Below are 277500 nucleotides of genomic sequence, written 5' to 3' on the forward strand. Positions count from 1 at the left end.
CCATCACATTACAGACAGCTAATACAATTGTACCTGTCTGTGTGCTTCCCCTTCATGAATCTGCACCCCACATCAAATCAAGTCTAGGGATTTGTCTGTGATGTATAGCTCGTCCCATGAAACGGGACTCATCTTCTCTGTCATCTGCCTTGCATTACTCATCCAGGACGACACAGGCAGTCTGTCTTGTCACTTCGCGCTGACTTTGGGCTGACTTTACCTTGACTCCCCTGACGCTACGGCCGTCTGCTGACATTGCCATTTTTCACATTCCTCCCCAAGTGTGCAACACACGGGCTGATCACCGTGGAGATTGGCACTCAGCTCTCACGCACTGCCAGGCTCCACCCACTCCACTTATATAATGCTGCCGATTGCAGTTAATGGGGGTCACACATGCCTTTTCAAAGTCTTATGCTTACGTTAAATATACGTTACGTTAAATGCTCTAGATGTATCTTCTGACTGCTTTACTTTTCCCATTAATGAAAAACAAACTTTTTTCCTCCTTACATGACATGACCAAGAGAGTGCTCCGTACCTGGTGGAAAGCAAGTTTTCCTCTTTTCCCTGAAGGCATCTCTCCTGCAGCAGCACCTCTATATGATGATGGTGGCATTACATTCATCATCATCTGTTTCTTGTCACATCCCACATTTCAGGAGCTTACCTCTTTCAGAGCAGGCCAATCTCGCTTTATCCAGCCATCGATCATATCGCTCCAACTTGTGTCAATATTAAAAGGATTCGCCGTGGATCATACACGCTCTGGTGCTTTAGCTTCTTTCCCCAACAGCCATCATTAACGTCCAGCAGGTGTTGTCACTCAAGCTGTGCAAATTAGAGTTTCCAGATCCCTGTACTGTGCTGAACCAGGGGGAAATTCCAGGCCTTGTATGCTTGCATGGTTGGAGGAGCTGGGGTGGCATATGTCTGTGGCTGTGTAAACTTGGCAGGTATATCTCGGTCCAGTCTGGGCAGCAGGTAGGGGAGGCCAGATGGCTGTCTCACAGCTGACCAGGCTTTGAGCAGCCGGTGAGGAAACAGCACCTCAGTAATTACAGCAGGAACGTGCTTGTTCTCCACCGGCTCTGGCTGGCAGACGGACAGGAGGGTATGCAGTGTGGGAGAGACAGAGGAGGTTGTGCCAGAGGGAATGGAACATCAGGGCTGATACCAAAGGGAAGTGGCTTGTGTAGCCAATCACAGGTAGTTTTGTGGTAGGGTTTGAATAGAACTAAAAATTACAGGGGTAGGCGATGCACGTGTACATACATATCTAAAACATATCAGTCTCCCCTCTCCGGTTTCCCGTACATGACACTAAGAAAACTGTAGAAAACCTCCATTGAAAAAAGCTTTTAGTCTATAGGACTAAGCTTAATCCATGAATGGTAAACTAGCCTGTAGTCATACAATCAAATAAACACACTACATTTAGGAACATTAAAAAGACAACTTCATCTAGACTGTCAGGGTCTTAAGCATTAATAATAGCAGGTGGCAATATGTACGTGATTCGTGTGATACACCTCATGCTCATGGCAGCAGTGATAACAACAAGATACCAGGTTTGGGAATGTGAAAATGTAATTCTACTGTCATGAGATATAACTCCTGATTGCATACAACCTTGAGACTAAAGCTTTCTTTGCCTTGGGCGTTGAGCGCTTCAACGACGAATGATGATCATAAATTAGCCCTCTCATATTAGCCATCACCTCATCATTAATCATAGCTTTAGAGAAGACAGATCCTTTTGTTTTCAATACCCTGCGCTGTCATTAGTGTCCAATTCTCTCGACCACTCACCCACCCACCCACCTGTGCAACATAATGCCATGCGGTTAAACCAAGGCATGTGGGTTTCCAATGGCTTTGAGAAATATGTACAGTACGTCCATCGTGATGTCCGAGGCCTTTATATAGTGGTGGAGGATATCTGAGAGGATGGAGAGTCATTGGGCAGCCACGGAGGTGAAAGCACCCGTCTTGCACACGGGCCAGCTGTCTGTGGGTGTTGAGTGGGGGTGGTGGTGACAATGGTATCCCGATTTGGATTGTGGTCAGTGTTATGTGTTTGTGTCTTCTGAAGAACCAATTATACCATCTCATTCTTTCATTATTTTTTCTTCTTTGTCTTTTTCCCCCTTCATTAATTAAATGATTGATTCATTCATTCATTAATTTATTCAGCCTATTGATTCACTCACCTATTCTCTCTCTCTCTCGTAATTGGTTAATTGATTGATTGATTCATTAATTCATTCAGCCTATTGATTCACTCACCTATTCTCTCTCTCTCTCTCTCTCTCTCGTAATTGGTTAATTGATTGATTGATTGATTCATTCATTCAGCCTATTGATTCACTCACCTATTCTCTCTCTCTCTCGTAATTGGTTAATTGATTGATTGATTGATTCATTCATTCAGCCTATTGATTCACTCACCTATTCTCTCTCTGTCTCTCTCTCTCTCTGAGGCCTACTCAAAGGGACAGGCAGTCTGCAGGCTGTGCATATGTGTTGGACGATGGTATCAGCCCACTGTGGGATGCACTCTGTCTCATGTCAAATATGGTCTCGGTAAGCCTCCTGTCATGCCTTACAGCATTCACCTGCATTTAACCTACAGTACACACACTCTCATACCCACATGCACATGTGAGCCTGCATGTACAAGAATGGGCACGCAATCACACACACACATACGCACGCACGCACGCACGCACGCACGCACATACACAAACACACAGATATGCAGCAGTCTTTCTGGCTAATGGTTACTGTCAGGTCGTGTTTGAAGTAAGATTATTGCAGGTAAGGATTACTGATCTCCTTGATAAGAGTCAACATATCACTGTAAACGTGTGTTAGTCAAAAGACATGGGTTCAACATACACAATGTTCATGCCATAGTGTAGCTGTCACTGCATGCTATACTCGACCACAGCGACTAAGAATCATGACGCTGTTTCAGATTCTTTTTTGTTTGTTTCATAGCAGTAGCTTCCCTCCTGGTAGGGGACATTTGCCACCTTGCTCTGGAGAACCAATGGAACGGCCTTGTACAGCCGCAGACCCTAGAACCGATCTAGCGCTGATCACAGACAGAACCAGTTCTGATCCTTTCCAGAAAATTGGCTCAGTATTTGGGCCAGCTGTGTGAGCTTATCCCTTTTGGCTATTACACAACGGCTAAACAAACAGCGTGCCAGTGACTCTCACCGAAATTATCAGCCATGGCAGAGATACAGGCTGTTTTCACTGGAGAAGACAATGGGAACAGGGTGGAAGTGGATGTGGGGTTGGAGTTTTTTTGACTGGATATGGCCATTGTGCACACGGACGTAGGGTGATTTATGGCACAAGCCCGCCCACGTGGTGCCACGGCCAATGATATTGTGTGGGAAATCACTTCCAGCCAATCCGAGGCTTCTATATCATTGTGTTCTCTCTGTAAAAAGTCCCCATTCCTCTTGGGACTCGAAGGTATGTTTTCAAAGAGGAGGAAGTGAGCGTTTTATTTATTAAATCCTATACATTTATTTATAATGCCCTCTCTTTACTGATTTATTTTAGGCTTTTGGCAGTGCTGCCTATGTGCATTGTTTGCTAGAAAATAAAAGATATGTATGTAAAGAACTCCACTGTAGCATTCCTTGCTGTTTTCTCAGGCCCTGGCTCTGTTGTCAAGGCCCCCACCAGCCCGTGTTGGGGTCCCAAGGGCACATCTTCCCTTCACAGCAAACCGCAAAGATCTCTCCCTCTCATTTAGTCTCTCTCTCTCTCTCTCTCTCTCTCTCTCTCTCTCTCTCTCTCTCTCTCTCTCTCAGTGCACCATCAAAACCAAACTCAAAGCTTGGCAATTCACCTCTAAAGCAACTATCATTTGTCACAACTGCGCAGCTTCTTATCAAAGGCTGACCTGCCTCACAGCATGAAGCTTTAACAGTTCAGTGACATAACTTGAGGCCTTTTCACCTAATTAATTTGCATTCACTTTTCACACTCCACTCCATCTGACCTACCTGTCATAACAGGATGCCACTGATCCTTAGTGATACTACATGCCATTTGTCATAGATTATGTCTAATCTTCAAGTCTGAGCCTATGTGATGGTATGCGCCCTCATCAGCCCAGTGTTGGACACCTGGTCATGGCTATTCTTAAAGGTGCAGTCAGCGATTGTGCAGGAAGTTGTGTTTGTTTATGTTTATATTTCAATTTATTAGCAGAGGCAGACGCAGATTTAGCTCACCCCTCCCTTCGGTATTCCCGGAGAAACACAGGGTTTCATTTTTGTTTGGGGAACCGGCTGCCTCCACTTCGTTTGTTTCCAATTTTTGGAGCATGGGCTGCCTACAGAGACTGTTTTTTTTAACAATGTACTCACGGAGTGGGCAGCTACCAGGTCATGAGGAGATGACTGCTGAATGTGACGATGGGCATGAAATTGTGTATGGTCGCTGACTGTACCTTTTAATATAGTTTTTATCAGATTACCGGTATTCATGATGTAGTTTTTTTAATCAGATTCAGCGCAAAATGCAGAAATCCTAAACCATGGTTTTAGACTTTAATTAGAAAATGCAATCTGTGTCCAGTGCTCATGAAAATAAAGAAAAACTGCTGACAGATGTTATAAATCAAGAACAAAAACCAAGGATCCGGGCCAGGATATTTTATTAATGATGTCATAGCGTAATGGTTTTTCAAACTGATGGCCTTGTTGAATGACTTTGAACATTACGTATATACATTACATACCATACATCCAAATGCATCACTGTAAGATGAGGAGGATCAACAATAGAGAAACAATGCTACAGTCTCCGCAGTGTTCTTCATTTTGTACATACTTGTAAATGAAGTCACCAGTTGTCTCCGCTGTCCTTGGATGGAGAGAATATAAAAGTTGGGAGTAGATGAGACGATATCACAGAATGGATTGGCTGTCTCCTATCATTAGTACAATATATGGAAGGACTGCTAGTGAAAGCCTGATGCAATTGCAAGTCATGCTGAACAGTGTTCAGTGCGTCGAGCTTGCTTCATTTCATCAAGCTTGTTTCAAAAGAACACAAACTTGCTTTAAAAGGGAATGAGTAACAGAGACAAAAAAAACCCACAGTTGTTAAATATACTACACACAGGAGACCATTTGCAATTTAGTGACCTGTAGGTTACAAGATATGAGAGCTCCGACTAACTTATTCCCCAAACTCAGTGAGAAGCCAGTTAGGCCTTGAGCAGTTTTCTGTTGGAGTGTTCAAAAATATGTAAACACGGGCATAACTTGCCAACACTTTTCTCTACAATCCCCATGGCAGCCAAAAATGGAAAGTCAGACAAAACAGGTCAAGGGTTATTAAAACACAACAAACTTTTTTACTGTCTACTATATTTAGATTTCTGATTTTCTGTTTTGCCTAAATCATATTTGTTTCGGCCAATTTACAATTACTGGTAATGTTTGGTTAAATGTTTTTTAAGTAACAAAAAACAACAACATATTATCACTCATGTTTGAGTTTAAATTATTTTGAGTCATAGAACTTATTATTAATAATAGGACCATCTGGAAATAAATACATAAATGTCAGGTATGTGCAATTTTCGTTAATTTCTTAAAAATCTTCTTATGACCATGCTTGAAGCTGTGGAACTTGACTTCATTAAGTTGTCTTTAAATGTTGAAGTCTGAGGTTGCATGCCATCCACAACAGTTTGATCACTTGTTCAGCATGAGAACCCAAACACCATTGAGAGTATTTGCTTCCTTTCTGTAATGAACGAGTCTGGACTTGAAAAATCAAAAACATGAGATTAGACACTACTACCATTATACTCCAACACTGGTCAGCTAACGGAGGAGCCAAAAGACACATGACTGAGTAAGCAGTTAAATGCTCAATGGCATAATAAAAATAATACCGAACTCTGCCAAATCTCTCTCTCTCTCACCCACCTGCTATGTGTCACTGCTTTGTGTATAAATCTATCATAGGTTAATTAGTGCTCATTGTGTTGTAATAGCCATTTCCTAACCGCAAACCACAGCTGATCCCTGTTGACAGCATGAAAGGCAGGATGGCACACAAGTCAAATAATAAAGGTGATAATTGCTTTACTGGGAGAGAATGCAAAAGCTATTTGGCTATTTAGGAAACTATTAAATGCAACCCTATATATTTAAACAAGCATGTTAACATCACATCACTCACCATCACCTAAGTTATATCAGAGTTGTTTTCAGTGTTTATTTCTCTCTCTCTCTGTGCATGCGTGTGTGTGTGTGCGTGATTGTGTCTATCTGGTTTGTGTGTGTGTGTGCGTGTGTGTGACTTTGTGTGTGTGAATCCACATAACGTAATCACCTCAGTCTAGTCAGTGCCATTCCCACTGGGGGAAATATTTTGCTGCCGTTGCTCCCTGACTATGTCCCATCCCCACGGGACGTTTTGCTTCCCCCATAATTATTTTGATAATTACCAGCCAATTAGATGTCCTGTACCAGGTCTGGAAATGGCTGCCAGATATTTTGCAGCATTTTAGGAATCTACCCAAAAATTGACTATGAGGGCATAGTGTCTTTGAAACAGCCAGGAACAGGACAGCCTGTTTCTCCAACAACATCACGGACCAATTCCGTGTGAGCAAGGCCAGATGGCTGGACAAGCCTCCGCCTGATGTTTACCTGCTGTGATAAAGGGTATTCATTGAAAACCTCAGGTGTGCCCCAAGCAGCTCGGAGTGGAGCCCGGCCTCCATTTTGGCTCCAATGTGTTCTCTCTGCGTGTGCCAGCCACCTGGGCAGTTTCTTGGAGTCTGATGGAGCTTTCCTCATTCCTATGAGTCACCAGCTCAGTAGTGACCACTTCATCAACCGTGAGGTGTGATGATTTCTGTGTAAAGGCTCTCCTAGACATTTCCCATGGGTGTGCAATACCAAGGCCTCCTGTCTACCCGTATGGGGTTATACTGGTCGTGGGGTTGGCGTTTTGTGTGTGTGTGTGTGGGAGTCGGTGCCCGGCTGCGTGCCCACATTCATACCTCATTAATCCATTCCCAGCCGCCCATGCGGGTGCAAGGTTGATAAATGGAGGAGGTCATTTTGAATGGTCGCCGCCGCTCTCTACGAGCCCATTGAGCTGCGATGGTGGTTAATACACCACCAACAACGGGAGGAGAGGAAGATGGAAGGAGGAGGGACGACAAGAAAAAAAGAAAAGAAAAAAAAAAAAAACAGGGCAAAATTGCTTTCATGTGTCGTGTTCTTTCTGGAGAGCCCCCACTGCACAGACACCCCCACTGCTTCCCTTTGCTATCTTACATCAACATGCATACACACACATGAGAGAGAATGAAAGAGAGAGAGAGAGAGAAAAGAGAGAGAGAGAGAAAGCAAACCTGTCTGTTTTTGCCTCTGTGAGTCATCAAGAGCGCTAACATGCCCGTGCATCGGTATCAGTCCTGCTCCTCTGTGCATGCCACTCTCGCCACTGGCTACTGTTTACCATTTATCATTCCACGAAAGAGAGACGTTAGCCTGACGCCAATCTGGTGTGAGAGATAATAATGGCTTCTGCAGCACTGGCCATGGAGGCTGGAACCAGAGGGGAATAGGGCCTTACTCGCTGGCGCTCTCTCCTGCCGCTGGCTGTCCGCATGTCGAAATGCGAGCCCAGCCCACTGAATCACAGATGCACTCAGAGATCGTTTGTCATAAGCTGAGGATACCGCAGGGCTGGCTGCGTCAACCTTCGGTCAGTCGGTTCAGTGTTCTTAGAAAGCACATGTACATCAGTACCGAGTACGTGACATAGCTGCATGGATCTCAGGAATTGATTTAAATTAAGTTAACACTTGGTAATGCGTAGGTCATTGCTGTTTTATTCATTGTTTTTTTTTTCTATTAGCCTTAAGGTGTAACAATTAAATGGCACATTATCAGTTTCCATGTAATAGCCAGTCCAAAAAGCTTTATATTCTATTAAGAAACATTACCACAGTAGCATTCTATTAAAGGGACACCAGGCAACGTTTTCGTGTTAATTAATCATCTTCGTAAGTCGTTATATCATTAAATGACTCATTACGGGGCGAATGAAGGAAGAATATCCCACTTGCAAGTTCGGTGTATCCTACCTGCCGACCTTCAGTCTCACAAAGTCTCAGACATAGAGAAGCAGGATCAGTTTACATCCTGCATCCCCAGCACAGAGGCAGGCTAACGAAATGCTAGCGATTGTTGCAAACGTGTGTATAATGGCAGAGCCGGCAAATAAGCAGCGCAAACCCTTGACGGAAGATGCAAAGAAAAGGAAAAGAGCTTCTGACCGAGCGAGGGCTCGCACACGTATCGACACGTACAGACGGTAGGGGGAGCTTCGTAGAGAAAAAGCATCAGGCTTCCTTGGTATCCCTTTAAGCAACACTACCACAGTAGCATTCTATTAAGGAACACTACCACAGTAGCAGTAGAGTAATACACTTCTCTGGCAGCAGTGGCAGGGCAGAAAAATTGGTCAAATTGTGTTTGTGATTGAACACATCCATCGTTGTACCACATACCGCAGCAAAATGCTTCAAAAACAAAAGCAACATTTTCCAACATGATCTCTTCTCCTGAATCGAAATGAATCATTTCAAAACAAGTCTAGCGGCCTGACCCCAATGCACATGTTGTTTGATCACGCTCCCAGAGGCTGTTTCTCCCTGGAAAGCTGGCGGGCATGACGCCTAGGACCAGGGATGTGGTGAGACCTCCACAACGTGAGTCGTCTTTTGTGCATGATGGACCGTCAGCAGAATCAGGCAGCGCTGATGACGGTCAGATGTTTTACAGGCTCCTCGAGTGCCTTGGTCCGGCACAAGCAGTTTGTGCTCTCCAGCTCGGAGGAGGCACTACATGTTTAACATGGCCGCCGCTCAGGAGGCCTGCTGTGTGTCACTCAGTGAGTGGTTTTGTAATTCAGCTTGCTCTCGCTGTTTCCATGTGAGTAAGTGCTCCAGGGATATTCCTAGAAAGATTCACACGCTCTCTTTTGCTCTGTAGTTGTCCGTAGTCTGTGTGTAAACTGATTGTATGCACATGTGGAGGTCTGTGAGTGAGTGTCTGTGTCTGTGTGTGTGTGTGTGTGTGTATGCATACTGGTTTGCCATGTATGCGTATGCGTATGTGTTTGCCTTGAAAGAGTTTGCATGGACTACCTGTTGACAGATGATTTCACCACATGGAACCCACCTGCCAGTGTGGCATGACAGATGGCATTAAATTGTGCGCCCCGGCAACGACAAGGCAGTCTGGGGACAGTGGATGGTGGGTTGTGTGTGGTGTCTGTTCAGCAGATGTCTGTTGCTGTCTGTGATCCAAGAGGATTAGGCACAGACAGTTGGGCCATGATACAGTATGAAGGCAGCACAGCCATATCAGACACCTCTATATAGGACTCATCAGTGTCAGTGAACTCACTCATTGTAAGTGGCTTCAGACAAAAGCGTCTGCAAAGTTCCATAAACTTTAACATAAACATAGTCATAATGCATCAGTGAGCTCCTCGAAAGGCAGGCACAGCTGTACAACTCCACTCACCTGTGGAAGGTTGAGTATTTTAGGCAGTGTCCTCATAGTCACAAGGTATTTATTAAAGATGTATTTATACCAAAGAAAGATTAAATAACAACTCCATCTTATACTGTAATTCAGTGATATTTTCACTTAAGAATCAAGGTCTCATAATGACCAGTGCGGCTTGGAAGTACACTGCAGTGGCAGTTTGCCTCGATCACACACTAGATAGAAGTGGATGGATCTCGTGAGCTGGACATTACACGTTGTTCTGTTCCAAACTCTCTCAGTGTGGGCATGTGTCAGAGACCACACATAGCACTGGCTGGACCTCAGCAGCGTTGGGTTTCCCAAGCACAATGGCGCCCATAGTCTTAAGAGTTGCCCATTGTGCCAAAACATGTCTGAGGCCTTCCAAAGGATATTTCACGTGGAAGATGCCCAAGTGTACAAAAGCTTCAGGAGGTTCTTTCAGACTTGAAGTGACGGGAGACGCTTTGCTTTATTCATCGCCGACTGACGCAACATCCTGCCGGCTATTCGTGTCCAATGGGCAAGCATCCCGTGTTTATTAAAGAGGCATGACAATCACATCCATGACCACGACCGCAACCACGGTGTACACTGTCGGTGTGTAAAGTGTTTACTCATGCATTTGTTTGTTTGCTGTTGTTTGTGCGGCTCCACCACATTTAATCATTCCCAGATTGCAGGGGCACACACTGCCGGATGAACAAATTGCACAGACCTGGACCATAGAGACACGCTGCATTATTCCAAGCCTCCAAAATAGCTTCCGTGACTAAATCTGTGATTATGAATCAAGACAGGGAGGCTATTCAAACCCCAAAGGGGATTGTATGACGACCAGCTGTCCATCCAACACTAAAATGTACAACGTACATATTTTTTTTACATATAAGTTGTCTTTATGTGCAATATACTATATTGTATGGAATGTGGCTACTTTCCATACCTTTCATTGCATAGTTTATGTATAGACTATGGGGGTGGTGTGATAGACTTGAGGCAGATGGGTCTGTCTGGACTGTGTTTTCAAACATCTGTCATGTCGGAGCTTATCTTCTTAGAGGCCCAACTCAGAGGTGATAACGAGACATACCACCAATCTCAATAGTTCCCATATGCCCACAAGAGAGAACCACATGGACCCATAAGCTTTTCCAAGCTTCCAAAGTGTTCCCAGAACCTTGGAAGAGTTCTGTGGAGGATGGGAGACCACTGGACAGAAAGGTCTGGCACGACCGAATTGCTGAAAACTCCCGAGAGCCGGTGTTCTAGAGAGAGACTGCTGCAAGGGCTCGACTGACGAGCATGTTCAATGAGTTGTCCTTTGGAAAAGAGTGAGTACAGGCCTGGACTTGCTCTGTACCAAGGAAACCAACCCAGAGTTTTTAAATGATGTTGAACTGATATGGAAAGAGAGGGACTGAGGGGCGCCTTATCGCCCCCACTACTGATCTGCTATCTCTTTCAAGCTCTGACCTTTTTTTCACCAGTGTTACCTGTTTATTGTATTCCCAGCATGTTTAGTTATTTGAGAACAAAAAAAAACATAGATATAATCTACTCGGAGTCCTCTGAGTAATGGAATCATCTACTTAAGCAAAGCACACTTGGTATATTCCAACACGCCAGCCCTAAAGATTGGAAAATATGAGTGCTTATTCATCCCTGTCACGACCTTGAATGAAACTGATAAATACTCTCTCGGCGATGCAAAAACACTGGAGCAGGGAAGGCACCGTGCAGTGGAAAGTTCCCGGGACTTATATTTTTGACTAATGAAGTGGGGAGTGAGAGACGGGTCTCCGATGTGAAGTCGGAGGGAGTCGAGCGGCGTCCGTCCACGACAGGCTTGTTATTTCAGCTACGGCCCACTGTCTTGGCCGCCGCTGCCCCTTTTGTGTTATTCCGCTCGCTAGCTCACCCGCGCCGGTAGCGGCGGCCATGTTAATGCTTTTGACACCACTCCTAATGGCTTATTGGGTTTGCGGGCGGGGATGGTCTCACCAGAGCAGCTCCTCGCTCGCCTCTCGTTTGTCATCGAGAGCCACTGCCAGGTATGCGTTTCCTGCACGCACTCCCGTGCTCAGGTGCCTGGAGCCATGTGGCCGTCTCATTTTAGCTGACGCTTAGCGTGCACGCAAGCACACGCAAGCACACGCATGCAGGCGCACGGCGCACACAACAACATTCATCTTCTGAAATAGAGAGTTTGCTTGGATTTGTTGGGGAACCCCTACAGTGTGCTATATTAGTGAAATGTAAAAACGATTATTGTGTGAAAGAGGCCACACACACACACACACACACACACACACACACACAAACACACAAACACACAAACACACAAACACACACGCACACACACCTACACACACACGCGCACACACACACATACACGCAGACACGCACACACACACACAGAAAATACAGTAGTAAAGAAGACTTCCACACAGAGTGCATGTGCATTGCACACAGCACACACATGCCCACACAGCATTTGAAGGTGGCCCAGACAGTTGGCCGGATATTGTCTAACCAACAGCTAAAGCTTTTAACATTTCCTGGCTTAGGCCCTGGGCATATCCCTGTCCCTGCCCCCAGCAGAGAGGGGGCATGGAGTGTCACACTGTTATGTGCTGTGGCTGCCCATGCTGTGTGGTCCCCTGGAGTGGTGCTGTGGTACACGCCTGAGTAGAGGCAGAGGGGGGCATGTGGTCCCGCTGCTCCACACACTCTCAAATTCTCTCTCAAATACACACACACACACACACACATATCTCTCTCTCACACACACACACCATCTCTCTCTCTCTCTCTCTCTCTCTCACACACATTCACACACACACACACATTCACACACATGCACACACACACACACACACACACACAGGGGAAGGGTCAGTGGGGCCTCCTCTTACATGGCTTCCTGGAAGAGTGGCAGCTTTCTGCTCATCCAGGATGCCATTCCAGTGTGGGGTCTTTCCAGTGGATATTTGGTAGCTCTCTGGGTAGACGGCCATAACCGGCCGCCCCTCAAGTTTGGTTTTAGTATACAAAGGTGGCAGGTGATTTGTTTTTGTTTTTTGCATTCCAAGACTGGCTTTACTCCTAGACCAATACTGGAAGACAGAAGACATAGGAAAACTCATCCATGAAATACAACCCCACCAGCTTTTACCAATTCAATTCAATTGTATTTATTCAGCGCCAGAACAGTTGAAGTTTTCTCAAAGCGTTTAATTTCACTCTGCAGAGCTTGAACCCAGGCACCTTGAAGTTTCTATTACAGTTATGAAGTTTGAAATTGGCTGTTTCTAACCCACTTAGTGAAGGACCTTATCTAGCACAGTAGTTAAATTCAAACATATTCCCCATCCCATGATTGCTGGATCAAGGAAGTTTTATATAACCTAAAGTTGGAAAGGCTGAGGTTTTCCCTCAGGGGCTCTCTGAAGAGCTTTGATCGAATTTGGAACCCCTTACTGTCCATCATAGAATCTTTGGACATCGTTCCTGGGGTGTCAGATATCTGAATTTTTTGTGTCATAACACCCCAGTTTTGTTTCTATTTCTTTTATTTATTTATTTACATATATATATATATATATATATATTATTTTTTAACATTTCTTTTAAGAGTAATTTATTTGCAAGTTATCTTATGTTTCTTTTATGGTGGTCTGTTTTGTCTTACCCCTTTATTTATTTATTTATTTATTTATTTATTTATCTATCTATCTATCTATTTTGTATTGTAATGTTTGTAACCCAGAGACAGGTGGGGTTGTGGAAATGATAACCCTAAAAAAAAAAAAAAAATCATAACCCTAATGTCTGTTCCCTGACTCTTTTGCTGTATAATACTTTTTATGTATAAATAAAACTAATAGAATGGAAACATTTCTTAAAAATTTACAATTTGTTTATTGATTTTTACACCGGGCCCACGTTTTTGGCAATAATGCTATGTGAAACTAATATTTATTGTGATGAACAGATGAAATTAACAGTAAAAAAAACAATATCAAAGATCGTTTGAAATTATTACAATTATGGGTGGTTGTGTGTGTGTGTGTCTCTGTGTGTATGTGTAGGTATGTATAAGGGATGGAAATTAAATACTTTTTCTTGGTGGGTGGATTCCAAAATCTACCAGCTACTCAACTTTTTTTACCAGACACTAGAGTTACGGTATAAAATTTTGATATCATGACCAAAATGATCAAGGTTATTGGTATTTGATTTGCGATATGATTAAAATGTGCTGACTTTTTTTCTCAACCTACCACCAATGTTGAACAATTGGCCTGTCCTTCATGTCTAGTAGCAACAACTAAAGGTTAACAGAACAGGGCTAGTGTCATAAAAGTAGTATGGCTTCTTTAAGACACAAACCATTGGTGTGATTTCTGGAGCTATCCAATTTTATATAACTCTATACTGTAGCCTACATCATTTAATTTTATTTACAGGTTTCTAGGCTATACATTTAACTTTTATTTTCTATTTACCCTGTTATGAAATCATGCACTGGCCAATTTAAGCACAGCTCAGTTTTAAGACACTTAAATACATGCTTGCTTAGCATTTTGTGAAAATAAATCATTATGGCTACATTGACAAACTCATAGTCATGAGCTGTATATCCTCTGATTTTAAAGGAAGATTCCGGTATTTAGCACTTTGAGTCCCTTTTCTGGTTTGTTTTGGATGAACTAGAGTGGTGGACACCGAAATTTTGACGATTGGTCCTGTCTCGACTTTTCTGACTCGTTTTGAATCGCCTTTGACTAGTCAGAGTGGCTGCCTACAGGCATGCTCAAACATGTCCTAAAACAACCCTTAACGTTCGTTTTCAAAACTGTGCAACTCACCGAGTGGTTAGTGGTGTTGATTATTAAAATCAAATATATCGGCGCAATGTATGATTTCCAGCCGTCTTATTTGCTATTGTGGAACTACACCTTACAACCGCGTATAAACTTCCGCTCAATATTTGAGCCTGAAGCATAGACGGTGGCGCAGTAATATCAACGTGCAATGAGTCTTCCAACAGAAATCAATGGGATTTTACAAAATGCCAAATAAAACACGACAGAAACTGTATTTTACTCACGCTACTTGTTTTGGAACATCAACGAACACCACTAACCTTTCGGTGAGTTGCACAGTTTTGAAAACGAACATTAAGGGTTGTTTTAGGACATGTTTGAGCATGCCTGTAGGCAGCCACTCTGACTAGTCAAAGGCGATTCAAAACGAGTCAGAAAAGTCGAGACAGGACCAATCTTCAAAATTTCGGTGTCCACCACTCTAGTTCATCCAAAACAAACCAGAAAAGGGACTCAAAGTGCTAAAATATATTTACAGATATATAGGTGATTTAAGAACAGCTAAGAAACATAAAGCCCAAAGTTGGAGACCATATAGAAATATGCTACAATTTCAAAACCGGATTACTCTGGAATGAAATATTGTACAGGGGAATGCATTACAAATTTGTGTTCGGTAAGATCTGCTGTTTATTCTGATATATGGTTTGTCATGTGTTGAAGAGTTTGTGAGATATTCAATCTAAACCTACATGAATAGAGATGAGCGCAGAGCTGTATGCAGCGCAATATGATTATTTCTTGAAAATTAGTTAATTCTCTCGCGAACCTATATCACAGCAAATAGTGGCTAACTACGAACTAAGCCCAGGAGGTGTCATTGCAAGATATTTTTGTGTATCGAGAGAATACACTCATTTTAGTAAATTGTGCACTCATTTTACTAGTAAATTGTGCACTCATTTTACTAAATTGTGGTCTCGTTTTTACTAAATAGTGCACTCATTTCACAAAATTGTGCTCTCAATTTAGTAAATCATGCAAACATTTTACTAAAATTAACAGTAAAATTGTGCTCTCAATTTAGTAAATCATGCACACATTTTACTAAAATTAACAGTAAAATGAACAGTAAAATTGTGCTCTCAATTTACTAAATCATGCACACATTTTACTAAATTGTGTGCACATTTTACTATATTGTTTGCACATTTGACCAAATTGTGCACTCAATTTACAACATTTAAAATGAGAGCACAATTTAGTAAAATGAGCACACTATTTAGTAAAACGTGCGCACAATTTAGTAAATGAACACACAATTTACTAAAATGAGCACAAGTTTTCTATAGAAAAAGTATCTGGCAATGACCTCTCTCCGTCTAGCACTGTTCAAAAGATAAGAAAAATCTCTTTCATGTGATGACCTATCTGTGTGATGAGGAGGCTACTTCGCGAGTAGTTCAACTACAGCAGCATGTTCCGCGAAGGTGTCACAGGCCGGATTAAAATAGTCAGCGAACCAAAGAGAAAACTGCGCTGAGAATGTTGTAGGCAGATATTAGACCTAACTACTGTTGGTCTAATTAGCCTATCTATGCCTTAAATTCATCTCCTGTTATTTAGAAACAATATGCTGTGGTCTAGTCTAATCATCAACAGAAAATAAACGGATTGAAAAAAAAGAAGAATGAATTTGGGGTGACATTTCTTGCGTGTGCATGAGAGCATGAGATTGATGCTGAAAACGTGAGTGTCACGCCAGATGCGTAGTGTGCCTGTAATACACATTTTAACACATAACATATGTGACCTGCACACATACAGTACATGCACACACACATAACCCACACATACATGCACACACACACACACACACACACACACACATCTCTTTTGTACATCTGTACCATGCAACGTTCCAGTACATATGAACTCACAGGTGCACACACACACGCACACACACACACACACACACACACACACACACACACACACACACACACACACATCTCTTTTGTACATCTGTACCATGCAACGTTCCACAGAGATCTTGTTGAGCACAGGAGGGATCATGAGACTGAGCCAGTGGTTAATCTGGGATTTGGGAAGATTTGGACCTGCCTTTCGAAAAATAACTGGCTTCCCATGACCCTCACTAATAATAAATAACTAATAATGCTGTCTTAGCTGTCCACTGCTGCCATGGGGGCAGCCATATTTGTTTATTAAGACACAGAATGCCACTGACTTTAAAGTCAGTGCACATTTATCAAACCACAAAAGGACCTGTACAAAAGCAACCAGCTCCTGGTCAGTGTCAGGTTTGACCTTGAACCTTTTTAAACGTAACCTTGAGATTACAAACCTTTAAAAACCATGTTGCCTCATAACTGCCATAATCATAATATTGGATGTTTTTGTTTTTAGTGTGTATTGCAAGCACTGACTGCACTTTGCACTTTACTTTGTGCTGAGTCCTCCTTTGATCCCCCCACTCCCTCCTATGTTTCTTTGACGTATGTCCCTGGCCTCTGTCCACCATTCATGTAAAAGGTCACACAGGCACACTTTTGAACCTGCGGGCAAAAACCCCTGAGGGACCGTGGAGGGAAGGTTGCGCTAGAGGCTGCTCGGCCGCTGTCACTTCCCCTTGTACATCCAGGCCTGCGTCTTATCTGTTTTGCCCCAAGCCCTTTTCCGCCAGTGGTCTTCATAAACAAGACTCACATAAAAGAGCTGCAAACACATGACACAGGCGGCCATCTCCCACTTACTGTTGCTGTTTACTATGAGCGTTCCGTTTTGGAAATCCCCCCTCTAATTTGAGGACCAATAACCCGAGCACGGCTCAAATGAGTATGGCAGAAGCTACAGTCAATCTTGGACATATTTGCGTTAATCAAATTAGATGGGCATGTCAAAAAAAAAAGATTCTCAGTAAGAACTAGGGAGAAATAATTTCTTGTGTTTGGGAATTAGAGCAAAGGACCCCAGGGAGGAAGGGAGGTTCTGGTGGACATGAAAGACGTGGAACATGGAGTGCGTGCTCTGTATGCTGTAATCTGTATGAGCTTTGTGAGCAGCAGACGGAGATGAGAGAAATGCGTTAAAAGTCTCCAGTCTCCAGCCGTGTGTAAACTGAAACGCCGGCGACTTGGCATGGTTAATAAAAAGTTTTGCCTTCCCACTAGAGCAAGTTTGTTTGCTGTTTTGTGTTCAAACTGGGCTTTTGCTTGGCCCTCTAAAAATGCTTTTTCATGAGCGGCCCTTCATAGCTGTGAAATGAAAAAGCAGTCCCATACTGAAGCGCTGTTGATCTTCCGGGGTCCCTTATCGACGACTGAAGCTTAATTAATTTCCTTCGGTGCCATGCGTGTGATGGCAGCAGATAGACCAGCGTGATACTGAGAACCAGTCCTCTCACTCTCACCCCCACACCACATGCCAGTCAGAGGAGCACCTCATCTGTCATCTCTCTCTCTCTCTCCCTCTCTCCCTCCCCTCCTTCCCCCCATTCCCCACCTCGGAGGGGCCACAGCAACAACATCAGGTGAACCCAGGCTTATCGTCAGTCATCTGCCTCTCGCCCACTTACCCCCTTTCAGTGTTGTTTGTTAACCTGCAAGCTTGATGCTATTTATGGACATTGCACTCTCTCTCTCTCTCTCTCCCTCTCTCTCTCTCTCTCTCTCTCACCCTCTTCCTCCGTTGAAGGTAAGATCTCGAATCCCTTGATGCTGGTCCAGAGCAGAAAGCCTCTCCCCCACTGCTCTGTTATCAGTGATTGTAATTGTGACTTAACGAAGGGCTATAAAAAAAAGGGGCTTTGTTATCCAGGCCAGGGGTTGATAATAATCTGCTAGTGAGCGAGAAGCAGGTGGCGGGTTGGTGATTGCACCGTGTCTCCACTGAGCATGCTCGGATGAAGCCGCAGCCCCACACGGACACAAACAAGAGCCTCACCAGAGACGCGTATGACCATGCGAGCGCCAGCGCAGTGCGCGGATGTGATCATGCCCAAATACGGCCCGCTGTCTGCACTCAAACCAGCAGAATGCGGGAAGGTTATCAGTGTTTTGAGAAGAGAAGGTGTCTCAGTGAGGGCCTCAGCTCGTAGTTCTGAAAGCTGTTTGGGGAGAGGAGATTCATATCTGACAGGTCAAAGGGTCAGATGGAGTTCACAGTTCGTGTCGCCTGGAGTCTCATTCTGTTTGAAGAACCACACATACTGTAGCCTAAACTGTTGACACACACACACACACACACACACACACACATTCACATAGCCTAAACCACCAACACACAAACACATAGGATTACATGCAGTTGGTGCGTGTGCCCCAGCTCTATGCTGTAGGAAAGAGGCAGGCACATTCCTTGGGATGTTTACTTTACTCTTCTTCTCTCCAGCTTCCGAACCTGATGTGAGCTCACTGGTGGCCTCTGGATAGACCGATAAGACACAAAAGACAACAAAAGTCTAATCCAACAAATGAAGTGTGTGTGTGTGTGTGTGTGTGTGTGTGTGTGTTTGTTGGGGTTGGTGGGTGGCATTGGAAGGAGATATCATCTAATATTTATCACAGCAAACATAAAGGCTCAAAGCTAATAAGAAAAATGTAATTCTACTTACTGCTTGTTACTAAGTGGAGCCTTTAATTGTGCCTCCGTTGTTTCTATATCTGACTCTTGTGTAGAAACCTCTCCTGCATGTCTGTTTTTCTGTCATCACATTCATTAGTCCTCATTAAAAGGTAGACAAGGAAATTAGCTTTTAAAATGCATGCAGGTAGATGTTCACAGTGCATTAATGGGCATTCTGCCTTTTAGTGCTCAAAAACAAAATCAACAAAGAGGATCAGTAACGAAGAGGCTTTTAAACAAGTTTATGATTACTTACTTTTTAGTATTGCCACTAGTCTTCATCACTTCATGATCATGATCATCTTCATCATCATTAGAAACTTTGCTCCTTTTCATTGAAATCAGCTTAATGAATGACTAATGCTTCATTAAATGCCAAGATGAAAAATGTTCCAATCAGGTCACGTCTAGCGTATTCCCACTGTGAATGTCCTCGAGCGCAAAGCGGAATCAAGCCTTCATGTTGCTGTTGATTATGAAGGCCTGCTGAGCGAACGCACCACTGGCTGGTAGCCACCTTTTACTGCGCTGTTTGCACCCCATAAACTCGGCTGATGCAGCCGTCAGCGCCAGTGCACCATACCAACCTCACCACCACCTCTGTAAGAGGATAATGTTAGGGGCTATTTGTCTCCAGGATACACTTGTGCCCAGGGGTTTATCATGCAGCTCAAAAATCTTCAGCATTGGGCACACCTGAGGGCTTAAGATAAGGCTTAATCTAATGGAGCTAATGAGCATAGCAGCTAATTGGCTTCCCTAGCAGATAACAAAAAAGCACTGATAAAACTGCCACTGATAAAAGCTAGCTAGATTTCTGACCTGTGTATGCTGGTGATGTGTTTACGAATGCTAATCTGAAAATTCTTGTCTGTCATAGGGCCCAAATGATCTAGCAACGCCCCTGCATGTCGTCATCCTACTCCTGTTTCCAAGCCTCACATGATGATGTCAGAGATCAATAACAACATGGAGTCATGCAAAGTCCCAATGTAACAATTCATTAGGGATTTTCTGATTGGACACGTAATGTAAATAGTTCGAAAATCTTTCATTCCTTGCCAAACGTTAATGTCAACCATGCAACTAGGGTTGGAAGAAGCAATTCAGGATGAATGACATCTGAGAATACTTGCTGGTACTATTTCAAGATCCTTATGTTTGCTGATTTGTTAACTTTACTGCTGATTACATATTTAGAGCAAAGTCAAACTAAGTATTAACCGTCATCTTGAAAACAGTGCGGCATCTTTTCTCTGGCGTTCCTCTTTTCAACACGACCTCCGTTGAGAACATTTTCTGGCAACACAGCAGACATTCCCAGATGGCCCAGAGACAGCTTCAGATCTGGGAATGGATCTGGACAATGTCGGGCCTATTCTCACGTGAGCCTCCCCGCTCTGTGGGCTCAGCTTGTCGGAGGTTTCAGGAGTGTGAAGCCAGCCAGCTCTGGGCTAATGAGGCTTACTCAACGGAAACGGAGTCAAACACTACAACACCCAGGCCCTGGACAGGAGGCTTCAGAAGAAATCTGCCTTCAATTTTCTGCTCTGTTGGTTTGTGTGTTGCTCCGAGCCCGGCTGTGCATGTTTGGGGCTCGTGGCGAGACCGCAAAGTTGCTCAGAGTTGTCAGAACCCAATATCCCTCCTGTAATTGTAGGAAGCCGTGCTGAGTGTTCTTTTGAACAACAAAACTGCTGATCTTGTCTGAGATCTCACCAGTGTTGATACAGTGTGGAACAGACTTAATTTTTTGCACCGCTGAGCCACACATTGTCAGAACTTGACAGCAAGGTGAATCATACCATTCTGGGGCTGTTTTCAATGGCAAGCCTCTTTCTTTGTCTAACCTCATTTAGAAGCGGCAAAAATGTCAACTTTTGGGCTGGGTCTGTGGAAATCATTAAATGCCTGATGAATGGCGGATTTAATTCAAGCTTGAGCCATGAGCGTGAGGGCAAGCCAACATCAGGAGTGGACCAAAGTAAGTGCACGCTGATCATCCACCTCCATAGCACAGGGATGCGAATGGGATCCAGATGTGGTGATGTGTCTGAACATGTGGAGTGTCGAGGCTGGGAGTGTGTGTGTGTGTGTGTGTGTGTGGGGTGGGGGGGGCACATAAAGAGAAAAGTGGAAATTGTGAGGCAGGCAGACAGGCAGGCACTCTCCTCCACGGCTGCCTCTCCATCCGGAGCAGTGAGGCCATAATGGTCTCCCTCTGCCTGAGCACACCTCTGCTGCTCCCCCTGTCGCTGCTCCTGCAGCTGGCCCCACTGCTGCAGCTGAGCAGAGCCAAAGCAAGCCCCACACCAAGGACGAAGCAGATTCCTCTGCGAGTTTGAGGCTCGCTCGGTGGTGCCGGGCGGGTTTCACGCTCCCTTAGCCAAACAGCTGCACGTCAGTGAAGATGATGGACAGCGCTTTGTCTCCAGGACAAACCTCACTCTTCTCGGACGCTGCAGAACTGTCTGAGAAGGGTAAAAGGTCAAGGGGTTGTGTTGCTTGCGTAAGAGAAACAGAAGATCTTCCCTGCAGAGAAACAGAGCAAAGGTCTTCAGCTTGTCTTTTAAATGAAAGGTGCTTTGAATGGCCCTCTTTTTCCATTTAATATGTGGTTAGTCCCTGAAGATCCCTTTTGGCTGAGAAAGGTGTCTTTCATGGGAGAAGGATTTATGCACTAACCCACATGGTTGTATAAGACCTTGTAAATTATGTGCAGTTACCACTTCATTTGTATTGTAGATTAATGTCTCCCTTAAATACAGTGGCATAAACTACCTGTAGCATACTAATGGGCCACACTAAATCTATTTTCCCACATTAATTAAGACCATACAACGGTATTATATTCTAAGTTTTAGGTTACAGAATCCTAAACATTCTAGGTATGCTCAGACTTCAAACGTTTGGTTTACATGTGATGTGCAACTTGACAGCTACATACAACATGCAATGCTGTTCTATGGGAAAGTTTTTTTTTATATCTATAAAGTGCACATTTGCATGGATAACAGACGTGGGCCAAATGAAAGCATTCCTCACGTAAGAGCTTATTGGAGACTAAATAAACGGGGTGCAACTTCAAAGAGACATGAGCGAGCAGGAGTCAGTAAAGATCCAACACAAACTTATAATTCAGCTCATATGCCAGTGCCATTCAGACAGGGTAGATTCATCACGATCAAACAAAGGTCTTCTGGGAAAATCCAACTCAAATAACCAGAAACCTAGACTCCAGAGCATATGTTCCGGTCAGATCATGATGAATTTTTTGAGCTTTGCCTAACCCCAGATATTGTAAGTGTTACTTAATCGTTGGGCGATCATGTCATTTTTTTCATTTTAATCAATATAGCATTAGGGTCAGGTTTTTAGGGATCTGTCAGGCCATGGCTAATTTGAAGCCCTTCTCATTTGTATGAGATCGGTTATTCTGATGTTTTTGCTATACACTGCACTTTCACAAGGATAAGGGCCAAAAGCCAACGTGGGCTATTCAACAGGCTACGCTGACATATTTGACTCTCGCATGAACATCACTTCATCAGCTCATCATGGCTTTTGCCAAGAGTATTTGTTTTAAAAGCTAAATCAATGCATTGTATGCTTTGGCCCCGATATTGCTTTTCTAGGCTTGATTCTTTTCCCAAGCAGGAGGAAGATGAGCAAAGGAGCGATTACCATAAAGCCTCTGGGCCATGATCCCAGACCCAAGATAGATATGAATTCACTGAGATGGCAGTGTATGAAAGCTGCAAATGGGCCTGCAGAATCCCCACTGACATAATCATTCATAGGTGTTATAGCTCTACCTTGTGTTCGCATGGGGACCTTGCCTTTCTTGTAGAGGAGCCATGGCTTCATCACATGTTTAATCACTGTCACTGTCACTTTCAGCTCTTGCCATCAGGCAGGAGATACAGAACAATGAAAACCAGGACAAACCGTTTAAAAAATATCTTCTATCCGAAGGCAATCATGGCCCTTAACTCTTCAAATTTGAAATAGTCTGTTCTTGGCCCCTAACCCACTGTGCAAATTCTATGGTGGAGTAATGTTCTTTTTACCAGTGAAATCTGTACAGAACCATTCCTGTTCATAACCTATGCAATATATGTTTATATTCTTTTTATATTTTTATACATGTGCATTTTTTAAACTATTTATTACTGTTCTTATGCATACCTCATGAGTTGACAGCACTTTCAAATCTCGTTGTACCTTTGCAAAAAGTGTCAATGACAATAAAGACTATCTATCTATTTATCTATCTATCTAATAGTTGGCTATGTTCTTAGTTGGTTTTAAGATCTGTTATTAATGAGAGTTCATATAGCCTAATACATTACTGATGTTGGTAAACAAATGTTACAGTTGCCGGTTTGCTCACTGTGTGTGTGCTTTCGGTGCAGATTCAGCCGAAAGAACTGAAAACAGCAAAATGGTCAATTGATGGCTGTAGAGTCTTGATTTGATTTTGACTCTTTCACTTCCTCAGTATTTCTTGGCACTAGAAGATATATATTCAGGCCACAGCACACAAAAATGTCCCGAACAAGAGAAATTCTCAACAAAGGCTGTCTTTCCACAAACCTTTGCTAAAATATTCTATTAAAATAAATTTATTGAAGATGATGCCAGAATGCCACAGACGACGTCCAGACGTCATTGACTTCGACAAAAGCTTAGTTGAAAGGTCAGTTTAGATGCTCTACAGTCAGGTAATTGGATATTATTTCATTCTTGTACTATGTGTCTACTGTGCCTAATAAGCAAGGGTCTGCAATTCCACCCTGCAAAACAAACAAACAAACAAACAAACAAAAATACTAAATACAGGGAAGCAACAACACACAGGCCCTGGATCATCTACACAGCCAGAAAGTGTGCTATAACAGAGCCTGATGAGAACTGCTGTTTTGTGTGCATGTACAGCAGGAAAAATAAGTATGGAACAAGTCAACATTTTTTTCAGTAAGTATACATCCAATGATGCTACTTGCATGCAATGTTCACCAGACATTAGTATTAACTCAGATAATCCACCATATAAAAAAATTTAAACATTAAAGTCCATAGGTAGAGTTATGTGTAATAAAGTGGAATGGCACAGGAAAAAAGTATTGAACACGCCTGCTGAAATTTCTTAAATACTTTGTGGAAAAGCCTGTTTAATTGGATTGAAGTCAGGGCCTTGATTTCCTTTCTCTGAAACCAATTGAGAGTTTTCTTTGCTGAATGGTTTGGATCATTGTCCTGCTGGAAGGTCTAGCCATGTCTCATCCTCATCATCCTGGTGGATGGTCAAGATTCTCCCAGACCAAAATGACTCAATTCATCATTCCTTCAACTGTATGAAGTCTGCTAGTACCATGAGATGAAAAACAGCCCATACCATGATGCCACCACCTCCAAACCTCACTGTTGGTAGAGTATTTTTGGGTGATGCACAGTGCCATTTCTCCTCCAAATATGGTGTGTAGTATGACATCCAAAAAGTTCAATTTTGCTCTTGCCTGACCAGAATACATTCTCTCAGTATTTCATAGGATTGTCCAAATGTTGTGTAGCAAACTTTCAACGAGCTTTGACATGTTTTTCTTCATCAATAGAGTCATGCGCGATGAGTGTGCATAGAGGCCATGGCGGTGGAGTGCATTACCTATGATTTTCTCTGTAACAACTGTACCAAGTCTTTCTGGAGCTTTCTCTGAGTGGTCCTTGGCTCTTGGGCTACTTATCTGACTATTCTTCTGACTTCCTGGTCAGAAATCTTGCAAGGAGATCCTGTGCATGGCCAGTGATGATGCAGTGATGTTCCTTCCACTCGCAGATAATGGCTCCAATACTGCTTGCTGGATGCTTCGGATGTTTTGATGTGCATCTGTAACCAGTTCCATTGATATGTTTTGCAATAATAAGGTTGCAAAGGTCTTGGGAGAGCTCTTTGCTTTTACTCATTATGAAATGTTTATTGTTTGACACCTTGGTAACAATAAACTTTTTTATAGCCCACCAGTATGTACTAACCAAGCTTATATCAATTTGCACAGATAGGAGGGATAATTTCTCTTACTACTTATAGATTCCAGTTTGTTCCTTGCCATTCCTTGCCTTTGTGTACTGCTTTTTCTTAGCGTGTTCAATACTTTTTCCCTGTGCCATTCCACTTTTTTACTCATAACTCTACTTTTAGACATTAATGTTTGGATTTTTATATATGTGTGGATTACCTAAGTTAATACTAATGTCCGGTGAGAATTTCATGCGAATAGCCTCACTGGAAGTTTACTTACTGAAAAAAATATTGACGTGTTCAATACTTATTTTCTCCGCTGTATATCCACATGCATTTCAGTGTTGTCTATAAGAAACTAAGAGTATCAATGTATGTGACCACAGTTTTAAAAAGGACAACCTCCCTTTGTAACAGTTACAAATGTATAGTGTGAGAAATACCCATGAGTCTACCATTTATGGACATTTCAGACAAATTGCGTACATGAGGGCACAATGAAATATGCATGTCATTTCCTCCCACTCTATTCTCATAAAATCATGCATCATAAACTGTTAATTTAGGGTCAACACAAATACAATTGCACGCTGGGCACCAGTGATAACTATATAGCAGTGTAATAATATATCACTTGAATCCAGGCCAATCTTTCTTTATCTCAGTCAATTACATTCAATTATTTAGACATTAAAAAGTTACATTAGACTTGTGTTTTCCTTTCCATTCCTGGGCATTACTTGCGGCAGTGTACAACTGTATACACAAATAATCTCATTGATATGCATCTGAGACAGACAAAACCAGACTGAAACCGCTCATGATAACTCAAGAATGCTGGTGTCTCCAGTCAATTTCCAGTAATGCAAACTGCAATTGAAGTAGTGAGGTTAATATATCAGCATATAGCCTACTCAACAGCCTACATAGATTTAGCAAATGGGACTATATTTGTCCTGTCATTATAGTTTAGATGTCTGTCAATTTATCACTGTAATAGCCTAGTCACTCTTGTACTATGCTTAGGCCTACATTGCTTCTGTTGTGGGTGGCCAAGACAAATAACCACACATGCACACACTGAAACATCCATACAGAGCAAAGTGCAGTGTATACATATTATATTATTGTTGTATTACAAGAAGTATTTGCTATATTGACAAAATAATGATGCTCATTTAGCCTATCCTTATTGGCCAAGTTCTTCACAATTCCCTGCATCCAACATGTTGGTCCAATATCTGGTATAGGCCAATATCTAAACATTTTAATAGGCTAGTTTGTCGGTGGCTCTTCCAATTCCATTGTCATTAAGTATTTAGATTTAAATATTGTCAGTTTGTATATTTGAACTGAGTAAACAGGCGTTGTTATCAAAATATTGAATATGGCAAGAAAATGCACTGCTCATTCGCAGTGAAACAGCGTCACCTAGTGGAGAAAGTCATAGGTCTGACATGGGTTTATTTGTTTATTTGTTGACCATTTACAACGTCCTTGATAGGCCACGAACATGTGTTTAGATGGTAAGCAAAAAACACACATTTTCAATGGTCGGATTCTGAAAGTGTTCTTCTAAAAGCTTGGTTGACACAATATGCAAAGTAATGTCATAGCTTACCTCGATGGTTTAATATTTGTGTTGTAACTTACATAAGTTTCATGTGCTTGTGTAGATTGTAGTCCTATATATTTAATTATCGGCAATTTTATATTTCTGTAGTAGGCTAATTCAGTATCAGGTACGTTTTCACCTGTTGGGCACTGGTATTTGTAGTTCTACGTCTACCGGAACTAGAATCATAGCGTTTCGTCATTGGAATGACGTAATTCAGATTAGAGTAGCTATTTATTTTTATTAGCTCCTTGGCTAACTAGCTAGTTACAGTGTCCCTCCTGTGGTCCCTCCAGCCGTCCTCCATCGTAAGGAGAATTAATTGATTCATCTTGCACATCCTTGTACATCTCGTGTGTGGGCTACTTTGTTGCATTTCCTGGTGTCGAGGATCATATCATAACCCAGCTGTGCTGTTCTGGGGAAAGCAGGGAAGCCAATGAATTGGAAAGACAACGGACACGACTATTGCACTCAAACACTGTCGGCGAAACGAAACGGGCAGAGTTGAAGATCCTGGAAGTCCCTGTTCAGGATCCGATTTACTGGAAGGATGAGGAAATGTCATGGGTGACAGTCTACGTGGATTACGCGTGTTCTTGTTAAAAGCAACACTCCAACAAGCAGCGGGCTTGCTAGCTGACCAGATGCCAAGCGAGGGCTGGTTAGCTACGTTATATAGCAAGCTACGTTAATTGGAATTGGATTTTCACCTTGGTCATCCAACTAACCAGTATTTTAGAAGTGTATTCAGTAATGTTTCACTGAAGAAACATTTATGTGTTTTGAGTAAGGTTTAGTTTACTGTGGCATAACGGAGAAGCTACGAGGACGACTCAGCTGATTATTGACTGCTGTTGTGGTGTTTTTGCTGATAAATGGATTTAATGTAATTGCACAAACGACTGCTGGATTTGTATTTTTTGTATCGTGTTCAAAGTATCAAAGGCGAATGCGAATATAGAAGGCTACACTGTCGAATTCGAAAAATCAGGAATTTGCCTGAAACAGCAGTGCTATTTTGCTGTCAAATTCTGAAACTGCATTGCTGATAGCTGGCTTTTTTGACATCAACGTGCAATACAAAAATAGACAATGTGTGATTAGCTCTTCATATCTCTTAAAGCAGCTCGTGCGCTGTCGGTTCTTTCTTTGCACCTCAGGAACTGGCAACAGTAGCTTTACAGCCCATCATCCTTATTACATAATCGACTCCAAGTTTACAGCATCTCAACTGGGAAAATGAAGAAGTTTTTTGATTCACGGAGGGAACTGGTCAGCTCCGGGCCAGGATCGGGCGCAGGTGGGGGTGGCACTGGATCCAGCAGTGGTGGTAGCTACATTGGACGGGTTTTCACCATAGGACGCTACCAGGTGACCGTGGAGGAGACAGTTGCCGAGGGTAAGAGACAGCCTAATGCCCGACCATAACATGTGCACGTTGCGCACACTGACAGTAAGGGGATTGTATACTGGAGAGCTGATTATCTTTGGACCTTCCGCCATTACCTGTCACTCAATCCAATGTTACTGTGGCTAACTAAAACACAATGCGTTTAAAAAGGAACCATGCAATGATCTCTTTGTGTAAGTTAGGCTACTTTTCTTGGAAAATGCTTGGAGTTACGGTGCATACAGTTCCCAGCCCAAGCAATGATTTGTGATAAAGTAAATTGTAAGACAGGTGCACAATGCAAAACATCCTCATGGCCTTTAGGAAGCATATCAAGTTCCCCGTGTCAGACTCATTACTGAACTGTGAATGGTTGGGGTTAGTACTGTAAGAAAGCAATGGTTTGTGTCATGTCTTTAGGCATTTGGGTTGTCTGTCAATGATGCCCCAAGTTTGACTCTTTGAGGGGAAACCCCATAATGGGAGATATTTGAAGTACTCGACTCTGTCATCTAGTCAGGGCCTGTCCACAGGGCTTCAGTCATTCTCATGCACGGCCCGGGAGACTGCTATTCATCTTTACATGCAGACTGAGTGTTCTTTGGCCTACAGACCTTCAGGCTTTTATGTGAATGTCATAGGATATAGGTGCATACCAACCACACCTCTCAGATTGTTTTCTGTTGGTGGGTGGGGGTGGGGGTGGGGGTGGGGGTTGGGGTCAGATTCAGTGGTCTGACTTGTGTGGTACGCTCAAGGCAGTGAATCTCATCTTGGTCCCATTTCTGAAGTCATCGCCATGCAATCCAGATTAGACAGCTCCACCTCCCTGTATCTGTCAAGCTTTTGGTATAAGGCCTCTTATGTGCAGCAGAGGTCCAGGAGCTTTAGAGCTTTTAGACGCTCTTCGACTTATGGTGTGAATGGTGTGTCATTCGCTGATGGAGGCTAGAGGGTTATAATGAAGATCATTTCGGGCTGGAATCCCCCCCCCGTAGTTTTAGTTGTAAAAACAGCCAACTAAAGCAGGCGCTCGGAGATCAGATGATGGCTCATTTTTCAGCTCATGCCCACTATATCCTGGAAGTGGTTAGTCATAGTCGAGGAGCCATGCTGTGGCTGACTTGTTTATGGATTAATTAACAGATGCCCATTATTTTCATGCTAAAACGAGTCTTCTTAGTGCCATGGCTGACCTTGGTTGTCAGCAGTGTCTTGCGTTTACCTTCTCTCGGTGATGCCTGAAGGTGTTGGTTTTCGGTAGGGAGCGAGGTGGAGTTTGAGTCATGTTTGTGATGAATGGCACAGCGTCCTTTCATAGTTTCAGCTCAATGGCTTCTGTAGGCAACGCATTATGTGGTGCCTTCTCTAGTTAATAGAATGACATGGAAAAAAGGGCCTTTGAAGGACAAGTAATGAATAACTGTTACAAAGCACCGACCTTTCCCACAAATACTTGTGTTAATACTAATAATACAAGGATTTCTACAGATACTTGATGATGCTAAGATTATCTTTGTTTGCTACAGCTGTTATTTTTTTTGTTGTTGTTTTGGTGGTGCTGTCTGACGCTGAATCATCCATGCGACAGGGTGACCGGTAATGAGGCAGACTTCAGTAACTCACCCTGCTCTCTGTCTTTCTCTCTCTCTCCCCCACTCTCTGTCTGTCTGTCTGCCTCTCTCTCTCTCTCTCTCTCTCTCTTTCATACACACACACTTACACATACGGTTATGTTTTATCTCTTTCACTCTATCGTTCTCTTTCTCCTTCCATCCCTTTATCTCTTTCACTCTATTGTTCTCTTTCTCCTTCCATCCCTGTCTTTATCACAATGAAGTCTATGCTGAGTCACACAGCAGTGAGTGGAGCAGGAGGGAGAGGAATGAGATGATGAGGGAAGATAGCATAACAGACTCTCTCAGGCAGTCCTCCAGACTCCTCAAATGGAGGGAGCGCAGGGCCCTGTGTAGTTCAGATGAACCCCTTCTCAGGTCAGGACCGAGTCCTACTGGATTTATGAGTGAGTGGGGATATTTATATAGCTGGATCTTAGAAGTGAAAAACGGAGGAGTCGTGTGGAATCCACAATTCTAATCCAATACACTTTTTTTTTTTTTGGTCAAAATCAGGTCATTGCTCCGCACAGTCCTCTATAGCAGTCTGTTCAGTGTGTGAAGCTCCAAAACAAACTGTTATTCATACACATTCCTGGTGCTGTAAGGGGCAAAACATACAGTAGTTGCAAGACATAGTTGCTCGGACCAAGCGTTGGCCAATCCCAGCTGCGGCTTCGGGAACATCGAAGGTACTAGGAAAATCACTTTATTGGTTGGTGAGCTCAAATGTCAACAACTTCTCACCAGAGTCAAGGACTGAGCCTTTAATGACCACAGTAAGAGATGACAGCTCTAGTCACGTATAGTCCATTGAACTACTGGCTGGATGAGTGGGATGCCCTCTCTGAAATGAGCTGAACAAGTAGAGAATGTCCACCTCCTGCACTTGTGTTGTGAGGCATTTGTGCTGTTGCTTGAGGGGTTTGGGAGGGACACATGCACACATGACTCAGCAAAGGAGTGTCTCTATTGTGTCATGGAATGTGTTTGTTTCGTCATTTTGGAAAGGTTTTCACATTCTCTCTCTCTCTCACACACACACACACACACACACACACACACACACACACACACACACACACACACACACACACTGGGAGAGAGTGTCTGTATGTGTCTGCGCCATGTAACTGAACTCTGTTAGGCAGACACTGCATTCTTTTGACACAGTGATATGCAGAGTGTGACATGTGGGAATGCAGTTGACTGCAGTGCCATAAGGCAAGCCACCACCAGAAACAACAGCAGCTGCTGCAGATGGCCCATGGCGTCAGAACAGCGCTTTGCCTTACCATCTAAATGTCTTCTCCACTTATGTGATAGATGTGAAGATTTGATTTATTTATTTCTTTTTAAACGAGCTGCGCAGTCATCCGTCCTCCAGCTCAGAGAAGTCCCATCTCCTCCTGTCCTTGCAGCGTTCACTGCTCGTGATCCGGTTCTTTACAGACTCTATTTGCTGAGCTCTTATGGTGATGGCTGTGTCATCCTTATTCAAGCCCAGCAGCTCTGGATTCTGTGTTTTAGTAGCATAGGCATATTCGTTATGTATGTACTTGTCCTGTTGTCCAGGAAATACTACTCCATCACTGTGCCAGGTAGGGGGTTCCTTGTACTTCAAAACAGTACAAGCAGAAATGGGCATTTTTCACTCCATAATATTTACCCTGCTCGAGTGTCACCATGCTTTCCTTCCTCCAAGTCTCATTATTCCCTGCTCTCTGGTTGAGGCTAATCGTTTTATTAAATGAAGAGTTGGCCTTGAACTCTCTGTCTCTGTCTCTTTCACTTTCTCTCACTCTCTCTCTCTCTCTCCTCTCTCGGTTTCTCTCTCACTCTCTCTCTCTGTTTGTATATCATATTCTGTCCGAGTGTGGCTTTGCTATGGCTGGATGCATGGCCTGGCCATGTGGCCATCCAGAGTGAAGAGGAACGTGCGTGTACGTCTCTTCTCCCCAACTGTCCATCAGGCTCGGGGGGCCCCTGGCGTGTGAATAATGGATGGGCCGCGAGTGATTTATTCATCAGGAGTTGGCCTGGGCTCCATCTGCTAGCTAGCACACACACACACACACACACACACACACACACACACACACACACACACACACACACACACACACACACACACACACACACACAGGCTGCCTACTCCATCCAGCGAAAGGAAGACCTCCTGCTGCTGGGTGGGCAGACACCCCACCCACCCCCCGAGTAGAAGGTGGTAGTGGGTTCAGTGGAGGGTGGTAGGGGGTGGTTTTTGGGGTGGGGTAAGGTGTGGTTGGTGCTTCCTGGATCAGGATGATGATGTGTTACTACGCATGCATTAGCTGGGCTCCTGCTATGCTATTGCTAAACACGCATGGTGGGTCGGGTCACATCAGGGTTTTTTGTACATAGAAACTAGGCTAGATGCAGTCTCCAGTGGTGGTCTGCCTCCATGTAGGTGAGAGTTTACAAGGTTAAACGGATGTCTTGTAGGTTCCTGAAGGCACTGAGCAGACACTGCGTGGGTGAGGTTCTGTAAAGGGCAGCCAGCACTCTCAGCACCTGTTAGACATTTCTAGGGCTGATTATGTATGAGTGTCTCGAAAAGAGAGAGAGAGAGAGAGACATGAGAGAGAGGGAGAGTGAAGGACCGAGAGAGAGACAGACAGAGACCGAGAGAGAGAGAGAGTGAATGGGAGAGCTGTCTCTATAGGTCTAACCTTTCTCCCGGCTGCTCAGATCACCCATAATTACTCCTTCACCAGGTTGTCCTCTCGCTTCCTCTGCTGGGAAGAGACTGTGCACTGGTGTCTTGGCGAGGACCATGGCCCCGTCCATTATCTGCTCAGGGCAGCTCACCTCATTACATTTCAACTGATCCTGTTTTCATACGCCACATAACTGATCCCCTGATTCCAGCCTCCAGATAGAGCAGTGCTTATGCTTGTTCTATGGAAGTAATGTGGGCTTTATTTTTAGGTTCGAAAAGATGCACCTTCATTCTTCAAACTGTCAAATGTATTGAATGCATTTTTGAGCATTTACAGAAGTGTGAACAGTTGCTATCAGGATGCACCCAGAAATATGAGCGAACTAACTGAAGGAACAGCAAGCTATTAGTCTGCTCCACTCTGCCTTAGGAGGTGCCTGTTGATCTGTTACCTCTGAACTATTTCACCTCTTATGTTTGCTTTTACTGCCTTTTATCAAAGGCATCCGACTGTGCATTTCCCATCTAAGCCTCTCTGAAGTCTTCTCATTGGCTCATTACCTTTCAGTTCAATTCAATTCACAATTCAATTCAACACTTTATTGGCATGGAAAATGTAAATGACACAATGTTGCCAAAGCACAGAACGTAGAAACATCAATATCAGACTTTCTCCAGCTTATTCAGTCTGTTAGTGAACTATGCAGTTGGTGAACTATGCAGTTTTTTTTTTTATCTTAATATGCAGGGTTTTTTTTAGCTTAATTTACCTTAACTTAACATCTTCGGATTCATTGGAATGGTTATATGACTTTTCGGGTTGAATGGTGGCCGTCTCTCTTCCCCCTAGTGCCTGTGAGCGGGAAAAAACACACTTGCAACTGTGGGCCGGCGGGCCGACGGCCTCAGTGTCAGGAAGTATAACGAGTGAAATAAATTGCTTTACCTCATTTAATTAAAAACACATACACGCCAGGCACCGGCTAGAACAAGGTAGTGATGGAGTTTCTCAGACATTCATCATGACAGAGCCAGCGAAAAGAATCAAAAACCGAGAAAACAGCAAAAAAATTGCCAATGCTGCATAGTTTCTCTTTAATTATGCTAGGGGTTTCAGAAACATATGCTCAAATGAATTTCTTATTTCTCATGGCAATTGCATGTCTTGTCATGACCTCTTGTCTTGAGTTTGTCACTATTGGGTCTGTACTCTGTCTGTTGCAACCTTCTGCCAAGCTGAATTTAATCATGACTTTGCAAATCAGACCATGTGGAAACCAAGTGTGTGTTTGGGGTGTGCCAGAGTTGCTCTGGTCTTGGCTGCAGTCGACAGCAAGGTAAACACAGCTACTGGGACCTCAGCTGACTCCTGGTCTTGGCCACCCAGCTGGCTCAGGGTTTGTGTGTGTGTGTGTGTGTGTGTGTGTTTGGAGCTCAAGTTGTGACGTGAGCACACCACTCAACTTGCCTGGTCTATTGTTACCTGCTGTAATGCTACACTGCTGTTTTTCCCCAGTAGCTGAGGGGGCCGTGTCCCGCTGAAGCAGGGACCATGACAAGAACATTCAGCTTCTTACACACACACTCACACACACTCAAGCACACACTCAAGCACACATGCTTACACCCGCACACCCACACAGAGCAAAAACTCCATCACCTATTGAGGTGTGTGGCCCAATCCAAGGACACCCGCTGTGGGGGCAAAATCGGATTCTCTCGTCTCGGCTCTTCCTCTTTGAAAGCTGGAAACCGACCGTCCGTAGAACACAAATAAAGCCCATACACCTACATACACCTTTAATGCCCAGTCAATGCTGACGCATCGACCACACTTTAGAAGCAATTACACAGTACGTTCAGTGCAGCCGAGCGCACTCTTACACCACCCAGTCCTTCTGAAGGTCATCTGCTGGGGGGTATAGTCCAAGACTGCTTGCCTTTATTATCTTATCTGTCTCTTCCCCATACATTCAGGCTGATGTAAACCGGCTTAGACAGGGTTGGGGACGAGGGTGTGTTGAGTGTTCAAACGAAGCCCTGGGGTGTGCATGGGTGTGTGTGTGTGTGTATGTATGTATGTATATGTGTGTGTGTGTGTGTGTGTGTGTCTGTGTGTGTGTGTGTCTGTGTGTGTTTGAGTGTATGTGTGTGCTGCAATGTAAACAAGATAGTGGTGCCATGTGTATTTATAGTGCAGTGTTATGTAACCGGCCCTTCTTCCCTGGGAAGACGAATATACTTCATCCGCCATACCGCACTCTTCACCTGGCTGGCTGGACTAATGTCTGCCTTGTCTGACACCACTACCTCCCTCTATACCAAGGCACATGAGAGCTTGTGTGTGTGTGTGTGTCAGAGTGTGTATGTGTCTACTGTGTGTGTGTGTGTGTGTTTCACTCCTGCTAAACAGAAAGAGAGTGTGCAGTGTCGCACGGCACTTAAGCAGTTTTGCAAATCTCTTTAATTTTGCGCAAGCGCTGTTGGATTATGGGATCAAGATGGCAGAAGCTCGGCAGGATATGTCCCATGTTCACTTAGGGAAGGGACCACACACATTTCCTGTGTGTGTGTGTGTGTGTGTGTGTGTTGTGAACGTGGGTTAAGCTTTTGCCTTACAGTCTGACTCAGCTAAGCTGCAGGCAGTGTTGTAAAGACGGTGTCCATCAGACAGCATTCCTCCCCTCCTGTCCTCTCCTCTCCTCTCCCCTCCCCTCCGTGTCCTCTCCTCTCTCCCCTCCCCTCCCCTCCCCTCCGTGTCCTCTCCTCTCCTCTCCTCCCCCCTCCCCTCCGTGTCCTCTCTCCTCTCCTCTCCTCCCTCCCCTCCTCTCCTCTCCCCTCCCCTCCCCTCCCTCTCCTCTCCTCTCCCCTCCCCTCTCCTCTCTCTCCGTGTCCTCCACAAAGAGCAGTGCATGCCTCTCTCCTCAGGTGTTCTGTGCTGTGTCCGTGTGTGTTTAACTGTGTGAGTGTGCACAACTGTCTGCGTGTGTTTCTCACACACACACGCACACACTGTGTGTCTTTTGGTTGCTCTGTGTGTTTGTCTCGTCTCTTGTTTCGCCATCACATCCTCCGGTCCGTGTTCAGCAGCGGCTCTGACAGCGAGCGGGGCTTCTCTGAAGAGCTCAGGGACGCCTGTCGGAGACGCGCTGAACTCCGAGCAGTAGTGACTCATTCATCGCCGCGCTGCATGCTGGGAAAACAGCAGCCTGCCTTTGTCACACACCTCACCTCACCTAGGAGTGTTTTGGTTTCCTTTTTTTTTTGCCTCCACGATGGGTGTCCTTGGCTTGGGCCACCCACCTCGATAGGTGCAGAGTTTTCTTCGCTGTGTGTGTGTGTGTGTGTGTCTTTGTTAAAAGGGGTAGCAATCTATCTATCTAAAGGGGAAGGGCAGCGTGTGTGTGTGTGTGTGTGTGTGTGTGTGTGTGTGTGTGTGTGTGTGTGAGACGGGGCAGTCCAGATAAAAGATAATAATGGAGTGTGAGACAGAAAGAAGGATCATGAGGAAATAGGAGCAAATACCTAGATAACAGAGGCGTGTGTGCACACATTGTGTTTTGGCTAATTGTTGGTTTGAGGAGCCTTAAATGACCGCTTAGGTGTCCTGTGCTCCTGTGATATAACAATTGTGTCTTTGTTAAAAGGGGTAGCAATCTATCTAAAGGGGAAGGGCAGTGTGTGTGTGTGTGTGTGTGTGTGTGTGTGTGTGTGTGTTATCTACGATTCTGTTTCAACCTTCCTGCATATCCCAGAATAGCTTGGCCTGCAGCACTGCAGAGCTCCTCAGAACGTCTTTCTTTTTCTTTCTCTCTCTCTCTCTCTCTCTCTCTGTCTCTCTCTCTCTGTCTCTCTCGATGATTGAGACCCACACTGAATCCTCCCGAGACGTCCACAGTGCTGCAGTGTGTGTTTACATCCACTACGTCCGCTCCGTCTAAATGTTTCACAGCCCAGCGTCCACACATCCGCATCTGTCCAGAACGACAGTGACTGGACTGTGTGCTACTGAGCGTATGAGCAGTCTTACTGCTCCCTTCTGAAGGCAGCTGTGTTGCTCACTGCTTTTAGCGAACTGTCTAAATGTAAATTAAATCAAGTAAATTAAGGCTGTTTGTTTTTTAATTATTTTGAATTTTCTTATGTGTCGTATATATGCTCTTATGGGTTTTGTTGTGTGTGTGAGTGTGAGTGTGAGAGAGAGTCAGTCATGGGGCTTAAAACTGCTAAAGCTTGCAGCTCTGCAGGACCCTTTTCTGTTCGACTGGTTTCTGCAAGCTGGCTTCTGCAAGCAAGAGAATAGAATGAAGTGCTTGTATGAGACCATCCATGTCCTGAGTGCAAGAGAAGGCAACTGTGGACAAAGAGCTTTTGGAGGTCTGTCTTGTCAGCTCAATATATATATATTAAGTGCACACACACACGCACGCACACATGCACATGCACATGCACTCACACACACACACTCACACTCAAAGGACCCACTCAGCTAGACCATAGAGTTTTACCTGCTTGGTTGCTCCCCCAATCCCTTCTCCCTATGCTGCTCTTATGCTGACTCGTCTTGCTCTGCTTAAAAGCTTACCAACAGACTTCGACCAGTGTGTGTGCGTGTGTGTGTGTGCTTGTGCGTGTGTGTGTGTGCGCGTGTGTGTGTGCGTGTGTGTGCGCTTGTGTGCGTGTGTATGTGCTTGTCAACATAATAATCTGTATGTGTAATTGAAAGTTAATGGGCAGCAAGTGGAAACTAACGAGACTGTCACGGCTGAGGCAGACACAGCTCACTCCATTAGCTCAGTAAAGGGAGCAGGGCGGAAAGATCTGGACAGAGAGGACCGGGCGGCAGAGATCAGCAGAGAGATAGGAGATGCCCAGTGAGACACTGATTAACCACACAGTAATACTGACCAGGACAAACAGTATGTTTTTCTATTAGATTCATCTGAGTTGAGAATAACCAGATGCACTCTATTGAGTAGAGATGCACCTGCACAGATGAAACACATGCGGACTGTGCTATCCTTCACTGGGCGTCACTTTAGTGGACACGTGTGGATGTATATCAATGAACTCAGACAGAATCTGGTTTTCTTTATTGTTGAAAATAAAGCACAGCCTTTGGGCATTCAGGTCATCTGGGATGGGGATAGAGAGAGTGGTGGTGTTTTGTGGGGGGAAGGAGGGACAGACAGACGAAGAGGCGGAGGGAGGGATGGAGGAAGAGAGGGAGGGAAGGAGATGGAGGTGAGAGAGATGGAGGTGTGATGGGGTTTGCTCGGCCAGACAGACACTGAGGCCTCCAGACAAACTCACCAAGGTCAACGGGACACAGGCAACAGGAACAGCCTCAAACCCCCCAACATCCCTCTCTCTCTCCCTCCCTCTTTCTCTCTCTCTCTCTAGCCCCTCCTTTTTTCTCTCCCTCTCACTCTCCTCCCCCATCACACCATCCCCTCATCACAGCTTGCAGCTCTAAACCATCACAGCTTGCAGCTCTGAACCCCCACACACACACACCCTTACCTGTCTGTAAAGCGTCTGGGCCAAACAAACTGGGTCAGATTTCAGCAATGCGCCCTCTATAGCTCTTCTCCGAGTACATTTAGTGAAACTTTAGAATGTGAGACCCACTTGTAACACTGTGAGGTACTCTGAACTGTAGACAAGCTGTTTGTGACTCGTATGTATTTGTGATAGCTTATGACTGGCTCGATGGTGTTTTAAGCCCCCACCGTCGACTTCAATGCAGCTCTGCGATCGCCGATTTCAAGGCACCTAACCCTAACCCTAACCCTAACCTAACATTAGTGCCTTCCATGCAGCACTGCCTGGAAGACGACGTTGGGGGCTTAAAATACCAAACACCGTATGGCTACCCGTGTGTGTGAGAGAGAGAGAGATATAGAGAGAGATGATATCTTGACATTGCCACAGGCCCCTCCAGCTGCTATTGCTGGGCCCAGGCTAGCGTGGGTCACTGGGCGGTGGATACTCATCATGTCACCCTGTCTGTACAGCATGGCCCTGTCACCCCACACAAAGGCCTCAAAGTCTTAGGATCAGAAGAACACATACTGTATCAGGGCTGTCTTCTGTAGCTGAGTGGGGGTTACAGTGCACAGTAATACAGTAATACAGTATATCATTAATGAATCCATATTTGGTCGGGCACTTTGTGGCTTTTTTATTGAAATCTGCATGTTTTCTGCAGTCTGTCTGCTCTGGATTGATCATCTCCATGATGTGCTGCATGTCCATGGTGCAAGTGAAGGGGATCAGTGTGTGTGTTTGTCTGACTCCAAGTGCCTGTCTCTCTCTCTTGTTGTCTGCCACAGGTGGGTTTGCCATCGTGTTCTTGGTGCGCACTCACCAGGGGGCCCGCTGTGCCCTCAAGAGGATGTACGTCAACAACGAGCACGACCTTCAGGTCTGCAAACTCGAGATCCAGATCATGGTGAGTGAATGCTTTATTAGCAACCACACTATGTGATACACACACACACACACACACACACACACACATTCTTCTTGCATGCCAGCATACTTGGGAGGAAACTCACACTCAAGCATGCATGGTATAACAGCAGGCTCCTCTGATTCAATGTTAGGAATGCACTATACAATTTCTAGTGTGTGTGTATATGGTGTCCGACCGGTGAGGGTGGGGGGGTGTGGGTGCTGGTGTCTTGTTTGTGCGATACAGTAGCCTACAGACTCTGTACATTTAACAATTATTTATGAAACACAACATGTTAAATAAATAACCAGCTTCTCAAAATAACAGTTAACAAAGTAATAACACCAAACAAACTATACAACAGTATATATACATATTTCAAAATATGTGTGTAATTTGTGCAATTTTAGAACAAATGCAAAAGAAAGTGCAAAACAACAAAATGTGCAAATGTGATCAGTCACTACAAACCATCCTCCTTGGCTTTAAAAAGAACATTTCAAGGGCCCTTTGGTAATTGCACTGTTTTACTATTGGCCCATTAATGCCCATCTTCATGCAGGCTGTTGCCCTGTTGCCCTGCAGCCTGTTCCGCAAGTCTGTCCTGATATATACACCGAGAGTGAATGAAGTTTAGATTATTTTATAGTTTTGTGTAATATGGATGGGATTTGAGCGCGGAGCGCTTTTTAATTTAGAGGCCGGAGCGGCCGCTCTGTTCTGCTCCGATACCGCTCACACGAGTCTGAGGCTTGCCCAAACCCACCCAGAATTCATGTCTTCCTAATAAAACCAAGAATTTCAAAGATATTGGCATAGTAGCCTAAGTTCTTTGATGGGGATGGAGTTAGCTAAATAATTTAGAAAGCATACGCGTAGCCACAGGTGGGCCTGGACGGGCCTAGGCCCATCTATTTGTCAGTCTTGCCCATCCGATTAGAGGGTTTTCCTTCGTTTACACTCACCATCTTAAAAAGACGCGCAAGTCAACACTGCGCTTCGCTCAGGTGGCTGTTTACTCGGCCGCTCCTCCGCTCAAATTCACGTCAGGTTGCTCCGCTCAATTTTGCTCCCTGCTCCACTTAAAAATCATCCCACTGCAGTGAAATCACTCCATGCTCCCTCCAATTTAAAAGAGGGAGAAATAATCTACAAACCGAATTGTCACCTTAAACAGAAAACTTAAATCCCAAAGAACTAAGAGCAACGGCAATATGTCACTCAGAAAATTTATTTTAAAAGATAGTGCAACACCGATAGTGCAACAACAAACACGCTTGGCAACGTTAATACACATAAGACTAAAACTAAAGGGATCAGTGGAATTAATTGCCTAAAGAATACAGGCTAATCATCCCAGTTTTACTTTAGCCTTCTACTTGATATGAAGCATATTCAAATTGCTCACGTTTTTTTCTTTGCTCTCCGTAGCACACATGTTTCCGCGAAATGTGTCCGCTTAGATTACAAAATTAATCTTTACTCACTGAAACTGTGTCACCACATGGTTATTCTTGCGCTACAAAGTTAATATCTAGTTGTTTTGTAGGAATAGTAGCCTACACTTGTATGATCAGTTTCCTTTAGCGTAGCCAGAAATGTTCAAATGGGTGGGCACAGAAAAAACGGGTGGGCAAAGCGAATTTGACTGAACATAAGAGAGGCCTAGATTAGATACACCATACAAACATTAATCATAGGCATGTTATATTTATGACATAAAAGAGGAATTTATTGAACACATTTGATCACCGCTGACAAATTCGGCAGAAACATTTTCAACTGGACCAAAACAATGCATGAATGTAGCTTCTGCGCGTCACATGAAACACAATTGAGACAATAGATTGACCATACTGGACAACTGCAAAGCCTTATCATAGGCATATTATATTCATGACATGAAAAGTGGAACTTATAGAACGAAAATGACAAATTACTCAATCAGCTAAACATTTTAAACTTGCGCAAAACTGATGAACCCAGCATCGGTGCGTCGCATAAATTAAAACACAAATTGAAGCAACAACTTGACCATTGGACAATCCTACCACAAAACCTTTCCATAGGCCTGAAACGTTTATGACATAAAAAGTGGAATATGAACGCTTTTCATCACACCTGACAATTAAACGGAGTTGTGGCTATTCGTGATTTTTTTTACTGATTCTTGAGAGTGAGGAGCGGGATATTTGCACCGCTCAGCTCCGTTAACTAGCTCTGATTCGGAGGCATATCACATATGTAAAGATTATAAAATCTGATTATTTTTTTATTCATGGCATGTTTCTTATTATTTTTAATGTGTTCTGCGGAGAAGGGAGACAGGACAGAGTAACATGGTGGACTACTTTTTTTTTGAAGACGTAGTTAAGGTGGCAGGCCTGTTTAGCCAAGGCGGCCGCCTTGACTGCAAAGTGCTGCGGGGAACCCTGCATGTGACTGTCTGTGAAATGTGATCTCTGCTCAAGACATTCAGGCAGCATGACCAGAAAAGTATGTTATTTGAATTTGTGTGATGTTAAATTGCTTTGAGGTGAGACTTGTAGATTGAAAGTCAATGGAATTCAGATAGAATACATTTGATTGGTCTGTCCGCGTCACCGATGTGTCTCTTTGCCCATAGTGGAAATTAAGGAATGTCTGCAATCCATGAATAACAACATTAGTAGATCATATCAAACCATCCAAGACCTTTAAACCAACACCAAACCACCTGCACACATTGGGGTAACATTTACTACACTTCATTTTTCCATCCTTCTTCACAAAGATTTTCAGAATTCAAAATTGCACCAACCTTAAAACATGTGATGATGCACCAGTAAACATGTTGCAAGGGCACATACTATACACACTCTACAATATTCTCAGTCATCTCCCAGCTGGAATTAAGTCTAGGCTTGGAAGCCCAACAGGGACACAACAATCTCTTTGTGCAGTACCAGAGCAGAAGGGACTATATATCTTTGGCATCAGTAGACTGGCTGACGCTCACTTTATGTGGTCAGACTCCTTTGTCTTTCAGTGTCTGACACTCTGTCACATGAGCAATGTTGTCATGGATTTGATTTTAATTAGAACTAACAATGAGAAAAAGAAAAAATCTGAACCATGTGTGAATGAATGTCACAAGGAAGTGGGAGCTGATTTGGTGTTTACATTCTGTGACCTCCCAGATGCATACTTTTTGTTTAGATAAAGTAAGAGTCAGCCTTGTATTTGAAAAACAGTTTTGTGCCCCAACTGGTAAAACAAGAAGACAGAAGGTTAAAAAAGGTTACAGAAGGTTAAAAAAGGTTACAGAAGTCATTTTCCACAGACCCCAAACAAACTCTAACCATCCACAGTAATGTAGACCACTGATGAAGGCACCGCATGTCAAGTGATTAACTATTAGAAGTGTGTGTTTACCCAGTCTGTGGTAGTGAGAATGTTCACATCTTGGTAGAGGCGGCTGAGTGGCTTGTCTTAATGGTGTTGTATCTGTCAGACTGCCCATCTACAGATTAAGATGGTTAGACCAGATAACAACATTAACATGCCACAGCATTTCTCTCAAAGCCATAGCCAGCCTGCACAAAGATGAGGCTTGTGCTGCGGAAGGAAGGAAGATGCGGATAGAGTTCCACGCTTACAGAAGACCTGTTCTGGACAGAGAGCAGCACAGAAGGGGGGGTGGGGGTGGTCATGATGGAGAGAACACAGAATTGAGGAAAGGGTGAGAAATGTCGAGAGAGAGAGAGAGAGAGAGAGAGAAGGTGGTAAGAGAGAAAGTGAGAGAAGGGGGAGGAGAGGTGTTGAGAATAAATGAGAGGGTGATAGAGAGAGAGGGGAGAATGGCAAGGAAGCGGGTGAGCGAGAAGAAGATTGATGTGTGTGTGTGTGTGTGAGAGAGAGGGTGAGGGAGAGAGAGAGAAGACAGAGAGGGGAAAATGGCGAGGGCAGTGAGAGGGAAGAAGATTGATGTGTGTATGTAAGAGAGAGAGAGAGAGAGGGAGAGGGAGGAGAGGATTGGGTGTTGAGTCATTAGCTGCTGTCCCAGTGGGGGGCCCAACAGAAATAGTGCCTACTCGGCACTTGCGGCTGCCGCCCACTCCCCGTGTCCTAACTCGAGGTCATTAGCCGCAAACAGCCGCAGACGCAAACAGCTCCCACCGGAACATCACTGCAGGATGGTTGTGTGCAAATAACATTTCTGGTGTGTGTGTGTGTGTGTGTGTGTGTGTGTCAAAGTCAAAGTCAAAGTCAAAGTCAAAGTCAGCTTTATTGTCAATTTCTTCACATGTTCCAGACATACAAAGAGATCGAAATTACGTTTCTCACTATCCCACGGTGAAGACAAGACATATTTTACCAATTTAGGTCCACAGACAAACATAACATTCAAGTAAACAAAAAAGTAAGTAAATAAGTAAATAAGAGGGCACATATAATAATGAAAAAATAAGAGCAGCAAAATGTGGTTGAAATTGTGCATAGACAGTCAGTTAGTAAAAATACTAGTGCAAATTCAGGCCAATAAAAGGCTTGGGTAGTTCTGTTTGACCTAAGTAAGAAGAAAGTGGCATAGTGGTGCAAGTTATGTAAGAGCAGCAGAAGTGTTGTGTTTCAGGACAACAACACCAGTTGTAAAGTGTACAAGTGTGCAAGTGTGCAAGTGGAGTAGTGCAGGCGGCCATTTTGGGTCCAATGTCCAGGATGTTATGTAGCTGAGGGTGGAGGGGGAGAGGAGGGAGAGTTCAGCATCCCACGGCTTGGTGTATGAAGCTGTTGGTGAGTCTGGTAGTGGGGAGGGCAGGCTTCTGTACCTCTTCCCAGAGGGCAGTAGATCAAACAGATTGTGAGCGGGGTGACTTGCATCACTCACAATTTTGGTCAGCCTTCTTGGGGTGAGGTGGGTGGTGTAAATGTCCTTCAGGGGGGGAGTGAAGCACCAATAATCCTTCCAGCTGTGTTCACCGCGCGCTGCAGGGCTTTCCCTGTTGTATTCAGTGCAGCTTCCCCCCACACAGCGATACAGCTGGAGAGGATGCTCTCGATGGTGCCTCGGTAGAATGTGGTCATGATGGCTGGTGGAGCACTTGCTCGCCTGAGTTTCCAAGAGGAAGTACAGGCAGCTGAGCTCTCTTAGCCAGTGATGCAGTGTTGGTGGTCCAGGAGAGGTCTTCACTGATGTGCACCCCAGGAATTTGGTGCTGCTCGCTCTCTCCACCACAGCACCGTCGATGGTCAGTGGCAGGTGTTGGGTGTGACCTCCGAAGTCAACAACAATCTCTTTGGTCTTGCTGGACGCTCAGCAGGAGGTTGTTGTCCCTGCACCACGTGGTCAGATGGTTGACCTCCAACCTGTATTGAGTCTCGTGTGTGTGTGTGTGTGTGTGTGTGTAGTAAGTAAGATGGACTCCAAACGAGTTGCCAAATACTGTTCTGTGTCAGCAGTAATAGGTAGCCGGTTTGTCTGGAGAAGGCGGTGTTATCTCTACCCTTATTGTGCACACTTATTGCATTTGTTTGTATTGCCATGTGAAGCGTTACTGGCTCTTTGGGTATATCTCGATGCTGATGTGTTTTAATCGATATTAGTCATTCTAAATTAAATAATTGTGTGTGTGTGTGTGTGTGTGTGTGTGTGTGTGTGTGTGTGTGTGTGTGTGTGTGTGTGTGTGTGTGTGTGTGTGTTCAGAGGGACCTTGTGGGTCACAAGAACATTGTGGGCTTCCTGGACTCCAGTGTCACGGCCTCAGGTGGCGTGTGGGAGGTGCTGATCCTCATGGACTTTTGCCGTGGTAAGCCATCATCTTTCTTCACCTAATGTCTGTCTGTCTGTCTGTCCACCCTGCTCCCCCCTCTCTGTCTGTCTCTCCTTTGCTGTCTTCCTCTGGTTCTTCTCTTCAGCTCCCTGGTGCTCTGGTGCTTTGTTACTGATGGTCCCTCAGCTCCTAGTCTTGTCTCTGATCTTTCTAAAACTCTTGAGTTAGGTGTCATTAGGTGTGTGTGTGTGGGTTTTTAGCTTATATGCATTTGTTGTTGGAATGTGCATGCGCTTCAAAATGAACGTGAAAAAATATTGTGTCCACTTATATGTGTGATGCATGTGCCCATCTGCTTATGTGTGTGTGTGTGTGTGTGTGTATGTGTATGTGTGTCCTCGTAGGTGGGCAGGTGGTGAATCTGATGAACCAGCGTCTCCAGACCGGCTTCACAGAGCCAGAGGTCCTGCAGATATTCTGTGACACGTGTGAGGCCGTGTCGCGCCTGCACCAGTGCAAAACTCCCATCATCCACCGGGACCTGAAGGCACGAACCAAACACCCCCAAAGCCCCCCAACCCCCCACACACACACTTGCACATAAACATCCTTGCTTTGGAGAGCTCACAGCTACCCTTCTGCCAAAAGCGTAACCCCCTAGCGCCTCAATAATAGACTGAGTAAAACTGTCTGAGTAAAACCTAAAACCTCCATTTTTTTGCTCATGCATTCTCATTTGAGAAGCCAGTGGAGGATATGTTGGCTTGGCTTACATAAATCATACTCAAGCGATAGTACTTAGAATTCAGAGCACTGCTTGGCCTTGGTCAGGCTAGCCATTTCAAGGAAATGAATGACAAGGCACTGTTCAACCACCGTGTGGACGGCAGTCCTTCAGGGGCTCATGACCAAAGAGCTTGGCTTCTGAGAATTACACTCTGAAACTGACCGTATCCTATTTCACCCATATAAAACGGTCAATACATGGCTGTGTAGACTCTCTATATGAACATATGGGCCATATTTATGTTGTAAAAGCATTTGACCTGACAAAATCACAAGTGAGTCACGAGTCACAGTATTCTAATTTTGATACAGGCCGATTACTTCAAAAACCATAGAAAATATAATAAAAGAGACATTAATTTCCCTAAGAACGTAAAGTTACAAAAATCAAAATTCAAGAGGTGAAATCCTACCCGTACCTGTCTGTAACTTGTTTTTCAATTGGAAAAAGATGGTGGGGTCCTGGGAGGCCATAATTCACAATGCTGTATCTTGACAATGATTCGCAATATGACTTGGACCAGGATGTCGTTGTAAAGCTTACTGTGTCCTCTGTCCATAGATACCAAAATCTTAATTTTGAAATTCGGGTCACTGTGTCACTGCATTTCGCCAGATCAGGTCACATTTGGAATTTCAGTTCTACAACCAACTAGCTTGAAGGTAATGCTGAACTTCACCCAAAACAGTGCAGCATTTGAAGTTAATACTGAACTTCATCCAAAATAGTGCAGCATTTGACACTGTAATCACCTGTACTGAACATGGAGAGGTGGAGAGAGAATAGAGGAAAAGCTGGACTGGTATTTTGTGCTAATAACTAATAGTCTGTTGGACTCATTTCTAACTGGGTTCTCGTTGGTGTGATTCCCTCTCTGATCTCTGATAGGTGGAGAACATTCTACTGCATGACCGGGGCCACTACGTCCTCTGTGATTTTGGCAGCGCCACCAATCACTTCCAGAACCCGCAGGCAGAGGGTGTGCCAGCCGTCGAGGAGGAGATCAAAAAGTCAGTACCTTACAGAGAGGTCTCGTGCTTCATGCTATTCGGTTGATAAGACCGACGTCATGGGGCCCAACAGCTTTTTGGTCAAAAAACGTTTACTAGCGCAGCCAGACAGTTTTTGCAACTTATAAACCTTGTCACCATCACCTCCGTTTTATTGAGAGTAAAACAAAACCAGTTAACCTGAACAGAGCAATTACTATAGCTGTGCAGATACAATCATGATACAATCAAGGGTTACATGCAGGCTTCCGCGAAAAATAGGCTTTTATTAGGTTGAGGCAACAAGTGAGTAGTAGGACAATTTTCTTAAAGGCTACACTAAATAGCGGAAACAAATTGTTGTTTTTACTGTCTGTGGAGAAAACCGAGCGGCTTTGAAAGCCGTTGAACCTGGAAAAGGATTTATTAGGCTATTATTGCATCATCACTTAATAACTGAACTCTGACTTCCAACTGCGCTGTAGCACTGTCAATACCCATTAAAGACCAAGATCCACAATGTTTTTTAAGATCAGAAAAAAAAATAAGAAACAAACAATTAAAGGTCAAAACAATTTTACAACACCTGCTAACACTAACATACAGTAGTAACTTTTTTCAGGGTAAACATTTTGCATTATGATGACCTTGTTTACTTTCAGGAACCATCTGTTAATTGATATGTTAATAGCACTTTAGCAAAATAACATATCAACTATGTTGCCTTGTTTACTTGCGTGAAGGTACACAACCCTATCATACCGCGCACCTGAAATGGTCAACCTCTATGGCGGAAAGGTCATCACCACCAAGGCGGATATCTGGGTAAGTGGACAAGGGGGATTTGCCCCTCTGCCAGTGAATGCGATCTACACAGCTAGGCTCATGCACTCTACAGTCACCACTGTGATAAATGCTTTTATGACGGCGTGATATTTAATCGACTCAATATGCAATTGTTAAGATAGGCCAACTGTAAGAGCTGAGCGGTCATACATCATCCATATCATGCTGTAACCTTTTTTATGTTTGGACTAGTTTGCATAATTGCGATAGGCTCTTTGATTGGGCTCATAAATGACTTGGCCTTTAGTTGGCTTTTGATGTAAATAGGCCACCAACTGTTGTAGCAGTGATGGGTTGGTGTGACCTTCTTTTTATGTGTGTTTGTGTGTGGGTGTATGAATGTACTGTATGTGTGTGTATGTTTGTATATCTGTGTGTGTGTGTGCCTTTTTATATCTACCTGTTTGTTTGGTGTGTGTGCATGTGTGCCTATGTCTGCACAAATATTTTGTCTGTGTATCCACGTGTGTGTGTGTATGTGTGTGTGTGTGTAGGCCATGGGCTGCCTGCTGTATAAGCTGTGCTACTTCACGTTGCCATTTGGGGAGAGCCAGGTAGCCATCTGTGACGGCAGCTTCACCATCCCAGACAACTCGCGCTACTCACTGGACATGCACTGCCTCATCCGTAAGTCCACACACACACACACACACACACACACACACACGCTCATCTGAAAGAGAAAAGAGACAGCCTTAGTACATGCGTTCCCTTACTGTTGTTTTGGAGTCATTTTTACCAAATTTACCCTAACACACCATGTCTCTCCTCTCTCCACCCAATGCATCTCTCTCTCTCTCTCTCTCTCTCTCTCTCTCTCTCTCTCTCTCTCTCTCTCTCTCTCTCTCTCTCTCTCTCTCTCTCTCTCTCTCTCTCTCTCTCTCTCTCTCTTTCCCCTTCCCGCTGGGCTTTCCCCATCAGGATACATGTTGGAGCCTGACCCTGAAAAGAGACCGGATATATACCAGGTGTCCTACTTTGCCTTCAAGCTGGCCCGGCGGGAGTGTCCTGTTCAGAACGTGAATGTGAGTCTCTGGCTGCTGCTACCAGGCCCACCGTCCTCTGCTGCAACCACAACCATGTCACACCGCACAGAAGCTGAGCCAAACACAGCACAACTCCAACAACAGCCCATAAACATTGACACTCTCTCTCTTACACACATACAAACAAACACATGCACTTTCATATGTGTCATTTATCTAGTTGTAATGAGCTCACAGCTCACGTGGAAGCATTAAGTCTTGGCGATGGGGCATTGTGGGTGATTTTTTGTTTTGGGTCCCTTTGAATTCCTCGAGCCCCGGGCCTGGATGTTTTTGTATGTTTTATTCATCCGTCAGCCTCTTAGTAGAGGACGCAAACGGCTTGCATAATTACAGGGGAAGCAGAATGGCGTCGGCCTCTGCCAACTGGCACCCTTCCACAGCTCCCCCTCCTCCCCAACCCCGTAGTGAGGCGCTGATGGGCCCGTTTCAGTGTCCAGCATCCAGTCTCCTCAGACTCAAAGAACCACAGACAGGCTCCGGTTGGGGGGGGGTTAGCGTTCACTGATAGCCGCCGGGCCCATTAGGGAATGGCAGATAAATGCTGTGATCAAATGTCTAAAAGACGCTTTTTGTTTGGTGTGCGCTTGTCTAATTGCACTTCTCACCTTCTCAGAGTTCGCCCATTCCTGCAAAACTCCCTGAGCCAATCAAAGCCAGTGAAGCTGTCGCAAAGAAAAGCCAGACCAAAGCCAGGTCAGTGAAACAGGAGCAACTGATCTTTCCACTCCACTCCACTTTCCACTGAGCAACCGCACCATATCACTTCTAGAGCACATTACACTTCTCAATTCCTTATCAGTAAACCAGAAGCCAGAAACGAATTCAGTGACCATGAATGACCATAAAAGAACAACGTTTTGGGCCCAAATACTTAAGCACGCTTAATGCAGAAATGTATGCTTCTGTGTTCTCTCCACAGGCTCACAGACCCAGTCCCCACCATGGAGACCTCCATCGCCCCGCGCCAGCGCCCCAAAGCTGCCCAGGCTCAGCCAATCACGGGCATCCTGCCCATCCAGCCCGCCCTCACTCCTCGCAAACGGGCCAGTGCAGCACCTGGAACCACTCCATCCATCAGTAGGCTCCTCCTCCTCCTCCTCCTCCTCATCCTCTTCCTCTCTTTGTGCCCCCCCACCCCCACCTATTGCCTCTGCGGAGAGTTGGCACTGCCACACAATGGCCTCTGCTGTGGACACTGCAGGTGTCCAATGAAAAGCATAACTGTCTCTCAAGCTTGCTGATGGACACGCCCCTTTTCCTGCTCCTCTTTTTTCCCTTTTCCCTTTCCCCTTTTCCCCAATCTGTTACTCTCGACTTCCCCTTTCTCTCTCTCTCTCTCTCTCTCTCTCTCTCTCTCTCTCTCTCTCCTCCCTCCCTCTCTCTCTCCCCCTCTCTCTCTCTCTCTCTCTCTCTCTCTCTCTCTGTCTCTCTCTCTTTCTCTCCTCCCTGTCCTTCCTCTCTCTCTCTCCCTCTCTCTCTCCTCCCTGTCCTCCCTCTCTCTCCCTCTCTCTCCCTCTCTCTCTCTCTCTCCACCCTGTCCTCCATCTCTCTTTCTCTCTCCTTTCCTCCCTCCCTGCAGTCTCTCCCTGGGCCAGTCATGCATTATTGAACTATGTGGTCCTTCAGCTCAGCCAGATTAGTGATCCCAGCGGTGAAATTTGTCCACGTTTTAAAGAGCTCTTAAACACCCCTTAATGAGCTGGAGGTGTCTCAATCCCTCTCTGGGCTATCCTGACCTCAGCGTGTCAAAGACTGTAATGGTCAGGACCACCACATCAGATCCTCTCACCACTATAGAAGCTAATGAGCCTCGCACTGCACACGCAGGCTGCCCTCAGCTCATTTATTTTGTTAGACACAGGCCCTGTCCACGTTAAGCCACGTAATTATAAATACGCATGTTTGAGGTGAAAATTATCTCCGCCCACATTATTTAGAACACTGAAACGCCATAGAAGTGTTCGTTGTTGGTGGTGTTTGGAACACTAAATTTGATCCGTATCATGGCAACCGCACGTCATCGTATCTGAAATCTCTGCGTTTTCACTGAATACAGTACAGCGTGAAGCCGGAGTTTCCAATTTCTGCACCTCAAAGAGCGTTTTCAAAAAGTATTGTTTTAGGCGTCAGAATATGCCATTTTAGTGTGGACAGAAGGACCTTTATTTACCCAGCTTAGTGTGGACAGGGACACAGTCTTAACTGTATCTTATGTGCCACTACTTGGTAAAACTTCAAAGAAATAGATCAATTAAAAATAAATGACTTGTGCCTCAATCAGCATTTCAGGAGGTCTGTTTGTTTCATTTTCACAGGTGTGAACATCAACACAGCCCCACCCACTCCTGTTCTCCAATCGCAGAGGTCACAGCCACAGCAGGTGCCCGTCGCCTCGCAACAAGCCACTCCCATACCTGTACAGGCCACTCCCTCTCCACCACAGGCCACACCCCAGATGTTTGTCAAGCAGCCTCCGGCAGCCGCGTTCTTCTCTGCCCAGCAACAGCAGCAGGTAGAGTCTGTCAGTCCACATGGTCATGCTCACTGTTGTTCAAGTCCAAGTTCTGGAGAGAACATCATGCGTTCATTCCATTCCATGCGTTCATATATATATATATATATATATATATATATATATATGAAACAGAAATCAGGAATGGTCTACACTAGTGTAGATAATAATGTATATCTAATACCTGTCTGTAAATTCATGTTTGAGCACTATGTTGCAATTATTGTAAAGACATTAGTGAGTTTGCTGCATGCTGCCTACTCTGCACCTGCCTGTGTGTACTATTACTGTATATCATATCCATGCCTAAAGGGAAAGGTTACCTACAGAGTAAGTGTGTGCTGTCATACTTTGAAAATAAGTATATTATGCAATACCTTATAGTATTTTTAACATTTAACCTGAGCTATATAATGTATGGTGTCATCATCAAATGTTTGGAAAAGCACCACATAAAAAAATCACCCAGTTGGTTTGCCAGCTTCTATTTAGACTCTGCCAAGGGTTTGTGTTACTTAGCTCATCTTAGTAGGACACAATCCTCCATTCACTGAGCCTCTACAAGTAAATTAACATACTGGGAAAGCACCAGCAAGACCCCCATAAAGGCTCCATTCTATCCGTGCCATATATTGGCATTCAACATGCTCTTGTAGGACATGTACGCTAATTTTCGCTAATTGCATGTAGCAGCTAAATGAGTTCCAGCTCTGCTTTTATGGATTCTTTGCCAATCACACTCTATGTGACAAAAATTTGACATTTTAGTATTTAGGAACAAGTGTTACTTAAGTAAACTTAAGTAAACACCAAACAAATGAACAGTGTTGGCTGTGTCTTATCGCGTGTGACTTGTATTTGACCTGTGCAATGATACTGATCCAATGCCTTGAGCTTAGGCTACTCAAAAACTCATACGCCACACTCACCAACAGAGAGGTGTGCTAAGGGGCCAGAAAACATGTCTGCAAACAAGCAGCAGTGTCATCAAAAAATAATTTTCTGCACACTTAGATCCATGCAGATATCTTTTCATGAAAAGAAAGCCACGCTTTCAGAGGACCTTCATCCGGGCAATACAGAACTCCTGCTCTCCTACTGCCATTAGGAATGTGGCACGTATTCCTTGGCCAAGGAAAAATATGAACCCGTTGTTTTCAAGAGTTGTGGTTGCAATCCACATTCATGTTTTGTATATTTCGTCTTGTTTTGTTTGTTTTGGGATTTTTGTCTATGAATTATAAGGACCTAGTAATTCTGGTCTACTTAAATATATTACCATGTGACAAGCCAAACCAAACAATTCAGAGTACTTTAAAATGCAGTCCCTCATCATGAACAAATAAGGTGCAGGAGTGAAAGCAGGTCTGTGCCTGGTGTTGCCTAATCAGATCAGACGCTGAGACCTGCATGCCTGTTGGAACCACCTGAGCAGTGGCACAGCTCATTTAACCTGGGCCTGGCACAGCAGATCAATAGACCTTTTTCACAGCAGCCATTTTGACATGAAATAATAGGGCAAGCACAGGTGTAGCTAGATACGTCAATGAAGTCTCTGTTCAGTTTAATTGTAGTAGAATCAAAAACCTTTTAATTAATGTAATTTGTAACACCTGGGCCTGCCATTTATTTAATGTCAAAAATGGCAAAATCGCTGTGAAAAAGCTCCAAAGCTCCATATCTGTCACTCGTTGCAGTATCAGCAGGCGAGGAATCCTTTTGTGCAACCTCAGCAACAGCAGCTGCAGGCCTCTATGGCTCCGGCTCCTGCAGCCGTAGCTGCATCTACAGCTGTGTCTGCGTCTGCATCTGCGCAGCTCAGGGGGAAGCCTGTTGCTCCTGTGGCTCCCATGCAACATCAGCAGCAGCAGCAGCATCAGCATCAGCAGCCGCATCCACATCCATCATCAGCCCACACCGTCACCCCATCCCAAACCCAGACCCCCCTTCCCCTTCAACAGACAGACGACCTTGACCTTATGGTAAACCCAGAGCCCCTTCCTCCCTAAACCGAACCCCCCCCACTCACAAAAAGCCGCCGGCTTCGTCTGAACTCCTCACCTCACTCATCTCTTTGTTTTTCTGGAAATCTCTGTAGGCTTGAATATGGCATCTCGTTTTAATTGATTAAACAACCTAAAGTTATGGTTCTCACCCTTTCCCTGCAGAGTAAAGGGCTGTTCACACCAAGAGCGAGTATAATAGCGGCAAAAAAGTATCTCTCTAGCTAACATGAATGACAGCGTCCACACTTATACTGTAACGATAACAACATGAAAAAGAAAATAACTTTGGGATCACCGTCAGAACAATTGTCAGAAAAGCTGACAGCCAATCAGAATCAATCATATTTTAGGCATTACACTCATCAACACGATGAGAGACTTTCCTTATCGTTGGTCAGTGTGGACGTTCATATTAGTCACGTTTATATTATAGTCATCGTTCCTGGTGTGAACGGCCCTTAAGGAGCCCTCTTTACTACAGGACCAAATCAGTGGAATTCTTAATTAGTTGAACACAACTGATTAAATCATGAGAATTGTAATTACACTGATATAAATCAGGTGTGCTGGATGCAGGCACAGATCATCAAGGCTTCAGCAGCAGGATAGGATGGGTTTTTTGATTTACCTCCTTGCAGTTACAGTCAATACAAGCTTGTAAAATGGCAATCATTCCTGAGTGTCATGGCATTGTGATGCTGACTCATTACTGTCTCTGCTCATTATGAAAGGCTTTTTCTCTGTTACAAATCAATATTTAGGTGTGCTTGATATTTCCTTTCTCTCTTCTCTAGTGATTATGTTTGCTCTGTCTTGATGATTTTTAATTAGCCTCCACTTCTAGAAGTTTGCCTGAGTTACTGTTTCACTCGTGAGGGTGTGAGCGAGTGGCTGTTTCAACTCACTCACACTCTCCTTCTCTGCTCGTCCCCTCTCTTCCTCTGCAGGGGCGGGGGATGCATAAGGTGGGCTCTCTGACGCCCCCCTCCTCCCCAAAGTCGGCCCCCAAGTCCGGTCACCGACGCATCCTCAGTGACGTGACGCACAGCGCCGTGTTCGGCGTGCCGGTCAGCCACTCCACCCAGCTGCTGCAGGCGGCTGCTGCAGAGGCCAGCCTCAACAAGTCCAAGTGAGTGCCACTTTTATATACACATTCCCACATGTATTGTAGGTGTGTATATCCCCACACACACACACACACACACACACATTTACACACACTCACACACACAGACATTGCACACACAGACATGTGCTAAAAGTCTTTTCAGTCACATGCTACACTGCACCCCCTCTCACATATGCTGAATGCTGAACCCACAAAAAACACCTAAAAGCATCTCCATGTATTCCACCACAGCTATTTGTACCACTATCCCTTAATGTACCAATGTTTTATTTGTAATGTGCAATGAACAGCACACCTTCTAGCAGTTGGTTGGCCCAGGTTCAGTTAGGTGGGGATCGCATTAGCCAGCGGCAAGCGTAACGCAACGCTCAGGCTATCATAAGTTCTATCTAGTTCCTATGGTAACACAAACGGTTTGCCTTAACTGACAATTGAATACACTCGTAATGCGGTTTGAAAGTTGAACCAAGTTCAACGCTAGCGTTACCACGGTTCCGCTGCTAAACCATAGAAAAACAATAGGAAACCTGCCACTTGCCGCTGGCTAATGTGATCCCCGCCTTACCGAACCTACCGTTGCAAGTCTGTGTTTTTGATAAAAGAGTCTACTAAATACCAGTCAACTTTAACTGTAACATTCGCTTCATGTGGCCTTAATGTGTGTGTGTGTGTTCATGTTCTCCAGGTCAGCTAGCACCACCCCCTCAGGCTCCCCGCGCTCCTCCCAGCAGAGTGTGTACCAGCCTGCAGATGGCAGTGCCCCTTCTGCCCCCTCCGCTGCCCCGGGGGCCCAGTCCTCCTGGAACCCCTTCGGGGACGACAACTTCTCCAAACTCACTGCAGAGGAGCTTCTCAACAAGGACTTTGCCAAGCTTGCTGACGGTACGCCTCCCCAAAGTAACATGTTTTTGTCTCATGTTGCCCCATTCACACAGCGCCGGTCTCAGTCAAGGAATCTATTGGCTACTGGCTAATACCCAGACCCGGCATTGAACTCAGGACAGGCTATTTGGATATTTAGACACACTACTGAGCTACATTCACACTCCAAATCTTGTCTGTCTCAGAAAACTACTGTTAAAAACTATACAAACGTATTCTCATTATGATTATGTAGATATGTCTTGCATTGTAGCGTGTGGTCTGAGCTCTGTGACTTCTATTGTCCCAGGCAAGCCAGCAGAGAGACCCACCTCCACTGAGGACCTCATCTCTGGCCTGCAGCCCCAAGGCCCCCCCTCGAAGGGCTTCCCCCAAAGCACAGGTAAGCCCCAAAGCAAACACACACACACACACACACAATCACACAATCACACAGACTTGACATGGTACTGACAGCTGTTGCATTGACTCCTGGCTTGGCCCCAGTTAGGAGACAGGAATGCAGTGCTGCTCTCTCCCATATATGTATATAGTCTTCGTAGAAGAACGTCTCTGTCTCCATCCACTGTTGGTCCTTCACCCATTTCCCTCTGCTTGTGCTGTCCAGCTGGTTCTCCTTGACCCATTTTCCCAGATGTCTCCTAAACTTTAAGAGGCATTCATGCGTTGAGCACTGGTCTGAAGCCCAGTGCGTTGGGTGGTCCTGGGCCTTTTTAACAACCCAGTGTTACTAAATACTCCCTTCTCTCTGGGATCCCCCTTGCACCCAGCTGCCCCCCTGTTCTCTGGTTACCCCTCTCAGATGTCAGAGATACCCCCCTACTCTCCACCTGCTCATTGTTATCCCATGTAATGCCCCCATTGCCCAGTGCAGGTACTTCATGCAAATTGCCCCTACGATTACCCTGCAGTTAATTACCCAGGCATATTACTCCTGGCTGATGGTTCTGATAACTGCCTTCTCGGGTATCAGTGGGTAATAACTCTGAGAAGCTCCCTCCCCCCATGCAACCAAAATATGTCTTCCTTCTGCCTTGGTTTCTTTGGTCTGTTTTGGTACAAAGGGAACTTGTAGTTCTTACTCAGTGAGATTCCTTTGTTCTCATCAACTAAAGCTGGTCATCAGTATTAAATGGATGAATTGCAGGTCCAGTGTCCCTGTAAAAACAGTCCCCTGGAGCCTGGAGTCTCAGAGTGATTGGCGAGAACCTCTCCTCTGGCTGCACATGCCCTCTTGGTGACACGCATAGAGAGCACCAGGAGGCTCGCGCTCACGTTTGCCATTCCGGGCGTCCCCTCCTCTCGGCCGTTGCCTGGTTACAAAGAGGGTGTCGTCTTTAATTGGATTGTGGGCTGACTCGGAGAGGGATGTTCTGGCTGATGGAATGGCTCCTGTCTGTCTACCGCGGTGGGCGGGAGCAGAGGGGCTGGACTTGGCCGTCAGTCAAAAGGTGATGGGTAGTCTGGCGGGCCGCCCACATCTTCTCGATGTACGGTATCAGCCTTTGTTTTCTTGTGGAGTTGGTGTTCTTGTTAGGGGCAATAAAAGGCTTTAGCTGCTGCTGTCTTGGGAATGAAGGAGATCAAAATGAGCCGCAGGTCTTACGTAAGCTGGGCTGTGCCAGGGTAATCCTATCTGAGGAGGAGTCTCTCTCTCTCTCTCACACACACACACACACACACACACACACACACACACACACACACACACACACACACACACACACACACACACACACGTAAACCTTCTGAGTGTAGCCTTGGATCTCATTCCAGTGACTTCCTTTTTGATCATGTTGTCTGTTATTTGTATCTCTTTGTTTCCACTGAAGTGTAAGCTGAGTTTTTGCATCAGATAAGTGCACTGACTAAACTCACTGCCAGTTATACATTGTAAAGAAATTTGAAAATCGGAATACTGAATTAGTGTCAGTTTTAAATGGTGCACCGGGTAGAAAGTCATTCACAGAGGCGATACAGTAATGAACTGGACACGATGCACATTCACGTTAGTACAGATTGTGATGGCCTGTTGCTGGTGCTGACCTTTGAACTCTCTCCACCCAGTGAAAGGGTCAAAGCGCCAGATCTGCTGCGCCATGGCCTGAGGGCCATGGCGCCCTGACCCCTGACCTGCCCCCTCAACTCTGGCCTCTCACTCCCTCATATCCGCCGCCCTCACCTGTAAGTATGACGCCAGGCGTGGTCACCGATGCCACCCGGGGGTAAAGAGCAAAGCACATACTCACTCACACGCATGGGGACACGTTTGCCCACACGCGCCACCCAGCACGCCGTGAGACCCGCTGATTCCCTTTCTCCGACGTAAGAACCCTAACAAGCATCGCCTTGACTTCACCCGAGGTTGTCCCCTTCCGTTGCCTGTTGCAGTAGACTGCATATGGAAAAGTCGCGTGCGAGTGGCCGACCGCGCGGTTGTTTGGTGATTCGCTAGCTGTGTGAGGCTGCCCTGTAAGGTTTCCTGAGGATGGCTTGGGTCTGTGCACACACCCGTGTGCCTAGAGGCTTGCTCACAGGCATGGTGAAGAGAACTCATCCTGTCTCACCTTCTCTGCCTCCATCTGTGGAGCTGGGACTTCTGACTAATTCTAACACCACAATGTTTGTTCTTTGTATGTCCTGCTTGTCAACTAAAACTGTGGGTGTTGTTGTTCTTGGAGGGAAACAACGACTAGCATCAGTGTTTTTAGTCTGTGAGCTGGATTTCCTGAACTTAGTTGTGGACGTCTGACCAAGCAGAGGCTGGTTATGTGGATGGTTTTGTCTGTCAAGTGAATGTAGTTTGTGCATGTGGGCATTAGCAGAGTATCTGACTTTTTGTGATTGCTAAAGGATGTGATCTCTCTCTCTCTCTCTCTATGCTCTGCTAAAGGATGTGATCTCTCTCTCTCTCTCTATACTCTGCTCTGCTAAAGGATGTGATCTCTCTCTCTCTCTCTCTCTCTCTCTCTCTCTCTCTCTCTCTCTCTATGCTCTGCTAAAGGATGTGATCTCTCTCTCTCTCTCCCTCTCTCTCTCTATACTCTGCTCTGCTAAAGGATGTGATCTCTCTCTATACTCTGCTAAAGGATGTGATCTCTCTCTCTCTCTCTCTCTCTCTCTCTCTCTCTCTCTCTCTACTCCTGCCCTGTGCTTCTACCCTCTGCCTCTGTCCTCTTCCTCACCTCCGTTTCTCTCTCATATTTCATACCCTCTTCTCCATTCTCATTTCCTGTGTTTTCTTTCTTTCTGTCTGTCTGTCTTTCATCTTTCTTTCTTTTGGTCTTTTCTCTTACTTTCTTTATCCCCTACTGTTCATTTCACTCCTCTCATCTCTTCATTTCTTCTCTCTTCTCCTCTCCTCTTCATCTTCATGTCTTCATCTCTTCTCTCCTCCTCTCCTCTCCTCTCCTCTCTCCTCTCCTCCTCTGCTGGCTGTGTGCGGCTGCACTCTTAGAGAAGCTGATTGAGGGGCTGAAATCCCCAGAGCCCTCCTCCAGCTCCGCCCTGCTGCTCCCTGACCTCTTACCTCTCACCTCTGACCCCTTCAGCACCCCTGTGGAGGCCAACGGCAACGGTAACCCCACCCTCCTTGCAGTTTCTGCTCCATCCACCCTTCTCTCTCTCTCTCTCTCTCTCTCTCTCTCTTTCTCTTTCTCTCTCTCTCTCTCTCAAATTCAAAGGTGTTTTATTGGCATGACTGTTTGGGTACAAGTGTTAGTGACTAGTGTTACACAACAGTAGTATCACAAAAGAAAGAAAACAGAGATACAGCATACAGTGTGGGTATAAACAAACTCTCTCTCTCTCACACTTATCTGTCTCATGACATGCTCTCTGCTTTCAATCAAAACCATAAGACATATAGGAAAGCCTGCATCCTTTAGGAGGAAAACAAATCCACATAGTAATGTTGTATAGCAAGCCGAGATTTTGACCTGAGAACCTCTAAGCCACCGCTGAACTCTTTGCTCATATTTCATCGCTCACAATCCTCCAAAAAGCTACGCTCCCCCTTTCCCCCTCTCTCATCAATACTTCCTTCTGTTCCTCTTTCTCTCCTCCCCCTCCTTCTCTCTCCCTGCCTCCTCCTCTTAGCTGCTAGTGTGGACTCCCTGATTCCTGGCCTAGAGGCACCCCAGGCTCAGAGACCCAGCGAGGCAGCCGCAGCCGCCAGCTTGCCTGGTCAGTACCACTGACCTCCTCCTCTGCGTGCCTAGGCCCACTCAAAGCGGAAGGATGATGTGCATGCCGTTTAAAGCCTGTGTGTTGTGTTGTGTCTAGCCTATGTCCGTTTTCCTCTCAGAACGCTCCCTAGTGATTTTCACAGTGGGAATATGGAGCTCAGCCCCGTGCCAAAAAACAAACAAACAAATAAACACTGATCTGAAAAGCAAAACACATTTGTCTGCAGATCCAGAACACAAGCATCACTAGCAAACACTAGGTGCATTGCAAACACAGAGGTTGTCTTTCACATAGAAGAAGCAGGGGTACGGTATATTTGCAACACAAAATTCCAAAATTCCAAATCCCAGACTGTGAGCACTATGTTTGTTTTGTTTTGTTTTTGTTTTGGCACTGAATGAGATGCAGAAGTTGTAGAAGCTTAACCTGGGGCTAGTTTTTGATGCATGAGTCAAGTCATGCTCCAGGAGGTGGCATACGTCAGAACGTTGCAGAATCACTACAGCTTACACTGTCCTCTCCCGATGACCTTATCCTTCATGACTCACTAAACATGGTCAGCACACTGGGCTGACTGTCCGATGCGTTCCACCACACTGGAGAATTGTGTCGTGTTGAAACGGGAAGTGTGGTGGGGTGGGGGTGGTTGGCGGTCATTTGTCACAATGTAATGCAAGGTTTGGGTGGACAGAGTTAGGCGTTGGCTGGTGGTTAGCAGTGATGACAGCCTTGTCTGCCTTTGTCCGGTCTCCTTGTCAGTAAGCGTTCATTAGTGACTGCAGTGCCTGCGCACTGCATGCTTAGTTATCATGTGGTTCAGTGTTGCTGCAGAAAATGCTTTGTGTTGAAGAACAGCTTGTCGAGGAATCTCTTCTATCTCTGTCCTGCTGTTTTTGTTAGCTAGTTTACTTAGAGTTTAGAGTATAGTATGCAATTGTATCTCTCAGTCTCTCTATCAAGCTCTCTCTCTCTCTCTCTCTCTGTTTCATCATGACAAGCTTGTCTCATTATCGATCCCTACACTGCTCGTTATTGGACAGGTATGTCTGTCAACCGATAGCCCTGCAAAACTCATTCATCTTTCTCAGTGCTCCAAAATAGCATCTGATATGTAATTATTCCTTAGATAAGCTAAAGTGGATTGTGTTTAGCTGTGCTGCTGCATTGCAGTGTGTGGGTGTGTGGGTGTTTTCACTAGAAGGGCAGTGTAATGTATCTGTGCTGCATTCTGAGTACCTCTGACCCATTCATTATTATGACCGCTGCGCAGCGAAGCGGCGGTCATATAGGTTTAGTCAGATTTTGTTTTTTTTTTTCGTCAAGGATTCCCGGTGCACGAAACTTGGTGGGCATGTAACCCCACATGGATAGCATGGAACCATCGTTTTTCGTTTTGATCTGTAGCCCCCGCTGGACTGGACCCCCTGAAAGGCTGTGAATATCTTGAGAACCGTAGGGTTTAGGAGGACCATTTTTTTTTGTATGTTGATCTCAAGGGGCCATGTCAACCCATTCCATAACTACTCATTTCATGTATAGCGCCACCTAGTTAATCACAAAAAAGTAAAAATGAGGTGTTCTGTAATCGCAGGTATCTGTGACCTAACATTAACCTGACTCTCGCCAGATGAATTTCGTTCCGCTTAGCTCCGCCTAGCTTCACTCACATCCATCTGTGACCTCTTCCATTGAGAGTGATTTCTGCAACCGACTTTATGGTACAGCCAATCAGGACACAGGGCGGAAGTTTCATAGATGTGACATAGCGTAGAAGCGACTGTGATGGTGCATTCAGGGCACCTCGGAATGACAAGGACCGCCCCCATGGCTACTTTGTTTTTCCGACAGCAAGTGTTTATATGCTTAGCCAACAGAATGTGTGACAAACAAGGATGCCACAACAAAGGTTAAAACATACACTCACTAATCCTAAACAAACAACTGTATTTGCTTAAAATATAGTGTAATATGCTCGTGAAAGAATGATATGCAGCTTTCAAGTGATAAAAAGGGCAAATTCCCAAGTTCACATTAAAACTGTTGGACATGAAAGGCCACATGGACTACAAACGAACTACAACGTGACGACAAAAGTGATGACGAGCCCCTAACTGGGCAACTCTGTTAGCAAAATCTAGCCCCAGTTTCCGACCTCTGACTCACACATTAAGTGACGTGAATGACGCGGAATGATGATGTTTTCACTCGGAGAAAGGTTTTTCCGAAGCCCATGAACGCTAGGTGAGACTGCACGCATGCATGCACAGGCACATACGCAGGCACATACACAAGCACGCACACACACAACCACACCCACACACATAACATAAACATGCACACATGCACACAATTCAAGAATTTATCAGAATTATGAACAGGCAAGATGGAGGTGGGCTTGTATAAAATGAATTTTACATGTGAAATCTATGAACTAATCATGTTTTGGTACTTGTTGTCTAGCAGATACCAGTGAGAATTGAGTGTGGATAATGCAATTTAGTGAGACAGTTAGAATTCATATTGGCCTTTCAGCGTGATTTATTTTTGTGGAAAAAATGTGCTGGACTGGGCGGCGGTCATATTTTGTACCGCTCTGCGGTACATCTAGTTAACATGACATTCATGTTAAGATATAACTGGATTAAGCATGCAAGCTTCCGTGGTGATATTAGTTTATAAAAAAGATTGAGAGGCAGGCTTTTGAACTGATATCTCATCATTCTCATCATCTCCTAAAGAATCAGTTCACTGCCCTGTCATTAGTTCTGAAAAACATGTGTTTTTATGGAGGAGGGAAAAGGCTTTCTCTTCAGTTTGGGCTCTAATATCTAACATGTCATTTCATGTCTTTTTCCCTTTTTTCCTCCTTTTCTCTCCCACCATCCTCCTCACTGCCTGGCCTATTATGTGACACTCCTTGCCCTGTCAAATCTCTCTGTCCTTTGACTTTCTCCATTTTTCTCTGCATCCTGTTTTCTTGCTTTCTTTCATTCCTTCACTTTGTCTGCATCTCTCTCATTTCTCTGCATCTCTCTCTTTCTCTCGCTCACTTTCTCTGCACCTCCTTCTATCTCTTTCTCTGCATCTCTCACTATCCCTCTCTTTTTCTCTCCCTCTCTCTATCTCTCTCACATTCTCCGCATCTCTTTCTCCCTCCATCCCTCGCTCCAGACGTGTTGGCTGGAGAGGACACTCTCCTGGGCCTGTCCCTGCTCTCTCACCCCTCTATCCCCGCGGCTCCGCTTCTCTCCTCTGCTGCCCCCTCCTCCGCCACAGGCGGCCCCTGTCTGGACGACTTTGCTCCCGCCACCTCCATGGGCTCCGGACAGCCTACAGCTGCGGGTAAGAGTGCCCCGCCCACTTCCGCACCTGTTACCAGAGCTGCCTCCGCTCACTGACTAGGCATCACATCTTCCAGAACTCTCTGGAAACTTCCAGAGGCTTATTTTGTGATTTGCATATGTTTTGGAAGGTAGTATATGGTCAACATCAGAGTAGAAAGTAAAAATAGATACAAATAGAAGGTCTGGTTCAGAGTTGGCACAGGAGAGCTAATGAAATAAGCTTTTGCAGCATGTCAGCTTTCAGAACCTGACCTACTGTGTGAGATTTATGTCTTTGGTTTGTAGTTCAGCTCTGGCTTTGCTCGGCTCCTTTGTTTTTATTTCTTCACAACTGTTTTTTTTCCTGTGATTTTCTGTTCTTTGATTATCCTTTTTCTGGCTGCGCTAATCCACCTATTCAATCCCACCCACTGTCTTGGTCTTACCCGCCTCTCTCTCTCTCTTCTCCTCCCTTTTCTTCTCTCCTTCTGATCTTCTCATTATCTACTCTCCCCTCTACCTTCTATTCCTCCCCTCTCTCTCATCCCTCCTTCCCCGCCTCCCCCATCCCCTGCTGCAGACTCTTCTTACCTCATCTCTGGCTTTGAGCCGGCCGAGGGCAGTGGGGTGAAGGGTGCAGATGACCAGTTTGACCCCATCCCCGTCCTCATCTCCAAAAACTCCAACCAAGGTAAGGTCGCAGGTAGCTAGTGTCTCACCTGTCCTCCCCCCAAACCACCCCCACCCCCTCTCTTTTAAAAGGCTGCAAACAGAAGCTTAAACGCATGTATTTTCTTTAGACCATCATCTTCATCATACCTAGACCAGCTTAAAGATTATAGACCATAATCAGAATCTGGGTGTTCAGGGATATCAGCACAGCAAAGAACAATTGCCAACTTTCTGTTTGAAGTCAGAACTTACACAATTTGTAAAAAATGACAGACTGCATGAGGTGCTCCTTATAGTAATCTGAGTATATAATCATTCCTGATTATTGGCAGTTGTATGCATTATAGTAATCTGGGTATATAGACTCATTCCTAATTATTGGCAGTTGTATGCTTTTCCTGGCAAGGCTTGTCAAATGTAATATCTGCATCGGGTATGAGTGGTATCCATCACCAGATTTGTGGCTGTACTTACATTTAATATCTGAACTCTAATGGCTTCCTAATCTTTGCACATCTCCAACATTGAGTATATGTCCCTTCTCCTGGTTTAGACGAGAAATATGACATTTCTCCTCTATCCAGCAAACTGTCTCTCTGTCTCCATTTAAAGCTGCAGCTTATCAAATTTAACACGCGTTCACTTCCTTTTTATCTTTTCTCCTCTCTTCCTCTCTCCCTTCTCTTTTTTCACCTTTCTTTCTGATACCCTCATCTGCCTCCCTGGTGTTCTCTTCTCCATCTCTCATTTGATCCATCTCTCTCTTCCTCTCTTGTTTTCATCATTCACCCATTGCATTCTTTCTCACTCACACACACATGCCATTTCCTCTCTGCTTGGTCTTCTCTCATACCTTCTACTTACCCTTCTCTCCCTCCTTCTCTCCCTCCTTCTCTCCCTCCCTCCATATATCTCTCATTCCTCATTCACCACCTTCCCATCTCCATTTATCTATCCTTTCCTCTATCTTTCCCACTATCCATCGTCTACCCCATTGCTCTTACATCCATCCTCTCTCTCTCTCTCTCTCTCTCTCTCTCTCTCTCTTCCCTCTCTCTCCGGCATGCTCTAGGTGGTCATTCTCGCAGTAACAGTGGCAGCTCAGAGTCCAGTCTGCCCAGTCTGGCCCGCTCCCTGATGCTGGTGGACCAGCTCATCGACCTGTAGAGGGACAGAACAGAAGGGCCTGGGGGTGGGGTCGAGGGTCAAGGGTCGAGGGTTGACCTGGGGTGCAAGGGAGAGGTGAAGGGACATTATGCAAATCAAACCTGCCCCCAGGTCACCGTGGATGGGTGGGTGGGTGGGTAGCATTGGTTCCACCTTAGAAACAGACATTCAAAACGTGTCCTAGCCCCCAGTTGACTAGGTGGGTAACATGGCAGTTGTCCCCGGCCGACTCCCTCTCCTGTGCTTCTGTCCGTTCTCCTACTCCTCTGCATTGGCCCCGAACAACCAAAACGAACCCGTGTGTCCACTAGTGGTGTTTGACCTGCCAGTCTTGTCCTGCCCTCCCGCTCTTGGCTGCTTCATGTCTCATGTCTCATGTCTCATGCCCATACTCCCCAGAGAGGAGTCGACTCGGGAGCGCATCCAGTTCCGTATCAGATGCGGGCCGGATCCCCTCCCGAATCGGCCTCTAGTCATTGGGCTGCCATTGCTCGTCCTGTCTCGTCTGGTCTTGTTTGGTCTGGTCTGCCTGCTGCACCAAATGCTCTCTCTCCCCTCCCCCCCCCCTGCCTGCTGACTGCCTGGCTAATGTGTTCTGTGTGCAGTCTGTCTGTTTCTGTTCTCCTCCTCTCCCCATCATCTGTGCATGGGGTAGACGAGAGTCCCGATTGGGAATATCATTTTGTCGTCTTGTTCACTGTCCCAGGTTGTAATAAGTGTGTTTTTTGTTCTCATTCATTTTAATTTTGGTTCTGAACTATAGCTAACTGCTTTTTTTGTTTGTCGTCTGTTAACACTCTGTACAGATATGTACGTACCAGATTTGTTGTTGTTGTGTCCAACTTGTCACATTATTGTCGCATATCCAGACTGGTCCAAACAAAGTTTCAGATGTCAGGTCAGTTTGTCTGGACAGCAGTCATCATAGTCAGTCCTAATGGCGCTTAGATAACTGTGATCACAGCGCATGTCCGCCTGACGTTGGGATATCTAGTTATACACAACCTTCTGCATGTGCAATATATACAGTATGGCAAACATATCCACCTACAGAGGTCATTTCCTAAGCTGTTACAAATAAGAGTGCTACTCTGGGATGTTTGTGGAGACCTGACTGCCTAGGCACTCTTGTAGATGTATCACTTACACAGTGAAAGTCACCCATACCCCTTACAAGGGGTTGTTACTTACGTTTTACCATGAAATTAAAGAGTAGGACCTATGAAGTAGTCTGCACACTTCATAAGTGTGTGTGTGTGTGTGTGTGTGCGTGTGTGTGCCTGTGTCAGCGTTGTTTTGCGGGCAGTCATGTTTCTTTATCCAGACCTTCTTTCTTTCATTCCATCTCACTGGTCAACTAGCAGTCATCTATAGACTGCAGCTCTGTTGCATCTCCATTGTACTGTACATATCCCTCACTGCTTTTGATGCTGTAGTTTGCTCACTTTGATTTCCTTACAGTACATCTCACTGTGGTGTCCTCACTTGTGGTGTGGACAGCAGGGTGTCAGTACTCTCTCTCCTGTACAAACTCAAAATATTCTTCCTTTTTCTCATTTTTGAGGAGTAGTCAAATCCAGTTGTTACATATCTATGAGAAGTTGTCTATCTATGTGATGAATACATGTGTGTGTTGATAGTATTGTAGAATGAATGTAAGAAGTGTCAAAGGAATATATACTACTATTTCTTCATGAAAATAATATTATTTTGGGGTTGTAAAAATGACTTGTCAGTCCTCAGTTGTCTTTTTCTCTGTTCTTTCACCAGGAAATGTGGTTGGTTTTGAAATGATACACATGAGAATAGTCCATCACTGAAGCAGGATACTTCTGTTATACATCTCTGACCTGATTGGGTTTGCAAATGACTAGTCATGTAATCAACACGTCAGTCACTCATTACCTTTAAAGGAACCATATGTAAGATTGTGGCAAAAACTGGTACTGCAATCAGTTTCAAATTACTGTAGAGCGGTGTATCCCTTCCCCCTCCCCGCTGACTCAAGGTTGCAACTTCACTTTTTAAATGACAATATCCTGGCCGGACTACTGTTGTCAGTGATATAAGTATTGGAAATGAACATGATTTCTTAATGTCTAGTGACATATCAGGGCCATTTTATGATTAATTGAAATACATTTCTTACATACGGTTCCTTTAACTTCTATCCAAGGCACACCTTCCTGTCTAACACAAGGAAGTTGTGATCACGTGACTTATGGCACTTTCAAGTTTACCTGACTAACAATATGATTCAGTTGGTTGCCAAAGGGCCTCTGAATTGCGCTTTATTTGGTGGTACTTTTCAAGCCACCAGGCAACGTTGGATATGGTCATGTCTCAGGCTATAACTAGCATAATCACATGCTAAGTGGAGAACTAGTTGTCCATACCATGGGACCAATTATGGCCAGATTCTATCAAGACTAGATTTATGTCTTGCTTTAATGCTAGTTGATGAGGCTAGTTTACAATGCTGGACTATACTAACAGCTACACTGTTACCAAAGGTATCAAACCTTGTCCTCCCTGAATGGAGTCATCCAATTACTGGCCTTTTAATTGCTTGTTGTTTTTTTCCTGGAGAAAGAATAGAGCATTTCAGCGTGGTCACTTGTAATGTCCTGAATTCTTTTATTTTTCTAAAGATGTTGTTGTGGTTGAGCCCATCCCACACCCTACCTCCCTGTCACTGGCAGCGCTCATGACGGAAGCTCTCTTCCTGATGTCACTGTCCCCCCCATCCCTTTCTGTCAGACTGATGGACCAGAGGGAGGATGGGTAGAATCCTAAACCAAGCATTTGCACCCATGATTACTCCGTAGATGGCCATAGATCTCTTCCACATTTAAGTATAGGGACATATCCATTTCTACTGAGCAGTCAAACAGCATTTTAAAACAGATTGCTCTTGCTCATGAGCTGTTAGTCACCCTGACAGCCTGTTAGAGTGGAGATATTTATCTCTTTTTTTGTGGACCTAAAATTAACGTGTGAATTTAAATAATTTTAGCATTAAAGTGTAAAACCAAAGTGTTTTTAATTTCAAAGAAAGCATAATCACTATTGAAAATTGGACCATATCTAGCTCGTGCAGAGTATTCAAAGACTTATGTATTTGCACATTAAAGAATTACAATGCAAATGTATTAAGTACTTATGGGAAATGAACTCCACTAAGATGTGAAATAGAACATAGTATGGTCTTTAACAACTCTTGAGTTACCAACTTGTGTACACAAGCCATGGTTTTGCTTTAGAGATATGACTCAGACCAAGCTGTGAATTGCTGAGCTTGTGTTGATGGCTACGATCTCAACCCCCCCGTCTTCTCACACTCTCTCTCTCCCCCTCCTATGAACATGTTGTACAGTTTATCTTATTTGCATTTAAAGTGTGGCTAACCTATGCAATTCTACTGTAGTGCTTCAAATGACCCTTTTCCCAAGTGTGCTGTTTCGAAGTAAACTAGCCTTGCCGATAGTTTTACTTGTGTTGCTGTGTAAAACTCATATATCCCAGTGTGAATGGACGATGACAGTTAAGTAATACTGATGATGCTTACTGATGATGAACATGAAGTCTGATGACAAATGTGTGTGGAGATGCTGATCTTCATTTCCTCTGCCGAGGCAAAGATGTATTAGTGTGTATCTTCTATTTTTATGAAATGATTCAAATGAGTTGCAATGTGGGTTGGGGTGGGGGGAGAGAGATGATAAATAAACGTGTAAATGTGAATGTACCCAGTGTCTCAATCAGGCTTCTGTTGCTTTTAGCTGGTGGTGTCTTGAGATTGCACAACTTACACTTTCACAACTTTGGAGTTTCTGCCATTTAACAGCTTTTCCTACAGAGGCTGCACACCTCTAACACACCCTTGTGTTACTGACTGTGTTAACTTCATGATCTACACTAATATGTTGACCGTGGGAAATCACACTGTGTCCTTTTTTTTTTATGTCACACAACCATCCCTCCCCTCACAAGTGACATTCACAAAATAACACTTCTGGTTAAATCACTTATGTAAATACACACACTGTCTCTCTGTCTGTTTTCTTTAGTTCTTGTCTCCAAGGTTACTATGACACTACATTTTAACACTCTCATCCCAGTGTTTTGACCAGGGGCATACTGTAGGAGGCAGTGGGGGGTTGTATTAAAGCAGGCCATACACTCCCCCTTCATTAGATAAGACCAACATCTAAAGTCCCACGCAGACACTATGTGGTTCGGTTGCCTTTTGGCACGCTAGTCGCCCCCAGCTGTCTGGTGTGGGGAGCAGTGGCTGGCGGCCTCTTGATTCCTTCTCCTTTCCTGAGCCTCCAGCTCACTGCATTTCTGTAAGGTAAGACTGGCCCTGCTTCTTCTGCCGACTGAGTGGCGTCCTCACCATTCTGTCCAAACCCAGCTGTTATCCAGCTGTCAACACGTCCTGAGCCACACTGTTAGGAGTCGAGCCAAGCGGTCCAGCTATGGTCCCACCAATGTGTACCAATCCTGAGGCCTAGTGTTTTCCATCTCACATAAGAAGGAACTTAGGATGTGAGTTTTCGATCAAAGCAAGTGCTTGAGGACGTTTCGACAGCTGGTATTTCAGAGGGTATTAAGACTAATCTCTGTGTGTCTGTCGTTCCAACTCACTCTCCTGCACTACCTTGTTTCCATGGTTTTCTGTTAACTATTCACTCAGCTAATCTCACACCACCTAATCACATACGCACATGAATAAACACACACTGGGTTCCTGTGGGTAGTAAGAACCAATCCAAGATGGGAAATGTGTGTGTGTGTGTGTGTGTGTGTGTGTTTTACAACAAGGTTTGGAAACAAGGTTTGTGATGTAGTTGTTTGTGTGTTTGTGAGTAGGTATTTGTTTAGTGCGGTGCTGTGAGTATTTGTTGTACTTGTTGTCCTAGAGGTTTCCACGTCTCTTGTTGCTGGCATGTGCTAGCTTGTTGCAGGTTGCTCCTGCTTTTTTTAGATGTTTTCCATTGATGTTTTTCTATGTGTTATTATCTGCCTGTAAAATCACTGCTATTATTCAGGCACTGTCACAAGACGGCCGCATGGTCTTCAAATGTTCAGTTCTAGACATGAGACCCTGTATCAATTTCCTTGTTCTCTCTCTTCCCTTCTCTTCTCATCTCTTACTGTCTATCTCTTGTGTCCAGGTTTGGAAGGTGAGAGCAATGGCTACAGTGTGCTTGGAGAAGGTGGAGAGACCGCTATCATGGAGGATAGCCTTGATTGTCCTGATCGCTGTCCTCACTCAAGTGAGGAGGAGGAGGAAGAGGACGGCGACAAGGAGGGTGATGAAGGGAGGGAACAGCGGGTAATAGGGAGTGCGCTAGAGGTCATTGCCCATGACTGCAGCGGCTCGCAGCCTCTTCTGCAAGACTCCGACGAAGAGGACGACCACAGCCAACGCTCTGCCCAATCGCATGCTGTAGATGCACATGCACCCTTCTTTTCCCAGCAACCCTCTCAGCCCATGGATGCCCCCAACCACACTGCCGCCCAGCCAGCCTTACCCCAAGGAGAGACTGACCAGGAGGCCGACCCCTTCGCCAGTGCCCCGTTCAGGGCTGGACAGGAGGATGGCAGGGGGGTGATCGTGGTGGAGGAGGAGGCTGACGTGTTCGCCAAGGCCCCCTTCCCACGACCGCAGCCCGCCACTCAGCCACAGCCGGACGTCTTCCTCCAGGCTCCGTTCGGCAGAAGGACCGTCCACTCGGCCCCCCAGTCCAGGACACCGCCGCAGCAGCACAGCCCCCACCTGGTCGCCGTTCCTCCTGGGGGTCACGAAGCAGCCATCTTTGGCCAGGTAGCCCAGCAGCCCTTTCGGCCCCAGGCACTGGCCAAGTACTCCAGACACTTTGAGGCCGCCGTGTCCCTGCAGTCTATGAGTACATCTGCATCCTCTTCGGCTGCCAAGGTGCCCCCACACTCCTGGGGATCTGAGGGTATCGGGGGCGCTGCAGACCCCTTCATTTCTGCCCCCTTCCACCTGAAGGGCCCGCAGGAGAAGCCCTAATCGCACAGCTCCATCCCCTGATGCCCCCTGGTGGTCTCTTACCACGAGTGCACTACACTAGAGGAGACACTAGCTGCTCTAGACTCCAACTTCAAGGCTACATCTCACTCTTGCTTAGTTCATTTACCTTCCACCTCAAAGGCAACAGCAACCCTGTAGCATGCATATAAAAATGCACATCACACGCATACAGCCCCAAGAAACTAGCATTAGATAGCAGGCCTCAAGGACAATCTAGGCCAAATCCACTCTGCAGTCCATTGCTATCTAGTTCTCTAGTGCCCTCTAGTGCCCAACTACATGTGTAGCAGCCTCATACTCAATTTCATTTATGTATTGTGATGCAACAGTCACTGACTCTCTGTGCCCGTCATGTCAGATGGCAGTGCTTTGCTGTCAGCAGGCTCTCATATGACTGGTCTCAAGCTTCATGACACTAATAAGGACTGGGATGAGGTCACTGTTGTGAAGTGTCACGTTCCCAGCTGGTACTGACGGGCTGTGTTTCCATGCAGAGCATTCTTTCTGCCTACCTCAGCTCACTAGATGTCTGTCAGGCATAATCAGTAGACTCCCATCCCATAGTAGGGCTTTGCTAGCATCTAGGTGTTGCTGTCTGAATCCGTTGAGGGTTAGTTTTGTCTCTTTGTTTTCTTTGTGTGCCTTAAATGAGAGGAAGGGGTAGGGTTGGGGGTGAGTGCTGGTTTAGTCTGTTGTGAGAAACTTTGTTGAGGAGTCTGGTGCCCTCTAGAGGTTAGCCAAGAAACTACATGCCTGGCTAGAACCAAGTCTTATTTTTACCCGTGTCACGTCTGTTCATTTAATCTGTGTTACGTTGACTTTGGCTCTTACACTTTCTCTTTGATTGTATTCAATACTCCATGCATCTTCCTGTCCTATTGCTCTGGGTTTGGTAGCACTGTGTTTCCTCAAGCACTACAAGTCAAGAGCACAGAGGAGTTTGACATTATTAGGATTTATGAATGACCCGATCTTCTCTCTTTGAGTCCAATCTGGAGTTGATTTGATTGTACAAATGCTGGATAATTCATTGCACAAGTACTGGACTCTTGAATTGTGTGTTGTGGCTGGAGTTTCAAATGATTCCCATGTTGAGTTTCTTTTTTGCAAAATTCTATTTCTATTAGTGTATGTTATCAATAAGGTATTGAAATTGTTTGGAACATCATCTTTCTGGCTGCAAGATTTTTGTGTGATGAATGTTTTGGTGTGTATGTATAATTTTAATTTATCATTTATTGACAATCATGTGTTGTTAAACTAACATTAACCTGCTATGAAGTCTGGTGTGTTACTCCTGTTTATATAGGACAAACTCCTGCCTTTGCTTGAATTCTGAAGTTTGCATTGCTGTCATGACTGGAGACTGTGTCTTGTCTTAAATTGTAACTGCCTTGTGAGAGAGAGGTGTTGTAAAAGCACATGGAGCATGACATCAAGGAAAGACTGTTTCCTTTAATCTTCCAGGAAGTAAACCGCTGGAGCGGATCGAGTATGCATCTACCAGGCCTGGTCCAGACTCGCCTGGTATCTGATTGATGAATCTTATCATGACTTTGTTTTCTTTTTAAATCAATGTCATTGTTTCAAAATCTCCTTTTCTCTATGTTCTTAGTGAGTCTTTCTGTTCTAGCCAACTTTATAGCAAACTATGATTCCTCAGCCCTTAAGAATCATTTATCAGCTATCTTGTTTGGAAGGGTGTTAGTGTAAAAACACACATAACTGCCTTATCAGCAGCTTCACACAAGAAAATGACAACAATCATTGATTCTTTGAGTTGCATTTCAAATGGATTGTTTTTTGCTATCCCCATGAGTTTTGGACAGACACAAGACTCATTATCCAACACTTTTAAAGGCTGTGAGGTGTGCTCAGTACATCTGGACTCTTTTCTCCTCCCTATTATTTAACTGGGTGCCCAGACAGAAAGAGTTCACAGTATACTAAATTAAATGTTTTTTTAGACTTTGGACACTGGTTCACACCACACATCATTTTATTATTTACCGTACTATCTGACAGACATTTCACATTTAATTTCAAATGTGATTTGAAGCTAACTGATGGATTATATAGTTGGAAAGCACTGAGAAGTTGTAGACTTAAATAAGATGTTAGAACAGATCTCAACTCAAGAGCAGCCAATCTCATCCAAGCTGTTCTGATTCCTGTTATGTGGAAACATTGACACTTGCCAATATGTCAACCCTTTCAAACAGAGGTATTGTCTTTGTGATGTATTCCAAGACTTTAGTCAAGTGTTTGTAAGCACAAGACTGTGAACGTAGTACTCAGTCTTTAATGGAAATCTGAAGGCAGTCATCCATCAGAATACTTGAGTAATCCAAAGCACTTGTATGTACTGCACTCGTTTGAAACGCTTGTCATGATTTAATGTTGTGCAGAATGAAAATAATAAATCTGAATCATTGAATGTTCAACAGCCTAGTGTGGTGTCTTTTCATGAACTGTGGCCTGATGTGTATATCAGTTCATGGGAAATGGAACTATTACTTTGAGTAGTCCCACCATTTTAAGGATGCCTTTAAAGGAGAATTCCGGTGATTTTTCACATAGATTTGTTTTTCAAGGTCACCGAGTACTGTTGGTACGAGGAAAAAACCCCCGAAAACAATCGGTTCTACCTAGCTCTAATTGCTGCAGCTACAGTGCTATACTCTGGGGGTCATGAACATGCCCTCAGAGTGTAGCATTGTAGCTGCCTGTAGCTCTAGCTGTTGGCTGCAGCAATTTCGAGCTAGTTAGAACCGATTGTTTTCAGTTTTTTTTCCCATACTGACAGTACTCGTGACCTTGAGAAACGGATATCTATGTAAAAATTTGCAAGAATTCTCCTTTAATTATCATACAATTTGACTAATTAATGTAATGAATTAAAGGAAACCGGAAGAGTGACAATGTGTTTGTTTATGTGTGTGTTTGTTATTGTGCTGCATAACCAGTGGAGCCAAACATTAACCCTCAAGTGCAGTTTTTGCCATTCTCGGCTCATGGTGTCTGTCCCCGTAGTCACACAACCAGATGCAATTGCCTCCTCCCTCACCTATCTGCAGGAAATGTCAGGTAAACTTCCTGGTAGCCTGGAGTGGGCGGGAACACCGAGGCTGCTGATTCGACACACTTATGCATGTGCTATTTCCCTGTTGCCAAGCTTAGGGGCCACAACCTCAGAGGGAACCAAGAATCCCACACTGTTAATTCATATGTATCTTCTGCTGTAAGAGAAAACCTACTTTTGTCAGTTGGAGATCACTTGACTAGATTATTGTGGTGCTGGGAGTGTGGGTGAGTAGATCTTCAGATGTGCTTTTTTGCTTTTGGCACAAGGTGGCTAACAAACAAAACTGGCTCAACTTGTCTCACTTGTCAGATGTTATCTGTAGAACTCACTGGTGTTGTTTTTTTTTTATTTTTTTTTATTTGATTCACTGGCAATCATACTAAGCCCTGTGCTTGAAGATTAATGAACTATTTCTGATGCGATCTGAGAAAACCCTTCATATTGTGAAGTTTTACCAACTTATGATTCTGATCCCATCCTAGCAACATCCAAGATTTTGGGAGGATGGTATCCAGGATTTTGCTAGGGGACAGTGTCCAGAATGTTGCTAGGATAGTATCAGAATCTTAAGTTGGTGAAATTTCACCAGAGAGGGTGGAAACAAGGATTTTTGAGCGCACCATGTGCATTTCACCCATTTCATAATGAATCTCTTGCCTGAGCTGTGTGTGACTGTACCACAGGGCCATGTCAGACACAGAGCTACTGCGATTCTGGGACGAGGCCGTGAAGGCCGTGGATGCACGAGACTGGCAGGGCGCGCTCGCCAAGCTCGATGACATCAATAAGCCCACCGCCCGCACCCTGTTTGCGACCGCAGCCGCACATTTAGCCCTTGGTCAGCTGCAGCCAGCCATCCAGGTAAGTTACCAAAAGCAAATACGTCTTAGGGCCAATCTCAATTCTCTGTTTTACCCCTTCCCCTTCCCCTATCCCTTGTCCCTCGAAACCGAGTGGCAAGACATAGGGGTGAAGAATAGTCCCCTTGGAAATGAGATACCACTAGCCAACCATAAGGGAGAGCGGAATGATTGAAACATTTGAATTAACGTAATTTACAGAGATCGTACCACACTGAAAGCTAATGTTTTGTCACTAGCAACCTGTCTTCTGTCAAATAGGCTATCATTGCATTTTCAGCTCGGAATAAAACCGTTCAGGAATTATTTCAACAACAGCAGAACGTGTCTATGTTCGTTCGCAGCCTACCTCCTGGTCCGGGTGAATGAAACAGGGATGGGGGACAAAATAAACATGCAGTTTGCTATGTAAACATCCCACAACTCCTTCGATATTTTACAATAATATCCAAATGGTTGTTACTTGACATCAGAAGCAATCGCTACAGTACCTGTAATAGCCTATGCGAGGAGTCGGCAGCAGTAGGCCTATGCAGCATTCATATCAGACGAGTGGGAAAAAAGTTCAGCGAATTTAGCTGCTGTTGGACTTTACATTTCTGACATGGTATATGCTGCCAATTCGCGGGGTAGGCTATATCAGACATGGAAATATGTAAAATGTGAGACATTCGCGCAAATAATGATGTGCTGTTAACATTCACAAAACAGCGATTTTTGAAAACTTCCGCATGAAGAACAGGACCTTCAATATATGGTCACAAGATTGAATGCAACATAAAACAATTACCATTTTAATTTTATAATTCTTATTAATGCCAACATTTCATGTCAATGAATCTCTCGGTGTGCTTGTTTTTGTGTGTGAGCGGTGTATGTTGAGTATTTCTCTTACCCCTCGGTTTCAAGTAAGCTCCCGAACTTGCTTGGTTTTAAGAGGTATCTACCCCTTGCCCTTATCCCTACCCCTCGATCGAAATGAGAATTGAGATAGCCCTTCGTCTCACGTGCACGCGCAAAACTAAGGGGAAGGGATAAAATAGAGAATTGAGATTGGCCCTAGACTCCATACCTACGACAGGTGTCTACAACTTCCAGTTGTCCATTGCTCTCTTTTTTGTGTCCCTAGGCTTTAGACCAAACCATTGCCAAGGATGAGAGGCTTGCTGTTGGTTTTTTCCAAAGGGCTGGAGTCCTTTTGCTGGCTAATAGGTAGGGCCTGCTGTGTGGCTGTTATTATAACTAAATCAGGTCTCCTCCTTCATCGCTATGTACAGAGCGTATCACCACTAATGCACTCACTCATGTATTGAGAGTTCTGTCTAGACTTTATATACTTCTGGTTTTTGGTAGATTTTATACCTCTGGTTCCTTTTCTCTCACACGTTTCCTAATTCATTCACTCTCCCGCTCCATCTGTCTGTCAGACCCGAGGAAGCTCTCGCTGACTGCATATGGGCCAAGAAGCAAATGAGAGAGAACGCCGTCATTGACTATCGACAGCTGGGGCTGTGCTATAAACTCTACAGTTGGCAGGTACAGTAACCCCACAAGGGTATCAATTTCACACCTGGAAATTTAAGTTTCTCTGTGAATGTTAGGTTTCTTTGCAGAAGGAAAGCACGAATCCATTTTGGAAAGGTTTTTTGCAAAGTAACCAACAGTTCTTTTGAAAGGATGACCTGTGTTAACACTACTATCAGTGCATTTTGTACTTTTGGTAGATATTTTCAAACCCATTGTCAGGAGTGACCTGTGATTTAGCGTACTTTTAGACATGTCGTTTTTCCACAGTCCTGATTCCCCCGCTGTGCTATCTCTCAACAAAGGCTCCTTCAGTTATTATGAGAAATGCTGCAATAGCACAATAGCGACAAATCCACCTGCCTTAGACTAGATAAGATGCACACAACCAGCATTCTTGGCTAGTGAAGTTATGCCATGTTTCAAATTCAGCTGTCAAAGGAGACTGTGCTGTCTACAGTGGCCAATACATACAGCAGGGGGAATAATTATTGAATGTGTCAACATTTTTTTTCAGTAAGTGTACTTCTGGTGAGGCTATCCACATGACATTAGTATTGACTCAGGTAATCGACTATACAAAAATCCAAACATTTAAGTCCATAAGCAGAGTTATGTGTAATAAAGTGGAATGACAGAAGAAAAGAGTATTGAACACGCTAAGAAAAAGCAGTACACCAAGGCAAGGAATCTGTAAGTAGTTAGAGAGTAATTATCCCTCCTATGTGGGCAAATTAAAATAAGATGGGTTAGTACATAATGATGGGCTATAAAAGTTTTTTTGTTACCAAGGTGTCACACAAGAAACATTTCATGATGGGTAAAAGCAAAGAGCTCTCCCAAGACCATCGCAACCTTATTGTTGCAAAACATATCAATGGAACTGATTACAGATGCAGATACAGATTTCAAAACTTAAGAATCTTCCAGTAAGCAGCATTGGGGTCATTATCTGCAAGTGGAAGGAACACTGCATCATCAACCGGCCACGCACAGGAGCACCTTGCAAGATTCCTGATCAGGGAGTTAGAAGGATAGTCAGAAGAGTAGTCCAAGACCCAAGGATGGGGCAATGGGGTGCTTCATTTCGTTAAGTGCCTTCTCATGTTGGATGTGGATCCTCCATGATTTGAAACCAGGTTTTTGCAGTACTTGCATTTAGCCTTTAGATTTTTGCTCTCCTGGTCAAAGTGCATCCACACATTGTTCATCTTTTTGGTGCTCATGTTCAGAAACTTTGATCTTATTGACAGAGAGGGTAGCCTATATTATAATAATTAATTATTTGTTGTTGTTTTGTTAACAATAGAAAAGTTTGCCTAGGTCTAATGCTACTCTGCTACAATGTTTATTACCACTACTATATACTAATAGTAGGAATCTATTCTAATAAGTATTATAGGCTGCTAATACTAGGCAGCTAATATTATTATTAATCATAGCTATACTGTTAGGTAGCCTAACATAATATAATATAATATAATATAATATAATATAATATAATATAAAATAGTCTAATATAATAGCATCAAAACCACTCACGGGAAAGAAAGCAGTTTGAGCCAGACTGTTTATTTATTGTCTTAACCTAGCCTAAGCAATTGACTTTCAATGTAGACAATGTAAACAGGAACGTAGAAATGATGATGACAGTGAATAAATTATTATTATTGTTATTATTATTATTATTATTATTACTACTACTACTACTACTACTATTCTCATTGGGCCTATTATTATTATCACCTTGACACGAGAAAGTAGAAACTAGGCTACTCGCTCGCCTACAGATCCACTCATGACAATGTAGCCGGGCTGATTGACTGATTAGCATTCATAACAACATAACGTAACGGTCCGCCTGGCTGATCCAAATGACCCAGGTAGGCTAGCCTACTCAAGCAACTCCATACAGAGCTTGCAATGTTTCGGACTGTCTTCACGACCTAATTGCATTTTAAAGTAGGCTATCGTTGCAGAATATATGTTATTTCAGAAGTGAAAGCATGGCTTTTGTTGTAGATTTTCTTTTAACCTGACGAGGAGTTACTCGGCTCCTCTAAAGATCCACTCATGACAACGTAGCAGGCTGATTCGCTGACTTCGCACTCATAACAACAGTAACCGGCCCGCCTGGCTGATCCGACTGACTCAGGTAGGCTAGCCTACTCTCCATACAGAGCTTGCAATGTTTCGGACCGTCTTCGCGACCTAATTGCATTTTAAAGTAGGCTATGCGTGCAGAACATATGTTATTTCAGAAGTGAAAGCATGGCTTTTGTTGTGGATTTGCTTTTCACCTTGACGAGGAGTTACTGGCTCCTATAAAGATCCACTCATGACAACGTAGCCGGCTGATTCGCTGACTTCGCACTCATAACAACATCGCGTAACCGCCCGCCCGGGCTGATCCGACTGACTCAGGTAGGCTAGCCTAGCCTACTCAAACAACTCCATACAGAGCTTGCAATGTTTCGGACTGTCTTTGCGACCTAATTGCATTTTATAGTAGGCTATGCGTGCAGAACATATGTTATTTCAGAAGTGAAAGCATGGCTTTTGTTGTGGATTTGTTTTTCACCTTGACGAGGGGCCCTTCTTCGCTGTGCAGGCGTCACAGCAGTGAACATGCAGTTCAACGTCCAGCCGGGATGCATCCCGCCAATAGAAGTGGCTTCTCAGCGTGAAAAAGAGTCGTTGCAATGCGAAATGAGCCGCCCCACTGCCCCATGCACATGTTCCAGTACACAGGCTCGTAATCCAGCAGGAACCAGCAACTGGAAAATGTCAGATTGTCTATCGGGAGCTCGCCAGTGTCTATACAACAGTCCTTGACGGGCTACTAATCCTGGCCACTGTGAATAAATCACTTTGGTCTCTGGATCGAGTGCTGATACGTCAGTCCATGGCGGTTGCTGACCGTCTTCGATCCATGACCACACTTTCGACCGGCGTGGTGTCCCCGATTGCGCCTTCCGGATCTCCCCTTCCTTGACATCATCGCCCACCGGGCGACTCTTGGCGTCCCGCGGCCCCAGCTGCCGCTCTGCAGTGCTGTGTTGTGGCGTTAGGCTGCGCTGTCTCCGTCCCTCGATCACTGTAGCTGGTAGCGGAAGGCGGCGACGACCTCCCCTGGTGCTGCTGGCGTGGCGTTGACTCTCGCTGGCGTGAAGCTGGCGGCGGTGGTTTTCTTTGATGGCGAAGCGCTGGCGAAGATGGAGTCTCGGGCTGGCGTGCTGCTGACGGCGTTGGCTCCCTCACTGGCGTGCTGTTGGCGGCGTTGACTCTCGTTGTCACGATGCTGGCGAGCGTTGAAATCAGCGACTCTCTCTCTCTGCCAGCGGTGATGCAGCCTGTAGCTGAAGAGCGGGCTCCAGTTGGGCCGCGGCCAGGCTCCTCTCCTCCCTCCGGTGGCAGTGTTGGCACTGGTCTGCTGCACACGGACGCCTGGACAGGGCGTCCGCGTTGCCGTGAAGGCAACCCGCCCGGTGTCGAATCTCCATGTCGTCTCCATGTCCTGGAGCGCCTCCAACCGGCGACCCAGCTGGCCCTCTGGTTCTTTGAAGTTCAGCAGCCAGGTGAGCGACGCGTGGTCCGTTCTCAGCAGGAACCGTTTGCCGTAGAGGTAGGTTCGGAAATGGCGCACTGCCACCACCACAGCCAACAGTTCTCTGCGGGTCACGCAGTAATTCTTCTCAACTTGGTCCAGTGAGCGGCTGAAGTATGTGACCACTTGCTCGCCCTGCTCGCCTGCTTGTTAGAGGACGGCGCCGACGCCCACATCGCTGGCGTCGGTGTCCAGGATAAACGGCAGTCGAGGGTCAGGGAAAGCGAGCACTGGGGCCTCACATAAGCCCTCCGCAGCCGCCGGAATGCCGCGTCGCACTCCTGTGTCCACTCGAAGAGCTGGCCTTTGTGCGTCAATCGATGCAGCGGGCTGGCGACTGTAGCAAAGTCCCGAATGAGGTGCCGGTAATATGACGCCAGGCCCAGGAAGCTCCGCAGCTCAGCACCGTCGCGTGGAACAGGCCAACGTCTCACCATCTCCACCTTAGCTGGGTCGGTGGCCACTCCGGCAGCCCCCACGACATGGCCCAGGAACCCGGTTTGCCTCCGTAACAGGTGGGACTTTTTCGGGTGCAGTTTGAGCCCAGCACCTCGTATGGCGTCGAACACCTTCTCCAGATGTCCTATGGCACCATTGAAGTCTGTTGCATGACACAGGATGTTGTCCAGGTAAACCACGCAGCATGTTCGTGGAATGCCCGCCAGGACACGCTCCATCAGCCGCTCGAAGTTCGCTGGCCCGTTGCATAGGCCGAATGGAAGTACCCGGATCTGCCACAGCCCTTGCCCGATGGTGAGCGCTGTCTTGGCCGAAGCTTCGGGGCTAGCTCAATCTGCCAGTAGCCACTGCGCAAGTCCAGCTAGCTAAACCAGCAGGAGCCGGCAATGCTGTCCAGCGCATCGTCAATGCAGGGGAGCGGGTAGGAGTCTTTCCGGGTTACCTGGTTGAGGCGCCTGTAGTCAACACAGAACCGCCACGAGCTGTCCTTCTTCCGGACGAGTACAGCTGGCGCAGCCCTGTAGGCCCAAGCGGACCTGGATGAGACCTGTTGTTTTCGAGGCTTGAGTTTCGCGGGCTTGTGTGGGGAGGGGCGGAGACTCAGCAAGCGGACCCTGGATGAGACCTGTTGTTTTCAAGGGTTTGAGTTTTCAAGGGCTTGTGTGGGGAGGGCGGAGTCTTGGATGGCGAGCACTCTTTTGGGAGTTTGCTTTCTGCAGGCTTGTGTGGAGCGAAGTTGGCGGGTTCTTCGTCGCCAGCTCTCCGCTTTTCGTGCTCTGTCTTCCCGCGTTGTGTGCAACACTCGCTGCTCGTCCCCTAAGTTGTAGTATGAACGGGAAATGTCCACCACAGCCCCCATTTCTCTAGCACGTCCAGGCCAAGAATGCAATCTTCCTGAATGCTAGCCAACCAAAGCTGGCGGCTCGCTGTCTCACCGTTGATGCACACACACACCACTTTTGTCCAAACAGTTCCTTCGCTCTCGGTAACTGTGGTGATACGATGTTTTTGTCTCTTCCCAGCCTCTGGGTCACCCAGCTACCAGCGTGCGGGTAAGAGACCGGGCGCACTAGCGAGATGGTGGAGCCAGTATCGATCAAGGCGACACCCACGTGTCGATCAAAGGCTGTGAAGTCCGTCCTAGCGCGTGCAGTCCACATAGAGTCCTCTTGTTTGGCCGAGCCGGCTCAGCCGTATGCAGTCCCATAGCCAGGAAGGTAGTGAAACTTGAAGGTGGCATCCCTCCCGCCGTGCCACCTCCCTCTAGGTTGACTGGGGCGCACGCGTGAGGGGTGCTGGGGCGGGACAGTACCTCACGATGTGCCCGGCTCACCACACCGGTAGCATCCGTCTCCGCTGGCGGCCTCTTCCCACTTCCCGTGGGTGGCTTTGTGGTGGCTGTGCTGTGGTCTGCGGCGTCGTCTCAACTCCTCCCGTCTTCCTCCATCGATGTCTGACATCACGCAATGCCTCGACTCGTTGTGTGGAAGAGGTTTTCCCCACCGTTCAGCCTCGCCAGCGCCCGCGACTAGCGAGCTGGGGCGCTCAGGAAAGGTGTTCTCTCAGCTGCTCGGGATGGATGCCTCGCGACAAACGGCTTCCAGTGCCATCTCTTCATGTAGACTCTGGCTGTGCGTTGGGTAGCCCCGCCCAGGACATACAGCTGCAAGTCAGCCCATGAACTTGCCCAGTCTAGCAGCCCTTATTGCCCGTCTGGGCGAGTTGTTCTCGAGCATCGCTGGTGAAGATTCTCTGGCCGAATCGTCATTGCAGAGCGGCTTCGATTGCGGTCCAGGTTGCTTGCTCTGCCTGTGGCAGGTCTTCTAATACTTGTAGCGCTTACCCCTCCAGGGCCAACGCCACCTGTACGCCCATTCTCCCCGCCGACCAGCCATTCAGCTCGGCTGCCAGACGGACCTGCACCAGGTATGTCGCCAGCGGCCTCTCACCATTGTAGCGGGGCAATTTGGCGTTGGAGCGCCCTTCTGCCGCCGTCGCACCAGGGACCGGCCGATTTCCCTCTCTCCCGTGTGGAGCGGGTTCCAGTGGCGGGATGCTGCCATCAGCCCGGTTCGTCTCCTCCTGTGGCCTGGGGCGGGCTTCTTCGTTACGGTCACGCTGCAGGCTGGCTCCGTCTGCTGGGCTCAGTAGGTGGCCATGGGTGAGCGCGCTGTCGTAGAGTCGCCTTGGCAGGAAACTCATCATCGCCGGGATATCGGTTGCAGCTTTCTCCTCCCGTCCAGTAGGGGTCGACATCCCACTTCTGACTCCAATGTAACAAACTGCAAAGTTGTCTCAGAATGGTTTTATTGGTTAAGCACCAAAACACACCATCACATAATTCCGGGCCAGACCTGGCCCTTATGCTCCAGCACTAAACATCTATATGAGGCTGTATCTACAACACACACTAGTTAGACCCGGTTATGAACACTGTAATCAACTATAAACATAAACACGACAGACAGGACGCACAACATTGGTAACTTGCATGATTAACATTAACATTTAACATAACACATCACCTGAACAGCATCATGGGAGCACAGTCATAAGTCAGCTAGGCTCAGTTCGTTACACTATTAAAGAATCCAATCCTGTTGTTGCCCCTGCTATTTATCAATGTAGCCTTTTATTGTTTTTTTTGCCATGAATCGTCTGAGCTGTGATGAAATCATGTGTTGTTTAAAGTTGGGACGATTACTGTAGGCCTAGGCTATACTGCCCATATTGGAATAAAAAAAAGGCCCACCCTAGGTCTACTTTGCAAAAGTCCACTCCGTTGAAAAATCCTGGCTACGCCACTGTTAATGACCTTGTGTCGGAATGGCAGGACGTTTGAAAAAAAAGGTCAAGTGTCGCTACTCCGACAATGGAGAAAAAATTTTTTCGCAGTAGTGGAACGCTTGAAAATTAATGTTAATGCCGCCACTTCGACAATTAGACGCCAATGTCTAAGTAGCGGCATGTCGGAATAGCTGCATGTAACCATCTGCATCTCCGTTCACCAAAAGCTAAGTTTGTGCTAACCCATTCGCACAAATAATATCCTATGTTATGTTTTCTGATTGTTAACGTGAGATATGTCTCCATGTTGGGCAGTGTAGTGATAATGCATAAGGTAGCCAATGTTCACGTCACATGAGCCAGCTGCTTGTTCTGTAGGCTAAAAGTATTTCTGTCCCTCCCAATCTGCGTTAGAATGGTGTGTTAAGTAGACAAAATTTCTAAAAACCTCCTGGGGAACCCCCCGACACGACAAACACATGCACTTTTGAAAAGCTTGAAACGTCCATATGTGTAACCCATATATTAAGTTATAGGCTAGTGACAATGACCACACATTTTTGAGATACCCCTACCGGAGGTAGAACTAAAAGCAACAATGTTTTTCCTCATCTCTAAGGTCTCCCATATATGAAATGGATTCTTGGCTAAAAATATTTTACTGCTAAGATTGTTAAATTAACAGATATTGTTATACACCCCAAAACCAAAAAAGGACTAAAATATAGCCTGTCCGTATGGGAGTTAAGGCATATAAACTAGTGCAGATCAATCACACAAGCTCTGAGAACTTTGAAACTTGCCATGTTTATAGCCGGGAAGTTGCTTTACCTACTAGAAAAGACTGGATGTGAATATCTTGATGTATGGAATGAATAGAGACATGTAAACACATACCTAAAATAAGCGGACATGCAAAAAATGAATATCTATGCAGAATGTTTTCATTTACTTTGTGGCTGCTTTACCAGGGATTATCATAGAAACACATATGATGGCTTGTTGGAAAGGTGGGGTTGTACTAAATCCAACAGTACCAAATATGTAAATATAGTATGACAAATGAGGGTGTTCTGTCACTCAATGTATGAGGTGTCCAAAATGAAAGAAAACAGAACACTGGCAAAATACAGTCTCAAGTCCAAATCACATTATCAGTGGTGAGAAGAATGTTGACAAATTCATTGTTACTGCAAGGTAAGTGCTGATCTATATTTACATTTAATAATGATACATTTCATATGAAACACATATGAATCCAATTGAATCAGGTTAATAGACCAGCAGTGGACAGTAGAGCCTACACTGCTTACTTCACCCCTAAGTAGCTAAACAGTTAGTTGTAGAAACTACTTTCACCAGCTGAGAAAGTACTTAGCCCTCTGACTAATGTTGCGTGTAATTCAACTTGATTTGCATTTCAATGAAAATTTCCCTTTTCACTAGTCTCTTGAATTATGGAGGATCCAAAGCTTGTGGGAAACATTTTTAAGGGCAAGAAAAAAGATCCCCATGTCCAAAACCCCACTCCAACGTATACTTACCCTTGCTCAGCAGAGAGAGAGATGGTGATGTCCTCCAAATCCTTTCCTCCAAAATCAAAGTTTCATATCATGTATCATGTATAGCGAACTACTGCAGTTAGACAAAAATCAGTGAGCAGCAGCAAGTTGCAAATGTTGAGAGTGAGAGCACATCTGCACCAAGAAGGCTGAGTAGGGCTGATAAAACATCATTTCAAATACGGAGAGATTGTTTCATTTGTGGGAAGGCCAGCTCTAAACCAGAACCTCTGACAGCAATTTCAACTGGAACAGTCGCAAGTACCAGAGACAAGGTCCTTCAGGCAGCTTCTGAAAGGCTTGATGAAGATGTACATCTTCGAATTCTTGCATGCCCAGATAGATAGATAGATAGATAGATAGATAGATACTTTATTGATCCCCAAGGGGTCAATCTCTTTGCATCTGATCAGATCTCTTTGCATATGATACCAAATACCATAAAAGGCCTTGTACACTACATCTCTAAATGAAATATAGCAGAAGCCATAGAAAAGAATAAAAAAAGCAGACCAATATCTATAACAAACAGGGATGGATTACTGCACGGGCCAACCGGGCCCAGGCCCAGGGGGCCAAGGGGTCAGGGGGCCCTAAAGCCCAAGCCTTTGCATGGAATCATTGCCTCTATATAAACAAATCAGGATGTAGGGTATGAATCTGATTGAATTTAGTACTGGCCATCCCCAAAATGCACCAGAATACAGGAAATCACATCAAACAAATTAAAAATGTATTGGGGGAGGATCCCCAACCCCCCCCCTCCCACATATGCGACAATTAGTGGGGGGCCCTTAATACATCTGGGCCCAGGGGCCCGAAAGTTCATAATCCATCCATGATAACAAAGCCTTTATTAAACTCACTGAAGACATTGATAAAACAGTATTGTTCAAAGGTATGAAAGTGAGGACTCTCAACTCTTTGACTGATAGCTATGAGAACATACTAAAGACCATTGCTGAGCAAGAAGGTGTGTCAACACAAGAAATATAGATCAAGGACAGTGGTGTCTACATCCCAACTGTTCTCACTTGAGTTGCTGAACAAGGAATTGTTGATGCAGCCATCGACAACTTTTACCAAAATGAAGACTCCCTGGATGGGAAGTGTACAACTCATGCTATGACGCCTGTTGTGTTCTGAAGAGGCCAAGTCTCCACAGCAGATAAATGCCTAGGACAGGTTCCCTCAGGTTCAGAGGTCTCTCACCACCTTAAACACGTTTGATATGAATGGAGATAAACTTTACAGTTACATTTTGTCCATTCTTTTACGCTTCACATCCAGGGTGTCTTCATTTTGGTCAAAGTTGTTGATAGCTGCATCAAAAATTCCATGTTCAGCAACTCCAGTGGGGCCAGTTGGGATGTAGACACCACTCTCTGTCCTTGATATCTGCAGGGCCGTTTTAAGGAATTTGGGGGCCCCAAGCAAAATGGACATGGAGGCCCCCACCCACCCACCGCACGCAAAGCCTACAGGAACCACAGCATAGCCATACAGTTTAAATTCACCCACACTTTATATAAATGAAAAAAATGTTGACAGTGCAAATACTGCTGTTGCATATATATGCTTAGCCTTAGTTTTGAACATTTTGAACATTTGCAAAAACACCACCATACTATAAAATCCAATGTCAGCTTCTTCCTCATGAAGGATGAAGTTGATGGTGTACCTGGGAAAATAATTGAAAAAAGAATCTGAGATTACCTGTGAAGTACGTTTGACCATTTCACTGTTAGCATATTGGAAATGGTCATTAACAGCTCAGCGAGAGAAATTCACTCTACCTTCATCAGTGGAGGTATCCTTAGGAAGAGCCTGAGGGCTGAGAAATTTAAGCAAAGCACCTTGAGGGAGAAAGAAAAGATATGTTAGCATTTTCATATTTTGATATTTACATGTAGAAGGGATGCAGCTGCTTTCACAACTACCAATGCTTACTGTAAAAACATCCCAAGCTAATGTTATACATGGACCCAGGCCTACTTGTATCTTAACATAGCATTTAAGCATTCTGCTGTTTGAGAATTAGACAGACGCACCCCGTGCTTTAAAGACAGTAAACAGCTGGCATGCATGAATACTGCTAGACATGAATGTTCTTCATTCTCAACTAAATAAACAAAAGATAGACTACCTTATGAATCGTGCAGGCGGACTAAACCATTTAGCTCTTTAGCAAGGGAGAGTGAGGGTGACCTTACACAGTTTTCACTATGTTTTGTATACAAAATCCAGTCAGACTTTAAATTTCGTCTGACATTCATTTTGACATTTAATTTGGAAGTTAAAATATTCAGGTAAAATAAATATATGGTGGAAATAAGTATTGAACGCTTATTTTTTTTTTCAGTAATTAGCCCAAACTTCCAGTGAGTCTATTCGAAATTTTCACCAAACATTATATTAACACACATATAAAAAAATCCAAACATAAGAGTTTTGTGTATTAAAGTGGAATGACACAGGAAAAAAGTATTGAACGTGCCTACTGAAATTTCTTCAATACTTTGTGGAAAAGCCTTTGTTTGTAAAGGCAGCTTCAAGACATTTCCTGTATGACAAAACTTATTGGTCTTGAGTATCAGGTCTGATTTTGGCCCATTGTTCTAAACAGATTCCAGGGGTCCCTCTTGTGAATCCTGATCTTTAGTTACTTCCAGAACTATTTAATTGAACTGGCTGCCTTCAAGTCTTTCTGGAGCTTTCTCCGAGTGGTCCTTGGCTCTTGGAATTGACTATCCTTCTGACTCCCTGGTCAGAAATAAGGAGATCCTGTGCATGGCCGGTTGATGATGCAGTGATGTTTCTTCCACTTGCAGATAATGGCTCCCATGCTGCTTACTGGAAGATTCGGATGTTTTGAAATGCATCTGTAACCAGTTTCATTGATATGTTTTGCAACAATAAGGTTGCAAAGGTCTTGGGAGAGCTTTTTGCTTTTTATCCATCATGAAATGTTTCTTGTGTGACACCTTGGTAATGAAAAACCTTTTATAGCCCATCAATATGTAGGCTACTAACCAAGCTTATATTAATTTGCACAGATAGAAAGGATAACTACTCTCTATACAGATTCCAGCTCGTTCCTTCCCTTTCCCTTGCCTTAGTGCTTTTTTCTTAGCGTGTTTAATACTTTTCCCCTGTGTTATTCCACTTCATTACATGACTCTACTTATGGAGTTGTTTGGATTTTTTATGTGTGGATTACCTGAGTTATTACTAATGCCTGGTGAAAATGTTGTGCCCCCTGTATTCCACTTTTCACGGGCCTTCTCCTCCATTGGGGCCCTATACTTCCCACTTTCTCCCCAGTCTGGCCCTTTAATCTGCTGAACCTTCTGCTCGTTTCCAAATAAAAAAAAACTCTCTGCAACTCAATATTGGCCTGCCTGCCTCAGCTGCCTGTGAGGGGCTTTTCAGTTGTGCTGGATTACTGTTCACTGCAAAGTGACCCAAGGATGAGTGCAGCTAACTTTGAAAATCAACTACTGCTCAAACTTAAAGGAGAACTCGGTGATTTTTTCACATAGATCTCCATTTCTCAACGTCCTTTTCAGGCAAGTACCTACCTCCCTTTCGGCCATATTGCAACACTTTTTGGGCACTTATCGTGCATCTATTTCAGCAGAAATGCGTGTGTGTAAGGCTTCATGACACCAATCTTGCTCCAGCAGCGAGATCACAACAGATGATTGGCACGATGTCTTCACAGCACACCACATGATTGGCTCAATGTATTTTACAACACACCACATGATTGGCTCAATTTATTCACATGTCGACGCGTTTTGTCCTTGAAAGGGTTGTGATATGTGTAGACATATGATGTGTAGACAACTGCCATATTGGCGTTACAAACTAACCCCATGCATTACTATGGAGGATTTTTTTGAGTGCTGTATCTCCTCATTAGAAAGTCTTTGGTAAAACTGGTTGTTCTGGTATCCCCCAAAAAAAAAAGTAACTAAGTAACTTTTTACTTAAAGTACATTTTAAATGAACTACTTTTTACTTTTACTTGAGTACATTTTCAGATCGGTATTTTAACTTGTACTTGAGTAATATTTCATCAAGGTATTGGTACTTTTACTTGAGTACAATATTTTCGTACTTTTTTCACCTCTGGTAACCATATTTCGTCCATCCGGAAAAAAAAAGTTGCGCTAACTGTTTTATTTTGTTACAAGCAGCATGGGCCGTCAGGCAGGTAGTTAACATAAAAAATGTTTTTGCTAGGCTAGCCTTCCTCCTGCGACATTACACCATTTGTACAAGACAAGTAGAGCTATTTTATCCAGTGTAATTTATCACTTACCACTATCTTGTTTTTTCTTGTCATCCTCTTCCTTTCTCTTCTTTCTTTTCTGGCTTCCGGACGCATAACTCCGCTTCATTATGACTGCGAGGTTTTATATTTTCCTGGCAGCAGAGATCACAAACTTGGCTGGCTGGCTGCTGTCAGCAACTACTGAGAGGGGCCCCCTTGAGGGGGATCCCGGTATTGCCGGTAACAGTGTCGTTGCACTTTACTGCATTGACTATCAAAGGGGCGCTCACAGTTTGTCGTTGCATTTTATTCTTAACCAGTCGTTGTCTTGGGGCCCCTGGCCAGCTCGGGGCCCCAAGCAATTGCTTGGTTTGCTTGCCTTCTAGCGACGGGCCTGGATATCTGGTCTGCTGCAACAGATGTGTCCCATTGCACTGAGCTCATTGATGACTGTCTTACTACCAAACTCATGATGTATCAAAATGGGAAGTCCCAGTGTGATTGGCGTATGGATGTGACAGCTCTGTTCAATGAGATCATGACAAATTGCGATAACACACAGATTCTCCTTTGAAGCTGGGTCATCATCACATGTTTGGTAATTTCTGTGGGCATGTTAATCAACACAACAGTTCACAAAGTCATACAGGATGTTGGGTACAAACTTGCTGCATTGGAAACATAATAGACAGTCACTGCTGACATAATACTCACTGTCATGCTCTACCTGAGCCGTGCTTTTCCTCAATATGTCTGCAGCCCTGTGTAATATTTGGATTTTGGAAAGACTCTGACTTGTCTGTGGAAGTGTAGTCTCAGTCTACTGTTATTTCTGTGAGTTTAGCAGCTTCCCTCAGTGCACAATATGGTCATACTATCTGAGCAGATCAGATCTGACTGTTTTGGATGTGGAACAAATGCAAGCCTGTCTTTGTAATGCTGCATCAGCTTTTCCTTTAGTTTCCAGGATCTATATTTCTTGTGTTGAACTATGGACACACCTTCTTGCTCAGCAATGGTCATTAGTATGTTGTCATAGCTATCAGTCAAAGAATTTATACTTCATTTAGAGATGTAGTGTGCAAGGCACATTTTATGGTATTTGGCATCATATGCAAAGAGATCTGGGCATGAAAGAATTTGAATGTATCAAGCCTTTCAGAAGCTGCCCGAAGGACCTCTGGTACTGGGGACAGCCGTGGCCTACTGGTTAGGGGTTCAGGCTTGTAACCGAAGAGTTACCAGTTTGATCCCCGACCCAGAAGGGAAAAAAAGGAAAAAAAGGCGGGGAAGTGGTTGAGCACTGCTCTCCCATGCCCACATCCACGGTGCCCTTGAGCAAGGCACCTCACCCCTCACTGCTCTCCCATGCCCACATCCACAGTGCCCTTTGAGCAAGGCACCTCACCCCTCACTGCTCTCCCATCCCGCGGTGCCCTTGAGCAAGGCACCTCCCCCTCACTGCTCTCCCATGCCAGGCACCCACGGTGCCCCTCAAGGCACCCCCTCACCCCCCATGCCCACATCCACGGGTGCCCTTGAGCAAGGCACCTCACCCCTCACTGCTCTCCCATGCCCACATCCACGGTGCCCTTGAGCAAGGCACTGCTCTCCCCTCACATCCCCCTCACTGCTCTCCCATGCCCACATCCACGACATCTCCCCCCTCACTGTGCCCAGTGCCCTTGAGCAAGGCACCTAACCCCTCACTGCTCTCCCATGCCCACATCCACATCCACGGTGCCCTTGAGCAAGGCACCTCACCCCTCACTGCTCTCCCATGCCCACATCCACGGTGCCCTTGAGCAAGGCACCTAACCCCTCACTGCTCTCCCATGCCCACATCCACGCGGTGCCCTTGCACCTAACCCCCTCACTGCTCTCCCCCATTGACGGTGCCCTTGAGCAAGGCACCTAACCCCTCACTGCTCTCCCATGCCCACATCCACGGTGCCCTTGAGCAAGGCACCTAACCCCTCACTGCTCTCCCATGCCCCACATCCACGGTGCCCTTGAGCAAGGCACCTAACCCCTCACTGCTCTCCCATGCCCACATCCACGGTGCCCTTGAGCAAGGCACCTAACCCCTCACTGCTCTCCCATGCCCACATCCACGGTGCCCTTGAGCAAGGCACCTAACCCCTCACTGCTCCTCGAGCGCCGCTGTAATAAGGCAGCTCACTGCTCCGGGTTAGTGTGTGCTTTACGTCATTGTGTTCACTTTGTGCTATGTGTGTTCACGGATGGGATAAATGCAGAGACCAATAAAATTGTTATAGTAAAATATGTAGATTTTTTGTAGATTATTTTTCATGTAGCCTTGGCAACTAGCCATCTTGTATAGGCCTGAGTAATATGCAAATGAAATTACACTTGTTAAACTCACCTCAACAAGTCTTTTGCAATCATTTAACCCGCTGTGAGCAATGCTAAAGTCGCTGTTACAAACAGTGCAGTGTGCAAGACTGTAATTATATTTTAATCTTATGAGACAATTGGGTATACTTTTGTGTAGTCTGATGTGAAATGGGTCTTAAATCTTCCTTTTCAAGGGGCACTGACTCTGCCATGACGCTCCTGTTCCTAGATGCACTGACTGAACTGATTAATTAAGTTTATGAGAAAAGAGATAAGCACACTTACACTGAAAACTGATTGATTGATTTAGCAAAAATGACCAGCTCTCTGTCTTGGATGCGCTTCAGGCCTTCAGGCACAAAAGCACCACTCCTCTCTCTCTCCCTCTCCGTTGTGTGCGCGTTAAACTCATATGCACACGCGATTTTAAGTCTGGTCTGGCTTGCGTGCTCTTGTTCGCTCTAGGTACCGGGAGATTTTATGTAATTTGTGGGCGTCAGGAAGCCGCTATCAATATGTGGGAGACTCCCAAAACTTCGGGAGACTTGGGATGTCTAGCTAGACAGCACTTTGTCGCCAGCACAGGACGTACAATGTACCTTAATGTTGTCGTGTTTAGCTGACACAAACTCAAAGTAATGACTGATGAAATGTGCATCTCTCTCTCTCCCTTCATTGTTGTTTACGTTTGTGTCGCTGCGTGGTTTTACATGTGAATTGTCCTCATGCTGAAACTTGAGCATAGCCTACATGACATTAATCCCCAAGACAAAAAGAAAGCAAAGAATATATATTTTTACTAAGGAAAATGACAAAAATAGTAACACACAGTAACTTAGATAAGTAACTTTAATCTGATTACTGGTTTGTAAATAGTAGCGCGTTAGATTAGGCCTACTCTTTACCGAAAAAAGTGGTCAAAATAGACTAACGCGTTACTGGCATCACTGAGATCAACTCAACCCATATTACGTTGCTCTTCCTGATTGACAGGTGCTTTACAATGCAGCTGCAGTGCACGTCAGGATGGGCCACTGGGATAAAGCCCGGGACATCCTGTTAGCCGCGGCCGAGGAGAAAGGCGGGGCTCGTGGTGGCACTGTGGAGGCAGCACTGGACAGCATCTCGGTGAGTTGAGAGTCCTACTCCCACGGCGAAGCCAGCTATGCTTCTTCAATTCTAAAAGGTTTAAAACGGCTCCTTTCGTGAATTTAATGTTAGTGAGTAATCAGAAGATGGCAGAATCTTTAAATTCCCAGTCAAACACCTTCCTGTGATCATCTGATATCATACCTGTCAACACTCCCGTTTTTCCCGGGTTTCTCCCGTATTTCAAGGTCATCTCCCAGCACCCTCACGTTTTGTTATTTCTCCCGGAAAACTCCCGTAATTTGCATGGCCATCAAACTTCATTTTAAAATAATTGATCCATTCAGGTTGCCAGATTGTGTATGAAATACACCCTACGCATACACGATCCCTTAGTTTCAATTTCAACCGTTTTGTCAGGCTAAAACCTGGCAACCCAAAACCCAAATAAGGAAGCGGGTGCCGACTGCGCAGCCTGAGTCTCGTCGTAAGCAAAGCGGGCTAGTTGAATGGCCTACTCCAGAACTAGCTGTTGTGAAATTGTTGGGAATTTAATTGATTAACACATCACATAAACTGTTATTGAGTGTTGTTGATACACTGAACTTGTGCCCTCGGAACCAATTCGACAGCAAGCAGCTTTGGAGTTTTGGAAGTAGGCTGCAGGCAGGCAGCTGGTGGATATAACTGGCATGCGTAAGGTTAAGGTAAAAGCAACGACCGAAATGCAGTGTTGAAACACGTGTATGAAACGTATTAAATATGCAAACACAGATCCGGTATAAACACTGCCCCTACCTAAAAAAAAAAAAATCTCTCGTTTTTGGAAAGCTAAATGTTGACAGGTATGTCTGATATTGAAACTGTTTCATTAATTTGGGTTTTCATTTAAAATTATTTGTACCAAGTCCTTTTAGATTTAGATGTTGTTAACTGAGTTGACTGATTAATTACTATTTATTTATGCATTTAGCCCAAAGTGACTCACTGAAATGGTGTGGGAGTGCTGTAACAGGTTGTCTCTGCCTAGAGGAAGGAGGTCCTGGCTCCTCTCCTGGTCCCAGAGGGAGATGTGTTCAGACCCAGGAAGGAGGACGTTGAACAGCTCAAGCATCCCATCCCATAGTAGGGCTTAGCTAGCATCTAGGTGTCGCTGTCTGGATTTGTTGAGGGTTAGTTTTGTCTCTTTGTTTTCTTTGTGTGCCTTAAATGAGAGGAAGGGGTAGGGATGGAGGGGGGTCTGGTTTGGTCTGTTGTGCACTGTGTTTCATCAAGCATTACAAATCAAGAGCATGTGTGTATAATTTTAGCTAATCCTTTATTGACAATCATGTTTTGTTTTTTTAAAACTAACATTAACCTGCTATGAAATCCTTTAGTGTGTTGTTACTCCTGTTTACGACAATCTCTCACCTTTGCTTGAATTCTGAGGTTTGCATTGCTGTCATGACTGGAGACTGTGTCTTGTCTTAAATTGTAACTGCCTTGTGAGAGAGAGGTGTTGTAAAAGCACAAGGAGCATGACATCAAGGAGAGACTGTTTCCTTTACTCTTCCAGGAAGTAAACCGCTGGAGCAGTTCGAGTATGCATCTACCAGGCCTGGTCCAGACTCACCTGGTATCTGATTGATGAATCTTATCATGACTTTTCTTTTTAAATCAATTTTGAATAGAATATTTGTTGCGTATCAGTTCTACTGTATAGCCTAACCTAGTTGCTATTCCCCCATGAGTTTTGAGTAGACACAAGCCTCATGATTCAGTATTCAAAGGCTGTGGGCTGTGCTCTAGGCTAGCTGTAGCCTGGAAGACAGCCCGAATTTAAAGGTCGGGAAATTCAGTCTGGACTTGGTCCATTAACATGCCTATGAAAACTTGAGAATAGTGCGGACCAATCCAATCATCTGGCAGGCTTTATACAATGATGGACATATGAGCAACGGTGCCTATTCATTCACGTGACCTGAGCACACGGTTGATTTCGTTTACAGCAAAAAGCTTGTCACTAGACGTTTATGTCACTATTGTGATATTGACAGCGCAATAACTTAAAAAAAAAAAACTAACAGAACACATTAATGGCTGTTCAACTTCACTAAAGGACACAGGGAAGGCTATTTCGTTGCTCTGATTGGTTAGGTCTGTCCAATTGTGTGCAGAGGCATTTTTTCTTATATAGGCTATTGGTTGAAACACGCCCCATAATTATCTAATGCTCCAATTCCATACTCAAATTCAGAATAGAGTTTTGAATATGGCTACGCCAGGCTAGTTGTGCTCAGTACGTCTGGACTCTCTTCCATATTATTTAACTGGGTGCCCAGACAAAAAGAGTTCATGGTATAGGCCCCTAGCCCATACCTGTCAACACTCCCGTTTTTCCCGGGTTTCTCCCGTATTTCAAGGTCATTTCCCAGCACCCTCCCGTTTTGTTATTTCTCCCGGAAAACTCCCGTAATTTGCATGGCCATCAAACTTCATTTTTAAAACCATTGATCCATTCAGGTTGCCAGATTGTGTATGAAATACACCCTACACATACACGATCACTTAGTTTCAATTTCAACCGTTTTGTCATAGGCTAAAACCGGGCAACTCAAAACCCAAATAAGGAAGCGGGTGCCGACTGCGCAGCCTGAGTCTCGTCGTAAGCAAGCGGGCTAGTTGAATGGCATACTCCAGAACTAGCTGTTGTGAAATTGTTGGGAATTTAATTGATTAACACATCACATAAACTGTTATTGAGTGTTGTTGATACACTGAACTTGTGCCCTCGGAACCTAATCTGACAGCAAGCAGCTTTGGAGTTTTGGAAGTAGGCTGCAGGCAGGCAGCTGGTGGATACATAACTGGCATGCGTAAGGTAATGGTAAGGTAAAAGCAACGACCAAAATGCAGTGTTGAAACACGTGTATGAAACGTATTAAATATGCAAACACAGATCCGGTATAAATGCTGACACCCCCCCTGAAAAAAAAATCTCCCGTTTTTGGAAAGCTAAATGTTGACAGGTATGCCCTAGCCTACTAAATGAAGTGTTTTTTAGACTTTGTACACACCACACATCATTTGAATGTTTACCGTACTATCTGACAGACATTTCAATTCAAATGTGACTTGAACATAACTGATGGATTATATAGTTGGAGATGTTTTGTCCCCACTTGAATTTCCCCTTGGGGATCAATAAAGTATCTATCTATCTATCTATCTATCTATCTAATTAAGATGTTAGAAAAGATCTCAACTCAAGACCTCTTTCTCATCATAGCTGTTCTAATTCCTGGTATGTGGAAGCATTGGCACTTGCCACTGTGTCAACCCTTTCAAAAAGAGGTATTGTCTTTGTGATGTATTCCAAGACTTTAGTCAAGTGTTTGTAGGCACGAGAACGTAGTAGGCTACTCAGCCTTTGTTGGAAATTGTATGGCAGTCATCCATCAGAATACCTGAGTAATCCAAAGCACTTGTACAGTATGTACTGCACTTGTTTGAAACACTCATCATGATTTAATGTTGTGCAGAATAAAAATAATAAATCTGAGTCATTGAATGTTAAACAGCCTTGTGTGGTGTCTTTTCATGAACTGTGGCCTGATGTTTATATCAGTTTATGGGACATTTTACTTTGAGTACTCCCACCATTTTAGGGATGCCTTCAATGACTATACAATTTCACCAATTAATGTAATGAATTAAAATAAATAGATAGAAGAATGTCAATGTGTCTCTTTATGTGTGTGTTTGATATTGTGCTGCTGGATATCAACCAGTGGAGCCAAACACCCACCCTCAAGTGTGGATTTTGGAAACAGATTATTATTCTGACGTGCTAGATGTTTTTTTTTCTTTCTGAGAAATCTGTGTCCTCTGAAGTAGATATTTGCACCCCTTGAACCTTGTGCCTTGAGATCATAACAGGAACTCTAAGAGGAAGTGTGCCACTGTGTTGCCAATCCTCTCATCAACACACCACTTCCTGGTGCTGGCTTTCTTAGCAATTCACACCAGCTGTCACAGCAAAGTATCTCTAGCCATGCACCTTTGCCCGGCCTTAGACTATGACTCATTTACTACCCTGGTGGAGCCATGCAGTTGTGTGCGTGCACATTGTATGTGTCCCAGTAGCCACAGAACCAGACTCTATTGTCTCCTCCCTCACCTATCTGCAGGGAATGTCAGGTAAAATGTCCTGGTAGCCGGAAGTGGGCGGGAACACCAAGGCTGATACGACACACTTATGCATGTGCTATTTCCCTGTTGCCAAGCTTAGTGGGGCCATAACCTCAGAGGGAACCAGGAATCTCACACTGTTCATTCACATTTATCTGCTGCCGTGAGAGAAAACCTTTTTTTTTGTCAGTTGGAGATCACTGACAGGATTATTGTGGGTGAGTAGTTCTTCAGATGTGCCTTTTTGCTGTTGGCTAACAAACAAAACTGGCTTAACTTGTCTCACTTGTCAGATGTTTTCTGTAGAACTTACATCACTTATTTTTTTTTTTTTTCATTTCAGATTAATTCATAGGCAACCATACTAAGCCCTGTGCTTGAAGATTATGTAACTGTTTTGAATGTCAGCACAAAGCTGTTGATTTATCAATTCATTTTATTTTATAATCTCTTGCCTGAGCTGTGTGTGACTGTGCCACAGGGCCATGTTGTACACGGAGCTACTGCGACTCTGGGACGAGGCCGTGAAGGCCATGGACGTGCAAGACTGGAAGGGTGCGCTCGCCAAGCTCGACGACATCTACGAGCCCACTGCCCGCACCCTGTTTGCGACCGCAGCCGCACACTTAGCCCTTGGTCAGCTGCAGCCAGCCATCCAGGTAAGTTACCAAACGCAAATACGGCTCAATCCTTATAGACGTAAGAGCTTCTACAGCCTTGGACGTAGATCACATACCTAAGGCCAGTGTCAACAACTTACAGATGTCTCTCCATGTGCGCATGAGTCAAATTGCTCTCTCCTTTTTGTGCCCCTAGGCTTTAGAACAGACCATTATCAAGGATGAGAGGCTTGCTGTTGGCTTTTTCCAAAGGGCTGGAGTCCTTTTGCTGGCTAATAGGTAGGGCCTGCTGTGTGGCTGTTATTATAACTATATCAGGTTTCCTCCTTCATCGCTATGTACAGAGCGTATCATCACTCATGCACTCACTCATGTATTGAGAGTTCTGTCTAGATTTGATATACGGTACCTCTGGGTTTTTTTCTTGAAAGATTGATATCAAGCCTCCTTCTCTCTCACATGTTTCCTCATTCATTCACTCTCCCTCTCTCCATCTGTCTGTCAGGCCGGAGGAAGCTCTCGCTGACTGCATATGTGCCCAGAAGCACATGAGAGAGAATGGCGTCATTGACTACCGACAGCTGGGGCTGCGCTATAAACTCTACAGTTGGCAGGTACAGTAACCCCACAAGGGTATCAATTTCACACCTGTCCTCAGGGAAGCTAAGTCTCTCTATGAATGTTAGCTTTCTTTGCAGAAGGAACACTTCCTACACAGGTTCTTTGCCTGACCTGTGATCACCTGTATTAACACCTGAATTTGTTCTTTCGGGACATCATTTCAAAGCCATTGTCAGCAGTGCCCTGTTGACCTGTAATGCCTGTAATGCCAGAGGGAGTTTTTTCACAGTCCTGATTTCCCCCCGCTGTGCTAGCTCTCAACAAAGGCTCCTTCAGTTATTATGAGAAATGCTGCAGTTGCGCAATAGCGACAAATCCACCTGCCTCAGACTAGATAAGACACACAACCAGCATTCTTTGCTAGTGAAGTTATGCCATAAGAGACTGTGCTGTCTACAGTGGTCAATACGTTCACACTATGTCTGATTCACAGCAGATATAAAGCATTTCACAACATCGGTGATTCAAGCCTTCCATCTCTTAGGATAAAGGTCTGCTACTTCCTTTTTTAGAAGAGGTGATATGTTATTGTAAATTCTTTGAAGGTGTTTCTTGTCTTATGTAAGAGTGTCACTACAGAAACATGCTTTGTGTTGATAGATTGCATAATCAGGCACAGGTAGGTCATAGCTCTCAGCACACAGCTCTCTTCCCTATTGTTTGCCCAAAACTCACTCTCTCACATCTAGAAGGAACAGGAGGTGTCTGTATCAGTTTCAATTTGATTAAAAGTGATTGTCTCTCTCTGGAGTCCCAGGCACTGATGCTGAGATCAACTCAACCCATATTACGTTGCTCTTCCTGATTGACAGGTGCTTTACAATGCAGCTGCAGTGCACGTCAGGATGGGCCACTGGGATAAAGCCCGGGACATCCTGTTAGCCGCGGCCGAGGAGAAAGGCGGGGCTCGTGGTGGCACTGTGGAGGCAGCACTGGACAGTATCTCGGTGAGTTGAGAGTCCTACTCCCACGGCGAAGCCAGCTATGCTTCTTCAATTCTAAAAGGTTTAAAACGGCTCCTTTCGTGAATATAATGTCAGACAGTTAGTAATCAGAAGATGGCAAAATGTTGAGAATGGGTGCCAGATTAGATTTAGATGTGGTTAACTGATTTGACTAATTAATTATTTAATTATGCATTTAGCTGATTAGCTATTACCCAAAGCGACTTCCTGAAATGGTGTGCGAGTGCTGTAACAGGTTGTCTCTGTCTAGAGGAGGGAGGTCCTGGCTCCTCTCCTGGTCCCAGTGGGAGACGTGTTCAGACCCAGGAAAGAGGAAGTCGAACAGCTCAAGCAAAGGGATTTCCTGGGAAAAGCCAAGGTACAGTACACCACACACAGGCAAACACACACACACACACACATATGCAGAGAGAGAGAACACATAGAACACACACAGCGCTGTACACACCTCAAACACACACAGCAGCAGCAGCTCACATCTCTTTTGGGACTAAAAATGGGATTTAATGGCAGATGTGTTTGTGTGTGCTCTGCGCTGTCTACAGGTGATAACCTCTGCACTCCCCAATGATGACTTTGCTGGTTTTGATCCACTCCGCGGTCAGGTAAGAAACAGCCCATGATATCACAACTCCTTCACCATTTTGTACAACGTTTCACTCTCCCTTTTCCACCGTTCTATTTTGTTTCTCTGCAGAAACCTGGATTCTATGAACCTAAAGTTGGAAGTGGAGGTGGAAGTGGAGGAGGAGGAGGAGGAGGAGGAGGAGGAGGAGGAGGCGGAGGCGGCGGTGCAACTGGAGGAGGAGGGTACGTATACCAATAGGTCTACATCAGTGTTGGCCTATAAGTATCATACACAGAAACATTACAGTACAGACATTGATGGTCATGTTGTTGCAAGCAGATCCACATGGCACTAGAGCAGCACTAGCTCTCTTATTTAATGGACAGGGTCAGGGCTGTAGTGGAAGCTAAACGCAAGTAAACACAGTTTATCCACCTCTGAAATTTCCCGAAATAGAGTTTATCCACCTCTTTTTAGAGTTTATTTACCAATTGCAACTTTTAACATTTACAAGTCACACTGTATTATCCCTGTTCACAATATGTACACTCATCAACACTCTAGGAACCATTTAATACCACTGGTATTGTTATAAACATTGAACAATAACCTCCACCATCATCAAACATGTTCTGACTGTCTTTTTAAAAAATACCGCATGGCGCAGTCCACCTTACCGTGACACAGAATTCATAGTTTACCCAACTCTTATTTTACCACTACACCCCTGGTCTGTTGGGTGGTACAGTCAAATATAAAGAAGGTTTATACAAAGGTCTAGTTGTAAAGGGCGAAGGCTTTTCTCTCTCATGGGCTTGAAATCAAACACCATTTGAGTGGCAGAACAATCTGAGAATATTTTAATTCAGTTGTTCCCTCTCCTTGGACATTCTCTTGAAGGACTGTGTCGCTAACTTACCACTGGGGGGCACTGTTTAGCTCCCACTGTGGGGAGCATTTATCTGCCTACCAATTCTAAAAGGACATTCATCATTATTACAAACAGAATGTCCGCTGTGAAAAAAAAGACCACTTGATGCCACTATAGTGATGCCACGTAAGGTCAATAACCGTTGCTTTTGCTGTTGGTGGTCTTCTGAAGGGACTCCCGGTACATGCATATGAAGAGTGTGTATATGGGCCGCAACCCTGAGGAGCTCTCGGTGCCCGCCGGAGGGATGGTGTTCATGTTCAGTGAAGCGGACCAAACTGGCATGGCCACTGTGATCTATGATGGAAAGGTGAGAGTCCAGGAGATCTGCCATCTCCTGCGTAGGGTTTTTGGCTGCACTGACGTAACTGATGTGCGTTTTGAATGCCTGATCTTTTCCACGGCTCGTTTTGACATCTTCAGGGCCCTGGCCTCTCACAGTGTTTCACCATTTCTTTCCCTCCATTTCTTTCCCTCCATTTCTTTCCCTCCATTTCTTTCTCACCATCTTTTTTTCTCTTTACTTTTCTCTCCATCTCCCTCCTTCCTTCGTTAACTCCTTCAGAAAGGCCTGCTGCCCATCACAATGCTGGATCCTGTGGATCCCAAGAAGGCCAAGAAAAGCAAAAAAAAGGTAGATGTAAGTCATCTGCTTTCTCTTCATTTGTTTTCCACAACATGCTCACACACACAATGTTGCTTTATTAGACAGTGATAATGTGCTCTTGCTGTTTTCAATTTGCATTGTCCCACATTTCCATCCACATCCCCACCCTCCCCTCAGTGCTGTCCATTTCCTGCTCTGAAAGTGTGACTTTTCCCTCTCAATGTATTCCATAATTGTCCGCTGGAGTGCTCAGAAAGTCAACTGCAGCCCACTTTGAGTTTGAAGGGTGGGCACAGAGTGGCAAATGACTGTAATCCTGCATATAAGGTCTCAATGGGTTCTAAAGTGTGTGCTTGTGTGTTCTCCACAGAGTGTGCCCAATGGCATTCCCTTCCCGCCTGCACTCAGCCCCCCCACTCGCCCCGAGACCTCCTCCAGTCCTCGAGGTACAGAGCTGCATGCTCAACTGACCTTCTACCACCATGGCATTTCTTCTTTCTCCTGAGAACTTACTCACACATTCACACATTGAAATGATGTCTTACATGTCAGTACAGTTACAGTATAGTTCATTGGTGGTCTTAATTGTTAGTTACACAAAATACACATTAATTACAAATACGTTTTAGAACATATCATGTAAAAGTAGTGGTAGCACAGTCGACGTGGTGTTTCATGGATGTTTCATCTTCTGTGATTTGTCCTCTTTGACAACGTTGATTTGTCTCTTTTTATCATTTGATACACTTACTGTGATGTGTCTTTCCCTCTCCAGATGGCCCACCGTCGTATGTGAGCGCCACCCAAAGCTTTCCACCTCTTCAGTATGGAGCCCCAGCCATCAGCCCCACTGACTCGGTGAGTCGCTGCAGGGGAGCAGCTTCATCACAATAACCACTGATAGCCAAGTCAAATGATAGTGACCTGCTGTCTGATTTATTGCTGTGTTACACACACACACACACACACACACACACACACACACACACACACACACACACACACACGCACAAACAGTACACAGCCATCATTTGTCAGTAAAAAAAAAAACGTAAGCACTGGATTTTATCATTTTATTTTATCAGTTCATTACTTATCATGAGCCTAAAATTTGAATCAATACGAACAATAATTAACAGTTTTGTTTTACTACAGAAAATAGAAACCAAACAAAAACATAGAGCTTTTCCCTGTATTTCTTATCGTTTCTGCACTGGCACTGGCCAGGAGTGAGGTGTGAGAAACACTTTTAGAACAGTTTATAGAATTGGGTTTAGGGGGTAGACCACTGAGAGCCATCCCAGTTAAGGTGGAGATTTAATTTTCATACAGAACAACATAAGGTGGCTGGACCTGTTTGCTTTAGAAACCTGTCTCATTAACATTTAGAGTGTAGGAGGGTCATCCCTTCTACCTATACATATTCATCCAGAATTAGAACAAGAGGTCACCTGTTTTGTTAGAGATACTGGTGCATCCTTTGGGTGAACTTGTCCCTCTCCCTTGATGCGCATCAATGAAAGAATAAAGCCTGTTTCCTGATTGACCATCATCCCGACTGAGTTTCCAGACAACTGTGGCACTAGGAAAATTGCTATCACCTGCTAAACGCCTAAAATAGAACCAAACATTTGTGATATGTGTTTACTACAGTCAGCTTCATATTCTTGTGCTGATTTGGGGCAGATCTGTTTTACACCGACTGAAAAACAGCATTTGCCTCGATTGAACAGAAAAGCGATTATGGCCTGATTAAGTCAGCACAAAGCTCAGGGGAGCAGGAGGAAGAGGAGGGGGAGGTGGTAGGGTAGAGGCAGACAAAAATATAAACTGTCCTATCTGGGGCTAGCAGGGAAGGTGCTTTATCTTGAAATGACCTATTTTGAGGCTCAAAGAATTCATCTGTGTAAGCGATAGATAAATAGATCAAAACAGCGCAGTACAATAGATGCACACACACACACACACACACAAACACACACACACACACACACACACACACACACACACATGCATATGAAATAAAAACAACTTTTATGTTTAATTATTTAGTTTTTAACTCACTTGTTTGAATGTCTTATCTGTATACTCTTCTACCACACAGGACCTGCCATCTTCCTCCTCAGATGACCCTGGCTCAGTGGTAGTGAAGGTGCACTACAGATACACCGTGGCACTGCGTGTCCCTCCTGGCACACCGTACGACGAGCTACAGCAGAAAATTGCTCACAAACTGGGCCAGTCGCCCTCTCAATTGCGCCTGAGGTACTAGACTTCTCCTTGAGCCCAGCTGATTAGCCCATTTTTAGTTGTGTGTCTTTGAAGGCTGTGCTGAACGTTCTGCCACTACTACACTTTTGGTTGAACTGTAAAAACGTTGTCACTATTTGGGCTCTAAAGGCAAACTCAAACTCAAACTCAAATACTACACATTTCTTGGTGACACTTTACCTGAAGGTATCTACATAAGAGTGACATGACACTGTCATAACCCTAACCCTAACTTGTCATGACAAAAACCGAATGACACTTAATGACCGAAGCGTTATGTAATAAACGTTTATGACTTGTTTAATGTTTATGACAAGTTTGTTACAATGTCATGTCACTCTTATGTAGATAACTTAAAGTAAAGTGTAACCCATTTCTTTTTGAGGAGTTGAAACGAGAAAATGAGAATGTGTTCCTGCTCTGGTTCTCCTTCGCTCTCCTTCAGGTTTAAGCATCATGGCACTCAGGCACTGACCCCGCTGGACACTACAGAGGGCCTCCAGAGCCTGGCAGAGGTGGCCGAATCTGGTCGGGCCACACTGTGGTGCCAGGTAATGTCGGATCGGGATAAAAGAGTCACCCTGGGCTCAGTGTTTTTGACCATTTATTTTGTCCTTTCTGTTTCTCCCACAGCATCTACAAAACCACTCCATCTTTTTTATCATTTATGATTTAAGAATGAAAAAAAAGAAATCAAGGCATAAGAACAAGGCTCTTAACAAAGTCAAGTTTCAGAGCTAAAGCAAGATAATTTGTGTATTTGTTTTTGATACAGGCCATATGACTTTTCTATAAACTCATTTCATTTTAATGTTAATGTAATGTTTACTGATGTCATTGTAAGTCAGTTTGGACAAAAGTGTCTGCTAAGAACCATAAACATAAACATGAATTTCCTTTGTCTCCATTTTAGTCTTGTCTCAAATTCTGATTCTGAACTGATTCTAAACTAAGATCTTAATGAATTGAAAAAGCCTTGATGAAGAGTTGAAAATGTAGTATGCAAAGCTTGGATGGCATGTTCCCATGGCGCAGCTTGTCATTCACTCATTTGTTTGTCACTGCCCCATTTATTTCTTCAGCATGAGGATCCTCTAGCCAACAGGACTATTCTCTACCAGATGGTGGCACTGTATGACTACACTACACAGGGGCCAGAGGATCTGGAGTTCAGCGAGGGAGACACAATAGACATCCTCAGTGAGGGTAACGTTCCCAGATATGTTTCATACTAATTTCATGTCTCCTCTCTAGAGTGGTGCCAATTGAGTTAGGATGCCAAAAGCAGATGATGCACAAGGCAACTTTTTGAGCACTGTTGCTGGGCAGTGTTCCTGAGTTTTGTTGTTCAAGCATGTTCCCATTGATATTGTGAAATATTTTTTTCTGGAGAACTTCAGTATAGGCAACACAAGGAACACAAGGAACCAGTTATGTGGTTGCCCAACAACATTGCTCAAATGGTTGCCCCACCTCAGGCTTCACCCCTTTGTGATAGCAATTCTAGACAGGAAGTCCTACCCTGTATTTTATGTCAACACAATTTGGCCACTTCTGAGCTATCTGGTTGAGAGAGTGAAAATAAGTATAGTTTGTAAGATGAGATACAGCAGAACTGCACTGCTTGAGTTGCACTGCTAGGACTCTACTTGAGGTGCTGTGGGTGAATGTCTGTGCGGCAACTGACTGACTGCCATTGTTGTGTCTGATCTCCACCAGTCAATGAGGAGTGGCTGGAGGGCCACACGGCTGGGAGCATTGGCATCTTCCCCAGATGCTTTGCCTATCGAGACGGAGAGGCTGCCCAAGAGGCCCATTCAGCCACAATGCTGTGATGCCGGGGTCCAATAGAGTATGTGGGAGTGTAGGACATATGCACATGCTCACACACGCATCGCGCACACACACACACACACACACACACACACACACACACACACACAGACACCATGTATGAATCTGATATGGTTTGGGGTTTTCTCCTGTCTCTAAGTATGTCTACACTTTAGTTTTATCATAGCGATCATTGGTCTTGGACAAACTGTACTTGTACATGGTTACAGTATTCATATGGTTAACTGTATTGGAGGAAAGAGTTTAGAACAATTGGATAGAATTTAAGTCCTTCAGTTACAATCTTAAATACTTCAATTGAATAATTTAAGCTGAGGGGCATTTTACAGACAATCCACTGTTACACAGTTGTAATTTAGACATAATTTAAACAGATGTTGTGTGTCCATTGAGATCTATTGAAAGTATTTATACCCCCACTGAATATATTTAATTTGACAGTCACCGACATGGATACTATTTTCTTGTCGAAACAAGTTGTGTACCATGAATCTGGGACTACCGTGATGGGGGTGTGTGCTGTCAACATGTCATAACAACTCACTGAAGTCAACAGCCATGTGCTATTGATGCCGGGGGAGTATTTGAAAAATAGGTTTTGGCACTTAGCGTCAAACCACTCATATGTTAACACCAAAGGTTTGTTAGTGCCTGTCATATCTTCTCAGAGAGTATCACCTTATAGAACCAAAAAAGAACTAAACATTAGCAAAATGAGCTCTCCCTGCAGAAAGTTCTGGTATTCAAATTAGACCAGGGGGTCTCTATCTGAGCCAGTGTGATTCATAGCACTGTGTAATAAGAGATGCCTTGAAGTCTTGTCATTCCCCAATTTGAAACACGCCATCATCCCTTAAGGGCTCCTGTTGAACAGCACAGAGTGACTAGCAGGAAGTGCTAGACCAGAGAATGCAATTATTCACAAACGGCTGTACAGAGCCGCTGTAAAAATAGACGTCTGTGATTCAGCCAAGGCCGTGGTCGGGGGCCTTGACTTTTCTCTTCCCCTCGGCGAGTCTGTCTCTCTCTCTCTCTCTTTTCTCTCTCTCTCTCATGCCTATCCGATAATTAATAGGCAGATGAATGTCAGAGTCTTCCAGGCGGCACCAGTGGTGGGAGAGAGAAGTGGTAGGGGGGGCCCCCGTGTCACTCCCAGTCACTCGCTGCGTCATTCCGGAATCCGGCAGCTTCTAAATCAGTCCTCTATGCATTTGCATGTCTCTGACGCCTACTTTTTTTTCTTTTTTTTTTCCGGAACAGTATGAAAACATTGGAATGCAGAAATAATAATGACACCAACGAGGTTTTTACCCAATTCATTTGCCTACAAGGCTGTTGCCATTATACAAACTTTTCTTCTGTTGATTTATTTATTTGTTTATTAAGTCGAACCTTTACATAGCAATATATTTACTTTGCACAAGTATATATCACGTCTGTCCATCACCTTCACTTTCTGCACCCAGCTCTCTCATTAAAGCCTTTGTCACTTCACCTTTTGTACACTGCTGTCCATTTACTGCACTTCAAAGTTTCAGAGTTTCACTCTGCCCTCAGCATTTGTCCAGAAATGTGGGTCATTAAGTGTTCAAATGTCTCTCTAGTCCTTCTGTGATCGACAGCACACTCACTCTACTTTTCTGACGTTCAACATTCATTATCTATTCTATCCTCTCTCTCTCTCTCTCTCTCTCTCTCTCACACACACACATACACACACACTACATCTAGCCCAATTTCATTTGTTCATTTAATCTTTAATTCGGCCCCCAGTTCTTCCTATGGCCCATTCCTATGGCATTGAACTGGAAGCACACTACAAGACCACAACATGGATTACAGAGAGCCAGCTGTCATTAGGCACCTGGATTTGGTTAAAATGCTATCATTTCTAATTGGCACAATCTACTGTGAGTCACTTAACCTGCTTGCACTCTGTCCTTAATCAGAAATGTGTCCTTTACACCCTCCTCTCTCCTCCCTCCTCCCTCCTCTCTCCTCCCTCCTCCCTCCTCTCTCAGCAGCATTGATATTCACCTTGGTTTCTTCCATTTATTTGATAAGAGGGAGGAGGTAATTGCATGAAATCAAAATTAATGGCATTTTAAAGAGAATGATGAAGTCGCCTAATTGATTATAAGAGCATGTTTTCCCTCTTAAAATGTCTCTTTGAATGGGCGTTATTTTATTCTTTTTCAAACGTCCATCTGGGTTTTTAGGCTCTACTGTCATGTGCATGGCGCTGCCAGTGGATCCATGATGGCATCCGTTTCTTGCTTTGTGCCCGGCGCGCTCGATAGCTGAGCAGCCTGAGTCACGCTGAGTCATAAAGCCTACACTCTCACCATCTCACGCACTCATTCATCCTTTCACTCCTGCGTCCCGCCCTGCCTAAACCCTACTCTTCTCATCCCCCCAACCCTCTCTGTCTCCCTCTCTCCTCTCATTCATGCACTCGCTCACACATGCGTTTCTCTGCTTCCTCCTATCCACAATCCTCACTAACTCACTCATTGCACATTGTCCTCCAATTCTGCTCATCCAGTCCTGCTGTCTGGCACACTTAATCTTGCTCTAAATTGCCCTTATGCTCTCCTGAACAGTAGCACCCACACATATTCTACTATATTATGATATTATGTGGTAAGAATGAGAATATGGGAGAATGTAATCTTGTCATAATAGATAAGGCTTTCTTTGGTCACTTGGCCACAATTCAGGCTGATGGACACGTGTGCAAATATGCCTGCCCTTCATCTAAATTTGATTCCCTGCTAATGTAGAAATGGACAATATGCTTATCAGATTTCCCCTTCAAATTATTGGCGGAATATGTATTCAGCTGACGCATGAATAGGGCCATTGGCTTGAATGAGGTCTGCATTGCGATTTTGTGTTTGACATCCAATTTAATCCCGGTCTAAGGTGAATCTAAATCTTGTGTGTGTTAAAATGTCATTAAATAACAATAAGCTGCATTGGCACCGCAATCCTTTTATTGCTCATGAATTTGTTAGTAGGCTATATGGCTAAATGCCAGAGACCGTAAATGTAATTTAGCAATGAAATTAAACTCATTTGTTTTTAATGGCATTATCAAAAAGGGATGTAAATCATGACACAAGGGTGCGAGTGAAGCTACTGTCCTCACATGAGGATGTTAATGGGAGAAAGTTTATTGCTGGCACAGACACAATGGAGAAAACACTATAAATAAGTGTTTATAAATAGGGCAAGGTAGGTCATGGCTGGAAGGCTGCTGAGACGTCTGCTGACAAGTAGCTAATACCGCCTGAGAGGTTTATGTCACAGTGTGTGGCAGGCGTTGTTGACACAGTGCAGTGTCAAAGAGAGAGAGAGTCATGAGTGGGGCTGAGCTAGTTAACTAATAGTCTATACAGACTTTACAGATATATTATATAACTATGTCTGCCCATATATAATTGCATGATTTCCCAAAAAAGGTTCAAGTTTGCAGTCACATTCATTGTGGCACAAATTCAGTAATGGACTAGTTAAAGCCACAATATCCTGTGCAGTCTGGGCTAAGCAACTGCATATTGTCAAAGACCCTGCAATCCATGTGTAATGCCACATTATCACTATGCAAGGTAATGTGTGCTCTTCTTTAATGGGTGCAGACAAATGGTGGTACACAGCTAAGTGTTGTTAGTTTCTAAGCAACGCGGTCGCCTACACCTGCGTCATTTCCTCTTCAGCGAAGGTCTCGGCAGCTGTCTCACTTCAGCTCGAACTGCAAGCGGCAAGAGGTTTGCGGAGACAACCAACAAGCAATGTAGTCAATCTGAGTAACGGAGAAAAGTTTCAACTGGGCGTAATTTCGGATGTATGTCATTTCACAGTAACAATGGAATCTTTTTCATGCTCATGAAGCTTTTATCATCTTTCAGCGCTCTTTGAAATCACTGCTTGGCATTAAGCATCCTTCAAGCTGTTCTCACGGCACTTGCAAAGTTGAACGACGCGAGTTACCGAAGTAGGCTAATTGAAGGCAAAAGGCTTGGTATGTCCTTGAGGATACAACAATTATGCACTTCTATTCAACAAAGTGGACTATGTGCGTTTTAGACTTGCTGGAACTCTATCAATACTAAACAGGGCTTTATCACGCATGGTAATGTTGCGATGGGATTTTGAAATTATTCCTCCTATAAACTGGAAATATAATAAAGACAAATGACTTTGTTGACAATTAGGAAGACAACTTGTCACAATGACTCCCAGAAGCTAACTTACCGTCTATGGAGTTCTGATTGAGCTGTACAATGAGCTCGGATCTGGAGCACATGTCTCTCAAGTCTACCGGGAACTCGGTGGGCTCGGGTGGACGCGCACTGTCGGTAAACGTGAGAAAGCTGCACAATGCTCTCAACATTCTTCTTAACGATTACGAAAGAGAACAGTTCATCCACTGTTTGAATGTGTACCATGCAAAACGCAATGTTTTTGACTTGGTTCAGACCCTAAAAGTTATTCTAAACACAACTAGCAAACGGCAACTGCTACCAATGTTACGCATGGTTATTCCGCGTTCCGACCAACTGTTGTTCGACCAGTACACTTCCGAAGGTCTATACTTGAAAACAGATTTGCTTTCTGCCACCGGCAACCATGAAAGCTCGGAAGAAATGAGCAATACAACCCACGTCCGAGTGCCTTCTGCGCACTGTCCCTATCCACCCGAGCAGCCTATTCCCAGCCACGCGACTCTGCGAGCGTTCCCGGCTAATTTCAGCACCACAGCGGATGGGACAGTTCCCAACGTCTCCAATATGGGGAGACTGTACCTGCCCGAATTGGCTTCCGAGATTCGCCAAGTTACGCTGAAACGCAGCAAAAGTAACGAGGGCTTGGGGTTCAGCATCCGTGGAGGATCCGAACACGGTGTCGGAATCTATGTTTCCTTGGTGGAACCTGGATCCTTTGCCGAAAGGGAGGGACTAAGGATTGGAGACCAGATACTGACAGTCAATGACATGGTATTCGACAGAGTTACGCATGGAGAGGCTGTCAAGGTGCGCCAATGTTATAAATGTGTGTTTTAATTAATTGCATTATATAAGTAGCCAAACTTATATAGCCCATTTTTTTTATTAAAAAAGTGGTAAGAGTCTAGAGTTTCACCCTTTGACTTTGCAGGATTGCATCCACACAAAAGTTGAGATTGTATACCTATGGCCGCATTAATTTTTTTCTGTGACAGTCATGCTGATACATGCAAATCCAGCCACAGTGTACAGTTAGACTCAGTAGATCTGACCCAGCTCCTGTGGATGGACGCTCTCTGCATCCCGCTGATGACACAGTAGCGAACAGGGGCCTCTGGCCATCCGACCTCATCTGAACCAAGCCCCGTATCTGGGAACGCGTGACCTGATTGGCCCCCTCTCCTCTCCTTTCCTCTCCTCTCCTCTCTCTCTCTGCTCTCCCCCCTTTGTCCTCCCATCCTCTGGGTCGTGCCCAGTTCTGCCCGACGCTGTGTTGACTTTTGACTTTGGGGGGAAGAATGTCCTACTGGGCTAAAAGGGAATAGGGTTTTTGTGAGCCTAGTGAGAGGTCTCTTTCCGGAAGTGGGGGAGTAGCAGGCAAGTGGAGTAGCAGGCGGAGGACAGGGCTTTATTTCACAGAGACATGCGCTTTGTCTTATATTGTGTCCCAGCTGTATAGGATGGCATTTCAACTGGGCCTGAGGACATGTGTTTTGCTTATCTTCTTTTCCTCCTCTATCACCAAGTCCTAATGCACCCTATGCTGTTATATAAGCCCGAGTGAATGTGGAACATTGGCGAGTGTTTTTTGTGCTTTAGTGGCCTTATTTTTCCGTCGAGCTATCCAGGAGAGAGAGAGGGAGACGTGGGTAGCACATTTCACCCTGTTTAGTGGAGCCACAGTGGGACCTCTGGGCTCTGTGATACGCCATAGGAGAGGAGAATGCAGTAAAAACTTTTACGAGGTCAGAAGCCCGTCAGAGATAGATGGTTTTCCGATACGGGCGCGAGCGAGATTAAAGTGGCTCGTCTCTCACCCAGGCCCTGTCGGCACTTCGGCACCATATCCCCATCAATTATGCCGATCAATCAGTCACTTCCCAAAACAGTCTTGGCCGTGTATTGTCAGAGTCTCTCCCCCCTTTCTGTACTCTCAAAGGACAAGGCCACTCAATCAGCGGGAGGTTGAGGCCTGCTGACAGAGGAATTGAGCCTGTCTAAACTAATGGCAGTAGATGTTGTGAACTGTGTGCGTGTGACTGTAAAGGGCTTTTTAATACGGAATCTTGCTGGAGTTGGCATAGGAACACTCACACACACTTACACACACACAAACACACACAGTGCAAAGTGCACACAGTCTCTCTCTCTCTCTCTTTCACACACACATGCACACAAATCACACACCACTCACTCACTCGATCGCTCTCAGTTGCCAGCAGGCACGCTTCCCTCCAGCAATGCAGTTCTGGAACATGTCCACACTGTAAGCAGCTTGCTTTGCTTCCCCTTTCTGTGTTGTTGTTATTCTGAAGCCCCCCGCCCCGTCCCCACCTCCTGCACACACTACCCAATAGAGAGAACATCTGCTGTTGCGATCCCCAGTTAGAGCTTGATTAGGTGTCTAAGTCCCCCCCCACACACACACACACACAAATGTAGAAAATTGGGAGACTTTTGTGATTTTGCCCAGTGCTGTTTCTCTTCTGGTTTCTCTGTGATGCCTCAGATTTTCCTGCCAGGGTAGCGGCTGTGAAGATCAATCTTTATCCCACTTTACACGTTTTTGACAGGGGCAATACTGTGTCAGGTCTTGTCAGAAGCTCTTAGCTCTTAGCTCTGGAGCTCTTAGTTGCAGCCGTCAGGTCTGACGAAGGTACAAAACGAAAAATCATTGTGTAGGTGTCTGTCCATATCTGACATCTGATAATTGCAATGGCCAGCCAGATTATGCTAAGCGAGCAAAACCATGCATCAGTGAACTCTCACACAGAAACTGACATAGAAGAAGTGGTCTCATTGGCTTTGTGTGACTGTATGTTCCTTCCTGCCGAGGAGTGAGTAAAATAATGTGTCTCATCAGCACTCCTGCCGGTGCTGAAGGTCTCATGTATTTATTGGCTCCACTTTGTTTCTCATCAAGGCCTAAATTATTCATAAAAGCTTTTAATCAAGCCGGAGAGCATTTATGGTGCAATGCAAAGAGGCCGCCCCTTTTCATGCCCATCCCCTTGGCTAAAGTGGCCACTCAGAAGCCTCGGTTTGCCAGCACGGTGAAGTATTTCCATACGTAAAGTAGTGCTATTTAGTGGCAAAATAAACGCTGGCGTGTGCTACAGTGTCAGCCAGTGATTTAGCCGGCGCATTATCATTGACTCATTGGAACAGCTGAGCAGACTAAAGAGCAGGGTATAATCCTATTGTTACACCACAGAAGTCTAAATCTCTAAGACCCCAGCTCAGTTCTCATACTCTGTTCCAGGACCAAGACTGAGACTCTTCTGGTGCAACTTTACCATTTTGTTATTGATCTCTCACTTTCTTATTCGTATTCTTTCTATCCCTTTCTCTCTCTCTCTGTAATAGTTTGTCCTCCTTCTGCATCCATTGGAACTGCATATTATGCTCTGTGAAATCCCACAGCTCTTGAACAAACAGACCTCAAATGCAGGATGCTATTTTTATAGTGATGGCTATTTTGTAACTCAACAGCACAAGAGGAAGAGAGAGAGAGTGTGTGTGTGTGTGTGTGTGTGTGTGTGTGTGTGTTCTGATAAAGAGCTGTTGTATAAGCACTTGCAGGAGTTTGAATAATGAGGTGAGTGTCCGTGATGGCGGGGCGGCGTTTATTCTCGGCGTGGTCCGAACCATCAGAGATGACGCCGGAGGGGCTTAAACGGAGCTCACTCCGTTTATCAAAAATTCACGCAGATGTTTTTGTGCTCTTCCTTCACTGTTTATGTTGCCGTTTCATTCATTGCTTTTTGTTCTGATCCCGCTGCGTGGGAGAGTGTGGGGGAGGAGAGAGTGGTTTGCGCCAGGCTTTGCTGGTTGAGTAGCCGCAGGTCGTCCACTCTCAGGGGGCATCTGTCCCGGTGACGATGCAGGTAGAGGATAGGGAGGACATGCCGCAATCAATTGCATTTCATTTTCACACCCCAATTTGTGGCATGCTGCGTATTTGCAAGCCCAGCTCAGAGCCCTGCATAAGAAGATAGGAAAGGGCTTACCCCAGGCAGTTTGGTATTTCAGTCTTTATAACCATGACACTTTCCTACTACTTAACTCACCCACCCTCTAGCTTTCTCTCTCTCTATACTCTCTCACACACACACACACACACACACACACACACACATACACACACACACACCCATTTATCTATTCAGATCACATGTTTTCTATGTATCATATGTGCCTCGTTTTGCCTGAAACTAGTCCCTTGAATCATGCTTCAGGAAAGTGCAAAAACTGCATTAAAAGATTAGTCAGTCCCCAAATCCTTCCCACTTTAAATAATTGATTCACTCCATCAGTAAGTGGTCAAATCTGATACGATTGAAATAATCTCAGGTGCTCCCATCAAAGATATATCAGCCGTTTATTTCCTCAGACATCTTGAATTGAATGCTAATCCTAAATGAGGTATCAGTCTAAGGAGAAAATGATGCTCCCGCACTGCTTTTGCAGAGCCCTTTCATAAGTGATGAGGTTACAGTCACCTGCTTGTCGTTCCACAGGCCTGAGCGGTCTTCACTAATAAATGAAAATCAATTCATGTTGTGCCCAATTCAGCTTTATTGAAGCAAAACTGAAATAAGTACAGAGATAACAATGATAATAAATGCAATCAAATGAGACAGAAAAGTATAACATTTAAATGGAAATTTTTTCTTCAGGTATAAAATACTTTTTTAAATGTATAGATGTTTTTGTATGGGTTGTCTGTTGTGAAACAGCATCACGTTTCTGCCAATCTACAGTAGACTTCCCTGTCACTGCTACCACCCCCACCACCCCGGCTCAATTTTTTTTTATTTCTCACTCTCTCTCTCTATTTCTCTCTTTTTCACTCTATCTGTCCATCTCTCCTCTGTGCATCCTCTGGAGACCACCGTGTGTCTCAGCTCACACTCCTCCAGCATAACAACCTCGGCCTCCCTCCACCATGTCATCCCTATCTGTCATTCTGCACAGTGAGCGTGCCTGCTGGGCCAGGGCAAATGCCAACCGTGGCAGCCCAGACACGGGCAGAGACATGCAGAGAGACGAATGACCTCTGGGCTCCTGATCCGCTCATCCCAGGATGGGGGTCTTGTTTGTTTGTACCCACCATCACTAACCTTCTCTGAAGGCGACGCGATCGGTAAGAGTGTGTGTTGGGTTGGCATGAGAGCGGCCTAAAGTTTGCTGGTTGGTTGGAGGGTGCAGGCAGCTTTTGGGGGCTGTGTGTATGAGAAGGGAGGGGATGGAATGCCACATGACGCAGTCCAAGTTATACTCTGGATAAGGATATCCAATTACAGTACATTAAGGAACACCATTTTATGGCCAGGAATCCATCATCACCATCACCACCACCACCATCATCATCTTGTCCTTGTTGAATCATCTTTTTCATTCATTGGCTAAAAAGGGAGCCACATCCCATGGTTCCCCTAGTTAATCCCCTAGGTGCTCACCCACCTGTTTCTTATTTTCACTGTCTCCACAGCCCAATTTGTTGCCGACTTTTTGGACGCCTTTTTGGCATGATGTTGTGTCAGGCTCTTCATTAGAGTCCCTGTCTGCATGCTAACTTTTATCTCTCCATTTGTATTTCCCTTGAGTGGACTGAAAGAGGATCTCTGATCATATTCTCACACTCTGACTAATATTTGGCAGTGGATGTCTGTCTGTACTCTCTGTCACGGTAATGGTGACATTGTCACATTCTATATTTAGAATCTCTTGTTCTGTTCTTCAGTTTAGAAATGAGTCATTGCAGATATTGTTCTGATTCAGTTCTAATACTTTATTTCACATATTCACAAAGACATCAAAGAGATAACAGACACACTCCATGTTGAGGCTACAGTTTGTAATTGTAAACGAATCCACCGCTGGTTAAATTAAGCTCATAGCTCCTCTAAGTTTTCTAGCTGTTCAGTGTGTGTGCACTCACAACAACTCCAATGCATTACAGCTCTGGTTCTGTGGATGGGAAACAACCAGTGCCTCATACTGAGCAATACACCCTTCCAGCTAATCAACGTGTTGTTTCGGGAACATGGTTGTGTGTGTGTGTGTGTGTGTGTGTGTGTGTGTGTGTGTGTGTGTGTGTGTGTGTGTTAAGGCTGCCTGTGTGTGGGGAGGGGGGAGGGGTAATTTCATTTAAACTATTTTGAAGATTTAATCAGAATGCAGATTGTAGCCTACCGTTATTTATCCCTGAGGCTAGATAACAAGAGCTAATGGCACCCTAAAATTAACAAATGTCTGTAAACTGCTCATTGCTTCACAGTGAGTACAAAGTGCACGCAGGGGTACTGAACAGTGCTGTTCATCTTCTCTTCATGAGCCATGTCTTTGGAATGCCACCCAGGCTAGCGTGCGAGCGAGCAGGCGACCCCAGTGGGTTTCATGGTGCCTGCTGTGCCTGTACATCCATCTGCTCTCATTGTTCTGCGGATGCAGATGAGGCTCTAAAAACCCCATCAGCTTCAAGTCGTAAGTCCTCCTGTTAAAGAAGCCCTATGCAACAATTTTAGCAAAAATGACCTTAATTATGCAGGTTGAGAGTCGTTCTGATGGTTCTACAACACTTTTTGGGTTGTTTGGTGGGTGCTTCGTCTCCCCCTAGTGCTTCTCCGCGGACAAACTGAATATGCAACTTTCTGGTCCCGTCCCGAACAAATCCGGATGTGACTCAGCGGAAGTATCCAATCGCGTCTTGAAAATGTAGTCAGATTGTAGTTTCTAAGAAGACTGCAAAACGGACTCCGACTTGGCTTTGTTGCTTTTGAAATTGTAAGTAGCCTACCCTTGGGTGAACTTCGTTTTTGTAATGTGGTTTGATAGTCTCTTTAACAATGTGTTTGCTCAACCGTTTTATTGTGAGCCCTGTATGTGTTTAGCTTGGTTTCTTGATGGCTAGCTCGCTAGCTAGTGGGGGTTTAGCGTAGCAGTCACTTGCTACCGAAGCTGCAGGGGGAGCTATGTCGTGAAAAATGCGAGCCCAAATCAGGCGAAAACCCAGAAACAGCGAAGGAATAACCAGACCTGCATAGGGCTTCTTTAAGACACCACACCGTGCTCTCCCTCTCTCTCCCACTGCATGAAAAGTTGGATTTTTGTTCCCGTAAACGCCCAGAAATCTCCCTAATTTTTGGCAGGTAATGACAATTTACAGCCTGCGAATGTTGCGTTTGTCTGTGCCACATATAGTTGGAAACAAACGATGACGTATGTGGAGAGCTCGCGGAGTACTAATGGCTCTAATTAGCATATGACTAGCAGCAAAACCTTCCTCTGGCACTGAGGGGCTCCAGTGGACTGGAGATGAAAGACGGATCAGGGGCTTACTGCAGAAGTGCTTCTCTTAAGTCACCAACCTGTCAGCCGGTCCTGTAGCCTTCTGACATCCGACCCACAGGAACTGTCATGCTGTTGTACCCAGTCAGTCCCCTGCAGCAGCTGGGATTGGCATGGAATCGGCTTGGCTCTGGGCCCGATCTGTCCCAGATCTGTGGTCATCCATGTGTCAAGTGCCAGTGGGCATGAGGGACGGGCATTCAGCGCCCTGCCAGGCACTCCATGGTCAGTCTTGCCACACTAATTTGAGCTTATTTTGATTCATAACCACTTGGCCTTTCTCTGTTGTGTGTAATTGTGTGTCCGTCTGTCCGTCTCGTCCAGCGTGTGTCCAGTGGCACACTATGACACATTGAAATGGGCACACATGCACACACCCACTTCCAGCTGCATACAATGAGCATTTCAAATAGGCGTTCACACACACACACACACACACACACACACACACACACACACACACACACAAACACTGGCTCATGTGGCAGAAACACACACACACACACACATTTGTATGATCTGTACCGCGTTGCTGCTTGCTTGGGTGGTTTGCCTCAGCCCTGCAGTTTGGCCTCTTGTTTTTCTGCTCCCTGTCTTGTGTTGTGCCTCTGTTTGATCCCTCTCCAGCGAGGCTCAGAAAAAAGCAATTACTGCGGCAGGGTCTGTCCTGATGAGTTAGAAAAGTTCTGCGCTCTGCCGCGCATCACATTGCCTCGCCCTGCCTCGCTTTGCCTCGGCTCACCCACACTGCTGAGGGATCAGTCTGTCTGTCTCCGAGCTTCTGGACGCCACTGGACTGGGCGGGTATCCAGCCACAAAATCACGTCATTGCTTTTGTGTTTGTTCGGGGGGTTCAGGTGCAGAGATTAACAGGATTAAGAGGAATACCTCTTTTTGTCGCCCCCACCCCCCCTTCCCTGTGGACATTCAAAAGGGAGACTGTACAGGAACATACTGTACAGGAACATACTGTCTCTGCTGCTGCTGCTGCTCTGCCGATGCCCCTGAACGCAGCCGTTCATTGTTTCCAATGGCTTTGTGTGTGCCGGCTCCCTCGTTCTCTCTGTATGTGTGTGTGTGTGTGTGTGTGTCTCCTTCCCCGCACAAAAGGGGACATTGTCTTTTACAGCGCTTGTCTCCACGGCCTTTGAGGATATGGCAAGGTGTGTGCCAGCTGAGTCACTGCCTGTGGGGCTGCTTACTTACAACATGAATGCCATGAATGAGTGACCGCGCACTATGAGCCACAGATCGGATCCAAGGCCAGCGGCCTCCACAGGCTGGGAACATAAAGCGCCAACATGTCTCTCTCTGGGTACCAGAACAGGGTGATGGATGAGAGAGAGAGAAAGAGAGAGAGAGAGACAGAGAGAGAGTGACAGACAGAGCAACAGACAAACAGACAGAGAAAGAGAGATTTTCAGAGGTGGGAGATTATAAGTGACAGACGATTTACCTGCCGAGTGGTGGGCTCCTGAGGCTGCTGTGGAAACACACACATACACCTCTGCTCAATACCGCTGGTGCATCAGACGAGAGCTCTCGCACAGGTTGTGGGGGCTATGAATAGCTGTGTGGTCAACAACAGCCAGCGAGAGACAGAACAGAGAGGGAAAGAGAGACAAAGAGTGAGAGAAAGAGAGTGAGTGGGCTAGTTCCATCAGAGCTCATTCTCGGGAGCTTACTTGTGTATTTGTTGGAGACGTACAAAGGTGACTTCATAGGTAGGATGGAGACGTTGCCCTCCACCCACTCGGACGACTTACTCAACGATAAACAGATGCATTGTTTTACATTATTAAGTACTCCTTTGTCTTTTCATAAATAAAGACATTTTTGTAAGTTACACTGCGGGAGTCTGTCAATGCCTTGTGCGAATCCTAGTGCGAAGCCTTCTCGACCTCAAGTGTTAGAGAATTGAAAGGAACATTCATGTTGAAGTAGTACAACTAAAAACTCTTTTAACAACCACGCACACTAACTGCACGTCAGTAGGGTTTATTCATAGCTGGGCGCGGATATGACACACACACTTGTGCGTGGAAAGTTCTGGAAGTTTGTTCTTGTGACTGCTGTGAGGAGGTCAGGAGGGCTGTTAGCCCCTGCCAGTCCTCTGAGTGCTCTCCAGCTGAAGACCTGCGCTGCGGCGCTTCACACTCCACCACCGGCAGCCTCCTCGGACTCTCTCTCTCTCTCCCTCCCCCTCTCTCTCTCTCTCTCTCCCCCCCCTCTCTCTCCGCTGCTGTAAAAATAGACTCTCCTACCTGCTTTCTGCCCGTCCACACACACACACACACACACACACACACAGATGCACACACTCATATGTATTTTTGGTCTCTTTAACATGTGAGGTCACACACACACATATTGTACACACACGTGCATGCACATACTCAAACACACATACTCACAGACTCTCTTTCTCTCTCTATTTTCTTTCTCATACACACCCACACATGCACATACTCAAACACACACATACTCACATACTCTCTCTCTCTCTCTCTCTCTCTCTCTGTCTCTCTCTCTCTCATACACACACACACACACACACACACCCTCCCAGGAGGGCTCTTTTTTGTCCACACTCCAAATGGAGTCGGGGTGGGAGAAGCTGAGCATGGCATTAGCAGAGCCATATTGCTCTGCCTGCAGCCTTTTCATCTGTGTAAATAGGCCAGAAGAGACACCACTCACTCACCAGTGCCCTGGACGTCTGCCTCTCACTGCCCCGAAGTCTAACAACCAGAGCAAAAACCACAACCTGAATAAGACCCAGTGCCCAGCCACACTGCTGTTAAAGTTGTATCTAGGTCAACAACATTTAACATCCATGAGTGGTGGCTCTCCGTGTCTTGAATTTACAGAGCCCATAAATTGAACGGTAATCCAAATTTACGACAAAAATGCTGGGTGGACTGAAGGAATTTAACGCTGAGAGCATCCTTTAATGTGCTGCTTTTTATTTTTTTTGCCCTGTTAATGGCACTGTAAACCACACTCTGCACTAACACACACCAGTTTAACCACTCATTCACCCTCCCACACACACACCCCCCACACACACACACACACTCACAGGCAACCTGTACACATTCTGTCCTACTTCCATCTCTCTTAAAATAGACAGTTGAGAGAGTGCAGGAAGGTATTGGAAATGTGTGAATTCACAAGCAGACTATAAATCAGTTTTTTTAAATGGCCATTTCTTTTGTATGCCCTGAATTAGGGCAGCCGTTTTCATTTTGTGAACCAGCCTGCCCCCCCTCTCTCTCTCTCCGTCTCTCTCTCTCTGGGCCTCTTGGTCATTCAGCTGCCGGCCGGTAGCCTCATGCATCATTCTGGAAGCCCTGACCCCCCCGTCCTGTCTCTGTATGCCCTTTCTGCCTCCTCTGGCCAGCCGGTGATGAATGCTGTGTCACCGGTCACTGTGCCCTGACTTCTTTGTCCCACTTGTGGTCTTTGGTTTTTTGGTGTTTGTGAATCATGGAGCCTTGTCACCTTTGCCCACCCTTGGTTAACCCCTCCACTCATCCCAGTGGTTCAAATGCAGATCACATACACACACAAGTTAGATGACAGAGACTAACAGTCATTCGTCTTTACAAAGGGCAAGATGTACTGTATAGCTATAAGGTAGTGGATGTGTGTGTGGAATGCTGGTAGTTGTAGTCAGGGGCGCTGCTCTCTGTTAGTGTTGGGCCCTTAGAATCGCCCTAATCGGGCCCTTAGAATCGCGGGGAGCAATGGATGGAGGATGCTGGTCTTCATTTGCAAGGGGCTCCATTTGCAAGGGCTTGCATCACATTTCTGTTGGGTTCTCTTCTAACCTTCTCTCTGTTAGTTGTATATGACATTGATTAGAAAGACATTGCAGTTCAATTTCTAAAATAAAAAAATATATGTTGGACAGGTTCCTTTTTCTCCATCAAAATTTGATGGGAGAGAAGAGTCATTAAAGAATATGGTGAGGCAAGAGTGTAGTGTGATTTTGCTTGGAAACAGACCTACTTTTCTCACTTTCTGCTCAAGCCTAATGGTGTTTCTGGGTCTGCAGTCTTCTGGGGGTTTGGTGGAAGGGGGGAGGCTTCCATGGAACAGCTGTTCTGGAGCTGTCCACTCACACGCTCCCTCAAGTGGGAAGGCACAGACATTAAAATGTGGTGACGAAAAAAACGAAATACAAAAGAAATACAACTGCCCTTTATAGAGTGATCTAGCATCATGTAGAATGGGATCCTGCCCTTTATAGAGTGATCTAGCATCATGTAGAATGGGATCCTGCCCTTTATAGAGTGATCTAGCATCATGTAGAATGGGATCCTGCCCTTTATAGAGTGATCTAGCATCATGTAGAATGGGATCCTGCCCTTTATAGAGTGATCTAGCATCATGTAGAATGGGATCCTGCCCATGTAGAATTTATAGAGTGATCTAGCATCATGTAGAATGGGATCCTGCCCTTTATAGAGTGATCTAGCATCATGTAGAATGGGATCCTGCCCTTTATAGAGTGATCTAGCATCATGTAGAATGGAATCCTGCCCTTTATAGAGTGATCTAGCATCATGTAGAATGGAATCCTGCCCTTTATGGACCCTTTCAGGAGAGTTCCATTACCAGCATCATAGTTGGCCCCACAAGACTTCCTTTTTAACATTCCATATGTTATCTTAATGCAGAGGAAGTAGATTGGGGCCCAAATAGAATGTTCAAGCATTGTTTGTGTTTACCTTGTTGAAAGGGTCCATAGAGTGATCTAGCATCATGTAGAATGGGATCCTGCCCTTTATAGAGTGATCTAGCATCATGTAGAATGGAATCCTGCCCTTTATAGAGTGATCTAGCATCATGTACTGTAGAATGCGATCCTGCCCTTTATAGAATGATCTAGCATCATATAGCATGGGATCCTGCCCTTTATAGAGTGATCTTGAATGGGATGTGTAATCTCACACTTAAACTTCCCTGAAGGGCTATTAGGAGAGTAATATGCGGAACAGTTTACTGCATTTTGTATAATTGTAGCTCTTCTCTAAAATGTGCCATCATCTACAGCACATGTGCATCTGTTGGCATCCGCAGCTGTAGAGAGAGAGAGAGAGAGAGAGAGAGAGAGAGGGAGCGAGAGAGAGAGGGAGAGAGAAAAAAGAGTGTTAGAGAAATAGATAGAGAATAGGCCTTAAGGCTGGGGCTTCAGAGATGGATGTGGGTTAATATGAAGCTCCCAGTCTCCGTGCTTAATTCTTTAGTGGGGCTGCAGGCATACATGTACAAGTCATTCAGCTCAGTCACAAGATTTCTGCAACTTCAAAAAATCCATCAGTGTTTCAAATGCTCCTAGACTGCCTCATAAGCAACCATTTGCAGTAAAACAGGTGTGTGTGTGTGACTGGAATGTTAGTGTGTGACTGGAATGTTAGTGTGTGACTGGAATGTTAGTGTGCGCGCTCGCGCGTGTGTGTGCTCATCTCCCTTTAAGGGTCTAAATTAGCAGGTTGTTTGTTTTAACAGGTTTTAATGAGGGAATCTTATTCAGGTTAACAACAGAAATTACTATGTGTGTGTACATACATCTGTATCTGTCTCTGCATCTCTCATCGCTCTTTGTGTGTGTGTGTATATGCGTGTGTGTGTGCGTGTGTGTGTGTGTTTGTGTGTGCGTGCGTGTGTGTGTGTGTGTATGGATTAATTAGTGAGAATTGTGAGTACATCTATGTTTAGACATCTGGACTCATCTCCGTTTAAGGGTCTAAATTAGCAGGTTGTTTGTTTTAACAGGTTTTAATGAGGCCGAGGGGAATCTTATTCAGGTTAACGTGTGTATATAGATGTGTCTGCATCTCTCTCTCTTTTGTGTGTGTGTGTGTGTGTGTGTGTGGGCATGTGTGTGTGTACAGTATGTGTGTACATGCTTGTGAGTCATCAGTATCATCCCGCAACTCCACTTGCGTACATCTCTCAAATAAGGGCAAAAATATCTCCTCTCTCTCTCCCTTACGTAAGGCAGATATAAATATCTGTAGTGTGGTGTGAATTGGCTCCCCACTTCCTATGTGTGTGTCTCTCATTCACTGGTGCTAAGCCACCGTGATGATCTGCTTTAAGTTCATTTCCCTGTTTGTTCTCTGCTTATTTCTCACTTCGTCACATTAAAGCTAGCACGAGATTGTTGTGCTTTAATGTGATTGTAGTGCTTCTGTTCTGCATAATTCATACAACAACAGTTTGCTGTATGCAAATCTATGTAAATGCGTGCGGGTAGGTAGTAGGCGGTAATCTCGTTAGAGCGCAGGCTACCAGAGCACTCTCCGCGTGTGACAGGAGGCTGCGGTGGACTCAGCTCCAGCTAGCGTGTGTGTGTGTGTGTGTGTGTGTGTGTGTATGCGTGGAGTTGTGTCATGACTCGGCAGTAGAGTGAGGCCATTTACTTGCCCTCAGTGGTCTGCTCTCTCTGTAGACTTGACTCAATGTATAAGGATGTTAGAATGTCTGGGAGTGTGGCTAATGGCTATAGCCTATTTTGTGCTCCTATTGAGCAGAGTGCATTTGTGTGAATACTGGCTGTATGCGTGTGTGCGTGTGTGTGTGTGTCCCTTTGTGTGGCCCTTTGTGTCTGTGTGTTATTGACACATCTGTGCAGATGACTCAGAGGGGCCTCACACACACACACACACACACACACACACACACACACACACACACACACACACACACACACACACACACACAGAGCATGCACTGCATGCACACACTCTTGTTCCCTTTGTCTAGCGTAGAAGAATGAGGCAGACACTGCCGACTCCAGGGCTAAGGCAGATCCAGCACTCACTCAATACATGAGGATGGAATGGCTGTGTTGTTATTGGTGGACAATCCACACTGTGAGAGCAGATAGAGAAACGCTGAGACAGAGAGACAGAGACAGAGCGAGCATGACATGACAGAGTGTTAACACAGTGCAGAGGTGGAGAGGCAGCAAGACAGATCATATGCATTTTGTGTGTGTGTGTGTGTGTGTGTGTGTGTGTGTCTGACAGTGAGAGTAAGAGAACGTGAGAGCCAGTGTAAGGAGTAGAGTAATGGTGATTTAAGATGTCTGTACCACTAACCAAGCTCTAGACATGCTCCTCTCTCCCCGTGGGTAATTAGATTCTGCACCATACTCCATACTCTCTCCTTCTTACTGAGGAGGGGAGCAGAGCGTTGGAGCCAGCAGGGCCACAGGAGGTGTGCTGGGGCCTTTTAGCGGCTGCCATGGCCCCACTGCAGGCTCCGCTACTACACAAATGAGTCCTGGTCCTGTGGTCCTGGGGTCACCTCTATGTGGACACAGCGCTCAGAGGCAGGCACAAAGTAGAGCGACAGCGACGCGTCCACTCCCTTCCCTGCAGGGTCCGTGTCCGAGTTAGGAATGAACAGATGAACAGACCTAAGCAGGTTCTCTAAGGGGAATGTGAAGAGAACTTATCCTTTGTGCCAATGTGTTAAACATGGCACCTTTATTAACTACGTATACCTCCACTCCTCCTACTTCTTCTGATATTTTCTTGATTGCTATTGACTTCTACAACAACAACTATTCCTAATACCACTCTAACAAATGTTACGACATTGTCCCACACTGCAGTAATTATTAACTTTATAAATCAAACAGTGGAAGGTACTGTAGGCATATTTCTCAAGATAATTATAATGATTTGCTCTTTTCTGTCTTCACCCCCTCTCTCTCTCTCTCTCTCTCTCTCTCTGTCCCTGTCTCTCACTCTCTCTGTCCCTCTCTTTCTCTGTCTCTCTCTGTCTCTCTCTCTGTCCCTCTCTCTCTCTCTGTCCCTATCTCTCTTTCTCTGTCCCTCTCTCACTACGTCTCCAGGTTCTGAAGGGCTTTAAGAAGCTGGCCATGTCCGTGTGCTCGATGGGCCGCATCCCCGGCGGCTACGTGACCAATCACGTCTACACATGGGTGGACCCGCAGGGCCGCAGTGTGTCCCCGCCGCCCGAGTTCCAGGAGCCGCCCGGGGCCCCGGGGAGACACTCCACACAGCAGCAGCTGCCCCAGCCACCCCCAGAGAAGAGGGTGAGTGAGAGGGAGGGACACACACACACACACACACACACACACACACACACACACACACACACACACACACACAGCAGCTGCCCCCACCGCCCCCAGAGAAGAGGATGAGTGTGTGGGAGGGTGCACAAGATGGAGTTACAGTGGATGATGCATGGGGCAACCTTTTGAGCAATGTCGTCAAAGATCCTTGATTACTAACCATGGCAGAACAAGCTCTCAAGCAAGCTCACAAAGAAGAACTATTTCTTGGTTGATACTTCAATGGAGTCTATGTAACAAGTAACATCATACATTATATCATATACTTAATATCAAATAGTGAACATTCACTTATATTAAATGTAATATGCTTTCATTTTGAATTTCAATAAATAAAAGGGGAGTCCTTTGGCATCAGTGATCTCACAGCGGCACCAGACATCAAAATAAAAATATTTTGATGTCTTTGACTGTGTCCTATGGTCCTAGGTTTACAATGTGTGGGGACAATTAGCCATTCAGAGAGCATCAATCCAGCTGTGACCATAACAATTCAGAAAAGGGGAGTCCTTTGCCATTTGCTGTCAAGCTGTTATTGAAAAATAAAATCAGAATTCCATGGAGGAGCTTCAACCCTCTCTGATGTCGCTGGGACCACATAACCGATTCTGTGTGTTTTGATTGGATAATCATGGTAATTTGCCTACTGATAATTTAAGTACTCCAGTAAAACAGTTGATGCCTAATATCAATGAGAATGTACCCAAACAACAAACATTGCACAGCAGCATTGCTCAAAAAGTTACCTTGCGTATCATCAGCTTTATGTTTCTACTGTCACGCAGGCAGCACAGAACTGGTTCAGAAGAGTCGTCCCTCTATTTCCGCAAGGCTACATTGAAAATGTTTGCTTAACCACTGAGTGATGCAGGTTCTAGAGGGAGGCATGTGGGACCTGGTTCAGAAGAGCCTTCCCTGTGTTTTAGCAACTTTCACAATGTCAGCTAAATGACTGACTGATGCCTGTGCAAGTCTTCTGGATCGTTCTCTGATTATGTCAGTGTCAGCCTAACCAGTCTACCCCAAAGGAGTAGGGTTTAACTTTGAATCCCAGATGGAGAGAGAGAAGTCTGTCTAATTAATGGAAATACTTTGCAGTGCAGGGGATTGTCATATATGAGACAAAGTTATGTCTAAATTGGCAGTTTCTGATAGCCTGACGAGCCAGACCCACATTAAAATGTAGGGTCTGGGCACTCACCGGTCCGAGGGGCGGGATAATTGGTTGTCTTTCAAATTCTCTCTGCACGCAATAGGACAGGCTATGAGTCCCATGCGTTTCCCACCAGCGGAGCTAGTTGGCTAGTTCAAACTTTTGCCAACTTAATAAAAGCTTAACTTGTCACTCTGTTCGCCAACAGCAACATCCATGTTATTTGTTTTCAAGTAGCAGGGAATTCAAGCCAAACCGTTGCAACTCTGCCATCAATCATTGTGTTAAGCCCACCTAACAACTCTATACACGATTTGATTGGCCTGATAGAAGTTTAATTTTTCGAGCTCACAAGCCAACGGAGAGTTGCTAGACTAGCCCTGGCAGCAAATGTAATTTGCTGCCGCTAGGGTGCGTCTAGATTTCTAGTCGTTTCTGACCATGTAGGAAATAGAATCTATACACAGTCAATCTCTGTACACAGTCAATCTACCTAGCTGTAAAAGGTCCAAAGCAAAGATTCTAGAACAGAGCTCTGTTCTAGAATCTTTGGTCCAAAGTAAAACCCCTGGCATGAGTGAGTTAGATGTGTTTTGATGCGTCAGCAGACCCATGTTTCCCCATCTCTGTGTCTGTCTGTGAGACTAAACTCCACTGACTCTGGGTAATGGCCTTTGAGGGCAGGGTTACATGGAGGTTAATATGAGCCTCTAGCATCATTCTCAACTATGAGGCCAAAACAAGATGCCTCAAGGTCCTTTTTAGCCTTTTCCACCATCCTCTCTCTCCATCTCCCTCTCTCAGTCTCTCTCTGAAACACACACACTTTTCCGGTCACAACACACACACACACACACACACAGAGACACACATACACACACAGACACACACACACACATCCCCCACCTCCATTCTGCTTTACCAGTGAAATGTGCAGAGTAAGCTCCATGCGTATGGAGCGCTCTTATCTTATCCCAGGGCTGCACATTCAGATGGCAGAGAAGGCCATGTACACCCCCAACACACACACACAAACTACATTAACTTTCTCCTCAAAGTACACTGTACACAACACTGAGGGGGGAATTTATGGGCTAAAAATGTCCACAGATGATTTTTGGGAATTATCTATACATATGTTTTGTGATAGTGCTGGATGAGCATGGCCGAACAGAGATGATTTCTAATTAAAGAAGTGACAGTGATGTATGTTGTTTGGTCTGCGGCTTGGGGTGGGGTGAGGGTGTCGTGAATATGAAAACTCACTGGCAAAATAGGTGGTTTTATACTAGCCGAGAGATAAATCACACTTACATGCTCTCTCTTTCTCTCTCTCTCTTTCTCTTTCTCCCTCTCTCTCTTTCTCTTGCTCTCATCTTTCATCTCATCTCTCTGTCTCCCACAGATTCTCTTGTGTTTTGTCTCTATCTGTTTCAGATTGTCTCTCTTTCCCTTTTTCCTTCTCCCTCTCTCCCTATTTTTCTTTCTTTCTCTCTCTTTTTTCTGTCCCTTTGGCTTTGCAAGTCTCTGGACATCTTCTCTGTGTCAGAGTGATTGATTTTTATGTCCAGACCCTTCTGATGTCCAATCAATCATCCCAGAGCGCCACCAGACATCAAAATAGAAAAAGATGTATTTGTCTTTGACTGGGTCCTGTGGTAATCTGTTTACAATGTGTGGAAACAATTAGCCATTCTCCAGCTGTGTCCTAAAGGGTGTCTGTTGCCCCTCCCCAGTCCCGATAGAGATCTGTTCTCAGATCCATTTAGCCTCAAATAGTGAAATGCTTGTAAGACACTAGAAGCCATAATTTCTCTCACTCTAATTACGCTAATTAAACACTCTTATGGGAAAATAGGACACAATAAGTGAGTGCAGAGATTGATTGATTCGTGTGAATATTTCTGTTCGAGAGAGAGAGAGAGAGAGAGAGAGAGAGAGAGAGAGAGAGAGAGAGAGAGTTTACACACACATTTGTCTCTGTGTAAGTTGAACATGTCTCCATGCTCTGGTTATTGTCTTGCATTCATTATTTTTTTAACATTTTAAATTTCTGATTATGTAATATTCACCTTTAGAGACTTTTACATTTCGTGAAGCCATCAGTGGTCTGTACAGTACTGTGGCCGTTTGGGCAGGTTTGTCCAATATATAAATACTGGAATGTCTCCTCCGATCCTCTGCCCAGGTAAATGTGAACATGGAGGACGGACGCCCCCTCGGCCTGATGATCCGCGGCGGCGCTGAGTACGGCCTGGGCATCTACATCACAGGAGTGGACCGGGGCTCTGCTGCCGAGTACGCTGGCCTCAAGGTAAGGCGTCCCACACGCCAGCATGTCCCCAACCCTCCCTCTCCACACCCCCAGCATGGCATGCTGCTGGTCCCTGCTGGTCGTTAAGCTCAAACCACATCTGATCGATCCAAAAACCAGGGGTGCGTTTCCCAAAATCATAGTTGCTAACCTGTTAGAAACTTAGTTGGTTGGCAATGGGAAAACCAACAAACTAACTTAGCTAGCAACTATGGTTTTGGGAAATGCGCCCCAGGACTGTAATGTAATTATGTGAGCTGCATCGAGAGTGCAGAGCAGGAGAACACCAACAGTACTGAAACCAATTAAGTGGTTGAACCTGACTGGAAAGGTATGCTCTACCTTTAAGGTACATTTGTACAGTGCATTGCATTATAAATATTCAGTAAGCATATTGTGATATTGTGAGATGCTATTGTGCACAGCACCAGCTTGTAAAGTGATTTTTCCATTGATCCCAACCTGAGCTCACTGACATGCCTGTCTGGTGTTCATCACCCTGTTTCTTTCTCGGTGTCACCTTTGTGTCTCCAACATGTCTGGGGGTTTCCCCACGGCTGTGTTTCTGTCAGCTCACCTGTGTTTCTTTTTCATTCTCACTTGGTCATTCATACCACTTACTCATTATACTCATCCATCCATTGCATATGCATATTACTTACATTTTCCATCAAGTCCTGACTCTTTATTCAGTTGTCCTATCTTCATACCAGCTATACTATACTGCATATGTCTGTCCAACCCACCCAAAATATTGTTTCTCCACATGAATAAAATGACAAAGATAACAGGGTCTCAGCTCAACGGGGTGTAGTGAGAAGTCTAGGGCTAAAACATGCCCTCCCAAATCCATGCTGTCAGGCCACTCTGTCTCTGCCACACCTGTTGCCAACAAAAAGATGTGAAAACAAGCCCTCAGTAAATCCAAATATAGTCTGTGAAAGATTGAATAGGGGCCTGACACCTTGGCAACTGCTTCATGACAGGAAGATGAAAGATGCAGTGGAGGCCTGTGTCCCCTGCTGGGTGACTTCAGCTCCTGCTTCTGCGTGCATGGTGTCTTTGTGGCATTACCCGCCACTAAAAGTGCGACGGAAATGAAATGGAATGGAATTGAATTATTGGTGCTTTTGTAAGAGGAGAGGTCGGACTAAGGGTAAATGCTGGAAGGGAACGACAGGCCTTTGTGTCTTCTGAGCGCAAATGTGTCCATTTTCATTGTTCTGGCTGGGTGGAGGTAATTGAAGTTTGCAGGCACGTTCATGGCTCTTTAAGAGTAACTGTGTTTTGCCGGTTGAGTGTCGCAAACAGTAATATTCAATGGCGTAGTTGCTTTCTCCGAGCGACTGGGTCATATGAGGTGAGAGAAGGTGGCCATTTTGGCTCTCACTGGAAAACTTTTTCTTCACCATTCCTCTCTTTATTTCCCTCTCCCCTATTCTCTTTCTTCTTTTCTTCTCTCTTCTGCTTTTATAACTGCTCGATTCAGTCTGTTTGATGTCTGAATGGATGAAACTGACTCAGATAGAGATAAGAGACATTCGGAATTCTTGGCAGAAACTCTGGAATGCTCTACCAACAACATTTATATTCTGTTGAGTCGACAGTTTTATCCTAAGTTGCCAGGTTTGTTGTGAGTTGCCTGCACAATGAGACTGAGACATTTTTCACCTGCACCCTCTTGGTATCTACAGCCAGCCCTTATGTCCAGATCGGCTCATGTTCTCTCCACTTGACTCTGGAGTTCAGTTCAGCTCTTTCACTTTAATTCCTTCAAGAGAGTCACACTTTACTTGAGTTCGACACTGACAAAACCTTAGTTTGTTTCAGCCTGGAAAACATAAATACAAAAAGTAGGCGTTTGAGTGACTGTTTTTCAAGAGCAGACTTGAAGGAGGCTGGAAGAATTTCAGTTGGGATGGAAATGCTTTTCGGGAGGGGATTTGTCATGTCATCATTGTTTCTCCTTTTACTACTGGCGATGGTTGTTTGTGGTGGTGCCTTCCCCTCCTCCCGTGCCTCTGGAGCAGTCTGTTAGTCTTTCATCCGGGCTGCAGTGGCTTTGTTGTGCTGGCTGACTGGCTGGAGAGCCTTTGATAGCCCGGATTGTCTCTCTCTGAACCTGGCCGAGATGACACAACAGCTGGGGTCTCGTCTGGCTGACAAATCGCCCACAGAGAGTAGGATTGCCGTACTGCTGAGTGGCACGCAGACCTCCTCCTCCTCTCGGTTAATCACACACATACTGTACACACACATATACACACACACACACACACACACACATAATGTACACACACACACACACAAACACACACACAAACAAACACACACACACACACACACACACACACACACACACACACACAGACACACATACCCACACAGACACACAGAAACACACACACACAGAAACACACACACTCTCTCTCCCTCACACACACACACACACACACACACACACACACACACAAACACACACACACCCTCCTCACATAACAAAACATATGGCCGGGGCATTCATCCGTTTAAATGAGAAATGCAGGATTTTGAAGCCCTATGACGCCATTCACGTAATAAAGCTCACTAAAAGGACATTCTTCATTTGCTTTAATTGTGCAATCCTGTTAATTACTCAATTTTTCACCAGTCTGTCCCAGAGGCTGGCATGGAACACAACACTCTCCTTTCAGCATCAATCTCCCCTCCTCAAAACAACAGGAAAGTGAAAAAGACAAAAAAAGTTTTGGGGTTTATATCCTCCAGATCTGACCTGAGAGAAAGTGGACGAACAAGAGAGTGGAGAAGCTAGGTGAAGGATGCTGAGTACATTTTCACCAGAGATGGGGGCTGGACTGTGGCGATCAGGTGTGCTGCTCTGAGGTAAGGTGAGGTGTCATTTCACATATACACCGGAGAGCTGTTACATTTCTAGTGCTAGAGGTAGGGGATTTCACAAAGCGGCCCAATCAACAACTAAGCCTATTTACCGTCAAAAACAAAATCACTAACAAATCAACCTTTGTGGGCAAGAAAAACATCACCAACAAAACAGCCTTGTAGAGCATTTCTTCAAGCAGGCACCTTCCTTCATTAGTGTTTCCTTTTCCATTAGGCCCACAACACCCCCGGAAGGCTCAACAGTGGTATCATGGTGTCCTAGACTCACCCTCCTCCACACTCATGATGGGTTCTCTGCCAACAAATACCGACAATTTCTTTGGTCATTTCTTTTCGTTGCTATTTTCGTTGCTATGATCTGATCAGCAACATATCAACATACCAAGAAATATCATAAATCCTTCAGTCATTCCTCTTCATCGATGTGGGTTTATGATAGGATCAGCAACATATCCAACCAACACACATGCCTTTGATGCAGGCTCCAGCAACTACCACTCCAGAAACATAGTGGCAAGAATTTGCACATGTCAGAGTCAATTCAGGTTGCAGCATGACCCCAAGTAGTCTATGAGCACCTCAGCCATAGCCATTGGCTTGCCTTTTCACTAGCCTCTGATAGCTGTTTTAAAGCTCCTTTCAGTGAGCATCCTCGAAAACCAAAGTCTAAAAGAAGGGTTGTGACTGACTTTGCTACAAAGCCTCTAGCACCTCATCTCCACTGGATCTTGTGTGTGCTTGCCAGCCACATTCTCTTACCTCTGCTACCAGTTCTGCATACTTTGATTCTTCCTTTCAAAGGCTTCCTCCACACATCTTCAAAGGAAATAGTTAACTCGATCTCACTCTCCGAATACAACACCATGTCTGGTCTCAAAGCAGTCACAAAGTTGAAAGGAACTGTTGGGTAAAAATGGTCTGTGAGTGCATGAAAATATATACCCAAAAACGAAAGAGAGCATTTGACAGATTAAAAGGAGGATAATACACACACACACACACACACACACACATTTGTCCTTTGAGCTAAATATCAAAGGTTAATTTTAATCTACTTAAAATATTTGCTCTCTTAGCCAGCACTCTCAGTCAGCAGTTTTTGTTTTACATTTTGTGGATTATTTATGGGACTAGAAATACTGGAAGTATTGAGTGCTGGAAACACACAGAGAAGTGTATTCACCAAATGAACAGCAAATAAACAGCAAATGGTCATCATAAACCACAAGATTGACCACAAGATGAAGAAAAGTGACAAACTTTTCCTTCAGATGATCCTGCCGTGAGTCATTTCACATAGAAGTCGGGCTGATCTCTCTGTCTGTGATGAGGCTCCACTGGGGATGTCCTTGAATATATATTTGAATAGCTGCTGTTAACCTCTTGGAATGAAAACAAGACAAAGTTTCCCAAAGTCAATTTGGTTCCTAGCGCACTCCATCTTATCAACACTTTCCAGCAATGTCTCCCCATCCCCCTCTTTCTCTTTCAATCTCTCTCTCATTCTCTACCTCTCGCTGTCTGTTTTAATAACTCAAATCTTTCCTTCCATTTCTCTCTCTCACTCTCTCTCTCGCTCTCCCTTTTCATTTGGCGAGGGCAATGACTTCCGCTCTTGCTTTAATGAAGGCTGGGCTAAATTAAAAATCCAGGTGTAATGGTCCGGGGTGGAGGGTGAGCCGAGGTGACTGATAGCCTCACTGCTGTCCCCATCTGCATGACCTGACTCTGGGTATAATGGCTGTCACCCACACACACACACACACACACACACACACTCCAACCTCCTTCCTTGCACTGAGTGTGCTGCTGTCACCCCCATTCCCTTATCACCCTCCCCCCTCCACACACACACACACACACACACACACACACCCCATCCTCCTTCCCTGGACTAAGCGTGCTGCTGTCACCTGGAGTCCTGGGCTGTCTGGCGGCCCCTGCTGGCGGTGGACGCAGGCGTGTTCATCTGTCACCGCTAATCCGTCTGTGCCCACCTGGCATCTTGTCCTGCGCTGGTCAGGCGCCCAGTGGTCAGATGGCTGCGGTGTTTGCAGGAGACGTGCCGCTGTCGCTTTAGGGGGGGTGAAGCAGGAGGTTATGGTGGTGGCGGGGGGTGGTGGTGCAGGAGGAGGAGGTGGTGGTGGTGGTGGTGCAGGAGGAGGAGGTGGTGGTGGTGGGGGGGTGATGGTGCAGGAGGAGGAGGAGGTGGGGGGTGGTGGTGCAGGAGGAGGAGGAGGATGGTGGCGGGGGGTGGTGATGGTGGCGGGGGTGGTGGTGCAGGAGGAGGAGGTGATGGTGGCGGGGGTGGTGGTGCAGGAGATGTGATGGGTTTGCACATTTGCTTTATCTACTCTGACCCCCAGCGTTGCTCAGGCTCTACACCCTCTTTATTACAGGCCACCTGGAAAACATCACAAGCCAGCCGAGTGTTTCCGGTCACTAAAATTAGCCTCCTCTCTTCCTCTCTCTCTCTCTCTGTCCATCTTTCCTATCTCTCCCTCTCTTTTTATTCCTTTCCTTAATATATCTCCTTTATCTCTCTCTCTCTCTCTCTCTCTCTCTCTGTTCCTAACGTCTGGGAACACGGCATATGGATCAGTGCACCTGTTCCCTCCCAGGGATCCAGTGGTACCACTTAATCACCAGCCCAAATTAAACACCATTTGCATCTCATTACCATGTTTGCTTACCCTTCACTAAGTGTGAAGGCACTGGATCCCTACATGACCTCTTATGTCTGAGAAGACACCAAGGCAGAAGAGCAGCACTCTGTGGCAGTGCATACAGGCTACTCTAAAAGCGTGGAACGCAGTTAGCATTGAGGCTGAGAAACTCTTGTACTCGTCTCAGCTGGCGTGCTGCTTCAGTGAAAGGCCGCGTATGCTCGAAGGACAGAAGAGATGGACAGCGAAAACAGTCTGGGGTCGGGCGAAGGACAGATGGAAAGACGTGGAGTATAGACCAAGTGGCGAAGAAAGACAGAAGGACACAAACAGACAGATGAGCGCATGGGATGGAGTAGGCACTTGTACGAGAGGAGAGAGAGAGCGTGGTCAGATGTCTGGGTGACTGGGAGACATTTCTGTGTGTGTGTGTATCACGTGTTATGTGTGTTAGTGTAATGTGATGAGAGAGAGGATGACTGTGTGTGTGTGTGTATATGTGTGTGTGTGTATATGTGTGTGTGTGTGTGTGAGAGAGAGAAAGAGAGGTAAGACAGGACATGGGATGAGAGAGGGGGTGTGCGTTGGTCCTTGAGGCCTTTGCAGGTCATAAATCAGGCCCCCCCATAGACCTCTCTACTGTACAGCCGTGAGGAATGGAGCCCCCGTGCTGCTGATGCAGGTGCATAAACGACATTAGCACTCTCCAGGAAAAACACGGCAAAGTCAATATCCAATTTCCCTCTATTCTCTCCATTCCACTCGCCTCCCCAGGAAAAGAACCAAAGGAGGAAATGTACCAGCACTGTAAAAAGTTTAACGTAAAATTTACAGCAACTTGCTGGCAGCAAATAACCAGCAAGTTGCTGTATTTCACTCTACAGTACACCTACTGTACATGAAATCACAGTACCTATGCCTGATACTGTAAATGCAAACTACAGTAGTACTACCAGTGCTGTAATGTATACAGTATTGAATTGTCTACCATATTTTTAATCACAGTACTTATGGATCATACTGTAACTTAGTACAGTAGTAATACCAGTGCTGTAATATTATATACAGTAATTTTGGGAAATTCATATCCTGCTTTTATCTACAGCCAGGATAAATTTGACTAGGCCTAGGTATATGGTTTAGGCTACACAAACTTGCATAAATAACCATTGACAACTTGTTATCAGTTTGAAAAGCAAGTACATTTATTCACTTTTTTCCGTTTAGAAATTCTCGCGGTGCTGCATCCTAACGTTAGACCAACGGTTGCAGTCAGCCTGATCCACCACCAGTAGCAGAGTGAAGCAGCACCTAGCAGAAATAGAAGAAAAAAAGATAAACAGTGTTAGATAACAATTTTCAACTGAAACTGAAGGCTACTTACAAGTGAAACTTTAGAATAATCATTTATATATATACTGTATGTTTTTGAGTTTACTGTCAAAATGCCAGGCTGAAGATGGTGTTAGCATAACTCAGTTTCAAGAAGGTATATTTAGCTGCTAACGTTAGCCAGCTGGGTGAGCTCATTGATGATGTTTGCTTGCAGCAACACATATGGCAGCAACAGCCATTCGCTTTGTTAGTCCGAACAACGGTTAATGATAGTCAGATGTGACTTAAAGTTAACTTATATCAATATTGCTAAAGTTAGCCTATTAAACTCACAAAACCGTACATGATTACGATGAGTTAACGTTACATAAGTTAGCTGGTAGCAGCTAAACCTCCAGCAGCACATCATCTTCAGCCTAACATTGTGACAGTAACATACTAGGCCTAGCACTACTAGCTTAATGTTTTATATAAATTATATGAATATAATAAACTGTAACTTACTGAGAACCAAGGTAGGCCTAATATAAATGAGACTGCCAAAACGTTAACGTAACATAAAACATAAACCTTAATGCCACCTTCACAGCAACAGCAACTATGATAGCTAGCCTAACAGTACTTACTTAGTTGATCCAACAAGCATGGATGAGTTTGTAAGTTAGACAGTACAACGCATATAGACTGTACACATGCCGAATTTAATGTAGTACAATTTCACAATGAAACATTAACGTTACATAAATAAATGCTTGCTTACCATTAAGGTGGAGCTGCTAACTTGACAGAGTGCTGAACACCGTTGGTCTGACTGACTGAACTGTTGCTCAAAAAATGATCTCCCCGCCGACAGTTCAAACGCCGTCGCGCGGTGCACGTTTCAATCACCACGTCAAAATTTCCCAGTAAACCATAAATCCATGACTTTTAGATATCTTTTCAAAATGATGATTTGGATGGAAAATCAACATAATATCAATGTCACCTTGCTATCTGGGAGCTTAACTTTGTATTTATGTGCAAAAAGAAAACAGAAAACCCCAACTGATTTTCCGCCATGTTTTTTCAACATTTTCAAAAAGCTGTCAAGTGAGGGAGGAGTCAGATTTATTACTGTGTTATGATTCGCAGCAAATTTTTATTACTGTAGTTTGACCATTTTTGACCATAATTCATAGCGAAACTACAGCAACATACTGTATTCACAAATACAGTACACATTTTTCTCAAAAACAGCAGTGATGCTGTGAAAATCACAGAATCTTGTTACAGTGAGCGCACTAGCTCTCTCGTCTGTTTAAAAACACACATCTCTCTGTTGGACCTGCGGTGGCACGATGTCTTCTTCCCCTCTCTGCCTCGCAGGCCTTTCGTTCTTCCGTTCACGAGTGCTTGGCAGTCAAGCCGAGTGGTCCAACATCCCTGCTTGTAGCTTTCTCGTAAGGATCACTTGGTGATGGGCAGAGAGCTTTCCCGGCAACAAGGCGGGCGGTTGCCATGCCAGCAGCCATGCTGTTCGGGTTCACCGAACATGATGTTGGAACGAAGCAGTGCGGAGGACAAACGAACGCTCAAAATGTCCAAAAGAGAACCAACACTCAACACAACTTGCATCCAGATAACAAAGTTTGTGTTGTTTCCGAGTTCCAACACATTGCTTTTGATATTTGTTACACAATATGTGTTGAAAATAACACAACTTCCGTTGAAAACAACACAACATGCATTGTTTTTTTTTAACACATCTCTGTGTCCAGATAGGGACAACACAGTTTGTGTTGTTTCCAACACATTCATTTTTAAAAGTGAAGGAGAAGATTGTTAATCCTGATGTGCATGTGGTAGCAAGGAAATGAATATAACCCACTGCCTTCACAACGTCACTTTCTCCGCACTCACCATAACATTTGACTGGAGTGCAAATGCAGGGACCTTGAATGATGATGATTGTGGCATGGCAACGCCTGCCGCAGTGACATAACTCTGTAAAACAACAGCGTTATCACCATTGATTCCTCCCAGTCCTCGCAGAGCCTCAGGAACAGAGTGGAGCCTGTTGTATGAATTATGCTCGTTGCATTGATCCGTGGCGCGCCGTTGATAATCACCTTTCAGCAGATTCGGCTTAATTAGGCAGAGGATTGTGCTCCTTTGTCTGCACTCTGGACTAGATTAAAGCCTTTTGTTCATCTAGTGTCAGCGCAGTGAGATAACGCAGAACTGTGTCCACCTACAGGCTCTGAGAAGCCTCATCCGTCAAGGCTGAGTGCTGGAGACCACTCGGCTCCTCACAGCCAGCCAAAGTAAACACCATCACAAGAATAAGATATGGATCATTTGGAATGTTCTTTTAATTTTGTATGGTTTGTGTGTTTTGTGTGTGTGTGTGTGTGTGTGTGAGAGAGAGAAAGAGAGGTAAGACAGGACATGGGATGAAAGAGGGGGGGTGCTTGCATGTATGTGTGGCTGAGTGGTTCTCACATTCTCCTTTTTTCTTCTCTCTCTCTCCCTCTATCTAGACTAGACTTAGACTTCTTTAATGTCCATAAAACTTACATAAAATGGAAAATTGTCTTTGACAGTGGCATAAAGACATACAAGAAGCACACACACACATCACAGACAACAATATGCACAATAAATAGTGTTGTCTGTGATGTGTGTGTGTGTGTGTGCTTCTTGTATGTCTTTATGCCACTGTCAAAGACAATTTTCCATTTTATGTAAGTTTTATGGACATTAAAGAAGTCTAAGTCTAAGTCTAGTCTAGTCTAGTCTAAGTCTATGTCTTTCTCTCCCTCCATCTCTCTCCCCCTCTCTTGCTGTCCACCACTCTCTCTCTCTCTCCATCTCTGTCTCTCTCCCCCTCTCTCTCTCTCTCTCTCTCTCTCTGCCCTGTTCCAGGTGGGGGATCAGATCTTGGAGGTGAACACCCGCTGCTTCCGCACCATCCCTCACGACGAGGCTGTGCTCATCCTCCGCAGTGCCCAGCAGCTACAGGTGGCTGCCCGAGAGGTGGGCCGCCTACCGCACGCCCGCACCATCGTGGATGAGACACGCTGGATCCCCAGCGGTCAGATCGCCGAGACCTCGGCCGGCTTCAGCCTTGCCATACCTGGGTGAGTGCTCCTCTCACTGAAGATGAAGGTTGCAGTCCACACCCTATATTATGTGTGTGTGTGTGTGTGTGTGTGTGTGTGTGTGTGTATACCTGCATGTGTGAAGAACTCCTGTTTGTTGAAAATGCTTTAACATATGAACGGTAAAACCACTACTTCTCCAAAACCTTCAGCGGGCACTTTGAACCCAGACGGGTGTTCGTCTCAGAACTAGTAAGAGCTCTTGAATTCAAAGTGTATGTTAGGTTTTTTGGTGTACACGCTAAAAGATTTGAGTTTGTCTTTGGTACTTCCTCTCCAAAAGTAACTCTGTGTTAATGCCACCTGAGGGAAGAAATCAGACAGCTTGGCATGTGCTTGTGCTTGTGCTCTGATTGGATGAGAGCTTTAATGCCACTGATAAGCTGCCAGGTTTGCCCATGGGGGCATTATGACGGCAGACTTTGACAGCTCTCTCCGGCACCCCTGCCCTAATGGTGGCAGTCTGATTGAGAACTCTGGGGGGTAGGCGACACAACTGCCTCCGTAGATGTGGCATCGGGCTCTTACGCTGTTGCACAGTCCATTAGCTTCAGATTGCCTTCGACCAGTTGTGGAGAGCTTAGTGACTCAGGGTCTCTCTGTCCTGTGTAGTTCCTCTTTTTGTTTTTCTCCTGTTCGTAAGGGTGCTGGCCGGATGTCTAGTGTGTGTGTGTGTGTGTGTGTGTGTGTGTGTGTGTGTGTGTGTGTGTGTGTGCCGGTGAATTGATGTCGACCACTAGAGAATGTAACTGCAGAGCTGGTGCAGAGCCAAATACGTTTGTCTCTCATGCTTATTGTTTTTCTCCTCTGACTTTCCTCCTTCCCCTCATCCTCTCCTCTTCTTGCGAGCGCCTCTATTCATTCATATCTCATCCCTTTCTCTCTTTTCATTTCCCACTCTCGTTTTCTCATCTCGTTTCTCTCTCTCCTTTGTCTTGCCCTCCCCTCTTTCTCTCTCTCCCTCCATCTGTCTCTAACGTCTATTTGATTTTTTCAATCCATAATATTTTCTCCTCCACCCACCCCTACACCCTCTCCTCCCCCCCCAATTCTCTCTCTCATATCATCTGTAGGCTCCCAGTGGACAGTGGAGTGTTGACCCCAGGAAAGGTGAGTCTCACCCTGAACTGAACTGCACCATTTGGCTTTGAAGCATCACATTGTTTCCCCCACAATTAACTGGCCTGCTTAGAAACTACAAAGTAATACAGTTAAGTGGCAGGTCTGCACTTACAAGTCAGTGCAGTGAGAATGTGAAAAGAAAGGCTTCAGCAGTTTTATTAGTGTGCATTGTCCATTCTATTGGCCTTTTTATTATTCAAGGCGTAAGCAGTTTTGCCCAGCATCTCTCTCTCTCTCTTTCTCTCTTTCTCTCTTTCTCTCTCTCTCTCTCTCCTCCCTCTCCTCTCTCTCCACACTGGTTATTGCTCTGTTCTATTCAGCATGGAAAACTAGCACATGGAGATCTGATGCCCATCATTAAGACAGTCAGCTGCATCAGTGTTTGTCCTTCTGCTTCTTGTGGTCAGATTTAATGTACATGTCCATTCCTAGCAAATTAAATCAGCTTTGTGACTGTTGGTGGGTGTCTCTCGCTCTCTCTCTCTCTCTGTGTGTGTGTGTGTGTCTGTCTGTGTGTGTCTGTGTGTGTGTGTGTCTGTCTGTCTGTCTGTCTGTGTGTGTGTGTGTGTGTGTGTGTGTGTGTGTGTGTGTGTGTGTGTGTGTGTGTGTGTGTGTGTGTGAGAGAGAGAGAGAATGTGTGTGTGAGAATGGGAATGGTTTATGTAGTTTATAAAGCCAGGAGCTAGCAACACCCAGATATGAGTTTGACTCCCAGGGGAATAGAGAGGATGTATAACCTTGCCTGCACCACCAGTCACTAACTAAGATAGCGATGTAAATGAAGCTGATATGTCTAGGGCGTGGAGAGCAGGGGGATGGTGGTGCTGGTGGTGCTGCCGTGTCTTTGGGACTGATATCTGGTTAAAAGTTTGCCTTTGTGGAGCCAGACAGGCCATGATCTTTTCCTGCAGGGTTAGATGGTTATTGCAGTCTGCGAGATATCAGCAGTAAATATTCTTATTTTATGGCCACTGGGTCTGTGCGCAGTGTTTTATGATATGTCAAGGAATGCCTTTTCTGTTTACCCATCCACAGACTTCAGCACCCTGGCAGTGTGAGCTAGGGATTAGCTGGCACTTACTTGGCAGACAGTTAATGGATTCTAAGGTTATTAAGTCTTGTGTGTTCTAGGCGAAGGTTTTAGGGGTGAAATATTTTACAAGAAATGGATTAAGATATGGCGTGAATGAAAAAAAAAAAAAAAAAAAAAACAGCGAATCCAGTCAAGAATTCATTAGGTTGCGCTGCTTCAAGAGGTGCCAGCAGTCTGCTGTTGGAGCAGCAGCCACCTCTCCCTGCCTCAGTCTCCACCCAGAGATGATGAGGGCTGCAGATGTGGCCAGAGGGTAACCCACCCAGAGATGATGAGGGCTGCAGATGTGGCCAGAGGGTAACCCACCCAGAGATGATGAGGGCTGGAGAGGGTAAAGCATCCCTCCTGGTTCAGCCTCTCTGCCTTCTCCTCACAGTACTTGGCCTCTCTTACAACCTAAAAGTGAGCCCAGGAATATTTCATCTCCCCTCTTTTATTTTTTCTCTCTCTTTCTTACGATTGTTGCCAGGCAAACCAGGCACTCAGTCAGAATTTACAAATGCTCGCTCACACACTGTGTTTGGTTTCCCTAAAGTCAGGTTATTATCGTTTTCTGTGCTCCTACCTGGGAACACCAACCTGATGAAGCCCCCAAGGAGTTGAACCGCAGTCTGCAAATACCAATTAGAACGTGTTCATGGGCATTAGCAAACAAGTGCACATATTTTTTTCCCATTCTGTTTTTCTCTTGGTCCCCTCAGCATGGGATGAGTCACGGTCAAGGTGACCCAGTTTGATTTACTAACCTCCCTGGGTACAAAGGATGACAGGGCTGAAGCACAGAGGATTTGGATGTAAGGAGAAAATAATGGCCATGGAAATGTAGGGGCAGCTTCTTTGTGATGGCACGGCACTGCAGGTGTGTTTTTAAAACACTTTGATATAATAACAGCATAGTGAGGCTCCATGGTGTTTCTTACTTCATCATACTGTACTTCTGATCTATTTTTATCCTGAATGTAGCCTACATTTCAGGATTTTTTTTTTATAAGCAAACTGCAACAAACCGTGTTGCATATGTGCATATGTGTCTTGGACAGTTTTCAATTATGTGTACGCTTGTGTGCATGAAAGTGTATATTTCATGTGAAGGTTTTTAAGCCGACACATAGAGTACAGTGTTTGTTTGCATAGTTCCTGAAACACTTAGCCGTGGCTATATAAGGAACTTGAAGAGGGGCTGACAATAAACATCTGTGATGTGTGCTGCTGCCAGCTGCTGTGTACACTAGTTTCTGCATCTGGCCTAGAAGGCTGAGCTCATATCAACTCAGTTAAATGCTTCCTTTTTGTTCTTTCCATCTGAGCTGATTTGGAATGATTGCTGCGGACAGGCTGAGTGACTGGCAAGTGAACTGTGCAATAACCATCAGTGCAACATCTTTGCCAGTCAGGTTAACAACGACATGTTCTCAACTCTCTCTCTGTCTCTCTCTCTCTCTCTATCTTTTCATTTTCCCTCTTTCTATGTCAATCTCTCTCTCAATAACACTTTCCTCTTGTATGCTCTTTCATACTCACTCATACACTCACACACATGAATGCCCAAAGACACAGTCCTCTGCATGTTCATTTAGTTTGTTACTCCATTGTTTACCCTTAGCTAATAAACCTATTCGCTAATGGGTATTAAAAAATAATAAACAACATGCAAATGAATTATCATGTCCAACTGAATGTTGATCAAAGCCTTTTCTAAATTAAACAGTTATTTATTTCCTGAAAGAACACATTATGCACCTCTGGGCAATCATCAAGTAATGAGGTGTGTAATATTGCATCAGGGCAGGTCATGTTGATTAATGCTGGTTAAAGCATTAACATATCAGGGGCTGAGGACTAGTGATAATGAATGAGAATGGCCCTAGTAGCTGTGTTGTATTGGTGCTGCAAGCCATCACATGATTTAATGCAGTTTTTTTAGCAGGACATTGTCTTTAGCATGACAGGCTCAATTCTTCATTGAGACCAAAAGGCTCAAGTGTGCCCAGTGTGTACAGTAGAAGCTTCTTAACCTTTTAACACTTGTTCGTTGCTACCCCCCTTAATTTACTATTTGCGGTCAAATTTGACCGGACAGTTTTAACTGCTCTTATTTTAAATTAAAAATTTAAACTTTAACAATAGTAATAATAATATTTTTTATATTTTTTTAAATTTGTATATATATTTAAGATTTGTTGCCTCAATGGATGTTGGTATCGTAGTCAGGGCACATACTCAACCATAGTGCAAAGGGAGGCCGGCATGATTAAAAGTAAAAAGAAAGAAGAATGCAATAAGGAGGCACATAAAGTGTACAGGTAGTTGCAAGTGTGGAAAGAAACAGACATATGCCATAATTACAAAGTAAAGTAGCCTATTACATATTTATAACTCTACAACAATACATTTGCCAGTTTACTTACAAGTGGTGTATGGAGATGTCTTTCATCTCCTTGATGAAAATTATACTCTTTTCCATTCATTTCCTATGACGGGTCATTTTTGACCGTAAACAAAAAAAGTGTGACCAAGTTGAATAAATCACTTAAAATTCAAAGAAATTAGTCACAATGAATTTCATGTGTTCAAATGCCTTTTGTGAAGGATATCATAAGGTCTTGAGGCAATCTGATGAAAAATGGCATATTTATGGTATAGGGAATGTATAAATCGGTCATTTTTGACAGGAACAGTGTTAGAAGGTTAATTTCATTGCCGCCTCTAGGTGGTGTGGAGACTTTTTCAATGCCCCAGAATTTAAGTGATGCCGGGGAACCGTGATTGGCTTGCATGTAGTGTCTTGCAATAGCGTAGGTGGTATTCTTAGTGCGTATAGCCGTTTTGTGCTCCGCTATTCTCAGTTTTAATTGCCGTTTTGTTTGGCCTACGTATGCAAATCCCCATGGGCATTTTAGTAAATATACTACATGCGTGCTGTTACAATTTATAAACGACAAAATGGAATATGAGAAAAGTATTTTGTATTAGTCGAATTTGAGCAACGTCAGCAATTACCGCATTTATAAAAGCCTTCAGGACGGCTAGGAAGCTAAGTCGTGGGAGACGGAGTTTTTATGTCCGAATGTACAAGACGGTCGCGGATACTGCGGGCGCGTCTGAAAGTGAATGTTGGGAGTTCAGAACAGAACTCTTTTAAAGCAGGGTCACTTTGTAAAATGTGCCAATGCTTGCGGATTATGCTTTTTATCCTACGCCATGTTGCGTGTGCTTGTCACTAAATGTGGACAGGGATTAGTAGCCGGATGTCCCTTCTTGGATGAGGGAGCATGACATAGATCAAGTTGCCCATGGTTGAGTCACTGTGTTTTTGTTTAGCTTTTGTTTGCTTTAATTTGGAGGTGCTTTTGACACATTGCCCTCGTGCCAAGACTAAGAAGCTACATTTCCAACTCAGGTTTGTGTGGCAAGTCTGGGCGTTTTGCAATTCAACACTTTCTCTTTCATCTCATTATGGCCTTGTGCAGTGCAGCCAGAGGTTTGCACCTCATAAAGCATTCACACTAACAAGGAGCACCCAAGAGCAACAGGGGCAAGGAAAAACTCCCTTACCAAGGAAGAAACCTTGGGCAGATCCACGGCTCAAGGGGCTAACCCAACTGCCAGGGGTCTTGGTGTGTGTGTTGGGGGGATGACAAGGGAGATGGGATAGTGTGCTGTGTATGTGGGGAGAGGGCAGTGTGCAATATGTGTGTTGGAGAAGCTTCCTCATGAGACAATGTGCTGTGTATGTAGGGGAGAGGGGGGGCAGTGTACTGCAAGTATGGTGAAGGGAGTATGGTGAGGTGATGACAGTGATGATGTAAGTGTGTGTGTGTTGGGGATAGGGGTGGGGGGGCAGAAAGGCTAGGCAATCAAGGTCATGGGTAGATAGATGGAGGAGAAATCAAAAATAATAAATAAAAAGTTCTATGCAGATGTGCAAAAGTTGGAGAAAGTCAGATGTGTGTGTGTGTGTTTTGACGTGTGATGAAATAAGAAAATAAATAAAAGGTCTGTAGCATAGGGAGAAGGATGTAAAAGTGCTAAAAGTCAAGTAGATGTGTGTGTGTGTGTGTGGGGGGTCATGAGTGCTGAGGAGTGAATGAGTGCAAAGTCAGTATAGTGTGAGTTCAGAGTTGGGAAATGTTTGAGAGTGCTGAGGAGTGAATGTGTGCAAAGTCAGTATAGTGTGAGTTCAGAGTTCGGATGGCCTGGGGATAAAAACTTCTCCTGGCTTTGTGACTACATAGGCGTCTTTTTGATTTCAGCGGTAGGAATAATCCATTGTTAGGATGAGAAGAGTCCTTCAGAATCTTTTGGGCTCTTAGGAGTACTCTTCTGGAATAGATATCTTGTAGAGCAGGGAGTTGAGTTCTTATAGTACGTTCAGCTGAGTGCACTACTCTCTGCAGAGTACTACAATCTCTAACTGTGGAGTTCCCATACCAGGTGATGATGCTACCAGTTAGAACACTCTCAACCACTGAAGTGTAGAAGGCCTTCATGATGGATGTAGAAACTTTGAATTTCCTTAGCTGACGAAGGAAGTAGAGTCATTGTCTGGACTTCTTCAGAACATATTGAGTGTTAACAGTCCATGTGAAGTCTTCAGTAATGTGGACACCAAGGTATTTAAAACTTGTGACTCTCTCTACAGGTTGCCCGCTGATCATTAGTGGGGTGTAACTGTAGTTCTGCTAATGCCTTCTGTAATCCACTACCATTTCCTTGGTTTTATTGACATTCAGTGTCAAGCTGTTAGATTGACACCACTGTGCCACCTCATCAACCTAATCCAAGTAGAGCTGTTCATTGTTGTTACTAATCAGGCCCAAGATCACTGTGTCATCTGCAAACTTGATGATGGAGGTATGACTACTGTTGGCTTTGCAGTCATGTGTGTAGATGTTGTACAGCAGTGGACTCAAAACACAGCCTTGGGGAGCACCAGTGCTGATGGTTAATGTGTCAGATGTCAGACCCCCCACTCTAACCACTTGTGAACGGTTTGTGAGAAAGTCAAATATCCAGTGACACAGGGTGGTGTTCAGTCCTAAGGCCTTCATCTTTGTGACCAAGGTGAGAGGTACTATCAAGTTGAATGCTGAACTAAAGTCAATGAACAGCATCCTCACATAATTCCCATTCCCCTCCTCCAGGTGAGTTAATGTGGTGTGCATGAGGTTTGAGATGGCATCCTCTGTAGACCTGTTGGCTTTGTAAGCAAATTGGAGGGGGTCGAAGGAGGCAGGGAGGGATGAGCAGATAATGTTTTTCACAAGCTTCTCAAAACACTTCATCACTGTAGACGTCAGGGCTACTGGGCGGTAGTCATTCAGACATGATGGACTTTTGTTTTTCGGTACTGGAACAATAACAGACTGCTTGAGGCAACTAGGAACTGTCTCTTGAGCCAATGATGTGTTAAAGATATAAGTGAACACAGGAGCTAACTGAGCAGCGCAGGATTTCAAAACCCTGTTAGAAATTCCATCCGGTCCAGCAGCTTTTCTACAATTAACCCTCCTAAAGGCATCCTCATTTGCTTCACATACTGCAGCTAGTGCAAGATAGTCTAGAGTTCCTAGAGGGTTTCCGATTGAAACCTTCAAAACCAACGCAGATACTTTGAAATTAAAATTAATCAGACTTTAGCGTAATGCTTTACTAATGTCAACTTTTCAACTAATGTCAACTAATGTCAAATTTCTTTATTTTTTTGTTTTATTTTGTTTGTCCCCAAAGTTACCCTCAGCTCAATGTTGTTTTCTGTACCAGCGGAAATACATTGGGAATGCACCTGTTTGTTTTTGCAGTTGAAAGGGTCTATATACTATCAGGCCCCTGTCTTGCTGCCAGGCCATGAATGGCATTCCTGGAGTGTCCTTGAGAAACTGGCCTGCTTGTCCGTAGTAGATGACGGCACAGGCCGAGGAGGTCACGACCCCCCCCCCCCCTTCACCAGCTCCACCACCACTGGATCTGGATCTGCCCCAGAGTGCCATCGAGGCCCCTCCACTGTCCCAGAATCCCTCTGGTGAGATGGAAAGTGTCTGCGCTGTCTGACATTGAAGTGAGTCACTGTGTGCACCAGGGGAGGTGTGTGTGAAGTGTGTGTGTGTGTGTGTGTGTGTGTGTGTGTGTGTGTGTGTGTGTGTGTGTGTGTTTATGGAGTGTGTCTGTGTGTGTGTTTATGGAGTGTGTGTCTGTGTGTGTGTGTGTGTGTGTGTGTGTGTGTGTGTGTATGTGTGTACTGTATGTGTGTGTTTATGGAGTGTGTGCGTGTGCAAGTGCATGTGCATGTGCGGGCGCATGTGTGTGAAGAGAGTGTGTGTGTGTTTGTGTGTGAGCAATAGCCTACTTAAATGAAAGCAAGGAGAATAGGACAATCACAGCGTGTGTCCCATTTCTCTATCAAGCACAAAAGCCTTGCAAAAGCAGGCTGAGCCTTGAGACTGTCCAGCAGGTCACATACAGCGCCCTCAGGTTGAATAAGCCTCAATTAAACCAGGATTATAGTAGGCTACGCAAAATATACATGCAAATACACAACACTCATGGTCTGGGCTTTTCAAAGTGCCTTTATTTATTTTGTAGAACTAAGTTTTAACTGCCATTTAAGGTCTGTATGTGTGCAGCTTTGTCGTGTTTATAAAGTTGCTTAAGCTCTCTGCCAATGGTGTGTTGATTAAGATATATTTATATTTATTATATTTGGCCAATTATTTATATGTCCAAGGCCAAATGTGCAGCTGACCATGCTCTCTTGCAGCCAGCCTCTTGGCCACGAACCAGCCAGACTTTTTTTTCTTTTCTGAATGTTTTCCAAAACATAAATTGCATAGCTCATTTGCCAAGGAACTTATGAACTTTAGTATTTCTAAGGCCTCCTATTACACTGTAGCTTGAATGTTGTTCCTCACTTGTAAGCCACTTTGGACAAAAGGGCTAAATGAATACATGTAAATGTTTATTTGAATATCGAAGTTCAAGAGGTGTTTATGCACTTGTCTGTCCTCTCTCATCGATTCAGTTGCATTTATGTAGTGGCATCACATAGCTATTCACATAGCTATTTCTCTGGCTCCCATACAGAGCCCAGCTTGAAGTTTAACTTAAACCCCCTAAAGCAACCACTAAGTGAACATGGCCAAGGGAAACCTCCCTATAACAGGAAGTAACTTTGAGAAGATTGACAGCTCATAAGGGGGAGGCTTCATGGGCTAGTTAATTTGGAGGGGATTTTAGCAAGATACACGTTACCCCCCGCGCCAAGAGGCTATATTTCCAGCTCAGGTTTGTGTGGCATATCTGGGTATAGAGAAGAGTCCATACACCTGTCTGGATAAGTACATTAGCATACACACAGCATAGGTACAGGATACAAACAAACATAAAAAATTGCATATACAGTACATGTTCATTTGATTGGATTTATTTGATTTGATTTATTTAAATTCCAGGAATCATTTTAGCCCTCATTTACAATGATGTCGAGTAGGTGGGATGCACAACAGTGACACATAAGGAGTTCAGTCTCTCGTGCATACAGACTAGAGCCAGGAGTTTAAGACAACAGTGACACATAAGGAGTTCAGTCTCTCGTGCATACAGACTAGAGCCAGGAGTTTAAAGGACAAGTTCGGTGTTTTAAACTTAAAGCCCTGTTTTCAGATAGTTTATGATTAAGTAGAACGTGAAGTAGAAGATTGAAATTTGGACACATGCTGCTGTCCTGAGAATTTTCGGTTTCTGTGGTAGCGTCGTTGACATTTTGTGGGGTCATCCCTATGTTCCCCGGGTCCTATGTTCCCCGCTCGGGGTTAGGGTTAGGGTTATGGTTAGGGTTTTAAAAAAAGGGTCCTATGTTCCCCGGTCTCATACAAAGTGGGGAACATAGGACCCGGGGAACATAGGTACGCTCCCCATTTTGTAACGTAACGTTTAACTGGCAGAAAATGAACTTATTTGTTATGTCCATAACCTGTCATGTTCACATCATAAGCCTAACACTAACCCTAGCCTACATTAATAATTTGGCTACATGATTTTGTACGTTTACTATTTTTTGGCTGTGGAACTTTCATGATGAAAACGTAATGATTCACGTAGGCGATCATTCACATCATGCAAGTTCCAAGACATTTTAGCATTATAGCCATGGTTGGATGTGACAATAATTTGGATAGCGTAGTAGCCTACGATACCGCGACTGCATAAGACTACAGAAAGAATACAAACAACCCCATATCCGTTTCCGCCAGCGGAGTAATACCGTAGGCTACCTCACAGCACATCCAATACAAGTCAATGGAGTTGGACAAAAACTACAAAAAAAACCTGTTGGAAATAATCTTTGGCAGCGATTTTTGTGTGAGCATATCAGTGAACACCCCTGACCACTCGGTGAGTTTCACGTCTTTGTAAACGAAAGTTTAATGCGTTTTAGGAAGGATTGTTCCAGTGCACCTATGCAGCGTTGTGGAGGAGGGGGGCTACAACAGAAACCGAAAATTCTCAGGACAGCAGCATGTGTCCAAATTTCAATCTTAAACGTAACGGGCTATAAGTGTAAAATACCGAACTTGTCCTTTAAGACAACAGTGACACATAAGGAGTTCAGTCTCTCGTGCATACAGACTAGAGCCAGGTGAGAGTTTAGGTGAGTAGGAGACAGCCCTGTCTCTGCTGTCTCTCCAGAAAGACCACTTACACTGAACCACTCCCAGCTGCTGCCAAACGCCTGTCAGGCCACTTAAAATGATCAATGGCAGCCGTCATCCATCGATGAGGTCTCAGATTACCAGTGACATCACATCTCCCAGAGGTCACCTGGCCTTCCATCCATCCGTACACTCGCTGCATTCATCAGACTTTATATTCCTGTCACTTTGGATGGGAGGAGCTTTATATACTTGTTGCTTTATGGGAGACTATTTGGGAGCTTCTCTTTTAGCGTGCCAAACGTTGCCTTGCACACACTTCCCATGACATATTTCTTTCTTGGTGAATTCTGAGCTGAGAAGAAGTCTTAGCCACAAGTATTAGTCTGGCAGTATTAGCTCAAATTTAATGTGTTTGCTGTGACTGTTCCCATCCCGATAATCACTGGCTAAGGTGAACGTGTGCAGCTCCTCTCTGCGCCGAGCTCTTTGAAAGAATTTATGATTCTGTTGCAGAGATGAAGCGTTTCTCTGCAGTAGACAGAACATGGGTGTGGGGTGTGTGTGTGTGTGTGTGTGTGTGTGTGTGTGGGGTGGTATTAGAGCAGCGGCATTACAAGGGGAGATCGACCCAGTGGAGGGAAGAGGCTAAACTGCTGTGTGCTCCTTTTTTCCTCTACATTGGCCAGCCGGTGGAAAGCAACAAACGCGCGCCGGCCCGCGGATTCCTCAAGGTCGGACACAACCGGCGGACCTTTATGAAGTATCGATTTTCCAATCTAGCTGGCGAAATGTCTCTCTTGTCCCAGTGTACAGGCCCTCTTCCTATTTTCTCTCTCATTCTCTCTATCCCTCTCTCCATGGCCCTCCTCCAGTGTAAATTTTTCTTCTTTCTTTCTTTCTTTCTTTCTCTCATAACAGTGTGTTTTTGTCTAGGCAGAAGATTGCTTTAGTGTTCTGCACTGATAATAATGTCTCATTCTCTGGAGGTCATTTTTTCTGGCGTACGAGAGGAGTCTTTTCACATGATTAGTGCCTCTTTAGCAGGGAATGGATGACTGTGGATTACAGAGGACAGCAGGCTTGTAAATGGGTGAGGTGTTTTTGTACTGCCCTGGTGGAAATGAGCGCTAATTGCTCCCTTTCCACTCATAACAGTAGTGACCCAGAGGGAGAGAGAGAAAGAGAGAGGGAGAGAGAGATTCATCCATTTAACCTGTGGCTGATGATTTTTTGTGCATGCTGAAAAATAAGGCAAGGTTTTTTCTCTTTCTCTCTCTGTGTGTGTGTGTGTGTGTGTGTGTGTGTGTGTGTGTGTGTGTGATGTGTGTGTGTGTGTGTGTGTGTGGACATGAAGATGAGTGAGAGGGAGAAGAGAGAGGGGGACAGTGTAAAAACTAGGACAGAGATCTAGAGTGATAGATTTTGGGATGAGGAGGACTGTTGTTGGTCCTTTCTCCAGGGCCTCTTGCTGGTGATGCCACTGAAACTCTAGGACATCTGTTCACATTGTCCTGCTGTGCACTGTCCACCATAGCTTTGGGATGTGTGATGTCATACAACACCTTTCTCTACTTGTCATGTCATGATATGGGGCAGGTCACGGTTATCTGGTTATCTAACCTCCCACCCTGGAGATGCGCTCTCCTGCTGCTTTACTGGCAACACCTGCTTGCTATTTTCCCCCTTTTTTTAAGCTGTAAGTTTATGGTTGAGATAATGACAGCTGTGAGATATGTAGCTAGTCTGTTGAGATATATTATTTCATTGAGTTGCACTCTGTGCATGATTAAGGAAATGTAAAGTATCTGTATAGCTTCTTTAAATGGTATCAGATGCACTGCATGTTCTGGAAAGTATCGTTGGAAAACGCTAAGGTGATGAGTTTCGCAAATGAGCAACACACGTCTAAATGGGTTGCCAGCAGAAGAGAAAAATGTTGACAGGCCATCTTTAAGCACCTTGACAGAGAGACATTTACTAATGTTTCTGTGACACCTCCACTAGCATTAGCCAAATGGGCCACATGTGCCTGTGTGGGTTTGCTCTTACGTGGCACTTTGAGCATTTAAACATCCCCGCAGAGGTCATGCCATGGCATTTATCAGTAACTACAGAATAACCAAAAGTACCCTTCCAGCAATTGAAATAAAATGGCAAAAAGGAAAATGCCTCAATACACACACACAGACACACACACATATACACACACAATAAACACACACGCACACACGCACACACACACACACACACAGACACACACACATATACACACAATAAACACACACGCACGCACGCACACACACACACACAGACACACACACATATACACACACAATAAATACACACGCACGCACACACACACACACTCAGACACACACAAACATACAAATCATAAATAAATAAAAAGAAACAGCCACTTAAAGGCAATGTCTCCTCCACAGCCATTGGTGGGGCAGCTCCACCCTTCACTAGAGGAGCAGGCGGTGCTGCTGCTGACGGAGCAGGAGAGGCAGACCCTGGCCTACTACCTCCAGGAGTACCGCGAGGGCCACATCACCGTGGAGGCTCTGGCCATGGCCCTGTTTGAGCTCTTCAACACGCACGCCAAGGTGAGAGACCAGCGCTGGTCAGAGAGCGCTGCAGTAGTGCATGCAGTCCAGGCAGCGTGCCGCGTTTGGATGAGGTGCCTAGAATGGAACAGGTGGGCTGCACCAGGCATGCAACTGAAGCGTTCCTTTTGCAGTGTGTAAAAAATCTAGGTCTAAGGTCTAATTTGTTTAAGTGTATGCGCCGCTCTCACGTCTGGTGTCTCCAGTTCCATTGATTATAGAAGCTAATTGTTGCAGCATAACACTTCAGTTCCGTGCCTGGTGTAGCCTGCCTGTGATGCTGTAATGATCTGAAGACAGGTGAGCTGTGATGCACTAAAGACAGGTGAGCTGTGATGCTGTAATGATCTGAAGACAGGTGAGCTGTGATGATCTGAAGACAGGTGAGCTGTGATGATCTGAAGACAGGTGAGCTGTGATGATCTGAAGACAGGTGAGCTGTGATGCTCTAAATACAGGTGAGCTGTGAGGATCTAAAGACAGGTGAGCTGAAGACAGGTGAGCTGTGATGCTCTAAAGACAGGTGAGCTGTGATGATCGGAAGACAGGTGAGCTGTGATGATCTAAAGCGAGGGTGAGCTGTGATGATCGGAAGACAGGTGAGCTGTGATGCTCTAAAGACAAGTGAGCTGTGATGATCTAAAAGGTGAGCTGTGATGCTCTGAAGACAGGTGAGCTCAGGTGCCCTAATCAGGCAGTGCTCCTGATCCTGTCAGCCTTCATGCTCCTTTGTGCTGCTGTCTGAGCTCTCAATGCCATGCCTTGATGCCCCCCCTCTGTTTCTCTGTCATCTCTGTCAAATACACACACACACACACACACATTACATGACATGCTTATACTTTTACTTCTACATATTCATGTATACACACTCACAAACATGCACACTGACAAACATATACATGCACACATATATACACACACACACACACACACACACACACACACACACACACACACACACACACACACACACACACACTCTTTTCCCCTATCTTTTCCACCTTTTCCCCACACAACACATTTCCCCTTGTGTAGTTCTCCCTGTTGCCTGAGGTGCGTAGCCGGCTGGCCCCTCAGGATGTGGAGCGCTTTGACCTGCTGGCGCTGCGGAGGGACATGGACCTCTGGAACGCCCGGCAGTTACTCATGATGGCCGTGCCTCAGTCAGAGCTGACCTGTCCCCATCCACCCACAGCACCACACCCTTGCAGGCTGCTACGTCAAGGTACGGCACAGGGCACTGCAGAGTGCTCCACACATTTGTCTTTGGGGTGTAGGTGGGTGTAGTGCATGTGTGTGTGTGTGTAATGCGGTGTGTGTGCGCAGCGCAGCGCAAATGCAGCGTGTGTGTGTGTGTGTGTGTGTGTGTGTGTGTGTGTGTGTGTGTGTGTGTGCATGTGTGTGTGTGTGTGTGTGTGTGTGTGTGTGTGTGTGTGTGTGTGTGTGTGTGTGTGTGTGTGTGTGTGCATGTCTTTGTGTGTGTTTATGCCTGCAGGTATATGCATGTTTGTTTAGTCATCCATGTCTCTATATGACTACAGGGCTCTGTCCAACTCCATTTTGGCTTGGGGTTCCTCCACTGAATGTTTACTCCATTTTGGGATTGTGTTGTATGCAGTGCTCCCTTTTCTTCAGGGTGGGCATTTTAACTCTCTCTCTTTCTATCTGTCTCTCCATCTCTCTCTCTCTCTCTCTCTCTCTCTCTCTCTCTCTCTCTCTCTCTCTCTCTCTGTCACTCTCGTTCACTTTTACTGTTCCATTTTTTCCTCTGTTGAAATTCAACCATCTGCCACATCTAGGGCAGCTGTTGCTGAAAAGAATTGCTTTGGCCTTGCATACTGTGTGCTCCAGTCCCTAGAGCCACATAGCAAAACTCCATTGTGTGTGTGTGTGTGTGTGTGTGTGTGTGTGTGTGCCCCATCTCTTTCTGTTAGAAAGGCACCTACTCTATTACCAGCTAATTTGAGCATGGAGTGGTGACTTTTGCTCCCACCGTTTCCAGAAATCTGCAGCCAAAGGAAAGTGATGGACTGCAGGGAAAAAGGAAAAGAAAAGAAAAAATAGAGGGATGAAAGAGTAGAAAGCGAAAGACAAGAGGAGGGGAGGGTCATAGAAGAAACAAAAGATAAATTGTTAGAGAATGACACAGATAGCAACGCAGACGATATTGAGAAGACAATTTGAAAATAGACTGAAGCGCATTTCATCCTTTTCCACAGGAAGGAAGCCGAGTGTGTTTGAGTCTCGTTTGCGAGCCTGTGTTCTCTCCTAAGAGGGCGTGTGTTGTTATAACGGAATCGGTTTGATTGTGCGTCACACCCAGCGGTGGATTTAATTGCCGGCGTTGACGGCCCTTGTTTCCGCACTTGTAGAAATCACACCCAGTTGCGAGCAAATGATTGCTCTTAATTGAAAGGTCTTTAGCTGCAGCTCACTGGAGACTAATGACATGCATCAGATGGAGAACACAGAGGAAGGCTGCGTCGTAGAATTGGGTTTATTATAACCAATGAAATAGGGTTGTGTGTGTATGTGTGCGTGTGTGCGTGCGTGCGTGCGTGTGCGTGTGCGTGTGCGTGTGTGTGTGTGTGTGTGTGTGTGCACATGTTTGCACGGGTGTGTTTTGGGGGCTCTAGTTCATTTGTGGCTTAGCTCATTAGTTGTAGTCATGATCTTCCATTCAATTGCGTGCTCGGGTAAAATGAGAACGTTACCATTACTGTCTTTGTTTCTTTAGAGCGAGTCCAAAGTGGAGGGTGGTCTGTCCCGAGGGGCCCACGAGATGTTTAATAGCCTGCCCGACATTGCACTGGTTAGTCCCTCTCTCTCTCTCCCTCTCTCTCTCTCTCTCTCTCTCTCTCTCTCTCTCTCTCTCTTTGTCTTTAGCAGCACCAGAACAAGCTTAGCCAACACTGCTAGCTTATGCCTGATTGAGTTTTCACTGTTTGGAATCCAGCTTAATTGCCAACTATGACTAAGCAATTACATAACGCTAATGCGTAATTATAACAGTGAAGTGAAAAAGGGGGCATTGCCATGACGTGCACCTAAAACAAACAGTGCCATTACAGTAAACGATGAACTACCACTAAAGAGCAGGGACGATGTGCTCGCAGATGTCGTGTCAACGATTAGGGATGTGTTGGTCACAGACAAAGATGACTCTGAGCGAGACTCTTGGCTGAGCGCCATGAAGGATGAGGCTTATTATCCAATGAATGGAGAAAGGAGTGACCGCAACACTGGCAATTAAATGAGGTCACCCTAAAGGGGTTAAGTTCCTAATGTGGAAATCTGACATTTTGAAATGTTCTGCTCTCTCTTTCCACATCTCCAAATGTCAAGCTGTTTTGCCCAAAGGCCGAAGTGACCTCTCGATAATTGTGTTAGATTAATTGCCCATCCAAAGAATATTAAGCCAGTGTAAAGTGATAACTGTGTGTGTGTGTGTGTGTGTGTGTGTGTTCTTTCATATGTTTATTTGTGTGTATCATGCATTTCCTTGTGTGTTTGTATGTGTAATTGTGTGTGTGTGTGTGTGTGTGTGTTTATTTGATTCCCATAGGACGAAGTCCACTCCTCCTCTGAATCGCCGCCCCCCTTCAAACCCTCCCCTCCCCCCAACAAGCACGGCAGTCCCAAGGGCCGCTCCAAGCGTCCGGCTTCGTCCTCCAGGCTCTCGCAGCTCTTCTGCGCCCCGCACAGGATGCAGCAACGTGACAGCCACAGCGCCCACGGCCACACCGTCCACACCCCCAATGCCCACGCACACACCCATGCCCAGGGTGCTCCCGGCCAGCCTCACGCGCACCCGCACGCACACCCGAACCCGCAGCCTCCCTCATGCTCTCACCACCACCACCCTCAACCCCCCTGCCCTACCCACCGTCCCCCCAACACGCCACCCCTTGGGTCACGCAACGCCTCTCCCCTCCCCATGCACCCGGCCTCCCCCCTCACCATCTCCGTCTCGCCCGGGCCCAGCAGGGAGCCGGCCAGCGTCCACTTCTGCCTAGGGGCCATCAGGATGCTTCAGCAGCAGCAGCAGCAGCAGCATCAACAGCAGGGGCCAGTCAGTCTCTCCCCACACAGCCAGTCGCCCATTCTGCCCAGGATGTCCGGCAGCCCGGCCCTCTCTCCCCGCTCCTTGTCACCATCGATGTCCCCATCGTTCCCGGTGCCGGCCGCTCCTCATCCCAGCCCAGAGAGGCCGGGGCTGGGGCCGGGGCAAGGCCAGGGGCCGGGGTCGTCGCCAGTGGCCTCCTGTAGTACACAGACGGACAGGCTGCACCCAGAGCCGGACAGAGGGCCCCCTCAGGCCAGAGGTGAGGGGGAGTGGACACATCACTGCATGAGGAAAGTGGGGCAACTGTGCATATGTATCTGTGTGTTTGTGCGTGCGTGCGTGCCGTGCGGGTGTGCGTGCCTGCGGGTGTGTGTGCATACACATATGCATATACTACATATGCACCTGCATTACTGTGTCTTTATCTCTCTGTGTGTAATAGCAGGAGCCACCCTGTCCCAGCTCTCCGATAGTGGCCAGACCCTGAGTGAGGACAGCGGGGTGGACATCCCAGAGTCTGGGGGCCTGAGTAAGGACAGCAGCCCGCGGCCTGGCAAGCCCCCATCCCATCCCTCGACGGAGCATCCGGGGGCTGACCGGGCTGCCGCCCAGCCGTCCCCAACGCCAGTGAGACACCACTGCACTATACCACTACACCAGCACAGTTGAAAATCAATCAGAATCATGGTTAATGCAGTCTGAAATATACACCAAAAGACACGTCCCTAGGCTGATGAGTCCCATAACCCTTGATGTTGAATGCCCCCAGGAACCTTCTTAGTGTCTACTGCGAAGGCTGGAGGAGTCATTAGAGACTCCTTGTGCGCCTCAACCAGCAGTAGCTCTTAAAAAACAACTACGGCAGCACTTGGAAAATGTTTACATTTTGGATATTTTTTTCTTTCAATTCAATGAAAATCTATCCTACAACCAAACATCAGCTGAACCCGATCTAAGCCCTGAACCCCCAAGAACTTAACTCCGTTGATAAGTGATCAAGTTTGAGAGGGTTCAACATGCTAATAACAGGAACGGGACAGCACCTGTGACCTATCCTTAAATTCACAACACTCAAACCGTGTTGCAAACACCTTTCCGTTTTATGGCAGATGTTTTTGCAAGGTTCCAGCCTACTTTTAGGTAACGTCACAAATCACAATGCTATGAATTGTAGGTAATACCCTTGAGTAAAGTCTGCGTAGATGTCGACTTATGGAAAGGGCACAGAAAGTGTGTGAGCATGCCCGCATGCACTTCACAATTTCACAGAGCCCTAAGCCCTCACGGCGTTAGCCTGTGAGTCCATGAGAGGAGAGATTGGGATTCAGCCATTATCCAAGATTGAGCCTCCATCCAGACATGTAGTGATGTAAATCTCTGTTATTGAAAGATCACCTCTACATAACACCCCAGCTTTTAAGCTTTTTTTTTTTTTTGAGCCCAATCATAAAAAATCTAACCTAAAAACACATGAATGTGCATGTTGGCTATTTGGACAGCCAAGTCAACAGATCCGAGTCAAAGTGTGCTTTAAAGAACTGTGACTATGTGATGCTGCACTTCACACTGTGGCCCATGCGGCGTCAGTCATGTTAGCGCAGGGCGCTTTCACAGCTCCGGTCTCTCGGTGGACACCAGGGCTCTCCTCTCCACCCCGTCCCTCCGCCTCCCCTGACCCCGAATATGAGCGCTTAATTAAAAGCTGCCGAGACATTAGACAAGAAGCTTGGCGGAGAGATTAGCTTTGAAACTCTTTCTCAAGGTTGACGGCATGATCAAAGACCGTCTGGAGTCAATGATGCACAGGGGCAAAGCTACTAAAAGTAATTTCCTATTCTTCTTTGGCTAGGTTCTTTTCTTCTTTTCTGTCTGCACCTGTTCTTTGTTCCCCCCATCTCCTCCACCTCTTCTTTAATGGCTTGTGTTTGACTGCTTGGCTTACACTAACTGGTGTCCGCTCTTTTCTGCAGATTGTAATGGCGGAGCCGTCTTTGGTGAGGGTGGAAAAGAGTGCCAACACGCTGGGCATCGCTATTGAAGGAGGTGCCAACACTAGACAACCCATGCCACGCATTGTGACAATCCAGGTCAGTCACACACACACACACACACACACACACACACACACACACACACACACACTGACCCATATCATCTGATAACAGAAGAGTTCACATTCATTTGTTGTTCCAAATTCAAACCTGATTTTCTTTTTAACTGGATGAAATGTTATGCCCCTCTTGACATGTCTTCTTCAAGTGTATACATACATACTCCAGGACTGTTTTAACTGCTGTTGAGGCTAAGTTCACCCTTTGAATGATTAGTTAGAAGCATTAACAAAAACTAAGAGAAAAGGTGGACAACTTGGGGCTCCAGACATGCAGAGCTGCCACCCAGCAATGGAAGTGTCCACATTTGCCCAGGCATTCTGGAATTGGTTCAGCAGTCCGACGACGTGACCCATTTACTCTCCCCGCACTGCCTCCCTAGGCTACAAAGTTTGACTTCTCGAAATGCATAGCGTACCCTGAGTGCTAAGCCAATTAAAGACATTTGTATGTTACTTTGGCCACTGCTCTTACTCTCTCTCTCCATCTGTGTTTGCAAACTTCTAAAAGCTCCTTTTTTCCAGTTTGCTGCGCTAGTCTGCTGCTGAAAATTCTAACCTGTGAAACATTTTAATTGGTTTAAAATTGCTCTTAATTGAAATTAATTGGATCTAGTTATCTCTTCTGCCTGCGTCCTGCAGAGCGAATGCAGTCCCCGTTCACTCAGGAGGTGATGCCTCTAATCTGTAGACTCTAGTGTTGGTTCTGTGGATAGAGGTGCCTTGGAGGTGATGCCTCTAATATGTATGTAGACTCTAGTGTTGGTTCTGTGGATAGAGGTGCCTTGGAGGTGATGCCTCTAATCTGTATGTAGACTCTAGTGTTGGTGCTGTGGATGGAGGTGCCTTGGAGGTGATGCCTCTAATCTGTAGACTCTAGTGTTGGTGCTGTGGATAGAGGTGCCTTGGAGGGGATGTCTTGGTGCTCAATTTTATGTTTGAAATTCACTGTTGACATTTTTCATTGTGGAGGTACTGTATGTGTCTGCTTCCCCTGATTTGTGAAGCCTTTTCTCCTTGAGATGCAAAGTACCCTTGATAAATCAATGGGCCCATGTGGAGATTTCTGTCATTGCAAACCCCAGTTGCCATAAATCTCTGCAAAGTTGAGTTCTGATAAGAAGGTTTGGCCTTTTCACTCACTCCCCCTCTGTGGGTTCATCCTTTGATTACAATGACACAGAGCAGAAGAATCAACATTCTATTGACACTATGTTCGTGCTCTTTGCCTTCACTCCTTCTCTCGCCCTCTCTATTTCTCTCTCTCTCTCTCTCTCTCTCTCTCTGGAGTCCTGGCCAAAGTATGCATGACTTCAAATAACTGTTTATTTACAATTATCTGAGCAAAATGATCCGATGTATTGTTGATTTTTGAAAGAGTGTGTGTGTGCGTGTGCACATGATGCCGCGTATGTCTGTGTCTGTGTGTGTGTGTCTGTGTCTGTGTCTTTGTGTGTGTGTGTGTGTGTGTGTGTGTGTGTGATAACGTTTCCTTGACTGCTGTACTGTGCTCAGTACTGCAGTGTTTTGTCTCTCCCCTGTGATGCTGTTTTCCTCCTTGACAGAGGACCCAGTAATGACTCTCCAATACAAAGTGCCAGATTGGGATCAGAGAGCATCAATTCCTCTCCCCATCTGCTCTCCACGACCCCCCCCCACACACACACACACATCCCGCATCAGTTCTGCCATTTCTCCTGCTCTCAGGCCTCATCTCCTCACTCTTATACACAGTCTTTCTTTCTGTCTTTCTTTTTTTTCTGTGATTCCCTTTCTTTTATTCTTCCATATTTACAAACATACAAAAGAGATTCTTCAAATTCTTCAGAAGAGATTCTTCTATTGCAACTCATTCTGAGAGGAGGATCATACTGCCACTTATTATATGATGATGAAAAAGTCTCTATCTAGATAGATAGATCTCTCTATCTCTCTGCCTGTGTGTGTGTCCCTCTCTAGAATGGCGGCTCGGCACACAACAGCGGTCAGCTGCGTGTGGGTCAGGTGATCCTGGAGGTGAACGGCGTGTCGCTGCAGGGCATGGAGCACCGCGACGCGGCGCGTCTCATCGCCGAGGCCTTCAAGACCAAAGAGAAGGACCACATCGATTTCCTCATCACCGAGTTCAACACCGCCCTCTAGCTGTCAGGAGGACCACTAGCCGGCATCAGGGGGACGCATAGAAAGACGGAAAGGTTTGTGGACATCAGCCATTGCCAAGGGTGTCCACACTGTATAGCACCTGCACTACGCGTGTCTCCCTCCCATTCAGAGGCTCCCTGTCTGTTGTCTCACGCCACCCTCCTACTGTCCCCTGGTGCTTCTCATAAAATGATGGGACCATGCGAGAAAGAGTTCAGATGTGACATACCAACATTTGATGATTGAGTGATTCCCTGCAGCAGGAAGAGTCTGACTAGTCTCACCATGCTTCACACGAGAACTGAAAGAACTCATGTTTTCAGGGTTTCGGCAAGGAACTATGCCATCATTTCTCTTCAAGGAACTATGCCATCATTTCTCTTCAAGGAACTATGCCATCATTTCTCTTCAAGGGCACCTCAAAGTCATCCTGCCTGTCTCCCTCTCCTTGTCCCTGGTGTTCCAGTATGACCACATCCAGTCCCGTGCTCAAGGCACACGTGGATGAAACACGCACACCTACACACACACACACACACACACACACACACCACACACACACACCACACACACACACACACACACACACACACACACACACACACACACAGAAGTACTATCACTAATAGTTCTTGGTACTACATTTCCTCCTGTTACAGGTGATTGTCAGTTCCTCCAGCCATACAATACACTGCTGCTCACGACCTTGAGATGACTTTATTTTGAATTTCCTCAATATGCCATCCACACAGCCACAGGCATCCTTTAAGTAATATGTGTGCAAGGTTGTGTGCTTACTATGAAGGATTCTCAGTAGACACTATGAAATATGGCAATATGTTGTAAAAGTGAGACTTAAATCCATGTATAATTTATTTATTTATTGAATTCCATACACTGAATGTGTGTTATACCCCATGCTGTAGTTTAAAAAGTAGGTATTTTTGTAAAGATGAAATGGAAAGCTGGTTACATAAGGGGATTGCTAAAGAGCATTGTGCCACAGATGAGATTTTCCGAGGGAGAAGGAGAAGTTTGCACTTTGAAACGACTGAACTGATGCAGAAATCTGAAGACGCCAGCAGGGAGGTTTATCCAACCGTGTATCATTATCAGAGGACCGGGAACATCCAGCACGTATTCTATGTGTGCCATGATGTGTGTGTATGTATATGACTGTACTGGCACAGGCGTGTGTGTGTGTGTGTGAGAGAGAGAGAGAGAGAGAGAGAGAGAGAGAGAGAGAGAGAGAGAAAAAATAATATAATATGCATACTTCATGGCTTTCTGGTAAGCTTCAAGGGCTAGCCAGCTCAACCTGTTTGGAACGGAGAGGGATCTCCATGGTAACAGCAGCAGGCCCAGAGCAGTTTTTTTTAAATGTTTATGCTGCATGTACCGTGAGCTATGTGTGTGATTTGATGGCCAATGATGGAGGCGAACACACAGGCTATGAAGCCTCATGCCCCTGTGTAATTCCTCACACAAATACCAAACAAATTGGAGATATTTTGTCACCTTCCGCAGTGAAGGCAGTACAGTCAGTGGCTTTAAATCCTCAACCTTCCACCCTTACCTGTACCTTAACTCAAACCCTTGCCTTAACCCAAAGTACAAATTATGTCATATCTGTCTTTAAATGTCGATGTACGAGAGATAGTGCACTACAGTAAAGGTTTACCATAAAGTCTATTTTGAGTCACTATTAACCACACATAAAGTTGGTATTTTTTGAAATGAGGAAGGTGTAACAATGTACGAATCCACATGATACTTATATATAAATATATGGATGGATATTTATTAGACTAAGGTGTACATATATGTTTATATATCAATCACATTTGTATAGATATGCTTTATAAGGAACATGTACAGTGATTATAAAACATTTAAATGAGATGCGGGGATGAATCAGCCCTCGTCTCCGTAGCTTTTCTGCGTGGTCGTAGATGTTGGTCCTTGTGCTAATGGCACCTCAGCCCACTCCCTTGGAGCTGCAAGTCAAATTTACATTCTAGCTACATATTCCACAGCCTCGCAGGCTGCCTGATGATTTATTTCACTCAAATGCCATTCATTAAATCGCCTTTCTGCAAACTGTGCGCATGGGTATTAAGTGGTTTCAGCTTCGTCCCGTTGAAAAGTGGGAGAAAACAATGAACTTTGATATTTCGATGACTGATCATGGAACAGATCGACATAGCCAGCACAATGCGGTTTATGGACTTTGCTGTGGAACCAATGCTGTATTTCAATTTGATTTATGCACTGCGACAGCCACTGAAGAAATCCCCGTCCAAATTAGCGTCTGAGAGTAGTTAGTGCACAAACACCATTCACTGTGTACCTAAAGTACCACTGACTCATAAAATGACTGAGGATGGATTAAATAACTATATATAAAAAGAAGCTCTTGTACTGGCTCTTTGTTCTTTGAAACCAAACAAAAAACAGTTCCTCATTCCACCCTATGTGATAACCGCTGTTGATGGTCATTCACTTATCCAGTAAGCAACTTTCCTCATTCCACCCTATGTGATAACTGCTGTTGATGGTCATTCACTTATCCAGTAAGCAACTTTCATAATTATGTGCCCCTAAATTATCTTAAATCTTAGGGACACGCTGCTTGGCCTGTCTAAGAATGGAATCCACATTCTTCCATGCAGAATAATACAAATGTCATGGGACAGGTGTGATTTAGAGGAAATTACACATAAAGTCAAAGCAATTTAGTGTTCTAGGTTTGTGTAATTGGAAGAATATTTTAGAAGAATTCAGAATTGACCCCTGCTAAGCAGCGGTGGGTAAAAACCTTTTTGCATGAGGAGTGAGGAGATATATAGTGCTTGCACCCTCTTGTGGTCATTAAAGAACAGAGACCAAAAACAGCTGGCATGTAGGGACATATCACAACAACATCTAAATTGATTAGGCCCAATCATGATCTAAGCCCAGTGCATGAATTTAAACAGCATGGCAAAACAAGCTTTCGTTGTATGTGGGAACCATTTTATTTCACAGCTTCAGTACACCAGGGAGTAATAGTTGTACTTTGTAATGCCCATGTTCAGAATTCCAATAAGGTCGACACACGGTAAAATGAATTGTTATGGCTTCTTTTCCACTAATGAAGTGACTTTAATCACACAAACTGTGGACATTATAGAGGCAACATAGACACACAGAGCAGACACACATCGATGGAAACACGCACAGACACATACACACACACTCACACACACACAAACACACAAACCTACGACTAAGGGGACACACATCATCCCTAGACTGGGGGAACATTCCATAGACACACAGAGCAGACACATAATCGATAGATACACACGCACACACACTCGCACACTTACTCACACACAAACACACGACTAAGGGGACACACATTATCCCTAGACTGGGGGGACATTCCAAAGAGCGGAAACTGCAGGACCAGTTGAATGGAGGTGAGATGCAGGAGACAAACAGATCAGCTAAAAGATACAGCAAGATCTCCTCTCTACTGACAACAATATTGCTAACGCTAACTAACTACAATACAGTGTGTCTTCACATTGGCTTTTCAAAAGGACATAAAAACAGCAATATATGTGGCATTCACTCCAACAAAAGCTGAGCTACAAACTACAGGAAAAGGACAGCATGACTACATTTTTATAAAACATTTAAAAATAAGCCAAATGTCAGACTTGGTCCTTATAACCACTGAAAATGTATAAGCAGGGGAAGCAGGCCTGTAAATCCATACACTTAACAGTCCCCATCTGAAGCCTCTCTGGTCCCTATCTATGTGTACAGTAGATAGCATTGACATTTACATTCGGTAGAGCAAGTGACTTCCTGTAACACTGTATACTGTATATAAATATGACGACATTTTGCAACATTGCATTTCTCTCTCTGTGATGATAATTCTGAAAGCTGAGGCACACTCCTGTCCAGACCCTTCCTTAGTCAACAATCCAAAACGAGTCACTTCCTGTGACTGACCTCATGTATTTGTACGTGTAACACGTAGACATTATAAACACAGCACAGTCAACTTGGCTTCTTTTTGTCAACAACATCAACAGTATTATGGAGACCGGCAACTCTACATGTTGCCTTTATGTTGTTACTCCATACTATACATGTATACCTTATACATGGGGAGTGATTGTTATAACCACATTTGGCATAATCTGGAGGAACTGTGAGTGTTGTAGAAGATATGAAGAACTGTCACGCCTCATTATGAATGCACGCATATAAAATAAGGTGGGTATTTCCATGGCTTTCATCTTGTGCTCGTAGATATGGGAGTGCTGGAGAGGGAACAGGTTGAAGAGAGGGACAGCTTGGACAGTGTGGACAGAGTCTCAGAAATCCAGCCTATATTTAGGTTTGTTCATGTCTCTGACGGCTTGTAGAAGGCGAGTAGGGTTGATGATGTCATTTGATCCTTTATCAACGAGGGTACATGAAAAGAGAAGAGACAGCCAGTCATCAAAATGGCAATGGAACAAAAAGGGAACTTGCAGCCTTTCAAGGACCTCTTCAGATCTTTGAGAATGATGTCTGCCTGACGTGATGAAGAGGTAATCAGAGACGATGTCAGGCAGATAAAAAATGGAAAGCCATCATGAATTTCAATAACTCTCCATCTTTCTTCTAAGGGGAGAAGTGGTCAGCGAGCATGCCTTTCAACTAAAAGACACTAGCCAAGGCACAGAGAAGACTCAATTATGATTTCATGGAGTGATTATGATGAAACTGACGAGCAACAAAGCAGGTGTTAGTTGGTTTTCAAACCATGTTTCAGGCTGATTGTCAATGAAAGTATAAATTAAGTGCTTGCAAGACAACAGGCCTATACAAAATGTGTTCTTGTATGGAATATGTAGCTAGAATGTAAATTTGACTTGCAGCTCCAAGGGAGTGGGCTGAGGTGCCATATTAGACATAAAAAAAAACTGTTCACTCAATTGTTCTGTTCACTGCTCACTGTTTAAACAACTATTAAAGTATGCTATTGAATTATTAGCCAATTTTCCCATTTAAATCATTTCAGCCTTTTAACAAATTTGAATAGTCTAAACATTTAGATTACCATTCAACCACAACACATAACACAATTGATTCAGAAATACAGGGACAAGACAAAATCTAGGGAGAGACACAGATTGGAGGTTCTAGGTTCAGGAACTGGGACACAGTGGAAATTAAAACACACACACCTAGCAGCAAAGCAGGAACTAAGTTGAGATGACATCAGAGAATTTCACAGACACATAGAGAACCAGATGACTGGCTTGTCACAGCAACATAAAGTATAGAGCAGGTAGGCAAGGGCTACAGAGTGGTAGGAGGGACTAGGAGGATTGGCTTTTTTTGGAAGGGTCGTTGTCTGAGAGAGAAGGAGACATGTAACAGCCTAGGCAAAGGTAAAAGGGGAAAGGGCTGTATGAACAGTTTCTCATTACTCGTTCATGCTCTCCTCTCTCTCTCAATTCTCCTCCGCCTCTGGGGTGATCTGGTCTTCAGCGGCGGCGTTGGGGTCCAAGAAGTCCTGGTGCTTCAGGGCCGTTAGGTATTTCAGCGGTGTGACTATGTGGGTGGAACCTGTGAGAAGACAGACTCTTCATGCTCCTCTTACAGCGCGGCCCCAACACTCATCTAACAAAACCCTCCCAGGGAAACCGCTGAGTGCATTGGATCCGTGCTCCAAACACAGTGCGTTTAATAATGAATCAACAGCAGCTCCACACAGAACTGCACAGGTGAAATGTGTTTTATAACAGCTGTCTCCAGATACCATTTGAATCTGCCTTCAGGAGTAAACACTAGCATTGCTATGAGAAGCACTGCATACAGTACCGTTAAATACAGATCAAAACACAAATCAGCAGATTGACCTGAGAGCTTCATGACAAAATAAGTGCTCTGCTGGTAATGCTATTAAAGAATACAAAAACACAGTAAAAGAATAAATACGTCCAGACTGAGGAGTAGCAAGTGTCAGAAAGAACTACAAAATATATTGTATATATTTGTATAACCCAAACATGGATGCAACAATGAGGCAAAACACCCTCTTCTATAATATTCAAAATGCTAATACAGAACAGCCTCAGGGCCGAACCACACATCTTAATGCTACTTTTTGCAAATGAGCTTCAACTTGTCTGTGGCACTAACTCAGTCAGCACACACCTCGATCTCCTCTCCAACCCCACCCTGCCATTCCAGCATAACACTCATATTCCGTCGTTAACCCCCCCCTCTGTACCGCGGCTGTATGGTCATGCACATAGATGTGCCAGCGCTGGCTTTCTGTCTGGGTGACAGCTTGAGCTGAGTCAGCTACCACAGCAGCACAGGATCAAGCCCGACTGCAGACGTCCTCTGCTAGCGTTTATGCTAATATTACAGACTACAGACTACACAGACTTTTGTGCTGATTTACCATGCCGGTTCACTTTGATATGCATGCTACCATTATGCAAATGACACATGCTTTAGATTCAAAGAATATTTGGTCCTTCATGGTCGATTCATGGTTCATTGTTCCTGAAACGTATCTCACAGTACAATACGTATTCTTACAAGGTAAAGGTCAGATCTATTTGAATTTAATTAGGACACTATAGGAGAAATAATTTTCTGAAAATTTTGACTGTGCATTTTTTTCCCGTTTTGTCTCTGGGAGAGTTCTGTAATTATTTTAGTTTCAGTCTACCCAGCACATTGTGAGATGAGACTGGACTGATGTCCAAACCCCTCCTCCTCATGACCTCAACTGCCACTCACCAATGAGAGCCTCCCACTTCCCGTTGGCTTGTGTGACCTCGTAGACGCAGCGCATCTCGCTGTAAGACATGCCGCCGATGATGAAGACGATGACACGGGGCCCGGTGCGCACCTCCCCCGGACTCTTGTTCTTGTGCCAGTTGCCATAGCGGGCACTGCCAGGAAAAAAAGGGGGGAAAAGACAAGGAGCAATCGACAGATAGAGAAACAGACACAAAGACAGGTGGGAAGGAAATTAAATTAGATTATTGATTATGAAATACATAGAAATAAGGATATACAGGATATATGTTGTGATAGTAGCCTATACCGGTCAGAGTTTCCACTTGAAAAAAATGGTGCCGGTCAAGAGGTTTCGTTTTCCGGGCATTTTGATGATATGATATGCTGGTCAAATATCCTATTATTGCTTAATTAGTCAAGTTGAGGAAAACTGACAGGCTGTAGCTATAGAATGCAACATGTTCATTTGCATAACTTTAGGTAAACTTGGCAGGATTAGTTATATTTCCCCCTCTGCAGGAGAAGTTGTGCATTATGCTATTTCAAACTGTGGAAAAAGATAACGATAAAGCACATGGATTTGTTTACAAGCTAGCGAAATGGTTAGCATAAGTTCGGCAGAACAATGTGGATGTTACAAAGTAAGAAACACGATTTAAAATGAGTTTCTTATTTATCACTTCACTTACTGGGATGGTAGTCCCAAAGTTGCAAGGTTGGTTTTCCGCTTGGAGATGCTAAGGGTAGCGGCATTTTCACCGGAACAGGTCATTTACTGTAACCATCCAAATGATTTCTAAACAGGTTTATTAAGTTGAAATAGTTGCCCTTTATACATGCTTAACTAGTGTCAATTTAAAGATCTAGCCAGTCTCTATGCTATTTTCATGGACAGCAAGAATCTGCTTCGTTCGTTGTTTTAATAGGCTACATTGTTTGTTGCTGCTACCCACGTTATCTCCAGTGGTTCAACAGTTTTACTTGCTCAGAGGGGTATTCCAGAAAGGAGGTTTAACAAACACTGAGATAAAACTTAACCTCTGGGTTGTCTGAACCTGTGGCGACTAAACCCGAGCTGTCGGTTCCAAAACACCGGTTACCAGTTAGTTCAATCAACCCTGTGTTAGATAACCTAAAGTTGTGCGCGTTCACGGCGAACTTATAAAGGCATCATCTATTGAGAGTCGAAACAATGAGTGAAACCGGCGAAACGAAGAGCACCGTATTTTTGAGAGGCGGAGTAGTCGAGGCTTACGAGGAGAGAACTGTAATAACAAAAAAAAGAGCAATACTTAAGCGCCTGCGTCCGAGACCTTGCTTGGCAGAGAACAGCCTAACTGACCGTGTAAATGCGTACGTTTAGGATAGCCTATTTAATGTCAAAGGCACAATTAAATAATTCACTGGACATCACGTATTGTATTGACTGCTTTGAATGATGCTTTCTTAAACTAGCCTACCTTGTCACAGATTGAGTGGGCCATAGAATTCTTTGAGAATCCCACATGTAATTTTCTATTTTAACACGGGTTCTGCAGCTGTGGGCCAAGTTAAACTTTTGCGCTCCATCTTGGGAAGGGTTAATGTCGGAAGGCATGGGTAGCCTATTGGACACATTTCAGTGCACATTTGGAAAATTTAATAAGTGATGCTTACCTGCCAGTTGGTGAAACTACACATTAATGATCCTCGTGGGTTTGTGTCCAGGAAAACGAATGAATGTTGCGCAGGGACTGCTTTAGCGCAAGGCAAACTTTACGCACTGACCGACAGCTTGCCGATATGCTCTGCGTCTCCAACACTACAAAAACTCCCAGTCGGAGAGCGTGTGTAGCCTATAAAAAAAATATTTTATCCCAAAATGCCATCAGCATTCTTAACCAAACTTAGTGACAACATGCATACCCGGCTGAGCTGTACAGCTATATTTAAACTTATTTATCAATTTTCTATAGGCTATGTTTCCCCTTTTTTGTACTGTACTTGTTTTAATTATATCTTCAATGTGTCTGAGATGTTGTTTGTCCATCTGTCTGGTGAGCCAAACACAACTGTCCACTATGGTGTAGGCTAGGCTAGCTAGCCTACATTAAATATTTATTTTATTCTATTCTAATCCACCATGCTGCTTTTCAAGTAGCCTATATTTAGGATTCAGCTGAAAAACTCTAGCGCTCTTGAAAAACTCGTTTGGAAAATAATGGATAGGCTATCATGTGATGTCGTGGTCTTATCGCCCTCTCACGGTGAATTGCACGGATGAATATTACATGATTTTGTGCTTCTTTGTCAATCGGACCTTCGTCAAAATGAAACGCCATTGTGTGACAAGTGTAAAAATAGCGGCCTGATTGAACATGCACTGAAATAACCGAACATAATTGAACATAACCTGAACAAAACCTACCCCCTACCAGGTTAAGTACAGAGCCTATGTTACCATAGTTACTTAGATTGCCTGATCATTTTTGAGCTTTCTGGAACTGAAATCCCAGGTTTACCGTTTACTCTGGGTTTACATACCCAGTTCAGTTCAGAGCCTATGTTACCATAGTTACTTACATAGCCTGATCATATTTGAGCGTTCTGGAACTGAAATCCCAGGTTTACCGCTAACTCTGTGTTAACATACCCAGTTAAGCCAGTAAACCTGCTTTCTGGAATACCCCTCTGGAACTGAAATCCCAGGTTTACCGCTAACTCTGTGTTAACATACCCAGTTAAGCCAGTAAACCTGCTTTCTGGATACCCCTCTGATGCGCACACACATTGAATGAATGCTCACTGCTCACACTACTACCCCCTAATGCTATGCCTCTTTATTTGATAACACTAAATTAAGAAATATTTCCTTCAAGGTTCAAAATAATATACAAGAAAGCATGCTCTGGGAACGCAGTTGCATATCCATTGTAGCCATGGGTCTGTCTACATGGAAAATGACAAATGCCTTGGTGCGGCCCACCCCCCGCACCTCCACATCCAACGTCGATTCCAACAGATACGCCCAACACTTTTTCTCTGGTGGTGGTGGAGCTGACCGGACTTCTGAGGCTTCAGGCATTACCGATTTACCATCATCCATCGCGTCTGGCCTCTGAAAAAAGCTTTTAAGGCTAGCTAGTCTGCCTTGGCCTGGCCATTTTGAACCATCTCACTCATTCGTTCGTTGTTTAACGTTTTAAGCGTGCGCTTCCTAATGCAGCATACAGTATGTGTGTTGTTTAATAACTTTCAAATGGTAGAGCATGTTCCTTTAAAACATAGCCAAAGGATATATTCTTGCTTTAGTATAGGTCTACATTTTAGGCTTATTCTCAAATTCAGATTGTGTTAGGGGGACTGGATTATTAGCCAATTTCAATCGGACAATTTGTCCGGAGAGATTTAATTTTGTCAGACATTTAATTTTTTTTTCGGCAAATTACCGGACAACGGAAACCCTGATACCGGTATGTCATGTACACTTTTCCAGCTTATGAGTGTGTGCATTAATTCGCCATGTCTCACCTTGTAGCTGTGGTGGTTTTGGAAGAGGCAGTCCGAGTGGAGATGTATGGAAACAGTTTTGGGTCCAGTTTGTCCTCAACGGCATCCTGTAAACACAAGAAAGAACTGGACTGATGAGGACAATTGAAACATCTGGACTAAACAAATAGGCAAGGAGGTAGAGGTCAAGAGAGACAGATAAGCACAAGGTATTCACAGGATATTTATAGGGAAACGGGCATGAGCTTTGATAGCCTACATATACTTTGAGTTGACATAAAACTATACAACATTAAAAGTATGGTTTACCTCCATGAGGTCTTTGACAAGTGGAGTCCATCGTGAGAGCTGGTATGTCTGCTCGCTGATCCTCTCCTTGCGGTCTGGCTTCTTTGCCTTTTTTGGCGCCACCTGGACATTCCAGTCGGTAAACACACACATAAATAAAATATAATAAAAATAAATAAATAAAAATAAAAAATAATATGAATTAACTTCACCCAAGTGAATGAATGAGGGTGAAGCTGTTGCACAGGGGTGCTAATAAGGGTATGAGAGTTTGCCCACCTCTGTGATGATGGGCAGTCCCATGTGTGCCATGTTGGAAATGATGTCACTGTCCTCTGGAGGGATATTGGCATGCTGGAGGAGTTTACAAAGGTTCTCCTCAGAGACACCTGAGAGAGAGAGAGACAGATAGAAACAGGGAGAGAGAGAGAATCAAACACCTGACAGAAAAGCCAACTCAAATTGCCAGCTGTTCATAATGCAACCACAAGGGGGCAGTAAAGGTAAAACATAGAGAATCCAGGTTAGCAAAAGAGGTAAAAATGACAGTAAGAGAAATATTCTCATCCATACACAGCCCTATCTGTAGTAAGTAAGTAGGCAAAATCCATTTCATCTCACCATTCTTCAGGAAGATGTACAGGAGGATAATACGGATCTTGTCGTACACGGAGACGTTGGCATCAAGCAGGACGGGCACGATGGCACGCATGGGGTCCTTGACCTTCTCCCCTTCTGCATCAGCACCCATCGCCAGGTCCTAACAAGTGGAGCAGAGGTGAGAATGCTACACATCCAATGTGTGTGTGTGTGCGTGCGCACCTTTATGCAGTATGTGTGTGTGTGTGTGTGTGTGTATGTGCCTGTATGTGTGTGTGTGTGTGTGTGTGATATATATATATATATATATATATATATATATATATATATATATATATATATATATATATATATATATATATATATATATATATAAAGAGAGAGAGAGAGAGGGATGGGGTTGTCCCCTTGTGAATTTTGTTCCAGAAAATTCTTTGGGATGCTGACTAAGGGCTGAAATAAGGAACTGCCCCAGGAGATCTATCCTGGTTAGTGAAGTTTGCTACAAAAAGAGCAAGGCTGAAATGTATTCTCATTCCTGAAACGTAATCGTTCTACAAAAATGAAATGATCAGAATGAAATGTAAGAATTTATCCAAAGGTGCTCCAAACCTCCTGAACACAAATTCAGAATAATAATATTTAGCAATGGATCAGCAATGGCTTTGCCATTTATTGATCATTCAGCTTCAATGGTGTCTCTTTCTATATAGTATCATTCTGTACTTTGACAAGCACACATTTCATATCCATTAATTAATTCAGTTGAAGTGATTTATGGATTGTCTGACAGGAGCACAGCACAGTACAGAGCTCCAAAAGGGATACGTGCAAATAAATGTGAAACTTTTGAGTGCGCACAAGACAGTTTTGCGTGCGGCTCACCATAAACTTTCACATGCTCACCCGTAACTCAAAGCCCCTAAAAGGACATGGCCAAACAATTTTTTTTGTACATTTCTGGTGCGCACCAGATAGTTTTTTGTGCTCACCAGAAACAAGACTTTTCTTTAGGAGCTCCTTAGCAAAGAGTGTAGGAATGCATAGATATTATGGCCTTTCATGTGCCCTCAGTCACACTGGGGGGTAACAGCGGTATCTTTTTTCTATGCAGCAGGTTAGAGGCATCGCCACCGTACCTGTTCCACACGACAGAGCTTGTCCACGGCGCCCTGATACTTGTTCATGCAGTCCTCAGCCAGGTGCAGATGAGTGGAGTACTGGGGGACAGGAGGCAAACAAACGCCAATTAAACAGAAGTTTACTGTAACTAGCTCCTCTTTTCCCCCCCTTAACATTAGTAAACAGAAAATGGTGAACACTTTCAATAATTGTCAGTGAAACTCAGTGAAATGGGGGCAGCCGTGGCCTTAGGGCTTCGGGCTTGAAACCGAAGGGGTATCGGCTCGATTCCTGTCCGACCAGTAGGAAAAATGTGGGCAGGAGAAGTGGTTGAGCACTGCTCTCCCATGCACATCCACGGCTGAAGTGCCCTTGAGTAAGGCACCTAACCCCTCACTGCTCCCCATGCACCACTGTAGCAGGCAGCTCACTGCTCCGGGTTAGTGTGTGCTTCACCTCACTGTGTGTTTCACTAATTCATGGATGGGATAAATTAGAGACCAAATTTCCCTCACAGGATCAAAAGAGTATCTATCTATCTAAATGTTGAGATGCTCAGAGGGTTGTCTGTGTACCTTGAGAGAGAGTGTGTGTGTGTGTGTGTGTGTACCTTGCTCAGCTCCTTCTGATACTGTGGCATTTTTTTCAGCATCTGCGACAGCTCTTTTAGTGTGGTCTGCAGCACACACAACACAAAGAGAAAAAAAGTTATAAATGCTGGACTAAACAACGATAGAATGTGCAGGAGACTGTAGGAAGTACACTGTGTGTTTTTTTACCCTTAGAGGTGGTATTTGTACTTTAACGATAAAAGTACAAATAAAAAAATGGATAAAAATGTTTACCTTTTCTCCAGTGTTCATCTTTTTGCTTGATGTGAAGTCCTTCAGCGATTTTGTCACTGCCCTGTACAGAGGGAGGAAGGACAAAATAAAGACTTCAAGAGATTTGTCATAGAGGACAAAATAGAACCCATTATTGATCCACTGGAAAAAAAGAGTCCAAAGAAAGGACATTTTCTGCTGGAAATATTAACAGTCTCATTGGAAAGACCTACGTGGACACTTCTGCAATGTGCTTGTGACGCAGAGTCATCCAAAGGTCATCATCCTCATCCAAAATGACGTCTTTCATACGAGTCTCTCCCATTCCGCTGGTCTCAAACCTGACACACACACACACACACAAACATACACAATCAATGAACAATTCTGATAAATAAATACTTATGAATACACAGAGTAACTCCAACTGCTGCCACTGTAAATAAAGTGACAGTGATCTTACGAGTAAACATCATTTTCAATGGGCAGCAGGTCATAGCTCATGGCCTGGAAGGTGAGCTCGTGCAGGACAGGAGTCACAGGATCAAAACCTCTGTCCAGGATCAACAGCTGAGAGCGAGCCTTATCGGGACCCTACAGACACACACACAGAGAGAGAGAGAGAGACTGCAAGTTAGTGCATCCGTTTTCAAATGTACATACATGAATATATAAAAACATTGGTGCAAGTCACAGTAATACTTTCCTGAGACCACCTCCACTAATCTTATGCCCAGAATCCCACCTATAACATGATGGTCGTGAAACTGACATTGTCCAAGTCATGAGCTTCTCTCACCTCTCCCATGGTGGGGTCATCTGCCTTGAAGGCGTCCAGTTTGTCCTGCAGAAGCTGAGCCAGAATGGCGTTGTCTTTGTGCTCCCTGTGGGAAAAACATTCGGACACTGAAGAGAGTTGCACCACAGAAGTCATTTTACATTTACATGTACATTTATTCATTTATCAGACACTTTTCATCCAAAGTGACTTACATACCGTATGTCAATTCTATTACCAGGGACTACATTGTCGCCGGAGCAACTTGGGGTTAAGTGCCTTGCTCAAGGGCACAACAGTGGAAGCCAGGAATTGAACCCACAACTTTTCAGGTTACTGCATGCTAGCCCATTTTAAATGCAGATGGACACTTGGAGTAAAGGCAACTATTACAGTAATTGGAAGTGTTCAGAAAGCCTTGTACAACTCACAACTCAAGGTACTCTTGCAGATGCTTATAGTAAAAAGTACCCTCAGAAAAGTAAAATGCTGTTCACTGCTTGCTGTATTCAAGGCTTCAAATGCAATGCACTTTGAGGGGTACATACATACACATATTCAGCTAAAATGCCCCCCTCCCCCACACACACAATATAAAGACATAAATTGTTATGCTACAGTAGCATTTCACTCATGTCTAGAGCCCGGCCCATATGGGCTACAACTCCAAACGTGCGGCAACCGTGACCCTAGAGAACAGAAGGGACACCTGTTCTCTTCCACTTCATGACCCTAGAGAACAGAAGGGACACCTATTCTTTTCCACTTCATGACCTTAGAGAACAGAAGGGACACCTATTCTTTTCCACTTCATGCGAGCGTTTCTGTGCAGAAATAGCCTACATTGAGAAGACCCGTTCATAGTCATAATGTGTGTTTTAAAGGAGAAATGGAGGCTACACATGTACTATAAAGTCTACTATAAAGAAATAGGGTGCCCACCAACCAGACTCTGAAAAGTAGGACATGTTGCGTCTAAGTGTTACTTATATTTGTGTGCCATGTCTTTAGTTATACTCTTTGTGATTGTAAATTCGGGGTTAAACAGTATTTTTAATTAAACTGAATTGAATTAACAACAGCCCTTCAGTCAGACGGGTCTGTTGCTAGCCCAGCACCCTTCCCCATGGTCTCTTACACTCTGTATCTGACAGCGGGGTACTCTTTGAGTGTGGAGCACACGGTGGCCAGCTGCTCAGCCAGCCTCTCCAGCATCTGGTTCTTCACGTCGACCTTGAAGGGGCTGTAGAAGTCTTGGAAGGCATCTGGTCTGTCCACAGAGAACACCTGTGCAAAAGACCAAAGCACATATCTCATACAGTATAAGCTGCAGTGTTACCGGCTCACACATGACAGTGGATGAAACAGGATGCCCTCTGCAGTACCTCACATTGTAAGAATGGGAACAGCCATTGGAATAGTGCTTTTTATTGTTGGCGTTTGTGCTCTGTGCAAACTTTTTGACACAATGTCTGATTACTCAAGACCAAAAGGACCAATATGTTAGAGGACCTCATCGAGCATTCTAATCACATGACTGCAAACTGAGGGTCAGGTGTGTCTTTGCGTGTGTGTATGTGTGTGTGGGTATTTGTGTGTGTGTGAGAGAGAGAGAGAAGAAGAGAGAGAGAGATGAAGCATGCCCAAACATGATAGAGAATAAATATGAATAAAGTCTGTAGCACTGTAACAGTCACAGAGGGTGTCCAACAGTAATCCTCTTTCACAACGCCCCTCTTAGTCCCATGTGCAATTGCCACGCTAGTTCATTTAGCTTTGCATTCATCTCCTAAAAGAGGAACATGTGTTTCATCCGGCAATGACAATCTAAACTCTGAATACAAGACAACTTACACCCTCTCTCTTTTCTTCCCCTCATCTTAGCCTGTAATCTGTGTCAGTCAGCCTTCTCTCTCTCTCTCTCTCTCTCTCTCTCTCTCTCATTTGTCTCTCTGTCCATCTATCGCTCTCTACTCTCCAGATTCTACCCACTGCCCCATCTGTCGAAGGTCAGATGATAACAATCCTCCTGGTGTACAAGCAAGTTCCTCCTATCACACAACCTTCGGGCCATCCCATTGGTCCCAGGGTAGCATGTGGGTTAGTTATTAGCCAATGGCACAAAGGATTAGAGGTAGGATAGTCCAGCCAGAGTAATGCCGCATCTCTGCCCTCACCCTCTCGGAGGGATTAACTATAGAGGACAACAGCAGAGGATTGGAGGCAAAACTATGCCTCGGCTAAAGCCGCTCTAGAACATTCTATCGTGAGACACCCCCTCCCCCTAGGCTTCAAGCTGGTTGGGTGCTTTTCTTTCACGGTCGGTTTCTGCTCTGCCCTGTCCGCTAGGCATCTCCATCTCCACGACAACGGGCCTACAATAACAACCGCCACCGCGGCTAGCACAGCTGCAAACCAAACCTGAAACAGCAACATTTACAAACTGTGAAACTATCAAAAACTAAAAAGCAATATTCAATCGCAACTACACATTATGCCAACTATAGCCAACACAAGAACAATCAAAATCACAGCTTCGCTCATGACATCAGCCAAATTATAACAACAACCCAGTCATGACTTCAAATCCTGCGAAACCTCGCATCACCCTCAACTCAATGAACTCTGGAGCCACAACGACATCACCATCAACATCACAACTAGATCACAAGCTCAACAAATGTAATTGTTGAAATAATCTTACCTGCGACTCGTAGGGTAGGAAGGCTATATTAATCTCAGTCAAGGTTTTCATGACTTTGGAGGCCCGGGATTTGGTCAGCAGGCCGAACTGTGTGTCTGGGACAGCTGAGGGGAAAACAGAGGAGACAGCAGTGGTCAGTGGAGTCAGGGCAACACTGCAGTCACCAGGTGCAGTTACATTACAGAGAATTCAAACGTGGTTTGAATACACCAGGTACACACTGGTATTCACACTCACAATTACATTACGGTACTTGGTTACAAACATGGTAAACACTTGTTTCTCACCGTCTGTGAAGAAGACATGAGCCCCCCTGTACATGATATTGCGGGGATCTCTGAAGTCATTGATGAGACCCTCTACAGACTGTGATCAAAAAACAACAACAGCAATTCTTTAAGAATGTATGCACATATGTAATCTATAAGAATGTATATGATGTACAAGATGCAAATGTATAAGAAAAGAATGGCAGCCCAACTCATCACAAATCCGCCGTTTATTGCTCTTGCAATGTGTTGTTCCATAACAGAGTGTTGTAGGTCATCTAAGTGGCTGAAGGTGTGTGTCTAAGGAGTCTAATGTGGAATGCTTAGGGGAGTTGGCTAGCACGTTGCAGGAGTAGTGAGGTGAACCTGAGACACTCACTTCGTCACTGGGGGTGATGAGATAAATGGCTTCCATGCTGGGCAAGGGCTCACGCCGCTTAGTGATGTCCTCAACAACTAGAAAGAAGAGTGGGAAGAGGAAGAGAGGGAAGAGAGAATAGGAAGGGAGGAGAGGAGAAGAGAGGAGAAGAGAGGAAAGGAGAGAAGAGGGGAGAAGAAGAGACGGGAAGAGAGGAAATAAGAGAGGGGAGGAGAAGAGATGAGAGGAGAGGATGACAATACAAGGAATGAGTAGGGGACAGATAACAATAAAAAAACAGGGACGAGACAACAAAGAAAGAGAAGAACAAGGGATGACAGAAAAGTAGAGGGGAAGAGAGAGAGGAAATGAGAAGAGTGGAGAGGACAGCAGGGGGAGAGATGTGACATGAAAGAGAGAAATGGAGGAAGAAAGGTGTGTTAGTTATTGGACTGATTTACTGTAAATGGTCTCAAAGAAACATTTGTTCCCATAGGGTTTCAGACTCACTTGTGATGCCCTCCGACATGATGTCTGTCATCTTGCAGCATGAGGAAATCATTCTCATGCTCAGCTTGTCCACCACCAATGCCTGAGAGACAACACAAGTCTAAGTAACTTCATCCCAGTATATACAGTATATCTTTTCTTTTTCTATTCATGTTTTAATAATGTAGGCCTATTATGAATCTTTAGGTATCTTTTCATATACATTCATGTTTTAATAATGTAGGCCTATTATGAATCTTTAGGTATCTTTTCATATACATTCATGTTTTAATAATGTAGGCCTATTATAAATCTTGAAAATATATTGAAAACATAGCATGCAGCGCTTACCTTCCATTCTCCTTTTACTCTGACTTTCCTGATGACATTGTTCATAATCTCTGTTGGTGAAAAAAGGCCCATCATCAGAACACTCAACAGCTAAGTCATTCAGGCCATAATATTATCATATTCTACAGGGTGCATTGCAGAGCTTGGCCTGCGCCTGGCAAGAACTGAAGCATAGGGCTGCTACTGTGTCTGCTGTGTCTTCTGATGCAAGTGTGCTGTGTCAATATTGTGTTCTGGGTCATGCCACTCAGTAGGCTGTGTGGAGAGTGCATTGGCCTGATGGGAGGAGTAGTGGTGTGCGGTGGCTACTCGGAGAACTATGTGCATGGGGACGAGTGGACATGGCTGACACATTCTAAATATACTGCAGAGGTGTCTGCCACAGTGCTGGACAGCTCTCTGGTCTCCCATTATGATAAACCCATGTGATCTCTGCAAGAGCATTCATATGACTGGAGTGATAAGATCTACAGTTGCAGATGACGATATAATGATGGTCTTGATCAAACATCAGCCTTGTGTTGCAATATCTAGGACATACAACATTTTAATTTGAAGCCACGATATTAGACAGTAGGAGTCTGTATGAATGGACTTTATGACGGCATTTACAATAACCAGTCAATCCAGAGAACATTACACTTCATTTATCCCTTAACCAAAACAGCATAAATTAAAGGAACCATATGTAAGAAATGTATTTCAATTAATCATAAAATGGCCCAGATATGTCACTAGACATTAAGAAATCATGTTCATTTCAAATACTTATATCACTGACAACAGTAGTCCAGCCAGGATAATGTTATTTAAAAAATGAAGTTGCAGCCCTCAACTGATGTTGATGTTGTCATGTTGTGTTTGGGCTTGATGCGCCACCCTCCACCTATCTACCATTCACAAAGTCAGTAGTGTTTCGGCATCTGGGTCGCCAGCTCTGCCAGTCAGGGGGGAGGGGGAGGGGATACACCGCTTTACAGTAATTTGAAAGTGATTGCCGTATCAGTTTTGGCCACAATCTTACATACGGTTCCTTTAATTACGGCATGGTGATTAAAAAAACTAAAAAAAAATTCAATACAAGAAATCGAGAGAGAGCAATTCTTACTGAGGGATACTCAGACTGAATAATTGTTTGTGCAACAATGTTTATTTTCATTATTTATTTGATAAGCACTCCATGTTTTCTGACACCAAAATATATGGCATGCTCCAGATCTTTAAGGCATGCTACACATCTTTGTGTTGTTTCTCGACCAGATGCCATTCACTTGGGGATTCTATGACAGTAGTCAGGTTACGGATTAGCTCTAAATAAACAGTTAAAAAAGATCTTGTCTCTTTGCGGAGCGAGAGGGACACTGCAATCACTGGGGCCTAATCTCAGGCCAATCCTCTTACGCCACACTCCTGCTATTTCTGTGCCACCGGACGTGACATCACGGAAGGGGGGAAAACACACACACACACACACACACACACACACACACACACACACACACACACACACTCACAGACATTTTGGCTTCCAATCCTCAAAAATCATACAAAGAAACCATCAATGACTGTGCCAGCTCTAAAGAGTGGGATATAGGTGCTATTGTAAAGATATCTAAAAATGTATATGATGCTTTCATATAAAAGTTTGAAAAATAGGCACCTGACATTGAAACACATAACATATCCAATAATTCTACTTAATAACAAACCAATTGATAAATGTATGTTGTGTGGCTACACTGTCCTCTAAATAGGTTTGTTTAAAATAAAAGCATAATCATATAACTGGATCCGTGATAGTGCTGTCTATGAATGAAGACGTGGAGAGATGAGATCCTAATGATGGCTCTCCCTTCACTACTGAGGACTTGAGGAGTCTATCCAATTATTATTATAACTAGATTAACTGGAAATGCCCCTGCGCACGTGACATAATAGTCAGCAACACAAACACAAAAGCAGCTTTGGGAAGTGACTCGAGTCCTCGTCTCCATAAACATCTATAGCAGACGAGCAGATGTCAGTGATCCACTGGGTGTGGAAGCTATCAGGAGTACTCAAATGATTCATTTTCCGATGACAGGGATAAAAATACGGGTGAATTCAGAGTTGAGTGTTGACGGGAACATCCTGATTCTATTAGGCCTGTGCTGAACTATAGGCTCAGGTGAGACTGGGTATTTCAGAGGTGAACGTAAATGAAGCAAATAGTCCACCCACTCGAACACATAGTAGATTCTCCTATCAGATGTTAAGATATAGAATGGAATGGAATGTTAAGATATGGAATGGTTTGATATGGAATATGAGTAGGCTATCATCTGATGCCAATTCTGATACCTTCAGTATTTGAATGTGCTTTACATTCAAATACTGAAGGTTTACACATATACATTTATATATGTGAGTCACACCACTGAACATTTAGAAAAAAACACTGATTTAATCCCACCAATTGTAGGCTATTAGTATCACACTTTTCATTGAGTAAACAACTATGGACACTTGGGAAGATGGTTATGGTTTTTGTATTTAGCAGACACTTTAGTCCAAATTGAAATAATAAAATGGCTCCCTGCAGTTAAAAACAAAGATGTATACCACGCAAAGCACTGAGCCGTCAAATCTCAACAATGGGGGCTGGCTGCAGGTCACTTCCAGACGACATATTCTGCACTGCATAAATAAATTGTATTCAACTGAATTGAAAGGTCTGCTGCATATTCAAAATCTATAGAGGCTATATCTTCAATATAATTCCAATTCATAAGCAGCCCATCCAACAGGTTCATGACATGAGACCTGCATTGCTAATCATTTTATCTTACAGAACCAAGACTGAAAACGCAAGATGTTCACACCAGAACAGGCCTGTGGAATCAGTATTGGGCCATTCCTCTAGTGTGTTAAAGTCCATCAACACAGAGGCATACACACTGTGTGATACCATCATGATTGCAGACAGATTGAGATTGGTGACCTATAAGTAAAGTCACATGTAAGGTCATATGTCTCCATACAATTGTACAATACTACATTACACGCTGAATTTGTCACATAAAAGGAAAGATACACCAGGCTTGGACTTAGTGTTTAAAATCAGCACTGTATATTGCAAATGTTTTCAACAATATTCCCAGCATAATATGGTAAGTCGAATCTGTTTTATAGCAGTCCTCATGTTTTGTTTGACTAGGCCTACCCCCAAACAATATTTGGGTAAGTGTTTCTCAGTTACAACAAATGAAACAGGAATGAAGGAATTTACTTTTCAATGTCTTTTACCAGGATGCCATGATATTCTGCACGCAACATACGTGAGTAGGCTATTAAGTGAATACGCAAAGCTACAGCAACGAACACTGAGAGCGGTGTAAGGAGTTAAAACGCTAACAGGAACGATGATAATAATAATAATAATAATAATAATAATAGGCCTAATTCTAGGCCTAATTTCTATTCGAAAACATAGTCTATCAGTTGTTATCCAAGTTGATCACTATTCAAACTGGAAACGAATTAGGAAAATAGCTGAACAGCAGTTTTAGTGGACTACCCTGCACGAAGAGGCTACAGAAGAGACTGTCCCAGACCAATCTTTGTCTCCAGATAGAGCTCTGCTCACGTCGACACTTTAGCTCTGAAGTTTCAAAGTTAAAATTGAAATTATTCATATCTGAAGTTTCTTACTGTCGCAGACAACCGCCTTGAGCCCGGTGGGTGGCATGATGCTTGCGTTGTGACGGCGCCTCCGCGTCCCTTTCTGTTCCGTCTATCCGACCCTCCACTGGAGCAACGGTGAACGGTCCTGCCCTACACTCACAGATGATTAGGGCGAAGGGGACGTGATTGCGTCGGAACTTAATCCTACGCCTCCGCTCGGCTGTTCGCTCCCTATCGAATTTAACGCACTTGTTCATGGCACACTAAATCACGTAGGCTACAACTTTCGATTATGTACACTTTTTATTTGTTACTTATAAACTATATGACAAACGGGCAAGCACACTTTCTTGTCTCTCCTTGCGTATGCCTACATAGAAAGACTAGATACATATGGGAGGAGGGGGGGGGGCAATTTGAACAAACATTTAATGAATGTTTGCTGAAAAATTAGTGATGATAACCAGGAAATATGTTATTATACTAATTCCAGTAAGATGCACACCTGCGGATTGGACCTGCGTGCGTAATGGGGTCTCTTTAGCCACACGAGGGCAGCATCGGTATGCGTTTCAAATAGGTTACAGTGCAGCCATCGTTTGAACGCTCTCTATCTTTATTCCAGCTTCAGCTTCAAGACAATTTATACACACTTAAATGCGTAACTTTATGACCCTTAGGCGAGCATATTCTCAATTGGTAGCCTACTTACAATGGAGTCCATAACCTAAGACTTACATATTGAGTATCAGTATTAGAAATACAGTTATCATAGATAGACTTTTTCACTTGATATTAGGTATTTAGACATTTGTCATAAACGGTGTTCAAACCAAGACACTGAAGCAAAACCATTTTCTAGGTTAGGCTACTATTTGATGGATAAGATGCTCGATCACAAATCACCTTAATGTTAGAAAGAGAACTCGCCATTGTGTTTGATTTAGAAGTGCTTGCGCCCCGCCTTTAATAGACTATTTAACGGTGACCTGATCTCATGAATCCACTTCGCTCGAAACCACACCTTCGACATGCCATAGAAATCAGATAGGTCAAAACGCTGAACTTTCAGCAAGCAACTCAGTTGGAGGGTGTGCCTGTTTGCTGTGGTAGTGAGAAGTCTTCAGCGTAACTGCCCTCGCTTGCTTGCCCAGTTGTAATACACTACCCCGTTTCACTCTTGAAGACATTTTTGCTGGTTTGAAGGAGGGATAGGAGATAGGAGGGGGACTTTAATTAAGTCTGTGGATCTCAGTTTTTTAAACGCAGCAGACTTTCCTATTCATATCTGGATTTGTAAAAGCAGTCGCAATGGGGGATGTGGTCTCAACACACCTTGATGAAAGCAAACGGGAGCTCATCACCGGTAAGTTATTAAAGGACCAACAAACTTGCTACTTTGTAAAATATCTTGGAGAAAGTCGTGGTGATGTTACCACATCGTCACATGCCAGATGTTAGAGTTACATTTTGGACGCAGAATATCCTTCTCATCAACCTCTTTAATCCTCCTCAGCCTTTAGAAATGCGCATAGCATAACGTGGCGTTGACATGTTTATAAGTTCCCATTTCATTCTTAAACATTTACAAGCAATTCCGTGCAGGAAAGTTTCACTAAAGTGTTGTCTGCTGCTGTGAGTGACAAGAAAAAAAAATGCATCACGTGTTGTGGAAAATGTGACTATACGCATTTTAAATGAAAGAGGATCTGAAAGTTGCTAAGTTTTACTTATATCTGGAAACCCTTGAAATCTTTTGGGAACTTTGTGACCCCAGTGTGGAAGTTAACGTTCTGAATGATTTGGCTTCTCTGATGGGCTCGCCTGTTTATTGTTATGGCCGATATAGCAAGAGCAGTCATCCCTTGGATAAACTCACTTTAGGGGGATTGAACAGGTGAGAGAGGGAGGGTGTGGTTAGGTTGGGCGATCCCTGATACCACAGCTGCAAGAAATGCTGAGTGTCTTCAAACAGAATTGCCCGTTTGTCAGTTGCCAACAGGTAACTCCTGAATCTATGTTGCCAGATGTCCTTGGTCATAGATGAAACTGAAAAAACATCACTCCAAACTGAAAAGTATTTATTTATTTGTAAAAAGCTGTAATATAAGACTGTACTTGTCATTAAACTAAACATAATGTCACAACTTGTGTGAGTTTGTGTTAGAGAGAGTGCATTAGCAGACACTGCTGCTCCAGGATGCAGAAGCCCAATCATGCCCCTGACACCACTATATGTCATACTCCCCTGGCACAGGCTGACCAATCGGGATTCTCAGTTCAAAAGTTGGAATTTGAGGAATGCATAAAGTTTTTGAGTGGGAAAGTTGGATGTCTCGCTGGTGCGAGTGTCATGGCTGTTCGGTTCAACTCAGCAGGATGTGTAGGTCTCAGGCGAGCAGATGTCTGGACATTGAATCCTCTTGTTTTTTGTTCTTTTTTCTTTTTTTTTTTTTTTTTTTTTTTTTTTGTACATGGTGAACCTCAAAGCTAAACATGGTGCCACAGTGCTGGGTCTGTTTTCTGCATCTGTGATGGACGAGGGTGGTAGACCATGTGGAAAGGGGGGGCAAACGCACTGGAGGTGAGCAGAGGGGGAACGGTCCAAACAAAACCTCTCAAGGGGCGACTACTCTTTAACATGGTCTCGGGCCGTATTCTGACCATATTTGGGACCACTGTGGTATGAGCCAAGACTGAGTAACATCAACATAACAGCAGTCAGGTCCACCACTCATCCATTCTCTTACGAGGTGCAGAGTGCACTCAGAAGGACTCCTGCAACCATATACGCCTAAGGCTTTGGCCTTTTTATGACCTATTGAGAGAGAATGAGGTACTATCTGCCTGCTTCTTCCTGTGATTTAGTGGCTGTTCCAAAGCTCAGGCACTGAGAAGTTTTTATGTCTCTCTTTTTTTCAAAAAGCCTGGGAATCCCTCGAATTGGGCGCACTCCAGGTTTGGACGTCATAGTCATTGTTGTCATCTTCCTGCAGCCTCTCGGGTGAGGTCATGCCACAGCCTTGAATGTGTGTGTGTGTGTGTGTATGTGGGGGTGGTATTGCAGGCAGTTATCAAGAACACATTCTCTGGTGGCCCATTTGTCACTTCCTGTGTGTGGGGGAATGTTGCTCTCACTTGCCACATAGTCTTATTGTAAAATGTTTGTGTCTCTTTGGCACCGTTTGAAGGGTTCTATATATTTGGTATTTATTAGTCAGAATAATAGCGAGAATTCAAACACATGTTCAGTATGTTCTGCAGGAAAAATCAAGGGTTTTCAAATGTGATTGTGAGCGAGTGTTGGTCTGGGGGTGGGGTCTGGCAGGAAGTTTGGCGTTCTATTGAAGTGTTTGCCTCATGGCAGCGAGCCGGACCGCATAGTTAAGGCGTATGCCTGGCTAAGCCAGAGGGGCATAAACAGTGTCTCTCTGTGTGGCCACTAAAGTGCCAGGCCCTCTCACCCACACACACACACACACACACACACATACACACACACACGCATACACACACACACGCACGCGCACCTCTCTGGACAGAAAGAGCCTTGTCCTGACCCCTGGTCCTGACACACACACACACACCCTGGTGTGGCCCCCACTTATACCTAACACACATCCAATCTCACTCACTCACACTCTTATTCATACACACTCACACTTTAAAGAAGAAAAGGCATTTCCTACATGCGCTCTCTCTGACTTCCACCCCTCTCGCCCCCCTCCTCAATTTCCAGCCCCATGCTGTGACTCATCCAGGGCCTTGACTGGAAGTCTGTCAAAAATTAGAGCACTTCCTTGAGTCACTCTCGGGATCCAGCCCATTCCAAAGTCATTGTGGTGGCTGTGAATAGCGCGGAGGCTCGGTCCAAAGCCTCTAGGTACTCTTCTCCCGATTCTTTCTGCAAAATTCTCCCATCCCTGACTCACGGATGTGAACCTCGCGGTGGGACTTGTGGGAAAGTTTGTTAGAGAGGTGTTTTTTTTTTTTTTTGGCTTTCTGAGAAACACAAAAACAACCATTGTTTACAGAGTCTCAGATGACTTCCCCATTTAATCCAAGTCAATGTGTAGCTGTGATCAGAATTGGCCTTACTCGACACTCTCACTGATTACCCGCAGTGCAAACAAGTCCCCTCTCTGGACAATTACTAGAGAATGCTTGCACTGCACAACAAATTAGCCAGCTTGAGCACGAGTACAAGGTTGGCTTTGCTTCAATGAGCTATGGAACCATTCAGATGAGAATACGCATGTGTAAAGCCATGTAAACAATGCAATCTATGCATAAATGAAAGTATAATACTGACTGAAATCTCAAACAGTTAGTCCCAAGGCCTATGTTGTTTACAAATCATTTAGAAATGGAATGGCACAAATGATTCATCTCATGCCATAATATTATTGTAATGGATTATGTCCATAAGGTTATAATTTGTCATGTTATCCACCAAGTCTTTTCTGTCTTTCTTCATCTTCTTGTTTTCCTCAAGGGTGGAGGTGCAGTATACTTCCTCTGTTCATTGAGGCTCCTCCAGCCTACTGACTGAGGAAATCTGATTCGGAGGCTAGGCCCTAAGTCTTATGGCACTTTTTGCAAAGCAGTTCCAGTGTCTCTCCTTGTCTGTCCACTCTGCCCCTGGGCATTTAAATCCATCGTCTGAGTCACATGACATACGCAGTAGGTCTGGCGAATTGCTCTGATTGAATCATGCCATTTTGATTTGTTCTCGCTCAACGGCCACTTTGTCCTGTTTAATTTGGTTTGTACCCTGTCAACAGCGATATCACGTCCCCTCTGATCTCTGATGCCACTGAGCCAGCCTGGCTCAGCAGCTCTAATATGCTCGTTTGTGTAGGTATCCCAAAAAGCTGTGATGGGGTTTGTTTAGTAGCATGTTGCAATAGCGCCATGATATAACTCCATAAATATTTAGAGCTCTTTAATACTACTAATCACAACTGTATGACAAACAGTCTATATTGGAAGCAACTGTGCCCTTTTGCGTATGCGATCTATCAGCACCAAATCAGAGGAATGCCAGACTTCTTGGTGTAAATAGTTGAGTCAGTCCAAATTCTCTGAGCTCTTAAATTAATGTTTTGGTTCAGCCTGTGTGGTTTAGTCATCCAGAAGGAAAACAGACTGCTTTTGGAAATTGCTTTAGAAAAGCATGGGTGTTAGCCCTATGGGATGATCTCTCTCCTCTCTGTCAGTCTCTCTCTCTCTCTCTCTCTCTTTCTCTCTCTTTCTCTCTCTCTCCATTTCTCTCTCCGTCTGTCTGTCTGTCTTTATTTCTTTATCTCTTTCACTTTCATGATCTGCCTCACTCTTCTTCTCACTCTCTTTCTATGTTGGACAGCTTCACATCTACATCAGATTCCCTGTCCACACATAAGATAAGTCTTTAACATGTCAACCATATCAAAGACTCAGAGAAAGCACACATACTGTATACACTCACGAACCATTGACATATCCACACAGTGTCTTTCAAAATGCCCCAAGCCTATGACCCACATTTGATCAGATTAAAAAGTATGACACTTCTAGTCAAAATCAAGCAACTCAAGATAAAGTTTGTTGGCAGTCAAAATTGTTATCAGTCATATGCTGTTTGTTTTCTATTTGACATGATTTTCAATAGACACATACTGTATGTGACGGTGTGCTTTTCTGTTCAAAGCAGTGTAGCATTTATCACTCGACACACTGGAGCATCACATGGACCTCATGGCAGACTCATAGTAGCACAAGCACATGCTGTGCCACACGTGTAGGCCTACAGAAGACGAATGCCAGATATCAGAAAGTGGTTCATTGTCTCTGGCACTGTGATAATAATCAGGACTTCAGTGGGAGGTTCATCCAGTAATTGTGTTTTTCAGCCATGCCATCATGCACTGCCACTCATTTAATTTTCACATGTTCCTTACAAAGACACACTATTCTTAAAAGGTTGTGTACAGTTCTGGTATTCCTGAATAAAATCTTGGATTTCTCCTCTTATCTGTTCCTCAGATCACACTCATCCCATTTCATATTTGCCGTTATTTCTGTCTTGCCCTCAGCACACTGTAGCAATCAAAGCCCCTTTGTCTGCTAAGGAGACTTCCAGCTTTTGTTCTGGTCTGGTCCCTGCAGTGAAGGCAGTACAGTAGCTAGCATTCTGTCCTTGGAGCCAGTCTCCACTGATGGTGGAGACTTCTTCACCTCTCTTCCAGCTGGCCTAAAATCACTGCTATGTTTTGTAATCTGCCTGTTGTTTTCATTAGCCAACTCCACTGCACTGAAGCCTTCCACCAGAAACATTTTGGGGGTTTGCTAATCCCAACACCCCGGCTGGTCTGTTGCCCCTGCTTTCACTTGTACGCTAGCTAGCTCCCATGGGCGAAACGCTGCAGACGTTGCCAGCAATTAGTGTTTCTCACTAAGAGACTCAAGCAAAACAATGACTTAAACAGACTTCTGTGATCAAAGCAAGGAAGCATTTCGATCCCACAAGACCAGGAGGACGACTCCAATGGTGACGACGTGTGAGTGGGAGACGGTGTTTTTCTGAAGGGACAGCTCCAGGTTGGTGAGTGGAGCAGAGTGACGTCGGTCCAGTTGGCTTCTGCCCCCTCGCTCTCAGGATGTTTGCTTTAGATACACGGCTAGTCAGAGGGTGAGTCAGCTGTGAGCTGTGTGCAAACGGCTTTGCTGTGATTACAGCCACACCCAACCTTAATGTGCAATATTCCTCCCGCCTGAACGACTCAAGAAGAAGAAGGAGGGGAAGGTTAAGCAAAGTGCTGCTGTGGGATTCTGGTCTTTGGCCATCTTGGTTTAGACCTGACCAAAGAGCAGAAGAGCACCGCATTCATCAATCTCTGGACCCTCCGGTAAAACCCCTCACAGCTCCTCGGGGCTCAACTCTTGCATATCATCTGTTCTCGCCTGATGGCTTTACCAGCATAACCTAATTATATCCTTCAGCATGATGAGGAATTTACAACCTATCTCTTAAGAACATCTTGGTTCCCAACCTTCTCCTTCTCGCTCTCTCATTCTTTCCCTTTCCATCTCTCTCTTTTTTTCCTGCAAGAAGAAACATTTCATTACAGCAATGTAGAACAGATGGGATCAGAGAGCTGCTCAGTGCGCTCTGCTAAACTTTCTTTCGCATGCTCCCAGTGAGGGTCCTGGCAGGCTGCTCCCTGTGTGAAGCCTGGAATGCAAACCCCATCATACACACATCACGTCTGTTTGTGATTAAGGCTTTACTGTGACATTTATAATGTTGTCCAGCACTGATTGTAAACATACTGTAAATCTGTCCACAAAGCTGTCTGTCCGATACAAACACCTCCTGGGTGGGTGTTTGAACTTGGGCGCCTTGTTCGAAGGTTGTTCGAAGAAAAACACCTTCAGGATGGCAAAGCCTTCCCTAAAATCCTGGCTTTTGACCTCCCCACAGCTGCACCAGCGGCTGTTGTTGTAGAGCGATTGAATTGTCCGTTGCCCTCACATCCGTGACTAGGGTCAAAGTTGATATAAGGGGCTCCTGACTATTCCTGAGTCACTGCCTTGACCACACTGACTGTTAGGGTGTTGTTTGTGAAATCACACTATAGTCATCATAACAGAGCTAAGTTTTTATAAAACAAATCGCTCTCTCTCTCTTCCTCACTCCATACACACTCAGACACACACACACACAGACACACACACCATGCAACACACTCTCTCTGCTCACATACACCCTTTCTTCTTGGATGAGTGTGTGGGAGCTCAGTTCTTTAGCCTTGTCCTGGATGAGTACCAGTGGGCAAGCCTTTACTTGCTCCACCATGCGTGAGCCACCTCATCACCAAAATAATCCTCAGGCCCACTTCCACTTGATATCATACACAAACTTGGACAAAAGAGTTCTACAGAAGACTGTTAAAATAGCCGAAGCGGGTTTTGAAGTCAGAGTTTGTCTCTGCTGGTCTTAGATTAGTTGCCAATGATCTACAGTAAGGTTGTGTGCCAGGTGAGATTGCTTGGACGGAGACAAACATGTGCTGAAGGCTGAACCCAAGACAAGTTAAACATTGCAATCTGGGCAGGTTGACAAAGGTGTGTGTGTGTGTGTGTGTGACTGTGTGTGACTGACGGAGCAGTGGTTAGTTAGAGCTCATGGTCTAACTGGCATGACGCACAGCATAATCAGTTATACTGTAAGTTTTACAAGGATAAGTGACTAGGTTTTGACAGAAATTCTCTAATAGCAACTACCTGTCCTTGAGGAATTCTCAGAATAATGTTGACTTGCATCACGTCTGATGAATCTAGTGAGACTGCGTTATTAGTCTACAGCTCAATCTGCACTGGACCTGAGATTTGACGGCTTCGATATGATTCTGTAGTATTTGTCTGATTGTTGTCTAGTTAGTTAGTTAGTTAGTTGATCCCCAAGGGGAAATTTAAGGTCTCAGTAGCATACAGACATCACACACATCATCACACACAACATTTACTGTACATGCAAAAACCACTGAACAATAAAGACAGTAGAAGATAAAAAATACTAAATATACTAATCAAATATACACAGTGTGCTTATGGATGAATAAGCATGAGGCGCTTGCAGTGACAGGGCAGGGACTGAGCCTGTGATTCTGTATCTAGGTGAGAATGTGTCCTGTGCAGGAGAAAAGTGATTGCATCGATGAAATTGTCAATGAAATTGTAAAACAACAGGGAACTAAAAGTTGCCCCTTTTGTGTTCTGTTTTTGCAGCACGCACAGGAGAGGTCATCGGCGAGTTTGGCCGATTGTATGAGCAGCAGTTCGTGGTTGCCCTGTTTAACAAAGTGCGCTTTGATATCGAAGGGGGCGGAGGACCTCAGCCCCAGCTGCTGCACCGCAAGGTAAAGGCCTACACCCACTCCTGCTCCACCTGTGGCACAACCCTCTTTCTTTCTTTCAAATGGTGCTTTATTGGTATGACAAATATGACACTTGTCTAAGCAATTATACCTGGTAGAAGTGTCTCTCTCTCTCTCTCTCTCTCTCTCTCTCTCTCTCTCTCTCTCTCTCTCTCTCTCTCTCTCTCTCTCTCTCTCTCTCTCTCTCTCTCTCTCTCTCTCTCTCTCTCTCTCTCTCTCTCTCTCTCTCTCTCTCTCTCTCTCTCTCTCTCTCTCTCTCTCTCTCTCTCTCTCTCTCTCACAATCTATAATTTAGTATGGATGAATGTGTAAACAAACATCTTACAGCATGAACCGACATTTCACATCAAGCTGTCCTGCAATTGTGTCTCCGAGCAAAGAAAACTGTGCTGTGTCCACTGCACGCTGGAGAGCTTAAGACGGGGCTTAATCTCAAAGCCAGTTGCGACGTGTGCCTGTCTCTGGTGCTTGGCTCTAGTGTGGTTTTCTCTGCTCTCAGCCTTATTGGCAACTTCTATGAATTGTTTAAACAAAACAGTTGCGTTTTTAGCTCCGCGCTGGCACGGCGTTCTGGTGCCATTACAGGAAGATGAAAGTGTGTTTTCTTGGAGGACACTTGGCCCGCTGGTGGCAAAGGGGTTTTGAGTAAACATGGCTCTCAGACGAGAGAACTTCCCGCTGGAAATGCGCTCTTAAGCTTGTGATTTGGCCAAGGACGTGTACCTAACATTCTCAAAAGGCTGCGGCTCTTTAGTTTTCTAATGCAGCTCGGGTCTCCTAATTTAAATGTACTCGTTGGCCGTCTGTAAAACACAACCGTGCAATTACCGAAACATTCAGGGCTTTAAGGAAATCCCATGTCAATACTTTCCGTAATCCCATTTCCCATTATTATTCCACGCTGCCTGTGAATTTTTTTCCAGCCTGCGGCCCCTGTGAGTTATGCGTCTGCCTCTCTCCACAGGTTCCTCTGCAGGACAAGTCCATCTTCTCAGGCACGCTGTTCCAGTACCTGGAAGAGAACAAGAAGTGGAGGAATCGATTCCTCTTCATCCCAGACTCCTATAATGTCAACTTCTACGACAGCAAGGCGGTGAGTGATCCCCTCCCACAACCCCCGCCATCCTCCAGAGCCCTTCCTTAGACTTCTGGACAATTTCTCCTCTTTGGACCGTGAAAAGAGTGACAGCTGGAATACACAAGGAAAAACAACCACTACAGCTCACTCCAGTGCAGTGCGCCACACACAATCCCCCTCTTGGTCCAGATCTGGACGAGTTGATATTGTTGGCAAGGCCTGTGGGAAAGAGAGCTTTATTTCATGTCATGGAGAGTGTCGAGTCAGTCGGTCTCACTTGAGTTGGAGCTGCTGCCTCTTGCCACATCACATTAAACGTGTAGGATTTTTGGCTTATCGCACGGCTGGCAAGATGATATTGACCTTTTGTATATATGTGAACAAAGGGGGCAGTGCTGTTGCTGATTGGTTTCTGTATACTCTCAACACTGGTCCTTGGCCAGCACATGTGTGCCTTTTTTCCCTGTAGAAGATAAGAACTTCTTTTAACTTCTTCCTGCACTGATAAAAATCACCATGTTCTCATTGACTAACATTCTGTTTATTTTCAACTGTCAGGGCTATGAGAAAGGCCTTCATCCCAAAGGGTCCATCAACTGTGCGGGGTATCGAGTGTTGACCTCCATGGACCAGTACCTGGAGCTACTGGGTCACAGTTTACCAGGTGAGACTGTGGGAGAGATCTGCACAATTTAACCCATCTCTTAGTTTAGTATAGGACGCAATACTTTTAACCCATCTCTTAGTTTAGTATAGGACGCAAGACTTTTAACCCATCTCTTAGTTTAGTATAGGACGCAATACTTTTAACCCATCTCTTAGTTTAGTATAGGATGCAATACTTTTAACTTTAGTATAATAGTTTTCCTGTTTAAGGCAATTCAGAGGGCTTCAAACTGTGGAGGCCTCAAGGAAAGTTTTAACCTCTCTGCCCTGCCGACAGTTACCGTGGGTCTTGGGTGTCCCAAGAAATCCCTGGACTTCACAGATTGTTTATGTACTGTATACTGGAATGTGTTTGTGTTTACCGTGTGTGTGTGTGTGTGTGTGTGTGTGTGTGTGTGTTCCAGATGTCAAGGCAAAGTCCAGCAGTTCTCCATTTCTGAAATGTCCGACCCAGTTCCCTCTGATCCTGTGGCATCCCTACGCTGCCCACTACTTCTTCTGCGTGGTGGCCGAGAAAGACCAGCAGAAATGGAACGCCGTCTTCCAGGACTGTGTCAGAGACACCAACAACGGTGAGTGGCTGCCACAGTGAGATGACCTCTACTCTTTGCTCTTTCATCACAGCCATCAGTGTTTTCATCATTGGACACAAAATCCTACATAATTGATCTCTTTTCTTTACAACCATGACTCCTGTATATTGTGTTTGCTATGAAAGCTGCTTTCAGGGCCGTATTTGTGAAGTCCTGTAAACAGACACTTTGACACACTCACTCATACTCTATGCAGATAGCAAAAGAGGAGCAGGACAAGCCATTATTTCAGCGACTAGGTCACTTTACATTGGTATTAATATAATTCCTCAAGATTGCTCCAGATTGTTGACTGGAAAAGGAGGACTTTCCGCTGACTCATTTTTTACGTCCACGTCAGGTCACCTTATCCTTATCCGCCTCAGGTACAAGGTCAGGTTACCCATGGTGCTTTGGCACATTCTTGCTTTAATTCCCAGGAAGTGATCAAAAGGCTTATTTAGATGTAATATGACACACTGGCAATGCCAAGAAAAGAGGTGGCGAGAGGCCAGAAATAGTAGTGTTTTCAGTCCCGTTAAAATCGACATCCTTTATTCAGTCCACTTAAAATCCATTTCTGTTCCTTGATTTGTTTCCTGGAATTGTCATTTCTTTATTGTATAGTCTGTCTGTTATATATCATCTCAATCAGACACCATTGGGTATACATACAGTAATGGTGAAATCTAGTTCTTTCTCTTGATTTTTTTTTTGTGTGTGTGTGTGCTTGTGCGTTTCCTTTTGTAATCACATGTCTCTTGCTCAGACAACCATTACTCATCGTGCTTCTGTCCTCCCTCCCTTTTTGGAAAGAGAGAGCGAGAGAAATCTCACCCGCGTGAGCAGAGTCTCCCCACTGGCCTGACGCTCAGCTGCCGCTGACCAGCGCCGTAGCGCCAGCTCTCCAACAAGGGCATCGCTTGTTCTGCCACCTCACCCAGATCTGTAGGCTCCTGTGTGCTTAGCCACAGTAAACTCCCATGCGTTGTGTCAGAGGTGCTGTGTTTCTGCAAAGGTCAACAGTAACCCTGAGAATGAGCTGTTATTGACCGGCATGCTGTGGACACCAAGAGAATGAGCTGTGCGCCAGGAGTCTGACCGTGACGCTTTCTGGCTGAGAGTGTCAAACAGGACTTGCAGTCCAAGATTATCTGGACACACTGTTCCTTTCCAGCATAGTGGTCTTAGGATGGCACATTCTTTGACCGTATATCATGCAGCAGCAGTCATTGCTATCGCTTTCTCTGGTTACAGTCAGGACCATTAGCTTAGTGTAGGCAGACCCACAGAGTTGGGTTGTACATCCAGTGAATTCGGATTGCATGGCATGTTTGCTGATGGAGGGAAGTGGAGGTAAATATTGCTCTCCAGATCTGGATGAGTAGTCCATGATCAAAGTACCAGTTCCCTAACGGGCCTGCTGCTGCTGTACTTGAGGTGTGTGTGTGTGTGTGTGTGTGTGTGTGGGCTTAACCTCACCTCCTGGGTGGCAGCTGTGTGTGTGGGAGGAGGAGACGCTGGCCAGTGGTGAGGTCTCCCAGCTGTGTGATTACCCAAAAACGACCCATCTCTGTGCTGACATGCAAACTTGGAGCATGTTACCCCCTGGAACGTGTAACATGAAGATAATTGTATACAGCAGTATAGCAAGGTCCTGTTTACATTCATTACCCAGCTTTTCCCAAAAAGAGACTTCACCAGCTGCATGTATCCAAAGACAGCACAACAACCGTCTGCAAAAAGCAGATGAGGGAGTCTTTTACTGCCATAACAATGTGTCCTAATCAGAAGTTAATGATTGCTAACATGCACGTTTTTCAAATGACTGCTCGTGACCAGAAACTTTGGGACATGTCCAGTTTAACTCCATAAATGAATATGGTGATACAGTTTAACTCTTGGGTCATAAAGCTCATCATAGCTCAGTCGTCGTAATACGTTTCTTCACTGCTACCATCTTATTACCCAGCTTGTAATTGGTCAGATGTCAAAAAACGCTTTATGTAAAGCACTTGTTATTTGCGCTCCATATTTGTCTATGTGGAGGTCTGTATTTGGAGTAAGGGAGAAGTTTGTTAACATGTAGGTATGGTAGACATGTACTGCATGAAGCTACAGCTTTTTAAATGTCATGCCTCCTCTCTGGAATGGAAAAGAATAGCCTTAGGGCCCATCTCAGTTGGAGCCTTATTCCTGAGCGAAAACAAGTGAAAGTAGTGCTAGTAAAGGGCAAACGTATCTGCTCTGACATGAGGAGGAAACGGTGGAATGGGATCAGGAGGAGCTGCCATGGTCATGCACAGTTGAGACTAGATTATGTTAGCAAATGTTTGTCAAGTATTTATTGGTTTAAAAGCGATCAGTGAAATACAAAAGCTGAAGAAGATATTTGTTTTGTGCTTATGCTGTGTCTGTCTGGTGGCCATAGCAACATCTTAGGTAAACACCACTTTCACAACGGGCTGCAGCCGATAATTGGCACCTTTGTCTCGATTCGGAGTGAGGTGACGCTACGACAGCCTTTCCCCTGTCGGTGTGTTTGTCTTTATCTTGGTCCTACAATAGGAGCCCAGAATGGATTTCTTCTTTATACCAAACCGACCTTGGCTGGTTTAATCATTTACAGTCTACAGTTACAGTAAAAGTAGGAAACGCCCCAATTAGGTTGGTCTCTCTCTCTCTCTCTCTCTCTCTCTCTCTCTCTCTCTCTCTCTCTCTCTCTCTCTCTCTCTCTCCTTTCTATTTCTCTCTCTCTCTCTTTCCTTTCTTTCTTTCTATTTCTCTATCTCTATCTCTCTCTCACACACACACACACACACACAATCTCTCTCTCTCTCTCTCTCTCTCTCTCTCCTTTCTTTCTTTCTTTCTATTTCTCTATCTCTATCTCTCTCTCTCTCTCACACACACACACACACACACACACACACACAATCTCTCTCTCTCTCTCTCTCTCTCTCTCTCTCTCTCTCTCTCTCTCTCTCTCTCTCTCTCTCTCTCTCTCTCTCTTTTTTGCAGTCACTGTCCCCAAAGGAAGGGCCTTTGCCACATTCAAACCATTTTTTTGTCTGCAGTCATATGACAAGCCCTAACGCTGTAATTCCTCCCACATGTTTATGAAAGCGCTGTGATTTATTTCTCTTCCTTCATAATTGCTTAAGAATACTGCAGTGGCCCGGGCGCCGGCCAGGCATTAGGCATTAGGCCTGCAGAGGTGCAGACGCTCACACTGGCATAACGGAGACAGTCAGTGCAGTATTTCATTTAAAAGGTGCAGAGCCAAATTGTTTGTGTGTGTCTGTGTCCCTTTGTGTGTGTGTGTGTGTGTGTGTTTAATTGTGCAATAACATAAGTGGAATCATGGCGCTGTCCTTCTGCCCGTGTGTGTGTGTGTGTGTGTGCGCTGGTCCACGTAGGCGTGTATGTGTTCAGGGTGGCAGCGGCCGCTGGAATGTGGCGGCGTGGAGTGGACAGGCGGCCTGTTTGATGGAATAACAAGAGGACGTCTGCAGGGAATTTGCCCTTAAACTGGAAGCATGAGCTCGAGCACATGTTTAAAAACCCACAGAGCAGAGACCAGTGCCCTGTGGTCAGGAGCTGAGAGCCCGGCTAGAGCTGGAGGACCACACTGTCTCTGCTCTCCGTATTTCACTTTGATTCATTTAGAAGGGACAAGGGGTTTTGCATTAGCTGCTATTGTGCATAGTGCAGCAAGTACTATACCTTCAGTGTTAGATTGAATCCTGAACACACAATCATAGGTCAGGATGTAAGGTCACTAGAGGTCATGATCATGGCAAAGGAAAGATAGAAATATGTAGTGCAAAAATCTCTCATCACAAGCCCAAAATAGTCCACGAGTGGATTATATAGTCCTCCTGCTCTCTGATAGGCCAGTAGCCTTACCCCCACCCTCTCTCTGTGAGAGGGAGATCACTGTGTGATTACATTCTCTTTCTTGCATGTCAACACATGCCATACATGCTCCACAAATGGAGCACACACTTCATCAATGTGCTTTTTGTGTGGAGCTGGGGTGTGTGTGTGCACGCACATGTGGAAGGGCGCACATAGGTGTGTGTGTGTGTGCGCGCACATGTGGAAGGGTGCACATAGGTGTGTGTGTGTGATACATACCATTCTAGCAGGTGTGTGTGAGGGGGGATTGTTTGGTGCTGTAGGGCACACATGCCTGCTCACCTGAACCTGCTGCTCTGCTGTCCTATGGGCCCCATGCAGACTGCATTAGACTGAAGCCTAATAAAAGTATGTCTGAAACGGCAATCCATTTTTCAAAGAGACTCTTCTCTCAGGCTGCCCCCCCCCTTGTTTTTTTCACTTCTCTTCTTCTCCCTCTCTCTCTCCATTCTTCTCCCACTTTCAAACTGTGCAAGAATGAGTGTCTGCAAACATCTGTCTTGCCTGTCTTTATTTGTCAGACCGTATCTTTCATCCTCTCTCTCCTCTCTCTCTCTCTCTCTCTCTCTCTCTCTCTCTCTCTCTCTCTAGCTGTTTCTCTTGCTCTCTGCTCCCTCCATTGCTCTCATTCTTCTGCTCTGACAGTGCAACATCAGGCACGCAGTGGAAATATTGACCAAAGCTTTTCTTTCTCCCCCATCTCCTTGGGTTAGAGATGTCATAAGTCTCAAAGATGCCAAATCGTGTGTGTGTGTGTCTCTCTCTCTCTCTCTCTCTCTCTCTCTCTCTCTCTCTCTCTCTCTCTCTCTCTCTCTCTCTCTCTCTCTCTCTCTCTCTCTCTCTCTCTCTCTCTCGAGAAATGATCTTGGGTTATGATTTTTTCGCCATTTGTTGAATAGAACAAACCTTGACCTCAGTGACTTTAGGCTGGAGGATATACAGTACATGACATACAGATAACATATGTTGTTCTTCCGTAGCCTCACAGCATAACCCATCCCATTCATATAGCATGTGGTCAACAAGATGATATTTTTTTTTGTCATTTATTTATTTATTTTTATTATTTATTTTATTGTAATATGCTGATTTTGATTAGGGTATCATCACATGGGAAAAAAACACCATTGCTTAAAACTCTTTAGAGTTCAGAGTTGAAGTAGAAGAATGAATGGCGATAAAAAAGAATACCTCATTTTTGAGCAGTAGGCGTAACCCCATTCTGAGGTGACCGAGGCTGTTCACACAACTAGAGCACTGAGAATGTCCGCAGCTGTGAAAATAAAGGAAATTCTTAAAATGCTGAAGATGCCTGACTTTGACTTCACAGCCCCGGCCTGCACTCATTAACCTCTAGGAGTCTTCTCAGGAGAGAAGATGCGTGTCTCTCCTGAATAAACTAGACTCTGAAATCAGAAATGTTTATGTTTTATGTTAAGCGACTTTGCTTTGTTCATCAGGAGTCCAGTGCAGGCTCCAGTAACACATGTGTCTATGTGATGCTGGAGGCTTGTGGCCATCTGAAAGGGAACAGTAGTTGAATGGGTGGGAGTCTGGTTTGGGGAGTTGGGGAGTTTTCATTACTCCTTTAAGGGGTTATTTTTGAGCTCCTCCAACGCTTTCAGAGCCACATAAGTTGCCAATTCATTCTCACGAGGGATACTGCCAAAGTAAATGTCTCTCCACCCTGACTATACACACATGTGTGCACACACACACACATACTCACATTCTCATACAGCTAACAGTTCTGCTCTGGACTTCCTGCCCCCCCCTCCCTCTACAACACTGCCATCTGCCCCACCCACCCTGGTTCCAACTCACTTCCTGTCTTTGTCACCGCTCAAACTCCCACAAACCCACAGACAAGCTCCATGCACACATTCCTCGTTGTTCTTTTCTCTCTCTCTTTCTCTCTCATTCTCTCTCTCTCTCTCTCTCTCTCTCTCTCTCTCTCTCTCTCTCTCTCTCTCTCTCTCTCTCTCTCTCTCTCCCACCTTAAAGACTATTTAAAAGGCAGACTTGCCTGCTCTGTGTTTTTAGTGGGTGGGTTAGGTTTCCCACTAGCCCTTAGACAGACTGATGCAAGTTATTTGCCACTGTCACATGGGGACTGAGGACTTTTAATGAGGTCCAGAAATCAGAACGTGTGGAATGGTTCAACTCCGCTGCCAAAACCACAGAGCGCAAATCCATGGCCTGTGCTGAAACTTAATGACGTGAGCACACATGCATTTTCATTATGCATCATTTAAGGCCTCAAATTCTGCCGTCAGAATGGGACTTGAGGGCCTTATGGAAGATTAAGGCCAAGATTAAATCCACATTTCATCGTCGTCAAAATAACCAGGCCCATAGAGTTGCGTCTTTTGGGAGAAACCCTGCGGAGAGGAGTGTGCTGTTCGCAACCTCATTACGCCCGACCTTCCTCTGGTTACCAGGCCTGTGTATTAGTCGGATGAGCATTACCATGGAAACTAAGATATTTAGAGACATGGCTTCCTGTTTTGGGGAGATGACAGGGAGCGGTAATGACAGAACGGTAATGATGATGTTGGTGTGTGTGTGTGTGTCAAGAGGAGAGGATTCAGTGGCCAAATAAGGTGATTTGATTTGGGTGACCAATCCCACATATGAGTCCTGAGCGTTCTGTTTGGGGAACTGAAACAGGAGGCAGGCACTGTCTTTTGGTCACATCACCTCATGCTCATGGATTAAGATGTAGAACCCTTGTGTTGTCTAAAGGAAGTGGTAGGAGTTGAAAGGAAGTTTTATAAGTTTACTCTCACAATTCCCATCAAAATGAAGTGTATAAATAACACCATTGCTGATACTGATTGTTATGACCGTAATTTTGTGCGTCTTTATGGTGATGGCAGATCAGACTAACTGCTGTCATTGCTGTCCCTTGTTAATTATGTTCTGTATTCTTTGTTACTTGTATGTGTTATTTGTTTCTTCATAAAGCGACCTTGGGTTTGAGAAAGGCGCTATACAAATAAAGATAATTGTTGTTGTCGTCGTCGTCGATGATGATGGTCGTGGTGATGATGATGATAATTGTTGTTATTACTATTCTCCAGGTCTGTCAGAGGAGAGCAAAGTCCAGACTCCAGCTTTCACAGACGCAGTGCGCCTCTACCGCCAGGCCCAAGGGCAGTACGGCACCTGGGACATGATGTGTGGGACCCCGCCACAGGTGAGGAGCAGCCACAAGACCTCTGGAGCAATGACTGCGTTTACATGCACTTCAGTATCCTGGTTATGATCATATTCGGAATATGCTGTTTACACAAACACAGAGAAACCTGATTATGTTAATATCCCTGTATACATGATAAATACTAACGTCCCAAGCTGGGATACTTTAAAATCCCGATCGTAACTGGTATACTGAAGTACTGAAAATAAATGTAAATGCATTCAATGATGAAAGACCCGATCCCGTTGTTTGCAGGCCAGTGCAGAGGCCCTGCTGGTGCTGTGGTTGAATGTTTGCATTGTTATTCCAGCTGATTGCAGAGGGGTGGAGCAGAAGTAAGGTAGACCTGGCCTTAGTATCACTGGAGATGCCAGCTGAATGATGCCTCTTCGCCAGACCTGTTATTATGGCATGCCTTTATGTTGACCTAAAGAGTGTGTGTGTGTGTGTGTGAGAGAGCGCGAGTTTGTTTACACTTTCATGTAATGACATTGCAGAATGCCTTCCATTCTCTCTGTTGACTGATACCACTTGCACTCCCTCTAAGTGGTGCCATCATCAGGGACAGGGTGCTTGTGTTTGCAACACTCACTGTCTGCTGGCACTGACCAGCATCTGGCTGCTCTCAAAGCCAAGCTGTGTGACTGATGTTCAGTATGATGCTGTTTATTCCAATGTAGTCATCCGAAGGTGAAAGAACGGTGAACGCCATTTTTAAATGGCTGTGTCAAGAGGTATTTATTCCAGAGATAGCTGTACATATCAATTATTTATCTTCAAGGTTTCCCTTTTTCAGACTAGACTTTTAGCTGGAGCCCTGATGGCCAATGAATGTTTGGAATCTGAGGTCAGGTCAGTTAGCTGGAAGATGGATATTAACCCTCCCTGCCCTTACGTTTTGTGTGTGTGTGTGTGTGACCAGCTGGGGCCCAGGCACATCATTTGACCTCCCCTTCCCCCTTTTCTGTCTGACTGTCAGACAGCAGAAAGCATGCTGGGAGTGAGTCACCACTGTCCTGCAGGCATCTGGAGAGCAGTCTCCCCACTCTGTAGGACTGTAGAGTTCCCAGAGGCTTTGCCTGGCCAGACAGGCTGCCCTTGTTGCACCCCCACCCCACCTCGGCCACTCCAGCCCACCCCCTCTTCTGCCTGTCATCAGAGGAGAAATGAGTTTCACCCAAATTCACCGTGTCTCTTATCGAGATTTGAGTGAAGGAAAAAACAACCCTGTCTGTTTATCCACAGATCACTTGCTGATAAAAAAATAACTGTGGTATTTCAAAGCAGTATGGGCCAGTGCAATATGTTACCTTTAACTTGATATGCTTTATTGAATACATACAGTGCATAGCACAGTTGATTGTGGAAAGACACTTCCATCTTGATCTTCATGTAATAATTTAAAATGGATACAAACCGAACACCGAAACATTCCGTGTGTGCCGCACGTCACAAAACCTCCATCAGTGCGTTTCCCTCATCATTGTTTTGCTCCCCAAGTGATCTCATTGTCCCTACTGTGTGTCCACTACAGATTCTGGCCAACCTGGTGATGGAGAAGCTGCAGCCTGAGCTACGAGACCTCATCTCCCCCCGACTGAAGGGCAAACTGCAGGAGCGGCTGAGGAGCTGGACACTGGTGAGATTGCGGCACAGTCATGAGCATTTTTACGATCCACTCTAATAGCCGGGCTGCACCGGGTCCGCAATTGCAGCGCTTCGCTTTTGCGTAGCGTAAAAATAGTTTTTGGTGACCAGTCTGACTTTTTTTTGAATGTACATTGCTGCCATCGCATCTTGTGTACCCAGTTCTATTGATTGTACCGTAATTTCCCAACTATTAGCCACAGATTATACATTGATTTTGCTAAATTCCTTCAGCTATGAGGTTAATACACGGGGGCAGTTAATATGGTATTAATATGGTTTCGTTTCTTTTAACTTGCATAAAACACTGTCCTGCGGCTTATACACAATGCAGCTAATACACAGGAAATGACTGTACTGGAAGCTAATTGTTGCAGCAGACCCTCCGCGAAAGGAACTCTTTAGTGACGTGCCTGGTGTAGCCTCCCTGTAAAGTTTAATCTGACTCTGTAAATCCCTTTAGTAAGACCAGAGGTAAATTAAGAGGGTGTTTGTTGTGGTTGTAGACCTACCACATGTAGAGGGGTCAAATAGCTTCTCCTAAATAGCCCCAGCTGACCCCACCACCTAAGTATTAGTCTGGCCCCTAGTGCATCTCATTAAGGCGGTCAAGGAGCAGCACCACATTGGTTAAGTGTGTTAGATAAAAGCCCCTTGACTAAGTTGTGAAGGAGGGGAGATCTCTTGAAAGAGAAACCGACAAGACTACTGTAGAAGATGGACGCTGCTTTTTGATTTGAGAGTGGGGTGAAGACCCACCTTCAGTGCTGAGATGGAGTCCAAGGAGATGCAGCACTTGTGGCACACTTAACCACCTTCATATCCTTCTGCTGATGTATTGGGGAGTATGTTCCAGTGTGCCATCAAGATTGTAAAAAGAAAGTAAAACAAATGCAATGCAAAGCACTTTACAGACATTAAAAGACACAACGAACAATCTAAAAAAAAAAAAAAAAAAAAAATCAATAAATTAGCCTAAATTATATAATGGTTAAATGTGATCGTGATCAGTTGAATGTGCACAAGCAAATCCTCTTCATAAATCTAATATTAATTAAACAGTACATTCACGCTTGAACATAATTGGGTTCTCTGGTGATAAGTGCTGTACGAACATACTCCATGAACGTCCACTAATGGAGCAGTGCCTGACCGATGGTTGCGCTGATGTTCACCTCAGATCTCGGATGCAGTGTACCGGCTGGTGCAGTCCCAGGCCAAGGCTCAGTACGAGGCCATTGTGCAGAGCTGCGAGGCGGGCAGCCCTCCTCTGGAGGCCACGATACGCACCGACATGGACCAGATCATCACCTCCAAAGAGCACGTCACCGGCAAAATCAGAGGTAGACTCTCACGGTTTTCATCGCTTAATAATGTGCCCTGTCTCAGGATATTTCATACCTCAAAGTCTCTCTTCATCAAAGTCTATCATTCATTCAGCATTGACCTTAGTCATGTAGGTCATGTTTAATACAAGCAAAAAACGCATAAGATATTGTTTATGTCATAAGAAAACAAATAACCTTGCCTTTTATAACACATCACAGCCCCATCTTTGGTCCAGACATGGCAAACTCAATTAATTTCTGAACACAGCAATAACAGATGGCTTACTGTCTGCAGCTCTAGATCTTTGATATTCAATAGACAGTGATTTGTTATTGCCTTTTCTTAGAATAGCCTTTCTGAAAAATGACAGTTAGCAACTGCGATAGCATCTCCAGACTCCATAGTTGGAACGTCAGAGGTATCACATTGAGGTATCACAAGGGACTTTTTCTGAGTTATGGTGGTAAAACAAACTCAGACGTCAGCCACAAAGTTATTTGTTTATTGTAAATGTTTTTGTTTTTTTGCAAACATGCTCCTCATGCAAACAAGCAAAACATGTGATTGAGATGGATCATGTTTCCTTGTTGCTCAATCTAGTCAATATCCTTGGTGGTTCGCAGGATTTCTGCACAGCCACTTAAATGTTTTAAGTCCACTCTGCCATGAGAAACAAAAGAACCGCATTACATTAGACCTCTGTCGGGTTTTATGTCAACCCCTTTCCTTAGGTGAGGTGATCCTGCAAAATTCTGTGGCAAGAGCCTTTGTCTTGACCATGGACCTTGTCCACTGCACATGTGGTTGAAGCAGTTTATAGAAAAATGGGACTCTCCCCTGCACATTGCCGAGGGTTGTTGCGAAACATCCGTGAAAAATGGCACACAGCTTTGACTATGTGCCCTCGAGGTGTTATTTATTTAAAACCAGACAGCCATGTTATCCTGTACTCCCCACATTTCAATACTGTACGTTAGAAAAAGGGAGTTGCTGTGCCTGGCACAGGTCCAGTAAAGGTTTCTCACTCACCCTTTACATGTTGTGTGTGTGCACGTGTGTGTGTGGAGAGAGGGGAATCGTAAAGGTCTGTTGGGGCTTAGTTTAGACATTCCTGTCCATGGATGAACTAAAAGTAGGTCACATGATCATATCATTGTCACAAGTGATGAAATCTCTCGGCACGTCGGCCCTGTGCCATAATCACATTTCTTTTATGGTCTCGAGGCCTGAGGGTCAAGTTTAGCAATTCATCTCCCAGCCGATGTCATTTGTCTTGCTTCCTATCAGTACAGTGAGTCAGGTGGAATCTCTCACCTTGGATCTGCGTCACAGTGAATGCTTAAGTGAAAAGGCTGTGAGTTTTCCCCTCTGTTGGTGCGTGGTAAGTTTGTGCTGAATGCTGTCTGTGTTTTGACACGTCTGTGTGTGTGCGTCTGTGTGTGCATCTGTGTGTGTGTGTGTGTGTGTGTGTGTGTGTGTGTCTCTCTTGGTTCCTGCCACAGCCCTGGTCCTCCCCAAGGCAGAAAAGCTGCTGAAGGTCAGCATCCAGCCGTACATCAGTTCCATCCTGGAGGCCCTGATGGAGCCCACCAGCCGCGGCTTCTTCGAGGTGCGCGACGTCTTCTTCCGCGAGCTGGTGGACATGAGCAAGAACCTGGTCAACGACGGCAGCAAAGAGAAGCTGGGGGAGGTGAGGTGTCCAGAGGTCGGCGAGATGAGATGCAGAATAGCCACTGTGGGGTTGCATGTAGAGATTACAGAGATAATTGATCAAGGTCTCCCTTAAAAAGTATTTCAAAAGGGAAAGAAAAAATGATAGATCTTTTTTTTTAAATGTTAATGTTAAAAAGACTGTTTAAAAATGAATGTTAATAAGACTGTTATATTGATGATGGTTGTAAGCAGATCACAAGAACATAGCAATAAATTGCCCCCATGTCTTGTTCTGTGTGCTGCAGCACATGGAGAAGATCTCCATGCTGGCGTTCCACCCAGTGAAGATGCAGTGCTGCTACGAGAAGGTGGAGCCACTGAGCCTGGAGGGCCTGCAGCAGCGCTTCGACGTGACCAGCCCCTCTGTCTTCGTCCAGAGAGCGCAAATCCTCATGAGAGAGGTCAGTCTCCCAGACAGTCCGAACCTATAGAGCAGGGGCGAGCCATACCCAGCACCCACAGGCCAGTTCAAATTAAATTTTAATTTGAAGACATTATGACCCCCCCTCCAGTGAGCAAGGTCACTGCTCTTTTAACACAGACACAGGGCCCATGTTAACCAGCCGTCTGAACTGCTGAAGGGTGCAATAGAATGTTGCCTGGAGATTACAATGTTTATCTCTGTATATGCACATTTTTCTATGATTATTTACCACATTTTAAAGATAAATGTCGAGTTAGTATGTGAAGAATCTGAAAGTCTTACTAGGATAAGTGGAAATATAGAACATTTACGATTCCAACTCAAACAAAGTATGACACATATAGTGTGTCTTTATCCATCTTGCTTTGTGCAATCTATTTGACTGCTGAAAGTCCTAAACTCACTGCTGGAATGTGAAAAATACTCATGCTCGAGAAACCACCATACCATTAACTGCCATGGCATTGCGCAACTTTAGCAGCTTGTTTATTTGACTTGGGCCTCCCGTAGACCTCTCCAGGGACTCTGTTTTCCAAGGCTTTTTGTGTGTGGCTGTTCTTGAGATGTGTCTATTGGAGTTCCTGAGGTCCTTTGTGCATCTGAATGCGCTGTGGGGAGCGCCATGTGAATGTACTTGTTGCGGTCGCTGGTTTCGCAGCCTTGTGTAAAACCAAAAACATGCCCCCCCCCCCGGGAGCTGTGCACTGTTGTGGTTGGAGAGGAGGGGGAAACGAGGAGGATGATCTCGGTTGACCGAAATAACACAACAGCCACAGTTGGCTGTGAGAGTGGAGCCCGGTCCAGCGCCGACAGCCCAGCAGCCGACTCACGGCGCGGCCAAAAAAAAAAAACGAGACCGGGCAGAGGGGGCGGGCGAGAGACAAAGATGGCACAGCCTGCCATGCCACCCCACTAGGATACGAACAACTCTCCTCTATTTGCGGCGCCCTTTAGCATGCTGTGCAATGGCAGCACAGGCCTGTGGCAGTGGTTCACTGCGAGGGTGAGATTTGTTTGCCTCTGTGCTGATCCCCAAGAGGGGTTGAGATCACAGCCCGTCGGAGATGGGAGGATCTCAGTCAGTGTGTGTGCTCTGCAGGGTGGAGAGAGAGAGAGGCCAGCTCTGAAGACAAGCCTCGGCTTGTGAGCTGTACCCGTCCCAGAAACCATGAAAACCATCTTCATGAAACAAGCAAAACAAAACAAAACAAAAACATGAAAGGAATAGCGCACCCATGTGACCATGATATGGTGACGCATGGGCTAGCTTATTCAGACCTACAATGTTCTCTATTCATGCAAATATGCCTTATCACACCGTGAGGGAAGGAAGGCCCTGCTTATCTGAAATATTCTGCAGTGCTATTTTATAGCCCATCTAAATGACCTGCAACTCTGAGAGATCTCCATCCATATCCAAGATTTTTTCTTCCTCTGCCTGTTTCTCTTGGCAGCAAATGGATGATGCGGTATACACTTTTGAGCAACTCCTACACCAGGGCCTGGAGGGACAGGAGGGGGACGACCTCACCAAGGCCATCCAGCGCTCTCAGGATCGGGTCATCAAGGTGAGAACTTTGCCCACAGCAGCTAGGAAGATGGACACGGGGACAATGACACAACTGTGTGAAAAGTCTCAAAAATAGGCAATGTTTATGAAATGAAGATGGTAATTCTGTTTGTCCTGTGTTTTGTGCATCTGTTGTTTTCCCTGTGCTCTCTGTAGAAATTTGACTATGACAGCAGCACGGTGCGGAAGCGGTTCTTCAGAGAGGCCCTCCTGCAGATCTTCATCCCTTACATGTTGAAGCAGCTCTCTCCATCGTGTACTCCAGTGAGCATCACTCTCCTCCATGCCCCTCTGTACTGCTAACCCAACAACAACAACACCCCACAGCTTTCCCCAGTCTCACCCCTCGCCACACACACACACACACACCACCCCGCTGTGTTTGAAATACTATCCATCTCAAACAAGCACAGTGGGGAATATTACAGGAACACCCAGACACACGTGCATATCTGCACAGACACTGCATTGAAGGCCTTGCTCTGCTGACTGATGTAATATCCTGCCATTTCTCTCCCTGACGTTGAACTGGAGTTGTCCGATGTGTTTATTTGCAGGAGCTTCCGAACTTCCAGGAGTTGATCTTTGAAGACTTTTCTCGCTTCATCCTAGTGGAGAACATCTTTGAGGAGGTGGTGCTACACACAGTCATGAAGGATATCATGATGGGTACGACCCCTTCATTTTGGTGTCAATCAATGATGGTTATTCATAGGGGAAAAATGAATGGATGTTTTCCCAAATTACTGCACATAAAGGCCAATGACTTGACATAATATTGTATAATGATCGACATATATAACAGTAATGTAATATATTCTTGGTATGCCATGAATGTTACATGTTAATGTATGTTATATAAAATGGTTACATTTTAAATTAACTGCTTATTATTGGCATTTGGAAATAATTAGACTTTGGTTTGAATGCCACAACTAGATTTAGTATGGTATGAGCAGCACTTTAGCAGCAGAATTATGTCTAAATGGCTGTGTTTTTATTATCTACAGCTGTTAAGGAGGCTGCCGTCCAGAGGAGGCATAACCTGTACAGGGACAGCATCGTACTGACCAACAGTGACCCCAACCTCCACCTTCTGAGTGAGAACCCACAGATCGACTGGGCCGGCGAGTACGGAACGGAAAAGGGGGACGGGGACGGAGCTGAGCAGGACGCCGAGAACAACGACATGGACGATGACCCGGAGGTACAGAAGAGGCGCAGGATGAAGCAAGTGGTGTCCATGATCCAGGTGGACGACTGCGGGTTGCCCGAGTCGTGCTTGGAGATACCCGGTGTGGAGGACATCCCCGAGGAAACTGAGGGAGAAGTGGACCAGAGATGTGGAGGCGAGGCATCGACGACCCCAGAAATCACCGCCAAAGTGCCCAATGGGACGAGCAGCAGTGGCGCTCCCAGTCTGGCCAATGGGAATGACCTGAAGGTGGAGGACACTGCAGCTGCCAGCGGTCAGGGAGATCAGAGCCTTGCGCCAGTGAAGGAGGCCTCCAGAGAGGCTGCAGAGGTGGAGAGCCCTCCGCCAGACCCGGCCGTCGAGAGCGCCATTCAGGAGATTGAGCGGGCCGTTCTAGAGGAGGATGGCGAGCAGAGTGCAGCACCATCCACCCAGACGGAAGCAGCAGAAACATACCCAACCCAATCTGAGCCTGAAGCCCCACCAGCTAAAGAGGTAGAGCCGGTCTCCAAACCCGAGACGCAAGAGGAAATAGTAACACCTTCTCAGCAGCAGGTGGAGGCAGAGAGCACTTCAGAACCTCCTGCTGAGTCAGCAGGTGACTCCAGTGCTGGTCAGTCTGATAACAGCAAGGGCCAATCACTGGCCACTGAAGTAACAAAGAAACAGGAGGAACATCAGCCTATTCAGGTGCAGGAGAAGCACAGTGACTCTGTGGAAGAAGATTCTGGGAAGGGAGGGTCCACAGATCCAGAGGTAGCCAATGAGATGTGAGACTGTAGGTTGAGTAGGGTTGCTTCGTTCAGCTTCATGCAAAAGGTGATGGAACGTATTTTTGTTTATTTGATTGTGCACAATATTGTTTTTAATATTGTTTTTCGAGTTGGTTATTTGAAATCTTGTTTGCTATTGATTTCGGCCTCCTCCGTTCACATGTTGTCATTTTCTTCACACATTTCCATTGCCCTGGCTTGGCTACAGTCACAAGTCCCATACATCTCTAGGCTTCTTCTTCATGCGAAAGCTCTCTGTGACCACTGCTGTCCTTCTCTCTTGTGTACTTTGCCATGCTCTCACTGCATCTTAGTTGTGAAATTAGTGTCTATTAACATCAGGGCGGGATCCTAATCAGTTATAAACTTGCTGCTCTACGGCCGGCTTCCAACATGGGTCCAGTGTTCAAAGAACTGTACTGACAACGATGGTAGAAACCGCTCACTTACCCCATGCATGCCAACTGGTGAGTGAATAACACTCCAATGTCGCTCGAATGCTAGCAGAAAACACTGTATTTATGTTAAAATAATCTTTGTTTGTTATATTATTTGTGTTTTCATAAATGTCTTCACTCCAAGTCCAGTATGGTGTTTTGTAAATATTAAATCATGGGTTTAATGACCTAGTAGCTTCTGAGCTTATGGTGCTTTTTACCGCAGATAAAAAATTGAATAGGTAGAGTGGATATTACTGGTCCTACCATATTTCTGAGGGCTTTTCATTAACTAATGAATTGATGGAGTATTGTTGTTTTCCCTATTCTTTATCTGTTTCACCAAGTTTTTGACTCTCCAGTCCTCTTGAATATTTTCTGCAATATGTTGTATGTCCCATGACAATGTGCTTTGCTATTGTTGTAGTGGAGATTAATGAACTGAGAAGTAGACAATGGCTATTTAGGACAGGTATCACTATTTCAAATTGAAATGACAAACTATCAAAATAATATTGATGTGCAAAAAAAACATAATCTTTATATGCCTACCTAGGTTCATGCTAGTCATTTTCACAACACTACTTTGGGAATGTAACCGTCCATTGCAAGGCCCTGACCATTTTGAAACACAGTTTATTTTTTATTTATTATGCTGCACTTGGCATCGAATCATATTTTATTTTCCTCGTTTTTTTACATGTGTGTTTGGAAGAGTCTTTTAAGTATTATTTTACTCGTTTCAATGAAAATTCTTCACAATAAATCATAACCAGTAACCTATCTTTTAGGCGTCCGTTTTATTTTATGAGGTCAAACTTTGTGCATTCCTTAAAAAATAAATTGTTTAACGATTTAGTTAAATGGAAAGATTTGTAATTGAAACTCAATTTCAACACACGAGGGCGCTGCTTCTTTCTTCTTTCTTTAATATAATAAACCCTCTTCATCATTGGGTCAACGTATAATAAAAAAAACTCACTACCAACAGTTTCCCTCCCATTACAAAAAAAATAAATATCCAAAATAATAGGACCAGATCTATAACTTCCATTTGGACACTTTGGAAATGGGATTTTGTGGGTTATCTCATGTGTATCGCTGTAAACTATTTCCATAAAAGCATTTTCTTAATTATTGTGTACCAGCAGAACATGTGTTTAATTTGTCAAATTTGGTCTGCCATAAATACATTTTTACATGAAGGACCGCACACACAATATTGAACCAACGTCATGACGACACTGCATTACGTATGTCTGACAGCTAAGCACAGCAGTAGAGTATACATCTGGTACTTACCACCGTAGCCGTCGCAGCCCAGGATACCGTGGTCTCCATCTGAAGGAGACTTCGGGAAATGTGCGGTGTCGAATTACCTCTTCAGATAACAGAAGGCCAAACGCACCTGCACTTTCACTGCTGTAGAGCCTGACGCACCAGAAGCTGTGATTTCCTGCGTCGTATTTCAGACAAGGAGGACGGGAGAATGGTAAACCCCGACTTCCCTCGTCCATCACATCGTCCATAAGGAGCGCCTCACAGGATGCAATCGCTGAGCAGAAGGGTCGAGATCCGACCGTGGGCCTCGTATCTCACCGCGCTTGTTTTCATCACGACCCTCGCCATTAGTGCTTGTGTGCCAGGTAAGGGGATCCGTGTCGATCGTGGAGTAGGCTAAGCTATATCACTTCCATTTTACTCTTCAGTTGTGATCTCGGTAAAAGAACAAAGTGTGTAATGTTTCTGTTTACTTTCTGTGGTGTTTCATTGGAGCATGAAAATGACACAACCTAGCGATTGCGTTATATTACTGTAATGAAATGATGATGCATTATAAACCAATCAATCACTTTGGCACCTAGGCTAAATGTTAGTAAATGACCTAAACATTATTTCAACTCACGTGACGCCGAGTTAATGTTTTTTCCCACTGAATTGCTTAAAGCATGTTATCCTGAGGGGATGTGAAGGTATAGGCCTACATATTCAGGAGTAAAAATACTTCTGTCTAGTTTTTAGTTTGGTTAACATAAAATTAGGCTGTGTAGTTAGATATGATACATATAATGCACATAATTGAAAACATATAGGCTACCCGCTTGTTCCTGTCATTATGGAATTAAAAACTGTGCAGTAATGCTTATCTTGATTTTTTTTTTTTTTTTTTTTTTGTTTCATTATTAAAATCATTGCACTACTGATTGTCAGGTATTTACATAGCATTCTCTTGTTCTCTGACCACACCAGGTCAGACAACAGTCTCTGACATACCACATGTACTGTAGTACAGTATATATAGTAAGGTATACTATATACAGTACATGTGGTAAGGTATGAATGGGCTCTGGTTTGGACAAGTGTAGGATGTGGTAGTGGGGGGCAATGAAGGTGAATGGGCTGCTACTGGTGACTGTGTCTGTGCGACACGTTGGCTGGGGTGGGGTGGGGGTGACCGCTTGGCTTGTGACGTAGGTGCGGGGAGATGGGACCCACTTGGACCCGTCAGCAGTAGATGTGAGCCCCCTCCGTGGCCACTGTAGGGATCGAGCACTGTCTCATTCCCTCATTTGGTCATGTGTTCTCAGCTCCACAGCAGCTTGGCAACGGTTTGCTTTAGTCAGAGCTGTTCTTTTATTACAATTAAAAGATGGATATATTTTACATAGTACTTCAGCATATTAAATAATGTTAATTCCCTCATCATTTCTTAGAATTCCAGTCATGTTCTCTCTTTCTTAACTTTGTTCTCTCTAGATATACAGTATATATTTTATTCATGTAACCCTGGCTATTTGTGATTTTGTTCTGAGGTGTTGGTTAAGGGTGTGGTTACCAAGTCGGTTACTACGTGAGGAGATACTTTACTTCTTTTTTTTAGTCTTGCTCATTTGTCACTTCTTTGTGTCCCTATCACTTGGCATCTCTCTCTCTCTCTCTCTCTCTCTCTCTCTCTCTCTCTCTCTCTCTCTCTCTCTCTCTCTCTCTCTCTCTCTCTCTCTCTCTCTCCCTTCCATCTTGAAGAAGATCTCTTGGGAACATATTGCATATTTACATCTTATCTTGGCACTGGTGTCATGGTAACAGGCAGCAGGCATGGAGAGAGTGGAGTATAGGCCCCCTGACATGTTCTCCCTGTCCAGGCTCAGAGTGCTGCGTAGCATAGCGCAGTCTGGCTCTGGCTAAAAATAAAGGACACGCTGAATGTCAGACTGATGTGAGCCCCAGCTCCCTACTTCTCAACTACAGTACAGTAGGTGGTGTATCGGGGTATTGGAACCACTGTAGTGCTTTGGGGAGAGGAAGTCATGTTCCATGTCTTTATGGCAAGGGTATCAGTGCGTCATGCGTACAGCTACACTGGTTAGACTGACACACTGTTTGAGGTGTGTGTGTGTGTGTTGGTTTGTGTCCTTGTGTGAGTGCATACGGGTGAGGGTTGGGGTGACTTGGGGTCTTGATAGCTTGGTGTGTGTGTGTGTGTGTGTGTATGTCTGTATGTGTGTGTGTTGGGGATTTTTAAGTACTCTACAATAGCCTGGGTGCCAGCCGAACTTAGCCCCGCCCACAACATTTGAGGTCGGGAAGTTCGGTCTGACGTGGCTCCGTTGTGGAGCAACTATGCTCGAACCAGAGCTGTTCGGACCAATCAAATCGGGCTTTACGATGATGGACAGGTGAGCAACAGCGTCTCATCTATCACGTCATCTGAGCACGCTTAGGTTGATTTTGTTTGCAACAAAAACGCTGTGGCTAGAAGGAGGTAGATGGCTTTTAAGACCCCATATGAAAAATGCATATTATTTCAATGAGGTTTTATCACTGAAAACGATTATTTCTGAAAACTTTGGCCAAAGTTGAGATGTGGAAAAACTCATGGTTTCACTTTCATCAAGGGAAAACAGCGTGTTACATTGTGACATGTTGTTCCCTCGTTCGCTTGAGTTTTTGAGTTCGAAGGGTTTGCTACAACCTTCCCCAGCTGTTTATAACATGTTATATATATGATATACATGATAAAGCATATCTGTGTTCAACGGAATTATTTTTAAAAACGGAGGGGAAATATCAGTTTTTCCTAATAGCCTACCCTGCTACGTATCTCTTAGATTTCGCTAATGAGTGTTGTAGGAGATATTGACGGCACAATAACTTTTACAAAAGACCAGAAAACAATGTTAAGGTATTTGTGGAGAAGAAGGATGGTTTGTGTGTTCTTCCTACACCTCACGGTAAGCTATTTCGTTGCTCTGATTGGTTAGGTCTATCCAATTAAGTGAGTTCCCCCCGCCCCCCCTTGTATCAGTTGAAACACGCCCCATAATTACGTCCCAATTAGGGATGTAACGATTACCGGTATAATGGTAAACCGTGATAAAAATGTTGACTATAACAATTACCGTTTTCATTTCAAATATCATAATTACCGTGGTTGATTACCACGGTGTGGAAACCATGTGTTTAATCCCTCCCAGCTTTATCTGAGCCTGCTTTTGACATACAGTAGGCCTGGTACAATGAAACAAAACTGGTACCCTACTGATTCTGTTGTCTTATTGATGGTTTTAACTGGGATTCAGATTAAGCTACACCTGATTTTAAAAGGTGGAACATTTTCACCGCAAAACTTGGATCATGTAGCCACTCTGTGTCTTTCTATGTTCGAGTCCACATTAAACCCATTCCTCTCATATCATCAGGAGAATACAGTAGCCTAAAGTTTTATTTCGAACATTTACTTTGGTCTCACTCATTGGATCCAAATAACATAAATAGCAAACTCCAAGTCATGGTAGGGTAAGTTAAGCTATAAGCATATAGCACATGACCAATTTAAAAGTGAACGGGACACTTTTTGAAACTATTTCAGCTTGTGTAGGCCCATCAGTGCTTTCTGAACATATTTTTAAAAATACTGCGATAATACTGAAAACCATGATAATTTTGGTCACTATAACCGGGAGGTTAAATTTTCATACTGTTACATCCTTAGTCCCAATGGAGCAGTATCAGACTCATATTCTGACTAGAATTTGAGTATGACAACGTCAGGCTAACTCTACAGCCCTCCAATTTGTAAATATAGGCTAAGTGTATCATATAACATTGTTATGTAAATCATATCAGATATCAGGTAACGGGATCCACCTGGGCTTTGTTTTGACCAGATAAAGACTGTGCCAAATGTCTCTAAAATAAGGACTAATTTCCTCTAATGCTCCTCACTGCAGCTCGAGTGGGCAAAGTGAGAGCCTCAACAGAGCCCTGCCTCGGTCCGGAAATTGGACTCGTTCTAATCACACTTCTTATCAGTGTTCTGGAGCCACCTGCCTTTACCCCCCCTCAACACCCACCCCAGATAAGGCTCTTTTCATTTTCCTTTCCATGGAAAAGGTGCAAACAGGGATTACGTGTGTGGCGGTGAGGGCAGTGATGGTAATCAGTGGGCGACGCCGTTGAAGTCCGAGTCTCTGTGTGTGTGTGTGTGTGTGTGTGCACGCACACAGAGCCGGGCAAGGCTGACTAGGGTAACCAGGCTCACAGTTTATCTCAGGACAGGCCAGTGTCCTTATGTGCCAACTAATTTCTCTACTCTCCTGCTGTGCTTTGAAGCAACCTTTTACCTCAGGTCTTTAAATTGGAGGAAATAGAACGATGATTTTCAGTGATGTGCAGAGCCTTAAATCATCCATCATCATCTTAGACCTTTTGGGATGACAAGGGGGAAAAAATCTTGCAAGAATTGTTCTACTTTCATGAATTTGAATGATGTAGTTTATCTACATTCTTCACCTTTATGAGCGTCCTTCCCCTGGATACAGTCATTCCAACCAAAACAGCCACCCTGCCGTGTCGGCAGAAATCATAGTTGTGCTAGTCTTCTGCTTTTATCCACAAAGAATTTGCAATGTTGCAGCAGTTATGGCCTGGGTTGGTTCATTGTCTTCACTCTGTCTCTGTTATTGTTCAGACTCAGTAGTGTGCCCACCACTTCAGATTTACACACTCCATTAAGCCAATCATGATCATAGCATCACCATTTGTTTTTGTTATCCAAAGAACCTGCATTCAGTGCCTGCAAATAGTTGCTGTCTTGATGCTTTGGATAACATGCTCATTATGGGGTTTGTTTTTACAGGCGAGAGAGAATGTTCTGCTAGCTGTACTTTGAAAGGTTTGGGTTGTTATTCATGACTGTTTTTGTGCCACTGCGTTGCATACTTTTCTTTTAGCTAAAATCGTGTGTAATTAGGTAATAGGAAGATGACAATGTACCCATTTTAGCAGCAGATTTTCAGCGACATCTTCGTTACATGAACAGATTCAAGATGTCTTATTTGTTCTTATTAATCTTATTACTTCCTCCATTTTACTGTTGAATACCAGGAAATCAGTTGGGTAATCAGGAAAAGACTCCCCATTGTGAGTGACTGTCAGCTATTCCAGAAACTGAAACTGAAATTGTTTCTGAATGTGTTGAAATCTGACATGAGGAGGTGCAACAGACCTCGCTCTAGAACCCCATAGTTCCACTGACATAAATCCATTTGGGCGCTGTCGACTGATCCCACACACACACTGAGGTGCCCTTCACATTCCCTGTGTGTGTGTGTCATTGTGGCCAGTCTTAAATAAAGATGGAGAAAGGAAAGCCACATTGGAGGGTCTGCTGGGGTTTTTTGAGTGAATGAAAGCTGTGACACTACACAGCGCTGTCCTGCCAAACAGCTCCTGCTTATGTGTCATTAAATGGACCGTTGAGCAGCTGCTCCTGAAATCGGGCCAGGCGGCCATTGTTTGGAGGCAGAGAGGTGCTTTTATTTAGACATGCGCTCACTCGGTCGGTATTCGGTGCCAAGGCTTTAGCAGGGTAATGCAAAGACAGTGTGCTTGTAAAGGTAAATAAAATAAAATAAGTAAAATCAGGTCAGGGGTTTGTCTCGGTCAGAAAAAATAACCCTCGCACTGCACTGCATGTGTAAGCCATTGTTGAGTCATCTCAAATGAAGTGCGTCCTGGAAGAGTAGGTGAAGATGTGTTGTGCTTGGCAGAAGGAAAAGAGTTGTTGCTTGGAACAAAACGGTTAAAATGGAAGGGTTTTGACATCAAATAATAGTCGTGCCAAGTACTGGTCTTGCTATTGTTGGAAAGTGTAGTGCACAGCATGGTGGAAAAAAGAAAACAATGTCATCTGTCAGGAGATACTGAGTAGGAGGAAGGAAAGGGTTATGGAACTGGCGAATAAAAGACAAATTGATCAGTGCTTTTGTTAGCGTAAGACAGCATGCTCGGAAAGTGAATTGATGCGCCAGTGTTGTGTAGTGGATGTCTGGAACAAGCCCGAATTCTTCCAAGGGGGATATCTGGAACACACTCAAGTTCCTCCAAGGTTGTGTGGGACACTGGAGGCGTCTGCTCCAGACCGGGCGGCCCACGTCCATGAGGATGTGGATGTCGCCGTGGTGCCAAGACTGCTGAATGTGCAGCCATCTGGGTGAGGTCACGTTCTGGCTGTGACTGCATGGCCTCAGGCCAGCTCCGCAGACTCCCTCCACAGCCAAGGGCAGGGGTCTAGGTCACAGTCTGGGGGAGATTCGGCATCATCAGCGGCGCGGAGAGGGACTCTCTGTGCTTATTGAAGAGGAAGGGGTCAGATAAGGGAAACTGGGGGCGCACAGTTCATTGTCTGGGGTACGTACTGCAAGTTATATGCAACATATATTATTACAAAGAATATGTACAGTGTGGTGTTAGATAGGCGAACCTATTTCCCATGTCAGATGAGACAATGCTGTGCTGTGTGTGTGGGTTATGATGGGTCAGTCCAAATCAGCATGTCTTATTCTGCAGCACAGAAATATGGGCGAATCAGCATACAGCCAAATCAGTGCTGTTGGAGCTGAAATATTCTGTGTGAGTGCAAGTCAGCCCAATTGCAACCCCCCACCACCCCACCCCATACACACACACACACACACACACACACACACACACACACACACACACACACACAGTTTTACATTTTGTGCTCACATTTTCGCAGTGTTTCTTGCACACCCAATCTCGAGTCTTTCTCAGTGGCAGGGGAGAGGGTCCATGTTCAGTGTGTGGGCGGTTGGCTGTTCCACCCAAGTGACTGAGAGAGACCTGAATTTGCATGCTGAAGGGTAGTGTGCACAGTGTTGTGTGCACAATTAGGAGCACACGCTATCCCCTCTCCTGTGTGTGTGTGTGTGTGTGTGTGTCTTCATTTGTGTTTGTCCAGATCTTCTGTGACCTCTCATCTCTTATTCTCTACACCAGCACCAGAGAGAGAGAGAGAGAGGAGGGTAAAGCCTTCACCCTAGTGTTTTCAGGCAATAAGCCCAACCAGCAGGGGTCCAGCCGTAATCTCGTGCCTTGACCGAGTTCGACGGCGTGTGCCCATCTGTCCGGTGTGTGCCTAGGACAGCACCTGTCACCTCAAGCAGGGATGTTCCACTCACTGAGATCACTCAACCAGCTGGCAGGGCTTCCTGGCTGTACAATACCACGCTAGTCTCCAGCATCCCTATGCTTTTGCCTGCATTGTTATCCATCCACGACACACCAACCTGCTTCACTCTGTTTGACAGCATTAGCAGGATAGGAAGGATAGGAAAAAAATGTTGCCGTCAATCTCTGTAAGGTCACTCCAATCTGCCCCTCCCATCTGGTTTATGGGCTTTTTTATGCCTTTAATCAAATAGGGTAGTTGAAAAGACAGGAAGCGAGTGGGAGAGAGAGCCGGGTGGGATCCAGAAAGCACCACAGGACGGGAATCGAACCCAGGTCGCCAGTGTACGGTCCACGTGCCCCAACCAGTCACGCCACGGCTGGGGCCAGGCTTTTTAAGAGTTGTTCATAAGCAGCATCCTTTGTGGTGCAGGCCAGTGTGCTGGTCACATCCACAGGCTTCCTCTCACATCCAGGTCTCTGGGGAGATGTGTGTGTCCATCAAACTCGGCCTCTACTCTCTCATGCCTGTCCTCTCTTAACCAGAAAGGAGATTGTTTTCCAAGCTGCTTTTCTCTCAGTGAACCGTAATGCCAATGGTTCATTCATTTGAATAAACTGTCCTGGATAGTGGATTTTTGTCTTTCCGTAAGCCATTCGGTGCTGTGCGATTCGGGAAGCTTCTCAGCAAACAGTGCTCTTGCATGCAGTCGCACGGATCCATCACTGTGCCCGTGCTCTTGGTCCTTTTGGGACGGTCTATGAAGGACCTCTTTCATGGTGCCTATTATCACATTTGTTTGTGCAGAGTGCAGACAGTGGTCAGACAAAGGTGCAGGATCTCATGATGAGAACCATAGACGAGAGTACAATGACAAAAGCAGGCCCGACTGATTTAAATGGAAGATGGGCAATGGGCTCAGTGTCCGTGGACATAAAGCACTCCAATGTCGTCTCTGGGTAATGCGTTTGTAAAGGTGAAATTTATTTACTCAACTTAAACCAACTCTCACAGTAAAAGCCCAGTTGAACTCAAACTCGTTACGCAAGGCCTCTCTCCCAACGTCTGGCAACACACCTCTGTTTATCACCACTGCTGCACAGTAAGTTGTGGACAAAAGATTATCAGACAAGATGCCGTACTTGTACTCAGGAGAGTGTTCTTGTGCCTGTTGAATTAACTTGATTAGATTCATGAGTAAACTCTCATTGTAATCACACGGCCAGTTCTCTCATATTGTCCAGCAGTGTGCTTATAATGGACGTAATAACTAAAGAACTTCAATTTCAAATGTTCGCCCTTTAAATGTTTGCCATCCTGTAATGCTTAAAGATAATTCTTTATGAACGGCACAGCCCACTTTTAATTAGCCTTATTTTCCCCTTCGATGAAAGTTAACAAATTTATATAACCTCTCAACGAGACTGTAGATGCTCTCTCTAGCTGCGGCACATAGACAGGAAACAAACTGGATGTTGTTGATGCTTCCTGGCCCAGACAAGCCATCACTGCCGATCTGGGACGCTGGACATGACAAGCCTTAACTGGAGTGGAGCTAAATTCCTCTCACTGATCGGTGTATTTTTATGACAGCTCCGGCTGAAACGGCCAGCTATTTATGGAACGAAATATATTATTAGAACTTCCACTTTTTCTCCGCAACAGGAAGAGCTCACTGGACTGAGTCATTCTCGTAAGGTGATGCGTTGTAGCCACAGAAATAAGCAAGAAAGTACTAGCCCTTATTGGACAGCGTATGGGAACAGAACATTTGTTCTGAATGTGTGTGTGTGTGAGAGAGGCAGTATAAAAGTCATTAAAGCTGATTTGTTTGTTTTTGTTTTTGTTTTGTTTAATGGGGGGTTATGCTAACAATATATTGTGACATTTCAGTTGCAACACATATTATATATCATCATCTTCCATCTTTTTCTAAATGTCTCTTTTTGCAATTATTGACTGTGCTGCCATACCATGACTCAGACCTCACCCATTTTTGTCCATTTAATCAAATATTTAGCAATTCCATTATGTATCAAATATTTAGCAATTCCATTTATCAACTAATGGCTTTTGTCATTCCCTTTTGCCATCTACAGTTCTGAAAGTATGCAGGTGGGTATCAGAAGGTTCACCAGAGACCTTGAAAAAAATGAAAAGGGCCTTTGTGGTAGTTTGCAAAGTAATTTGGCAGCAGTATTTGCCATTTGTTTATTTGCAGTGAAAGCATTAGAGCTTAATAGAGCGCTGTGTGCATGCTATGGGGCACATTCTCTGAATTATGTCTAATTTCTACATGAAGTGGCTCTCCTGAGCGCCGGGGCACTTTGATGATTTCAGGAAAGAGATCAGAAACCAGATGAGAACGGTGTACGTGAGCGTAATATGATGAATTCTATTTTCTTTGAACAAGCAGGGGTTTGGTAAAATGGATGTTATCTCAATTTGTTTGATCTCTTTGGTAACTGGTATTGTGATAAGAAATTGTTAAAGTTAATGAAAAGTAATTGGCAGATTGACAAGAGAGTGCTGATAGCGCTATGATGTACACTTCATCACATCCACTGTACTTGTGGTCTGTGTGCTTGGCTTGTATACTAAAAAGAGCATACATATAACATATAGGGGGCAGCCGTGGGCACTGCTCTCCCATGCCCACATCCAAGGCTGAAGTGCCCTTGAGCAAGGCACCTAACCCCTCACTGCTCCCCGAGCGCCGCTGTAGCAGGCAGCTCACTGCTCCGGGTTAGTGTGTGCTTCACCTCACTGTGTGTTCACTGTGTGCTGCGTGTTTCACTAATTCACAGATTGGGATAAATGCAGAGACAAAATTTCCCTCACAGGATCAAAAGAGTATACCTTATATACTATATACGCTGGAAGCAGGTTGCACTCTCTGTGACCACAAATACTTGACTTGAATATGGAGCAATAGCCATATCACATGATTGGACAATATGAATGAAGAGGGTTCTGTCAGTGTTTTAATGTTCTGTGTCCCTCTACTGGGGGATATGGCTAAGTGAAACGTAACAGGTTTCTTTGTTCTCAATGAGTGTTTGTCAGTGGGAATGCCCATCCTGTGCTGAATGGTTTGGCCATCCTGAAGCCTAGTGTTTGGTTGTGAGGGTCTGTTTGTTTATTTATTTATTTGTTTGTTTGTTTAACTGTTGGTGCTATGAAAAGGCACTGCAAAGTCTATGCCTGGTTCCAGGGAGTATCTGCTTGTGTGTGTGTGTGTGTGTGTGTGTGTGTGTGTGTGTGTGTGTGTGTGTGTCATGGACAATTAGAGGCTGTGGTCCTCCAAATAAGGATTATCACGGATCTGTTCCCTGTCAACTCCAATCCGCCAGCACCAACGGTCAACAGGGATCCATCTGGCAGAAGACACTCATCTGCTTGGTCATTTGGAATTGGAAGAGATGGGCGTGAATGTTTCCTAATCTCTCCACGATTTGTTGTGTCCACTTTGTTTGTTGTCAATTCTTGAATGTAGGAGTCATTAGCTAATCTTTTATAGGCTGATCACTTCCTCCAAGCTTTAAGTTCTAATCAGCCCCTTATTGGTAGGGAGGACAACAGTCCATCCTAATGATTTGGCATTTAAATCCTAATGACAGGCAAATTAGACGCCTCTGCTGCAGGCTTCCAGCGAGGGGTCTGGGTGGCGGAGACTGTTTCACTGGGCTAATCAGATCATGACGTACATCTGCTAGCCATCGTCCACCTCTCGGGAGAACAATGCAAGAGAGGAGGAGAGGGATGGGACGGGTTCCGTTTTAGGGTTCTGTTAATTTCAAAGTCATTTGGTGGAGAAGATATTTACTGCTGTGTGTTGGTGCAATTCATAGACAACTTTCAACAGTTAGGCTGAAGGTCGTAAAGAGCCGGTCTTTCTCTGTGCTTCCCCCATCCCCTGCACCCTGTGTGACTTACAAGGAAAGAGAGAGAGAGAGAGAGCGAGGGAGAGAGAAAGGGAGGAAGAGACAGGAGGGTGTTTACTCCACCGCATTCAGCAGCAATGCATCACTCAAAGCATACAGCAAAGCCCCCTCAGTTCCTCAGCAGCAGAATAATGTGCTGTCTAGCAGATGAGGATGGAAACTCAAAGTAATGCACAATGAAATGTTGCATTAAACACATGTATTGTGCACATATTGATCCATGGCACAGAAGTCCAAGGTGCTTCTGTGTTCAATCAAATTAGGGCTGTTGCATTGAAAACACACTGTTTTATATTATAACAATACATCTGTTTTATATTAGCACAATACATCTGAATGTTGGCAGGCTGCAGGAACAGGTTGTTTTGTGTGTGCCACCTAACTGTAAGGTGAAGTGTTTGCTTAGCTTGTGCTGCAGGGTGCAGGGGTTTGCAGTTGCAGGTCATTTTCCATCTATTTCCACCTCACAAAAGACCCCTTGTATCTCCATTTGTTTTCCCTCAACAGTTCCCCTCACTGCTCTCATTGCCACTGTTGTCCTGAGACATGCCCCCCTTCCTTCCTTTCTCTGCACTCTGTTGCTCCAGCATTCAGAGTGACTCACACCTGATGATGTCACACAGTCTCCGTTGCCATGGCCGTTGTTATGGAAACTGGAGCCAAGGTTTTTTTTTTTGGAGCGCGGTGGACCCGCAGCGGAAAAAAACGGGTTAATGCCGCAATCGATTCCCGCGCACTAACGTTAATTACTCCCCGTTTCCCCCGGCCCATTGAGTGCCTACAGAGGCTTGGCACCCATTCCGTTGCTGTGCAAACAACAACTCCGAGCTCCTTAGCGTTAGCGCTGAAGTGGGCCCCATCTCTCCCTCCTGCCCTGCAGACCTCACCTCCCCGCTATACTCCAGAGAGTGTTCATCTCTCAGTCACAGCACATCTGAATCGGTCAGGCCAGGTCCAGTTACCTGCTTGAGACTGTAGGAGTGGCAGGACAGGTGGATTGGCCTTACGCTGTAGGTAATGCTAATTACTTACAATTCTTTGACAATATACTTCCATTCACAATTTTAGACCATGCAGTGACTGTGTTAGTGAAGTGTCCAATCATTTGAAAAACACCTGCACTTTAATCTGATTGCATGAAATTAATCACCTTTACAATATTCCTGAGTTGTAATTATTATGATATTTAAGGGATGTTGTTAGTTTATTATATGGTAGTCCTGTAATGCAGTGGGATTGTCTTGTGTATGGACAGTCACTGGACACTGATACTGCAGCAGCTATAGCGGCTCCAGCTGTTCCATCTCTCCTGCTCTGTTTGCAGACTAGCAGGAGCTCTGCCTGCAGCAGTCAGTGACAGCACATAAAATGCTATATGTTGCAGGGGGGGCTGTGCAGCTTGTTTTGTGCCGTTATTAAAGCTGCAGTCTGTTGTTCGTGTTGATAGCACACCACACACACACACACACACACACACACACACACACACACACACACACACACACACACACACACACAGTGAGATCACACACTCAGACACGCTCACGTCCTGCATGTGTGCACACCTACAGTACCTGCTGGGCTGCGGACGAGACTGACCAGACAGAGACCCCTGGGCTCTCGCTGTTCATGTCGGATCATTGTCCAGCATCACAGGGGGAGAGAGGGAAACTGAAACCCTTCATGGCTTCATCGGAGAGAATGAATCTATAAATATAGCAACCCTCCCTGACTCTTATTCACTTAGCCCTGCACAGAGCAGTAGACATGCTGTGGAACCTCTCTGCAGTGAACGGACCGTGCTACAGCCTACTCTTGTAGAAACACACCAGGGGTAAATAAAGAATGGCAATTAAAAATGAACAGAGTGATAAAGAAAGACACAGAAAGAAACGCAGCTGAAAGTGTGAATGAGAAACAAGTGTGTGTGTGTATCATGTCGGGGTGGGGGTGGGAGTCAGATGTGTGTGTACAGTACGTGTGAAAAAGAGTGAGAACCAGAGTGTGAGGGGTGAAAAAAGTCTCTGAAGAAGAGTGCTGATCCCTTTCCAGACGCATAGCTTCTCTGCTCTCTGTTTCTGGGATGCTGGGATGCCATTTGTCTGCTGTCTCCATTGGCCTTTTCTCCTAGTGGGCTTTAGCAGAGGGCCTGACCCCAGGGGCAGTGCTTGTACGGACGCACATGGCCACTCAGACCCAGGGAATGAGCTCACAGTGTACACATCTTATCGTCTGTCTTTTCTTCTCTCTCATGTGTCTCTGTCTCTTCTCTGTTGGGCTGGAGCTGTGTGCCATGGCGGTCTGTGACAAATAGGCTAATGCAGCCCGCGGCTTCCTCTTTCTGCCGTTTTCCCGCTTCAATGCGCAAGCAGTGACTCATTCCCATGTCATGTTGTTGTTGATTTTGAGCAGCATCGGATCTCATGTCAGATGTAAAGCTTCTGTGACCAATAGGCTAAAAAGATATGTATTTATATTTATAAAAAATACTCAGGGTATCAATCACAGGGTTTTATTTATCCTGTGGATCTCAGCAGAGGTCTCTAAGAAAACAACAATTTATTTACACTTTGATTGAGCACTTTGATGTGTGGGTTTATCCCAGCTAAGCTTGGGTGCTCTACCAGTTCTAATAACTAATTCAACAATACTTTCCCATTCTAAATCCCAACGGTGTACTCAATGGGCAGATCCCTTCACAAATCAGACAGCAAGCTGATATTGTGTCAGACAGAGTTGCTGGTGCGTGTAAAGAGTATGCTTCTGATGTGCCTTTGGCGTTCCTGCGGCATCTCGGCCGCTGTCTTCACATCCTCAGGGGAGCAGTTAAAGTCCCGCGTCAGCTCGGTTTAAAGTCCTGGCTGTTTCGCCCATTCCTGTCGCCGTAGAGGTCAGTATAGGCGGAAGTCAGTCTGACAGCTCTGTCTATGCCCCCTCCCCTCCCCCTTGTGTCTCTGCAGAAGGACCATGTCCCCGCAGTCTGGACTGTGCCCGCGAGGGACGGCACTTCTGCCAGCCGGGCTTCTCGCGCTGTGGGCCCTGTCTGGCCCCGCTGGTAGAGAAGAAGGGCAGATGTGTGGTGCGGAGGCAACAGAAGCCACATCAGCACCTCAGTAAGTACCCCCCCTCTCTCTCCCTCTCCCTCTCTCTTCTCTCTCTCTCCCTCTCTCTCTTCTCTCTCTCTCCCTCTCTCTTGTCTCTCTCTCTCTCTCACCCTCTCTTTTCTCTCTCCCTCTCTCTTTTCTCTCTCTTCTCTCTCTTCTCTCTCTCTCTCTCTCTCTCTCTCTCTCTCTCTCTCTCTCTCTCTCTTTCGATATCTCACCCTGCATATCTGCCTGTTTCTCAGTCTTTACCATTTTCTTTTCCTTTTGTACATTTTTGGATGAAAATTCAACCTCCATGAAATATATATGATGAGGTTATCCTTAGACATGCACACATACACACACATGCACAACACACACTCGTTACACAAGCACATCTCCCACGAGGTATGGAGGCCTCGGCTCCCGACTGGACTCCCGAGCAGGAAGTGTATTGGCTTCACTTGCGTGTCACTGTACTGCTGCTCCTTGCTCACAGTGGGGACACATCCTGCACCCCTTAGGAGAGCTGATCTCGTCTATACCTGCATTCTCCGATGGACAGTTTATACTCACCGAGTGCTATAAAGGGGGCTATCGTTTACCTTTTTTTTTAGTCAGAACAAACAAATTCAACTCAACAGTGTGTACAGTGTGCATCAACAGTGTAAAATAATAAACCGTGTACAGGAAAACAGCTTAGTTTTCTTTTATTATATATATAAAATCTAGACAGATTTGGTTCTGAGCAAGTCGGTTACTAAGTGAGGAGACACTTTATTTCTTTTTTTAGTCTTCAAGTCACTCATTTGTCACTTCTTCTCTATGTCCCCATCACTGGGCATGTCTCTGTCTCTCACTCTCTTTTCTCTCTCTCTTTTTTCTCTCTCTCCCTCTCTGCCTCTCTATCCCTCTCTTCCCCTTCCTGCCATCCAGCTGACAGTCTCCTCCACCTCACGCTGTTAGGCATGCTTGCTCATTCTGATTGGCTGTAATGAGCAGACTGCGGTGCATCAGCCCATAGCAATGGCTAATAACCAGAGGCAAAGCTAGCATCACGAGTGGAACGGAAGAATGGCCCTCAGGCATTTCTTTACTCAGCCTTATCAAGCTTATCAACATTAAGCATATTTTCCACTGGTGCTCTGCCACCTACTGTGAAAGATGTGCAGCGATATTGTAATTATGACCGCTACGCAGCGAAGCGGCGGTCATATAGGTTTAGTCAGATTTTTTTTTCTTTTTCGCATGTCCAAATTTCCGTCAAGGATTCCCGGGTACACGAAACTTGGTGGGCATGTAACCCCACATGGATAGCATGGAACCATTGTTTTTCGTTTTGATCTGTAGCCCCGCTGGACTGGACCCCCGAAAGGAGGGTAGGGCAGACACAGGGGTCATGTTAACCCATTCCATGTGCACACATGTGCATAAACAGATACACATGCACACACATACACACACAGGTGCTCTGCCACCTACTGTGAAAGATGTGCAGCGATATTGTAATTATGACCGCCACGCAGCTAAGCGGCGGTCATATGGGGGTTTAGTCAGATTTTTTTCTTTTCGCATGTCCAAATTTCCGGCCAAGGATTCGGCACATTTTAAACTTGGTGGGCATGTAACCCCACATGGATAGCATGGAACCATTGTTTTTCGTTTTGATCTGTAGCCCCCCCCGCTGGACTGGACCCCCCGAAAGGAGGGTAGGGCAGACACAGGGGTCATGTTAACCCATTCCATGTGCACACATGTGCATAAACAGATACACATGCACACACATACACACACACATACTGGGCGGCGGTCATATTTTGTACCACTCTGCGGTACATCTAGTTTAGGTTATTTTTAGTCAGGTAAGATCATAGCGTACAGGATCTCTCCCCAACTGGCTCCCCAATCTCTATGTTACCATAAATAAAGACCCTCAAGCTTAGGGCCCCTGTTGAGTCTTTTGAAAGAGTTCCTCTTTTCTCCTTAACTAACCTGCTGATTACTCTACGGAGTGGCTACTGTTGCTTTGTTGTGTGTCCTGATTGCGCGCGCACACACACACACACACACACACACACACACACACACACACACACACACACACACCGCCCAGGGATGTCCAACTCATTTCCCGAGAGCTCACGCTGCATGTTAGTCATCATGCATACTCACCAACTTCATCACAGTACCCTGTGGTTGTAGAATCAGAATTACAATTTTAATAGTGTTGATTAAACGCCCACTTGCGCCCAAACCAATTTCTTTTAAGCCTTTAAATTAAAATCAAGCCCTAGTGACTGTCCTTGGCACAGTTACTACGGGCTTAACATTCTCACAGTCCTTTCTCACGCTCAACCAAAAAGGAAAGTTATGCCACAACAACACATCCATATACCTGTGCTGTGCAACACTAGTGACAACTCATCCACATAATGTGATTCATGCCCCTGCAAAGATGCAATCCCATAATTGAGCTATTTGCTTACTGAGTTCTGTTGAGTTATCGGGGAGGAAGAAGACGATTTAGATGGAGGTCTGCGAGAAAAGGGGTGAGTTAGCCATTCACAAGCTAACTTCCTGCCAGAGCTGTGTGTTGGCGCTGGTGGAGATAGCAGGCTGGTGTGACGGGCAGCTTTATTGAATGGGGGCGCTCGTGATGATGGGGGCACTTGGGGAGTGCTGCTGCTCCACTGCTTCTCTAACCCACTCAACATTACTCAGCCCTCAGAGAGAGAGCCCACAGTGCTGCTGCTGACCACACGGGCCACCTCTCCATTCTCTCATGCTCACCAAGCAGATGGGAGGATGGCATGAGCATCTATCCTCCTCCTCCTCCTCATCTCTCTCTCTCTCTCTCTCTCTCTCTCTCTGTTTATTCTTTTTTTTCACATGCATAAAATGGACCAAAGAGAAAATGAATGTGTATAAAGAAAGAAACTGTGCAGAGGAATGACACACACACACACACACACACACACACACACACACACACACACACACAAAATAATGCAATGTCACTTTGTGTGGGACACTTCTATAATACCACTGTCAGGCATGCTGCTCCTTCTCCACAGAGACCGTAGATCTTGTAAAAGCAGTCAGAGGAATTAAAGATTGATTTTGGCCTGGAACTCCAGCCCATGCTGCAGGGCCAATGTGGAGGAGGAAATCAATAGGAAATCAACAGTGTGCATAAATAAGGAAGCATGGAAGAGCCTCCCCACCACTCCTCCCACCCCATTCCCACCTCCAGCACACACACACACACACACACACACACACACACACACACACAAACACACACACACACACACACATCCCATTTCCACCTTCAGCATTTCTGTTTCTCTGCCTTTCACTTTCTGCCCACACACTTGCAGAAACCCCCTTATGATTATGTGTGTGTGTGTGCATGCACCTACAAACTCTGTCACACATATTCATGAGAATGTAGATGCACCTACACGGTTCACACACACACACACACACACACATGCACACACACACACACACACACACACACACACGTGCACACACCCCTCCTTCCCCCCTACTCTGCTGGATTGGATGCTGTGGCTGTGGAAAAGCTCTCGGCCCACGGGCTGCTTTGGCTGGCAGGCTCGGGGGCCTTGCTTGCCCTGCGGAGGGGGCCGGACGGTGCTGATGCAAGGTCGTGTCCTCCGCCCCCTCAGGCCCAGCTCCACTGACCACTGCCCCTTTTCTACACTTTGGTGGGCTGTATAAATGCTGGGACTGTACTGTATGAATGCTGGGTTTGTGTAGTGTGCTAATGTGAAAGAGTCTATGTGGAGCTGAGTGCAGCGCAGGACACTCCTCGGCCGCCATGGGCTCCGCTCTTTGCCGTTTCACTCTGAATTTGAGTTATGGCCGACTCATTTGTGAACACATGTGTGACACATTAAAAAAAAATCAAGGCCGGCTTCCTGTTTTCAAGATGGCGTGTCACCAGTCGCATTTGGCATCATTTGTCACCTTTCACCTCATTAGTCCTAGAGAACGGAATTCATTTGACCTGCACTGCAAGAGGGAGGTGCCTCTTCTGTTTGTACACCACTGAATTGTACCTCTGTGTCTTTAATGGAATTTCACCATCCGTATGCTTTTACTGTGATTTAATGAGCTCCACAGTGTGACTGCAGATGTTTGAAATTGCATTCTGTACTGTTTGTGTCGAGCTGGAGCATGTTACAGCAGATACGGTAGGCCACTGTAGATAATTGGCTCCAAGTTGGATCCGTTGTTCACGCTTGTCATTTATTCATGAGTTTAGTTGCTTAGTTTGTGGTGTTTTTTTTCGTTTTTTTTTCTCCTGCTCTTGGCTCTGGGCTGTGTTGCCAAGGTGATGGGTTTTCATTCATGAATCAGAGGCGGAGACAGCCGAGCGCTGGCTCCACCTACACAACATCAGCAGTATTGCATGGCACGCTGCCTAACTCCCTCTCCCTCTCTCTCCCTTCCTCTTTCTCTCTGTCTCTCTCTCGCTCGCTCTCTTTCTCTCTCTCTCTCTCTCTCTCTCTCTCACACACACGCACACACGCGTACACACAGGCACACACCTGGTGAAGACATCCTGCTCTCCCCTTCCCGTCGCCCACACAGTCAGAGCAGCACTGCATGGCCGACACACTGACCTATCCACCCACACACTGCAGCTCACAGTCACACACACACACACACACACACACACTACACCACACCAGAATTTCACTACATACGCCCACAAGCCATATGTTTAGATACACTAGAGTAGCCATTGTTTTACATGCAGATGTGCAAAAATCCTGCCCCTCCCCCCACACACACACACACACACACACACACACACACACACACACACACACACACACACACACACACACACACACACACACACACACACAGTTGGCTCTTCCTGTAAATGTTTTTCATATACTGCAGTACATCGCTTATGCACACACCCGAATTCTCACATCACAGTGAGGTGGCAAAGCTTTCTACTAGGAGGGGTCTCAGTAGATACTGGGTGTTTGTGTGTGTGTGAAGAACTGCAAGAACTGTTTGCATGTGTGTGGTTTTATGAAATATTAATGTGGGAATAGTGTTTTTGCTTGGACTACATAACCAGGCAACTCTCACAGAAGGCATATGCATAGCTCTCTGTGCTGCAGACCAGCTTCATAATATGGAGCCCACTCTCCCTGCATGGCTTGGTGTTCAAAACTGCCCATGACTGTGCTCCTGTTCAACATGACCTGTCTCTGTGCTTCACAGGCAAGGCCAACAGCCTCCCTGAGCTGGACGAGGAGATCGACTTCCTGTCCTCTATCATCACTAAGCAGTTGAAATCCGAGCCTAGACACTCAGGTGAGTGAAAGAGAGAGAGAAAGAGAGAGAGATAGAGAGTTAGAGAGAAAAAAAGAGGTAGTAAGAGAGACATTTGCAGTAGCCACAGTAGGAGTAATTTTAGCAGCACTGTATTTTGCCCATGAAGAGCCAGTGGTTTTCCTGTGTGGGCCACTTGAAAAAGTTGAATAGCCATGCCTTATAGGGTCAGACTATCAGTGTGTTGTTTACCTATGACTGTATGCAATGTTTTCATACTTCTTTTAAAAAGGCATGTTATACTTAGTAATTTTGTGAAAGATTTTCTTGGATGAAAAATAATTCTGTACTTGAGATAGTGTGACTGAAAATAGAATATATAATGGAAAGTGATTTTTAAGAAGTATTAATTCAATTCTCTCTCTCTCTCTCTCTCTCTCTCTCTCTCTCTCTCTCGCTCTCTCTTCCCTCCAGTGCCCTCCTCTCAGGTCGACTTGAAAGCCAAGGGGGATGTTTCAGTTCCCCAAAAGGTTCACCAAATGGCCGAGGCCTCTCGCCCCCCCACCCTGGACACCACAGAGCATCCCATAACCAGTGGCCTCACCACGGCGATGCCCACCACCACCACAGCAACCACCACCACCACACTGGCCTCACACCTGCCACAAACTCCAGCTATGCAGAGGGGACCATTAGCTGTCCACTACTCCTCAAATGACCACACATTCATAAGTACGCATTCTGTTGGTCTGAACATTGTTTTTTCTTTTCAACAACTATTATGTAAATAACTGTCACTCACAGTTTTAAACTCTCTCTCACAAACACAAACACACTCACACACACAAACTGTCTCAGTCGTCGCATGCACAAGCGCATATCTTGTGCTAATTCTGCTTTTTCTTATGTCCCTCCTATGTGTAGTCATGACTGGCGTGTGTCTCATGGTGGCAGTAGTGGTTCTGGTTGTGGCCGCAGCTCTCTGGGTCAGGTATGTGTGTCTGTGTGTGTATGTGTGTGTGTGTCTGTGTCTGTGTCTGTGTGTGTGTGTGTGTGTGTGTGTCTGTGTCTGTGTGTGTGTGTGTGTGTGTGTGTGTGTGTGTGTGCAAAGGGAGATGTCAGTGTGCTATTGCAACTGCTATTCAATTTAGCAGAGGTTAAGGACTTTTAGAGACATAGGCCTTTCTTTTTATTGGTGTATTGGAATTCATTAAGTCACTTAAATGTTTAGTTTTTCTGTCAACTTTAAACCCCAAATGCATTTGTAATGGTATTGTGATGGTGTGTTGAGCAATGGCAGTGAAAAACATACTCTCTGTCTCCTCCTGTAGGTTACGGAGGGGAATGCGTCTTGCTCAAAAGGTGGATTATCCAGCTTTCGGCGTGATGGCGCCCCACTCTCACGACAGCACATCGGTAAGCCCTCCCCCCACAAGCACTAAACATCGATGGCCAGTTATGTTTGAATTCAGATGTGCTCGACCCGCATGGTCACCTCTCTGTGCCTCCGTGTCTCTCTGTCTTTCAGTCAGGGGACAAAAAGCTGGCCCACAGTGCCCAGATGTACCACTACCAGCACCAGAAACAGCAGATGCTCTCCCTCAAGTGAGTGCACAGAGACGCACACACACACACACACGTACTGTATACGCACGCACACATGCATACTGTACACACACACACACACACACTCTCTCTCACACACACACACACACTCTCTCACACATGCATACTCTCTCACACACACACACACACACACTCTCTCACACACACACACACACACACACACACACACACACACACACACACACACACACACACACACACACACACACACACACACACACACACAGTCATGCATACATGTACACAGAAACTCTCAAGTGAGTGCACGGAGAGCGTATTCAGTGCTAAGGAAATGGAGTGCCGCTTCATGCTCAGTGTATCTCTCATAATGCCTGATCCCGACAATCTCCTTTAGACCTCCTGGAGTACTGAGCAATGTTTATGTATTAAAACTTCAAACTTAATGAAATGCTAATTAAATATAGTCTCATTATATTATGTCTATTGATTCTTATTTATCAACATAACATTATTCAGGTGTGTCTACCTGTATTTCTGTTTCTGTGTGTGCGTATGTGTATGTGTGTGAAATGTAAATTATGTTTCTCGACCAAGTATACTTGCATATACAAGGAATTCTCTGCATTTATCCCATCCGTGAATTAGTGAACACACAGAACACACAGTGAGGTGAAGCACACACTGACCCGGAGCAGTGAGCAGTTAGGTGCCTTGCTCAAGGGCACTTCAGCCGTTCCTATTGGTCGGGGATCGAACCGGCAACCCTTCGGTTACACGCCCTAACCAGTAGGCCACGACTGCCCCAAAGTGTGTGTGTGTGTGTGTGTGTGTGTGTGTGTGTGTGTGTGTGTGTGTGTGTGTGTGTGTGTGTGTGTGTGTGTGTGTGTGTCTCCTCATTTGCAAGTGTTTGTCTCTCCTCATTTGCTGTCCTGTGTTTTGTTGTGCATAGACACAGAGACGAGGCAAAGATGCCAGAGTCAGGGGCCACTTCAGATGAAGAGAATGAAGATGGCGATTTCACCGTGTACGAGTGCCCAGGACTGGCCCCAGTGAGTTTCAATGTGTCTGTGTGTATATGTGTTGTGCTGTATATTGTGCTGTACACACCAGTTATATATATATATATATATATATATATATATATATATATATATATATATATATATATTAGGGCTGTCAAAATAACTGATTAATTTCGATTTAATAATTTGAGAAAAAATAACTGATTAAAAAAATTAGTGCAGATTCCGTATGACCTTTGACCCCGAGCCATTCTAGTCAGTAACCATTAGACTGTCAAATGAAGGAGAGAGAAGAAAACGTATTGCCAGAATCATTGATTGGAACATTTACTTTTAAAAAACGGCCTGATGGTGTTAAAAATAACAAAAAATAAAGTAAATAATAAAAAATAAAGTGTTGAAAATAAAGTCCTCTGCAATGTCTGCAGCAAGGAATTTGCATATCACCGGAGTTCATCAACTCTAAAGTCGCACATCAATGCAAAGAAATAAGTGTTGACATTGAGGGGAGTGTTAATTTATTTTCATTGTGTCCCCTAGGTTATATCTGTGGCCTGAAATGCCTTGTATGTGAAAAAAAAAACGTCTTCCCGAAGCACTTTTGAATTTATTTTCTCAGCATATTAGCTCATATCATAGATTATTATGGCAATTATTTGAACAGTGAAAATAATAATAAAAGAGTCTTTGAACTTTAATGTCACTAATGCTGATTATTCAATGATTTTTAAATATTGAATAATCTGAATTTAAATTTGAATTTAAATATTTTAAAATACTTTTACAGCAAAAATTATATATGTGATTAATTTAGATTAATTAATCACAGAGTATGTAATTAATTAGATTTTTTTTTTTAATCGATTGACAGCCCTATATATATATATATATATATATATATATATATATATCCAAAACCACTTACAGAAGAGGACACTAGTGTTTTAGTGTAGTGGTGTTCCTGGCTTGTTTACAGCCCCCCTGTCTCACCTCAACAAACAGAGATACAGATATTGAGTGTAAAGTAAAAGTCCTGCCACATTTTTGTTCCAACCATTCACTTAATCAGCTGATTCTTATTAGTACAATTCTTAAGTTATGTTGATCAGCTAATTAGTGGAATCACCTGTTTTAAGCACACAGGTGGAACCGATAAGCTCTATGCACGACTCCATTTTGGATTCACTTGTACTGGCATATCAACTTCCTGTTTACATTAACACTTTGCCAATTTTGGCTTTTTTTTTCTTTAGTCATTGTACAGTTTAAACAGGAAGTTGATTGCCCAGTAGGAAACAAATCCAAAATGGAGTCCTGCATACTGTAGAGTCCATACATGGCAGGGCTTTTACTTAGACATCTCTGGACAGATAAATGGTGTGAGTGCTGCACTCTCTGGCCAGTGAGCCATTAACGCTGAAGGCTGCTGGAGCCATAGCTGCCAGTGGAGGTGGAGGTGCTCCGCTGATGTGGACGGTGTTCTGCTCTCTTTACAGACGGGGGAAATGGAGGTGAAAAATCCGCTGTTTGACGACTCCACCCTGCACCTGCACCTCAACCTCAACCTTCAGAGAGGCCATAAGTGAACACGGACAATTGTGTGTTCCCAGTCGTCATGGTCACAGTTTTACACATAGTTTAATGTTTTGCACACACACACACACACACACTCACACACATACACAGTCAAACACATGCACACACACACAAACACATGCACACACACACACACACACACACACACACACACACACACACATGCTCTGTCTCTTATTGCCCTCTTCTCTGTGAAATCTCCATCTCACGAAGCTCCATCAGCTATGCTACCCATTGCGCTCGGAGAAGAAGAGGAAGAGGATGGACAGAACTTAGAGGTGGTACATGAGAGGAGTGGACTCACGAGGAGGAGGAGGAGGAGGAGGAGGAGGATGGATGGATGGATGCAGAAAGCGCAGGAAGAGAATGTACGTCAGGAACGTGAGCACAGCAGCGTGAGAGCACACAGCAAGCGTTCTGTTGACTGCCTCCGTGTTGTGTCCCAGGCTTCTTTATATTCCAAAACATCCCTTTTTTTACCTTCTTGTGTTTTTATTTTGATATGTCATCTTTTCTCTCCTTCCTAATAGCGTGTTATTAAATTAGGAATGTTACATTTCAACGACGTGACGCCTGTACAATGACTGCATTGCTATCTCGCTCACACACACACACACAGACACACAGACACACACATGTATACGCACATGCGTGCGTGCGATGAACAAACTCACCTGTGTTTTTGTGGACATCTTTGTCTCTCTGGCCCAGTGTGCTCAGTAGCACCTCAGTGGACGCTGCTAGCTGGCTCTGTGATCCCCACGTCATAGTCCCCATATCAGCACCGGCATATGGAGCAACCATTTAGTCTACAGCGAGGACTCTCAGTAACCATCACAGACTCATGGTCTCACGTCCTTACAATGGGTAAAATGAAGTAACGTGGGACACATACTCGTGTATACTAGGGGTTTCATCAACTAGTCAACTGTTAAAATTAATAGTCGGTGCTGTAGGCAGCAGTCAAGTTGTGGACAAATGGCTAAAGGCTAAATGGGCTTGATATTCCTATTTATGGAGGTACTTTCACTGAAAATGAGATCTGTTCCACAGTGACATGTAAGTTGTGACCGCTGTATTAATGTACAGTAAGAACACATCTGCTATCTAAACACCTAAAGATGAAGCATCCGCTGCTAACAGCTAGCACTAGCAGTAATGTAAACAACTGCACTGTATTGGTACATAACCACTAGTCGACTAGTCGACTACTATTATGAAAAACTTGTCAACTAGTAAAAATCAGTACTCGTGAAACCCCTAATGTATACTTATTCTACGGCATATTTTACTTACTCTTGACTTCAGCTGCTGTCAATTATTTATATTGTTTTCCTGTGCTCAGGCTATTGCAAGCCTTCTCTCGCTCTCCCTCAGCCTATAAACTTGAACAATGACAAGTGCATTCAGTCAGAGGAGGGAAACCTCCGGCTCACGGTCAGACTTCAGGTCATTCTTCAGCCCAGTCTTTATTGCCTTTCTGTCTGAAGAGTAACGGTACAAGACAAACACCCTCATCCCAGTTTCCTTCCCCAGCCAGTGGCTGGCTCTGGTCCAGTTCTGGTCCAGTTCTGGCCTGGTTCTGGCCTGAATCAGCACCGCAGCCGAGGGCCAGAACCTCTCCAGTAATGAGCTGCTCTCTGGGCTACTGTTAACTACTTGACACTGAAAACATATCAAACCAGCCAATATCAAACAGCAAGAAGAGAGACGTTCGGCACATGTTCAGTGTGCCTAACAGTCAAAGCCCATAGGATCAGTGTGCAGACTTAGGGACTAACCTGATCTGCAGTTAGTTTCACTTCCTTTCAACCAAATGTAGTTTGGTGATGGTATTTTTTTAAAGTAAGGAAGCATCAGTTGTAATCTTGTTTTCTTAAATGTGCATATAAAAGCAAATTATTATTATGTAGCCATTGTATAGTCAGTATGGTACCTCTATGCATGACATGAGAAAAGCTGTGTTATGACTGCAGAAGTCTATATGCATTTATGGTTTTGCACCTGATTGTGTATGAAACTGCATATATGAGATGTTTCTTGGAGGATTCCATAGCTTTGAATGGTACTCCCAGGAATCTTTTTCTAGGTATACAATGGAACACTGTCTCACACACACACTTTCACAAACTGTCTATGATATTACACTAAGTATACCGGTAGCTTGTTTCCAGAATTTGTGATGTTCTGTAAATATCCTCCAAACTGTACAGAGAAAGAGACGTCATTGATAAATGTATTTGCACAGACATATCTATCCTGTATCTTTGATTGTTGTTACCAAATGAATTTTTTTTTTTTCTTTTTTCTGCGATGTCTGTCTAAGGATGAAGCCTGTTGCCACTGTCTCTCAGGAAGTCTGCTGACAGTAGCTTACTTTTTTAATTTAATTTAATTTTTTATTTCAGTGCACTCTGATGTGAACATTACGGTAATTTCCCAACTATTAGAGGTTTATATATTGATTTTGCAAAATTTCTTTAGCTATGAGGTTAATACACGGGGGCAGTTAATATGGTATTAATATGGTTTTGTTTTTTTTACTTGCATAAAATTACTGTAGTATGCATTCTTGATTCAGATTGGCAGCGTATTTATATCTTCCCCCATATGATACAGAGGGCACAGAAAGTAGAATGTTCCGGTATTTTTGTTATTTTTCTTGAGCCACAGTGGCATAGGGCAATTCAGTGCCATGACTGTTGTATACTACCAGATGAATGCTTTAGTTTAAAACATTGGCCCCTGGGTATATGGTTGTTTTTAATGTAGACAAAACAAAGAAGAACACTGATGCCTTTACCAACCATCTCTTTCACTGGCTTTCGCTAGAGAGGCAGAGCAATTCAGATATGAATCAGATGGAAACCGCCTTGCGTGACTGGCACCAAAAACCAACAGAGTGACGTAAATGTCATCTAGTATTAACAATAAAATGAATCATTTATTGTGGGAAATGTGTTCAGCATTAGTCAATACAATTAATCAGCCATGTGGCCCTGAACATTGCCCTGTATGTCATCAGCAAAAAAGCAAAAAGGTGCCCATAAGAGTTTAGTGTATTTTGACTGATCAGATGTCAAGCCTTTCCAAGTAATGATTAAAAACCAAGCAGGAAGTATTTAACAATAATGTACAAGGACCCCCCCAAAAGAGTTCTCAATAGACAAGAACCTTTAGCTGGAATGAATGGTATCTTGTGGCACTGTAGTTGAGTACTCAGTACAGTCAGAATCTCCCTGTGAGGTAACAAATTGACTGTCTGTTGGTGTTCGTACTGCCCCAGTTTTGCTAGTCCTCCACTGTCAAGAATGGAAACAGGGTGACAGGAGTCACACTTCACCTCTCTGTTTTGGAAGGGAGATTCCAGGGTGTTGTCCAAGTGGCACCCCGATATTCTGCCTGCCTAGTTTGTAGTATTTACAATGGTTTGCTGTCCCAAGCCCCGATTGTATTTCTGATCAGAAGAACTTCTCTCAACTAAACTAAATGTGCAGTTCAATTCACTATGACACCGATGGATTATTTCATGTGCATGTAAAGATTGGATATTATTTGATGAAAAAATATGAATAAATATTTATATTATCTTCATTTGTTTCATTGAAGTGAGGTCTGTGAAGTAAGATTTCGGTAATCATCAATCTGTTGATTTTATATGGCAAACGTGAAATTTCCATGTTATGGGCGTTGTGACATTGTGCATGGTAGTTTTAGAGACCACTGGGGTCAATGTTTATAATTACTGTTATCCTAGACATGGTCAAGATGACATCACGCTAACAGAAATTTCAGGTTTCTGGCGAACAATTGCCGCAAATTTTCGGCAAGGTCATATTTTCACATGCAAATCAAGTTTCTGGCAAACATTATTGGTTAAATGTAGTGGTTTCAAATAGTTTGCTCCGATCAAAGTGAGATTGAGATGAGTTAAAACTAAGTGCAGAATTAGCCTTATTCACCCGGCGGCCAGAACAAGGCTAAAGGGTACATTTGCCATTACACCTCAATGCAGCAGATGGTGGTAATGCACTCTGTTTGCAAACTGCCAAAAAAAAGCTCACCGAAAAAGGGAGAAAGGGTTCACTCATAGACAGGGCGCTGGCGACCCTATGGTTAAGAATCACTGCACTAGAGCAGTGGTTCTCAAATGGGGGTAGTGTACCCCTGGGGGTATGTGAGATTTTAAAATAAACATATATTTAAAAAGTAGAATCCTTGCAAAAATACTTTTATTTTTTTAACATTTATTTAATAAATATTTCAGGAAAATTCATAAAATTAATTTTATAATTCAGTAGGCTATTCCATTTCATTATCCTAAAAACCCAGAGTCCCCCCCATACCAGGATGGTTCGACCCAACCTGTCACATGCCACCCGCCATCACCTGTCAATCACTGTCAAAACTCAAACGATGGAGTCGTGGTTGAAGCGTAGCGGTAATTCTTGTGCGCTGATTAGGAGGTACTTGGCTGAAAAGATATTTCACAGGGGGTACATCACTGAAAAAAGGTTGAGGACCACTGCACTAGAGTGTTCACTGGAAAAGATAGCCTCTGATTTAAAGTGTGGCACAGAAACCATAGTCCATAGGCCTCAGTAACTAAAACTGGTCATGGTGTAAAGAGTAATGCAGGAAGTTAGGTTGTGGATGTCATACATCATAAATCTATTTATAGGGAAGTTGCATATATTGCATGTTTCCTGTTCTTGTAAAGCTCAGCGCTCAGGCAACACCACTAAAAGAGAGATTTGTTACTGGAGTTGTCTGTGTTCCCTCTCTGAGTCTGCATGCCAGTCTTCTTGTAGGCCTGAAGTATACTCTTTTGATCCCTGCATTTATCCCAATCCGTGAATTAGTGAAACACACACAGCACACAGCACACAGTGTGGTGAAGCACACACTAATCCCAGCGCAGTGAGCTGCCTGCATCAACAGCGGCACTCGGGGAGCAGTGAGGGGTTAGGTGCTTTGCTCAAGGGCACTTCACCCGTGCCTACTGGTCGGGGTTCGAACCGGCAACCCTCCGGTTACAGGTCCAAAGTGCTAACCAGTAGGCCACGGCTGCCCAAGCAAAGGGTACTAAAGGTTGATCATCAGCCTGACTAAAGATTTAGTTTTTGACAACTTGTAAAATGTAAGATGTAAATTTCCAAAATGTTGTGAAGTCAGATCAAATAAAAATAAATAAAATCGTACCTTGCCATCTCAGTATCATAGGAAGGGAATAGAATGTTTTTGGCATACCACTGAAAAGTTTCTGTCTCCACCCAAAGTTCTGTGGTTTGTTGTGACAGGACATGATATGGCCACATCAAAGCAATTTGTCAGAGTCTAGTTCTGAAAGACGCATCTCAGGAAGAGAATCGCTTTGGCTCCGAAGCTTACTTAAGCGTATCTTGAACATTATAGGGCCGAAAATCAGAGTAAATAATGAGAGAAGCTAAGATTAATCTGACTCCATAAAATTAATGAATTGACCTGAATTGACCCAATATTACCAAGTACTTTACACTCTTAAAACGAATGTGGACACTCAGGGACACCACAGTTTGTGTTGTTTCCTTTTTTAATTTGTTACACAATGTGTATTTTTTAAACACATCTCTGTGTCTAGATGGGGAAAACACATTATTTTTAAGAGTGTAGTGGATGAATGAACAATTTATTAACCAGTAAATCATAAGCTTCATAAGAGAGAGAGAGATTTTAACTCATTATTTATTGGTTTACAAAAACACTGTAAGATGCATTCAATTAAACTGTTGTATAGGATAAAAATGTATGTAAAAAAATGGTGACTAAAGCGCAAATTGTCATCAATGACGGTGTGGTCAAAATTACTCCAAGACTGGTGTGAGACTGCAGCTTTATTCACGAAGCCGGGAGCATGTTACCCACATGAAATGTCAAAGTGACAAGCCCACACATCTTTGGGTGAAGCCAACTCTTATACCCTTAACACACACCCACGGAAAATCCCAAGTTGTCACCCACCAGTGATCATCTAACCATCTGTTTTTTTTAATAGAGATGTTTACAACCCCCTCATCCTGAGGATCACCATCAGTTCGATGACACAGGGGTTATCTTAGCACTCCTAAGTCAAAACATTCTTACAGAGGGGTTTCAGATGACACAGGGGTCAGAGTCAGAGGATGGTAACCAGATTTCATTACATATATGTAAGGTATACTAAACATTCAATGAGCGACATATAAAAATTATTCCACAACGGAACACAGTGCCTGTCTGCAGCACCACACAGCCTCAAAAGATTCAAGATTCTGAGAGAGAGAGAGGATAGAATTGACTTTAAGGTTATGTTAACTACGTACAAAGCTCTGAATGGCATAGCACCTATATCTCTGAGCTTTTAATATCTTATCAACCACAAAGGAAACTTAGATCTTCTAATGCTAATCTTTTGATTAAAGGAACCGTATGTAAGAAAAATATTTCAATTAATCATAAAATGGCCCTGATATGTCACTAGACATTAAGAAATAATGTTCACTTCAAATACTTATATCACTGACAACAGTAGTCCGGCCAGGATACTGTCATTTAAAAAGTGAAGTTGCAGCCCTCAACTGATGTTGATGTTGTGTTTTGTCATGTCATGTTGTGTTTTGGCCTGATGCGCCACCCTCCACCTATCTACTAATCACAAAGTCAGTAGTGTTCTGCCATCCGGGTTGGCAACCTCGAGTCAGGGGGGAGGGGGAGGGGATACACCACTCTTCAGTATTTTGAAAGTGATTGCAGTACCAGTTTTGGCCACAATCTTACATATGGTTCCTTTAAGTTCAGTGAATGTCTTTAACCCCCTACAAGCACGCCATATGGCAACTGTATTTCAGGAAGAAACCTTGAGCAGAACCTGACTTACTTACCCGGCGGCCAAAACGAGGCTACAGGGTACACTTGCCATTGCACCTCATTCCAGCAGATGGTGGTGTTTGCAAACTGCTAAAAAAAAACTCACTGAAGATTGGGCTCCCAAACGTACGTAAATAGGATCGTCATCTTGGTGGGGGCAATCAATAACTGGAGGTCAATGGAGAAGCATGTGACTCTGACTGGAAATCAAACAGGTGTATCTGATTGCCAGCTTAGTGTTGCCCACATAAACGTGTTGCCCCCAGCAATATGGCGGCCGCATTTACGTATGCCTCCTAAAGAGAACTCGAGCCCAATGCAGTATCTAGCTTTCTAATATCTATGAGTGAACCATTCTTCTTTTTTTTCGTTTTTTTTTTTTTTTTGCAGTTTGCAAACGGAGTGCATTACCACCACCATCTGCTGGACTGAAGTGTAATGGCAAATGTACCCTTTAGACTCGTTCTGGCCGCTGGGTGAATAAGGCAAATAGGGGGAGCCCATCTGCTTTTGACTGGCTGCAGCTCTAATGGCAGCAGTCCGATGTAGAATAATCCGAAAATGTAGTCTAAAAGATAAGATGAGTTAACTAAAGGCTCTCTTATAGAGGTCTTTTTTAAGGGTTAAGGCAGTCTTCTGGTCGTTGTGTTCTTTAAACATTTGAATATAAAGTCATACAGTATAATCACAACACATACTAAGACCATAAGGCAAACCGCTAAGAGTCCACATCAACTGGGCATTAACATTTGTAAGCCTAAGCATTTGTTAGCAAAGCCTATATATATACTGCTAAGTACAGTATTTCTGATATGTTGCTGATTGGATCATGAACGGCCACAGCAGCGAAGATGAGTGACAGATTCCTCTTTATTATTGTGTTACATGTTCATGATAATGACTGACTCTTCTCTATTATTGTTACATGCTCCAAAAGTAAAGCACTTTGAGCTGCATTATGTGTATGAAAGGTGGTATACAAATAAAACGTATTATTATTATTATCATTATTATTAGGAAAGAGAGGGAGACACACAGCAAAGAACAGAATGGCCTCCAGAAGTGGAACATGCATGATCTCAAATTTTGACACCACTAAAATGATAACATGATCATAACACTAAAATGATAACATGATCATAACACTAAAATGATAACATGATCATAACACTAAAATGATAACAATGATGGAAACACAATGCAAAGACCGTTTTAGTGTGATTGGATGAATGTCCTTTTTTATTCAGTCATTTGAATATCATTGGGAGTAAGTGATGCTGTTTTTCAGGGCTATGTTTTTTTTATTCAGTCATTTGAATATCATTGGGAGTAAGTGATGCTGTTTTTTTCAGGCTATGTTTTCACGTGTACAGTGCATATGGAAAGTATTCACAGCTCTTCACCTTTTCCAGTATTTTGTTATGTTTCAGACTCATCTTAAAATGGATTAAAAAAAATTCTCATTGAATCTATTTTAAGATGAGACTGAAACATAACAAAATGGGGAAAAAGTGAAGCGCTGTAAATTCTTTCCGTAAGCACTGTAACCCCTTGTCAGTTAGTAGTGAAAGTAAATGTCGTTGCCTACGAACTCAAATAGGTGAGAGCTATACTGCGGCTGAATCCCAAAATGAGCCCTGAGGACTGAGGACTAAAGACTCACAGACTTAATTGATCTCAGGTGCTAAGTGAGTGTGTGTGTGTGAGGCCACATGGGCTCAGATAAGTATAAATGGGATTGGGACAGCACTTTACGAGATCACATGTAGCCTACATTGGCGATGTTTAATAACAAAGACGTTGCTGACCAAGAAAAACCTGGTCTATTGCGAAAGGGGCAATATCAAGCACAGCTGAAGATACACTGTCAGGAGATGTAAGCAGCAACTTCTCTGCAGGATAAATATCCTTAGGTTTTTTATTCAGTCATTCGAACATTATTGGGGTAAATGTTGCTTTTTTCAGGCTATGTTTTCGATGCAGTATCCTTGTCAGTCAATAGTGAAAATAATGACTATAGAACTTTTGTCGTTGACTATGAGACCACGGTGAAGTTAGTTTCACTTTGCCTATGAGTTCAAGTAATAGACGAGTACAGATGCGTGTAGGCTATATTCTGTTAGTCACAAACAGGTTTTAGTAACGCATAGCTTAGTGGAATACCTGTTCCGGTGTCGCGTGAAAGCAGATTCCTTCAAATGCGCCGCTGACTATCAAAATACTGATGCGCTGTTTGAAGTTGCGCTGCTTGCTGTTAAAGTGAATGACAGATGTCATTCTCATTGGTTTAAAGGATGTTACGTCCAAAACACACCCATGACTGATTAAGAAACATAACAACCTTTTTGTGCCAAGTGCCCAACGTTTGATCACATAATCGCGCCATTAAATTAGTGAAATGGACTGGCCTGCTTCGCCTCTGACTATCCGTTTCTGATCGCCAAGATAGAGCCCATGATGTTACAGAGGTTTACCTGTAACAAACTATTCTGTACACAAACAAGGTTTGATGACAGTGTAAATAAGGGTTTCATTAGTTGTTAATTGAGTAATACATTTCCCTAAATAATGATTCTTGTTTTCTATATTTTCTACTTAAAGTTCCACATTTCAATACTGCTTTGCCCAGCATTTCCTGGCAGCATTAGTGATTTAATGATTACACAGCTAACTATTCAATTTCAAAGGGGGTTGATAACAAGCCAATTTAACTACAAACAAGTTATTATCTGTAATATCCTTGTGAAAACTAAATAGTGTACAGTTATGTATAGATTTTCAATAGTATTCTATTTATTAAGTCAAATTGACAACTGAAACCTAAATCTTTATGTGATCAATCTATCTCTATGTATTCCATGTGAAACCCTTGTTTGCCACTCCACAGTGGTGTGTGCAAATGAGTCATTGATTTAATTCAAATCATCTCATTGCCCAACCTTGTAAGTCATGGTGGACATTGAGTGAGGGGAGCTCATTGTACTTTTTACAGATTTGACAGAGCCTTTCTCTCCAGTCTGAGAAGATGTGGACTGCATGATCTTTATGCCACTTGAAGTACAATTGATACTGGGTCCTGTTGCTAGCCAGCTTCTTGAGTTTGGATGCCAGCTCGCTAATGCTTTTGAAGTCATCAACATGGATGAAAGAATCAGGGGGAACAAACTCCTCGTAGTTAGACCGAGGTGGTCCCAAAACCACGGGTACTGTTCCTGCCTGGAAGGCGTTCCTCCACAGCTTCTCTGTGATGTAGTCTTTAGCGATGGAGTTCTCAAAGGCCAGGTAAAAATGACAGCGGCCAATGATGGGCAGCAGATGCTCTTTACCCAAAGGCCTTCTGTTTGCCTTGCCATAGCGTGCAATGGGAATGTGCTTACGCAGTTGATGGTACACCTTGGATCTATTGTGTTCATTCTTGTAGTTGCTGACCACCCAACAGGCAAGACACGAGCTCTTCTCTGGGATGTGGAAGGTTTCGTTTGTCCTTTTTTGAATCATCGAACCATAGGGCAAGAAGATATCCGCATCCTGCCGATAGCTCATGGTCCAATTGAACAGATGATTGTACCCACTAACGTTTTGGTTCACTGCCGGAGGTTCTAGCGACAACCACACCCACTTCTGGCCCCATGGGCGGCGCAGGTGCAGTGGAAGTTTCTGATGCGCGTATTTCAGCTCGTGATGATGAAAAACTACAACATCTGCCTGGCTGAATTGCGAGCGGTTGGCTGTGAGTAGGCACCGAGGGATTCCGTACTTGTTGAGGCAGACGTTGCCCTCCAACGGGTAGGAGATGTTGAATGGCCAGTGCCACAGCAGGATAGATATGTTCCCATGCCAACCATGGCTGTTTCCTATCAGCTTAAGCTTCACAGAAATGGGCTGTAGCCGTATATATATGCTAAGGAAGATGAGGGCAAATGCCAACCACAGCCTGTAAGCTTTTCTCGGTTTCATTGTGAGAAAAGACAGCCATCGCCCAAAACCACAATCTGTTAAAAATAAAAAAAAATTCTGTGACATGCCAGTTTCCCGCCACAAGTTTTTTTTCATCTTGCAGAAATCTAAGCAGAAATAAGTTTGACAAATTTGCATCAAATGTTTATTATAACTTGCCAATAAATAGCCAAAAAACTGCCATCTGACCCACAAAGATTTAAATTTGGTTCATTCCGACATAAAAATTAGAGCCAAATCAACCATACTGACTACTATTGCAACCACTTCAGGGATGGTGTGTTATACAATATATTGTAAAATTTCCTCCAAGATTTATTACCATAGAAAGAAAGAGTCCTCTGAGATGCCATACAAACATTTTGAAGTCCTTACTTTACAGGCTCTGAAATCTCACAAACAAGTATAATTGCCCTGTGATGATCATTTTAGATAGTATCTGTACATTTCAGATAAAACACAGTTATTACCTTCTAAAAATTGTAAGTGGAGATAGGTAAGTTATCTGACTGACATTAATCCTACACATTCTTGCTGGGGTTGTCTAAATGTATCTCTTTCAAAACTCACCCATCTGCAGAGGAAAGCTGGACTCCCGGTTTCTCTGAGTCTTATCCTTCTGTCACATTAAACTTGCCACTTTGAAAAGGTCTGTCTGTTGTGTGACACACACACACACACACACACACACACACACACACACACACACACACACTGCCAAACATGAACACAATCTCATTCTGATTCTAGTATAATATTATATCTGCGCATTCAAGAATAGTATTATACTTGCACATCCAAGAATTATATTATGAAAACATTTAACCATCTCGTCATCTTTCTTCTTTCTTCGTCATATTTTTGCAGCCTTAAAGATAATTACATAAATAGAAAATGTATGTAAAACTGTAAACATAACAGACATACTAGAAAGAGACAGAGAGAGAAAAAGAGAGAGAGAGATTACTATTTACAAGAGACTACTTACAAGAAAATTAAAAAGCCAAGCCAGTGAATGCCTTTTGCCCTGCCCCTGAAACACTGGTGTGTTGGTGAGGCAGCGTAATATCCGTAGTGAAGTTTGCACTGTCATTTTGAAAACTGAAAAAAACTGAGGCAAACTCAAGCAAGTATTGCAAATTTGCTGGTCTTGAAATCATATGGTGATATAGCAAGTTAAGCAGATATTGTGATTTAGAAAACTTTTGATGGTTCTCATATCCATTTATATTTCCTCATGCAAGACCGATGGTTACAGTTCTTGTCCACCAACCTCCGCCAAAAAAAAAAAAAACTTTATTTCTAGCATTTCTTAAATGTATTGATTTAATTTCGTATTCAGTTTGACATAAATTGTACATTGTACAGTTGTACATAAACAACATTATAGGCCACATTTATCTTTGTCATATAATGCATAGTCACAATGACTGTTTTTGTCATATAGTAACAATCACTTCACTTCAGACTTTGACGTCAGTGCTTTTTGAATCATTTATGAACTGAAATGAGGTCCACTGGGGCTACTATATGTATTGTGAATGTAAAATTAATCTATGAAGGCTTATAGTATTTGTAACCTTTCATCATTGGAATACATTCTACTGTTTTTTGTGCTGATGAACCAAAACCAATGTCTTCTCTTTGATCTTTTTTTCAACTTCCTCTTTTTCATGGTTAGTTGTTCAGATTCTGCAAATATGTTTCCACTATAATTGTTAAAATAACCTCTTAATGCAAACTATTCATTGCATCCGGAGTAAATACAAGGTGTGCATTTATTTTTTAACAAGAAGAAGTTGAAAAATGACAGGAAACATCAAGACATTTCAACACCACTCATGTTGGCAATACCGAGGAGAGAGAGGGCAGAAACTATGACTTCCGCAAAAAAATGTCCAAGAGGGTAACTGAACAGCGTCCAGGGTCAACACAGAATACTTTTAATTACATGTAAAATGCATGCCTTTTTTATCTGCTGTGGTTTCAAGAGTGGACTACTTCTTCAAATGCAAAAGTTGCCTTCTACTGAAATGAAAGTCAGTATATGGGCAGAAAATTATCTCACTTATTAGGTGCTTACAGTACATAGCCTATTTATCATGTGGGTACACAGAAATGTCTTTGAACTATCTAGCATTCATTTGGTGACACCTTCTAGTTAGCACCTAAGCTCTCAAGCTTACACCTATTGCAAACTGCTTTGACAGCCCTGCCTTTTTCATGCTGGTCAGTTAAACATATGGTGCGGTTATGCAGTAAAACATACGTGTACAGCACGGCCATGCTAAGCTTTCGAGATGAATCACTTAGGTTCCCAGAAACAGTGCTGGAGCTCTAGACCAGGGGTGTGGGTCACAAGACTTATGTTCCATGAGATGCCTACCCATCCTCCACCCCCGCCACGCCCCACCATCACCCACACACACACACCCACACACCTTAAATACATTGGCCACCGCCTGTACTTGTGGTGCTGCATGTAATAGTGGAACTGTCACTGCCCCACCCATGCACTTTCATGTGGCAGAACCTGCTGCTTGCTATCCAGATCCCACAGCTCAAGTGTGCTATTGGCAGCACTTGCACCAGCCGAAGATTGTCAGATGCAGATGATATTAGCCAATAGTGAAGGTGGTGTTATACCCCTTCTACCTTCTATTACCAAATACCAAAACCTACCAGACTTTAGAATATCCCCATACTTCACCCTGTGTTGGCAAAAGACAGTAGAAATCTGTGAAGTACTTTATTGCTTTGACATAATAACCCAACCCCTCTCTCCTTTAGGGTGTATGTTCCTGTGTGTATCTACTTGTATTTGTCCTTGCTCATCTCCGTTGTGTGTCCTTGGTCATCTCCAATGAAATCCTCCATAGTCTGGAGCTCATCTTTGAATGTGGCATGATCAGCGAGATCATTGACCCTAATGAGGGAAAGAAAGAGAGACAGAGTAGAAAAGACAAACAGACTGACGACACGAGAGACAAGACAAGACAAGACAAGTGGCTCTTGGAAATGCAAAGCTGTAGCCTAGTTGTGAATGACAAATGGACTAAGGGACCTGTTGAGGGGGTCAAAATTGAGCACCATAAATATTACATAGCCTACCTTGTATTCCAGCTAAGGGTTTGAAGGTTGTACCTAGTCTGTTTGGTTGTACCTATGTAAAAATGGTAAAGCATCTTTGAGTGTCTAGAAAAGCGCTATAATTATAATAAGCCTTCTTCTTCTTCTTCTTCGTCTTCTTCTTCTTTTTGAATATTTGGCCATTATACTGGAGGGCTGGGTGATGATATCCTCACAATACAGAGGCCATGATAAAATACATATTGCAGTACATGTTGTTTCTCAATAATGACCATGCCCAAAACAGAATTCACTCATACAGCAGTTTATCTTTATATAGGCCTAATTCTGTGTAACAGTGAAGGCAAAGCCTGAAGGGGTGCACAACTAGGAACTTAGGAACTAGGAAATTCTAAAGAGAGTCTAAAAAGTAAATAAAATCTGACTTTTATTTAAACTCCTAAGTTTAAAGGCCTCCTACAGAGTGCCCCCCTTAAAATCATGTTTCCAAAATCATTTTGATGGCACATAATCTGTTAATAAGGCGAACAGGACTTCGGCCGCACTCTTAGCAGGTCTTATCGCTTTTAAATTAGCCTAAGGAAGATGCTGTTCGGATAACACTCATTTGCAGAGTCTGAGCTCCACTGCCTAGAGGTCTCCATGCCCAGCTCTCTCAACAACAATCACATCACATTACACATATAGTGCTTTATCTAGGCACCTGAAGCCCTTTGCAATGAAGAGGCGGAACCTCCTCTCAACCACTACCAATCACCTCAACCACTGTCAAGCATTACCCACCTAGGTGCATAGCAGCCATTTTTCACCACACACCAGTTTGAGTGGAGAGTGAGGGAATCAATCAGCCATCTGGAATGAACCAGGATGGGAATTCAACTAGGACACTGGGGAACCCTATACTAAGGATCACCAGCAAGGGCCTGGACTGCAGGGTGCTTACTGACAGCACATCTTCCCATTGTGTGGTGTCCTTTGATTTGTACGAGACAAATTCTTGTCAGATGACTCATTTTGCGTTCACTTCTTGTTTTTCGGTTATCTTACTATTCGTAAGAAACCTTTGGACGGGAGCGTACTTATGTTCCCCGGGTACTATGTTCCCCACTTTGTATGGGACTGGGGAACATAGGAGCCTAACCCTAACCCTAACCCCAAGCGGGGAACATAGGACCCAGGGAACATAGGGATGACCCCCTTTAGACAACTCGTGGTATTAGTCCCGAGTTGCTCCGAGGACAGTGGCCCTTGTTAAATAATTGACATAAGTCTCTTTGGATAAAAGCTAAATGTAAATGAATAAATGTAAATGTCCAGCGGGTCTCAGGGCCCAAGCCTCCCTCACAGAGATCTCTCTCCTTATTATGTGGTATTTTGAGTCACAGAACTCAATTTGACCAAAGTGAAGCTGGTGACCACTAAGCATCTAGACCCAAACAGGCCTTTAGACATCCTGGGGCGCGTTTCCCAAAAGCATATTTGTTAGTTAGCAATTTTGTTGGTTGTAATGCAATTTCCCATTGCCAACCAACTAAGTTGCTAACAGGTTAGCAACTATGCTTTTGGGAAACACACCCTGGTGGACAAGGACCTCCTGCAAGTTCCTATTGGGGCACCATGGTCTTTCTCTTTGTAACCACTAGGAACCACCATTGGGGGGATTCTTGTTGCTACAGGTTGTCACTAATGCTACAAAATGTAGCTCTCTGCGTTGGCCACAAGAGGGTAGTAGACAATTGTAATTCACCATTTTTCAGTGTTTACATTGTGAGTATAGGTTCAGTATTACATTTCATTGTAAAGTAATTTTGTCTTAAACACTGCTCAGACTGCAGAGTGGCAATACAATGCTCCTATTCAATTTCTGAAGGGCAAATGTACATATTCTCCCCACGTGTTCATTCACATGGCTTGGGGAGTGATCCTCTAACAAAACACAATGCAATATTGACTGTTCACTGTCACACATGTCTGTCAGGTATGTCAGGTATCTTCTGCAGTTATTTAACACCTTCAGACTTTCACTCAACTCTGAATCACATTATTATTCGCTTGTAATACAATTAAGGTGTTTCTATGGATTTTTAATGCATGATTAGCCTACAAAAGACTGTTGAGAAAGCACACTTATAAGAAGGTGATTATGATACATTCTCCACCTTAACATGTAATAAGTGTGTAGGGACACCAACAAGGTTTTAGGAATTCCTGAGATGTTCCAGTTCAGAGGTAGCTCTACAGCGGAACACTGAAGTGATGCTATAGTGTCATATTAGCTAGACCTGACACTGCCCTTATATGAGTTGAAAAACTGGGCCTGGGTTCATATAAGTTCAACATTGCAGTAACAGTGATGGTACATCACAATCCTGCCAGCTTAGTGTCGCTTAAAGCTCTAAAAATCTCCACAAATAACCCCACAACATCTGGCCCGTGCAATCCATTAGACTGCCTCAGCTTACAAGAAGATGAATCACATAAAGTATATAAAAAAGTCAGGGTGGGAAATGACATGTTACAGGTCAACAATATTGTGTGTCTGAACACTTCATTTCTTCAATGCATACTGCAGTCCTAATTTCCTGCCATTCATCACAGACTTACAGTTGAGTATAAGACCTTAGCCTACATCCTAAAGCAAAACATCTCTCAGCAAACTATACATCCACTTTCTTTATCTATAGCCTATCTGTTTTTTCTTTCAATTACAGACTTACAGAGGGGATACAATGACTTCATATAGCAAAATCACAGTAAAGTAGGCTATACACTTGCTTTTTAAAACAGGGCCCTTTAGTGAGGTTCTATATCTGTTACGTAGCTTTGTGAGTATCGTCTATCCCAGAAGCATGGCACCACGTTGTTTGTTGAGGACTAAGAAATGTATTTGTTACTTGCAATAGTGCTTTGGCATCGGGTATTTTGTGATAATGTAACGAATTGATTACCATTAAACCCACTGGCAGAACAGTGGTAACATGCTAGTCAGAAGTGGCAGCGCTGTCTCCGCCCACAACACCGCACGGCACTGTGAAATCTATCCGGTGGGTTTCCATCCAGCTAATTCCAAGACAGAGCGCACAGCTGTATCTTCTGGATAACGGTGTTGCCGTGCGATGACAGCTTGGCTTGTCGCACACACACGATATCATCAAGAGTAGTCAGCCGAGGCATCCTTAGAGCAGTCCATTTCGTAGACAACAGCAGGAGACGCTAGGTAGTCACATGAGGCGATTTTTCTCACGGAAGCCCTCGGGTTCACAATGTAATTATTTCACTGCTGAAGGCCAAACATGGTTCGTAGCGTTACGGCATTGTCAAAACAAAACATCACTGTGATGCCTGATATCCTGCTTTGAATCAACCCCGGAGCGATTGGTTAAGTTGCCGCAATGGGATTCCTTCACCAGCTTCATCTCCTGTTATGGAAGAATGTGTCTTTAAAGCGAAGGGGACCGGTAAGTTGAAATACGTCTCTCTCATTAGACTACAGTCCTAAAATGTTATTTAGAATAAGGTTAACGACTTTCGGTTAAGGGCCTTGACATTATAGCTATTCCCCAGGTGAATGGTAGCGATAGAGCCGACGGGCGTCGCGGTGTCTTTAGTTCGACTGTTGCCCAACGGCTAAAGGCTACATCTATCTCTGAGAGAACTGTGAAATGAAAATAATTCGTTTTTTCTTGTCATATCTTTCTATTCTAATATGATAGAAATTGATTGTTGTATGGTTAATTAAAATCAAACTGTATTCAGTTAGTATTAAGTGCTTTAGACCAGCATCACTTGTTTTGCGCCTACACGTGATGGTGGAAAACAGGTTGCATACCCCTCCCTTCATGCAGAATGAATGGCACATTGATGTCAGACTACATCACATTGAAGCCCCCCCTAGTAAATTAACGTTTACTTCTTTTATATAATTGTATATACACAGACTTACTCGCCATGATAATAATGATAAGGTCATACCGGAGTTGTTTTGCATGAGTATCATCAGTAAGCTGCAAGGAGACTCATTGGGAAGGCAGTGACGGGGGTGCTCTGTTGTCTCCTGTCAGTCAAGCTTCCAGAGGGGCTTTTGGATTAGAATCCCCGACTGGGATCCCTGACTCATTCTCATCCCAGAGACGAAGCACGCGAAGGGAGCGGAAAGGGAAGGGGCTGCATTTCAGTGCTGTCACAAATAAGGGCTTAGCCAGGATGACAGCCTTGTTTCTAACAGAGTATTCATTTTGCACACAAGTTAAGGTGAACCAGTTCACCAGTTGTAGGCTTACCTCTGTTTCAACAATGCTTGGCATAATTTGGTTGGGGATTGCTGAAATAAAATGTATTCCTCTATTTTATGATTTTAAAAAGATGATTTTGAGAGATGTCAGGGATTTTAACTCCCAGTTAATGGCATTTATCTTTATCTTAGCTCCCCAGTTATTGGGATCTATTGCCTTTGAATTTGAAATACATGTACCTGCAGTGCACATTTACAATTATAATTAGGCTATAGGATAAATCCAGGCCATCAAATTATAATAAAAGGTTATCACATAGGATGTCTTCTGGACATCTATTATTGATATGGGGCTTCATTAAAGGTGACCTCTGTGATTCTGATGAAAGGTTGTTAATATTTTGACTCAAAAACCAAGTAAAAAAACACCCATTCTTTCTGAGCTTCTGTGGCAATGTGTTGATGAGCAGGAATTGTGCATGGCTCTGTCACAAACCTTGTTGTTTGTTTCAGTCAATATACAGCTAGTCAAGATTGTGTAAACACCCAAGCTTTTTTTTCTGAGTGCGCACACAGAATGGACAGCCAGAAGGCCATGAGTCGAAGCAGTTCTCTGAAACTGACAAATATTGTTTTGGATTACCAGCTTTTTCCAACTGCTAAAACACAATTTTGCAAACTAGGCTGGTGGACTGCACGTTTAGAGAGTCTGCACAAATGAGCGTTAGGCAGCAGATCTAGACTCTGCTTTGACGGTTTGAAGGTTGAAGTTTTAACCTGTGGCTTGTATTTCCCTTGGATGGTATTGCTGTAGGTATATATGGCAGGACCCATTTTTCATGGTCTATTTTTAGCAACAGTAACATTTATAGATCCCACTCAATACAGACGCCAGGCTCCCAGGGGGCAGGATTGCCATTGTAATAATAGCAACATCCACGTCACTGTGTAGGTTTATCATGGGGCCTACTTCAATAGCCAATAGTCTTGCAGATTGATGGATCTGGGAATTGGTTAGTCAGCAGTTGCCAGCAGTGAGAATGTGAGAGAGAACTTTATAGTTCTTTTATGCAGCCTTGAAACACCAGTAGAATTTGCCGTTGTTTGTGTGTCTTCTATATCCTGTGCGTCCTTCACCTGTTTTTTTTTGTGGTTCAGTTTCATCTTAGTCTGTTGACTTCCCTTGCATTGTATTTATTTGCATGACTGATGCACGTTCAGAATTCTAAGCACAGAAGTACTACAGGTAGTGTTGTGCTTATGCTTAGTGAAGCACCTCATATTCATCTCACAATTTATTCATGCAACCACATGCGTGGGAAGAAACACTCTCTTTTTGAGAGTTTTAACCGCCCCTTGGAAACCGGGTCAAAAACACAGGTGGAGAAAGCAGGAAAGGCAGCAGTCAGTGATCCTTGTTTCTTGTGATGCTCAACTGCCATGAGTTAATGATTAATCTGGTGTAATCTGCTGTTTGATGTGCTGCTGCTGCTGTGGCAGAAGACGTGCGGGGAGAGGAGAGGAGGGGAGTGGAAACGCGTTATGTACCCAGCCAGTGGTGGCACAGTTTTTACCTGCCAACAGTGCCAGGAAATGCAACCGTTGGGATGGCAACGAGAGACAAGTGGCACAGAGTACGGGCTTTTAAATGCAACAGTCATCTCAGCAATAAATAAAAAAAGAAACTGAGTCCCGCTCACATTCAATGTGTCATCTTGTTTGACTGGGTTGCTTTTCAAATGGAGTAGAGTTGCTGTAGTTGCTGTGGGAACAGCAGTAGCAGTAACATTGGTGGCAGCAGCAGCACTGCGTTAGACCGGAGCCCTGTTTGACCGAGCGTTGACACAGATTCGAGGAGAGGAGGGCCTTTTGTTTTCACTCTCTTGTCTTGTAGCTTCTGTCATGTCGAGGAAGATCCTTTTGTCTTACCCCACTGTGCCGTCTCATGTCCAAACCACGAGGTTGGAGATGTTTTGTCACCATCAGATGTATTTCTCCTTTCATGTCTCTCTCTCTCTCTTTCTCTCTCTCTCTCTTTCTCTCTCTCTCTCTCTCTCTCTCTCTCTCTTTCTCTCTATTTCTCTCTTTTTCTTCCTCTCGCTTCTTCCTCCCTCTGTGTAAAGTCCTGGGAGAGAGAGAGCGGGAGAAGCGAGCGATGAAAGAGAAGGCAGCAACGTTGCGCTGCATCCCTGGCTCTCGGTGGAGCTCTCTGCGATCACCTTACTGCTAAGAGCAGCACCGGCTGACCTAGTTCCACCAGTCGCTCACTGACTTACTCAGATGGAGACACAGAGAGAGAGAGAGAGAGAGTGAGAGAGGGAGAGAGAGGGGGACTGTGAAAAATTGACAGATAGACAGATAAAGATAGACATAAAAAGAAATCAAGGACAGCAGGGACACAAAGGCAGAATGGCCGGCTGCAGAGACAGGAGCCAGCAGCTGGATGAATTAATAAGGTTGTAAGGAAATAAAGATATACCGGTACTCAAGTATTGTGATGGTATGTTTTGTGAAACGGAAAACATCAGTTCAGTTTTTATTAGTTTACATGAAACAATTCATTGCAGATTAGTGGCTCATTTGGGGTTTTATGCTTTGCTTAACCCTTTGACTGGGGCCCATCCAGGGTGTGTGTGTGTGTGTGTGTGTGTGTGTGTGTGTGTGTGTGTGTTTGTGTGAGCACGTACCAGCCGATGTCACTAGAGGGACATTGGATCTGCTGCTGCATCAATTAAAATAATGAGAATTGCTTTCTTGATCACACCCTGCCTTTACTCTGCACTCTTGATCACACCCTGCCTTTACTCTGCATTGTCTTACAGGCTTCAAATAACCTCAGAGAAACATGTCCAGTTTCTGCCGTGGAGTTTCTCCAGTGTCTGTTGTTTGTTTGGACATTTTGAATGGGAGTCCAGTTCCCTCTGGGCTTTTAGACCACTGATATTGCATACATTTACTATTTTGGGAATAAAAATGAAAAATAATATAAAATAAATGCATATAGTGAATAAAATAAATGCATTTATTCCAAAACGTTCACCCTTAATTTGTAAATGGATTGTAGGTTAAATTGCTGTCCAGATTTGCAAGGCACACTGGTGTAAAATTTTGCAGGGAATCCCTCATAGTTCACCTAAATCACCAACACATTAGTTCCTACATAAAGCTACAGGGTAGCCTCTCTCTCTCTGTCTCTCTCAAAATAGAGCTGAAAGCACTAACGAAGATACCAGATAAACTGCACTGCAGCCAGCACTTGATCAGGGTAAGCAGTTTTTGTCAGTGAACCCCCAGCAACTCCCATAACAGACGTACCAATAAAATAAATAAATCACAGCATTTGAAGTAGCACCTCCAGAGCCTTCACACTGGAAACTGCGCTTTTTCTTCTTTCATTTTCATGCTGGCCTGATGGTTAGCCTGATGGTTAAATGGAATCACATTGCTGGCTAAGTGTATTTTTACTTGTTCCATAATGACTCCATTTCAGTACTCTGCCTTAAAGAAATGACTATCTATTTAAAACCTGTTTAAACTTGTTTGTATTCAAACCACAATGAAATTATGGCCACTAAACGTTAAAGGCTGTATATTGGTCCTTTGAGGATTTGAGAAAGGTATGAGGTGAATGTTAGACCATATTTTCAAGACTGCACATCAAAGCGATGCATGTTAAAAATGTAAACAGCCACAACAGCATTACACGTTAGGCCTGAGTAAATAATCTGTTATCTGTCTAGTGTAGAATGGCCTTAAGAGAGCGGGGTCTTGACCATTGTGGTGGTCTAAGAGGCTGGCTGCTGGCTTTTCTAGGTTGATGAATGACCCAGACAAGCTGTAAAGGGCAGAGACTTGAATGGCGTTCTTTATGTGTTGTGTCCTCAAATCAAATGTAATAAGCGGTTCGGGACACATGACGGGCTGCAATAAAAAAGGCCACTGTTTGCGACTGGACAGTGTTAATGTTGGTCAAAACAAGTTCCCCAGTGTATTTTGATAATAAGACAGTTATAACAAATTGGAACATTTTTTGTGTATGAAACATAGTGTGTGGGTGTTTGAGGGCAATTAATTTGATGACATTTAAAATTTGCGATAGTAGTGAATAGCCAGTGACACTGTTGGTTGGGGGCACTGGTGCATATGGCATGCTGGACAGTGTTGTTGACTGTTGTCTGCTTGCCCACAACACTCACCCCGCGTGCTGGACGGGTATGGTCTGGTCAGGGAAGAGCGGAACTCAGAGCCTCAGGCCCAGCCTGGCCTGCCGCGTGGCATCAGTGCTGCTGCACAGAGACTCAGTCAGCCCGGTGAATTATTGAAAGCTCTCTCCTGACTCCTGGTAACAGCACTGGAGAAAGAGCACATGAAATATACATGAGTGTGAGAGAGAGAGGGAGAGAGACGAGTCCACCAGTCCAGGAACGCACTGAACGAAGAACCGCAGTGGTCCATCCGTCTGGCAGAAAGATTGTGGTGTGTGTGGTGTGGCCATGGGAGTGGTGCTGGTGTGTGTGTGTGTGTGTTGGGGGGGGTGCTGAGGTAAATCTGAGGCAAATGGAAACTTCCAGAATCTCTCGGAGCAGAGCGAGAAAAGAGATGGGGCTGGATAATTACATTACACGGCAGCATAACAAGCACAGGAGCAGAGAGCTGGAGGAAGAGGTGAGGAAGAGGGAGTAATGGGAGGAGACAGAACAGGAATCGAGCTGATAAAAGGAAGAAAGAGAGAGGGAGAGAAAGAAGAGAGGAGGCAGGCGGTATGCCGCAGGTGCTGAAAGAGAAAGAGGGAGTTGGTAGAGAAGAATAACCACAGTGCAGGGAAGCAAGAGATGCTGAAGAACTGAACAAAGGGACTCTTAAAAGGTGGAGAGCTGGAGGGGATCATGAGGGAAAACAAAAGTTGAGCCTGGTGGTATACTGTAGAGAAAAGAGTGTGTGTGTGTGTGTGTGTGTGTGTGTGTGTGTGTGTACGTGTGTATATGTTCAGTGTGTGTGTACATGTGTGACCTAGAGAGAGAGGGAGGAGCGGGGATTTGATCTGAGAAGAGAGAGAGCTATAAAGAAGAAGAAAAAGGAAGATAATGTGAGAGAAATGACATTGCAGAGCTGCTGTGGAACGAACAGAAAGGGCAGGTGAAAGCCGTGAACCAAGGCAAGATCAAGAGATGTCGGGGGATGTTAGGCAGGTGACAGACGGGAACAAAGAGATGGGATGAGATCAAAGGACCTCTGAGGAGTCTGCAGAGTCATGACTGGCCCCTTGACCTGACACACCAGTCACCACAGAAGCCTGGCCATAATTGACTGCTGCAAAGGAGGCCTGGTCCCTCCGCGATGCTAATTACTTTGGTAAAGCGACTGCCGTAAAGCCAGCGGGTAATGCTTGCTCAGGGAATTCTAAAGGCTAACAGAGATGGGCTGGGCGGAGGGGCCAAACTAGCATCTTAAACAGTCCTACGGGATCTAGTGCAGAAACCCACTCCCTTAAGAGGGGGGCAAGGGGGCACAGCCCACCTCACCAGGTTTTGTCCTCACTCGACTCGCTCAAAAATAGAAGCGAAACCTTTTTTTTTTTTTTTTCTTTTAATCTGCTGATGCCTAAATATAATGCTGAATCAAAGTCCTTTCAGGCAAGCCTTGCCACTCGGCGGCCATCTTGGTAACGCCTTGGGGCAGCTATTTTGAACAAACAAGATAAGGCTCCTATTCAAATGAATGGGAAGACACAAGTAACTCCAGATAAGAAGGGTCATATTTACATCAAAAGTATGTCAGGCGAATCCTTCAAATCTGAATTGTACGGTATAAATATCTCCCCCAAAATCGGGCTAAAAAAACTCTGGGATGTTTAGTGTTACGAATTCCCCAGAGCTCCATTCATTTTCCCATTAGTGATATGTCTCCTCTATAAACTTCCTGGCTGAATCCACTAATTATATGTGAGATATCCTATCTTGCATAGATTTAAATAATACATAGTCGTAAGCATAATACACATTTGTATGTCTAATTGTGTTGTAATTAATGGCCTATGTGTACTGTATGCATGTATGTGGTTGTGGTTATATTGTGCAATAGGTTGTGTTTTTAGCTGAGTCATGGTTTTATCGGATCGGCCACTGCGTCTATTCATAATCAGGCCAGAATGAGGTTGTGGGGGGGGGGCATCTGTGTAAAAGGGCCTGTCAAAGAGTGTACATGTGACGTGTGTGTGTGTGTGTGTTTGGGAGTCATGGTCAGTTATTTGGATGGTCAGTTATGTGTGTTTGTGTGTGTGTGTGTGTGTGTGTGTGTGTTTGTGTGTGTGTGTGTGTGTTTGTGTGTATGTGTATGTGTATGTGTGTGTGAACTAGGGTGGGTGTTTCCTTCTGGTTTTGTTTCAGAACATCCCTGCTGTGATGGCTCTTTCCCCGGGCCTGCTGTGTGAGCCACCTGTTTGCTGCAACAGATCTGTGGCCAGAAGAAATACTATTTTCTGATTGGCTGACAGGGGACTATTAATTCTGTGTATATCATGACACAGATGAAATGGATTGCTTAAAAAAGTTATATCACTGTTCCACATCAATGCTATTTTGTTTCGTTAAAGTTAACTATGATAACGGCATTCGAAAAAGTATTGTATGTGTGAGCCAGTCATTTTATAACAAAGTAGTACAGTGTCTGCCAGACTGGTCTCTCGGCACTACTTCAGCTAATGTGAGCTCAGCTCTCTCTTCTCTTTCTTCTTTTTTATCCTCTCGCAGTCTCTCCATCCTGCTCTCTCATCTTTTATCCTGGCGCTGTACACCCGCACTCCCCATATCCCTCCACCCCCCTTCTCCTCTATCATTCTATTCTATTCTTTTTTTTCATTTTCTTATATTCCATTTTTGCGCATCATGTTCTCTTCTCTTTCACTCTCCTCTCCTCCTCCCTCCCTCCCTCCCTCCTGTCCTCTCAGTCCTTTGATGTTTTTCGGCTCGGCGTGTCGTCTCACTCTCTCACGCGCACCCAGCCCTGCCTGCCTGCCTGCGTTTACTGGCCGATTCTCTCCCCCTGTCTCTTTCAATTATTAATCTCTAAATTCTTCATCTGTTTCTTTTGTGATTTTTCCTTGTCTTTGTGGCCAGCGATAGTTTTTGAGACAGTTTTGGTCTCTAAAGTGATGGGAATCTGAGACCAGGATACTATTCTTTGCTAGAGAATGCTCTTAGTAAGTCTTACTAATTGGGATGTACGTAGCATTGCCCTGTATGTTTTCATGCTTAAAAGCAAAAAAATAGCACCAATGATTGGAGTTGGTAAATTTCCTCTATCGCTGTCAATCTGTTTTGGTTTCTGTCTGGGCCTAGCCTGGGTGTTCCCATGCTGCCTTGCGCGCGATTTGATTCACGCTGCTAAGGCAGCCTGGAGACCATGGAGCAAATTTTCGCCTGAGATAGGGAACCAATCACAGAACAGGGGGGAAAGCAAGACGATGATGAGCTATGCACAGACGCATTTGATAGACATCCGTGGCACCCAATAAACGGATCTGGGCATTTTTTTCAAATACGAGAAAATGAATGTTTGGTTTCCAGACCACGTCTCATTGAGAAGTGGTGGCGCTAGCCAGGCTAGTCTGGGCCCGCTCGCAATGATTTGCACTTTTTCACATCTACTCTCAATGATTTGCACTTTTTCACATCTACTCTCTCTCTCTCTCTCTCTCATTTCTATCTGTCTCCCTCCTTCTTCTTGGCTCCCTCAGCAGTAATAAGTATGCAAGTTGATGCTGGAAATTAATCAGCTAATTTTGTCCTCATGTATAAAGCATATCATGAAATATTTACAACTTTGATAAACATGAAATATTAATCTAGCCAGAATTGAAACTCACCTCCAAAACTGAACTTTAACATGCAAGTCCCAGATTGGACAGTGGCATAAGATTTTGGTCTTCATATATGTGTTCAGCGTTCGGGTGGATACTTGTGTCTAGGAAGTTGCTGCTTGTTCAAACACAAGGCCCTGAACAGTAAGCAACTCTTGTTTGCTAATCAAACAGAAGAAGCCTCTCCTAGAGGTTTTGTCAGAGAGCAGATGGGCTCAGATAAATCTCTTTAGTGCTGCCAGTGCCTCAGTCATCCTCAGGGGTCTCACCCACCTATTAAAAATAAAACAGACTTTTAACCTTCTAGACTAAGGTGCATTGAGTCCCATATGAGTACAGAAGGCTACCACAAATGAAGCTGAAGACCTTGTTCTGGCATTCATTTTTATGAGATGAGAAAGAGAAAGAGTGATCAGAGCACTTAAAACTTCGGCCTCCACACATACACACACTATGCCCTCTACCGAGCTGTGTTTTCTTTTGATTCGTATAACGTCCTTGTGAAAAATCATTTTAATTGGTTGAAAGATGGATAGATGGAGGGAGAGAGAGAGACAGATATAGAAAGGATGAGAGTATTCTTATCTTCTGAAAGAGAACGTTTGTAAAGATGTTCTATACTCTGTTGTGTCTATACAGTAGACAGCATCACTCTAGTGAGAGTATTCAAACCTTTGTGAATGGTTTCTGTTGTACTTTCAAACCATCCATATCCATATGTGGATGGTTTGAAAGTACATGAGCTGATATTCTGTGTGTTTAGCCTATTGAAGCACATTTTAAAGTTTGAACGTGCTAATGCCACTGTACTGTGTAAGCTTTGACTAGCATGCAGTACTGTTCCAATCAGATTGTCGTTGTTGTGGTTAAAAAGCAATAAGAAGAAAGAAGGTAGTGTTGCTCCTTGATGACCTTTGTCCACATTAACAGTTGACATTTTGCCGGAGGATAGATTTTAGTGCCAAATGTGAAAGTTCAGCAAAATCAGCAAACATTACGCCTTCCCTGATCTTACAATTTGATCTCCAGCCAGTGCTAAAACCAAGGTTATTCCATGTTTAGAAGAAAGAATGTCCTTTGTGTATTGTAAACATTATTGATCCCACCCCTTACCAAAAATAACAATTATGGGACAAAAGTTTGTGACAGGCAAATACTGCATATGAACTTCTTTTGACACTCAAATTTAAAGAATATTTTTCATAAGGGACAGCACAACTACAACATGCTGACAACCCTGTCTGCCTTTTACTACCGATACCTTAACTACATCAATAACAAAGCATAGGCATATGGGAGGCTGTGCTAAAACATTTGTAAAATATCCCCATAGGAATGCATGCCAAGCCCTCCCCAGGATGTCCATATTCCATCTACCTGGCAGCGCTTTTTCTTTGCTAATCTGTCATTATGAAAAAGTTGTTTAATCAGCGGAGCTCTGGCATTGCTGGATGAATTTGGCTGATTAAAGCTCAAGATGTGGGGCTTAAGGCGCTTGGGATTGAACTCAGGTGCATATTAATCAGTGCGTGTCAAACCCATAATAAAGCTTGCAGAGGGGCCCAAACTTAAATCTGCCGCAAGAAGTTTGGGTTGGAAGCTCACAAGCTAACTACCTTCAAGGCCTCGTAACACCAACTGTAGAGTTGATACTGATAAACTGACATGTATTCATTTAGCTGACGCTTTTGTCCAAGGCGACTTAAATGAGGGGTAACATTCAAGGCACAACAATGCAGTAGGAGTCCTTAGTGTAGGTAGTCCTTAGTGTAACCTCTACATGTATAGTCTGTAATCATTGTGGAGACATGAAGAGGCTTGGTAGGTATTATATGAACCATTTGGAGCTGTGATGGCAAATAAAGATGTTTACAGTGATTTTTTAAAAAGGGTATGAATAATTTTGGACATGCCATTTTTTATAAAACAAAAACATTATTGTGCAGCCTTTTGAGATGTGACAGTGTCATTTTCAATCAGAAGAAATATTGGTCAAGAGAACAATAAATCAATATTTGCCAGGGGTATGAATAATTTTGTTCCTAACCATATGTTGTCATGCTGTCAAAGCTCTTCTTATAGTCCAAGATGCTCCATCTTGGACTACATAACCAGACAGGCTTGTGTGTGGCCTGGATGGCTCATGGGCCACAGGTGTCTCTATCTAATCACATGAACATATATACATTCAAGAGGAATTTGAAGATGATACCAAAGGTTCCTAAATGCATTTTTTTAGAAGGTGTAATTGTCGCATAGTGTTGCTTTGACAAAACTTTTAGCGTGATGGCCAGCTTGCACTGTTTCAGACCGACTGGCACATGTGAAAGTTGAAGCATCCACACACTCACACACGCACAGAGAGAGAGAGAATCATTCACACAGAAAAGCGCCTGCGGCGGCTTGTAGACTTGAAAAATGCCTGGCACAGCAATACTTGATTGTGCTCGCTGGCTCAACATGATCAGTGCTATCCCATTTCACTAATTAGGCAGTCCTATTCAGGAGGCTTGGGCCAGGACATCAAGAGAAGAAGGCCAATGACAATGAGCTGCTTTCTGACATGATCAGAGAAACGTCAAGAGGAGATGGCACCAGCGATAGCCATTATATCCATGTGCTCTAGGAGTCATGAATGGAATGATGAAATTCTCAAAATATGTTAATTCCACTGGTTCCATCTGGTTTGAGTTCATGTTTTAGATGAATATTTGTTATAGTGCAGTGTAAAGTATATAACAAGTGGATTTGTGTTTGGTTTGCTAGTTACTGCATAAGTGAATGTATGAATCATGGTAAAGGCAGCCCCTTTTTTAAAACAGGATTTTGTCTTTATAGAGTGATCCTCCCTCCAGCAAACTGTGTGATTCGCTCAAATTGTGGAGGGCCATTTTGCAATTTCACATCAACTCAATTCCAACCTTTTCTTTTAGCCCACAAAATAGACTCTGTCCTGCCCATGCTGAGAGGCTGTACGATCTTATTTTAAGAGGCAAAATGAAACAAGCTTTTCCCATTTCCTATTCATGCATGCATTCACATTGACATACAGTAAACATCTCAAAGCAAATCATAGACACATCAATTTGTTCTCCACCCATCAAACCACTGCATTGCCCCCCGTCTGGCTACTTAGGCAGTGTCCTTCCACAGGGTGGAGGACTCTCCAGGCAGAATCTGAGCGCTGCTTCACAGAGAGGCGGCCCACTCCAATTGATCGGACGGAGAGAATGAGCCAAGGTCAAATCTTTAGCAGGGGGAGCCCTCGAGAAGGTGCCTGGCGGTGGGGATGGGGGGGTTCCTGAGGCTGCAGTGATGGAGGGATTATGGCACCGTCTGGGTGGAAGAGTGCGAAACGAAGGGATGTGATTAGAGAGAAAGCCCGGGCTGCCTTTGCACAAGCCGAGCGAGTGATGAGCAGCGGTGCTGTGTGTGTGTGTGTGTGTGTGTGAGTGTGTGTGTGTGTGTGTGTGTGAGTGTGTGAGAGGGAGAAAATCCCTCTGAAGCGAAACAGAGAGGTGGAAAAAAAGGTGGATAAGAAAGGGAGGGAGGATGGAGGGACAGAGAAGGATAAGGGAGGAGGGAGAATAAGCAAGGAGATGATAGAGAATGAGTTTTTCTTTTTCATTTTTTTTTAGTTTGTATTTTTTATACAGTATATATAACCACAGCTCACATAACTGGGGGATTAGCACCAGACTTCCAGCTGTGACACAAACTAGATGGCGTGTCCTTTCTGAGACCGCAGCTGTCAGTGGCATGTCCACCACACAGTCCAGACTGTCTGTCCTGGCTGGCTTTACCTCTCCCCCTCAGTGTCCCAGTTAAGGTGCTGCACTAGTCAGGGTAGGGAGGTGGTGGTGGTGGTGTGTGTGTGTTTGGGGTGGGGGGGTGCAAAGTGGCTGAGTAGGGTTTTAGGCTTTACCTGTTGTGATTGACAGCCCTTTCCTTCCCAGTGTCCCAGAGAAGGTGCTGCAGTAGTCTGGACAGGGTGGGTGGTGGGGTGTGTGTGTGTGTGTGTGTGTGTGTGTGTGTGTGTGTGGTGTTAGGCTTTAGTGTTTTAGGGTACATGTCCTCCTTGTTTCCCTCTGTTGAAAGGTCCAGTATGTAGGAAATAATGGAAAATAAACTGTAACCATTCCAAAAATGATCACCATATGTTGTCAGAGAGTAAGGAAACACGATGAATTGAAGTAATGGCTTATTTGACAACATTACTCTAACCCGTAAAACCCATGAAAAAATGAGTTACGGGCCGGAATCTCTTGGAATTTTCATTTATGTTTTGAACGATTAATTCTAGAATAGCGTATTAATAATGGGCCAGCGCGTCCTCCTATTTGGGTTGCCAAATTAGCAAAGGCCAACTGTCATGAACGCCTAAGAGAGGCAGGACATTTTCCAAAATTAAAACAAGAAACAAATTAAGTGGACATCGGAGGAGCTTCCTGAGATGGTGACGTCTTCGTCAAACGAAGAATATCAAGTCTGACGCAGAGCTGGCCATATTTCTCCACAACAGGTAGGCCTACTTCATCTGCATCGCTAACTTCAGCTAAATATGTTACGTTGGTTAGAGAGGTATTTTTTTGTTTTCACTGTTTCCGTAATGTGTAGCTGGGTCATGGTTGGAGAAACGTTAAAGCAGCTGCAGGTCAACTAACGTTAGCAAAGTCTTTATTACATCTGGCAACCCAGAATAGGCTCGCGTCTGGTAGTCTTGAGAACGTTCACCAGTGTTTTGATTTTGGCCTACAGAACGTTCGGTAACAATCCTACAAATCGCACATTTGCTTTCATTATTCATATATTGGCTATTTGTACATTTCAACATGTGTAATAAACAGACCTCAAACATGCTGACACAACTTCACAGCAATGCCCTCTGTGTTGTTCTGCCACTTATAAGTTTATCATTCATTGGTCTTATCAGTGTCTATGCCTTTTATGCATGAAGGACCCTGCATGTTATTTTGTGTGGACATGTCCACAATCCCTGTAGGTTAATCAGATAAAGGCCAGTGTAGAGAATGCATTAGAGCGGCACGTTGACCTCCCCTCCCCTCCCTCCTCGCCACAGAGGTAGGAAAGATAAACAGGTAAGGCCTTTCTTAACACAGACTACTGTGTTATTCATGACACACCTGTCACCTGGAATACACTATCTGCTATCTATGGCACTAACAGGAAATGACACGTCATGGGGTCGGCCATTTTGTCCACGGTGGAAATGTTTTTTTGTTTCTTTTTTCCCTCCTGCACACACCTGTCACGCTAAGCACCTGGACTACCTGCCTGGTCATTAATAAGGAGGAGGCTGACGGAAGCAGCGGTGCGGAGGGCCTCACACGGCTCTTTTTTTAACCTCTTTATTCCCCCATGGGTTTTAGGTTTTTAGGATGTGGAAAAAGTTTTCAATTTGACTTTCACTTGCTCAAAGCCAAGAGCATCAACCATGTAACACACATAGTCTGCCCCCCTCTCTCTCTCTCTCTCCCTCTCCTTCTCTTTCCCTCTCTCTCTCTCCCTCCCTCCTCCTCTCTCTCTCTCCCTCTCTCACTCCCTCTCACTCTCTTACACACACACACACCGTCCTCTCTCAGGCCTTTTCTGGCCCCAGACCCCCTTGTCATATGTTCAGTGTCTCTCTGCCCTCATCCCACTCTTCTGCCTCCCTCCATCAGGTTGTCTCATTCCAGCTCATCGCCTCCCACATTTGCTTCACTCCACATGGGCGCTGCTTATTGTTTGAACATGAAAATGATATTCAGATTTATGCCTCTCTTGACACAAACAAAATGACCTCCAGAGTCTTATTCCATGCGCATCGTGGATTCTTTGGCGTTGTTACACAGGCGGAGATGGAATGTTTCCGTCGTGGTGACACGACTCGGCCAATCCGGAGTGCCAGGGTGACCGGGCTGTGTGGCACACTTCACCTGTTCCAATCCCTGCAGATCTTGGCTGCGGAGCTGGCTGGTGTTTGCTCGTACTCGTCGTGCCTCCCCAATCTCTTTTGCCAAATTGCAATCTGTTTGTGGGCTAATTAACATCTGGCAGTGGGGCTTATTTTTTTGTTCTACACTGTACTACAGTGATTCTTGTGTTAGATGGATTAGGCCAGCATGTGTGCGATGCTTTGCCACTGATATTGGTGGAAATTTACCACATTAACTATCAAATTGTTTCCACTTGGTGAGACTCAAATATTTTTCCTGTGAGAAACAACTAAGTAGCAACATTAGATTTTGAATGGTATCCATTCCCTAAAGTTTACTGGCACAACACCGCTGTCAATATGATATGTCGTTTGAGATTTTTAGTTTTTCTCTTGGTGGTAGTGTAGTGTGGTTTTAGGGTATGCTTCAGACTGTGGTGAGGGAGTGTGGGGCTTGTAGACTCCATGGTGACAGTTTATAGATTCCTTACTGGTTTAGGCCTATGAAGTTATCAATTAGACATGACTAAGACAGGTGTGTCCTGTAAAATGTAAAAAGGTACATCAAAGCCCATCTTCAGTCAGGTGGGGCTGGGTTGGTTTCAAGGGGAAACAAGTGAATGCATAAATACTAAGCAGCAGCTATGACGCAGAGGCTTGCAAATAGCAATGCAGGATTTTGCACATTCAGCAGCCACACCCAGTCTGTGCACGCAGACTTGTGACAGGCCTGCACAGCTTGCAGTGCCGCCTTCTTCTTCTGTGAGGCCATATGCGCATTGTCCTCCTCATATGGAAGAAGAACCCACACCAGGGTGAATCAGACAAGCCTACCCCTTTCTTCATAGTCCGCTGGCACCATATTTGAACTCAGTTAATTGTATTCTGTCCCCTATGCTGTCAGTGCTCTGCTAGGCCCTATTCAGCTGAGATGTGCTCCCGACCCATCCACCTGTTTGTGACTCTGGATTACGGTTGCACCGTCTTACATCAGTGGCCTATTTACAGCCCTCCAACTAAAGATGGCTGGATGTTTTTTTGTGTGCTGGTGGTGGTGGTGGTGGGGGGGGGGGTGGAGTAAGCATTCCCAGAGCAGTGCTGCCATGCTCCCTGCCTCGACACATCCAGAGGAGCGAGATGTTTTCGTCTAGACCTCCTCGATCCTTTCCTAAATTGCTCTGACAAACAGGTCCCCGAGCACCAAGGCCCTCCTGCCACAGAGAGCCTAGTTTGAACACTGTTAGGGACTGTGACTGCCTGTGCAGCACCACTAATGAAGGTGACTCTGCACTTTGTAAACAAGTCACTGAGCGCAAGAGTCTGCTCTAGCCATCCACAAAAATAAAGATGGAATTAAACGGTAAAGCACACAGCAACCCTGACTCAGCTGCATGGTGATATACTCTGTACATGGAGTGCTTCCAAAAGTATACGATTTAAAAAGCTTTCCGCTCTTAAATTAAGTTCGAGTGTAAGTACATAAATAAGTAAGTATATATAAATAAGTATAAAAGTAACATAAACACTCAAAAACAACTTATATGAAGAGACTGTAGTTCACTATAGTTCATGTTGACTGCCATACCAATGAGCCTGTCTCTTTGATGAAGCGGTCAGATTGCATCGTGATTACAGCTGAGGCCTGGATGTGAGGCCAAGTCGGGTGACCACTCTCCCTCTCTCCTCTCACTGGAATATTAATCCTAACTCTGAAATATCTCCACAGCATGCTCACACAGGGCACTGAGAGAGTGATTATTATACAACAGTTCCAGTCCCTTGGTGTATTGTTATGAAGTCACTTGTCTCCGCAATGTGTGTGTGTGTGTGTGTGTGTGTGTGTGTGTGTGTGTGTGTGTGTGACTCATTTCTGCATTAGTGTCTCATGGGCTTTTTGAAATATGCATGTGTCCTTTGAACGGTGTGGTGATGATGCCGGGGAGGAGAGGAGTAGTGACGTGGTGGATGGCTGCACTTTTGCACACACGTTTGAAAGTGTCCACTCCACAGCCATGCGTCGTAGCCAGCTGTCAGCTTCAGTGAGTGCGATGGCGAGACGGCGCTTTGATTTGTGTCATGGTTCCTCTCGTGTCCCTACCCTTTTGCTCTCTCTCTCTCTCTCTCTCTCTCTCTCTCTCTCTCCCACTCACTCTCTCTCTATCACACTCTCTCTCTCTCACTTACTCACTCACTTTCTCTCTCATCACCCCCGCTCTCACTCACTCACTCCCTCTCTCTCCCTCTTTCTCTCTCTCTCCTCTCTTTCTTTCCATCTCTCACTTTCTCTCTCTCTCTCTCACTAAAATTCAAAACGCTTTATTGGCATGACAATTTGTGAAGAAAGTGTTGCCAAAGCATACAGTATCTCGAACTCATCAAAACTAAATGACAGTCATAAAACAAAATCTGTGAATACATATGTGTGTATATATATATATATAAACATACACAAACACACACACACACACTCTTTAGTTTGTTATAAGAAAAAATCCCACTATCACTCTCACACACTCACTCACTCACTTTTTCTCTCTCGTACCCCCTTTCTCACTCACTTCCTCTCTCTCTCTCTCTCTCCCCCTCTCTCTCTTGCTCTCTCTCTCACACACACACACACACACACACACACACACACACACACACACACACACACACACACACACAGTCACATACACACAAATACACCATATACACACACTCACATATGTATACTCATTCATATTTCCACACACACATACTGTTCATGCATGCTTACCCATAGGCAAATATTAGGCACCTTCACACTCGATAGATAGATTGATAGATAGATAGATAGAAAGACTTTGTCATTGTAAGCAGAGCAAACAATGAATCAACAACAACCACAAAGATGCAAATACCAGACATAGTCATTCACCAGATACAACCCAATCTACAGTACACACACCTGGGCAGTGTGTGTGTGTGTGTGAAACAGACCGGTATGAGCGAACTCTGACCACAGGTGCAGGTGTGGCCACCTCTTTCTCTCACTCTCTCTCTCTCTCTCTCTCTCTCTCTCTCTCAGGTCCTTGTGCTTCTCACACTAGCCCCATCTCTGTCCCAGCTCCCACTAGGCGCTTCAGCAGTAATGCTTTCGCATAATCAGCCCGCTTAATTATTTAAGGATAGAAGAGAACAGGGCGACTTAATAATTGATTGCCGGCATTTTATTAGAGAGGCAGCGCTGTAGGGGCTGTCCAGACCCAAAAGAGCAAGGTGAGAGAGAGAGAGAGAGAGAGAGAGAGACTTATTCAGCCACTACTAGATACAGCCACCACTGAGAGGAAAAGTAAAGATATAGCACACACACACACACACACACACACACACACACACACACACTTCCATCTATTCCCTCTTCCCCGAAAGGCTTTCTGAAGCATAATTACAAACAGCAAAGCTGAAGGTACTAATCAGAGAGAGAGAGAGATACACACTTACACACATATTTTATCAGACACACATAGGTGATTACTGCCTGTTGTCCATCTTGGCCATTCTCCTTTAGTGCTGGGACACCTGTGACTGGACCTGCAGCTGTAGAGTCAGCATAGGATGTGGACTCAGCTGGGCCGCCCCAGGGCAGCTTGTCGGAGTTGTTTGTAACCACTCCAAGTCCCCTGATCAAAGATATTGGATAATGGGTGGTGCATTATTCACTATAGTGCAGTCTAAAATGTATAAAGGCGTCAGCGTCTGTCCCCATGAAGTCACCGCAGTTCACTAGTGTGAGTCACAAATCACAGACCAGTTCATTTTATAGCTCTCAGTGTATTTTGTTCTACACTGCAGAAAACCTGGCTCTGCTGAAACCAAGCCTTTCGACAGTGTGTGTGTGTGTGTGTGGCTGTCCACTGTGTCAAGATGGACGGTGTCAGAGGACACCAGACACAAATGCACCATTGAGGAAGACCTGTGGGCAGGTGGGGAGGCTCTGTGGCTGGCCGGTGTGTATGGGAGGCCCCACTGCAGGCAGGCGAGCTCCTTAAATAAGGCTGCCCTGAAAGATGAGGCGGGCTGGCCGGGGCCAGGGTCTCAGGTGGCACTGCCCTGTCATCCGCGCCCATTGTGCTGCTAAATGAGGGCCCGGCACTGCGCCCCACTTCACTGCCCCCAGTCAGAGATCGCTCGCTATCAGATGGACCGGTCGACCTCGCTCAACCCCCACCCCCCCAGCCCCCACCCCACCTATCCTCCTCTCAGGCACAAGACACTGGCTTAGACTCAGGCTAATTGAAAGATGGATGCTTTAGCGTAATGGCTTTGAACTCACAAGTTGTTTCATGTCCTCTGAAGGATTTTGAATCAGTTCTGTGTGTGTGTGTGTGTGTGTGTGTACCACACTGCAGTAAAATGTTTGACTTAATGGTGTTGCTCAATGCTAGATCTAATCCACAATTCTCAACGGCAGCACTTAGCCAGTATTTGACGATATGAACAACTATAAACAACAGCATTTGGCTCCAGGAGAGGCCGAGATTCACATCCACGCTTACAGCATGAATTAGTAATATCCCATCTCGCGTGCGTGTACAGTAGCTGCACTCCCCTGTCGTCCTCTATAATGGCACGGGTTGTAGTGCACTATGGGGAGATGTACAGGACAACTGTTGCCATTCGTAGTCACGTAAATGAGTTGTGTGTTGTCAGAGAGACTGTTTACTCAAGGGCAGCGTTTAGTATCCGGTGTGTTTACGTTTAAGTCATTGTGAATGAGGTCCGACAGGATGTGTCCAGTCCAGTGGGGAGTTCTGAGTCAGAGGTCAGAACTCTCCGATGGGTTGGCTGCCTGCTTGGCTAACATTACCGGTCCCTGACCTACTGTTAAGTTTGTGTTTGAGTTAAGAAGCTGATTAGTGCCTTCAGCTTTGCTGTTTGTAATTATGCTTCAGAAAGCCTTTCGGGGGAAGAGGGAATAGATGGAATGTGTGTGTGTGTGTGTGTGTGTGTGTGTGTGTGTGGTGTGGATGTGTGTGTGGTGCTGCTAGGGTGTGTGTGTGTGAGGGTTTGTGCTTTGTTTGTGTGTACGTGTGTGTGTGTGTGTGTGTGTGTTTGTGTGTGTGTGTGTAGTGCTGCTAGGGTGTGTGTGTGAGAGAGTGTTTGTGCTTTGTTTGTGTGTATGTGTGCGTGCGTGCGTGCGTGCGTGTGTGCACTGTTGTTTTCAGTAAGGAGATAAAGGTCTCTGAGGACTGCTGCTACAGTAACTGAAGTGATAACATCTCCATAATTTGGTGTGGGGGATTTTCTGCAGAGAGGCTCGCGGGGCCGGCCTGCAGGTTGGTATGTATTGATCACAACTGACAGCTCCACGAGCACAGAGATCAAAGTTTGTTTGTGAAGTTGAGTTGCTGTTTTTACAAAAACCAAAACAACAACAAACGCTCAGTCGTAATTAAGAACATTTAGTCTGAACATTGATGAGCAAAACAGTGCACTCACATTCGCTTTTTTGCTTTGACTTTCTCCATGCTTCTGTCTTTTGCCACTTTATTCCACTAATGTGAAAATGAAGAAACAGAATGGTTCAGATTTTTGTCTTTGATTCAATCGGATACTGACATTGAGATGTGTGATATGGGATCTGGGAAACCCATCACATGGTGAAATAAAAAAATCCTTGATTGCTTCTTCGTTTCAACCCTCTCTGGTGAAATGGCATCAACTTAAGATTCTGATACCATCCTATCAACATCCTGGATACCATCCCCTAGCAACATTCTGGATGCCATCCTAGCCACGATGGTATCAGAATTTTAAGTTGGTGAAGATTTCACCATGTGATAGGTTTTCCCAGATCCCATCACATATATCCACAAGGGCCCTGTTCTCCCCCTTGAGGCTCCTTGGTGAACTCAAAAAAGTTCTAGAACCTAAAAACTGGTGATCAAGTGTGCTTGACCATATGTAGGTCAGTGGCAGCAGCACAAGGACAGGATGGCTAGCTGGGGCATGTTTTGAGCAGGCTTGCAGCTCGGCAGAGCAAATCATCTGTGTGGTAAAACTGGACGTCCCAGATTGGAGATCTGACTCTGGATGGATCGATCTGGTTGATCTGGAAGTTATGTGGGAAACATAATGCACGTGTCACTAACTATAGATAACACATTATGAATGTGTTAAAGTGTTTCACTGTTTACTTTCTATGGATAAGAACACTAGAATTAGAATACTGTTTGGATTGTTGGGATTCTTTTATAATTTACCTTCCAGTGAAGTAATCTAACATACTCAATTATTTGTTACCAGGCAATTTGAAATGATATATTAATCACTGATCTCGCAATAAACAACAGTCTGTTTATTTTTCATGTACCATGAAGAAAAACCATGGCAGCCAGGGTAAATGTTGTTAGGGGAGAACACAGTTGTCCTTATGCAAAGTGAATGATTTCAGATGAGTTGGGTGTTAATATATGGGGGGCCTGGGGCGTACAGGTCTAGTGTAGCAACACACCTGATGAAGGTATGGTGATGAGCGATTCTCAGGGGAAATCACATTGAGACGGCAGGAAGTGAGCAAGGCGGGTGCTGCTGTTTACTCAGGAGACAAATAGCAGGATGCGACATAGGGAATCAATCCAGCGCTATTGATCACAGCTTCTTTAATCCATGGCTCAATTGCAGCAGGAGAGTCTTAATGATGAAGGTGAGCTTTCGGGCTTTAGCGAGAGCTACTGTTAGCTGGAGTGGCTGATGGTGAACCCTGCTAGCCTGAGCTGTTCTCACTGAAAGCTGCTCCTAAAAGACAGTTGTTGTTAGCCAGGAGGGATTCTAGTCCTATTCTGGTGCTGTAGGTAGGAGATTTCCCACAGCAGCCAGTCAACAACCAAGCCTATGTACCATAAAAAAAAAGAAAAAACAAAATCATCAACAAAGCAACTATTGTGGACAAAACACATCACCAGCAGAACAGCCCTCAAGGGCATTTCACTGGGGTTATCAAGCAGGCATGGATTGCCATATATGTTCTGTAAACATATTTTAAAAAGCGAACAGTTATAATAATAATTATAATAATTATAAATTCCTGTATAAATACTATATAACTCCAGTGAAGCTTAATAAGTTTGATGGCACTAATTATCCTATGTGTAGAAAATGTGAAACTGAATTTGGAACATTTATGCATTTATTTTGGCATTGTAAAGCTGTTCACTCCTTTTGTGAGAAGATTCATAAAGCAATTCAGGATATGTGTAACTGTACTTTTGAGCTGTGCCCTATGTTATATTTGTTGAATTGTTGAAAATAAGTTTCCCTATACAAGAAAATGTGTGTTTATAATGCTTTCCTATTTTGCTAAAAAATGTATACTTAGTACATGGATTTCCCAGTCAGGACCCACCTTGGGTCAATGGCTGGAACAAATAATAGACTTGTTGCCCATCGAAGAAATCACAAGTAAACGACATTCAAGACTGCAAGATTACTTATCCACTTGGTCTTTAATATTGAATTATCTACATACTATAAAATGACTAACTTAAATTGAATAATGGATAACCCACAGACTGTGGTAACGTAGGATTATTATTATTATTATTGTTCTGATTGTTATTGTCTTTTCTTTCTTTTCTTTTTTCTTTTCTTTTCTGTTCTGTCCTGTGGATGTGTCTAGATGTGTTGTCCCTGCTGTTTTGTGTGTTGTAGTGTTTCGATGCGTGTGTTGTATGTGCTAAATTGTGATTTTTTTTTTTTTTTTTTTTAAAAGCGAACAGTGATATTTCTACAGGGAGATAGATATACCACTGCACCAAGGTTTTACGTTACATAAGACTTCTAGAAGATCAAAACAGAGCGAGAAACTGAACTAAACTAGGCTTTAGGCTGAAGAAAGCCAACCATGGGTGAATAATACCAGTAAATGCCAGTCAGTGGGCCCCAGCCGTGGCGCAACTGGCTGGGGCACCTGCACCGTACGCCGGCGACCCGGGTTCGATTCCCGCCCCGTGGTCCTTTCCGGATCCCACCCCTGCTCTCTCTCCCACTTACTTCCTGTCATTCTCTACTGTCCTATCGCATAAAAAGCCCCAAGAAATATACTTTATGCAGTAAATGCCAGTCGGTGGACTTATTGCTAGTAAGTAAGAGCCATTGGCAAGATCTGCTGTCTGCCACGGAGCTCATAGCAGACATAGCAACTCGGCTTCCCTCCCAGCAGTGCATTGGGACATGTTTCCACGGCTTGCTAAAATGTAATTTGGAATGTAAAGAGATATTCTCAGCCTCTGTTGGCTCCTTTTTTACCAAATTAAAGCTCCCATTCATTAGTCTCTCTTCCTGTGAGGGGAAAAGCGTGAATTAAATAGGCCCTAAGTTGATTTTTTTTTTCCTGGGAAAAGGACTATTATTGCACAGCAGAGATGGAAGAAAAATGAGTTTGTGCATGCAAACTCAAGCTCTCTGAGCAGGAGCAGGGGTACAGTTCAAGCCAACCGGAAGATAGATGTTGTCGTTAATGTCTCACTTTGTGCAAAATGTTTTTTAGATGTCTTCCGAAAGGATGTATTTCATGTATTTGTGCTTCACTGCAGTGGATATATTCCATAATGGGCCTTCATCTTTGAAATTCTGTGAATCTCCATGATTATGAATGTTTTGCAGATGCATCAAAAATATCTTGCTGTAGTGTATGTCAAGCAAACAAATTAAGCTACACCATTTCACCATTGGTGTGAATAATTCACAAATTATCCACACCATTTCCCCATGTTAGTGATGCATATGTATGTATAGGCAAATTATGCTGTTTTTCTTTAAAAATGTATGCATTTTGGCCTAGATTGATTGATTGGTATCTGCCTTCTGCAGAAGAGAGAAAGCTCAGTCAGTGACCAGCACCTATTTGTTTTTTTAGGTCAGTGGTTATTGTTAGGTTCCTTGCCTTGCTTCCAAACACGGACTAGTGTTGTTGGAAAATAGGAAAGAGAGGAGTTTTGTTTTGTGTGTGTGTGTGTGTGAGCAAGCGAGCAAGAGAGAGAGAGAGAGAGAGGTGTGTGTGCAGTAAGTACATGTGTATTTATAGGATAGACACCTCTTCTGATGCTGCACATGGCTTGTGCTCAGTCAGTCAGTCAGTTAGTCAGGGGAGGGCATCACAGGATAAAGGTACCGGGCCTCATTTAAATTATGGACCAGCACTCCTCACAATGCAAATCTGGGGCTGAAGAAAGACAAAGAGGAGGAAAAAGGAAAAAAAAGGCATTTTCAGACTCAGTGGCTCGACAGGGCGAGCTGTTTAATATTCCAATCAAATGTTTCTGTTTGCCCTTTCCGGCCCTGCAAATCAATAAGCCTGACGAATGGACAAGGAGGCAAAAGAGACAAGCTCTCGGGTGGAGAAAGGCATTTTTTATTTTTTTAAAATATTTTTTATAGCTGTTGCCTGTCTGTGTGTGTGTGTGTTGGGGTGCATATGTACAACACTAGTGTTCAGAACTCAGGTCTGTATAACAAAGTCTTTGTAAAGACTGAGATGGGCCTTTGTGCATTGTGTGTGTGTGGGGTGTTTGTGTGCGTGTGTGTGTGTGTGTCCATCTTGACCTTCACTGACAGTCTGGAGAGGGAGGACAGAGTCTGATGGAGAGGGATGAGTGGGAGAACAAGAGTCTGTGCATGAGGGTTTCACCATGTCTCTATTCACACTCACACACACGCGCACACTCACACGCACGCACACACGCACGCACACACACACACACACACACACACACACACCCTTAATCAAAATAGCATCCATTTACAGGAGTTATGCAACAGAAAACACGCCACAAATCATTTGATGAACAGAACACACAACTCTCCACATACATACACAACCATACACAATCTCTCTCTCTCTCACACACACACACACTCATAACAAGCCTTCTGCCCTATTTCCTCTGTGACTCAGCATCCAGCGAGTTCTCTCAGAGTGGATGACTCGATGCGCCTGCTTTAGTGTCACTCTCTCTTCATACTGCTCTCTGTCACATTCTCTTTTTCCACCTTTCACTTTTTTCACTTTCATTCTTCGAGGGAAGATAAGAACAAAACAATCAAGTGTGTGTGTGTGTGTGTGTGTGTGTGTGTGTGTGTGTGTGTGTGTGTGTGTGTGTCCTCGTCTGCCCTCCATTCCCCTTTGCACATCCTGACACTGCGTCACCACCTCCGTGAGATGGACGTTGGCAGTGCTGAATGACACATTGTGGTCGGGAGCGACAATGTCAACAACCGACGTCAGCGGCACCACCACCGCCATTCATGGCCCGTACTGCCCTTACACCCGCCACAGTCATCACACCCACACACTGACTTACCCAGTCCACCACTCTGCCCACCAACCCACTCAACCCCTCCTAGATACACACACACGCAATCACACACACAAACACACACACATGCAATCACACACACAAACACATACACACACACACACATACACACACACACACACGCAATCACACACACACACACACACACACACACACACACACACACACACACACACACACACACACACACAAAGTGGCTCTCTTTCTTTCTCTCTCTGTATCTGTCTCTCTGTGTGTGTCTCTTTCACACTCATACTCACACACACACACTCTCTCTCACACACACACGCACACACATGCACATGTACACACATGCATGCACACACACACAGACACACAGATGCGCACGCACACACACACGCACACACCAAGACGAGAGAGAGAGAGAGAGAGAGAGAGATGTAGCTCTCTGAATGATGCAGTGCATTCCTAATGAGCCCACGTCTCTAGGAAACAGAATCAAGCGCCTTCTCAGCTGGGAGTTGGCCTGCTGTTTTGTGTCTCTCCGTGAACACTCTATTATTGCTCCTCCATGTGTGGATTATACAGTATGCTATTGATTGGAACGCATGGCTCATTTTTCATTAACCCTCTCCCCCAGTACCGCTAGGACTTCATAAATCCAGCTGTCAAAATCCGTGGTATCAGTATATCCCAGCAGAGCTAAGAAATGCATGGGGAACACCATTCCCGGATGAAAAAACAAATCCCAGAGTGAATTTTAATAGTCTTATTATCAGTCACATACACACTATATAAGGTGGCTTTACTTCAGGTCATGAGAAGGACACACAACCAAAACAAGAAGAACCAAGACTTACTGTGTCTGTGTGTTCAGCTGGCTCAGAGAGTGTTTATGGTACAACATGCAAATGTTTTTATAGCATGCAGTATGTTGCTTTTCTGTCAACTCATTGAACGGCCATAAAGGGCTATGAGCTACCACGGCGCTGTGTGTCTCAAGAAAGCTTGTCTTTATGACATAATTGCAGGGGTAATGAGAGCCAGGGCATTAGGGGGCTATTTACCCGCTTCACCAGCTGCTACCTCTGCTACCAACATCAGCTGGGAGATGTGGGATGTGGGGACAGAGTGTATGCGCGGTGCATGTTGTGTGTGTGTGTGTGGGGGAGACGAAACATGTAGCAGTAGCGACGCAGAAGGTGTAGGCTAGCGCAGTAGGCGGAAGGGAGAGATTGAAAGAAGCGAGTTTGTAATTATGACCGCGGCGCAGCGAAGCGGCGGTCATATAGGTTTAGTCAGATTTTTTTTTTTTCTTTTTCGCATGTCCAAATTTCCGTCAAGGATTCCTGGGACACTGAAAGACCGGGGTACACGAAACTTGGTGGGCATGTAACCCCACATGGATAGCATGGAACCATCATTTTTCGTTTTGATCTGTAGCCCCCCCGCTGGACTGGACCCCCGAAAGGAGGGTAGGGCAGACACAGTTTTCTGTGAATATCTCGAGAACCGTAGGGTTTAGGAGGACCATTTTTT

At 44.5% G+C, this 277500-nt stretch overlaps 9 protein-coding genes and 2 long non-coding RNA genes across 17 annotated transcripts in view; 8 read left to right on the top strand and 3 right to left on the bottom strand.

The window, feature by feature from the left end:
* LOC125294386 overlaps positions 1–3614 on the top strand; it is a 12565-nt gene extending 8951 nt beyond the window's left edge. Inside the window, exons 2-3 of the long non-coding RNA XR_007193520.1 lie at positions 2484–2586; positions 3004–3614. This is a non-coding gene — a long non-coding RNA (uncharacterized LOC125294386). The remainder of the gene's footprint in view (positions 1–2483; positions 2587–3003) is intronic.
* Positions 3615–26931: 23317 nt separating this feature from the next.
* LOC125294379 (AP2-associated protein kinase 1-like) lies at positions 26932–72696 on the top strand. 6 transcript variants are annotated; one of them, XM_048243055.1, is made up of 20 exons: positions 26932–28120; positions 38764–38882; positions 44572–44674; positions 45043–45185; positions 46314–46435; positions 47158–47239; positions 47755–47887; positions 48182–48285; positions 48923–49002; positions 49229–49386; positions 50625–50821; positions 52519–52803; positions 53775–53956; positions 54642–54838; positions 55128–55220; positions 58296–58415; positions 58937–59023; positions 62198–62368; positions 62930–63040; positions 69369–72696. In XM_048243055.1, the coding sequence occupies exons 1-20, from the start codon at positions 27961–27963 to the stop codon at positions 70229–70231; spliced, it is 3510 nt and encodes a 1169-aa protein (XP_048099012.1). In that variant the 5' UTR covers positions 26932–27960; the 3' UTR covers positions 70232–72696. The 6 variants fall into 6 exon arrangements, with proteins under 6 accessions (XP_048099012.1, XP_048099017.1, XP_048099013.1 ...); XM_048243060.1 differs by lacking the exon at positions 69369–72696 and adding an exon at positions 64094–64305; XM_048243056.1 differs by lacking the exon at positions 58296–58415.
* A 692-nt stretch (positions 72697–73388) lies between these two features.
* Positions 73389–93059, top strand: LOC125294383 (NADPH oxidase activator 1-like). The gene is made up of 6 exons (XM_048243065.1): positions 73389–73561; positions 74021–74198; positions 75327–75409; positions 75625–75733; positions 91767–91901; positions 92893–93059. The coding sequence occupies exons 1-6, from the start codon at positions 73404–73406 to the stop codon at positions 92986–92988; spliced, it is 759 nt and encodes a 252-aa protein (XP_048099022.1). The 5' UTR covers positions 73389–73403; the 3' UTR covers positions 92989–93059.
* Positions 93060–96104: 3045 nt separating this feature from the next.
* LOC125294385 (NADPH oxidase activator 1-like) lies at positions 96105–105966 on the top strand. The gene is made up of 17 exons (XM_048243070.1): positions 96105–96253; positions 96379–96438; positions 96517–96694; positions 96852–96934; positions 97161–97269; positions 98089–98223; positions 98492–98599; positions 98787–98846; positions 98939–98972; positions 99908–100050; positions 100306–100380; positions 100718–100793; positions 101123–101205; positions 102452–102612; positions 103064–103169; positions 103701–103824; positions 104338–105966. Coding segments are annotated over exons 2-17 (1593 nt in total). The 5' UTR covers positions 96105–96253; positions 96379–96436; the 3' UTR covers positions 104454–105966.
* A 2277-nt stretch (positions 105967–108243) lies between these two features.
* On the top strand, positions 108244–161868 carry whrnb (whirlin b). Its single transcript, XM_048243395.1, has 13 exons — positions 108244–109508; positions 123931–124134; positions 127518–127643; positions 137450–137664; positions 138759–138795; positions 150993–151160; positions 152199–152388; positions 153437–153441; positions 153901–153975; positions 154729–155488; positions 155672–155856; positions 157200–157316; positions 159299–161868. The coding sequence occupies exons 1-13, from the start codon at positions 108759–108761 to the stop codon at positions 159479–159481; spliced, it is 3015 nt and encodes a 1004-aa protein (XP_048099352.1). The 5' UTR covers positions 108244–108758; the 3' UTR covers positions 159482–161868.
* Positions 161869–162474: 606 nt separating this feature from the next.
* stxbp1b (syntaxin binding protein 1b) lies at positions 162475–181371 on the bottom strand. 2 transcript variants are annotated; one of them, XM_048242907.1, is made up of 20 exons: positions 181254–181371; positions 177564–177613; positions 177234–177315; positions 176745–176821; positions 176384–176462; positions 176097–176200; positions 174531–174679; positions 173414–173498; positions 173078–173208; positions 172848–172955; positions 172636–172696; positions 172401–172466; positions 171808–171888; positions 170690–170828; positions 170348–170457; positions 170090–170191; positions 169802–169887; positions 166289–166443; positions 164962–165100; positions 162475–163940 (listed from the first exon to the last, which is right to left on the bottom strand). In XM_048242907.1, exons 1-19 carry the CDS (start codon positions 181288–181290, stop codon positions 164985–164987), a joined length of 1818 nt encoding a protein of 605 aa, XP_048098864.1. In that variant the 5' UTR covers positions 181291–181371; the 3' UTR covers positions 162475–163940; positions 164962–164984. The 2 variants fall into 2 exon arrangements, with proteins under 2 accessions (XP_048098864.1, XP_048098865.1); XM_048242908.1 differs by lacking the exon at positions 164962–165100.
* An 856-nt stretch (positions 181372–182227) lies between these two features.
* niban2b (niban apoptosis regulator 2b) lies at positions 182228–209454 on the top strand. The gene is made up of 14 exons (XM_048242909.1): positions 182228–182592; positions 189996–190126; positions 191109–191237; positions 191781–191886; positions 192293–192460; positions 199465–199580; positions 201118–201222; positions 202411–202573; positions 204062–204249; positions 204518–204673; positions 206151–206264; positions 206423–206530; positions 206824–206935; positions 207277–209454. The coding sequence occupies exons 1-14, from the start codon at positions 182538–182540 to the stop codon at positions 208233–208235; spliced, it is 2610 nt and encodes an 869-aa protein (XP_048098866.1). The 5' UTR covers positions 182228–182537; the 3' UTR covers positions 208236–209454.
* A 491-nt stretch (positions 209455–209945) lies between these two features.
* On the top strand, positions 209946–237295 carry npdc1b (neural proliferation, differentiation and control, 1b). Its single transcript, XM_048242910.1, has 9 exons — positions 209946–210317; positions 224052–224204; positions 229446–229538; positions 229971–230228; positions 230421–230487; positions 230828–230912; positions 231025–231101; positions 232033–232132; positions 233602–237295. The coding sequence occupies exons 1-9, from the start codon at positions 210218–210220 to the stop codon at positions 233689–233691; spliced, it is 1023 nt and encodes a 340-aa protein (XP_048098867.1). The 5' UTR covers positions 209946–210217; the 3' UTR covers positions 233692–237295.
* A 5562-nt stretch (positions 237296–242857) lies between these two features.
* fut7 (fucosyltransferase 7) lies at positions 242858–245786 on the bottom strand. The gene is made up of 2 exons (XM_048243843.1): positions 245114–245786; positions 242858–244578 (listed from the first exon to the last, which is right to left on the bottom strand). Exons 1-2 carry the CDS (start codon positions 245115–245117, stop codon positions 243509–243511), a joined length of 1074 nt encoding a protein of 357 aa, XP_048099800.1. The 5' UTR covers positions 245118–245786; the 3' UTR covers positions 242858–243508.
* Positions 245787–247279: 1493 nt separating this feature from the next.
* Positions 247280–251717, bottom strand: LOC125294312. The gene is made up of 2 exons (XR_007193512.1): positions 251606–251717; positions 247280–247469 (listed from the first exon to the last, which is right to left on the bottom strand). It is a non-coding gene; the product is annotated as an uncharacterized LOC125294312 (long non-coding RNA).
* Positions 250617–277500, top strand: part of abca2 (ATP-binding cassette, sub-family A (ABC1), member 2) — a 67528-nt gene continuing 40644 nt past the window's right edge. Inside the window, 1 exon segment of the mRNA XM_048242876.1 lies at positions 250617–251091. Coding sequence (XP_048098833.1) covers positions 251026–251091 — 66 coding nt within the window. The 5' untranslated portion in view covers positions 250617–251025.

This window comes from Alosa alosa, chromosome 5 (assembly GCF_017589495.1).
Source record: "Alosa alosa isolate M-15738 ecotype Scorff River chromosome 5, AALO_Geno_1.1, whole genome shotgun sequence".
NCBI classification, from domain to species: domain Eukaryota; kingdom Metazoa; phylum Chordata; class Actinopteri; order Clupeiformes; family Clupeidae; genus Alosa; species Alosa alosa.

Bases quoted from the DNA above. Each gene is read 5' to 3' on its own strand.
- whrnb (XM_048243395.1), top strand. From the start codon at position 108,759: ATGAGCTCGGATCTGGAGCACATGTCTCTCAAGTCTACCGGGAACTCG. The intron at 109,509-123,930 runs GTGCGCCAATGT...CTACGTCTCCAG, and splicing joins CGCATGGAGAGGCTGTCAAG to GTTCTGAAGGGCTTTAAGAA. The intron at 155,857-157,199 runs GTGAGACACCAC...TCTTTTCTGCAG, and splicing joins CCCAGCCGTCCCCAACGCCA to ATTGTAATGGCGGAGCCGTC.
- niban2b (XM_048242909.1), top strand. From the start codon at position 182,538: ATGGGGGATGTGGTCTCAACACACCTTGATGAAAGCAAACGGGAGCTC. The intron at 201,223-202,410 runs GTGAGATTGCGG...TGTTCACCTCAG, and splicing joins GGCTGAGGAGCTGGACACTG to ATCTCGGATGCAGTGTACCG. The intron at 204,250-204,517 runs GTGAGGTGTCCA...TGTGTGCTGCAG, and splicing joins GCAAAGAGAAGCTGGGGGAG to CACATGGAGAAGATCTCCAT.
- stxbp1b (XM_048242907.1), bottom strand. From the start codon at position 181,290: ATGCCACCCACCGGGCTCAAGGCGGTTGTCTGCGACA. The intron at 174,680-176,096 runs GTAAGATTATTT...TCTTTTGCACAG, and splicing joins TCCTACCCTACGAGTCGCAG to GTGTTCTCTGTGGACAGACC. The intron at 171,889-172,400 runs GTACACACACAC...CCTGTCCCCCAG, and splicing joins ATCAGAAGGAGCTGAGCAAG to TACTCCACTCATCTGCACCT.
- LOC125294385 (XM_048243070.1), top strand. The intron at 98,600-98,786 runs GTACAGTACACC...CGCTGTCTACAG, and splicing joins ATTTCCTGGGAAAAGCCAAG to GTGATAACCTCTGCACTCCC. The intron at 100,381-100,717 runs GTAAGTCATCTG...TGTTCTCCACAG, and splicing joins AAAGCAAAAAAAAGGTAGAT to AGTGTGCCCAATGGCATTCC.
- npdc1b (XM_048242910.1), top strand. From the start codon at position 210,218: ATGCAATCGCTGAGCAGAAGGGTCGAGATCCGACCGTGGGCCTCGTAT. The intron at 210,318-224,051 runs GTAAGGGGATCC...GTGTCTCTGCAG, and splicing joins CATTAGTGCTTGTGTGCCAG to AAGGACCATGTCCCCGCAGT. The intron at 232,133-233,601 runs GTGAGTTTCAAT...CTCTCTTTACAG, and splicing joins AGTGCCCAGGACTGGCCCCA to ACGGGGGAAATGGAGGTGAA.
- LOC125294379 (XM_048243055.1), top strand. From the start codon at position 27,961: ATGAAGAAGTTTTTTGATTCACGGAGGGAACTGGTCAGCTCCGGGCCA. The intron at 48,286-48,922 runs GTGAGTCTCTGG...TCACCTTCTCAG, and splicing joins GTCCTGTTCAGAACGTGAAT to AGTTCGCCCATTCCTGCAAA. The intron at 63,041-69,368 runs GTAAGGTCGCAG...TCTTGTGTCCAG, and splicing joins CTCCAAAAACTCCAACCAAG to GTTTGGAAGGTGAGAGCAAT.
- LOC125294383 (XM_048243065.1), top strand. From the start codon at position 73,404: ATGTGCTATTTCCCTGTTGCCAAGCTTAGGGGCCACAACCTCAGAGGG. The intron at 73,562-74,020 runs GTGAGTAGATCT...ACTGTACCACAG, and splicing joins TTGTGGTGCTGGGAGTGTGG to GGCCATGTCAGACACAGAGC. The intron at 91,902-92,892 runs GTGAGTTGAGAG...GTCTCTGCCTAG, and splicing joins CAGCACTGGACAGCATCTCG to AGGAAGGAGGTCCTGGCTCC.